Below are 224908 nucleotides of genomic sequence, written 5' to 3'. Positions count from 1 at the left end.
CTGCATATTAATTTGGAACCTATCACTCTGCTTTTAAAGATGTTGCCATGAGTTTTACTTTTTTCAACCAGAGATAGGATTTAAATGTGCCACATGCTCACAGGTGAACACAGAAGAGGCTCCCAAAAGCCAGACTTGTCCCTCTCTTGTTGAGTCCTGTGTAAATATTCAAGCTCTTCCAACGTCAGAGGAGCAACAAGAAAAGGTTTAAGAAAAAGAAAAGGCCTAAATTGCATGTATATAAGTCTTTGTTGAAAGGAGTTCTGCTGGGCTACAAGACAACTCAGTCAAAGTACACAGGCCATCTTTAGCCCTCAGGGCTCTTCTGAATTTATCTCCCTATAGTAGAAAATACATCTTAGAACCTTGGTTTCGCAAGCAGAGATTCAGCTTCATCCTGGGGGAGCTGGGAGTGCTCTGTGGTCATAGCAAAAATCTTTTATGCCTCCTGCTTATTGTCTTGCCAACTTGGTAGTTGACATCTTCATATTCTACAGCTTTTTCTCCTCTGAGCTGAACAAGGTTTCTGCATGAACTCCCTCCCACAGACCTGTTTTCCCCATATGCCTTGCTAAAAGGACTACTGTTTACAACAAACCACACTGTGCAAGCACCTCTGCTTCCCCAACTTTACCTTATGGCTACATTGCAAGCTCAGCCTCCTACCCTAAATCCTGCTGCAGGAAAAAAAACATTGCCTACTGCAATGATGAAGGTGACATTGCTTTGATTGAAAGAGTTGTATAGCAAGAAGGTTTTGCAGCTGCTCAAAGCCAGCTACCAAAAAAGAGGCTCTCCAAAATCACCATCACCGGGCTCAGTGGAAAACAGGAGATACTATTTATTTCATTAAAATTCATAAATCTTGCAATTTTTATAGAACTAGCAAGAAGAATCCAGGATGGCAGAGATGAGATATTAGGGCCAAAGAGTACTGACTCAGAAGCAAATCTCAGACATCTTGGCTGCCAATAATAAGTATATTTTGTAAGAAGTGACTTATTCTTAAAGCTACATCTAATACATAGATTGGCAATATATTAAGGCCTGAATAATTCATATTTTGCAGTAGTACATCAATATTTAGTTTATATATGCAGTCTTATACCAAGGTGCATCTGTAGTACTGTTAATTTGGTTGAGGCATCAGGTCACACTGCACAACCTCAAGTTACTGACAGATCTCAGAACACTTTGTTCATTCCCAAAGAGACTTCTGAACATGGGTTATATCAACAGTGCTTTGTGAACTAATCCACTCAAAAACAGAGATACAGTCTAACATGCTTTTTTGGTAATGAATGTATCACATCTGCAATGTGGTATGCCAGCTCCCAGCTGCCAATTCAATTTGTTTCTTCTGTTAGTCAAAAAAGAGGAACAAGGATTAGTTAAAAATCAGAGTTCACAGAAAATCATGAAAAATCATCACAGGAGGGACTGGAAAGTAAGCAAACAGTAAGCAAAGCCAAAAATAGTACCTGCTTAGAAAAATCATATTCTCTAAAAACATTCCTCCATTTTGGAACGTGGCTCAGAAGTAAGACTGCAATCTTCATGAATTTCAGTTGGCTGTGAAGTCCTTGCTGAATAGATTCTTAAAATCAAAAAAGAATAAAATGTATTTATAATAAGAATGTATCTCTGTGTGCGTGTGTGTGTGTGCGCGCACGCGCGCATGCACACAAATGTAAAAGCAGCTGACATCTAGGATGATATTTAGACATGTCGGCTGCTATCTCCAACAGTTTTGCATTTAGCCTTTCTAGTTCTTTATTACCAACATTTTGCATGAAAATAAAGGCTTTGGTTCTTCAGAATTCATCTGTTTCTGCAATTTATTTTCCCACCTGAAATTTGAACACTAGGATATCACAATTGGTTGCTGAGGAAGTGATTAGATCACAATGAGAGGATTACAGCTCCAGGTGGGGAATACGCAGCAGGAAAAGATGAATACCTAAGCAAGGAGACCTAGTTTCCATGCAGTCATCATTGGTTTGTTAGTCTTAAAAAGAATGAAGGAAAGAGGAGGAAAGAAAATCTATACTTTTAAGCAGAATTGCTACTAGTGCTGGTTTTCTACAAGTTGAGAGAAGCTCCTTAATGATTCTTTTTCTTCTGTCAGCACTGAGCTGAGATCACAACAGCAGTTAGTCTCACATGCCATTGTTATTTTTCATTGAAAATTACAATCCAATATATCATATTGCTAAAGCTGACATAGAAAATGAAGCATTTACAGAAACCTATAGTTTGATGTCTCTGTCCTTGAGCACCTTTCAGAAGCTCGGCACCTTCAAGTGCTTTACAGCAATGGCTTAGATGCTCACAGTGCGGTGAATGGATGCAAGCTTTGTAGGTACAAAGCATTTCAGGGAAAAGCCTGTCTGGAGTGTCCAGCCAGGATAGCTAGTCTGGTCACTGATAAACAGATCTCCATTTCCTCCCACATATCTGGCTTAGGGCCAGAATGATCTGTGCACTCCTGTATTCAAGACAGTCTACAGCTGGAGACCCTACGCAGCATCTAAGCAGTTGCTACTGACTAGCATCCCAGCAGCGGCAACTACAATTGTGAAGAACCTGTGGAAAGCCAGGATCTGTGTGCACAGCCCCTTGTTGCCATTTCCAGAAATCCTGTTCACAGCAGAACTGACCCATTAGTGGAGCAGACTGGGGCCATGGCAGCTAGGCAGGAGGCAGTTGGATTTTAAAGCTCAGCTCATCGGTTTAACTGAGGAAAGAAGAACATTTGAAGGGATCTCCTGCACTTCCAGGAAGTCCCGTGTAATAATAGCTAGGCAGGAAGACATCTGTAAGAGACAGCAGCAAACTTAGCCTTGCTTTGAATACAGTGTTAGCATTGAATATAATGGGACCATTCACAAAGTGGGACTGAGCCTCAAACACTTAAGACAAGCAACTGACAAGGAAAGATGTCAGTGCCTCTAGAGAGTAGTCTGTGCTGACTACTTTATAGAGCAGGGGAAAATGAAGAGCTTAATGTACATTTGACAATTATTTGGAGCATTCAGTCATGTATAACATAGTCATTATGGCTGCTTCTGTGAAAACTGCTGTCCATGGAAGACCTACATTTATTTCTTTTGCTAGAAAGGCCTCTAGCATGTACCCACCAAACAAGAAAAAATGAAGAGTGCTAAGCTTTAATGACTGTACTGTACACAATAGGTACGTTAAAGAGATTGGCCTGGGAGAAGATAATTCTCTTGCTTGTTTTGAGGGAAGTGAACTAAGGAATAAAATTTCCCAAGGAAGACAAAAAGAAGAAAAAGAATTTCAGTACTCACAGGCATAAAATTTAAAGAAAAACTTTAATCCAAAGAACCACCACACCAAAAAATGCTCCCACAGGTTGAAGAAACCGAGGCTGAGAAATGCATGTGAGACTGATTACGTTTCTCTAGACAGCCAAACTCTGAAGCAAAGAGCAATGCTGGTTTAGTGTGCTGTGCAAGACTGTATTCTGTGCCTTACATCCATTGCATGGCCCTGCATAGTGAACGGTAGCTTCATGTCACCCCCCGGGACTGGAGAACTCCAAACTCAAAGCAAAGGTTCTCAAAGGAATTGTCTTTTTCCCTAGCTCTGCCTCCAAAAGACTACAGAAAGGGGAAAGTCAGTGATGCTCAGGACTACAAGGTGTGCTACTAAGACGACTGGGTCCCTGGGAATCCAGCCAGATCTTGGGAAACCTGCCAACTTGCAAATCAGGTAGTCTACGAGTTGGTATCCAGAGTGCTCCTGAAGAGCTAATGATGTATCCTGTGGTCAGCATTGGTCTGGATACCCTAAGACAGTAAAGGACCTAAAACAGAGCAGTGAGAGAACATATGCATTGCAATGCACCAGAGAGGTCAACAGGGGAGCCCACAGCCTGCAAGCCTAAGAGATCTAGATTCAAGACAGCATCTTGCTAAGAGCAGGCCACCTCAGGATCCATAAACAGATACTCAAACTGCCTAATCTCCTTGCATTTTCTGTTTAAGAGATGGTTATCTTCCTGAGAATTTTATTCCTAGAACATTTTTTATTAGCTGACATTAGAACTCCTTTTTCTTACACTTGGTTAAACAGAGTTAGAGACAGACAGCTGTTTTTCCTTAGTTTGAAAACCTTGATAGATGTCCTTTCAGATGAGTTCTGCAAGGGAGGATGGGAGAGAAACTACAAGAGCTTTTATGAGCAGTGAGCCAGATGTCTCCATTACTTCTTCTCTTCTCAGTTGATTTCGTCATTTTTCTTCTTTCTTTTCCTTCCCTCTGTAATTCTTTGTTCCAGCCAACATGATGTGCCTCTGTTACTGTTGCTGTTAAAATTTTTACTGCATATGATGTATGTTGTTGGTAAAGTAGCAGTAACACTTTGTGTAGTATGTTTTTCACTGGGAGAAGCTGAAGCATTTTCTGCTGATCAGTTACTCCTCACAGCCCATTTCTGAAGGAGACATTATTATCCCCAGTTTACAGAGAGGTAAAATGGCAGATAGGTTAATTAACTTACTTAAGGTCATCCAGTGAGATAGTAATAGAGCTACAAATAGAGCAGGATTCAACAATTCTCAATCCCTGTCTCTTGATCTAACCACAAAGAAATACTCCTTCTCTTCAACCTTAAATATTTCAGATCTATCACTGATAGTTTATTCTGACATACTGTTGAACTACAAATCAGTCAGTCTAAATGATAAACATGTAGATGAGTAGAGATTTACTGCATCCTCCCCACCTCGCTTGCCTGTTCAGCCTCATACACCCCCTGCTATGCTGAACAGCTTATCTTCTATTAAAAATGGTCATGCTACAGTTCCTCTGGAGAACTGTCAATACCATTTCAAGCATCAGTCAGAGGGCATTGGGAGAGAGAGAGAGGAAGAACACTTGCTCTCTTTCCTCAGGAGGCGAGAATGCTGCCTCAACTCCCCTGCTGTCTGGGAAAGCAACGAGCTCAAGACGCAAACTGGCTTTGAAAAATAATTTCTGTTTTTCTTTTATGTTGCATCTCCCTCCCAAGAGTTTCCAGTGTTAGATAGCTGGAGTGGCAGTATTTAATAGCTGCATCTTTGTGGATTTCACTCTGAGGCACTGGTTTGATGAGTTATTTTAAAGTCAGAATATCCTTCAAATGCCCACCCAAAGTCTGTCAACCTCTTAATACAACACATTCTCTCCAGAGGGGTTTGCACTGCTAGACATCTGCATGGCTCAGCATGTATTGCTGTGTAACAAAATGCAATTGAAGTTCACAGATTAATCATGATCACCTAAAAATGAATAAGAAATATATTCTAAACACATACAAGAAGACAGCCAATGCAGTTTTACCAAATGCACAAAGGGTCCTTCTACTTGACTCAGATGAAGACTATTTTGTTCCCTAATATCAATATTTATAACAAGAAAATGTTAGGGATTGTCTTACAGCATGAGATGCCTGTTCTAATGTCCTAAGTTCTATGAGTTAGGACTGAGGTTGATTACTTTCTAATACAGGAACTACTCAAATGCCTCATCTTCCAAGAACCAAAAAAAAAATCAGATTCTTCTTTCCTTGAAAGTGTCAATAAGCAGGTGTCAATAAGCAAAATGATCTTATTTTTCTTTCTGGATGTACCTTTGCCTTCTCAGGACAACCTCCTACTGGCTCAAGTGTTTTATTTTGTCAACATCCTACCTTCAGGATCTTTAACATCGTTATAACTGAAATATACACACAACAGGAACTAACTTGGTAACTCCAGATGATTACAAGTTATCGCTAGCTATTTGTAAAGAGGTTTCCCTGCCCTTTATCATGAGGTCTCTTCCTCTACTTTCCTGCTCTGCATATGCTTCTTGCATGTTTCTTTGCTCCCTTGATCTCTTTCCGTCACAACAGTCCCCATGCACGGAGTGCCTGCTTTGTTTCTGAGTCCCATGTCAACTCACTCTCTTTTAACGCTTTTCTAAGGCTTCATTTCTTTTGCTCACTTGTCTGCCACTGATCTTCTAAATAATTGCTGACAAGTCCAAACACTTCACTCTAGAACAAAAAGCTCAGGAGGCTCTAACAACACGTATATAAAATTCCTCTTATCACAAATCCTTTTCCTATTGTCAGCCTCTTCTGCTTCCTTCCATTCCCTGTTATTATCACCCCTTAGCACATCAAGTCTAATTTAGACTGTGAAAAGCTCAGAGCAAGGACATACACTTTATTTGTCCAAAAGACTCCACAAATACATACCTACAGTTCTACATAAATAACATTGCAAAGGTCTGATTAGACAGGTGACTGTGAATAGCACTCTATATACCACCAGCTTCAGGAACTAGAGGTCTGACTTTTGTGTACCCTATCTCAGTAACCATCCCATCATTCTGCACTAGTGTGAAGGTAGACAGGGATGAATGAGTGGAACATTATCCATGTCTTCCCCTCTCCTATCTCCTTCTACTGTGATAACTAAGAAATTTAAGCAAAGAAACACCTTCTGTGACTGGACGCATGATAATAAAGAGATTGGACTCCAGTTCAGTCATCATCCTGAATGTTAACCACCAACTGCTGAAATAGGAAGGCAGCCACCTGTATACCACTGATGGTAATTATTCACGGGGATGCAGGCTACAGCACTGCTAGCCCGCCAGAATGGGGACTGGCCTGCCTAACCTGTTCTCACATCTCAGGGAGTGAGTCCCAGACAACATCCTCCACAGGGAAACCCAGGGCCTCACAGAACTTAAACTCCCTGGCAGAATCTGGGAAGGGACAGGCAGCCCTCAGATGAGGTGCCCAAGACCATTTATAGCTTTATGGTTTGTAAAATACGCTTGCTCCACACCTGCAAATTTGGAGATGGGTTGAGTTGTGGCTTTGTTGATTGTTGTGACCTTGATATGCCTTCCTGAGTGTTTGTACACTGCCTTGTGCTAACATGCAAATCCTGGCTTTACATGCTGTCCTCCTCATAACCACAGTAATAAAAATGATGTAATAATGAAAAATATGCTGTCCTGAACATACATTTTCACACCGTTCCTGGCCTCAGATTTAATAACATTTGGAGGAATAACTGCTTTGAAAGGAAAAAAGACATAGGAAATGAACTAATGCAGACCTGTACATATATGTGTGCTTACTTCTAAGCAAAAAAGCCATGCTGGAGCTCCTCACATGCACAGTTACGCATTTTTGTGCTTGCAGGACAGAGGCAACAACATGTGATTTCTGAAGAGAAAACCTTTGCATGGTGACTGCTTCCTAGTGATTCAGAGCTGTGATGGGTAACTGTGAGAAGAAAGCCAGTTTGACTACTGCCCTGTTCATAAACAGCCACAATTCTCACATTAGCCTAACCCATTCAATGCCTCTTATTTGAAACAGAGCAGAGTAATTTTAGACAATCAGATAGCAGGGTGATAACATTGCATGAAAACAGAAATGGAATGAAGACCATGCTCTCGGGTCCTTTTTTAGACCAATGAATACTCAAAGGGACATTTTTCAATGGTTTACACGCCAAATCTCTGAGTTTGGGTAACATGCAAGAAGAACTGAACATTTTCACTGATGAGGAGAAATGAGATCTAATTAACATTACTGAAACAGTCAGGGCAATTCAGCAAATTGGAAAATTAAAATATTCTGCCATAATCCTTTTAAGAAAAATAAAGCAATTTGAAGATGCGAGATGGTAATGTTCCACATTAAAACACATCGTTGTTTTAGAGATGAAGAGACAGTAACTTATCCCAAATAACCCAATTCAGGAGGGGTGGAATGGAGTGGAGACGGCTACAGAGAATCAGACTAGTCCTTCCTCTAATGTACAAAAAGAGCTGTATGAGAAAAACCCCTCATAGTCAGCAGCCATGTCTCATTGCAGTTTCTAAAACTTATTTTCTGGGACAGAAGTTATTCCAGTCTATATGGGAAAGGTATTTTGGAACTCATAATGTTAAACAATTTAATCATGGGACAGGAAAATGGTGGTTGCTTAGCAACCAGCAATCACAACCTGATTACAATAATTATGAGCCAAAAAGGACAGTCCCAACACATATACACAAAGATGCTTCAGAAAGATTATCTCCCTCAAGATGGGATGATGAGAAAAATTGACACAAAAATACAGAGAGAAATGTAAATAAAATTTGAGAATTCTTATGAGCTCACTACATAGTCTAAAAGCCATGATTCCATAATTAAAAAGGACCATTTTGGCTAAAGGACAATCCTGGCTTGGCAGCAAGGTGAAAGAAACAATTCAAAGTTAAAAATATAGCATAGAACAATGTGGAAAGGCAAAAATATAGGAAAAATGTTATAAAAAAATGAAGACTAGAGGAAATGCATGACTGGTGTGACTAAGGACTATAAGGAGTGAGGGGGGCGTGTAAGTATGTTAAGAACAGAGAAGATCCTAGCAGTAGCCCTACTACTACATAGAGAAAATGGTACAAAAGTGGCAGAAATGTTAACATTTTCTATTCCATATTTAAAAAGATTAAGGTTGAGGTACTTTATTATCCAGTAATGATGAAGTACTTTCCAGTCCCTTAGTAACTAAGGAAGATGGTAAACAACATCTACTAGAATAAACATTTTTAAGTTACGATGCCTAGGGAACTTCCGTGTAACAATCCTTGGAGAGCTGGCTAAGGAGATCTGGGGTAAGTTGTTAATTTTTAATAAATCTTGGAATATGAAGGAAATCATAGAAGATTATGCCAATGTTCAAAAAGGGCAAGTGAAATGACCTGGGTGTCGAGGTCATCAGGCTGATCAGCCCCAGGCGAGTAATGGAAAGGTGACAGGAAATTAAATCGAAGAAGCACCAAGGAATAACAATATGTATAATGCTAGTCAGTATGCTTTTTTGGAAAACAGATCTTGTTAGACAAACCCAATTTCATTCTTTGATGACATTACTCGTTTGGTTTATAAATGTAATCACATTATTGTAATTTACTGAGATGTTTGTACAGAGTCTGATTTAGTACCTCCTGACACTGATTAAAAATTAGCATAATACAGCATCAGAAAAGTACGTATCAAGTGGGCTTAGAACTAGCTGACAGATTGTCAAAACTGGTTACGAATGGGAACTGCTCTCAGCTGAGGTGGTGAAATCCCATGGTGACCCATGGCTGGGCTCGCTGCTAATTGCTGTTTCCAGCAGCGAAATGGAAGGCAGGCAGGTAGATGATGTGACTATGACACGATGGCAAGAGATCAGTATTGTTTGTGACCACCCAGACAAAATGCTACATAGCACCAAAAAATAGGAATATATGTACACTGAAGAAATGAAGGGCCATACACAGGCAGGAACTAGGGGGCTGTAAGGTACTAAAAAATAGTCATTCAGTGCGAGAGGATGAAAATGGATAGCGAGTGGTGTGCATATAAACAGGAAGGCTGGGCTGTGAGAGGCACAGGCCGTGAGCAGAAGTGTACCCCACAGAAATTTGGCGGGACCTGGGACAGCTACCAAGTACCACACTTATAACTGAATGATGCACCACCAGAGACGGAAAACAGCCACAAAAATTTCCTGAGGGCTGAATTCCCAGCGAAGCCTTAAGGCCTCCATCTGCTCATCCTACATGCGACACAACCCGGGGGGCTCCCATAAGCGTGTCCCGAGGCACCGTCTGCCTGAGCAGCGAGGGAGGTCGCCTGCTGGGGACAGCGTCGCCAAGGGACGTCACGCCGCGCAACGGTCCCCAACCGTCCCCGCCGCCCCGCCCCCACGCTCCCTGCCGCGGCCGCCGCCGCGCGCGGCGTCACCCGCCGCGACGGAGCAGCGAGGGCGCATGCGCCATAACGGCCGTCCTTGCCCGTGCCGTTGGGCCGCGGAGCAGCTCGGAGCGGAGCCGGGGGGCCGGCGGCGGGGCCGCGCTGGGCCGGGCCGGGGGTGAGCGGCCTGGCGGGGCCGGGGCTGCCCAGGGGGCGGTGCGGTGCGGGGCGGGGCGGGGCGGGGCAGGGCAGGGCAGGGCGCAGGCCCGGTCCCGGGGCCGTGCGTAGTGCCTTTGAGCGCCACTTCCCCCCACCCCCTCCCAACGGGGGAGGCGGCGGCCTCTGCCCTCGGTCGCGCGGGGTTCAGCCCACGCGCGACCTCCGTGTCCCCAGAGCGGGGTGCCAGGCCGCGCTGGGGGTGCCGCCGGTGACTGCCCTGAGTTACGGTTGTGGCCTGCGGTGGAGCTGGAGGAGCCAGGGCCTGCTGGAAGGCAGCGCTGGGGTGCACCTCGGCCCCCTTGCCCTTCTCCTGGGGCTGTGGGCCTAGGCCATGCTTCTTTTTCCTTTGTGGTCATGGGAGAATCAAAAGTAATTCTGCAAAACAGAAAGGAGGGTAGTTCTCTGGGCTGATGCTGAGGAGGAAGTGATCTGAGAGAAGCCAGCAGGTCTGAAAGGAAAAAACACAGCATAAGACTAGAAAACAAGGCTTTGAATAGCAATAAGGGGTAGAGAGCAGTTGAAGAAGATGCGCTGAGTGGTGGTTTTGCTTTTGTTTTAAATGCACTGATTACAGATACATCCTTCTGATAATATCCTTGCTGTAAGTGCCTAGCATGAAACTTTTCTAGTAGCATCTTGCAGCATCTTAAATCATCATAAAACAGGCTTTGAATAGCTCTGGCACTTGGGAGTTTCCAGCTTTCACCCCTCTAATCTCACAAGTATTCTTAGACTGGCAAGGATTAGCTGAAGTCTTCAGCGTTGGATTGGGCTATTTACGGGATTCCTTTAGGGACTTGGAAGTGGAAAGCTGGTCCCCCAGACCACTGCTTTGCATCATCTAGGAGCTAAAGGTGTTTTCATTCAAAGGCCACAGCAGAAAGAGATTTGGCAAACTTCGTGTTAGAGTTGACTATGATGATGTAATGAAGAGTTACGGAGAAAATTTGTTGCTTCATCTCTCAGTGGAGGAGTTTGGATAGTCTGTTATGAAATGGACTTAGCAAGCTTTAGTTATCCTTCCCCTTATAGTAGGTGCACCAGCTGAAAGGCTGCCCTGGAGTCATTTAAGAGCTTCTCTCTTTTCACAACGGGCCTGTTGCCGTAACTTGAGGTCTCTGGTACCTTGCCTTCCCTTTTGTTGCTCTTTCTGTTACTCTCTTTCACTCAAAATAGTTGTATTTTTCTCAGGCTTGATTTTCTTTCTGCATCTTCTCTAGTGCTTTGCTAACAGAGCTAACGAGTAGATCAAAGTAGATGGTTGTACATGAGGTCCTCCAGTGGGTAGAAGTACATGAGTGAGGTTATGAATACTCCAGGTTCACGTTACTAAACTATAGGCTCCCTGTTATCTTACTAAAATTGACTCAGCCCTGTCCTGCTGATTATGTTTGTCCCTGCTCCATGCTTTTTAATATTTCATGCTCATCTTTACTCAGCTGTGGGTTTCTGGAATCAGCTGTGCAATACTTCTTAAAACAAGAATTTTAAATTTTAAGTAAGTGTGGTGCATGTGAAAGAACCCCACTTATTGTTTCTGGAGACTAATGTTGTCAATTTTTGTCAGGGAGCTGAAAACCAACATCAGAGATACAGCCTGCTGCAGGAGATGACAAATAGAAACATTTTGATTTCTTTTTTTTCCGCATTTCTATATTCTCCTTGCATACCTTTCTCCCTATTGAGACAAATAGAATGAAACTAATAAAAGTATCATTTATAATTGGTGGACGCCAGTAGCATTTTTTATGCCATTCTGCAAAGAAATAGCAAAGGAAAGATGTAGAGAAGAGGAAAAATGGGGAGAGGTAGGAAAGCTGGAAGAAATCCCATCACCACAAACCTGTAAGAGAGTGTGAATGTTGTTTCTGGTGGCCTAGTAACAATGTTTATGCCCTCAGAGCGCTTTTTTATTTATTAATTTATTTATTTTGGCAGAGATGTCTTCAGGTGGGAGACTGCTGGAAGAAAATGAGAAGCTGCTGACAAGGGTTTTTCTTGGGGGGAAAAAAAGGTGTGGGAAAATTATTTCCTTCCTCTCTTAAAAAGGACAGATATGAGAGGAGACTGAAAAGCGAACAGAGAGAAAAGTTGAAGGAAAAGATCAAGGGAAGGGATTTGAGATGGGGAAATCTGTGTTATTCGTATGGAGGAATGTGCTTTTATTTTATTTCTTTATACAGTTAATAGGCCGTTTTTTCTAGATGAATGACGATCTGTAACAAAGCCTGCTCCATTTATAAAAGGTTTTAAATGAGATGAGGAATTTTCATGAGCAAAATTTTCAGGTTGCTTCCTCAGTATAGGTAAGTGGTGTCTATCTCATGCCTGTGTAGATCATGTAAAGAAGCCAGAGGGCTTCACAGCAGGCCCCATTTTTGACAAAGTTCACATTGTAATCATTTCTGTGATTGGAGTGTAAAACTAGCTTTAAGCAAGCTAAGTGGGAGCTACTAATAAGCTAGCAATGGTAAGATGCAGTTCAGTGTAGGTTTTTTTCTAGTTCGTATTGATTTCTGTACTGTCCTAGTTAAGCTTCTAATTGTACCTAAGTTAGTGTAAACATATTCTTTATATGCAGGGTTATGTATTAAGAATTAGACTGATTTCATGCAAGGAGTGTATGACTTTCAAGCATGTGATCAGTGTACCATGCATTGTTTTGGTTGCCTTAAGTCTGGGATTGTTTGGAACACTCACTTGTCTTAAAGAATTGTGGCATTTTTTTCCTTTTGTAGGAAGGTGTGTATATCTATATGTGCCCGCTCTTTCTTGGGAAATGTCTGGTGTTTCCAGTTACGCCCTACGAATGGCCCGTTTGAGTGCTCGGATATTTGGAGAAGTGACCAGGCCCACTGACACAAAATCTATGAAAGTAGTGAAGTTATTCAGTGAGCAGCCTTTGGCCAAACGGAAGGAGGTCTACAGCTGGTATCCTCCTCACAACACCTACTATGCCCTCATGAAGAAACTCCGCTACTTTGGCCTTTACAGGTAATTAGTGTGTTCATGGGATGGGAGCAGGACTGGAGTGAGGAAAGGGGTGGATGTGAGTTTTGTTACAGTTTTTTCCATAAGGAGAAGAGGAACCGTTGAAAAAGGTTCAATTCATAATACGGTGTATATGGAAATATACAACTGATTGTTCCATTGAGGGCAAGAAGACCAAAATAAGTGACTGCTAAATAATTTTTCGCATTTGAATGAATAGAATTTTATGTGAGACTGTAGGTGTAATTGTGGGCAACTAGTTACTTGAGAAGTAGTTCTTATTCTGGCATTATGGGGAAGGGAAGAGAGCTTTTTCATTGAGAAGAAGGGGGCCGGTAGTTTCGAAGATGCCAAATCAGTGTGCTACAGAAAGGTAACATTACCTTAACAAAGAAATTGCACTAAGGTGATCTGACCTTATATCCATGAATCATTCAACAACTAATACCGAAATTTAGAAGAGAAGGAAAGTCTGTGCGGTAGGCTGGAGGTTATTTAAGCCGTTAAAATAAACTAAATTAAAATGAGGTATTAATAGACAAGTGGTTTGGGTGCTGCTGAAACTAACAGGACTAATTTTTAAATAAATTTGCACAGTCTCAAGTAGGAAAAGCTGCACTATTAAAGATCATTAGCAGGTGTCAGATAGGATCCTTTGACAGCTAGATCTCTAGCTGTTCTGTGTACTGAGAGCTTGTAGTGGATCAGGTTTGCTGTTCAGAAATATGTAATGACAGGCAGTAGGCTAAAAAGGTCCGATGATAACTTTAAGCTTTTTGTTTCTTTTTTAGAAAAGCTGTGTTTAAAAATAGCAGTGCAGCAATCTTAGGCCATCTTAGGATGCAGTTCTGTGACTTTCTAAAAATAACTTGCACTGAAGAGTATGCAGTCAGAGATTATAAATAGAATTTATTAGAACATCATTGAGGATTCATCATCTCCTCCAGCCCCTTCATCCTCCTCTACATCTCATTCTTCTTCTATTAAGATTCTACGAGTAGATGCTGCCTTCTTCATACTTCATTCCTGAAGTCACCTGAGAGCAGAGTCATGTACTGTAATTACAGCTCAGCATGCCCCTCTCTTCTCAGAAGTTAGTGACCTGAATTTAGTACCTCGCTCAGAAACACAATGCACTATTGCTAGACTCCTGAGAGAGATGAGAAGGGAGAAATTCTCATTCTTGTCTCTTGCCGATTTTTGTATTTTCCTGCTCATTTAAACACAATGGATTGATAAATACAATGTAAGGAATTAGATATACATATATATATACACATATACATATATATATATATATATATATATATATACACACATGTATATATACATATATATATATATATACACACAAACACACACACCATTTGTTGCTGAAAAGACCAGCCTTGTTAGTTCTGAAAGTACTGAGCAAATTATTCTGTCCACAATTACTGTTAGCAGTAACACTGAATACACTACTTTGAGGTGCTCTACTATTACAAAAAGGTTGATTTTTTTTTTCATTATTGTACAGTTCAAAGAACCTTTTACATCTAGATAAGCCAAGAAATAACCTTTTTTTTTTTCTTCCCTCTTCCTTACACATCTAGAGATGAGCATCAAGATTTTAAAGAGGAGATGAGGCGGTTGAAAAAGCTCCGTGGGAAGGAAAGACCAAAAAAGGGGGAAGGAAAGAGAGCTCTCAAGAAGAAATAATATCACTTCGACAATGTAATGAACTGCTCTGGAGATGCTGGGGAACAGCTGTAATTCAGGCTTTCTGTTCCCAGCTGGAGAGGGCTTGGCATGTGAGCTGCATGTGGGAGCTGGAGAAACACACTGTAAAATGCTGGAGTCTACCTTGGGCGTGCGCTTAGATCCATGTGATTTTATTGTTTTGTGAGTTTCAATAGTTCAGATATTCTGTATATTGGAACATGTTGACTTGTCATGAGAGCCCTCTCTTACCTAAGCAGTAACAACAATAGCAAAAAATAAAAGTGCTCAGTTTTTTTATTGCATACATCTGCTGCCCCATTTCATTTTCTCTTGATCTTCATTTTTGCCAAAATTGGGTTTCTTTTTTATTTTCTGTATTACTTTCTTGCATTAGTATCTACTGCTTTGTGTGTGGCCACACAAAAAAGGTTTTCTCCTGCTGCTTGTCTTCTTGCCTATTTGTACTGAGTTTCACTCTAGATAGCCTTAGTGTTCATAAATTTTTCTAAGTTGCTGTTAGAATCAGTAGTTCTGCTTTTGCACTGGACAACACTTTCTGATCCATTTCCTGCCCTGAGCACTCTTGTTGTACCCTGAATAATTAGATATTGCAACAGCAGAGGTTGAAATACAGGCTCAAACTGTTTTCCAGTTTGGGAACCCCTGCTAATTAAAATACAATATTTAAGTATACTGTAATGAAAGGATTTTAAATGTAATTTAATTTCCTGGAGGATGTGTATGAAGTACTTCATAAGGTGATGAACTGTGTATTACTGGTATTCAGTATTTGATTTTATAGCTAGGCTCCTCCAGTGTCACTAGGATTAATGATTACATAAATCTGTCATTTGTACTTGTCAGTCCCTGTTAGGGAACAGAAAGCACAGAATGTAACTGTGCTGCTGTGCCTGGCCCTGTGTGCACCTTGATTCTAGGTGCTCTGAAACTGTGCGTCTCTTAATTTCCAGGCCTTGTAAAGTTAGAATAGCCTTGTGGTGGTGAAGGGGAGCTATTCAGAATACAGTGTGGCTGGAGCAGAAAGTGTTTGCACAGTTAGCTTGGGATATGCTTGATGTCACATACAAAGGCATCCTGAAATAGGTACCAATACTAAACTTCTACTGATATTTCTAGACCAAGCTTGTTCAGATTTAAGTGTTATCTGAAGGGTTCTGTATGATCACTGAAATCAGTGGATCTACATAAATTCATAACAGCTCAACAAGTTTATTTCACCAAGATTATTAACTCAAGAGGTGCTGTGTTAATGGTGTTTTTGGTGAGCTGTGTAGTTCCTGCTCAGTACCCTTTACTGAGTGATTGTTGATACCTGGTTTTCTAAGCTCTAAGAGAGATGGATTTAGAGGATCTGCAGTGTTAGTGTTGTGAAGAGTGCCTGAGTTCTTACCACAATCAACAAAATGCTGTAGGAGTTAGTAAAATACACAACTGCTCTGTCCTATAATGGTAAATTTCTCGTTCTAATTTAAAATGCTTTTAGAAACTTCATACTTTTGCTTCACACTGCTGTAATGTGCCTGTGGTGTTTTAATGTTGTAGGCGTGATGTGTTGTGAAGTGTACAGAGCATGCAATGGGGTTCCTGGGACATGGGGTGCAGTTGATGGAAAGCAGCCCAGTTGCCTTTAGTTCTTGTTCAGGAGAGAGAGTGTGGCATGGAGCAGGGTCCTAGGTAGGAGAGGGTATTGCCTAAAGAGGAAGGATGCTGCTGCCTGACATTTTGTTTCTCGCTGTGGCAGTGAGAGAATAGAGTTGTTCTATAATTTTGTTGGGTGGAGAGTAAGACCAATTCTGAAACTCTACAGTAGAATCACTGTAGCAGTTGTCCTGGACAGCTGGTGCCTGCAGTTACAATGGCTTTATTAGCCAGAACTTGATGTCTTCTAAAATTAAACCAAAGATCAATAAAAGCATTTTCACTGCAATTTAAAGAGGAAACATTTAAAGAGAATTTAAAGAGAAATTGGTGGAAGTGCCTGAGAAGTAAGCAGATGTAAAACAAACAAGGATAGCAAATTTTTGGCTTTCATCTTTTCTCCACAGTATTTACAAAGGCAAAGTGGGTGGGGTGAAGTAATTTTAAAGAAAAAAGATAACTTTTATTAAAGCAGTACCAGTATAGGAAATACTCTGCCACCTAACTTTCCATGATCTCTTCTCTGTAGTAATCACTCTAGAATTACATCTGTTGAAAAATGACTTTTCCCCCTACCTTGATTTTACCCTCAAATAACGAAGATGCAACCATTTTTTAAGTTTATTCTAGTGTTAGAATAACCCATTTTTTGCTGCGAGTGCTTAGCAAAAAGTTTTTCTCCACTCCGTAACTGGGGTAGAGAAGAAAATGGGCAGTTTTCTACCTAGCTTCTTTCCCTCTCTGTAACAGTCCACTATCCTATGCTCTGTCTTTCAAGAAAGTAATAGATACTGGCCTGAAGGAGACTTATTTTTTGTGAATCACAGAGCTGACATGAATTGGAATTCAATTCTGAAACATCATGCTGGGTATTAACTCAGTGTTTGTTTAGGAAAGGAAGGAGAGTTTCAGCCATATTTTGAGGAATAAGGATGGGAGCACTTGCACTTTTTACAGCTATCAGCCTGTGTCTATTTTATGTACAAATAATCAAGTTTAATTAGATTTTTTTTTTTGGCTTTCCCCTTACAAGGATTTTTTTTTCTCACCATTTAAACTCTGCAGCTGTGCTCTATTACAAAATTCATTCTTTCTCTGAGGTACAAGCTGACTGTCCTTGGAATGTGTTTGGATAGATGTTTCAATTCCTGATGAAGAGTAAAGATCCTAACTTCTTCTGAATCCTGAACATGTTTATTAATGTAATTTAGCTGGTGGTGCAAAATGCCAGTGCTGCTCTTTTTTAAAGGGGAGCAACAGCAGCCAAAGAAGAGGCACTTTGAAATCTGTTGAAATATAGCAGAGAAACATTCATTATACGGGATTCCTGCGTGCCAGCCTATATCTCTAGCAGTGTTATATTTTGATGGAGCAGCAGTCCTGAGTTTAGGCGGGTATTGGCATTAGGAAATAAGGTCCCCAAATCCTTCTAAAGTGTACCTATAGCTGTATCACGCAGGAAGATGCTGAAGGCGTTTTTGACCGTAACAGTTGGCTTTGTTCTTCTGTATTTCACAGTGCTCTAATTATGTCCATTTTTAATTGTCTTCTGATATAATGTAATTGTAGCTGCTGACTGCTACCTTGATAAACACAACTTATTTTGTAAACAGGCTGATCCAGTTGCTATGTATTCTGTAAGGAGTGATGCTATTGCTAGGACCTCCTATAACTGAGAGTCCTGCTGACTGGCAGAAATTCTTGTAATGAATTCCTGTAATGGGAGAAGAAAAGAATTAGCAGTGTTGCTTTCTGGCAAATACACCAGTGTTTTAAAATACAGATACATTTGCTGTACTGAGAAGAGTATTAACTTGAAAAAAGTTTCTCTTAATGTGGAGAAAGTTTATTCTATTTTGCTTATTAGAGCAGTGCACTGAGTTTACAGAGGTCTGTGAAATGCACCTGGCTGTTACTGAGTTGCTCTGTGATTTTAGACAAATACTTTATCTTACTTGCTTGTGCTTCCTCAAGAGCAAAATTAGAATAATGATCGCTTATGAGTAGTGTCATGAGGGTAAGCTGCTTCTGGATGGGAATTTACCCCAGGAGAACCTTGTGTAAAAAGCAGCTTAGTCTGGCTATGGTAGGACTTGTGCCACTGTATATTTCAGAGCTTTATTTCAGAGAGCTTCTTTCATGCAACAGTTGATGATACTGTTAACATTTGAAATAAGCTATCGTAAGTTACTGTATTCACTGTTCTGTTTTAGAAGTTAGAGACCTGAAATGCTAAACATAACTGGATTTGAGCAGAAACTAAAAAAGAAATGGATTAGCAAATATTTCTAACAGTAAATATTATTGATATTTTAGGTATGCAATCCTCTCTGACTGAGTTTGAAGGCCATTTTAGCATATTTCTAAAAAACAACAGTCAGCAAACCCTGTATGTTTTGGAAAATCTTCACGAATCTCAAAAGCTGCTTTCATGAGGGAAAGGTCATGTTTTGTGCTTTTTCTTTCTTTCAAAGCACCAAGAATAATATGCAAAGAAAACAAGTGCTATAGAGATGTCATTAATTTCTTTAAACTCAGCTCCTCTGTGTGACTATTCAGTTGTAACACTTCTTGTACAATCTCTTGGGAGCGCATCCTGGAAACAAAAACGTTCAAGAAGATTCTCAATGTGTGATCTTGATATTGAGACATGTTTGAGAGCAGAAACTCTTCCTGTTTAACCTCTTCTAGAGGCAGTTTAATTTCTTGAAACAACTTCCACTAAATGTCCAAACAACAGTGGAAAACTCAAGGGTTCTAATAAAAAAAAGGGGGGGGGATTTATTAGGAATGTAAGAGGAAGTAGAAATGAAAGCAATAGCCTGATCATAAATCCTGGAGGCAAGAATTAAATGATCTGTGGGGGCCAACCTTTTAGAATGGATCTGTCTGTGCCTACACAGCTGGGGTGGCATGAAGACGTTTTAATCCTTTTCCTTCCACATTTCCTTGTCTTTTCCCTCAAGTGTAATAGTAATATATCTTGAGTATGCGTACGAAAGAGTAGACATGAAAATCTCCAAAAGAATTTGCTTGAGAAGGCTCAATAAGAGCAGAGCATAGCTATAGTGTGTCTAAATGGTGAGGAGCATGACCGTACTGAGAAATTTGAGGGCCATGACCACCATTCTGGGTGAGGAATTATTTAGGGTTGTCTAAGGGGAGAAAATTGAAATCAACAGGATAATGATCATGACACAGAAATATCTGTATAAATACCACGTTAAATTGGTCTGGGCGGAAAACTAGGGAAAACTCCACAAAGTGAAATATTTAGAAAACTTGAGTAGACTCTTAAGAAGCGGGTTATACTTCTATTGTCTGAGCCAGTCAGTGCTAGACTGAGTGAGGCATTATAAAACAGTACAGGGACTGCTTCTCTCCTAGAAGAGGAAGAGGGAGACTGGATGACCTCATAGGTTTTTTTCATAGCTAGCCTATAAGGGTCTGTGAAAACAAATCTCTCCAAGGGCTAAAAAGGGATTTTTATATCCATTATGTTTTCTGTCTACACTTGAAAGTACTTTACTTTATCCCAGTGCTCCTAAAGCTATCTGTAAATATTTCATGGAGTTCAGAGAGTCTCTCCCACTTCAGTTGTTGTTTCTGCTGGTTTGATGTTTGCCTCGCAGGCTTTTTAGTAAGTAGACCTTTTAATGGTATTAGGAGCAAAAAACACCTGAGCTCCAGAATGTCTAAAAACATTGCACTGCCACATACAATGATGTTCACTGCAAAGACATAGTGGTAAATGCCTCACATTCCTGCATTTCCATTGCAGTCTTGCCGAGATAAAAACGAATAGGGTCACTTGGGCCCAGACTTTCAAAAAAGAATGTCTCAAATTTGACTTCAGATTCAAGCACCTAAAGAAATGGTCAGACTTTAGAAACTGTGTGAGTATTCAGTGGGGCTTACCTCTGAATAACAGCAAGGTAAATACCTTTGGCTGATGTAGATGAGGACCCAATTCAGTAAAGAACCTAAATATATGCTTAGGCTTTATGTGTGAATATTGCCCACTGAACAGTACTGAGTTTAAATACAGAGCTGAGATGTGGCCTTATTTTGTTTTCTGCCATGAGTACCATAGGTTCTGCAATGAATATATATGTATAGGTTAACCTATGAGCATATGCCATATCCTCCACTTCTTAAAGGTTGAAAAGCAATTACATAACACTGATATAACTTTAAAATCTAAATAAGCAACATGATATAAATCAAGAAATTCAGCAAAGCCATGTTCAGATTTCAGGGAATCTTACCACTGGCCGTGATGATTTATCCTTGAATGTGTGGTCTGAGGAAAGAGACTGAATCCTCTTCCTGAATAGCAGTTCCTTCAGGACCGGACTGGTGAGACAACATCTCTCTAGACAACCTGTCTCGCTTGCTCATGCAGTAGGTGCTTCCCTGGTGATATTCAGTGTTGACCGGGCCCTTCTGCCGTATGCGTTGTCTGTGCTTGTCGCACAGGTGTTTGTGGTCCCTCCTACGCAGAGCAGCTCTGCACTGACCTTAGCCACGGCAAAACTTCTTCAGCAGAGCCGTTGATTGTGTGCTAGTTCAAACTTAAGAGATCAGGTAGTAACAGTGGGTGAGGTACGCATATTTGGTTATTAACAAAAAACATGTCTTTTGCTGTGATGATACTAGGCTGTGCTGGAACCAGGTATTGGAGTCCACTGGCAAGAGAACTGCAGATGGCTTGGAGAGAGCTTTCTCTGCTCATAAATGGGATTGGGACAGCTGAAGGGTGCTGTACTGAAATCTGGGGGATGCTTTCTTATTTATCGCTGGCAACCATTGCAGTCAAGGTGCAAAATTTCAAATGCAACATGTGTGATCCAGTATAATTGTATGCTAACAAGGTTGTGTGTGACAAGGAGCACCAAATAGCTGCTCAGAGTACTTCCAAGGGAGCAGTAGACAATGACAGAGATCATCCAGAAAGTGTGAGGGTATGCATTTAGGTTCGAGCTAGCTAGTTTACAGACAAGATTATATATTTTAAAATTATTTTCTTTCCTTCTGAGATGTCAGAGTCTCTGTTGGCCTTCTAATGAAGGAAACAAGATCTGCCTCCTGTTTGAGCTGCTGTTATTTTAACATTACATTTAGTTTGTGGGCATGGGAGCATTATGCATGCAGACTCCAACCTGAAGCAGTGCTCAGCTGGCTTGTTCAAATTGGCACATTCAGATCAGAGAACAGCCAGTCACTGAGACAGGGTGAATGTCACCTAGGCAGGCAATATTTGCTGTGTGAGTGGGTGGGAGATTATTGGTATACAGGCAGTGTGAGGCAGTGAGTGTTATTTCTTGGCTGTCTGTCCTCTGTCTGCTTTGATGCAACTGATGTGCAGGTGAGCATTGTTCATAAGTTCTAAACTTTACAAATACTTTTTAAATGAACAGCCTAAAATACAAAGTAATAATTAGGCTAAGGAACTTCATAGTTATTACTGACAGCTAGAAAGTACCATTCTGCGGCCTCTTTACTTTTCTGCTTTTCCACCTAGTCATTCTGCATATATACTGTGATGTTTTCCAAGAGTGCTCCATTGCCCTGACACCAGTACAGCCAGTGGTGTGAACTATCTCTGTATATTCTCAAACTCAAATTTTTTGGTAGTATAGTCAAGTTTATAAATAAACATTAATGCCCTCTGAGGATAGATAGCGGGATATTGACTAGGCATGCAAACCACTTAAAAACAAGATAAAACTAAGATCTAAGCTGAAGCCCAGCAGAACTCTCCCAGAGGGGAGTAAGAGAAATTGTGTTCATTTACCAAAACAAATGTGTCTTCTGGAGAGAGAAGTCATATCATATTAAAAAGGAATAACCATGTTCAAGGGCCCTTAGCATAACCACAAGCTTCAAGCAATCCATAGCATCAAAAGACTTTGAAAAGTCATTGCACATTGCACTAGAAATTTGCCTTTGGTCAACTGCATGCTCACTGGAATAATGAGAATATAGCAATGTGGTTTAGAGAGTCTCCCACCCCCCATGTGCCAGGCAGGCAGCTTGCCTCTTAGGAGAGACTATGTCTGCAACGCTTGTGTTGGTTTAGTCAAGGATGGATTATGAACTGTGGTACTGACTTTGTCAGCATAAGACATTGATGTTTAAATACACAAATAACACGTGTATATTAAGCATTCTTTTAAAAAGATTACACATCCTCTTCAACCTATCTCTGAAGAACAGCTGTCAGAATTCCAGCAATGTGGGGTATTGCCCTGGAAAATCATGAAACAACAAGGTGAGTACAGCGAGTAGAAACTGTGGAGCAATGCCAGTCTGGCTGGCTGTACCTTTCTAGTAATGGGCTTGCCACGTTCTGAGGAAATTTTATCTCATGGTGGGGTACCCAGGCACAAAGCATGTCCTTCTCTCCTGTGTTTCTTTTTTTTTTTTTCCTTTCCCTCTGTGGGGATCACAGATGATTTCCCAGCACAGGAAAGAACCTGCTTGTGTGACATGGATCTTCCCCCAGCTTGCTTAATATATCAGGCCCTCTGAAATTTAGGACCTGCTAAGGAAAGCGAATGTTTCCCTGGAAGTCTCTAATGATATGTGTACTGCGTCTTTAAATCTGTAGCACAGAAGCTGGACAGGCAAGGACAGATTTTAGGGAAAAGTTCAGCAAAGAAGTGTAAAAAAAAAAAAAAAACTTCAAGGCAACATAGTTTATCTTATGCTAGCCAAACACTTTGTTTAATCTTTGAAAGAAGCAAGACTTTCTTTGATTTGGTACCTTTTTATGTAATAATTTGTTACACCAGATGATTTTGAGGATGAAACATGATGAGGAGAGAGTCAATGAGCCATCCAGAAGAGAAGGTGAAGTGGAAGGGTAATGCCCACTCACCTCTCACAAGAACAGTAATGGCAGTATTTAATCTGTGGCTTTAACAACCATGTAGTGACCACAAAACACCCCCCTTTCCAGCTGAGATAGGAGAGATTGTCAAGAAAACCACATTCCCAATATCTTTGATAGGAGTCTCACAGAAATTCCCATTGATTGGTCAACACATTCTCACTATTTCACGTCAAATCTGTGGTTTCTGCATTTGATTCATTTTATTGATTTAGCCTTTTCTGACTCTTACAGTTTCCTTACTCCAGGCCCATACCAACCCTAATGGACATTTTCTGCTCTGTGAAGACACTAGAAACTGAAAGAAAACTGAGTGAGCAGGTACATTTAGTAACTAAACTGCTATTAGATCAGAGATGTAGAGAGTTACCAACCTGTCTGTAAAGTGCTGGAGAATCAAATTACAGCAGCTTTTGGGGCAAGGGGAAATTCAGCTAGCCCGCGTATTGTGAAGGAAAATCCTGTGACTGGAATATGATTGAACAGTAATTTTCTAAAGCAGCAAAATAACTCGTTTGACATGGAATCCTCTACTGCACTGTCTTGGAACTCACTCAATCATGTTAGGTCTGTTTTGTGCCTAAATGGGATGGTTGTAAGTTATGAAATGTGATTGTTCACACTCGAATAATAATGCTAGGAGTCTAAAACTGTTTAGTCCTTAAAGCTGATCAGCTTTTCACTATCCAATACAAGAGGCTTAGAAATCAGATATCTGAATTAACTGAATACATTAAAGCAATGACTAGAGATTGTAAGTCAACAGAAGGGTCTTGACTACTTCTCTCAAACGTGAGATTTGGTCCCTGTTTCAATAGAGTGTATTAGGCAGGAAAATCAGTTCTCCCTCTCCCTTTGTTTCCCTATTTTTGCCTACTTCTCATTTCCTAGGAGAGTTGCATCTTCTCCTCCAGTGCCTGTTTCAACCACATTCTCTCCCCATCTAATCTTCTCTGCAGTCCCTCCCTCTCCTTTTTCACTGGCTACTTCTGTTCTCTTAATAGCGATTTCAGGACTCATGCTTTTTTGTTCAGGGATCCTTATATGCCACGTCTGTCAGTATTTTGAAGTAATTTACGCTACTCTCTAACAAAATGTGTAGTTTTCTCAGTTTCTGACACTAGTATGCAAGCGAAGGCAGGAAGCCAGCAGAGAGAGAGGCAGATCACTGAGGTTCAGCGCACAGATTTCTGGACCCTGAAGTCACTACTAAGAAAAGGAAAGAAAAGGTTGGCTTTTTGCTCCTGGTATGCTGAACAACTTGCAAGGTATGGAAGGGACCTGTATGCAGAGGCACCCCTTTGCCTCAGTCCCATTACCTTCCCAGTTCCCCAGAGCCTCCTGCACATTGCCTCCCCAGGAAACTGTTCTGCTGTTTACCTTCTGAAGGTCTGGGTTGTAGTGTAGAGAAACAGAAGAGCAACAATTTTATAAACAATGATTCTAAAATAAATTAGGCTTGAGTCAAATGAAAGCTATGTAAATATTTCCAATATCATTACAAGAAAATCCAAAATATGTTATTATTTACATATAAAAGAGTAGTTAGATTGACATTGCTTTAAATGGAAGAATGGAAAGTGAATTAAGGACCTTGTGGATTCACATTTTCTTTTTTCCCTATCTCCTTTTTTCTCCTTCCTAGTCTCCACCCATCCTCAACTCTTCTGCTCATGTATTGGATTCAAAGACAAAGAACTATGTAATCTTTATGAACTTAAAAAAAACCCCATATGGTGAGATCGTTCAGCTGCCAGATTTATATCACCACTAGAATATTACTTAATTTCTCACTGAGGGTATGAATGTTTGAGGTTCAGCAGTGTCACAGAATGGTAAATCTCCTGAACTAAGAGTTTCCAAGAACATGAAAAGCTGCTATTATATTTTACCAAAGGAAAAAATATATATAATCTGTGCAGGAATAATAACAAAAAGCAGGTTTGCTTTCTCTATTGCCTGTCATTGGAGCAATCAAACAGAGAATCCCTAGAAATACCAAAAGATGTACAGCATATGTTAAAATATGAGTGGGATAATATGCCTACATAGGTGCTAAAGAGAAGTGAAAAAACTTCTGGGTTCATTCCTCAAAAAGCATTTTCAACATTCTCTTCCTGGAGAGCAAAGTGACTTTATTAGGTACATATTAGTCTGGCTAGTAATCGGAAAACAGGACTGAACTCTGGTCATCAGCTTACTTTTTGTTCCACTTCAAATTTTCTGGCCAAGGTTACAGGGAACATGACTGTTGTCCTTAGTACCTCTGTTCCACCAATATCTGTATTTTCCCTGCTAAGACTGAGAATTAACTCTTATACATAAACTGTACTATTGCCCTAGATAGGTACATGAAGTTGTGTGCTTCCGCTTCATACTATGGCATTGAAAAGTGACATGTACTTTTTAACATGCTTTAGGAAAGATGTGTAGTTGTTTTCTCACAGTGCCTAACTTAATCCAGTATTTTCAAATGTACTGGTCCAAGCATAAATGCTGCAATGTATGGGACAAATACTGTTTTCCAGTGTGCGAACAGGATGAGTAGTATTTGCAATCTGGACAAATTTTAAGGGCATTTTAAACTCTTGGAGTTCAAGAAGGGTAGAATTTTCAAAACATTTTAAAAAATCAGGTTGCATACCCTTAAGGAACCTAATCTGTTATACCAATATGCGAATTGTGTAACTTTTTGTTAAGAAAACAGAAGGCTTTGTTATACCAATGAATTGTGAAGCCTGTGTTTTTTGTTTTTTGGGTTTTTTTTGAAATACTGTCTTCTATCAAAAGGAAATCACAAGTGAAACCCATATTAGTTTTAATCTAATAGCCCTTCTGGATGTTCTCTGTTTTGGAGCATCTCATTAAGATGAATTCATCTCCTTGGGGAAGGATAAAGAAGTGTTCAAATGTTCACAGTGGGAGAGATGCCATCAGGTACTCATCTTATTTTTTACTGACTCATTGAAACATTTTTCTCTTGAGGTGTAAGTGTTGATTAGATCAATAAAATGTTTTGATGGGCAACATAGCTGAAGTGTCTCTATCTTTTAACAACTAAACTTTGCTATGATCTTATTTTTAAAAAATTCTGAAGATGATTAAAACCCAATGCATAACTACGGGTTTGATGGGAGGTGGCAGGTTTTACATTTACAAGTATGAATTACTTGCTGCAGTACCTGATAAACTGGCTATACTGCATTGTAGGAATCAACTAGCCAGTGCCCTGAGTGGCCTAAAGATTTGATAACAGAGGACAGTCTTTTACATGTAGGTTTTAAGTTTGACTTTGACCTTTGTTGATAATGTAAAGTAGTCTCTGTAAAAGAAGTTGATAGTATCAATTCTCAGTAGACAGGATTTCGTATCATCAAGAAGTAATTACAGTTAATAATGATTTATCTTCCATCATGACAGATTAAGTGGAGAGATCAAAGATTCTACCATATAAAAGAGTATGAAATTCTATTTATTACTAGGTGTGGATTCCCCCAAACAAAAAGAAAGTATAGCATAACTAGCAGATTTCTGCCTCCTTCCTATAAAACTATCATTTTAAATAGTATTCTGCTCTTTACTTAAAAAACCAGTTCCACCTATCTAATGTATGGTGGTAATTCTTGACTGTGCTCCTAGTTTTGGTCATCAACTGTCAATACGAGGTTTCGGAATTGCAACACTTCACTTGCTAAATCAAATACAATAACAAAACATAGCAAATGTATTTTACGTGTATGCAAATCTTCTGATAAAATCAAAAGCTCAAGAACTAAGGCATGCAGGATTACTAAAAGCATTGGAGAAGGTATTAAAAGTTACAGCTTGATAGTAGGCTACTAATTCTACTGCTAGAGTTCTGCCTTAGACTTAAATTGCTTGGGGAATAGAACAAGGGCTGTGACGATGTTCTGTACATTGAGGTTAAATTAACCCTTGGCATAGATTTCATTGGAACAAATGGAGTTACACTGTTAGTTAACCCATATTACTCCGTTGACTTTTCCATTAATATCAGCAACCTAAGCAATGTGTTGGGAGAGCCATTTCATATTGCCTTTTCCTTTTTTTCCCTAAATGTTCAGGGAAACCTGTCTCACCACTCTTGGCCTCAGCATGTGTGTTATTTTCCAGAATCAGTGTGCACTTTTCATCACCATTACATATTCTCCTTTCATAGCAGGCATTGCTGATAATTATCCTCTACAGTAACATGGCTATTAGGGAGAAATCTGTACATTTGACAAGCTGCTTAGTTGGTATAGTTGGTACTCATATACTTGTGCAGCTTTTTGGTGACTGCACTGCAGGCCACCTGCCCTAAGAAATTTTAGGTTCATGTCCCAGGAAGGTGTAGTCCGTCAGATAACCAATTAAAATCCATTTAAATGTTAACTAGATTATGTTGCTTATTTCTTGTTTGTGTTCAGGAGGTGTTTAATAACATGTAGCACCCCATAGAAAAGAACAACTAAATTCATGCCCAAAGTTCCTTCTCTTCATAGAACAGGATGTAATATTCCAGACTTTATGGAGCTTTTGCTGTGTTCATACAGTAAATGAATGCTACATTTATTTACCAGTTATACCACTAACAGTATTGAACTCAGTTGTCAGCACTTTTACATTCTGGTAGCCCCAGTGTGAAAGGTGAAATATAAACCTCAAATCTATCACAAGGATTACTACATTAAGAGGTTATATGGTTAGGAAAGTACTCACAACTAAAGCAAAACAAAGATAAGGATGTTTGCACTTGCAAGTTTCAGTTTAGTATTTTAATTGAGTACCATAAAATACATCTGGTGGTGACAGAACACTCTTTACATTCTCTGAGATTCTGTTGCTTTGATGTATTAGCTTTTCTTTGTAATCCATTACGAATATCCTTACCGATTTGGTATTTTTCATAAAGACATTTTCAACAAGAAATCAGCTTAAAACACCCTATTCAGTGAATGCTTTATTTGTGTGCATATGCAGTGCTTCAGCGGGGGCGGCGTCCAGGGATAAGACACGGGCCAATTTTTAACTTCCAGCAGCAGCACTCCGTGGCTTTGGGGGAAGACAGCCCTGTTGGGAGCGCCCGTAGGAACACAGCAAGGCTGCTGCTCCCACCGAGCCCTCGTGGGCAGCGTGGAGCTGGCTTCGGGAAGCAGCAGTGGCTGCTGGCTCCAGCTTCTCATTTCAGAGCTGTATGTAGCAGCATTTTCCAGTGCACCCACCTTCCATCCTGATTCCTCTGACAGTCACACTGGAGGACTGAAGCCCACTGCAGCTCCCACTCTGTAAGCCCTGCTTTTTCCCCAGAAAACGAGGCTGGCTGCGAAGGTGGTGCACACCCTGTCACGTGAGCAAGATGCAGGCAGGACAGACACTCGGATTTAGGAACTGGGATTTGCTCCCAAGTCTCGACATGCCTGAGCAGATAAGTGATAGCTGTTACCTGAAAAAAGCAAGGGGTGCTGATTTCTGCTGAGCTCACTACTAGACCCTTCCTTCACTTAAAGCACTCTATGTAAATAAAGGATAAGTATTTGGCAGGTCAAGGCCTAAATGTTGTCAATGGAAGAAAAGATGTTTGCATAATTCTAGCAATCAATTATTTTAATTATAACTGGGGTAGGTACAATATTTTCAGACAAATATATGATTTTCTCCCAGTTGAAAGTACCTCTATAATTGTTGCACTGTACATATTAATAAAGATATATCTCAAAACCACAATAATACTGTTTGTCAAATGGTGTCAGACCAGTTCCAACAAGCTTAAATATGTGCAGTGTCTGGTAATACCTTTCCTTTCTTGCTTATTAACTCTTTCCATTGTGTTATTGTTCCAGCATATTATTAGCTCACACAGCATGTAAAATTGTATTTGTTTCTAATTTTAATCTTGCCAGTGCCTAAATTCTATTTGTTTTTTTCAACTATAATTTGAGAGGTGGTACGTTGTGGTATTAAGGACAGTCCTGTAAAGGATACGCACAAAGGGGCAAAGATAAGATTACTAAGTATGCATTTAACTGTAGACTCTCCTGATATACGATATTTAATCCCCAGCCCTCCAGCTGGGTCTGCACAGGTGCATTCTCGGCCCGTCGTGCACCCGATCACCTTCCACTGCAGAAGCAACGCACGCAAAAATATCCACAATTCATTTCTAACCTCAGAGAGGTTCTCACCTAGCTCACATCAGCCCACTGTTTCAAAACCGAATGTGCTGGCCACCCAGTTACCCTTTCCTTTTACGCAGACACACACCTACGCACCCCTGGCGACAAAGAATCCAGGACTCATGGAGAGCGACCAGCTTAAAGCCCCCGCGACCTGATGTTGCAGGCTCTCAGCACCTCTACAAGCATTTCCAGCCCAACACCGAAAATGAAGATTTTCCGCCCCCCCCCCCCCCCCCCCCGCTCCTCCCAAAAAGGCCTGCATGCTCTGAGGGCAAACACAGCCTGCCCCTGTCAGCACGCCAGTGAAAAGATGCCCCTTTTCGTGCCCTCTCTGCTCAGCACCAGCTCAAGACCCTCGCTTCCCTTCTCGTGCTGTGCCCCGCCAGCCCACCCTCGGAGGCCGGCCGGGCCCCGAGCCCCCTTCGCCGCCGCGGCGGCCGTTGGGTGGCGCCCCCGGGGCGGGCGCGGGACACCCGCCGGGTGCGGGGGGAAGGGGGTCGCTGCCGCTGGGGCGAGGGGCGGCGCCAGCGGGGGCGGGCCCCGAGCCCACGTTCGAGTTCCCAGGGTGACCGGGTGGTCGCGCCGTGACGTCAGGGTGTTTCCCGGTGACGTCGCGGCGGCTCATGCGCAGTGGCCGGCGGCGGCGATTCTGGGTGACATCACGGGCCGGGCGTGACGTGCCGGTGGCGCGGGCCGCTGGGAGCTGGCCGGGATCTGTGCTGGCCCCCCTCCCCCTCCCACTACGGGTCGCGGCTGGGGGCGTCCCGGCGGCGGGGACGCGGCTCCCCCCTCCCCCTCCCTCGCCCCAGCGCTTCGATCCAAGATGGCGGCGCTGAGCAGCGGCAGCAGCGCGGAGGGGGCCTCCCTCTTCAACGGGGACATGGAGCCCGAGCCGCCGCCGCCCGGACTCGGCGCCTGCTACGCGGCGGGCGGCGGCAGCGGCGACCCGGCCATCCCGGAGGAGGTGAGGCCCGGCGGCGGCTCGGCGGGCCGCGCCGCCGCTCACGCCCCCCGCCCCCTCTGCCGGCCCGGGGGCGCCGGCGGGCCCGGCCGAGGCGGCGGCGGCGGCGGGGCTCGGCGCGGCCCCGTGGGGGCAGGCGAGGCCCGGCCGGCGGCGCGGGGGCCATCCCCCGCTCCAGGGAGGCCCTGGCCCTCCCCTCGCCGCCTCCCCGCCTCCCGCAGCGGAGGCGCTGCTTGCTCTTAACCGCCGCTAGCGATGCGGCGGGGGGCGGAGAGGCTCCGCGCCGCGGCCTCGGCCCGGCCCTGCGCGCCCCCTCCTTGGGCAGCGCCTCTTCCCCCAGCATCGGCGGGAGCGCGGGGCCGCCGTGGGGGTGGCGGGGCCGAGGTACCCCGGGGGGCCGCCTGCGCCTTCCCCCCAGCGGCCGGGGGGGGGGGGGGGGGCGCCGTCCGCCGCGCAGCGGCGGGGCGAGGGTGGCGGGTCGGGTCTGGTTTAAAACACAACAAACAAACAAAAAAACACCGAAATTATTCCCTGTCGCGCTTGAAGTTACCTGGTGGCTTTGGCTGGCTGAGCTGTTGCGTGGATGTTTTGTAATCGGGTTTTCCTGATGGTTTTGAAACACTTGAAATGTAGTTAAAAATAGGGCTCAGTGCGGTTCGTTTCCTGGTTTTCGGCCCCGCTTACAATTTCTGCACAAGGAGTCTGAGGAACTGTTAACGGACAGGCCACTGTGCAGGCTCGGAGGATGTCAGGCCTCTGGTTTGTATCTCTGTTAGATACTTCCTGTGTTTTGGGGCATATTACTTAACTTCCCAATCCTGCAAAGAGCAGTACTACCTGTTTTGCTAGGGTTAAGTTGCTAATGTTTCTGAAACCTTCGTAAAAGGTGGAATAAAGTATGCTCTAACACTGCAAAGTGTTTTGCAGATTTGAGTACTGTAGGCTTTGAAGTCAGAGTGAATTGTCAAATGTCATGCATCAGGTCTTTTCCAGAGGTAAATACAGATGCCAGAAATGGTCTCCTCATTCAGTGCTTTAGTTGCTGAAGATGATTTCAGCTCAGCTTAGCTTTCCTGATCATGTCTGTATAGTCAGTGTGGGGCCTCTCATTTGTGAGCAAAGTCTTGTGGTTCTGTGAGGTGCTGAGCCCACAAGGTAACAGCTCCCTGCTGCTCTGAGGGAAGGCCATACTCTTTCCCTGCCTCTGGCAGGGACAGACAGCCTGTGTTGAGCTGTTTTTGATCATTGGCTCACAGAGAAGCCCAATTCAACTCTACCTCACCAGAAAAGACCATCTTTTATCAATTTTATATATTTTTATGGAATTAATGAGTTGAGAAGTTTGACAAATACCAGAGTTCGTGGTGAGTAGATAGCCAGAAAGGAGAAATTTGGCATGAGCCTTTCTCTGCTGATGTTAGTGAGAGGTTAGGTTGATTCCTCCCTTATATGGAGCTACCCTCTCACCTTGCTGAAGGAAGACAAAACTCTGTGATGTAAGTCTGTTCTGCCCCTAAACAGCAGGGTGATTAAATGCTTCAAGTAATGCAAGCCTGGTCTTAACTTTCCTGTGTAAGCAGAAACTCTCAGCTGGTTGAGAATCCTGAACACCTAAAGAGTGGGGTTAAACAACACTTTCTTTTGGCAGCAAAATGAGGTTAAAAAAGCTTTTCAGTGACTTTTTGATCACACTGATTGTGCTGTTGCTATGGTACATGCAACTGAGTTGCCCTGTTATTCCTGCCATTGGGAAAAAAAAATCTTTATGGGATCATTTCAATAACTGGTTTATACTGTGGCCCTAGAAACAGCAATACCAGTGCAGCTGACAGGGAAAAGTAAACTGCAGTATAAGGGGGAGAGGAGAGAAAAGAAGTGGCAGGAGACAAAAATTTTTTAAATCAGATTTAATACTAAAGAGGTTGTTTGTGAAGCTCTACTGTGAAGCTCTACTGTAACTCACTTGAACTTCAAAAATGTTTTTTCTTATGTAGGTCACTAAGCTTAGTTCCAAATACTAAATTACATAGTATAGCTCTTTTTTTTGCTGAATAGCTCACATCTCTATATGAGAGAGAGATGCATTCTGGTGTCTGGAACACTGTCCAACCACAGAGGTTGCTACTTCACAAGCATAGATGCATATATTTACTGTTAAGAAGTGAGTGGGGACATTCTTGTGTTATTCAAAAGCAAACTTCTTACACATTGGAAATACCAAAATACACATGTCTAAAGCAGAGCGGGGGTTAGACTTTTTATTTTCTGATGTGGTTTTGTTCTTCAGTTACTTAATTCTTCCTCAAGCCATAAGTAATTAACTTTTGTTTACCATATAAGTATACTTATTACCTCATCTAAATCTGTAGTTTTAATAATGTTCATGATGAAAAATTGCTGATACATTTAAAATGGAAACTCTATTCTTAATACAAAAACAAGCCAACTTAAAGTGTAATACAAATTCAAAGTGACAAAAGTCATAAAAATACTGAAGTGCTTATAACTGACTCATGGCTCTAATGTAAGTGCATGTTCTAGTGTTTTGTTTTGTTCCTTCAAGACAATGTAAATCAAAGCTTTAAAAATAACCGTGTTGTGGAAGCCCATCAAGGAGCGTAACCTCACTTATTTTGAGGAGATACCTGGAAAGGTTTTAGTGCAGAACTGAAAGTTTTCCTTCTGGAAATAAGGGCTGTATTTCCTGGAAGATTACAGTAAACTATAGAACTAAGTTTCTACTTTAAAAAGGGGGATGGACAACAAAAATCTTTGACAGACCTTGAAGTAGGCTTACACAAACTCATAAGTTGAAGTCCTCTGGTAAAGGGGGTGTTCCTTACTAAGATCAGAATGGAACTTTTTTTCTGTTGGTTGTAACTATATCAATGTCGCTTGTAAATTCAAGTTTGGGGTTTTAAAAAAGACAAATTTATGCCCTATCGTTAAACTCATGACCGATTTTTAATCAGATATTGAATCTAGTGCTTCAGAAGTTGCCTCATCAGCCTAACTGCTGATACAAAAAATCTCTCGTAATAAAGACAAAGAGGCACTGCACATAAGAGTGTAATAACTGCTAAAGCATTTTTTTCCCCTCTATAACATCAGTTCAGGGCTAGTAAGAATAGTACTAAGTTGCACTTGCACTCAAAAAAAATGGTGCATTTAGGAAAGAGGTACTTCTTGGAGGCATACGGATTTGAGGAGAGTAGGGGCAAGTGAGGAGTGTAAATTTTTCTCACTCACTTTTCTGGTATTGGAAGGCCCAGGAAAAGTGTCTGGTTCCAAGAGGCATTTAGATTGGCTTTTACCACAGGATGAATTCTCAGGACAAGAAATTGTTTGGCTGAAAGGTTTTCAGAGTATTATGGGGTTGTTGATATAGTAAGGAGTGTGTGACAGCTGGGAGGAAAGGCACTGTTCTTGTTGCTAGAGGTTATTTACACAAATATTAAATAATTCAAATAGGATTTTCTGTACTTGGAGATGTGTGCCCTGAAGTGTTCTTTGGAAGATAAAAATGACTTTGTAAGTTATGAAGCGAGGCCCTGGTCTGTCAAACAGCTGATCATTTTCCAGGTGGCGATGCTGGAATTTATCCTGCATTAGTTATAATTTTTAGAAACTGTAATCTTATAAAACACGCTTTATTCTTCTATTAAAATCTATAGAATGAAAAGGCATCTCTAACACTGTATCAGATAACTGGTGGATTCTCATAAAATAATGTAGGTACACTAAGAAAAATTAGAGTTATTTTTTGTTGTAATAATGTTTAGAGAACCTATTAGGCTGGGAATTATAGGAACTTATGAGGAAAGTTGTTTTCTCTGAAGAGTTCACAATTAAACATGCTATTTACTTGGAAAGTTGAAGAGATCTAAGCATTTTTGCTTCATTACTTTTGTATTATTGCAAATAAGTTTTATGTCAAATCTCAATGATGTTTCCTTGCATTTTGTGATCAGAAATTGAGATTTATAATATTACATGCTACTTAGTTGTGTGGACCAGTTAAACCTTACACTCCTGCAGAATATTACCAGGATATGAAACATCTTGCAGCTATCTCAAATGACATAGGAAAGGCCTTAGCTGAATACTGTATCAGACTTTGGGCCACTACTTCAAGAAATATATGGACTAGTTGGGGAGAGTCTAGAGAAGAGTAACAAGGATGACCAGAAGTCTTGAAGATCAGAGCTTTCAGGAAAGACTGACAGAACTGAGGTTTTTTTAAAAAAGTTGTTGTCAAATCTGATGTGAAGAATGCAAGTAACTTGTTCTCCAGGCCTGTTGTGGTTCCTGTCAGAAATAGTGAGTTTAAGTGGTAGCAGAGAAGATGTTTTTTAGGTCACTATTAAGACTTTTTTTTTTTCCTTTTTTTAATAACTAGAGGTGGTAAAGCATGAGAATAGATCTTTCCAACTCTTTCATAAAGTCTGCACTAATAGATTCTGTCATCTCTACAGGCAAACATTTGCCAGGAATGATGGCAGGCATAGAAAAGATGGTCAGCTGGATAACCTCTCATCTTTTTTTCTTCAGGCTTTTTATGATGCTGGGCAAGGTATTTAGAGTATTTAGAACACAACCTTGAAATATTGGCGTTTCATGGGGATATTAAAAACATTTCTTCTTATGATGTTTATCCCAAAAGGCAATAGGATTAACAGCTGTGTTCCCTTGTAGCCTGTTTGATTACACAAAACCTACCTGATTGGCTTGTAGTATTTTTTGAAAAATTTTGATATCTCAGAGGCTTGTTTTTGTCTGTATGGATATCCCTAAATTGGTTGGATACAGATGTTAGATACTGAGTTTTCTGTGAATTGATATTGATACTAGGCCACTAACACTATTTCCATTTGTTCTTTGTAGTCTGTAAACTCAAAGACATCTTATTTTTAAAGCTATTCTAATATCTTTCTTGATGTTTGTTTTAGCCAGGAAAGGCAATTGTTTTGCTGCGTGCAATTAAAAGCACCGTAGATGGGAAACAGATTCTTTTCTTTTTTTTTAATAGCTATTTTTTTAAGTAAACTGAAAAAACTTGTATGCTTCAACCTCTGATATTCCACTTTGTTTTGTTATTTTGTAACAACTTTACAGTTCAGTTTTATTAATGGCTATCTATAGAAAACTTGACTGCATGAAAGGTTTTGGAGAGAATTTCAATTAGTAGGAAATTTAATAATTTAATAATTTTATTTGTATTCACTGAGGAAGCAAAATAGGTTTCAAATTATCACAAAATAGAAAATTCTATTCTAGTCCAACCTTAACAGAAGCTGCTTAAGGTTTAAGAGTTCTTTGGAGGCACTTTCCTGCGAAGAGCAAGTTTTCTGGTAGTGTATTTTCAGTTTGAATTATTCACTTATGAAGGGTAATGTAATATACAATATAGTAGAAATGCTCTGTCATAACAGTAGTCATTAATGATTAATGCTGTTCCCTATCACTGCAGTTACATTAAAGTTAATCCAATTGTGCTCTGCCACCAAAAGGGGGAAGTCTTGCTACTTCCTGTGCCTGCTTTTGGCCACTCTACCCTACCTATTGCCTTGCGTCAATTTTGGTACTTAGATCCTTTCCCAAGCTGATTCAGCTCACTAATGATGAAGAAAGCTGTTACCTTTTTTTGCTGGGTTATTTTTCTGCAAGATTAGTGAACCGAATCTCCTCAGGGGCCCTGATGAGCTCCAAAGCTATTGCAAGGTATGTGACAGAAGTATGTGGTTAGGGAGAGCAGGGGTAGTGTGGTATGGTTTTTTTGTTTACTTGTTTTTAAGAATATCTCTGTCCAGGAAAGTGCACTGGCCTTCATTTTTATAGGTGAACGAGAACTGTTGTATAGCTGAAGTTTCCTTAGCTGGCCTTGTTAGGTTTAGATCTAGACACACTAGGTCTTCGTGGTCTTGAGCTTCCTGCGCTAGGTTGTAGCAATCTTCCTTAGTTTCTCTGGAGTTTACAGAGATAGGGTTACAGGTCATAGCTTTGGCAGTGTGCCAGCATGAGTGAAGGTCCTCTGTGAGCCTCTTGTACCATGCATTCCCCGAAGCTTTGACCATGTGAGAGCTCCGAGTACAGTATTTTTGGTTTTGAAGGTGCGCGGTGGTTTTCATAATTTTCATCTGTTCACACATCTGTGAACACAACTGCTTTCTCATAGTTAGCAAAGAAGTTACACAGGAGTCAGTATACAATATACATGTTTCTTGTCTTCATTTTTTTCATCCCAATTGCTTTTGAGCTTTTGGGGTGTATAATCCTCTGAAGCTCAGAATCTTCCCTCCTGCCCACAGCTTCTTTTCAAAATGATGAAATACGTATTTCATGTGACTGATTTCCTCTACTCTGGCCAGCTCTTAAATTATACAAGACTCCTTGCTACAGAATTACATGCCTTTTCTTCTTTTTTTTTTTCCTGTTTAAACTCCTTGCTGCAAGTGTTTGATATGTTGCTCCACCTTTTTAACAATTGTGTTTGTGAGGGAGTTGCAACAGTGCCTTTCTTTATTCTATTTCTGATAATATTTTATGGATGAGGACCTTAGCAGAAAAACCTGAAAAACTGTCTAATTTTCAACCATCCCTGTTGTCCAAAGGTGCTATCAGTTCAGGGATAATTCTCCAGGAACAGTGCTGATCTTTATCATCCTACCTTGAAACTCCAGTCCAACATTAACGTTAAAGATCAGAAATCAGAACCATTGCTCTTTTCAAAATGGAGTTTGTGCAGTGCCCAGTATCAAATGGCTTCTCCAAACTGTCAATGTTGCATTTAAGATATCATGGGAGCCTGTTTGGGGATGGGGGGAGGAGGGGGGCATTTACTGTTAAAAGTTTCTGATTAAGTGTAATATTTTTCTGGTTTCCTCCAAATATACGTTCTGAAAATGTATTGTAAAAAGAAGGTTATAGTTCTACATGAGGGGTACCAACTTCCTTTAAAGTCTTGAATCTAGGAAGCAAGCATGTTTGTTAATGATTCAGACGTACTTACTGTTTAAAAATATGTTGCATAATTAAGTTGCTAGGATTTTTTTAATGCAAACAGGGATACCAGCTGTAATTCTTCCAGCTGTGGTACAGTGAGGCCCCTTAAACAGCATAGTCATTAGTTAAACTGTTGTTTAATATGCTGATAAGTACTACATACTTTTCAGATGCAGTTATGTTGTGTTTAGTCAACAGTTTGTGACCATTTGGAGCACAGAGTTGGTAACTTTTTTTAACTTTATCTCAGATAAAGGGATTATTTCGAGAGTAGACATTTCTGAAGTTTGAGTAGCATGCATAATATCCTTATCTCTTCAGTACAAGTTATTCACTGATAGCACTTGAAAAGCAGTATCAAATCAACATGAAATAAAATTTATTATTTTTTACTTTAAAAGGTTGAGTGTAGATGCTGTGTGTTTGGAAAATCTGGCTGGTTTTATGTTAGTGCCTCAGTCTTTGAACTGATTTTGTAAATTTATTCATTAAATCTTAATAGGTCAAACATTATCTCTAGTTGTAAGTAATGTAGATTTAAATGTGAGTCTTTAGCGTCATCTGAGGTAGCTTTCAGAAAGGATTTCTTTTGATGCTCTCATAAGCTTCTTGGAGTACAATTTGTTAGTGCTAATAAATACTTCTGTGACTTTTTTTTTGGATTGGTTGCTGAAAATAGATATGACTTTTCCCAGTATCTAGATTCAGTAGTTACAGGTTAAAAGTCTCGCAATAGCTTTTCTGTGTTAACCAGTTTACCAGTTTGATAATGAAGTCCACTGAAAATATCTTTTTCAGCACTTTTTTTTCAATTTTCTTAAATGGAGAGTTCTTTTCACCCCTCTGAGCACCTGGAATGTGTTGAAACAAAAACTAATAGATGATATTCTAAATACCTTCCTAAAATAAAGGGGGAAGATGTGGTGGTTGTCTTGTTTTCTTTTCTTCCTAACAGTCTCTGAAATGAGTGGCAAGAAACTGATGCTGCCTTTTAAATCATTTCATTTCTCATGTTGCAGTTAGGGTTAGAGGCAGCAGGGTCTGTTGAGTAAAGCATGGAATGCCAGTTAGGAAAGTGTGGTTTCCATGGTAGTTTATACTTGTGACTGCTTTCTGTGATTATGGGCAAATTTTTCTCATACCCATTTTTTTATTTGTAAAATGCATATGTTTGTCTTCATTTCAGGTTTTGAGATCTATTTATGACAAAAATAGGATACCTTAATTACTCTATCGGATCACAGACAACAAAAAAAGAATTTGAATATGCTTGTATTCTATTAGTAGTTTTAACTGACTGACTGCTGTTTTACTTACTGCTTAGCAGAAAACACGTGCACACTGTAATAATAATTCAGTGGTGGGATATTGCAAAGGGTGTAACTAATTATTTTATGGATTGATAGCATTAGCTTTTCAATAGGTGCTGGTCATGTTTTCTGAATACTTTAATTGTGTGCCCTGCGAAGGGGAGAGCAAAATAGATTCTGTAGTTCAAGAGGGACTGAGTTTGTTTTGTCACTTTAATTAACATGACCCAAGCTGTGTAAGAGCTCTGCTTGACTAGTGTTTGCTTCTTACATGCAATTATTGTAATTAGCTGTTTGGCTGCTTGCTTTTCATCAGAAATATGATTTGTCTTCAGCTTAAGGTGTGGGGAAAAACAGTCTGGCATATGCACAATAGTCTTTCAAGTTCCCCGGTGTATGGCTTTAACACTTGATTAGAGTCTATGGTAGTTACCTCTCTAGACCAGAAATTTTAGTTAGGAATTCCTCAAGTTAGGAAATTTGAATAACTTTTTCCTCCTGTTTCTTAAAAGGATATTCTACCTGTGACAGTCTGGGGAGAAGTTCATAAATAAATAAATGTAAATATAGTGACTTGTACCAGAACTTGATCTACACATAAGACTTATGACTGCTGAATTAGTACCAAAGTGAATAAGTAGGTCTAATGCAACACAAAAGCCTTACAGAACATGGAAAAATAGATTTAGTAGATCAAAGAAAGCTGTTCAACTGGTGGTTATTGATTTAAATGAAGGATACAGACACCTCCTATTTTTTACACTCTTCTGTTCTACTGTGGTAGTAAACAGTTGTTACTTTTCTTTCTATGGTGCTTGAAGGCAAATTCTACCTACCAGCAAGCAGCAAAGGTGGCAGGTGATGAAAAAGTGAGGAATGAAAGTGAACTGAAACTAGATTGAATCAAACTACAACAGTCCTGTGTAATGTGGGCTGTAGAAAGGAAAGATAAGATGACTCTTTTGCACCAACTCAGATGGTCACTGGGTCATTTGCCAGGCAGTTTCAGCACACTAGATTGTCAGAAAACTAACTGTGACAAAGAGAACAATTTTCTGCTCCTTTAGCATTTGGCTGAAAAGGTCCAGCCCAAGGCTTGAGCTCTGGAGTCAGCGTAAGGGAGGGAGCAGGGATAAGCAGCCAGGGCAGTGTGATAACTGCACCTGCCTTCCAGATTGATATCAGCTACTGAGGAATCACAACCTAAGGTTCTTGATGACAACTTCTTATAGAGAAAACTACTTAGCTGTGTTTCAAGGGCAAGCTTTATCATGCTTCATCCTTTACAATTTATCACTGTATTTCAAAACTTTTAAAAAAAAAGTAATTATAGGAAGCAAGGAACATTTCAAGTATGAAATCCTTTTGTTAGAGAGGAGACAACTTGGAGGCAAAGGCCTGACTGACTGAAAGGCTATTTATTCTGTTTTAAGAGTAGAGCTCAGTGATGAGCAATCTGATTTGCCTTTAGATTTACACAATGGAAAAAATGATCACTTGCAGCTGATGGTTTGCAAATAAATCTGAGACACCTAAAGAATATTAAATCAAGATTTAATATTTGTAATAAATACCAAGATTTGATGTGGAAAAATGCTGTAGTAAAGGAAGCAAATCTGTATTGAATGTATACATCCTAACCAGAATCCTAGAGTTAATCTTTCTCTTATTTTTTCAATAGGGTTTTTGCTGTTACCTCCATCAAGGTCCTACTCTCCTATTTGAGCATTAGCTTGGTCAGATGTTTCTTAGATTTTTGGAGGGAGGGGTTCGTTGGTTTATGTGTGTGTGACTTTTGTTGTTGTGTGCTTTTTTGCTTAGAGGGAACAGTGTCATGATAAGGACAGTTAACTTGCATTTTTAGTTACAGGTTGATAAGAATTGTCTTTTTTTCTTCCTAAAAATGTTAACTGTTAAATGGAAGGAAACTTTCATCTTGAAGCCTGTTTCATATTTTTATACTTGATGTGCTTAAGATGGAGACCTGCTGATCAAATTACTGCATTAGCTAACTTGGTTATGATAAATCATCAGACAGGATGGTACAAAAAAAGTTGCATCTCTTCTTGGGGACTTCTCTTCTTGAATATGTTTTATATCTTCATCAAGGTCATTCTTTATCATCAATCTAAATAGATATGTTGGCTGCCTTTAAACTTTTGTGGAAAGAGTTCCTTTCTCTCCCTTTCCCTCAGTTGTAGTAACCTCTATATATGCTCTTGTCCATAACTTGTTTACTTTCCTATGAGTGGATAATGTAACTGACTCATTCTGAACTGTCTAGCTAGCCAACAGTGCGAATACACTGTCAAACTTTGTATCTCAGACATTTTAAAGGAGCTGTGATAAAGTGATTTGTCAACATTAATAAAAAGATGGGTGAGATAAACTAAAGAAGGCAGTCTGACATTTATGTCACTTCTGTAAACTCTTGTGTGAAACCTCTTGCAAGCTGGTTTTCAATCCAGTAAAGTTTTTCAGCTCTTAGTATTTTTCACGTATAATCAAATCATGCTCTAGTTTGTTTTATACACAATTTTACTACACTGTTGAAAATCTGATAAGCATGAAGAGTCAGCAGGAACTAGGAAAAATGCTAGGATGAACACAGTAGATGTAGGAACTGAGTGATACTTCAGAGATGGAGAAAAGATAGAGCCTGAAGTACAGGAAGAAGGATAAGAGTATCCTTCCCACTGCATGTGCACGTTATGTTTGTAACTGCTGAATTACACAGACTTGTTCTGTATGCAGACTATTAGGTATGACTGCATAAAAATGGAAGAACCGTTTGTCAGAGACGAGTAGAGGACTAGCACCATTCCAGGTTGAGGAGAGAAAGTATTTGGGAAGGCATCAAAATATGAGAAAGTGGTGACAGCTGTTTTTGGCAACAAAGCTGGGAAGATGCAAGCCCTGCACCTTGACTTGCAAACCCTGAGGTGGGGTGCTGAGCTATTAACTCCATTCACGTGTCCCCTTTCTTCCCTTTCACTCCAACGCATATGCCACTTTCAGGTTAGATAAAACATTAGTCCAGCCAAGAAAGATCTCATACATGTCAGCTTGCTAAAGCATTTTCTGGCAAAGTGGATGTTAGCTCAGCAGACCAAACAGCTGAATTATTTCTCCAAGAAAGAAGCCTGAAGGGACTGTTTAGAACAGTATTGGATAGATATTGATGATTTTTTTCTCCTTATAAAACAGTTACCAAATCAAATTCTTAAATAACTTTACCTAGCTGGTTCTATCAAAGTATTCTCCATCTTTAAATTGTTTGATACAAAGTGTGATAATCCAAATGCAGGACCATTCTGTTCCTGTGCAGTGACTTTTTAAGAATAGAGTCACAATCTCGGGTGACTGCCATCCACCAAATGAGAATCGTAGAGCTTGGAGTTGGGATGTGCTGCAAGATTTCAGGTCTGGTGCCAGGTGCAAAAGGTACAAAAGATAATTTGCTTTGTCCTGCCTCAGGCAGCGTGTTTTTTGACAAACAGGAAAGGAGGTAAAAGTTGCTTTGTGACCTGGAGTCCCACAGGTTGCAGAGCTGTAGTCTTCACCAAATAGAACTGATATAGGCTCTTGCTGTATTTGACTTGCCTCTGGTTTGAAGCAGGTCATAATCTTTATTACATTGCAAGGGAGTGCTTATTTGCAAAATTAATGCACAGTTATCCACGGTGGTGCAGATATAAGTGGATATATTCTGGTATAGCTGGAATATCTCAAGTCTTTTGGCTGTCTGTGTCCACGTTAGCCTATGATAGCTTCCTTGGTCCAGCAGCATTGAAAGGAGAATCACATTTAATCTCTTACCACAAAGAACAGCCTTAACCTAATGCCATCAGATAAAACAGAATAGCTTCTTTATTCCAGGCTTTTTTGAAAATGCATAAGGTCATCGCAGATACAAAGGATTCGTTACTTTTTTGTGGAAATAGAATAAAACGGGGTTTCAAAACATGCTGCTTCCCATGGAAAGTGACTGGATTTGAGTGTGGAGAATACTAGATGCATTGCAGATCTATTTCAGAATACATTAATATTTCCAGCAACTGTCTGTTAGGGTGGCATCAGTTTTTGTCTTTCTGCAAGATACTTGGCAGTTGTGGTTATATGGTTTCATACAGGTGCAACTCCACTCTAACAGCAATGTACTTACAGCAGTACTTACAAGAATAACGGAAAAAATAGCTCTGTCCCTTTCTTAATGACTAGAAGGCTTCTCCAGTTTTCTTTCAGTTCTAGAGGAAGTGTGAATAAAGTGTGCATAAAGGGTTCACTAGGAGATCTCGAGGAATGATATTAATGGACACATGTTTAGCTTGAAGAACTTTTTTTTATTCTGTTGTTTAGGAGAAAGCTCTTTAGTCCAGAACCAATTATTAAAAGGACTCTATTCTTCATGGTTTTGCTGTCTCTGTTTTTAGGTAGCTCTTTTCTGCTCTACTGGAATACATTTTGTGTGTGTGCACATGTGTACACAGACACACATGTATAAAATATTTATGGGGAATGAGACAATCTTTTTAAAATCTTTAAAATTTTAAAAAAGATTTTCTATTTCTATGAGCAACAAATACTGATTTGTTGTTGTTATGGTTGACTTGGAATTTCTTTGTCTTCAGTGTACTTTTTAACCGTGTGAGTATCCTTTCTAAGACGATCAAAATCTATATTGAATTTCCCTGCAAGATTCACTTATAGAAAAGCTCTTGGCTTAGTGCCTGGATGTGTAGCAGGTAATTCAGGGCACTCTTTCCATCTGCTTGAACCGATGTTGTCTTCCACTAGAGTTTAACTTCACTTTTTTCAGATAGAGACATTTTTACTGTAGTCCAGCAGCTGGCAGTAAGATGCAAAAATTGTTTTAGTTCTCTCCTTAGTCATTCAGTTTTCTCTCTTGTCATGATATGAATTTTGCAGGAAGATTTTTCCTCTCAGTTAGTTTGCTGTTTTGTTCTCTAAGGTCTCCTAGCTAGCATGTTTCCCTTCTGCATATTGTTACTTAGTTATATGTCTGTTTCTTTCTTGTAAGAGACAAGAGAAGCAAAGTTGTGGTTATGGACAGAAAATAGGAAATAGCATATTAACAAGGAAGTTATTCACTTGTCTTGAAAAAAGTATTTGGAAACAGAGGTGACTTTGTCAGTGAAGCATCTTCTCTCCTCCCTGCTGGTGAGGTAGGTACATGTCGAGCCCTTCCTTGAAAAAACTTTCCGATAGGTGAATTTGCTAGAATGACCCAATAATAAAGATTGCATTAAATACTAATGAAACTTGCTTTCTGAAAATAATCTTAACGTGGTTCCTTAGTTTGCTAGCACTGTTCTGGATACACGCCCACATTAGTAGCATGTTATCAGCTATGCAGTAGCTAAAAATTCAAAACTCTTATATTGAACAGATTATTGAAATAGTTTTGATTCAGGCTTGTTTATTTGACCAAGCATACAGTTAGCCATTGTCATCTTTAAAAGAACCTTAACAAAAGACAGAAATCCTACCATTTGCTGTTGGTTGGCAGGCTTAGTTTCAAGTGAGTTAAGAAGAAAGTTGGCTTGCGCGGTAGTCTCAAGTGAGGTTATATGGAGAGTATTTAGATAGCAACTATGTAGAGGTTTCCATTTGGTGCCTCACACCCTCCCCCTGTGGTGTTTTGGGGTTGTTCTTTCCTAAGCAAACTATTTTTGCTTGAATTTGGCTGCTTGATGAAATCTTTATTCTGATATCTGTTATAAAGCTTGAGTTAGAGATGAATCAACTGTTAGTTTATTTTAGGGAATGACTTATCTTTAATGTTTACTGGCAAATAATTTATGTTTAGAATTAGTGGGGTAAATAAGGTGATGTGTGAAATGTGAGTTCTGTATTTTAGAATTTGTTTCTTCATGAACCTCTCAGGTTACATAGTAAAGCTGTTTTCCAGCTTGGCTTGGATCTTGTAACTGATACCTACTTTAGAATATAAAGTTAATTGTAACCTCTTTTTGTGAGAGATAAGTTGTACCAACTTGTACTTCTACACAGCTTCAGAGAGGCAACAGGAATCCTTAAAAGCCCTTTGGAAGAAGCACAGTGCATTTTTTCCGTCCTGGATTTTCCTCACAAATTCTCTGAATAACAAACAATACCTGTTAAGAAGAGATTTTCCTGCCTCCTTCTGCTCTTCCTCTTTACCACCCTATAAATTTCTGACTTTGGACTAACATGGTTTTTAAAATCAGTGCAGTATTATTATTTTAAATTATTTGAATTTGTGCATCAGTGTCGTTTTAGGTGTAAATAGTACTCATAGTACTGTTCACCTACAATAGTTTCAAATTACTAAAATTGACTCTCTTGAGACATTGTGAAGAATAACTCAGGTTGTTACTTGTTTCATAATACAGTGCTGTAAGTCTTCTCTATGCAGTCGAAGTAAATGTCATTTTCAGATCATGTCCAAGAAAACTTGTAAGGTAAGGAAGTGTAGAATCCAAGGTATAGAAAGTGCTTAAGATGAAGGCATCCTGTTACCATATAAATAGAATATTGGATCTGCATGATATGAATGTTGCTGACCAGTTTGCCACAGATTATTTATGGCTTGATAGAAGAACTCCTTCATTAAACTTTGAAGTGATTGTAGAAATTGGGTTGCAAAATCTTTCAAGAAGAAGACTTAATACATTTTTAAAAAGCATATTTTTAACGTTTGTTAAAAAGATGTTTATTCAGTGGCTCCTGAATTTCAAAACCAAATTAAACTTTTCTCTGTTTAGCTGGGAAGGAGGCTGTGTGTTACTGATAGTGGAAGAGCAGTATAGCTACACGCTCTTTCACTGATACTAAAATATTTTTATTTTGGACTTCAGTAATTAGAGATCTAGAAAATGTAATTAATTTTGTTTTAGGACAGGCTTCTTATGGTTATAAAAATGTATTTATTTTCTGGTCTAGGTGTGGAATATCAAGCAGATGATTAAATTAACACAAGAACATATAGAGGCACTGCTAGACAAGTTTGGAGGAGAGCATAACCCACCATCGATATACTTAGAGGTAAGTTTGCATTCAAATGAATGTGCTTGGATTGCTGGTATGTTATGTTACTATTACATGAAAGTACCTGATGTTAAAACTGACAATACTTATAGTAATAGTATATCTTTCTTGTGTTAGAAGCATGATGTTTTTCCCTGGAGGCAGAAAGGAACTGTGCAGGACTCCTGGTACACATCAGTGGGAGAAGACCAGTGGCACATTCTAGTAATTAGGTTTGTGCAGTGGAAATGTAAAGCATTCCATTCACTGCTGTATTCCATCCTTTATGTTGCAGGGGCAAAAGATTGTGTTTAATACAGAGATTGTGTATAAAAGAATTTGTGTAATACAAAAATGCATGCTATGTTTCTATACATGAATATAAATACGTGTGTGTGTGTATATATATATTTTTAATATATATATGAATGTGAAAACATCTCTAAGGTTAACTTTGCTCTTAAAGCAGTTGACTTCATTTTTTCCCGTTGAAAAGTATTCACATACAATCCAAGAATTGTTTTTAGGTAGAAGGGACCTTTCTGACAGAAATATGTAGAATTGCAGAGTGGAGTAATATTTAAGGCTGCACTTAATTTGTAAACTAATAAATCAAATCCTTTTATTCTTCCATCATTCCAGATTCGTGAGATTGCATTAACACAGGACCATTATGAATATATTAAAGGACCCTATGCATAAGTTATATCTAGTAGGAATTGAACTGGTATCACCTTGCTCCAAACCCTGACCTTTTCTTGTTTCTTTCAAGTATTGAAATAACTGCAGGTCAATCAGATTCTTTTGTAGTCTTTTTAGTTGTAATTGCTGCCTAAAGGCACTAGGTAATTTAAAAATAAAGATCCTATTGTTTGAGGTACTTCTAGCTTTTGTCTTAATATGTCAGATCAGGGCACTAGCTTGATTATACAAATGTTGATATAATATCCCTAACTGTTAAGGACAAATGAGGCCCTTCATAGTTGCTTTACTTATTGGTAGTGTGAAATGGAAATATTGAATGAGTGCTAATCACTATTTTAACCACTCAGTGGTATGCAGACACACCTTTGTTTACATATGAGCTGATTTATTCCATATCTGTGGATTTAATATCACCAAAAGTATGTTGGTTTTATTAGATTGTGTATCGTATTACAATAATAATAAGCTTAATTTTTTCTAAGCCTGGATTTCAGGTAGTGAAATGGTTAGTTCGTTACAGCCATTTGTCACTTGCTTGTATCTAAATTAAAACTGAGATCCCTACATGGGAAGCCTTTAGGATGTTCTGTAGTTCATCGACAGGGAAGAGGGCATTTACAGTAGAAAATGTGTACTAGGAAATGATTGCAATAGTATGAAGCGCTTAAGTCTGAAATGGTCAGTCAAATGTCAAGCTTAAAGCAGAGCCATGAGTTTGATGGTTCAATGTGTAGCTGAGATGAAACAGCAGCTCTGTGGCTCATTAATGTGGTCGCCTGGCCCTGCAAGGCCAAGCAGGGTGGTCCTCCTCCACAGTAGTGAGTTGAGCTAGATCATGAAGCAGATCTCATGACAGCTGGTGCTGGTACAGCTAAGTGGTAGTAAGCCACTTGGAGGAAGGAGGAGAGACTGGGATTCTGCTTTTTCAGCAGTGAACTATTTAATTATTCCATGAGACAGTGAGTCCTGTAAGAAAGAGCTCTCATCACTGAAATGAAAAGCCTTGATTTTTTTCCAGGCTCTTTTCTCCATGGCTCCTGTGGTTCCTTTGCTTCCTTTGCTATGGTGCCTGTAGTACCAGTAGTGGCTAAGCCACTTTGATTCATTAATCCATGAGGAAAATAGTTTGTTTTTGTTGGATTAGTTTGCCATCTGGCTAGTAGGTTGAACTTGGTTATGATGAAGGTCAGTGAGCCCCAGAGCTGGTGCTAAGACCAGAGAAGAGGAGGAGCTTGCAGCTGTGAGCTAAGAGCCGAGAGAATGGGGTGAGGGGGAAAGGACCTTCCCCTTCGGATGGTCATCAGCCTGAATTAGACCACCCTGAGATGGATTGATGGAAGTGAATGGGATATGATGCTGCAAAACAGTCATTTGTTAAGTGCGTAGATTTCCTGGAGTAGGACTGGAGCGTAAGGGAAAGAAAAGGAGGAATCCTATTACAAAACGATTGGTACAGTAAGAAGCAAGATTACTGTTTTCCCTTGACCCTTGATTTTTAACCCAGCACAGTTGTCTGCCATGTCCTTTCTGTGCCTTGCCCACCTTTTTGGCTGCTTTTTGGCTTGGTCAAGAGCAGCAGTAGCTTTCTCTTGTCAGAACTTACTTTGTAGCAATGTATCTGAATCTAATCTGTCAGTGCTAGAAGTTTACCTTTCTTCTGCCACTTATCAGAAAAAGGGCCAGAACAACCCTGGTTGCAGGGTTGGAAGGACAAAGCAGTATGTAAAAAGCTCTGACTGTAATCTCAGAAGGCGTGGAAGAGGAGCATGTTAGCTTCTAGAAAATGCATGTGAAACTAAGTTGTTTTGGTATGAATAGAAAGAACATGAGATTATGGAGTGTAAATTTGGATAACTTAGTTCAATAGATATCCTTTCCTTGTGCCCTCTGTTAGAAACAGCAAACTACCTGTGTAGAGAGCCAGTGGGTCAACCGCTGTGCCTATTGCTCAAGTTCTGTACCTGGGCATCATCACTGACTTGTGTGTTTCCCACAAGATCTCACACATAAACTATATCTAGATCTTGACACTTTATGGTTTGTATCTCCCCTGTGTGCCTGAATGGGAAGACAATGTAACTTAAACTCTGTTCAACCTCTTCTTTTATATTTTGATTGTTTTGTTGAAGTCTCATTTCTGGCTGTTTTTTTATTTAAAAAAAACAAAAAACAAAAAAAAAACAGTATTGGCTTGCTTTTACAAACCTCTGCTGCTAGATTAATTTTGCTAGTCTGTTACTTTGCCCATGTCGCCCTTACCATTGTTTTTTTCCACTGCTCCAGTATCTTTTTCTGTCTTTCATAAAATGTGAGATACCTTTAAGGACTTTTCTAGACTGTGCCTGTTGATCATGTCTTGAGTGCTGTGGGCAAGCCTGTTGTCTGCTTGTGTTAGCAAAAGATGGAATTATACAAAGCTAATTGTGAGATGAGTACCTGCAAATGAACACTTTTGCTTTCACCTTTCCCTGTTGTAAACATCTACTTTACTGTTCTAGCGCTTTCTGCAAAACCATGGCTTTTTGATGCCTACAGAAAGTTTGGCAGCTGCCCGTCTTCTTAGTATGTAGACTTTTCAGTATAACATGATTTGTTCAGTTCTTTTGTACTCTTTGTCTGACTTTTTATCTATTGTTTCTTATGTGTCTTACCAACTGACATGTTCACAGAATTTATAGCATCTAGAACACTGGTTCCTGGCCTATGATGGAAGTGCCTCCATAGACATGTCAAGCACAGTTGTGGTTGGAGCTGGTAGTAAAATAGCATTTCATTTAAAGGTAAAAGGGTTAAAAAAAATCATAAAAACCCTCACACCCATAGGAAAGCTGAAGGATTGAACAAGAAAATTAATTCTGAAAATTGAGCATTCAGAGGATTTGGGGAAATTGTTTGTGCGTTGAATATATGGCATACACTTTTAAAAATAAAAGAGTTTGCACCTTTGTTATAACTGCTCAAGAAAATAGAAGCTAACTGGCTTTTGTTTCTGTGCTCATCTGAGACAGTGAAAACAAAATCTTTTTTCTGGAAGATTTTTTTTTATTATTCTTTAACTCGAAGAGCAGGCTGAAGAGGTTTTACATCAAAAGAACTTTAAAACTGACAGCTATTGTTGCAGCCCGCGCTTTAGGGTACAGCAATTGACTGTGAAAGAGGAATGAATTACTTGAAATATCAAATGTAACTGAGTTGCACTATGTTGTATTCAGCATGTGTTTCATTATTGTATGGTGTGGGGGCACTCAGATTCAAGGGTGTCTCCCTGCCCTGATCTGTCACTCCTCAATGACAGTGTAAAGGACGTCACTGTAGGGTACCTGCAATAGGGACTTCAAAGCCTGTGCTGGCTACTTTGTTCCCAGCTGCCCAGAGAGGAGAAAATACTGTGAAGTTTTAGGATAGGGTGTAACTTGCCTCCCTCCTCTCAGGGCAGGAAAGCAAGGGCTGATGAAAGAGAACTAAGCTGCAGAGAAACTTGTGAATATGTGTAGAAGATAGTGGGTCTAGAAATGAGATAAATAGAAGAAAGGAAAAAAAAATGCTATTAACCCTATATTTTTTTAATTGTTATAATTAGTAATGACCTAGAGAATCTTGATAGATTCTCAAATATGATTACAGTAGAAACTTTTCTGTTTATTCAGACTAGAAGAAATAGCTAATGTAGTATATGTTTGCTATAGTAAAATCTAAATATGGCTTCTGTGTTGCTAACTTCTTCTATCCACTGTGTGAGAGCATGCATCTCAGATCTAACAGGCCCCTGGAAATTGCTGTCAGATACTTGAAATGACTTCTCAACTCAATAGATTTAGAAATATCATTAATAATGGTGTGGTTTTTGTTTTGTTTTGTTTTTTGTTTTGCTCTTCTAGAAGAGAGGCTGCAGGAGTTCCTTGATATATATATATATTTTTTTTAACCAAGCTTTTTGGGAGCATTGTACATCACAGCAGCTGAAAACATCAGTGATTTTTGTCTTCCCGCATAATTCCTCCATGTGTTACAGCTGTCCTTGAAGTGCTGTTTCCCAAAATATGCAGTTCGTGATTCATTGTGGAAAAACACTTTCTTAAAGATTTGTTTAAGCATTCTAAATACTGGAAAAGTTTACTGCAAGAAAGTATAGGATTATGATACTGGGAAGACCTGCGGTTTCATAAGTAAAAGCTGTTACAATATGCAGTTGCATATTCTTCTGTAAGGGCCATCAAAATTAAACCTTTATGTCTCTACCAGGTAGGTATTGATGAAAAGGTTAATTTGAGTTAGGGAAAGGAAAATACATTTGTATGTTTGAATTTAGCATTGGGAACAAATGCTCTTTACAAATTGAAAAAGGGTTTTACAGGTCCAGACAGGTCAAAAGCAGTCAGCTCAAATTTATAAAGGAGAGGTCGTACTTAAATAACATAATCAGATTTGTTAACCCTTCTAGGCTCTTACCACTGTTCAAGTAAGAAGCCTTATCCGTTTAAATTTCCAAAATGTGTTGTGTGTCATTTTTGTACAGTAGTTATATGTACAGGATTATCTATGAGCCCTTCCTCTATGAGAACTTAATTTAGTTTAGAACTTAATTAGTCTGTTAGAATATAAGTAGTTCTTTGCATGGTGTGAGGTTCCTTGTCATACCTGTAGGTTAGTTACTGCAGTTAACAGTAAAAAAGAGTAAGCCGTCTGCTGTTTTTATTCAGACTCTCACCAAAATAAAATAGTGTACAAATGCATAGATAGAATGACAGGGGTATATCAAAATGAGTTTCACAACTCAGTTTGCTTTTTAGTACAGTCTTGAAGGAATCATTATCTTTACAGGTCTTCCTGTTGGAAGCAATCTAAAAATACAACATAACATCTAAAATACAACAATACAAAATAAAATACAACAAAACAGTGGGGATAGAGATGAGTTTGTATCTAACTGCTGTAATTTTCTAGCTTTCTCTTTTTCTGGACTCTTAAACATATTTTATTGAGAGGCCTTCATGCTGCTATACTTGGGAGTTCTACTGCTGAACTCCAGGAGAGTATTTCATTCCTTATTCCTGTATGACTGAAGAATACATGCAGTATGTTAAATTAACTGAAGAAGATCACCTCTTTGCTGATCTAAAGCATGTGTATTGTAACAGCCGGCAAGTAAAGTCTGAAGTGGATCTTAATGCTGAATCTCTGGTTGTTTCAAACTGCTCTTGGGACTCCTAGGAAGTAGTAAATGTAGGTACAGGCACTGGGAAACTCGGTGGTTGTTTGGATGAGCGAGGGATACAGATTATTATTATTATTAATTTTTATGTTTTTTACCAGGTTCCTAACAGGTGCTGAGTAAGTGTGTTGGAGCAAAACTGGAATGTCTGAAGTTTGGCTAACTACAGATTTAGGAGTCTTCCTAAATGGAGAAATCCCAATTTACAGTACTGACTATCTTCAGTTTAACCCATTTAACTTAGAGGGATTTGCATTTGATCAAAAGTCTAAAGATCAGATATCTTTTAAATGGAAACACAATCTTAACTTCAAAGACCAGGAAACTTTAGTTTAGGTTTTTAAGAGCTTTGCAGTGTACGGACATTACCTAAAAATCGATTGAGCAATTGAGGGAAAGGGGAGATCCTGGCAAAACTATTTGGTCTGCTTGAGTTTAGGCTGGGTTTCTCACCAGAGGTTATGGGGGCAGGGAAAAATGGGGAGAGATGATGTTTTTCTACTTGATTTTGTTTCAGACTAATTTTTTTAAAGCTGCTTCACTTGCTTCTAGTTTCCTTAAAAGTTATTAATAGAATGTATAGCCTGATTACGGCACAAGAAAGCAAATCTCAAATTTAATGTAAATAACTTATAATACAGAAATACAGATATTTTTGAGAAAATCCCTATTAACATCATGTCAACAGAGCTCTATTGGCACTTTGATGTAATGTAATGCAATTATTGTTGATTTCTGAGGTCAGTTTTTATTTTGTCAATAGGCTGCAGCATTTAAGAAGTAACTTTTTTTTTAAACTCTTCTGCCTGTGAGTGGGTAGCAGTTGTATTATGACATGTGTACGTGTTAATATATAACATGCCAACTGCTAATGTTTTATATGACCTTTTATATTTATACATTTGAAGTGGTTGAGACCTCAGGAGTATTCTCAAATGTATAAGAGCATATGATAAGCATCTATAATGATATGCAATATAATTAAAATCAACTTTCCCATGTTTTTAGATGACCATAGAATTATTCGTAGATGGAATAACATATGGAAATTCAAAGCTAATATTCAGCTTTCAGAATATATTTTTCTTAACTTTGCAAAATGCAATAAATTCACACCACATTGGAAGCCCTGTTGTGATAGAGCAAGCAAATAAACTTGTTGAGGATAATGTTATTAAAGGCAGTTTATTTTTAGTAATTAATAAACAAGCTGGAGGAGTGGACCAACGAAAACCTCATGAAGTTTTGCAAAGGATGACCCTGCCTGTCAGTACAGGCAGGGGATGCCTGGCTGCCGGGCAGCTCCGCAGGGAAGTACCTGGCGAGCAACAAGCTGAACGCGAGTCAGGAATGCACCTGTGCAGTAACAGAAGCAAACTGCTTTCAGGGCTGAATTAGCAAGTGTGTAGCCAGCATGACGAGGGAGGTGGTTATTCCCATCTACTCACTGCTTGTGAGGTGGTGTCTGGGGTACTGGCTTGCCTGGAGAAGATAAAGCCAAGAAGGAATCTAACTGCAGTCTTTTGCAACCTGAAGGTAGAGCCAGGCCCTTTTGGTTTTTGGGTTTTTTTGTTTGTTTGTTTTTTTTAGTCATGCATGGCAAAAGAGACAATGGTTGCATCAAGTGAAATCCATAAAGAGAAAATTTTTCATTGTGAGACTGGTTAAGCCCTGGAACTGCTTGCCCGGAGGTTGAGAAATCTCCATCCATTCAGATTTTCCAAACTTTCTTTCACAAGGCCCTGACCAGCCTAATCGAACTTAGAAGTTAGCCCTCTGTTAAGTGGGAGATTGGACTAGATGACTTCTGGAGGTACCATCAAACTGATTTTTTTTTCTGTGATACTATATCAAGCTGAATGCAGAATTTAAATTGTCTTGTAGTAGAACTGTACTCACTTTTACTGGGAACATGTAAACCTAACAGATTTCAACCCAAATTTCATCAACTTTTACTTCGGAAATGCCATTAAAATCTCTGATTTCATGCACTGCATTGAGAGAATATTCAGTTTAATCTTTATCATGCTGTAGATGGAAAATTATTTTATTTGATGTTATTTTACTCTGAAAAACTAATAAAAGAATGTGAGAAGTCAACTTTGACCCATAGGCCCTTGTCTGACCTGAAGGTTTTGGAGGCCATTGATATCTAGCTGCTAATATGGCCATACTGCTGCAGGTCTCTCTTGTAGACAGGCAAACTCTGTGGCCTAATCTTTCTGTTAGCTAAAAATATTTTACCATAGGTCAGCTTTGCTGTTGTAATAGTCTTAAAATTTAACTCCATGAGATAATTCTATGTTTTGGCAGGTACTGTTGTATGTGTAAAAGACTATGGATGCTAGTTATCAGCTGAAATTGATGTCTCACCAAAGTACTTAATCTTTGTGAAAATAAGACTTTATCACAGCTCTTCTGTTTCTGCTACATAAACTATTGCTTCTTCTGTATAAAAAGAATTGATTTATTTTTTAAGAGAAAAATGTATTTAAAGTCTAATGGTGTTTCTGATTTCATAATGTTTTATTACTGCATCCTCTGTCATCACATTGAGTAACAGCATAACATCTTAAGAGCTCCTATCTCCATAAAAAATGGAGAGCTTTTTATGCTAAATTTAGTGGTATAACATCTGCAACTAGCAAAAGCTCCCAGCTTTCCATGCTTATTGTTTGTGCTCTTAAGAGAAGTCATTTGGCTTTGAGTTTGTGTTAGTGACAGGTTAAGCTGCCAGTGTAAACATTGTAGAATTGAGTATTTTGAAAGATGTGTGTAATTTCATGAAGGAAGTAAGCCCACAAGTATCCTGAAGCAATGTAATGTTGCTTGTGCTCAGATAATATTTTGCAATGTTCATGAGAGAAGGAAGTAAGTATTTAGAAAAGCATTGGTAAAATGGTAATAGCTTATGGTTCTTAACATTTGTTTACTGAAAATAATTCTTGACACAGGGAGCTTCTACTGGAATTTACATGAACAAACAGCATGGAAGTTGTTCCTGGAAGTAGGAGGCACTTGTGTTACTGTACAGCCAAATTATGCCATTATTTATAACTGTTATAATTTAGTCAATTTACTTTTGACAGTAGAATTATACTAGAGTGAAAATGTTTTGGTTTTAGGGCACCAAGTTTGCGGGTCAATTCATGAAACATTAGGCTTTTTCAGTTTTTAAGAGAAATACTAACAAGTTCTTAGTTTCCTGCAAGTTATGTCCTTTTATTAAAAAAGGAGCACTCAAAATTTAGAGTTTGAAATGGAGTGATCTTCACCACCCACCACACTCTATAATCCCCTACTGTGAGGACTCACACTGTTGTTCAAATTATTGTTCTTGACACAAATTTAGAGCATATGTCCATTCCGGGAGAATTGCTAAACCTTTGAAAAAAGAAAGAGGACAATCTCTGTTTAGTCAGCAAAGACAGCATGGGTTAGCAGAACCTGCATATACAACCACAGAGAAATAAATCCAAGGTAAAATGTAGTGTTTGACAGCATCACTGAGTTAGAAAGATGAATGTTTTTCTTAACTTTAATAATTCTACCACATGTGGACCCTGCGGACTTTTTTTTGTCAGTTCAATTCTTCTCTAAGTGTAGTTAGAAGAAAGCTATGCACAGAGGATTTGGAGAAAGCAAATAAACGTCCCTTTCCCTGACATAAATATTTTTTTGGCATTCAGAAGATGTGCAGCTTGTCATAGATCTCAAAACATTGTTGAGGAGCTAAGTAAAAAAAATTCTGCCCATTATTGTTGAGATGTTAAGTTCATAAGGTCTTTGTGTTAAACCTTTACAGACAGTAAGAAACATTCTTGGTTAACGTTGAAATGCTCATGTAGCACGAAACACAGTCTCCTTAACTAATTCAGGTTTTGAAGATACTGTCTTCTAATATGTATGTTGAAGAAATAATTCTGTTACTTGGATGCAGATTTAAGTGTTCTTGAAGCAAATAAAGACAGATATTGATGGAAAGAAACTTTAAACCAAAATATATACTGATTACCTGTTTGTACTCTAGAGCTTGGCACTAGTGTTTAGCTTTTTCTTGGCTGTGTGTATTAAAAACTTCATAGGCAAACTTAACGTTACTGAAGTTTATTTGTGTAAGGAACTCTGACGGAGTATGGAATCAGGATTTGCGTAACCTTTAGTTGGTAGAAAATCAATCTTGATTATTAAACTATTTCAAACGATCTTTCTTATGCATTTTTGGATGACTTTGTAACAGAACAAAGTTATGTTCTAACTGAAATAAAATTTTGTGTATTATCTGGAATGCTGGCATAGTGCCAAGGGGAGGGACCATGAATAATAAGTTCAGTTGTCAGATACAGGTGGTGGAAAGTGTGAATTTCTGCTTTCTCTTAGTTATTGCATTGGACATATTTAGCTGTGATTCCAAGAGAGTGATAAATTTAGCTGTAGCATGATAATTCAGCACTCTAGCTGAAAACATATGTTAGATTGCTGTTGTCTTTAAAACAGTTTTGAGTTAGACTTTAGTGCAGGTGCTTTCAAACTGTGATTTATGGTTTCTCTTACCCATTTTTAATCCATGTTATCAACTGAAAAATTAATTGTCAATTCAGAAGCTTTAATGTAGTGAATTGAAAGTTGCTACTACTTTATTTCTCTGCTATTGAAAACACTGACCAAACCCAGCTTTGTTTATATTCATGGAAAACTTAAATTGACTTAGGATTTTTTTACTTCATGTTCATTCTGAATTTAGTTTTTTTATTATTATTACGAGGCTTTTACATCATTAAAATAGCTTTTCTCCCTTCACAGGCCTATGAAGAGTACACCAGCAAACTAGATGCTCTACAACAGAGAGAACAGCAGTTATTGGAATCCATGGGGAATGGAACTGATTTCTCTGTCTCCAGTTCGGCTTCAACAGACACAGTTGCATCATCTTCCTCCTCTAGCCTCTCCGTAGCACCTTCATCCCTTTCAGTTTATCAAAACCCTACTGATATGTCACGGAATAACCCTAAGTCTCCACAGAAGCCTATTGTTAGAGTCTTCCTACCAAACAAGCAAAGGACTGTGGTGAGTCCATTTCTTTTCACATGCTAATAACCTCAGTTTTCCTGTATCACTATCTGTCTTTATGCAAAAGTTAATTTAGGAGCTGAAAACATACCTGTCCGTACATCTGTAGAAGTCAAATTGCTATTTGGGCTCTGCCAAACTCAGCTGTTTTGAGTTGCTGGATATCTTCTACAGCATGAATAACAATGCCGCATTAATATTATTGGTATAATAGACAAAACTTCAAACATTTTTCAAGAGTTTTATAGAAATGGAAATACCTGAATTAATAGTTTTCTAAAATCAGCTCTCTCAGCTAAATTGTAATCTACCATTTCACAATGGGTAGGAGGGGGCAGGAAAAACAATGTTGTTGTTCTTGTTTTATGCAAGATTGTTCACCAGCTTAGCAGGACAAGTGTTTTCCTAACACTCGAAGTTACTAGCAGCAGCGAATGCTGTATAGCAAGTACCAGCTTCCTGCAGCTAAGGAGTTGTGCAAAATTACTTGGGGTTTTTCCTCCCCGTTCACTGTGGTGAGTGCTTCTTGTCAGGTCCCCAGCAGTGTCAGGCCCTATACAGGGGAAACCAGCCAGAGGAGGGACATAGTTGCTGTTAGTGGGAGCAAGAAGCATTGTCTGCAAACTACTAAAAAACTGGTGTTAATCACTTTGGACAACATTATTGTGATGCCAGGGGTTATGGAAGAGGAGTTATTTTTTTTTTTTTTTTTTTTTTTTTTTTGCAGGCTACTTAATTGTCTTTTTTAGGCAGGATTTATTTATTTGTTATGGGCTGCCAACTGAAGAGTCTTGGATGTGCTTTAGAATAATACACTAACTTGCAAACTGTGATACATGAAATACTAACAGCCCATAGTATAGGCTCTTTTCGCAGTGCACTCCATAGTGCTCGCTTGTAAGAGGAGCCTTGGTTCCAATGAAAGTGGGAAATGAATGAACGGCACAGCCAGCCTCTATGAGAAACCAGTGCTTTTCGTAGTAGTAGGTCAGGTATTGGCCGTCACTGAACTGTGGCTGCCTGTAGAAACTGAGTTGCTGACAAAGAGGAGAAAAACTTTTTTCTTCAGTCTTCAAACATTCACTTGTAAAACTTAAGTGTCCAAAACTGTATGTTAAGTCTGTTACTACATTGTCTCCATCAACTGAGTCCACTGCAATGAAACAAATAAGCCAGTGCTTCTGATGTTCATTTAATGCCAGTTGAACCTGTCAAATATACTGTGGTTTGCATTCAGCTAGACTGTTGTACCTTTATTGCAAACAATGTTGTACCATTGGTTTCTTCCTGACTGCTTAACTTGGTGTTTCTTTTCTACGCTAGGTCATGATATATCGCTTCCTGCATTGTTCTGTTCATTTCCTTTCCAGCTTCTCCTATGTGTCATCACTTCCTCTTCTCTTAAACCATATAGTGTTTCTACTCTTATTCTTTTCTTTTCATATGTAATATTCCTCCTCTTCTTCCTCTGTTCCTTTTCTTCTTTTTATTACTTCCTCAGTCTCTTTTCAGAGGTGTAGCAAGGCTTTTATCAAGTCTGAGCTCTGTTTTGCTTTTAAAGCAATCATTTTGTATGAGGAATAGTTTATAATCATGAGATAAATTACATGAAACTTGTAGGCAAGCTCGAATTTTTTTGAATGTTTAGATGTGTATATTTCACCAAGCTTTAAATTAGTTATAACTAGGATTGCCCCCCTCAAATTTTTTTTTTTTTTTATTTTTTATTTTTTTTTTAGGTGTGCTGCTTGGAAAAGCAAGTTTGTTCACTTTCTGAATATGTAAATCTGATTGCAAGTTAGGAATAAGAGGCAACTGAATTTGAGTGTGAGTCAGGTGATACAAGAGGCAATTTTGGACCAGTGCAAAATTATCTTGCCTCATCCAAGATAGTACATTCTAATCAAAGTAAAATGGGTTCTTTTAAACCGATGTATCTTGTAAGTTCTGAAGGAACGGTAGCAGATTAGCTTGGTATGGTTTAAAACATACTTGAGACTCTGCCCTCCATGACTAATATTGCTTCTTGCTTTTATCCCTAAGCTCTGTTCTTTGGGTGAAGGTTGTGATTCTGTGGTATTGGTCATGCTCATTAGGAGCTTGCAGACTTAATCAGAGTGATTAAGTGATTAAGTTCAAGAATACCAGCTTCTCTGTTGCCGTGTCTTGGCTAAGCAGTAACTTTCTAGCTTGATGGCATTCTGTCATTTGTTCAGGAAACTGCAGCCAGAATTTAGCTGTAGTGCTCAGTGACTGATAACAGGGCAGTAGGAGTTTTCCAGCTCTGAATCTTACTGGCTATGGGAGACAAATGTGGTTTAAGTTGGGCCTGCAAGTAGGAGGAAGCCCTGGCTCCGATCTCCTGCTCTCTACTAGAGTCTAAGCACCATTTGCCTTCTCAGTGTAGCACTGCAGCTTGTTTCCAGCTTGCTAAATGGGGTACACAAGTTATAGGGCTTCAGAAAATCTGTGGTCTTATGCTGGGGTGAAATACAGAAAGCGGTACTGAGAGAGCAGTAGGAGACAGGCTAGTGGCAGAGGGAAGGTGTAAGTCCTTTTAGTCTCAAATCTGGTGAGGTTGTGTCTGTAGGCACCTGTACATAAAAGAACAGAAAGATCCATGCAGATGCATAGACATGAAATACCCAAAGGGATTGCTGACTGCAAGCTCAGGTGATGGGATTTGGCAAATACTTAGAGTACTGCTAACAGAAGGAGGCTAGACCTGAGAAATACCACCAGCCCTCCTATGCTGGGAGCAGTCTGGATAAATCCCTCCTTCTTGGGTGGTGGAATAGACTAGAGGCCAGACTGGTCCTACCAGGTGTTTGCAGTGCAGAAGATTGTTCCTACTCCATGTGCTAGAGAAGAAGGAAGAGATCATCTGCAGTTCTCCTAGGAGAGACTTGTTTTCGATTGAAATCATCATGCTAAATATGCCATTTGAAATATATGCCTAGATCTTGTTCAGCAGATACTACAAACTAGTGATTCAGCTTTTTTTTGTCAGGGAAAGAGCTGTCTTCCCTTTTTTAACTAGGTCCAAGCAGTAAAACTGTATTACATCATTAAGTTAAACTTTTTCTTTTTTTTCCTCTAGCCCTAGAAAATGATCTCTGTTTTGGAGCTGGGAATTGGTGCTTATAGGAACTTTGAGTGATTGGGGTTATTGGCCTGGGAACTGAAGTTCACTTTTCCGATGCTTGAAACAGTGCTCATGCTGTTGAGAAATTCAGGAATTTCTTGTGCTACAAGTCTTAATGTGGTTACTCAATTTTTAATACTTATTGCTTCTATATTTATTTTGTTGAAAACTCATTTCCATAAGGAAGTGAAATTCAGACAGAATTATGGTTTACAGTGCAGTATTAATTGCAAGTTGTCTTGATAGACTGCAGCCATATAGAGATTACTTGCTGTAGTACACTTTCTTCATTCTCTGAATGGTAAAGAAATACTGTGCACATCTTAACCTTCCTTTATAACATAAAACCTTAATTAGGACCTCAGGCTTCAAAAACAGAACCGTCATGTTTCACTTGTGCCCATTGACTAAACCATTTCCCTTTGTAGCCAAGAGGAAAGTTTAAGGTTTTCAGGACAGTACAGTTTAAGATATGGTGAATTTAAGTAGGAAGGAGATTCGTTATGAAAACATGCAATACCTGCTGTTAGCCCCAAAAAATCCCATGCTATATGGCTGCTAAAGTAAGGATAAAATGTGTCCTACAACAAGATGAGTTTTTGGGAGAGGAGAGGTACTCTTGAAGTTGCAATGTTGTAAGATGCTTTAATTTTCCTCAGCTTCATTGTCTTCAGTTAATATTTGCCTATGAAAGAAATCTTTCCTAATATCACAATAATATTTTCAGTCTCTGCCCCCAACTAAATAATTGTGGAACGGGGGACCCACTTCTAGAGTTTAGAAACCCTGTCAGGTGCTAGGGAGTCTTTGTTTATTATCCGGTAATGCAGTGGAGGTTCTTAAACTGCCTTCACTGAAGCTGACTTGGATTAGGTTGGTAATGGAGAACCAACCTCCTTATCGATCTTTGATCCTATTGTGAAGCAGTTCCACTTACTAGAACAGCCTTCTGCTGTTCATTTACAGTTGCTAGAAAGGCAGGAAATATTGGAGGGAGAACACTTAGATTTTTGTCTAGTAGCTCGCCTGGTACGTAGACTCGTCTATATTTTTGTTTTATTGGTCGTACCGTTTGTGTGCAGGATCAGGCAAATGCATCTGTTTTAAAGTTGGCTCAAAGTACAAGTATAATGAGAGGAACTGAAGGAATATGAAGAAATAAGACCATGATGATCAGCATAAGTAATTTCAGTGCACAGGTAGTGTAGCTGATGTCATTTTTTCATAGGTGTCATGATAAAGAAGAGTCAGTGTTTGACAGAAAGGCCTTCCTAATGTAGGAAAAGGGGTGAAGGTGCTTCATGGAAAGCCTAACCAGTAAATGGTGGAGCCTACAGCTGCTCATTGATTAGCAGCTGAAGTCAGCATCTTGATACAGCCTGTGACAAGCAGGGTTAAAACATAACTCTTTTGAAAACAAAAGCAAGTATATAAGTTAGAGGAGGGAAATCAGTGAACATTAGAGCATCAGAAGATTAAGATTTCTTGTGTAGTTGGCCTCGGAGGGGCTGAAGAGAAGTTTCATGCTCTGAACAACCTCCTAGAAGAGCCACCAGATTCTCTTTGCTGTTCTCTGGAAAGAACTGTTTCTCCCCAGTAGTGTGGTGAGATAAGTAACGGAACATAAGTCCTTGAAAGAAATGTGTATTTCGTCTCCCTTTAGTGGCATGGTTCAATTAGTAAGTTAAATGTCCTTCAGACTAGCATTCTGCATAGATATGACCAGATAAGACTGTTTGTTTTGTTGTTGTTCTAGGCCAGGTGGAAAATCTTTAAATAATTGAGGTGCAAGATGGTAAGAGTCAGGCTGAGACCATCAATTGTGAGGACAGATTGGGAAGGCCGTATTGTTGATATGTTTTGTAGAACAATTTAATGAGGTTATCCAAACTGTAGATAGAAGAATTCAGGGAAAAGTGAGTCCAAAATTTTTTTTAGGTTAGGGACCTAAATGAGTATGAGGTGGATTGCAACAAAGCTGCTAATTACGGGAGAGCTTTTGTGTGGGAGAGGGAGTTAAGAACTCTGACCTTGAGCTGGCTGCTAGGCATGTGAGAGAAGATGTTAGAAGTGCTGAGACTTGGTTGTGGTAGAAGGAGATAGTCCTAAGTGGGAAGAGGGCTTTAGGGTATCAGCATAAAAATAGAGGTTACATTTGTTGATGAAATTCCTGCCAGAAGAGCATAGAGCTCTGTGGGATAATTGTATTGTGGATTAGAATTTTTTTCACATTATAGCATTACATGATTGAAGGTGCAAGGAGAGAGAGAGAGAGAGAGAGAGAGAGAGGAAAGAAACAAGAGAAGACACTTATACAAATGAAGTGAAGGAGAGGCACAGCTGGTTGTCAAGGTTGGTTAGCAATCAGGGAGGATGAGGATAAACAACTGATCCAGAGATATGGGAAGTTGTTAGAGATGCTAATAGGATAATTTTAGTTTAATGTAAGAGGCAGAAGACAGAGTGAAAAGGTTTAGAATAAACTGATGAAGAGGAATTCCAGGCAGTGATCACAAACAGCTTTCAATGAGTGTAAAGATTAAAGGAATATGGTGTTTGTTTTGAAGATTGGCTGCTGATTATGAAAAGATTTTAAGCATTTTCTGGACTTGCATCTAGTTGTGTGTTTTGGTTCTTAGTTGTTTTTTGTGATGGAGGGGGGGCTGAGCCACCTGGGTAATGTATCTTTTGGGTGTCTTTGGGAATGCCAATTTTAAGCTGGTAGATCTGGGATAGGGGGAAAAAAATCTCCCTTCCCAATTGCAAGAACTTTTGCAATTTTTGCTTTCCTTTGTGGAAGCTGGCAACATGCACTGCACTAGACTTATTTAGGAACTTCACCCAATAGATTGCTCAGTTACTGTAGGCCTGTTTGAAAGGCTTCAGACTTCTTCTGGTTTCCTGTGGCCCACCATAGTTGTGTTTGGTCCCTTGCAGGAAAGCGTTCTTTGAGTTGGATGGAATAAATATTCTGTGGACATATGTGCAGTTCCCATGCCAAGCTGATGGCATGTGGTCAGTGTTAGAGCTATGCAGGCATGAGGTTAAGTATGTCAAATCACTGCCTGGGAAAGAAAGTATGCTTGAAGGAGGTTACTGAGGCAGAAAATTGAGAGTTGAGTTAGGACCTAGCTGCATGCTTCACTTGGCCTTGTCCTGTGGTGACCAGTGGAGAACTCTGGTCCTCTCCAGCCTGTGTGCTGCTCTTTGTCTTCTCCTCCTGATGGTGCTCTCAGGCCAACACTGTATCTTTATGGCCCTTGGCTGTAGGAGGATGTTTTAGTATGAGGCTTATTATAGGATCAGGTACGTAGCCCATCTCCATGCAAAATAAATAAACCTGGGCAATATGTAAGAATTGTAAGAGTGGCTGTACTGGGTCAGACCTAAAGTCTGTCAAGCCCTGTTTCCTCTGTCAGTACTTGCAGGTGGATACCTAGAGAAGAGTACAAGAACAGGCTGCGCATGTATGATATTTTCCCTGAGTGTTCTTCCAAACTTGAGCCACTTATCACTCAGGAACTTGAGTTCAAATGTTTTCTACTTGGTAACCTTCAGTCCAGTCTCTGTGAAACCTGTTTTATAAATACTACAAGTTTGTATCTTGTGATAAGGAATTCCCCAGGCATAATTATATGTGGTGTGAAGAACCATATTCTGTGTTGGGTTTTGAATCTGCTGCATGCTAGCTCCACACTGGAGGAGATGAGTCTGACAAGAGCCACTTAGTACAAGGTCCTGGTACAACAGATGGCTAAAACTAGAAATAAATGCAGTTAGGAACAATGTTAGGAGGTTTCTGACAACATGATGAAGTCTGGTAGGAATGAAGGGAACGGGGGAAAAAGTTCTAACTCAAGTACCTCATGAAGAAGATTATGTAACATGCTTACATTAGCAGCCCTGAATGATTTTGATTACCAAGAAATCTCTTCTAGACAAGTACTTCTAGTGTGGGAAGAAACAGTCTGAAAGCAAATCTGAAGCAGTCATGAGTCCTGGTACACTGGAGCATGGAAAGTTAGGAAAATAAGTATTTAGGTGTGAGAAATGATGGTCAGTTGAAGGACTGATGATGGTTTCTTGCTTTTAATCTGAATATAGCCTGTTGCTCTCTGCCCTAAACACTCCAAGCTTCCAGAAGAAATGCTTGCTTCCTTTCCTCTGATCTTCTTGGTGTGGTGTCATAAGGGCAGTAAGGAGTCTGCTGCTCTGCTCAGTGAGTTTATAGGTAGTCCTTTCTGGCAGCTCCAGTGCCTGCTCTCTCTGTGAGCATCAGTAAGGAGTAGATTCAGTTGTTTGGAACGTCATTTCTGTCTCTAGTGGTCTGAACAGTGGCAGAGAAGCTGGCGGGGGGAAAAAGCAGCAGCAGATGCTATTCCTGCTTTGGGGAAGCTTATAGGCCTCCAAGTACTTCAGCTATCTGCAGATTTTGGGTGGAATTAAATCATTGTGTATTTTTGCCAACTGTAAGGTCTAGAAACTTTTGGCACCTCCTAAACTGTATTACTTTAGTCCAGAAACTTTCCCAATCTTGTATGCTCACCTACAGAATCTGTAAAAATGTTACCACAGATTAGAGATTTGTATAGAAGCTCAGTATAAATTTGGGCCAGTAAAGTTCTCTTCATGTTACTGTGTTGGTATGCTACATATAGAAGTGTTGGAGGTATATATGTGTATGAAAGTTCTTAATGCAAATGTGAGACTGAGGTTTTTTTTAAAAGGGAAAAATTGTATTTTTAAGAATTGGAGAAACTAAATGGGATTGTGAATGCTATGCATGAAGACAGCTCTTATTTCAGTTTTCTTACTCATGTCACACCTTTGTTAATTAGCACATCTGCCTTTTTATTAGACAAGCAATCATGTGGTCCTCTCCTCTGCAGACATGAAGACTGGAGGAATCAGATATTTTTACCCTACCTGAATTCTTAGCATAAAGACACTCACCATACATGCACAACTTGGTTCCTTCAAATGTTCTGTTTTTAAATCTGATACTCAGTACATTTCTTTTGACTTGAGATTTGCTTCACTGTCTGTGCAGTTTGTGCTGCGAGCTTGTGCCTCAAGGTTACTCAGGAGTAAGGACTGGATTTCTCTAGGCATTCAAGTCCTACCAGTTCCACCTGCCCAAGTATAAGTAAAGTCCCAAGAGAGGATTGTCAGGCAATTGAATAAACTAGTTTCTTACTTTTAATTACACACCTGGCTTAATATGATCAGGTTCTCCCTAATCAAAAGTAATTTAAAAATTTCCATGTCATATCGAACAGGCAGTGAAAGTGGAGTTTATTTGTAGCCTGTGCTAGTAAATAGTTACTGGATGTATTTGAATGCTTTGAGATTCTGTGCATCATGAGAGAACAGACTGATGGGATGAATCGCTGTTTCACGTAAACTTTACTGACTTTTTTTTTTAATACTTGGGGTTCTCAGGGAGAGATATTGGCCTACCTATCATATTGCTGAAAGATAAAATTAAAGGAAAGATTAAATTATCAATTTTCTTTGGGCAAAAGTTTAGCTGTGGGATATCTCTTTTTAGGCTGTTAATAAGCAAACAAAATCTTATTTTAAAACAGGAGTTCGTCACTGAAGTGGACTTTACAGTTGCCACATTTAAGTCTTTCATATTTAAGGAAGTCTGAAGAATGCAACTTTGGATATGTTTAGTGAAGCAAGCTGAAAAGCAGTACTATAGCAGGCTAATCCCAGTGCTGGAGAAGTTCAAAGTAATATGTGTTGAAAGGAGAATAAATTAATCTACTTTAATTTTACTGGCACACAGTCTTACATTGTAAATTCTTGAAAACTGGCCATTATAAAATTGGTGGCTTGTCATCTAAAATGCTTCATGTAAGATTGGTCATTGCTTTTTAAGAGTAATCCTCAAGTGAGGCGAGCTTAGTGAGTGCAGTGACAGCTGAATGAAAAGCTTTCTGTAAAAGGCTGTTTCTGGCAGTATGATTTCTTACACTGAGATGGAAAGTCCATCTGTAAAAATAAACAAATTTTTCTACTTTTTTTTATTTTATTTCCTTCACCTCATAATGTAGTAGCAGACACTTGATGGAATGATGATGAAAAATGTGAAAATAATCAAAATATATGTTTTAATTCTGTTTGTGATTATACTTAAGTTCATTGCCTTTGCATCATTGAGGTAGACTAACTGACCAAAGCCTTGATATTCATAGCAAATCTATATGCTACCTGGATATAAAAATACTCTTTTTCTAGAATCAGCTACAAGAGTTTGGAGAGGGGTATGAATTCTAGACCTTCTGTGTTAAGCTGTGTTGCCCCCATCTTTACAGCAATTCAAGCTTGACTGTCTGAGACAGGATGGTGTGCCAAGTGGACTCTGGGTCTGACCTAGTAAAAATTTACTGTAACCATTTTATAACTTAGACTTCTAATGCATTTGGAGCCTGGCTTTGAGAGCAGCCAACTAACCTTTTTGTCATTTGGAAGAGCAGACGTGTCAAAGCCTCGTGTTTTTATTCCCATATAGTGACCATGGATATCTTTGAAGAAGAACATTTCTCTCAAGTCTGAAGTCTAAAACCATTTTTTTCAAAACTTCTTTGAGTTGTGGATCATTGTCAGCCTTTACAACTTCTTGTGCTAGAATTCACCCTTACCAAATTTTTAAGATGATGATCAAACTGTCTACTATAATCTTACAAATAATCACTGTTCTTCTGACCACACTTTGGGAGCTATTCCTCAAAAGCTTGAAAAATGGTAGTGTGGAGTCTGCTGCTGACTAAACACAGGTTTGATCCCATGTGGTTTAAGGTTGGTGTACTTTTGAACAAACTATTTATTGTTTTTAATACTGTTAACATAAATTATTCCGTTCTGTTGAACAAACGAGTACTCCTTAATCACGTTGGAGGTGCAGGTGCTGGTAACTGATGTCCCTGCAAGTTAGACAGGATGCATTTGATGGAACAGTAAAATGGATAAGTTCTGTTCAGCTTCTTGGGAAACAGCTCTCAGTGCCATGGAGCCATCTTCCATTTGTCTTACTCATAGTCTCATTATGAATGTCTACTTAAATGCTCCTTTCTCCGGAATTTGGTCAGAGCATCATGCCCTGACATCCAAAACAGCTGTGACTGAAAGCCATGGTTTTTTTTTTTCATTTTATAGAGGATATTATGTTCAGCGTCATCCTATCTCCCCTTTACTGTAGAGGGGGTTAATTTTATCTGTTAGTGTTGTGAGAAGTGGCTGACTGGTGTGGTTAAACATCCATCCTTCACCCCGAAGGTGAGAAACCTACCCTAAAGATGAGAAACGAAATGTGGATTTCAAGTTTGGATTTTTACCAGAAAACCTGACACATCAGAAGGCAAGCTCTAGTATTTAAAAGAGAAATAACTTGGCTTATTTTTCTCCCGGCACAGTTGAATTTTATGAGCACATGGCTGGCACTTTCAGTCCTATAGGTATTGTGTGTGTGTGTCAGATCTTTCAAGGTACTGAATGTGTTAACATAAGCAAACTGGCACTTCAAAGTGATAGTTCAAAACCTCACCTATTAGAATATTCTAGCTATTGTACCCAGTGCTCTGGTTAATTCTACTGAAGCTCTAAGGTATTTAACTACATAAAACTTGACAAAAGTGAGCTCAGCTACTATGCTGGACTGGAAAAATTGAGAATTATAATACTCGAATAAAAATTGAGAATTAGAATACTAGATATTTTGAGCTGTCCAGCATGCCCGCTTTCAGAGAATACCTTTACGATGATTTTCAAGTGTTTTGGCAGTCCCTACAGATTGCTTTAAAATACTGGAGACTGCACTAGTATAATTTTTAATTTATTGAGATTATGGCAGAGTTTCTGCTCTGATATTAGAAAAGTGATGTAAGATTTATTTAGGGATGTAGCCCCGATTTCTTACTGAATCAGAAATGACCTGGTTTACAGAAATACATGTTTTATAATGCATTGCTTAAATGCCTGTGGCTGCAGTACTAAATGTAAATCGGCAATATTGTTATGAATACTTAGTGTCGGTAGAAATAGTTTACATAAGTAAAAGAAATAAGGAAATTAAGTGATATAGTTCTGTTTAATCTGTTTAGATAGTAAGGCTGTGGTTTGAGAATGTTTAGAGGCACTGGAATAATTTCCATTCATTTCCTTGGAACTTCACATTTGCAAAGTTAAGCTTGTGTTTTAGTGTTTTCCTGAACTACTACTTGCTCAGTTCAAGATGCATGAGTAAATTACTTTCTCTAGTATATTAAATAATGAACTAAACACATCTTGCAGTCTGTATTGGGAACTTGTGTGCTCTTCCTTAGTTTTGTATAGCCCATGCTCTTTTGTGCTGCTTGCTTTAGAAAATTATTTGATGAATCAAGTATTCAAAGTTTTATAAACAACCAAATCTTTTCTGGTCTAAAAATATTAGGTATATGAGTAATTTACAGAAAATCCTTAGTAGTTAGTGTGGAAACAGATCCCTTGACTATAAGTAGCATGAATTTATAGGGAGTAACTGTTGTGAAATATATTCAGGTTCTCTTAGTTAAAAAAAAATAGATGGATAAAAAGGTAACAGATAGATACAGATAAACAGATTTGAAGTAAAATTAAACACTTTTCCTGATTCAGTAAAATATAAACTTTGTTCAGCTTACTAGATTGCAAGAATAAGGGTGTATAGATGAGAGTAGATCAGAAATTTTCCTATGGCAGACCATCTAAAAATGCTGATGTGATTCAGTTAAAAGCTCTGTGGGAAACCTGTCAGAAGTCTTGACAAAATTGATAAACCCACTTTGGTTGCTGTCTGCCTGCACTGCCGGAGCTGTCTGGCTGCCAGCGGGCGGCTGGAGCCTGCTGCAGCCGAGGCTGGGGGGCTGTGAGCCGCTGGGCGAGCTCCTGCTTGCCGCCTGTTTTTTGTTGGTGGTGTGTTTTTCCTTAAACATTATACTGATTTTTTTCCCCATCTTCCTCTTGCACCCAGAAGAGGGGTTTAAATGTTGGATTTTTTGCAGGGAAAACTTCTGCTTCTCAGCAAGCTCTGGTATGCACTGAAGAAGGGGGCTGAAGGGCTACATACACAGATGGTGATAGACTGTAGTGTACCAATCTGGGAAAATGATTAATCAATACTAGAGGGATTTATTCTAGTACTTAGTTCTTTTAATTAAGCCTTCTGGCTTCTTGCTCATGCTCTGCAGAAGCATGTTCAAAATGTTATGCTGATTCAGGATCCTGATGGCTTTAAGAGTAATCAAAACAGTTCCCTGGCTGTTTTTTTTAGTGGGATCTTGTTGCAAATGGCAGCGAAGAGAACAAATGTTATATCCCTGGTTCTCATTGCAAGTTGCATAAATATGGTTCAGATTTTAATGAAGGGAACCTGGGGAAGTAGTACTGAGGAACCATGAGTGAATAGTGACAAAGGTAACTTAATTTAATGCACCCTTTTCATAATTGTATTGCATCTGTTTAGGTATAGATGACCTTAATTCTGACACTTCCTAAGTTTTGATGACTTGCCTTTGTGACCTTAATGATTTTTTTAAAAGGAAGTCTAACTTGCTTAGATCTTGTTTTTAGCTGGATTAAAAAAAAAAAAAAAATCCCCTGAAGTGGCATTATTTACACCCGTGTGATTCATTAAGGGAGCTGGAACTTCTAGATTCCTGGTGCAGACCTTTGCATCCGAAGGCAACGGAGCACACTGCTCTCCTTTACGTGGCATCAGTGCTGGAGGAAGAAAATGTGTTTCAGTGAGCACAAGGCTCCTTCCCTTTTTTTCTTATACTTCGCCTCTTCTCAAATATTAGTTAGTCCCCCTTGCACTGTCTGGCTTCTCTTCCTTGTCCCATTGCATTTCCTTACTCAAGTCTAGGTTTTACAGCTCTGGTTTCTTTTAATACTTATTGCCTTGGAGTTTTCTTCCAAGCCGGAATCTCTTTGCCCTCCTGTGCTCAGTTCTAATGCTTCTCTCCAGCAAACCCCAGTCTTATTCCTTGGTGCTCCTTGTCCAAACTGAACTTTCTTTTCTCTTCATCCCAGCAGGAAAGTTTCTTATTCAGTATTTACTTCTGTTGTTTCCCCACCTGTTTCATCATCTCTGGCACAGACTTTGCTCCACCAGCACCAGTTCCCCCCTGTGTAGTGGGTCATTGTATCTTTGTTTCCTGCCCTTTTGCCTCATGTAGCTGTTCGGTCGATACTCCCTCCATCCTGCTCAGTTGCTCTGCACCAAGCTACTGATGGGGATCCCCTCCCCAAGTAACTATATGCTTTCTCCTTGCCAATTCTTAGTTTGTCCTGCCTCTTTTCTGCCATCTCTCCTTCCTGCCCAACCAGTTTTCTGTCTCTCTTCATTCCCCTTTCTTTCCTCGCATCTGGCTGTTGCCCTCACAGTACTTGAATTTCTTCTTTCACCATGCGTATCGGTGGTGAAGTAATAGAGTTTCTGTCAGGGTTCTACCTCAGTCCAGTGGGAGCTGCACTTACAGGAAAAGTACTCCTTAGCCTTGGGCTGAAGAATACTTGTTGGTTCTGTAGAAGTGGTTCATGATCAGACCTGCTGTGTGTAGGAGGTTGAAGCATACGACTGAAATATGTAGAGATCTTAGGCAAATCTAAAAAATCTTTACTCGGTATTTGTAAATATATGTATGCTGGAGGCAGGGGAAAATAAGCTATGAGCAATTACTTGCACTGTGAACAATTAGTGTGGTAGTGATTTAAGCAACAGAGCTGAATTCTACAGTAGGAATTTGTTGGCAGTATTCATCATAATAGTCGCTACTGGCCTCCCTGTTAATAGCTGTGCTAAGAAACAGATGAAGATGTCTTATGCTGGAGGAATGACCTAACTCTGCAAGTGACTGAAAACCGCAATGTGAACTTTGGGAATGGGAAGGGCTTAATAAGATTAATAAAAAGATAAATTCAGAAGCAGTAGAATGCATAAAACATGGTTAAGGTTAAATATCAAGATTGTAACATGGTATGTTACAGGATGGTTTTTCCCAGGGAATTAGTAGAAATTCTGTCTTCTTAAATGTTTACATGTTGACCAGATGAAAAATACAAAATGTCCTGTATAGAGTGCTTATGTACTAATGAGAGGAGGATTGTGAAGCAAAAGATTCCTTTAACGTGTCTTTTCTGAGAGAGTGTATATTTGAGTCCAAGAACTGCAATATATAGCATAACTTCAAGTGGAATTCACAAAGCTACTTGAAATAGGCTGCTGCTTTCCATTGTTGTCCTTAAGTAGGACATTTGGCTCCTGAATACCTATGGAAATTTAAATGCAAGGAATAAAAATTAGGCTATGATCTAAAGCCAGCTGAAGCTGATTAAGAGACTTCTTTTGACTATGGAGGGCTCTGGATTAGGCCTCTAGTAAGCTATAATTGTCTCAGGTGTTGTACAGACTTTTTGGTTAGTCAAGTGTAAGGATTTTTTTCATTTGACTAAAGCTTGTTGTGGCTGATGTGAAATGCTACGTGTGAGTATAAGAAATGTCCCAATGTGTATATCAGCTCAAGTGTAATGTATTTTCAGTGAATAGTTCTAGAAATAGTAAGTGAGTAACTACATTTAATCACCAGATTATATATTGTTCTGTCTTTATGGCTTAATTAACACTATATTTTATTAAATCATAAGTATGTCTAGAGATAATTTGCCTATTCCTATAAAATAGGCCTACAACTAGAGTAGATTGGAGGCAAGGAAAATATCTGTACTCTGCATAGTTAGCGCAGTTTGTAGTTCTTTGTGTTTGGCTAGTTTCAGTGTGCATTTCCTCTATTCATCTGCCTGACTCGGGTTTTTTATTTGACTCATTTCATCCCTATCTTCTATTTTAAAATGTAAACACTTTATTTTCTGTTTCTATCATAATGATTTTTTTGAGGGTAGTCCAGGCTATTAGTTATTTCATTTTAATTCCCCTTGGCATATTGCCCCACTTAACTTTACAGCTTGACCTGCACTTTTCATGGACATACATAGCTTTTAGCTATCTGTGTGCTGTCTCCTCACTTTATTCAAACTGAGAAGAGTTAGAGGTCACTTCCGGAGTTGAGTCAAGTTTTTGCTCAAAACATCAATAGAAATGCTGAGCTGGTTCTTGCTTCTAGCTGAGCTAGATTACTTCTTGGCCGTTCACCGGTGACGTTTTCCACAGTTCAAAAAAGACTTTGAGAAACTCTTGCCTAGTACTCTGTAAGGCATTGTGAAGCTGAGGGTTGTGATGGTTTTTAGCACTTCAGGGTCAAAACATTTGCATCCGTTTGGGGGATGAATTGGAACTTTTTCCAACTCCTTTGTTTTACATTTGACCTCTAGGTTCCAGCAAGATGTGGGGTGACAGTCCGAGACAGCCTGAAGAAAGCTCTGATGATGAGAGGTCTTATTCCAGAATGTTGTGCTGTTTACAGAATACAAGATGGGTATGGTTTGTGTGATGTTTTTGTTCTTGCAACTTTTTCTTGGAGTTAACCAGCATGGCCAATTCTATCTAACGTTGTGGAAGTCATTTTCAAAGTTAAGAATAATATGATAGTGTACACTAAAATGTGTTGTGCCTCAAAGGCACGCCTAGAAAGGACGGCAAACTCCTAGAAAAAAGGTTTAATCTTTATCACTTCAAGAACAAGCATAATATAGGGTAATATATGTTTATAGAGTGCTAACCAAATTTATATTAACCAAACTCATGCTAACCAAACAAATATTAAACAGGTTTCTTTTATTTTAACATTTGGTTTTGTTTGACCTGGTTATAGTGCAATCTTAACTAAATACAGAGTTCTTGTGAGAAAAATTTAAATTGAGTTTCCAACCTTAAAAAGCTTATAGATTATATGACTGCACAAAACAAAGAGTTCCAGAGGACTCACTAAAGGAACAGGTAGTTTCACAAGCACTTCTTGGTTAGAAATGTATCCATCACCTCAGAGCCAAAGCGTCGGCTACCACTGAAACTGATTTGAAAAAAGTGCATTTCTTCTATGGTGCTTGTCCAGGGAGATGTGCTTTTCTTGGTGAGTGCTAAGTTTAATGTCTTGTTGCTAAAGCTTCCAGAGGCAAAAAACTGGGTACCAAACCTTCACAGTGAAACTTGCTATCTGACCTCAACTTCTCACATCTTCTGCAAGAGAACTGCAAGGGTTTATACACTAATGAAAGGCTTATTTACACTTTAGAGAGAAGAAGCCAATTGGCTGGGACACTGACATATCCTGGCTCACGGGAGAGGAGTTGCATGTGGAAGTCCTGGAGAACGTGCCACTCACAACACACAATTTTGTATGTACTGGTTTTCATGAAATGTTGAGTAGAGTTAAATCAACTTTGTCCTTTCAAATTAATGAGTTTGAACACTATTTTGTACTTTGGGCATGTGGAAGGGTTGCAAAAGAAGTTTTGACTGCAGTAGCTTAAGGTGAATTATATCTAATTGTATTTGAAAGAAATGGTGTCAAAGGGAACTTGATCTCCCTTAAAACTTTCACATTTGGATGGAATACACCCTCTAAAATCTAAAAATGTAGAGGTTTTAAATCAGCACTGCATTGCAGAGCTGTAATAATAATCTACTATTTTTGTATTGCTCTATCTATTCCGTGCCTCCCTGCTGGCTCTGCAGCAGCAATTAACTAATGAACTAACTATTCCCAGAGCGGAGCTGACATCATCAGTGATGCTAGTGCACAAGTATGTTTTGACCTGATAAGGCCCCACGTAAATGGAAGCTGTTAAACAGAATCCATCCAAACCATTCCAGCTGCATACAAAATCCTGGAAATAATATTTGTCACATTGAGAAGAAAGACTTTTATTTAAAATAAATAAATTTACTTTCAAGCTGCTTGTTTTACTTGAACAAGCTAGTTTGGCTATGGCTAGTTAGATGAAAGTATAGTAAACTTAGAAACATTTTTTTAGATACCCTTCTTTTAAGATTTTGATTATTGCATGTAGTGATACCACTAGAATTATTTTTATGACAACTATTATTAAAATTTAAAATGAAACTGAAGATTTTCTTCCCCTAAGATATGGATGTGTTTACCTTTCTCCTGATTGTAATGTTTGAGTTTCAGTAATCAAAATTAAAACTACACATATAACTGTATATGCAAACAATATAAAGTCATTTGTGCATTTCCAGTCCTTTGAATGTTGGATAAAAATGTCATTTGGCTGCTGGAAAAATTAGAAGATGAGACAATTTTTCAGCAGTTCTTATTTTTATAGATTGTATCCAGTTAATTTCTGAAAGTTTTATTTATCTCTAGCATGATAAGTGTGCTGTTTTGCTTTAGATTTGTTGCTGTTTTTACTGCTGGTAATGAAGTGAAGCATTAACTTCAATAAATTGTTAAGAGAATATTTTAATGCCTAAATACTATTTGAAATGAAAGACAAACTTTTTTGTACATCTTTTCAGTATTTAAAGCCAGAGCTTCAGTGTCAAAAAAGAGCCTTATAAGTATATTTGAGGGAGGTAAAAGCAAGTAGCCCCTCCTAAGCTTACAGAACCACTTTATTGAATATGATTATTTTTGACAACATAGGTTCGAAAGACGTTCTTCACGTTAGCGTTCTGCGACTTTTGTCGAAAGCTGCTTTTCCAGGGATTTCGGTGCCAGACATGTGGCTATAAATTTCACCAGCGCTGTAGTACAGAAGTGCCACTGATGTGTGTTAATTATGACCAACTCGAGTAAGTAATCATAATTTGTTTTAAAATTGAGACTTTTATTAAGCTTATATATTTAACATCAGAAATCACTGACAGCTGTAATTCAGGAAGTCAGGGGAAATGTCTGAAAAATACAGGAGCTCAACTGTTCTTGTGAGACTGCATAATTCATATTGTCTCTCTGTTGGTTCAGACAGGCAGTTCATATTTTTTTTGCTGGACTATGAAATGCTTTCTTTGAAGGATGAATGGGGTGGCTGAACACTTGACTGTATCATACAAACTTCTCATTGTTCCCAGATGTCATTCTTGATCATAACTGGCTCTTTATTATGTGATGGCTAGGTCTCTGTTTAAATGTTTAGATGTGGGTCTGTTTTCTCTGACCTGGAAAAAAAAATGTTAGAGACACTAGTTTAGTAAGGTTAAGTTGCAGTTGGTTTTGCAATGGTTTACAATAAATCCGTTAGTGAGTTTTAAATATCTAGGTAAGAAATACAAAAGAGCATGCCCAAAACATTCATGTGTTCTTGAATTTAAGTATTGATTCATTTGTGTAAGGCTTTATAATGTGGGTTAAAGATCTGTAGTGAACTTGCTCTGTTGTATCTGATCAGTTTCAACAGAGGTTATTAGATCTTTTAAATAGACTTTCATGTGAGGAATCTCTTAAAATGGTCCTTTTCTTCCCCCAGGAATAAAACTTAATTTCTGCTTATGTTGGTATTTGTAACGGCGTTTGCTTGGGCGCCTCTAGATTATGTGCTCAGGGTTGTAGATAAAATGGCTTTATCCATCTGGCAGTTGGTTTTGGCATTACATCAGTGCAGGCATTCGGTTAAGTTCCTGTGACCCAACATATACTTCAAGTTGTGTATTCTTGAGGAACCAGATGTTTACACTTTTGAGTAGAAGATTCAAGAATTACTTTCCATAAAGGCATGTTTAAAGCATGATGTTTTGATCCATTGTGGATTAAATGATACTTTTAACAAAACTTGCAGGTTAATGTGTTAGCACAGTCTTTGTTTAAAAATTAGATTTTGATCTATGGCTTTTTTTAGTCCTTGAGTTTTGTGTTGTAAAGCATCTGGATTTTACACAAGTTATGTTGTTTTTGTTTTGTTCTTGCCTTGCAGTTTGCTGTTTGTCTCCAAGTTCTTTGAACATCACCCCATACCACAGGAGGAGACCTCCTTAGGAGAGACCACCCCGGCATCTGGATCATACTCCTCATTGCCCCCCTCAGATTCTGTTGGGTATGACCTTATTCCCGCTGTTTAATAACATAACATTTCAGTACTGTATGCTTAGAAACACTCTAAATACTGCTTTGCAACCCTCTCTACATCTTTAATCAGGCTTGTCATGCAAATACTTCCACCTATGCTTAACTTTAAAGAAGGGGATGTTTTCATTCACATGAGTGACATAAATTAGCAATGAGCTTAACAGTTAAGCATGTGCATAAGTGTCTGTAGAACTGGGGCCTCACCTGTTAAACTGCCTTCTTTTCTATGGTAGCTTAGACCTGGTCTAAACTGGAAAGATTTTATACTTAAATGTAAACCAAAACTATATCATCACAAATTATTTTATATTATGTCTTATCAAACCATGATTTATTTGTTTTGAGGTGACACCTCTGTTTCTGAATAATCCACAGCACTATAAGATTGGTGTGAACAGATGCCAATTCTAGGTTCTTAATACCGCTTTAGTAGCTTTTCCACATACATGCTGCTTTGGGATCTTCCTGACCAGCTGTCTTCCTCCTGTTTAAATGTTGGCATATACAAAGAGCATCTGTTTGCAGACTGAGCTTTTCTAAAATCAGACTTCTAAAATCCATCACAGCTTTCATCCCCTGTATTTCCAGCAAAGATTCTGGACCTTTGCTCTGTGAACAAATAAATGATTCTATTTAGATTATATTCCCAGTGGCTAATAGGCTGCTGATATCTAACACTAGATAGTTGAGCAAGAATCCAGGAAAGGGTAATTCAAGAATGTGCATCAAAGTCAAGAAACCTGATGCAGACTTACTAAAAACACTAAAGACAAAAGGCTTCAGAAAACGTTCCTAGGACATGCGCATGCTATGTGGAGATGTACTGAATTTTGGCAAAGAGGCTGTCTTGGAATACTGAGCACTGTGCCCAGACAAAAGCCGAACCACAGCTGGAAACTACTCAGGCATCTGTGGACTCTGATTGGAAGAAAAATTCTCTGGACAGCCAAGACTTTTTTCAGGAAAGATCAAATTTGATACCTCCCAGGAACTAGATTGACAGTGCTGCAGAGGGAACCTCATTTGGTAAGTAAAAAAAAAAAAAAAAAAAGAGAGAGAGAGAGAGTAATTTTGTTTGTACTTTTTCTGTGTTGTTTCAGGCAAGTTTGGAAGTGCTTTCTCCAGGTAGTGGATATTGCTTTTACATCCTGCAGATCTCCACTATCTGCTGTAGTAACAAGTCCATTGCTGTGCTAGCTGTGATTGTCTAAGCTAAGCAGACTCTGGTGCTCTCTCAGAATGCATCTGAAATTGTAACCAAGCCAAAACTATTAATCTATGAGGGAGCTTGTTCATACCAAATGTGTTAAACACCTATGGAAAACAGAAGGCATTATATAGCCCCAATCCTAATGCTGTTATATGCTAAATTTTCGTACTTTTCAACTGCCTCTACCCTCACACATTTGTGGTTTCTCAGCAGTTTATGAGCGCACAACAGGGTCAGTGATTTTAACTGATGCATGCACTACTTCAGGCACTCTTGTTTTTGTGAAGTAAAAACACAAAGGAAAAATTGAGACCAGAGTCTATTAATGTGTTACAGTTTTTGAATGTTAACACTTTCATATATGTGAAGTTAAAAAAATAATAATAATAAAATAATAACCTTAATGGTTGAGGTTAAGGAACTTTTTCAAAGTGTTGCATCTGTAAAGGCTTGTGGTTGCAGGACCTGTAAAAGTTTTTTAGCTTTCTATCATTTGCTTTCTTTACCTTGCTGTAGTTTCATTATTAAACAAAAATAAGGCATATATCGTGCCTTCAGAATTCTTTTTATTTTGGAACGTGCTTTATGATTATCAGCTGGTGTTCATAACTAGTATGCATGTTTACAAAATCGTGCAGTTTTCCTTGAACATCTGTGTTGGTAGCATTTCCATGACAGAAGCAGTGCAGACACCATCATATTAGCACAAAGCACTGTCCATATCTTTTTCCAATTACTCTTCTGCCTTTCTTTAATGATACTTGGCCTCTTCAAGACACAAACGTGGAAATATTGATTTCTCTGAAATTTTTTGAGTAAATAAAATTTCTGGCCTTCTCTATAAGAGCATTTACTTTCTCAGACACGGTTTTGTTAAAGGGTACTGGAAAAGATATGGGGGAAAGGCCGAACTGGAAGCAGAAAAGTCTGATATTTGAGGTTATTTTGACTGGGAAGAGCGTAAGGGAAGAAATTTTACAATTGGGGAAGGAGATTGAAATTCTGAAGGATTAACACTTTATCACTGTTGGTACAGTGGCTGTCATAATAGTTTAATAATTGCTCCTTTGATTTCTCTGTTCTCCTAGCGTCTTGCATGGCATGGCCTACAGAGGAAGGGATGTTACTAAGTGGTTGATAAACCCGAGGAAAGAGAAGGCAAACATCTTTCTTCATCCTTAGCCTTGCGAAGGGATTCCAGCAGCAGGCAAAATGCCCAAAGAATGAAGGGATGAGTTCGTGTTGCAAGACAAACTCAAGAGCAAAGGTGTATGTGACATGCTGAGAAATTTTCAAGGGATCTTATGGAGCAATTGGAAAGAAAGGGACATGCAGAAAAAGAACATTGGACGTGATGCAAAAGCTGACAACTATGCTGGAGAACTTTGCACTTTGTTCATGCGTAACATCCTAAACCAGCCCAGCCCTGTAGCCTTTCATTCTTCTAATTGTAAGCAATAGACAGTGCCTCCAAATGTTTCACCCTGAGATAAGGGAGCACATATGGTTCTACATGCACATTTCTAAACTCCCTACACAAATGTGTTCAGCCTCCACATTAGTCTTTTGTCCCATTTTAGTTCTTACAATTTGCACTATGCTTTTGTGCTAAAGCAGTAATTTTCTTTATAATTTGCACTTAGCTGGAAAGAATTATTAAAGTGTAGGTCTCCCTAATAATAGCCATTTGTAATAAAATTGAAATACAAAAACTGTATATAATACATTGTATTCATTTTATTCATTGCACTATCATAAAGTTTCTTGTGTGTCTTTGCTCATGAAGTATGAGCACTGAACTTCTCTGAATGCAGTTCCCTGGATCTTACAGATGTATGAAAAGGAGAGAGATTAGCTTTTCGTAATATTCCATAGTTGTTTTTTTCTACTTCCATCTATTCTCTCAGATGATGTTGGGCAAAACTCAGCAAACTCATGAGGCAGATGTTATGGCAGGGTAAGTAACCTATGGAATGGGTGGCGGGGCGCATGGGCAGATTTTAAATAGCACAGAGGCAGGCTGGACTTGGTAGGAGCTTAAAGCCTCTGCTTTGCTTGAGGCAGGATACAGCCACTAAGCAGGCTGGCAACAGTGTGAAAAGCAACATTTCCCAACATGCTTAATCTCTGACTCTGAGGAAGAAAGAGGGATAGTCTGTGCACCATTTTGGGGAGTTTGCCAGCCCCTGTCTTATAGTAGCCTCTAGTCTGTGATTAAACACCTCTACTTTCCTTTCAGTCTTACAAATGTTCACTGATCATTCTGTCTCAGATGAAGATATTTAAATGACTAGAAAAGATTCTGAAAAGCCAAGAAAACAAAATTTTACATGATTACATTAAGAACTACATCACCACTTAGATCCACATGTGCTTTGGTGAGGAAAGCCTTTGGGTTTCATTAGATAAAATGAAGATGAGGCTTTTTGCTAAAGATTCTGGCATCAGACGTTTTCCAGACCGCTCCATGTAAATGTTAGCAAACTACCTATGATATCCAACCTAGTATGCAGTCTTGCTCAGCAGAAAAGGGCCTGGTGCCAGAATCTTTAGAAAAACAACATTCTTATTCTGTATAATATGAAAGGAAAGCCTCTTGCTCCCCAAAACTTTTGTTTGCAAAAACATGCTAGTGAACTGAGCCCTAGTTTGGAGAACAAATGGCAGCTATGTGGTTTCTCTTGATAGCCTCATAAATGTGAAGCTGTTAGAAGTTTTACAAATGTGTTGCAAAGCTTTGACAGGGACCCAAACAACAGTGTAAATGCACACTGTTGTGACAGTGCTAGGAGCTGATTTACAAATACTGTTCCCAGAAACTGACATGGATGAAAGCAGCAAGTTATGATATGGAAAAATGCAGTAATTAATGCAAATTAAATAATGCATCCATATTAAGTTGTGACTGTTAAAGATTTCTTCTATGGCTTTTTTAGACTGACTTCTGCATAGGGTGCTCTGGAGGTGATCTTCTGTAGCTTGTAGTTACAAACTTGCACTGCTGTCCTTTTGTCCAAAACCCCTCTGTTTGATTTGGTGCAATTGACCCTTTCCAGGTTGCAGAGGTGGGGAAAGAAATTGCTTTGTTTTTTCTGGCAGTATCATTAGGGTGCCACACTAACTATAGGATGCTTGACCTCACAAATACGCGGTTTGTCTGGTTGCTACTGCAGTTGAAATACCCTGTAGCACTGTACCCAGGACGCTTAACAGTTTAAAAAACTGTTTGAAAATGAAAGTGCCGCTATGCTCCTGGCTAATGGCAGCATCAGAAACTAAGGCAAATCAAACTTGGGTATGAACCAAAAAAGGCTCTGGTAGTTTGACGCAAGTTTTTGCTTGCAATAGTTTCTGATGGGTATCTGCAATCTACCAGATAAACAGTGTGTACTACACTGAGCCCTGTGGCTAACCGACACACTGAAACACACTTGTTCAGAAGGCTTTGTATTGTGGGAAAAAAACAAAAAAATCTCAGTACAGAAGAGATGCTCTAATTTAAAAGAGAAGTAGCATATTCTACTGTAATTGAAGCTGTGTGAATGGGCAATTTCACTTTAGGTATTTGCATAACTGCAGCAAAGAAATTTTTTTTGAATAAAATTCCTGAACTCCAAACAAACCTCTGTTAAGGAAAAATCTTTCCTGAGTAGACCAGCTCTTAAATACATGACAAGTTATGTTGGTGAGTTTAAGGAAACCGAGGATAATCTATATTAAAGTTTTCTTTCACATTTGTAAGGGGAACTAGCTTGTATCATTGCAAGTTATAGTGGGTGTACTGTGTAAGGAGTTATGATACCATAAAATCACTTACATATTTAGTAGCATCTGTGGGCACTTTTCTGAGTTGCCTTCCTCTTTCCTGTGGACCTAGTTTGCAGCACAGTAAGTCTGTGGACACACTGACATTTGTTGTCATTGACAAAGGGTTAAAATCTGCATGTGTCTGTCATTAGTTCCTGGCTTACTTTTCTTTTCCACTTCCTGACAAAACCTCTTTCTTTTTGGTCTTGGTAAAAGGGGAGGGAGCAACATGTTTTAGAACAAATGCATTATCCAAGGAAAGCATGTTCTGGCGTACTGCCAAGCGGTATGGTTATAGCACATTAAAAGCTTAGATTTGATAACTCTATCAGCCTGTTTGCCTGGAAAGCTGAGAATTATTGTTAAAGGAATACCCACCTAGAAGGCTTGATGGAAGTGTGCAAAATGAGGTGGTATATAGCCTCTCTAATCAATCCGAATATTGCCCTTATTTGTGAAAGTTTTCTTCCAGCAAGGAGGTTGGCTGTTAACTGCTCACAAAGGCCACAGGAGCGACAAGCTCAAATACTGGTGCTTAAACTGCTCTGCTTCTCTAAGCTCCAGCCTGCTACACGGATGCCACAGTAAACAGTTCTTTGCAGCAGCTGTGTTCTGGTCCTCTTGAATTTTTGGCAATTTGTTTGCTGGCACTTACTGTTGTCATCTTAGTGCCACCCTGTACATGCAGCATAGCCTACAGAACTAGTTTTATCACCATGTCCTAGAACAGACAATGTCTCCCAAATTGTGATGGCTGCTCCTTTTTGCTCCAGTGTCTCTTTTTCCACTCTCCTGGAGTATTTAAAATACTGTTAAGAATGGGCTTCTGGTAGCCAAGAGGATTGCTGTATTTTTTTGTGACAGCTTTTCTGCAGCATAGATGCAGACCAGGGTACAGCCTTTGCTGCACAGAGCCAGCAGCTGCCAGTTCAGTGTAGCTTGAACTTGTGAATTCAGTAGGCCAGCTTGGCTAGCAAACTGCTTGTGTCTTTCTGTTCACTGGTTACGTCTTTCAAGTGAAGCTCATGTTTAGCAAAAATAACCTGATCTTTGTAAGTGTCCCAAGGACACCTGTTAATGAAATCCTGCTTGTACGAGTAGAGCACATGGCTAACTGCTCATGAGATTTCCTTCTCTGGATTATTTGGCATCTAAAGCCCAGAAACCCTCACAATAATAGTTTAGGAATCCAAAAAAGGAGACTTGTGTCAACCTGTAGTTGTTTTCTGAAGATACTGAACTTCCCTGAGTTAAAATCCAATGAGAAGTGAAAGCAATTCAAATTGTTTTAAAATGCCTTCTGATAGCAGCATGCTGCACTTGATGACCTGTGACCAGGAATGCAAAAGTGTGTGTGGTTTCGCTTAGCAGGTGACCATTTATGACTCATAAAGGAGAATGCAATTGAAACAGTATTTCTGCAATTGATTTTTTTCTTCCTTGGCTTACTCATGATTACAGAAAGTCTAGTTGCTTCTGCTCTAGTTGTGTGGCAGAACTTAAATGCTCACTCATAGTCACCCTAGCGCAATGATCTGGTGGGTATTGTTACATACTTCCTTAGATTTCACTGTTGCCAAGAAGTCATGGGAAGTTTCAGCAGGAGCCAGCTATCCCAACAATAATAGTCCTAGCCTGCCCGAGGCGATTTTTATGCATTTCTTCTGAAATCTTTCTGTGCGGTTTCTGATATACTTGCCTTTACGTGAAAGTATGGTCTCTTACAATGTCAGCTGAGTCCTGCATTCGTATTTGCACAGTGTCCCAACTCCCGAGGTGGGTTCTAGTTGCGTGATTTCTTTATAAAAACATTCAGGAGTTCAGAACTTCCTCATTCACAATAGAAAAGGTTTTACCCAACTGAACTTGTTTGCATTGGAGGAAAATTTTAGTATGTGCATATTCACACTAACTGCTTTTTTTAATGACATTTTTGAAATTCTTAGCATCTTCTGAGCCCAAATGCTGGGCTGTTGAAGGCATTTCCTCCAAGATATGTTTCAGTTCATTGCTTCCCAGTATAAAAATATTCATATTCTGTCATCTGAAAATAGATCACTGTCTCTCAAAAACAAGTTTAGCAGAGTTAAGCCCCTACCCACACACCCTCCCTCTCTTCTATTCCCACTCCATAAACATAATTAAGTATTTTTTTAGTATGACTTACTAGGCTGTTACTTGAACTCATTGGTACATACTCTATTCTTGATTGTGAGAATGTTGGCCAAGAAGGAAAAGATGACAGGTACTTCTGGGGTACTGACTGCAATGAGGATCTGTGCCAAACTGTATAAAATCTGTTATGAGAGGTAGGGTAATAGTCTCCTTTAGAGCAGACCCATTTCTGAGAAAAACATCAGAGATCCTATTGGGAACATTAGTAGCCCTTAAATATCTTTGGAGAGGCCAGGGAGTGTTCACTTACAGGAGACGGTGCCAGAACCCTCTTGCTGCTATAGACTGTTGTACGGGTTGTATCTGCAGCTTCTCCCTGTGGGTATTGCCTTTGTGGGCATGGTAACCCATGGAGTAGTTTAATGGCTAGAGGACTCCACTCCTCCCTTAGGAGCTGTGTTTTCTCTAAGTTCTGTAAACCTCATTGTCAGCTATCGAGTATATTTTAAGCATAAAGTTCTGTCTGAAGAAGGCGACAAACATTTCTCTTTGAACTTTTGCCTTATATCCATTAAATTGAATCATTAGACTTAACAGCGATTGACCTTGACTTGAGTAAGAGATGAATGCTGATTTACTGCACTTTACCAAAATAGCAGGATAACCAAATAAGTGACATTCTGCCTTCTTACAAATGAAAAGGCAAGTGTTTTAGATGTTTTCTCTTTTGAATGCGATTTATGGTCCTATACATTAAGTACCTTATCTAGATCTATGACCTGCAGCAATTGCATTTCTTCAAAAAACTCATCTATATAGTCTGAACACTACCTTTCAAGCCAAATCTCTTGCATTGATTAACTGTGACATTGTAAATAATGTTGAAAATGTTGTACTATTCAAAATTATTTTCTGAAGGTTAAGGTTAAAAGGTAATATGTTTATTTTTACTTTGCTATTAATAATTCATATTACACTGGCCATAATATTAATTATGTTGAGTGACTAATGCTCAGTTTTCAGTCTGTCTTCATTATACAGTAATCCTATCCTTACAGTTTGTTTTGTGCCATCTTTTGACTGTAATATTGATGTGAGATGTTAAGCGTTTTTAGTTCTCAATGGTTGCCATTAAAAAGAGTGTATAATATTAATAAACTGCAGAACATCTCAGTGTCTGCAGTGCATATTGGGCCATACTAATTTTTTTACATCAGGATTTAATATTACTAGCTAGGTATGATGTGGATTTGTTAGGCTTTTTTTTTTTTGGTTTTGGAAACTCAGAACACTTTCACAGCCATGTAATTGGGTAGTTTATGCAGCAGAGGGTTGTTGCAATTGATCCTAGGGGAATAGAGATCATTCATTATAAATTGTTTTTATGCAGGCCTTTAGACCAGCTTTTTTATGTATGTATTATCATAGTTGAAAAGGATTTACCGCACCCACTATGCAGTATTTGAAGCCATTTGTAGACCTAAATCCTCTTTTTCCTTGACTTTGTTTCTCAGACCACCAATTCTCCCTAGTCCTTCTCCTTCAAAATCCATTCCAATCCCACAGCCCTTCCGACCAGCAGATGAAGACCATCGGAATCAATTTGGGCAACGCGACCGGTCCTCTTCAGCCCCCAATGTTCACATCAATACAATTGAGCCAGTCAATATTGATGTAAGTATTAAGAACATTTAGGTCAGAAATGGTGGATTTTTTTTTTCCTTTACCCATATCAATGCATTAATTTGTAATGTGCACACACAAATACTAAATTTTTAAGCTAATTCCTGGTGGTCTCTCAGAAACTTCATAGATAACAGATAGGAAGGTTTTTGCTAGTCAGTGCTGTAAGAGCGCATATAACCCCTTCTCCAAAAGCAGAAACTATGTTTTGACAGTCCTTTCATTTTCAAACAGCCAAGCTATCACAGTCTATTGCTCATTTTTTATGATTAGTCCCAAGGCTTGTACTGCTAGCTGTACCACAGCATTAAGAATCTGAAAGCCAGTAACCACTCTTGCAAACCTTTCTATGCAGTTATATATTTCTTTATATGAGAGATTTTTTTTTTAACATTTGGACTTAAGAGTTGCTGGCATTGAAGGAGATATGTTTGTTGCAGTAAGCTGCATTCAGATTTACTGAGTGTTGCTTCAGATTTCAGGAGCCAAATATATCTTATTGTAAACATTCTTTCATAGTGTCTAGAAACTGCTACAATTGATGTGTTTTCCCCATTTTTGAAATTTCTGGATGCGGAATTGTAATACTTAATAATGGTTGATAGTAAGCATAATGCCAGCAAGCACCCTTCAAAATGTTCTCTTTGCAATTTAGCTGATACATATGACTTGTTTTTTATCCTTAAGTCCACTTTTTAGAAATTACTCACTTGTCAGGTGAGCAGTCTTGAAGTCTGCTTGAACATTATGAAGCACAAAATCCTTTTTGCTTTGAGTGAAAGGTGAAAAGTTAGTTGACTATTAAGAGTGTGGCTGCACAGTCATTTGCATATGGTGTATAGCACTGAGTACAGCTAGGAGGCAGGACCAGCAATTTCAGCAACACAGCAAATATATGAAGGAATAAAATAATTGTGTAACCATAGCCTTGATGCCCTGATGTTAAAAAAAACAAAAACAAAAAACCCCTTAATGATGCAAATGAACCTACAGGTGGAATTTGCTAGAATCGTTTTTTGTTCAGAAAACTGCTATTCTTAGTGTAGTTTGCTTGCAGTATGAATAGTTTGTAAAAGATACTCTCAGTTAACAGTGGACAGCAAGTGAAGTGCAATTAGTCATTTTTGAAAAGAAAGCTGGGTGTGTAAATGAGGTACAAAAAAACAGAACTCGTTTGACTTATTTACCTCAATACAGGAAATAGATGTCCCAGCTTCCAATATGCAAGTTCAAATATTTTGTGTGACCGACCAACAGTATAACTAGAAAGCTTGGTTCGATATTTCTTCTTGCATTTTGGCCAACTGCATGTTTAAATCATTATTTTCTTGTCAGCATCTGTTGTTGTGTGCCTTTCAGTTTGCTGCTGTGAGATGCTGTTTTAAATTAAATAATTTTGAAAAGTGTAATAGTTGTTATACTCCTCTTTGGAGTCGCTGTTGTTAGTAAGTCAAGATAGGAAACAACTTTTATTTGCTGGACAGCTTAGATGGTTATGGATTCCTAATTTCCCTAATTCTCCTCTTTATTCTGTAATGTAAATGAGAATATGGGAATTGCATACAATTTCTTTTTTCCCCTTATTTATAGGACTTGATTAGAGACCAGGGTTTACGAGGAGAGGGAGGTAAGTAATGTTTAAAGTAGCTCCTGTGCTGTATTTAATTCCACAATTGCTTTATCCCTTCTCTTTGTCTACTTTCTTCTACAAAGCACAGACACAAGGGGGAATATGACTAGAACAAAAAACAAATTTGCATTTGCTTGTCCACGATCTTAGTATCTGTCTGACAAAGGTTTGAGTCATTTGCCAGCCATTCTGGGAGTGGGGGAGACGGAAGGAGAAAAAGTTTTGAAGTGGTATCTAGCTTTAGTTTTAAAATTATCTTACACTCGTATTTTTTTCCTCTCACACAGTCTCTCACTCACATGACTGCACACAGATATGCTCTAACTCCCACGTCTTTCTCAAAGATTTTTATGCCTGTTGTTACCCTTCCACCCATGGAAACAACAATGGCTTTTCTTTGAAGTCCATTGACACAGTAGATGGACCTTCCATATGAATCGCTGCATCCTAAAGCAGCATGAAATACTCCACTTCTTCTCCCCCTCTACCCCTGCTGAAGATGCTGCTTTGCTGTACTGCATGCCTGTGCTGATCTTGGAACCAAGTTGTTAGGACCTTAAGTTGAAACCAGCTCTCTTTATGTTCCTTTCAGTAACGGTGTTGTATGCAGCCTTAGTTCACTGTAAAGAGAGAACTAGTGCCAGAAGATAGATTTATTATTCTTCGTGTGTTATGCACAGGCCTATTATGTCAGTTCTCCCATTGGTTGTCAGGGTCTTGCAAGGGCTTCTCATATGCTTTGTTTATACCTTTGAAATGATACAGCTGTGTCTAATAAAGAGGGCAGGCGTGTGACAGTTTCTCTAACTCCAAATTATTAACACAGTCGTCTCCTATTAATTATGACTTGCTTCAACCATAAGCAAAGTCTGAATTACCTTGATGCACTCCATCTTGATCTCTAAGGTTTTGTACCACAAGCTGTCACTAATTTTTTTTCTCCCATTGGAATCTGCTAGCTAGTAGGATAGTACCTACCTACTGGTTTGTGTTTGGGGGAGCTGTTTTTTCTTATGCCAGCAATAGAACACTTTTAAAACAAATTTCCTTTAACCCTGCAAGCATACTAGTTTAAAGGTGCCAGTTTTAACGATCTTGTATGTCTTGGTAGGTGTGGCTCTCCACAGTTTTGCCCATTTTGTCCAGCATTTAAATGTTGTGCTATCATGTTGGTTTTGAATTTTGATCATAAACTGTCTGCTTGGCATCTGAGAACAATTGGCTGTTCCCATTCTTGAAATAATGTTTTTAATAATTGACATTTTTTTCCTTCAAAGTACAGAAGCAATCTATGAATAGGAGTCAAAGCATCCTAGTTATTTCCCATGACTTCTTTCATTTCTTCTATGTGTCTGTCTTTCTGTCTCTGCCTGCCCGTCTCTTTTTCTCTAACAGCCCCTTTGAACCAGCTGATGCGCTGTCTTCGGAAATACCAATCCCGGACTCCCAGTCCCCTCCTTCATTCTGTCCCCAGTGAAATAGTGTTTGATTTTGAGCCTGGCCCAGTGTTCAGAGGTAGTTGGGCTCTTCTTTCTTGTTTTCACCCAAAACAAAATAAGTAAAACCACAGATGCTGTTTGTGCCTCACCCTCACACCGTGTGTATGTAAGTGTGTGAGTTTATCAAAACACCTCTGTTTTTTTGCTTGGCCTGGCTGGAATGCTTTGAATGTGCTTTTCACACATACTCACTTTCACCTTTACACGCTTGAAAATGACTATAAATAAAGTCTGACTTAAATCTTCTAAAGCAAGGAATTTCATAGTTGAGGTTTTTATATGGACCTTAACATAATTTTTCTAAACAAAGGTTCTTGGATTTCATTGGAATGGTTTTAAAGACAAAGTGGCATCCTTAACTTAGAATTTCCTTGACTGTTCATTTTAAGTCAGTTCAGTGCTTTAATGGTTTTCTATATGCAATATTCCTTGTTTTGAAAAGTAATCTAGGAAATAAAATGTGAGTAACAAACATTTCCATTGATATCTTGTTAGGTCTCAAACTTTTCAAGTAATGTCAGCTTCTAATAAATACTTCATTTTTCGAGTTTTATTATTACCACACTGGGGCAGTAGATGATTTAGACCAGATCAGGCTCTTGTGTAGTTCTTATTTAGTAAACTTCCAGTGAAATATTTGTGTCCTGAACTGCACAAAATAAGACTTTCGTTTTTCACGTGTTATTGACTCTGGGGATAATTCAGGCCTTAAGCTGTCAATGGATCTGTTGTATTGCACAAAATCCCAGAAATCTTGGGATTTCATATACTGGAAAAAAAAGGACTATTAAGTAATAGCATGGAATATTATTATCTTTATATGTATGTATACATGCAGGAATGGGTAATTCAGTGCATGTAGTGTGTGGTTTTCAAATGCTACCACCTTGGCTGTTTCAAAGACTTTTGTTTGAGAATATATCAAGAGCAGTTCACTTTATGAACTTGCAAGATTGTTCCAGAATTTTTTTTAAAAAAAGATAAGTGTTCCCAACAAGCAGACTGACTACAGAATGGAATACATTAAAACAGCTTCGAAGCCCCAGATAATAACTTAAGCCCAGTGTTATCCTGGAAAACAGGCCTTCTGATATTACTATGAACAGATAACTATAATGTTCTACCATGTACTGTAACCTTTTTCACTGAAGGGTGAATGTTGTGCTAGTGTTTCTTTGTATTTAAAAATTTAGTAGGAGATTCTACTTACCTGTAATGAAAGTATGTTCTAGTAGAGCTTTGATATTACAGAGAAAAACTGTAACGTAGTAAGTCTGGGGAAAAATTTTCCCATTCTTTAAGCATCATACACTTAATTTAATATATGTGTGGAAGCTGTTCTTTAGCTCACTGGCTTCCAAGTATGTGTAAATGTTCAGATGCCTAATATGCATCATTATTGCCGCTTTAGTATGCGGGACAAATGTTATGGGTGCCGCATCCCATTTTTGATGCGTTGGTATGTTGTTATTGGGCACTTCCACTTGTATGGACTTTAGCTCAATTAGGAGAGGTGATGATTAGTGTAGTCTGATAAATTAGTACACCCAGAGTGACTGGACTCAAGTTATAAAAGTTAAAGAGGAATTTGAATTCAGGTTGGCATTAGGAGACTCTTTAGGTAAGAAGGGGGCTTCTGAAGGAGTATGGGGAGGGAGTACTGTCTTTCACCACTTCCCAAAGCACTGAGGTAAGAGAAAGCACCGGAGTGTTGAAGGTCTCACAAAGTGACATACATTGTTTAGCAGAGCAGCATAAATCTAATTAACAGTTGACTATTTTATGTCCTTTGCATTGGGGGTGTCGGCATAACCTTGTTGCTAACAATTATAGTGTATTTTAAAAAGCAGTGTCTAGTGAAGTGTTTTATTTGTAAAGAGGCATTGGAGCTCTGAAACACAGCCCTATTAGTGCTGTTTTCCTACATAGCTTTGTTTATATAACATGTATGCTACAAATGTACTATGCTCTTTGTATTTAATAGAATATGCTTCAAATAGCTAACTAAAGTATTTGGGGTTTTTTTCATCCTTTCCACAATCTTTTATTTGTAAGAGCTCTCTGCTAACAGAACTTTAAAACAGCCAAATTTTTTTGAGGTGGCACTTGGAGACTCAGCTAGAAAACATTTCTATATTTTGCATTTAGTCTATTTTAATTCCAAAGCACAGTATCTCAGCTATTTATTGAGCCCCCAAAAGGTTAGCTACAAGAAGTCTTGAGAGGCAGCTGCTGTTAACTGGAATGCTTCTACTTTTCTTGTCAAAAAAACTGGTGGAATTAAAAAAAATACATACTTTTTTATTTAAAGAAACAGTGTCTTTCTGATAATTCACAAACAAGAGACTGAGGACTATGTGTTATATAGGGATTTTTGCTATAGACTTTGTCTCCTCCTGTTACCTAAGTGAGACTTGAGCACTAATTTAGTATTAGTACAACACTCCTAAAGTATGTATTTGTTCCCTCTTAACATTTACATTGATGTTTGGAGATACTGCATCTTAAACAAAATTCTTGCACTTAGTACATTCTTATAAGCTGGCTTCTTATAATCATAGATAAAGTTATGTTGTTTCTGAAATTTAGGTTCAACTGCAGGTTTGTCTGCAACCCCTCCTGCCTCTTTGCCTGGGTCACTTACCAATGTGAAAGCGTTACAGAAATCACCAGGACCCCAACGAGAGAGGAAGTCATCCTCATCCTCAGAAGACAGAAATAGAATGGTAAGGGAACAATCAATTATTTTCATTCCTCTATAGCACACACCCATGTTCTTCTCACTTTTATTTTATCAAAGCAATCAGAACTTATTCTGAGGACGTGTATTGTAATGATCAAGGACTTTAAACCAATAAATAATGGAACATTGAAATCGTGGGACTATACATAAGCACTTAAATCATTGTCTCTACTCACTTTTACTGCGTTGCACCCAGAAGTCTTGGTGTGCTTCTCACTATAATGCTAGTTACCCTTCAAAGAACAGTTTAACTTTTCCCACCGTGTTTCACGGACAGTGAATGTTCTCTAGTGATTCTCAAATGTAATAATACATAAAAATTACCCCATTTTTAAATTCACATTTAACCTCATTTATTTTTTAATTCTTGTTCAGTCATGAGACTTCTTTTTGTTAAGACTTTCTCAGTTTTTTTACTACTTTTGACACTGCTGGAAGTCTGTGAAAAATATTTCATGTCAGGAAATTGTTTAGTATACCTACGTACTGAGGTTTTATACATGCCTAGCTTGAAAATAATGCAAGATTAAGTCGTAATTCAAGCACTTAAATACTTATTCTGCAAGTCAAATGCAACATTTGAAAGAAAAGTTATTTTAAGATTTTCATAATATAAAATACTGATATAAAATATTTAACAAAAGGCATTAAAATATTTGCTTTCTTTTTTTATTTGTGCCAAGAAAACCCTTGGTCGACGGGATTCAAGTGATGATTGGGAGATACCAGATGGACAGATCACAGTTGGACAAAGGATAGGGTCTGGATCATTTGGAACGGTCTACAAAGGAAAGTGGCATGGTATGTGGCCCTAATGGAGAAGAGTTAGTCTCAAGAAAGTGACATAATCTGAATGCTTTCTAAATTAAAAAAAGCAGTGTGTTAAATAGGTAGAACTTCTAACTGTTTGGAAACTCAACTCTTGCCTGTATTGGTGAATGAGGTAATATTTAGGGGTAAAGCTGAAACAGTTACTCGTGAAGCTGAAGTATCCATCTCACAGAATTAAAACCCCCTGTGTGTGTGTGTGTGTGTGTGTGTGTGTGTGTGTGTGTGTGTGTGTGTTGGGGGGGGGGACTTAGACACAGCTAGGATTTCTCATCGTAAAGTAAGAATAATGTTTATACGCTTTTACAGAATATTTACTTATTTTAATATTGTAGTTGTTGATTTCACCACAGCTAGAAAATAGGGTATCTTAATATTTGCTCTATTTAGCATTTTCACAATTGAAGATTCTGTGTCAACGACACTTTTTAAAAATTGCTATTTTAAGGTGATGTGGCAGTGAAAATGTTGAATGTTACGGCACCTACACCTCAACAGTTACAGGCTTTCAAAAACGAAGTAGGAGTGCTCAGGTAAGAATATTTTTAATGATGTAAGATCATCTATGTAGATTTACACTTCAGTAATCATTGCATTTTGTATTTCTGTTAGAACGCATCGGTCTTATTCCTCCTCCATGATGATACCTTGAACAGAAAATATAACTTGCAATTTTAAAACATTTCTTTGCATCCACTGCTAATTCTTCCTTCTCCTGTGTATGTTTGTCTGTACAGTCATGTTGTGAGTGTACATACATCCAAACACTCGAGACGGGACTGTTTTTTGGTATTATAATGCCACAGGGCACAGTCGAGCCTAAGTGTGTACTGTAGGCCCTTCTTTCTTCTCATCCACATTCTGACATTGAAGGAGAGCATGATTAACTGTTGTTTTCCAACAGCACCACTGCCCGTATCTTCTACCGTTTAATTATTTCTTTTCAGTAATTGAGTCTTCTGGAGGTTTTTTCTATGTATTTCTCATGAAGTCACTTCTTGATCTTTTGTTCATGTTTCCTGCTGGTACTTTCTCAGGGAAAGTATTTGTCTTGGGTTCAGTTCTTAAAGGATCCATCAATACCATATGGTAGACTATTTATTGGAGAAGACTGTTGGCACCCGATTACTGTCTTAGGCATAATTCTGTTTTAAGAAACTAGAAAAAAAGCCTGTTGTCTCTGGGAACCTGTTGTGTTGAGCTGGGTGCTGCTTCTGGAAGAGCATCCTCAGTAAACATGCATGGTGAAAGGGGATGGTCAGCCTTTTCCCTGTAGAAATGTCCTGAAAACTCTGAGCCCATAATTGTGAAAGGAGAGGCTTGCTGGGGTACGCTACCACAGATACCTGTGCATATTTTTTTGACATACCTGTTCAGGAGAAGTTACTGAAAACCATAGTCTGATGTCAGAAATCTTGCATTTCATTCCAATTTTCCAAATTTCTGCTGGAAGCCTCATAGCTGGAGTCCAGTCTTTCTCTGTTGTTGATCATTTCAGCACTTACAGTAGTTAGCTGTCTTATCCTTTGACCCAAGCAAGCTAGATTTATCTGTAAGTGTGCCTTTTTCTTTATGCTTTCACAGTATTTTTTGAGTTTTGAGGTAGGATTTGTGAGAAACTGCTGATTTTTATTCACTCTGCAGTTACTTTCACCACCACTTTGACAAATCCTTGAAACTGAAAAAGGCACAAGTCACATAATCAAAAACTGGCTAAATCTGCAATGCTGCAAGGACAAAAGGGTTCACACTCTAGGCTCCCATGTTGGTTTTCCAGTATAAGATACTGTGAAAAGCTATGCTGTCTTCAGCAGCAGCAGCATGGATTTAAGAAGCTACCACAGCTTGGTGTGTCAGGTTTCATCAACAGTGAGCAGAGTGCCTTCAGTACCGAGCTGTTTTGAAAGAAAAATGCCTTTCTTTTTCCTCAGCCCCTGAAAAAGTTAGGAAATACTCCAGCACTCAGACGTGTCTCCTCTTGGTGATCTCTATTTGGTATGTTTGGAGGTACCCAGTTCCTCACCATCCCCACTTGATGACAATAAGGCTGTCATTTTCCGTTCTTGGATAGTGAGAAGGATCTTTCATATTTCACAAGGTATCAGTAGATTCTTTCGGGCTTTGAATCTGCTGAGGTACCTACTGAGATGACCCTCTCTGGATTGTCCTTTGTGAACTTTTTGTGTCTGGAGTTGCTCCTTCTGTCCAGGAGGTTTGATTTAAGCTGACCAAATCTTTGTGGTGAACACCGGTCTCTTCCAGTGTTGTTTGGAATCAAGTTGATAGAGAATACTGTATCCTACTGGGATACAAGGATATCCAGTTTTCATATCTATTTCCATCCTCACTTTTATGGTGGCTCCAGATATGTTCTTATCAAACAAAGCATTAAGAAAAGCTGAAGCCTTGTCAAGAAAATGTACTGTTGTTTTCTGAAGAAAAGGATTGTCCTTTCTGGAAGCCTCCAAGACTGGAATTTAGTTTTAGAAGTCCTCTTTGTGGGTGGCAGCATCTCTTAGTTGGAAGGGGGTTACATAAGAGCAGGCCTACCTTCAAACCATTGCTGTCCCTCATGGACCTGGTGGTAACAGTGTCTTCTGATCAGTACTGTGCTGGGTCACTTGCAAATGCAAGAGGAAGCAGTGCTTGCCCCACGATAGCTATTCCATATCATCACGATAAGAAGGGCCAAAGACTGGAATAAGACAGCAGATGAGATAATTCAACAATAATTCAGTTGCCATGTTATTTTAGGGAAAGCTGGGCTTGACTGAAGAACTTCTATTTGGAATAGATCCATTTAGACTGTGATAGTTCCACCTGTTTTTTTCAGTGATTTCCTCCTGATCTTTTTTTCAACAGGAAAACACGACACGTGAATATCCTGCTTTTCATGGGTTACTCAACAAAGCCCCAGTTGGCTATTGTTACACAATGGTGTGAGGGGTCCAGCTTATATCACCATCTACACATCATTGAGACCAAATTTGAAATGATCAAACTAATTGATATTGCACGACAGACTGCACAAGGCATGGAGTAAGTATCATATTACTTGTTTGCAAATGAATGTTGGGGCAACATTTACTTAAACCCTTCACACTGACTGACACTAGCAAATTAGCCAGGTTAGCATCTGCTTACTTTGCCAAGACTAGGGTCCTGCCTTGATGAGAAAGGCATTTGGTGGAGTGTTTATTACTACTGATCAGTAAAATAGGTATTCTTATGTTCTTTCGTTAGAACATAGGGAAAGACAAATCATCAAGGAAGATAGTATCAGAAAGTAGAATAAAGATAACTACAGTGTAGTTAAACTTTCAATCTTGTGAGCAAAACAGCCTTAATTCTTGCATTAAGAGAAGGAGTAATAAACAAACAAAAAGTTTGAATCTGTACCCAGAATATGCAAGACAAAAAAACAAATTCTGCAACTTTGTCAACACCAGTTTCAACAGATGATCAGTTTAATATAAAACATTCAGTTTCAAGGATAAAGCAGAAGTACTTAAGGTTCTGAAGTTTTATTGTAAGCTGTGAAATACAGTGTCTGCTTTAAGGACAAACAAAATGGTAGTAAGAAATCATTTTTATCTTTAATGGGAACAGCCATTGTTATCAATATCCTGTTTAAGAATCCTTTCAAAAAAAACCTAAGTCACTAACTTTAAAGTAGTTAAATAATATACTAATTACTTTGTGAATAAAATTTATTTAATTTTTTTAATTTTAATATAAATGTGCATCTATTGATTAAAAAGTGTGAATTATGTAAAACACAAGTGAATCTGGAGTTTGCATTACCTTTATTACCTCTTTATAGCTTGTACTTTTCCTGTAATAATTTTTCTGTTTAAGGCGTTAGAGTATATTCATCACAAGGCAGATAGTCTTATAGTAGGAGGTAAAATACAGTTTAAAAAAAATCACCTAGTAAACTGAAGGACATGATCCTGTAAGGTAACACAAAAGGTAAACAGCCCTATTAGTGAAAAGAATCAATCTATAGTTAGTTCTTCTCATTTAAGTATTGTAGCTCTTTATTAAATAAAGTAATAGATTTCAGCATTTGGAGAAAACTTACCTATTTCATTCCAAGAAGTCTGTGTGAGTAATTATTACTCCCGTAAAGGTTACAGAGTGAGTAAGAATTTGCAGAACTAGCCCAATATTCTCTGTCAAAGTCAGACCCCTGATATAAGATCAGAGAAATTACCCTCCAGCTAGAGAACTAGTAAGACGATTGAAATTAATAGTGCCATTTTTCTACCAAGTATGTTATTTTTAGTCAGAGGGTGGGGAGGTGTTTACAGCAACCAGCCTCAGGCTCCTGCTAGTCTGCTGATCTCCCCAGGCTCCCTCTGCAGGCAGTGGAGATGCAGAAGCTCTTCTATAAGCAGGAATCAAAGCAGGAACCTGAACTGAGGCTCTTCTGGCAAGTTTGTGCCAATCTCATTGACTTTGAACAGAGAGCCACAGAAGGCTAGTTGCCTACTTTAGGCTAAACCTATGCAGTCAGCATATTTATGGGGTACACACTGAGAACTGAGCAGCACTTTTGTGTCCCACAGTTTAAAAACAGCTTGCCTAAAGCTATGAACTTTCCACAAGGCATCTGACAGTCACCACAAAGGCTGGGGGAGCAGAGCCTTCCACCCTGAATGGCGTGTCAAAAACAACTGAAATTCTTTGATTTTGATTCTGAATATTGTTAGACAGAACTGAAAAACAGAAATTGGTGCATAATAGTTATTTCATTGTTCAGCAGCATCAGATTTGAGCTGGAAATATTTTTATTTTACTTTTGTTATTCTTGACTGCTGGAGGAACTATCATGGGTAACTGAAGTTTTACCACCTTGACAAATGTGTGCAGTTTGAATGGATGAAGTTTGTGTTTCAGTAGTACAGTGAACTTTGAGCTGATGATTAGTGAAATGTCATTTAACCCACCCAATCTATGATGTTCCTTTTCAGTTATTTGCATGCCAAGTCAATCATCCACAGAGACCTCAAGAGTAATAGTATCCTTTCCCAGAGGACTGTGGAACGTGACACCAGTCGTCTTTTTTTCTGCCAGAAATGAACTTACTAATGGGAAAAGCTGTTCATGTATGAAAATTTGCTGTGTTGAAATTTGTTTGAGAAGGGGTAAAATCATGTAGTAACGTAAGGAATACTTCTTATGTCTATTGAGAAAGTCATCTGGGCCATAGTCTGCTCAGTACTGGTCCAGTCATTACATCTATAATCCTAAAGGACTGTAATTCAGGATGCTGACTGCTTAGAATGTGTATTACATGAGGAATGATAACTTTCTTTAATGGTCGTGGTTGTTAGAAACTTACGTCTAATGTTGCAAATTCATAGCTATTTACAGTTCTTCTGGTGATCTTTAGGATCAGTACCGTGTGTCTGTTTTTCCTTAACATTTCCCCTTTAGATATTTTTCTTCATGAAGACCTCACAGTTAAAATAGGTGACTTTGGTCTAGCTACAGTGAAATCACGATGGAGTGGATCCCATCAGTTTGAACAATTGTCTGGATCTATTCTATGGATGGTAATAATGGGGAAATAGCTTTTGTTTTAAACAATTTAACTACCAGCACATGGACATATGTAAGCTATCTTAAGCTGGAAAGGCCAAGCAGTAATATGAAATGAGTGAATGCTTTTCGGTTCTTCTTTAAGTGTATGTTTTCCAGTAGTCAGCAAAAACCCTAGATGATGTTACTCCCTGTTTTGAGAGTTAAAACTGAAAGGAAAATGGTGGCTAAGGAAAAAGAATATGATTAATCGAGGCCTGAGGAGTAGATGAGAATAGCCATGAAAAGCTTCCTACAAAGGAGCAGGGGAATCACCCAGCCAAAAGTAACTTGCTGTTAACATTTTAAATATTCAGGCATGGTTAGGCTGAAGATTAACTCTTCATAAGAAGGATATTTATGACCTGCTGTGCAACTTGGCTTTCTCCTTTTCTCCCTGAAGAACCTGAAGGCTCGTTTTTTTTTTTTTTTCAGTTATTTTTCAGCAATTTTTCAATGTTGTTATAATTCTAGTTTCAGGATAGCTTCTTAGCCTCTACAGGGTCATTTTGTTCTATCATAGAACAATAAAGGGATCATCAAGCTAGAGAACCAGTGAATTTTGAGATTATGTCAAAATCCACTCTGTACTAGGACCCAGTAACATCTGAAGCCAAGAGCAGGCCTTGCACCTGTTACACTCTGGACAAGTCTGTATTTTGTAACTGGCATGTGAGATGCAGTGTGACACAGTGAAATAAAAACTAATTCTTTCCTTTTGTGGTACAGGCACCAGAAGTTATTAGGATGCAAGATAAAAACCCATATAGCTTTCAGTCGGATGTGTATGCATTTGGGATTGTTCTGTATGAATTGATGACTGGGCAGTTACCATACTCAAACATCAACAACAGGGACCAGGTAAAGGGCATATGGGCTTGGGAATGGTTTGACTTTAATTTGTTGTTTGCTTACTGTAGGCCGACTGTGGCTTCAAACAGAGAATAATTTAGCCTTGTGAAGTGTACATTCTGATGTTTTTGAGATGACACTTCTACATTTTTTTAGATCTGCCTCAGCTGCATAGTACCAATACACCTACTTTGCTTGAGGTATTTTTTGTTTTTTCTACTTCAAGTAGAGATTGTCAGATTCTGAGCTGGTTGCCAGGATACTTATTAGGGAGAGAGCACATTACTTAATAGTAATCTGGTTTAGAACAGTTCTGCGAAGGAGAAGTGGTTTTTCCATATGTTCACAGTTATTTCCCCCCCCCCCTTTTTTTCCCTCCTGAATTGCATTGAATAATAGTTCAGGAACAGGAGTGACAAAATGGAGCAACAGTCATTTCACTGAATGTTTTATATTCATTTCAGTCTTGAAAAATGCATGCACCATCTAATGGAACTTCAGGATTCCAACATCTCTCAAATACTGCTTGATAGAGTGTATGACTTTTCAGTGTGCGTATCCTCGAAGAAGATTACTTAATAGTGAACAAATATTCCATAAGTCTAGTGATACCGCATACCTGTATGTCTCCGTATGATAGCCATGTTCAGGAAGGCTTGTCTGGTTTCTTTTGTCTAATCTGGAAATAGGATCTATGCATCAAGGCCTTTGGTGCAAAGTATTCCATGTCTAGGTGGTGATATATTTATGTTGTATTTGTGTCCACATCCCTTGGTTTTTTTCCAGTGTCAGTACTTGAGAATTGCAACCATAGCAACGTTCATCTGAGAATGCCATTTTATAAGGCTGCTTCCGTATATGTCAGAACACTTCATCCCAATTCATCAGATCTGGAGCAAGTCCTTTTCTCTGTATTCTATTTCTTTTGAAAGAAGGCAAATGTGCAGATTCCTGGCCAGATGGCTACAGTCTTTTAAAAGCAGCATCTGGTCATTGTTTTGTTTTAACCTTTCGAGATTTGAATCATGAGCCCTAGAGATGTGGGTGCCCGGAAGTGAGTGCTGAAATAAATTTTAAATCACAAGTGAAGCCTACATACAAAACGTTACCTGATGTATTGAGTTTTATCATCCCCAATCTATTTTCTAGAAAGAATATAAACATTGGCTGCTCTGTGTTGGTGCATCTACATTAGCTACTATCTCACAGCTGAGATTCTCAGTGAGCAAAGTATCATTCTTGTTGCACCTTATAGTGTCTCTGACCTTAGCAGATTTCTATAGAGTGATTAGGGCTGTTCATGTGGTGACATTCTCTTTATGTAATTAAAAGTAAAATCCCTGTGTATTTATAAAAAGTATTGGAAACAAAAATAATAGTGAATTTTGAATAATTTCAAGTTAAATATTGTAGTTCTTTAGAAAGGACTAACTCCTACGTGCTGGTACGTCTATTTGCAGAAGTAGTAAAGGACAGGATAGACAAGTCTTTACTATGAAACATTGTTCTGGCACTTGGGAATTTCTAAAGAAACCATATGGGAGTTTCATGCTACCTCTTAATGCAAACCCAGATGGAATTAAATCCAAAAGTTGAAAAAAGACCAGGATTATGTTGGTATGAATAACATCTCAAGCAAGCTATATATGTTGTTTTGCCTATGTGTCAAGACGTGAAATAGGTACATTTCATTAACCAATAAGGCATGATAGACCTGCTGGGTCCATCTGACTATTCAGAAAAGGTAGTGATTATCTGCTGCAGCATGACTGGATCTTTGATTAATTAGCTTGAAGGGGCTTTTAGTGTCAGTGCGACTGCAGTACTGAAACTGCATTACGTTTGGCCTTGGCTTGGCATGATGATGTTTGATGTTTTTTCATATTCTTCATATATGGAAAAGAAGATAAACCAGACTTACACTTTGCTTTCCTGCTTTCTATTAAGTGACTTTCAGGTCGATGCTTAAGTTTTAGCCCTAGTATAATGTGAACCTTCAATTTTAAAGATATTGCTGTAAAAAAAATTACAGAATCTGTCTGTGTCTAAATGAAATACCAAACCTGACTTGTAATAGCTTTCCACAAAGGAGAGCCAGTCTGTCTCTTGTTGTTGGTTTCTTTTTGTTTGTTTGTTTGTTTGGGGTTTGAGGGGGAGGGAGTATCAGATGGAAATAACAAGCTTCTATGGTGGAAAAGTATGTGAAGGAGTTTATTTTCAACAGGTGAGGGTTTTTTATGTATTTGAAGTCCATATGTTTCCTAAAATGCCTTTAAGTATGAACTTGCTGTTGACTTCTATAATATGAAACAGGTTAGTATTTTATTTTTAGGTATTCTGTTCCTGCCATGGAGTTGCCTTTTTTAAAACTGTTTTTGTCACTCAAGAACTGTACCTCAGATGGCTATTCCTATAAATGGCAACTGTTTACGAGCATTCAAGTTTCACCTAAATCTCTTTTTTTAAAACAAAAAAAGAGGGAAAAGAGGAGGAGAAGTGTAACCTTTTCTCTGTACCAAGTAGGTCAGCAAGTACTACTCCAAGGAACTTGGCAATTACAATATCAGATACTATTTCCTAGGAGCAGAAAACTCGCTTCTAAGAACTAAAATAGTCTAGCAAAAATTCAGTAAGATTCATCATTTTTCTTATTTGTTACACTGTTTTATGAATTCATCTTCTCCTCCCTTCGTCTTTTTCCCTAAAATAAAGATAATATTTATGGTGGGACGAGGATACCTCTCTCCAGATCTCAGCAAAGTACGGAGCAACTGTCCAAAAGCTATGAAGAGACTAATGGCAGAATGTTTAAAAAAGAAAAGAGATGAGAGACCCCTTTTTCCACAGGTGAGAAATGTTCCTCTTTGGTTCTCAGTTGACTTTACAATCCAAAAAGGAAAAATAAAGGTCAAGTATGAACTCACTAGCCAGTTCAAGATTTTTTTTGTTTTTCTTCATAAGAGTACTGGTTTGGTAGCTGGTTAATGCCATATAATTAGAAATGTTCATTTTCAATCCAAAAAGCAGATATTAAAATTAATTCTATAGTTGGAAAAGCACTTATGTATTGGAGAAAGTTCTACGGGGCAATAGTGAAATTAATAATTGTAGTAATGCACTAACGCTTCAGAGTTAGAACTTGCTGTGTATATTCTCAGAAATGTTTTTACCCCTCTTCCAGTCTCCCAACACTATGATGGGAAACTGATAGTTTTGTCACAAAACTTGATTTATCATCCATGCTGGGAAAGGCTTGGATCCTAAGAGCTGGCTTATTTTTTAACCTTTTATTAAGTATACAGAATCAATGTTAAAAATAGTGAGCTCCCCCTACAGGCTTCATAGTAGTGGTGCTAAGCAAACCGCTTCCAAAGCTGTGTTTATTTGCAGTGATGATGTAGGTACTAGTGCATAAACAAGGAGGTAGAGAAAAGGTAAATACAGTCATAAAGCTCACAGAGGGAAATCAGTATGCCTTTTTAAAGGGGAAAATGTGTCTTCCCAAAATGTCCTTTTCAGGCTTGTGAGGAAGAAAATACCAGAGTGCAAAGTATTAATCTATTTTTAAATGTTTCTGTTTAAATTTGTGAATAGATATTTGTCTGTAATTAATTGATGTTCTGCCTTTGGTTTAATGAGACTGCTAACAGCTTTGGAACACTAGATTTGATCACTGATTTTCTACTTGTTTTAGATTCTTGCCTCCATTGAGCTTCTGGCCCGGTCATTGCCAAAAATTCACCGCAGTGCATCTGAGCCCTCATTAAACCGGGCTGGCTTCCAGACAGAGGATTTTAGTCTATATGCTTGTGCTTCTCCAAAAACACCCATCCAAGCAGGGGGATACGGTGGGTTTCCAGTACACTGAAAAGAAATGTGAAAGCATGTGCCTGTGTGTCTATGTGCTGGTGTGTTCCCATGTGTGCAACACATGTATGTTCTCAGTGCCTACCAGCTATTTTTTAAAGTGTACTGAGGGAATGAAAATGTTGGGCATCAGATGTCCAAAGCAGAAAGTTTGTGCCGGTAAGGGATGCCTTGGGAACAGCTGGCACAAGAAGAATTATAAGGTCACTTAAGAGAAATGGGAAGAGTCACTTCAAAACAAGCAAAAATCATCCTAAGGTCACTGGTTTTCAGTTGTGCTTGTTGTGTCCTTTTTTGCCAAGTTTACCGATTGGAGTTAGTTACTCAGTAATGTATTGAATTTTAATCTACTCAAGCTACCTTCATTTTATTTTTCCAGTTGAGGTCATTCTGTTTGAGCAATAGGCTTTAGATTCTTCAGTTAGTAATAGTCTCATATGTGGGAAACAAGGTGCGAAATAAACTTAGCTGCAAGGCTGAGCTCAGTCAACATTTCTTGTGGTCAACAGAAGTCAGCAGATACAACACAGAATGCAAAGAAAGACTTTAGTGATACGTGACTTTTATTTTGAAAGTTAAGCTTTAAAATAGTGCTGCTTAGAGAACATCTCCTCCTGCAGACGAGCGGTGGTTTGGGGGTTTATTTTTGTTTTTGTTTTTCACCTAAATGTTCTGATGTGCTATAGTTTAGATATCTCAATGTTTTCTTATAATGCAGCATAGAAGGAATTCTGAATCTCTGTTTTGCTGAACTGCAATAATATTACTAATAATGATCCCTGTAACCTTCAGTTTAGCAAGGACTTCAAAATTTAAAAAAAAAATTGTCTGAAGCATAACCAAATTCTTTAAAAGAAAAACACTGCTAACACCCATAATAGGAAAAGAGCATTTGAAAACATAGTTGTTTTCATAGAAATCAGTATTATACCAAGAACTCTGTTAAAATGAAACATTTTAGTTATTTCAATATTGTTATTAATACTACTGAACATATACTGTTCAGTGAGGGATTGTTTTTTTCACTTCCATATAAAGCTGCTAGTTTGACTGGAGGTGAGTCAGTTAGATTAGACACCCGAGAAAGCTAGAAACCTTATCAAGATCTTGTCAGCTTACTTGAAAGACTGTTTTTCTCTGGACCTTTTCTCTGGAACTGATAAATCAGAGTAGTGGTTCAGGTTCTATCAATCTTTGGTGTCAGATATGAAAACAGTGACAACAGTGTTGCTGCATATTTTGCAGTCAGGTGGTTTCTGTTTCTTTTAAACTGTTAAGCTTTTCATTTTCACACATTATTCTGCAACAGAAACAAGCTATTGCTGTTTTTGCTAGGACTTCAAGGGCTGGAAGTGTTCTTAATGGCTTTTGTAGAGAAGTTTGCACTTTTCCTAGCAGTATGTTTTTATGTTAGATCAGAAATTCAGAAAAGTTTTCTACTCTCTTTCTGGCTGCTGAGCCTTTTAAAGCAGGAGGTGGAGTTAGTTTAGAGAGAGATAGGTAATTTCTACATTTTTCTGACCTGATTCTAATAGCTATTTTGGCTTCTACTGTTGGAACGATTTTGGAACTAACTTTTCTTTTTTCATTATGTTATGCAAGAAAATTCAGCTGTTGAAATCTAGCTCTATGGAAACAGTTGTTGAAGACAAAAGTTATTAGTGTCTTAAAAAAATCTATTTCCCATCTTTCTTGTACTTCTACCTCATCTTGGCAGGCCTATCTTAAAATGAAAATAGGATTTGAGTGGATTTTTTTCCTTTTATCCACTAAATTTTCTGTTTCAGAGAGTTGAGAGACATGCCTCTTAAGCCTTGGGGAATGGTATTCAGTGCAGGTTACAATGCCTGTCTCAGTAAGCCTAAGAGCAAGGCTGCTAAGTCTCCTGCAGAATCCAGAAATGCTGCATTGCATGCAGAAAAGGCTTACTTGGATTTCAGGAGAATGCAGAACCATCATCACTGCCCTGTCCAGTCTTACTCTTTCTAGGGTCTGCCAGATAAGTTCAAGCAAGATATTCTTTGGAGCAGTGTTATCCTTGCTGCTGTTAAGATTGTTCTTCAGTGTTACAGGAACTACAGTTATGGAAAAAATGCTGTTATCCTTAGATATATTTGGCCCCATTTCCTGCCGTATCTGTGGTCAGTGCATTACAATTTTTCTTGTGTCACTTGAGGTTTTCTTATACGTCGAGCACCATTCTTGCATCTTTGACCAGAACATGATCTTTACTTCTTACAAAATATTTTTATGAAACCTAAAAGGAGACTGTTCTTTGATGATCGTTGCCCTTATCTGACATAAAGGCATTTGGGCATTTAACTTATGTAGTTTATAGTTGCAGTTTCAGTAGGATTTTGGAACATGTATAGGGCAAAGATGCCTAAATACACTGTAGATTTGGTCAGGGTTCTTAAAAAGTGTCTGCAACTCAGCTGTATTGTTCAGAAACAGATGCCTGTAGGTCTTGAAAATGGGTCTATGAGGACCCAGGCTTTTGGGAGGGGTAGTTTAAACTATGTGAGATTCCTTTTATCTTCACCTCTCCTCATCTGAGTACAGAAACAAAATATGTCTTGGTACCTTCTACTGGACTGGAGCCTCATATGTGCTGCTGTACATTCTCCTGTGGATAGCAACTATCCACATCAGGGTATGTTCCAAATTTTTATTTAGCCAGCAGAGAGTAGCCTTACTAGAAGATAACTACAGTATCTAATGGAAAACTGCTTTTTTCATACTTTTTTCTGCATCTGTGAATGTAATCCAGTCAAGGTGGCAGATTTGGTGTAGAAGTACTCTCCCTTTGATAAGTTGGTTGCTCTCTACTGCAGTGGACACAGCCGGCATGGACCTAGAAGAGAAACATTCTTCTCATTAGGATCCTTCTGAGAAAACATGGCATCTACTCTAGGATAAGGAGTACAGTTAAGATGTTATGTATATCCTTAGTGACCTTAGGAATCCAGATTACTTACAAATTTGTCAGTGGACACTGGCAAACTGCATCTTAAATCCTTCCAGGAACCAGGGGCAGCTAGTTCACTCAGAACATGTCCTTATAGTATAACATGTGGACAGATGAGATTGCTTAATCTTTTTAGCACAGATTTTTCAGTGTGTGCATTTGAGGTAGTGTCCACTTGTTTTGCATATGACAAACATGAAAAGACTGTAACAGCTAACTCGGAAGTGCTCTATAAGAAAGACTTTCAAATGCCGTGTCATTTGGAAATGAATTTCTTTGTTGCCAGTCAAAGCAATTATCTGGAGTTCTGCGTGGTAGGAGGGAAAATATAAAAAGTGCATCAGATGTCCATCTCATAATGAGTAAAAAAGTCTCTTGTCATTTCACATCCCAAATTTTTAAATATGTGGTTTTATAGCACAGTAAGCTGATGGAATAGCCATAGCCTGGCTCCTGCCCTTGCACTGGCAAATACTCTCTGATTCCCCAAGGAGTCAGTTCAGCGCAGGGTTGCATGGGTTTCCAACCACCACCAACAGAGCAGTTCCCCAAAATCATTAGAAAAATCTGCCTGCCCCCAACCCCCAGGTTAGCATTTGCTAGGTCAGCTCTTTGAGCCATCTCGCCTCAGGGCCAGATAGATGAGTGCCAGTGAGGCACAGCAGGGAGGGCAGTGGTCTCCAGCTCAGGCCAGGAGGGAGAGTAGTTACAGCTTAGATTGGCAGTGGCTGTTGCTGAAGTGCAGCCAGAGGTTCAGCAGGGCAGAACTGGGATGATCCTATTCATGCAGGACAAGGCATGTTGGACGTATTCTCAAAGCTGTCATTTCATCCATTCATTGCTCTCAGGCAAGATCTTCCTGTCCTACTAGAAAACAGTGAATGTATAGCTCAAATCATCACCTGACTGCATGCGTCGTGCATCTCGGCAGTAGGTTGCCTGTGCTTGTCCGAGTCCTCCTATAGATGGGGTTTCTTATGGAGGATGAAGAACCAGGTACGGATATTTTACATCTTCAGAATAGAATGGATGACTTAAAGCACTTTTTAGCTACTCCTCAAAAAGTTATATTAAAACCTAGCAGGATAGAAGGTTCCTGTAATGTAGATATGTAGAGCCATCTACAGTCCTCATCCAAGGAAAGCTGTTACTGATAACCACATCTTATATTTGTTCAGTCAACATAATCCCACTGTTAGACAAACATATTACCTAATTTGGTCACCTAATGATCTGAGACCAGATTAGCACTAATGATCTGAGACCAGATTAGCACCTGAATTTTGAAATGGGAGATTTAGCATAAGCTTGTCACAAAGAACATCTTTGCTAAGGTTTTATTTAAATGAAAATCACCTCTTTACAGTTACTGTGCTATCTGAAATACTTCTTGACTTCTGGTCCTGTTTTTCCATTGCCCTTTCCTAATTAATGGTTCATCTTTTATCTTCTGAAATCCCTGTACGACTGTTAAAAGCTGAACTATTAGCAGAAATGGGCTGAAGGACAAGATGAGTAATGAGGGAGCAATCTCTTGTTTATAAATTGATCTTTAATCAGCAGTTTAAGAAAGCAGACTGAAAAATAAATCAAGTAGAGCATGTTTTGAAAGTGTAGCTAAGCATGAATTCATTCTTAAAAAAAAAAAAAACTCACAGGCAATATTTGATGACCTTTTGCCCTTCTCTCCTTAAAAGGGAGGCGGGGAGGGAGAGAAAAACTGCAAAAATTGAGGCATTACTGACAGTATTGTGAAGAGAGCAAGGAAATCGAAGAAATGTGCGAGACAGAAGCAAGAACAATTACCAAATAGGGTATTTTAGAGCAAGAGTCTTATCTTTTGGTAGGACTAGTAAAATAGAAATTAGAATCATCATGAAGCATGGGCTTTTCTCCTTATGTTGTTTTAACTTAAAGCTATCACCACAGGTACTCAAGGCATATTTTGCTTGGGCTCTGGCCCTGTGCCAGCCACCCTCAGTTTAGACCTTGGGTGCGCTCGCTTCTCACTTTGTATGACTCACAGGACCCTCTTGGCTCTACTTGCTGCTTTTCTTCCTGTTCCCTTATATCAGCTATAGCAGCTCTTCCTCCCAGGCCCTGCACATGCTGTTTTTCCCCTCCCACCCATACTGACTGCTGACTACTCTTCTTGGGTCCTTTCTTTATAGAGCAAGCCATTCCGCTGACTTAGTGTCATCAGTCTAAAGTTCTTTTTGCAGAGACATTTCTGATTTGTTTTCAATATGCAGAATAAAAATTTTATAAATCAAAATCAGCACAACTCTTTTTCTTGGGAAAGATGAAAGGACACCAAGATAGAGAACAATTGTTTGGATGTAACGATATTCACACTCTTCTGTTGAACAGAACAAACAGTCTGTTCCATGTATTTATTAATCCTTCGTTATTGAAAGAGCTCTGAAAAATCCTGTCGAGGAAGGGGCATAAATTAACCTAAAATTCATACGAAACCCAACAATGTGAAGTTCTATGTATGTATCTTTTTTCCATCATAAGAATGATGGAGTCCTTTTGGTTAAGCATATTTGGACATGTGTTCCTAAAAATCGTACTAGATGTAATTTCTCTGTGCGTGGAAGAGAAATTTTTGGTTAACGCATTAAGAGGATAAGTATCTTAGTTTCAGCTTCTATTCAAAGCTCTGTGGCAAACTTCATGAGGCTTTAGGCAGCAGTTTTGCTCTGTGCTATAGTTTTATCGTCTTTGAAATGAGACTGTATATCTGACAGCATGCTGAGACTAAATAAATGATATAGAGCGTCTTGAGATCATTGCATGGGAAAACACTGCCTAGAATTATTGTTTATTGAGTAATTCTGAAATAAGCATAGGTTGCTCTATTTCCTTGTGCTCCCTATTAGTGATCCCTAACTTCTGGTCTGGGAGTGAATAGACAATATTGTATTTTTTTTTTTTTTTCTCTCACAGTATGGTGCTATGTTGGTATGTAAGCCAGGTTCTGATATTCTTTAATACTGGTTTAATATTCAGGCACTTTACTGCGTACAGTCCTTAAAGGTTAGCATGTGTGTAGAGTTGTTCTTTGTTACAAACCACTTTTCCACCAGGATAGAGATTAGTTTGCAGTCTGACACATTTATTGCAACTGTCACTTTTCAGCTGGATGTATGTGCAATAGGGAGTTTAAAGTGAAATTAAACTGACACATTTTATTTTTAAATCCATGATGAATTAGACACTGCTTGAACTTTCAGACCTCTGTCCTGGGAAGAATGGGTATAGCTTGCTTTTAAGAAATTCTTTTTTCAGTAAAATGTGCTGGCTCTGTATTCAATGTCCTTTCACTGTGTAGTCTTTTATGCTTTATTTTTAACAGTTTGCATTTTTTTTAACATCTTTTATGTTTAACCTAATGTTCAACTAGTCTGGAGAGAATCTCTGACCACCTAATAATTGAAATTACCTTTTTTAAACCAAGCTCTTGTCCTCCCTCTACAGGAGAATTTGCAGCGTTCAAGTAGCCACAGCACCATGGCAGCACCCACTCTGTTATTTAAGTCTTGTGTTCCTACAGTTTCTTAACATCAAAACTCTATTCTGCTCCTCAACACCTAATGTAATTTAGAAAAGATATCCATAAGCTTAAAAGTGGAGCAGAATGGAACTGCCAGTCCAACACAATGGGGAAAAAAGTACCTTTTTAGGAACCAGAATACTCTGCTGCCAGTGTTTCTCCTTCAACACAAAACACCACGTGCATTCGGAGACCCAGAGTGGCTGCCTGTGCCCTTGGCATCATTCCCAGGAGAGAGGAGAGGGCACTCGTGGTTTGACTTTGGTGCTCAGGCATGAGGGGATGGAACTGCTGCTGCAACTTAGGAGACTTGCTTTGGATGGTCTGCCGGTCGGCTTTCTCCCTCTAACAACGTATCATCAGAGGCTGAATATCTGATGAGTGCTAATTAAAAGAATCATCCTCCATTCTGCTCTTTTTTTCCTGATGTGCTCACTGATTTATGGACAATGCAGTATCCCCTTTTCATTGTATTGCAATGTCAAACACCAAAATCTGTCTATATTATTGGTTTTTATTCGGGTAAAATTAAAATTATGGGGTGATGGAGCTGGAGAAGATGTTATTCTAAAGTCAAAGAGGTTAATCTAAAGGAAAAGGGGATGCTGCTGCACCTTTTTTCAGATCTACTTTATCACTTTTTCAAAAAAAAACAAAAAACAAAAAACAACCACCAACCTTAACCTTTTTCTTTTCCAGTATTTTCTTGGTGTGTGCATATATGGCATCTTTTAGAAGGATTAGGTAAATCCTTCTTTTGTTGGTCCAGCAACAAACTGAAGTTAACAAAAATATGTGGTGAGATTGTCCTCTTCTTTTTTTCTTTTGTATCATCTGATACAATGTATTTATCAGAGATGCTACTATGGCATCTGAAGTCTGTAGAATTCCTGGTACAGACTGTGAATGGTGTATGTACCTACTTTAAAAGTTTTATTTTAAAAGAGGGTGCAGGTTAATGCCAGGTACCTTACCAATATGTAATGTTTTCATAAATGGGGAAAAAAGTTCTCAGGTTGAATTGAATACAAATACAAAACCCCCTAGAATTAGACATTCCAAAATTATGTTTTGGTACTTTTGAGAGCTTTTTTTAAAGGATTTTTATCCTGTTAACTAAACGTCCTCTGATAAGTGTGTGTATAAATGTGGAGCATCTTGTCCTAATGGCAAGTTGTTGGATTAAAACAAAACAAAACGGTACTTGCTGGATCCACGCTGACTACTTCTCCTCTCATTGCTTTCTTCCCTTTGATCTCTTCCTCCTTTACGTTCGTCTTTCCCTTTTGTACACTTTGCAAACTAGGATGAAGGGGGCGGTGTCTGCATTCAAGTGCTTTATTTTCCTGTCCTCCAGTCCTGGTTTCCAAATGGTTGGTAGCTTTCTGACAAGTTACCCAGTCAGGGAAGAAAAAAAAAAAAATCAAAGTTCTGCACATTGTTTACCTCTAGTAGAATAACTTGTGATGTGATCTGTTTGCAGAGGTCTCTGGTATGTGGTATTAAATGTAAATCATTTGTACAGAGGCAAGTCAGACCACATTAGAAAGAAATTCAAGCTCAGACAGAAGTTTTCAGAATTGAATTCATATCTGCCCTTTACTATTCCACGTGAGGCAGGAGGACTGACCTGCCCCTAGCTGAGAGGTTTTTGCCGGGGGGGGGGGGTAAATAAAATCGTGACAAATAGATGAAGGAGTTAAATGTGCATAAATGTGGTGTTCCTACTAAACGTGTGTATTGGGTGAAGACGCTGTCTTTCCCTCACTAGGAGAGTTGGACCATTTCTGTCTGCAGGAGGTTGCTCCCGGGCTGAGGGAGAAATGCACATCGGTAGTGGAACGTGCTTGTAAAACCCTGGAGCTCTGCAGTGCTGCTGGTAGTCTGATTTGTTTGTCAGTGAATATTTATAGGGACCGGACTAATCTGAAGTGGGAATTATAACTGAAATACTGTGTATTCATATTAATTCTACAAACATTAGCAAGACAGCAATAGTGAATGACTTAATAGTCACTATGAGAATGAAGTGATTCATGTTGGTACATGAGTAGAATTGATTTTGTGTACAGGATGCATTTAAAAAAAAAAAGAAAGCACAACTTTTTTCTTGTCTGCTATGGGTCTTCAGATGCTGTAAGGTTTTGTTTGTTTGTTTGTTTGTATGTTTGTTTCTTCTTGAGATTGACAAGAATTTAAATAGTAGCAATAGCCACTTTCCAGTGTGGAGAAGCTAATGAAGTGAGCAGCGGTGTGCAGACCAGTGAAATAGTGCTCACTGCTGATGAAGTGATGGAACATAGTAATAATCTAAGACAGATACTGAACTGAGATGGGAGGTGTCTAGGGACAACGTGGTCAGCAGGCAGGGGAGAATATTTACAAATACAAACTCCGAGAGAGTGAAGTCACTCTTCATTCCCCTTCCAACCCTCTCGTTGTTACACCCCGGGTATGGGCTTTGGCCTAAATTGTACATGTAGGGCATACTGGAAATTAGTATTCTTTCGAAGAAACTGTTGCCAGGGCATGTACATGTGGTTCAAGAGCGATTTGTTTCACAGAGCTTGTTTAAAAACCCTAGTTTTGTTCCACAAGGTTATGCTAGCAGAAAACTGTTCTGCTAAAATACAACTGTTAGGAATTTCATTCTATCTTTGCTTAAACAAACATTTTTGTGATGATTCATTACCCATTAGTCTACAATATGCTTCTTGAGCCCATAGGAAAAGCACAAGGAAAACTGCTATCCTTGTCCATGCAAAGCACTTTATAAGTAACACGTGATTTTTGTTTTGTTTTGTTTTGTTTTTTAACTGAGGTTTGTTTGTTTTGTTATTTTGTTTCTCTGTTTTGTTTTTTTTCCCTGAGGAATGTGCAAGTTGTTTGGCTGCTGTTTAGAGAAGTCCTTTCAGGATGCATTTCTACTGGCTTTCACATTTGTTTGTCTCCCTCCAGCTAGCTGTAGTAATGTGTGTTTGTCTTTGAAAGGTCCCACTTAATCCTCATGCAAAACTTTGGAGTAAATTTGGTTTGTAAATAATTGAATTTTTAAAAATCTTTTCCTTTAGGAATTACTCTGGATGTCTTGCATGCCTTCAGAATCAGTCTTAACAGTGCCCTGTAGATGTTTAGTGAATGGGGAGAGGAGTAGACAAGCACTGAGTGCCCCATATAGAATGAAGGAAGTAGACTGAAATGAAATGACAGCTACGTTCATGTTGATCACACCAAATTTCTTAAGCTTCTCTATGATGTCCCAACCATATGTCCATGCCATAGCATGGAACTGTTGGTACATATTTTGTTTGTGTGTGTGTGTTAGAACATACTTCTAGACAGTCATGTTGCTTTTAGCTCTGCAGTATTTAATATCTAATAAAATATTTTCAAAACTGCCACTATATAATCTACACACACACACACACACACACACACACACACACACACACACACACACACACACACACACACACACACACACACACTCTTCTGCACCCCTCTTCTGCACCCTCCCCCTGCCCTTTCTTTTCCATACAGATAGAAGAGACCTGCAGAGTTATCTGCTGCCACTTCCCCATCAGTACATGGTTATTTCCTATGGTGTATTTGCTGGAACTGGAACATCATAGTGGATCTTAAACCAAATAGTATGAATGTAGAGGCCTGATTATTTTCAAAGTAATTTCCACATGAGTTAAATCCTAAATGGCCCCAGATTCAGTTAGTTTATTAGTCATTTATTTTTCATTAAACTCACATAGGTCATTAAATGAATCCACTTCTGCTTTTTATGCTTACCTAAAGCATCTTTTCTTGTCCTTGAATGCTTTAGCAGCTGATGATGATGCAGACTATTTGAGGCCAAATACTACCATCTTATCATAGCCTCTCAACATCACGTAGAGTAATCTGTGCTCATGAGAGGCAGAATTTGGCCTTTATAACAAAATGAACGAAATGCTAACTGATGATAAATATCATGTCTTCCCACAAATGCCCCAGTAGGGAAAAAAAACACACTGAAGGTCCTACGTAAATAGGTTTGCTTCTGTGTTTGTATGGTGATCTAAATGCATTTTACAGAACATTTGGGAAGCCAGATCCGCAGACTTTACAATGAAGTCCAAGTTGAAGTTTTGATAACTGGAGGGGCTGAATTTAGGGAAGAAGCATGCAAACATTTCACATCCTTGCAGCCTATAGATTTCATTCCCTTCTTGACTGTGAGTGTACCATGTGTAGCACAAACTATTCATAGTACTGTAGACAACGTGTCTTCTATCTGTTGAAAAAATATCACCAGTAGCATAATATGACAGGCAAAGTTTCTAGGTACAGTCAAGTCCAGTTAAAAATCAGTCGCATAAATGGACTATTATGGCATCACTTTGAAGGTGCTGGGTGTTCTGTAGTTTTGTTACTCATTTACATAGAAGTTTATCAAACTTTCCATTTACTGCTGCCTTGTTAATATGCGTTTGCACTTCATATTTGTTTTGGCACACATTATAAATATCTTTTAATTAAGCTCATCAAAAGAACAGAGTAAAGCTGAATTGTTAAAATTTTTTGTTTGCCTTTAAGTTTCAAGGATGCTAACACAGAAACTAGTGAAGTCAGCACCATGACAGCAGTAAATAATTATAAAATTGTGGAATGAGGAAGCTGTTTAAAAACTGCAGAATATGGAGAATACCAAGAGTAAGTTGAAGTGAAAACTAGCACATATATTTTATTTAGAAAAGAAAGATACCAAGACCTTCTATTAAATGGTTTACATAGGGATCCCCCAAAACAGTCTTTGTAGTTTGCCAAATGATCATGTGCCTTCACAACTTAAAAGGACAACAGAATGTAAGCCAGGTGCTTTATAACTAGAGCAGTGGCTTTGGTTTACTTCTGATGCAGTAGTTTTGTATATAGCTATTACTTTAGATTGGCAGTTTTGGAGAGGGTAAACAAATGTAAAGGATCAAGGAGCTCAAAGAGTATTCCCCCAAATACCTATGATCATTTCAAAACCAGGAATTGAAGGATACCTAATTCAGTTACAGTAAACCTGCTACATGAAATCTGCTCTATTGAAAGTAAAATGATGTTCATTTAACTTAAAAGTAAATAAGCCTCCCTCCTCTCCCCCCCCCCAACACAAAGATCTTGTTAAAGAAATGTGATGTAAAGCTGTGAAGAGTCCTGAAGCTGCACCATTAGGGAATGAGACAAGATGAAAAACAAGAGCTAGTTTAGGAGAAATTGATGATATGTAGTCAAAATCCACACCGTTCAGAGCATAGAACTAATTTCTTGATCCAGAAGGTGCAGTTAGTTTTGTTTTAGGGAATATCAGCAGGTTTCCTTAGTTCTTTTTCAGGCCTCTTGCAATTTCTCAACAATGCAGGCTCCAGTTTAGTGATCACATATTCTGTTATTGCACATTAACCTTGGGAGATGATAGGTATCTTGTCAGGTGAGGGACAACAAATATGTTTGAATTTGATTTGTTCAAATTTCAAACTGTTACGTAGGCTTCTGGCAGTACGTAAATACTAGTGTCATATTTAACTTATTTGTCCATAAGGACAAAAGAATGGTTTTTGATGTTAGTGCTTTCTCAGATCTTTTCCTTTTCTTCTTTGGGATAAGACTTTGGACATAATTCTAAATTACAAAATTCTGTGTAAACGCACAGTTCATGCAAAATATCAGATTAATTTTAATTTGTCTTTGTTCCTTTTATAAATCATAGTATGATTTTTAAAAGTGTTTTAACTAACATTCCAGGACCTATCTGGCATCTTTTTACCTACCCCAAATTCTGCACTAAACGTTCACCTAAGATGATGGCTGTGTTATTTGATTAAACTGATAAAGAAACTATTTCCCTAATTTGCCAAGAGAAAGGGGGCTGATGGGAGCATTTAGAAACTTGTAAACTACCTAGGCATTTGCTTTGTAGCATCACAGCAGCAGTGTGTTCAACTCATCCAGCCTCGTTAAGAGCCGGCAGTGGCCTGTCCAGTCATTTTGTCTAGTTTGTTACCGCATCTGCAGCAGCTGTACTTTAAGCCTTGTGTGACATTTACTTTTGAGCAAGTAAAACACAAAAGCAAAAGATTATGTATTCTTTTTGTTTGGGTTTGAAAAATGGTTGATTTTTGTTTTGGATGAATGTCATTCTGTGTTGCATTTGTGTATTCACCCTCGTTGAAAAGAAAATCTGTGTGTTTGGGAGTTTAATGGAACGTTAGGAGAAGCAATGAAGCCCACCATCTGGGCACAGGTCTTGGGTCTAGGGGCAAAATGGACCAAACATAGGTGTTGGGTTATTTGGGGATGGTGGGGGGTTGTGAGGGCATAATTTAAATTAACTCTGTCTAAAATAAAATGTAAGTGCAATAAATGTGCTTTTTTATTCAAAGCTGTGAACCTTTAGAGGAAAAAAAACAAAAAACAGAAAATAAAAAACATGCACATCATTCCTTCATGAGCCTTGTGTCCCTCCTGCCTCCCCTTCCTCCCCCCTCTCCACACAACTTCTCCTCAACTGGCAGAAACCTGACAGTGGTCAACTTGCATGTTTTGGCTCTCCAAATTACGCCATTGCTTTTTTTTTCAATCTCATTTGGTGGGACTAAGGAAAGTCCTGCCACTCCTTGCCACCCTTGAAATTCCTTTGGGAGCTAGTGCTGGGGCGTGCTCCAGTTGAAGCAAGGTCTGCCAGTCTTCTAGATGAAAGAGCTAGACTGTGCGCTCTGTCAATTGTCCTGAGCACAAGGACAGCGCTCCTTGCAGCCCCTTGGCTACACCGGCGTGCTCGGGTAGCAACTTCCCTCCGCACCTCCCTGTTTCAGTTCTAGCGATGGTCTCCCAGGGCTGGATGACCTTTTCATTTAGCAATTGCAGTGCTAATCAGTCATCAGCACCCTAATTGGATCCCTTTTTTCTATGTCCAAACATACATGCAGACTGGCCACTGTTGCCTTCTGTGACTCTCCCTTGTTTTGAAGGAATAGGTATACATGTTTGTAGTCTGTTGTGCAGTAGTTGCACTGTCTCTCTTTCTCACTTGAGAGCATGCTGCTTTTCCTAGATTAGGAAAGGTGCACCAGTCTCTTGGGGGGCTTTCCACAAAAGACTCAATGCATACGCTTCATTAAAAAGTGATGGAAGGTATTGCACGCAGTAGTTGGACCCTGTGGGGGAATGAGAGAGGACTGGCTTGTTTAAAGTATATAGATAGTATATAAATCTATATCCTTTGAACTTGACTTTTTATATATATAGTCAAGGCAATGGCATTACCTCATAATACAGAGGCTTGTTTATGAAAGGCAAAGTATCTAGTAAGGAGAGGAAAGGGAAATTTCTGTACAGGTTCTGATTTTTTTTTTGGTTTGTTTCTTAGTGCAATGAAATGTATGTCCCACCAATTTAAACTCTGTGCTAACACAACATTCCTTTCAGCTGTATTTTTTTAACCACCAGAGGTTTGCAAGAGGCTTATGACTGCAAAGTAGAAGGTCCAGTCCAATTACTTAAAAAAAAAAAAAAACCAATTGTGTTAGTAGATTTCCATAGCTGCTTTTTAAAATCTACAATGGAGTAATTGTTTTGAAACTTGTATTTATTTTTTAATTCATAACAAAATGTTTATTTTCAGTTTTCTGTTACATAGGTCATGGCAACTCCCCTCTTTCCTTGTCAAGTTTCCCCTTTAATTGCCGATACAACTTATATTTCTTGTTTGTTTCCCCCTGCCCTTTACTTTTGTTGTCCCTTCATTTGTACTTTGGAGTTTTTCTCATGTAAATTTGTACAATGGGAAATATTGTCCAGTTTGGTTAGAGAGCATGGAGACTTAAAACATTAAAATTTGATAGCTGAATTCAGATTGAAGAAAACTATTTCTGTGTAAAGTTATTTAAAGAACTCTGTATTATATAAAAGGCAAAAAGTTCTATGTACTTGATGTGAATATGAGAATACTGCGATAATAAAGATTGACTGCATGGATAAGTCTGAAGCAGAAGATTATTTATGATGCAACTCACAAGTCATCATCTCCCTGATGTTCCAGAGGGGTGACCAAGGTGGTTCACTGGGAGTGAAAACAAATTTACTTTGACCTTGTTGATTTAGAACATAGGTCTGGCAAAAAAAAGAAAACATGAAATTGGTTGGGTTATTCTCCAGACAGCTCCAAGTCTTCCTTATCTGGACTGCTGCTTCCTTGAACAATGTGCTTAGCCCTAAGCCACTTTTACCTTTGCAAAATACTTTATTTCGCAAAATTTTATGTGAAATCTTATCACCAAGGGAAATTCTCCTTCACCCTAAGGAAAGCTTGGTGCAAGTTAGTCTGGGTTCTCTTCATGGCAGTTCTGCCTGCTTCTATAGAAGCTCTTATTCCAAGATACTGAAGTCTTCAGTAAAAAAAAAAAAAAAATCCTTTAAAGTTAGTTTCATCACAGTTCTAACATCCAGTATATAATTTTCCCCACTTTAATTCTGCCACCTAGTCAATAAGATGATAGGATTCTTACCTACTCAAATAAGTCAAACTTTCATCTGAATGTAGATGCCTCAAGACCTTCGAGGGGAGCACGTTGTATTTATTAAGCAAAAACAACAGAGGCTAATTCAGATTCAAATACCTCACCTCTGAAGCCTTAACTGTTCATCCCCTAGAAGTCATGTAGCATTCAAAGAAAACAAAGCACAACTTAAGTTAGAGTTTGTTTACAATTAATATTTATTGAAACAAGGACAGAAGAGCCAAAGCTGTAGTTCCAGGGATCTCACCACACAACCTGCAAGTAACACAAGACAACACTCAATCTTTTTACCAGTCCCTCTCCCACAGCCGACAGCAGGGGAAAGCCTCCTCCACAGTGGCCCTCCTGCCTTCACCAGTAGTTGAAGCTCTTAAAATTTTACAGTCATAATATGAAACAGCAGCTTAAGTGATGGGGCAATTAAATAAAAATAAGCAAAAAGCCCAACACTTAGTAGAAGGAAGAATTTTAAAGGTCTCCATCTACTAGCAGAGCATGTCTCAAAGTTGGAGAACATTGTCTATAGTATAGCATAAACCCATAAAATAGTTTAAGTGGCAGTAATTAAGCTACAACTTAGTAAAAAAAAAGTTGCAGGATTGCAGAGAGTCATATATTGCCAAAACTAGACTACCAGGACTCAAACTTTCAGCTACCCACCCAGGAAAAGTGTGTGCAGACAATAAAAGTGCAAAAACTATCTGCATTCTGTAGAACGCAGATTTGGCACATTTACCTTTGAAACTGCGTGAGTAGCTGCAGAAAGCAGGGGCACTTTTGGCAGTAGCAACAGAAAAGGAGCGTCGCAGGGTGCCATGCACTCCCTGACACCGTTGCAATCAGGTACATTAAGGAAATACAGTCCAGTAGCTGGACTGCAGCTGTGGTGGCATCTAGACTTTATCACTGTTTAAAGCGACCCAGCTGCAACGCAGAAACCGCCGCGTGAGCGTGCTTTAAGCGCTGGGCACGTGAAGTGTGGTCCCGTTCATAAGGCACCGTGAAAGAAAAGCAAAAAGAGTCCGGGAGTCTCTCCCCCGACTCCAGCGAGGGAGCGGGTGGGCAGCGCGTACCTGGGGGCTGCGGGCAGCGCCTACTCCGCGTCGTCGGGGGGGATGCCCAGCTCCTCGTCCGTCCACGCCGCGGGGTCGGGGTAGGGGAAGTGACCCTGCGGCGAGAGGCGCGGTCAGACCGGGGCCTGGACCGGACCCCCGCCCCCCGCCGCCGCCGCCGCGCCGGCCTCACCAGCACCATGTCCGAGCTGTGCCAGAAGTGCCAGAGAATCCAGAACCACATGAAGCCGGCCAAGAGCTCGCTCCGGATCACCTGCGCCCGCGTCAGCTGCGGGAACTGCCGGTACCGCGGCTCGATGTGCACCCCGCCGCCCGCGCTGCAACACACCACACCGCACCGCGACCGCACCGCGACCGCGTCACTCCCGCCCCGCCGCCGCCCCGCCCCGGCCCCGCCGCCCCCGCACTTACTGCCGCAGCCCGGTCGCGGCGCCGCCGCCGCCGCCGCCGCCGCCGCCGCCGCCGCCGCCGCCCCCGGCCCGGAGGAGCCGCGCCGCCGCCGAGCGTCCCAGCGCCGCCAGCATGATGGCGGCCGCGCCGGTACCGGCCGTCCTGCCCGCGCCCCCAATGTCACCCCGCCGCCTCCCAACAACAGCCGCAGCGATTGGCCCGCCACGCCGGCTGGCGCCTACCAACTGCGGGCGCGGAGGGGGAGGGGGCTGAGGCAGGAAGAGGAGCCGGGCAAGCGCTCTGCCCCAAGACAGCGGCCGTGACTCGGGGTCCTCTTCGCCGCCGCCGCCGCCGCCGCCGCCGCCGCCGCCGTCGTCCACGCCTCGGGGCTCCCCGGGCCTCCCCGCTGTTGGCGCAAGTGTATGCGTGCGCCCCCTACCACTGCCAGCCTTTGGGAGCGGCGCAGGCGGAACCAAGTCCTCGGCGGCTGTTGCTCTTCAGTCTGAAAAAATAACACTGCCCACAGAGGACGCACGGGAAGGAGTGCAGTGACCTTCTGAGGCAGATTTCTGTATTTCAGAACGGGGAGGGGAGAAGGCGTAGCAAGCATTATCCCTCCGTAAGAAAGGTGCTAAAAAAAGAAAAGAGCCCCTTCTTCCTCCCCCAAGGCGGACCAGTTGGTTCAGCCCACGGCGTCTGGTTGCGTAGCAACGGGGAACGGCGGGCGCTCAGGGGCGGCGCAGTAAGGCGGTGACGGCCGGCGCGCGGCCCAACGGCCGGTCGCGCGTGGGGTAACGGCCGGCGCGCGGCGCAACGGCCGGTCGCGCGCGGCGTAACGGCCGGCGCCGCCTGGGCTCAGTGCGGGCTGTCCGCGGGCAGGCTGGGCTCGGGACGCTTGGGAAGCCCCCAGGGAAACAGGGGAAAGGCCGCGCCACGGGCTGTGCCGCCCTCCACCCCTTAGCACTGGCCAGTGCCGTTGCCCGTCTCGGCTATGGCGGGGCTCGCTGGCGCCGGCTGCACCGCCTCGGCGATGGGGAACGGGCCCCGGGGCCAGAGCGTCACCTTTGTGGTCGGCATGCGGGGAGCCGCGACTCCCGCGGCTGCGTACCTGAAGGAGCACCTCATACGGGTTCTCTTCCTGCTGGCCGCCAGGCTCACCGAGGCTGTGTTCAATGTCATAGCGTTTTCCAGCAAGGTAACGCCGCCAGGGAGTGGGGGCTTTAAAGCAGTCACGGTGAAAAGGCTTTAGCGACCATAGGCAGAGCAGGGTTTGCAAATAGTGCCAATGTCTTTCTTTAAACCAGTCACTATACTTGGAACAAATATAGATGAGCTTTAGGGCACACAAGTCCTCCTTCAGATGTGCAGTAAAAGGAGCAAATTTCAAAGCTTCTTCCCAGCTGAGAACAGCTGCTCTGATTGTCATTCAGCTGAGAATGAGAAAGGCCTGTAAAGTATAGGGAATGTCAGCGGTGGGGGAATTGATAAGGCAGCTGTCTTTGAGGGGAAAAAGATGTACAGTTTACAGTGCATATGTAGGTTGTGGAGAGGCTGCATGAGCTTTTCCAGCCCTACCTGACCACAGAAATTTTATCATAGGAAGTGGGGAATTCTTTCATTCCTTACTGTAGAGGATCATCTCGGGAGGTACAGAAATACTAAATACAGAATCTCACATCTGTTCCATGTTAGAAAAGAATGGCATGTTTGAATGGAGGTTTGGGGTTTTTTGTTTTTTTGTTTTTTTGCATAGGTGTTAAAATGGTGCAACTGCTTGGTCAGATGTTCACTCTGTAGTGTCACCGAAGCAGCAGCCTGGATTAGATCCCTGCACTTTGAGAATGGCATGGATGCTGCAAGTGGCTTGGCTGTGGCATTTGAAGACCCAGACTGTGAGGAAGTGTATCTGCTCACCAACATGCTCCCAGAGCAGGAATCAGAGGAAATCTGTCAACTTCTTGCAGAGAACAAGTTGCATCCAGTACATGTTGTATGCCTTTTGGGAGATTCAGATGATTATGAAAGAGGCAAGCAAAAAACAATGGAAAAAGTAGCCAGACAGTCTGGGGGATCCTTTCAAGTGATCAGACTCCCTCATACTGCTTCTGAAAAGGTATGCCACTAATAGAAGATTGCCCAAAAATGAGTTCCTCCTGAATCTTTATTAGATGGCATTTCACCAAGTAGAACTGGTGAAGAGGAAGTTTTCTATAACTCTCTAGAAAGGTAACCTTATTTTGCCTGGCTGTTTATGAGCAAAGTTGTCTGTGAACAAAGTTTTAAAATAGATTTGGCATCTCTGTGACAGGCTATACCTGAAATCGCAAGTTGGTATTATCCACCCTTCTAAATGTGCACTGCTCATTCCTTAGAGCCCTGCTTGGGAGGAAAGGGAGCAGTTCATGTAGCTCCTGCACAACAGGCATTGTGACCAACGTTTTGGGGTCAAATTCAGTTATATCTTGGTTTAGCTCCATTTATTTCTGCTGAGCCAGATTTGGCTTGTAAAGTGATTTCACTGAGCTTTACAGACCAGCACTTGGAAAGAGGTGACACTGACAGGTGGAGGTGAAGATCCTGAAGGAAAGAAAGAACAAATGCCTTGTTCAGTTTCATATTTTCTTTGCTAGTTGACTGTACAGCTTTGCCTCCATCCAGTTTACCATGATTCATGGATTTTATTGTTGTTTTACCCATCAGCAGGGGTGGCTGAATACTGCCTTTTAAATAAATAAATAACAATATCATGTAAATCAGTTAACACTCTGAACTGCTACAACTAACAATCCTCAGTGCTGATATAGCATGGGTTTTGCATGTCCACCCTGTGGGCCTCCTTGTAGTTAAGGCATTTTAAGTTCCCTCCTTTTCACGATCTTGTAACAGCCCTAAGGCAGTTTCAGCAACAGTTTACAGGAAATCATGGGAAACTATTCAAGCATTTTTTTTTACTTAATACATAATTAATGCAATGTAAGTTTATATTTTTCTATAAAAGTTGAATGCTTTATTATAAAGTTCATTGTTTTGTTGTCAACTCAGTCTCCCCTGTCCCTTGTGTTTCATTTTTCTCTCATAGTCCCCTTATTCTTCCCTGAGTCATTGTTCTCAAATGTTTCACATGCTGCTCAGCTGTCAGGTCCTTTCTCCATCCTCCTGCCCAGGCCACATGGTTCCACTGGTATTTTTGACCTCTAAAGGCAACTTTGTCTTCCTAGACTGAATCCTCACCTTGGTTCTGCCTTAACCTTGCAACTCTTGCTTGTTTGGAGAGTTTGGATACCTGCATAAGGAGCTGGTTGCAGAAGAGCCAATGTGCATGTGACCGCTGGCTGTCCATAAACTACCATTTGAGAGCTAGGGACAGATTGACCGGGAGGAAACGAAGGGCGTTGATACTCCTATGTTAGTGCTGAGCATGTGCTCCTGGTGATGTGAGAGGCAGCCCCAGAACCCCCCACCCTGTCTCCATTCTATTGCAGCTGTGCCTTGTCCTGAGAAATTGGTGTATTTTTCAGCTTCAAAGCTCTATACGAAAATCAAGTAACTGAGTGCCATAATAATCACTAAGAAAGTAAACTACCTGATTTAAAAATCTCATGCCTAGTGCCTCCTTCAAAATTGAACAAAATGATGATAAGATTTGAGATGGGCCAAAAATTAGTATCTATTAGAGCTTTGAGTGTACTTGAAATGGCACTTTGTGGTTTGAACATGCCTGATCATGACTGAAGAAACAGTGGCTCATCTGCTACATATCTGGCAGCTGAACAGAAAGAAGGTGAAACACAAGGGTTTTTATCATATAGTTCTTACATTTTATTTTCTTAATATTCCTTCTTTTAAATCTTGATTTCTTAAAATAGGAGAGAGTACTTGTGATAAGCTTACAAATAAATTGCATAGAACAACAAAGGACATGATGTAAGAATTGAAACACAAATAGAAGTAACATACTGGAATGTAAATTTCACTTTTATAAATAATATTCCTGTTTACGGATTTAGGAACAGAAATCATGTTCATCTTCTGCTTCCCTCTCCTCCTTCCCCCCTCCAGATAAGCTCCATGTCCATCTCACATGTCCAGTGTTGTCACACCACTAGTAAAGATCCCTGTGGCTCTTTGCTGTCAGGATGTCCAGCAACAGAGTAAGTTCAAAACCTGTAGATGGATCACTTTGATATTGCAGAGAAGAAAAAAAGCTAGGAAACCAAGACAGTTCTTGGGGGAGGAGGACTCCCAAGTGGATTTAGTTTGGGTTCATTGCAGCAACATGCAGAAATTCTGTTGCCAGGGCCTTCATTATTTCTTGGATTTCTGTTTTCCACAGCTTTCCTGTTTGCATGTGGAGCCCATATATGCTTGGTATGCCCTTGATATCCTCAGTACAAGGAAGTTTAATCCATTCATCCCCAAAGGCTTCTGATTTCATGAGGGGAGCCCGTGTGCTGGCCAGGAGAGAAACCGATGGCTATTACTATTCGGGCCACATTGTAAAAGAGGTGAAGGTAGGTGTTTACCAGGAACTAAGCTCATAAAAGGCTCTCCCTAGGTTCTGTGTGTCTTTTTTCCTGTCCTTTCCCATCCCTCCCCAGCTCTGTGACCCTGCTATAGGTTGTACAACGTACTTCATAACCGCATTTTTCTCCCCACATCCTATTTCATCTATTTTCTGATGATTGGCTGTCTACAGTGAGGAGTCCTGCAGGCAGAAGCAGCTTGGAAATCAATCCACTTCAGTGGTTACAATGAGTTTTTGTTCAGAAGCACTCAAACAAAATAGGCCCATTATATCCCTATTGTCTATTTTCACCTAGTGTAGCAGTAAAACTAAAAAGCATTAATAATGGTAATCCAAAATGTCTGCCTCCAGGGACTACATCCTCCTTGCTGGACTGAGAGTTTTCATTATTTTCTTCCTTCTGTGTTCTTGGGATTTGTGAGGTGATCTAGGATGCCAGACAGAAAATGGCCCCTGCAGCTCTCTCTAAAAAATCCAGTTAATTTCCCAGTTCACAGGTTAGTTAAACAAACAGTGATGCTAGTATAGCTAAGGGTGGCTGTAAACTCCAGCGGAGGGTGGAACAGATATAGACGGCTGAAGACATGAGTGACTTTCGCTGGAGTAGGGGCCAACAGCATTATTTGTGTAAGTGCACTTATAGATATGCAGAGGGGGTGAGATTTCAGTCATGGAATCTCTGCCCCACACCCAGTGCTGGAGGCTTAAATGAGAGCAGTAAAATTTATGGAATTTAGGATATTTTACTGGGTTGTAATCCTTTTGATCACCACGTAACTAACTAACTGCATCATACACAGCAGTTTATTTTGGTTACTCTTTTGCTGATGGACTCGTAGGGATCTTCCTTAGCATGCCAATTGTTCCTCTGAGCCAGATAAGCCTACTAAGGTCTAAGTCCGAAAAGAAAGGAAGAGAAGGCTGTCAGCCCCTTAAGTCCCAGCTTTTTAATTACTATTAAAGTTCAATATGGACACAATACAATGAAAAACCTGGTGGAGGAGGAACACTACATTCACAGATCACGTTCTGCTTCTTGGGATTTCTGCCACTTCCCTCTTAGCACTTATGTTTGGCTGTTAATTGGGCCCAGATGTCTGTCTTGCAAACTGCATGTTTTACTCTTGTAGGGCTCCAGGGAATGCTTTCTAATTGAGTTTGACAAAAGTCGCACGTTGAAAGGCAAGGTACAGCTTCGCCTGCAGGAAACGCCTCTGTACAACATTCTTCACTATGAAGATGCCAGACAACAGCCGCTTGCTCCAGGAGACAGGGTCTTAGCACCATGGGAGGCTAAAGCTAAACGCTTTGGCCCAGGCACTGTGTTAATGGTTATGGAGGACAAGGAGGCACATTTAGGTACGAGGTATTGGCTTTCCTATTAGTGCTAGACTCACCACAGTTGCTAGCCACTATACAGAAAAGAGAACAGTCTCAGCTGTGGAGAATTTACCAACTGCTGCTTGGTTTTTCTTATTCTTCTCTTTTTTGTTGGCACTAAGCAGCCTGTTCTTTTTCAGTGCCAGAATTAATGCTGCTCCTAGAATTAGCCCTTGTTTTGTTCTGTGAATGGAGACTTTTTTTAAAAGTATGGGGGGGGGGCAGTCCTCCTGACACAAAGAGAAAAATGTTCTTGGCCCTCTTGAGTACTGACCTGATTATCTACCTGTTAGTCTAGTTTCCAGCTTCGTGCAGGGTAAAATCCTGGCTCACTGTGACCAGTGAGAGTTTTGGTACTGCTGTCCACCTGTTGTCTCTTAGTAGGAAGTTCAAGAGAAGGTCAAATCTTAAACCTATAAAGAAAAACTCATTTAAGTTGTTACAAAATTGTGTGTAGCACAAGCTGCTGTTTTATCACCTGGCTCCTAAGAGAGAAAACACACAGGCTGACATGTTTCTCATACATTCTTTGCCGTTCTGTTTTGTTTAATACATAGCACACAACAGAAGAGGAGTGCTTGTGAATTTCTGGAATGGGCAGACTAAGGAGGTAACTTCTGACCAAGCTCTGCGGATCCCTCTGCCCTTAAGTGAACGCATCATCCTAGAACTGCAGATGCCTTTAGCAGCCAGGCAGATGGTGATAGCTTCAAGTTCAGATTATCCATACATTGTGGCACCAGGTTATAGAGCCTCAGGCCATTGCGGACAGAATCACTTATACCTGGACTACTGGCCAAGGGGTCTGTGTTTGATTCAGCCATGTGCTAAGTGCAGCTATAGGTGCATGTCACTTCCCCATTGCTCCCTTGCAGCCTGGGCACCCACACAGCCTACAGGGAGCAAAGTACAACAGGAAGATGCCCTCATCCCAGGAACAAACTTGACTAAAGAAGAGCTGAACAGGAAAATAGAAAAGCAGCTGTCTGAAGAGAAGATCTGCATTTCAGAAAGTGTTTCCAGAGAAGAAGACAAAGAGGAAGAGAAGAGACTGAAGACTGAAAATGTTCCAAAAGATGTTCAGTCTTGTATGGAAGAGGACAATGAGGTTATAGAACCTAAGAAGGTAACAAGTGCCTCACACCAGCTCTTGCATTAATATGTGGTCTGATACTTGTGTAGTTTCTGCATTGTTACCTTATGTTTTCTGCTTTTGGTACTGAAAAATTACTAGAAGTTTTGGACTTGACGCTTATCCATGCCCACTAGAGAATGGAGAGACTTGGCTATCCATTGTCCTCCTGATCCTTTGATCTGGAAAAGCATTAGAAGCTGCCATTCTTTGTCACTGGCTGGAGTAGACTCCTAGAAGCTCTTACACAGGTGCAGAATATCAGAAGTGTTAGCATAGCCCAGTCCCTTTACATCCTGCCTCTGTGTAAACGAGGTAAAGGCAGGAAAAGGTGTCAGAGAAGAAGACTTTACACCAGATAAGCGTTACAGTAAGGACTGCTCCATACCAAGGCAGTCCCTGACATAATACTATTAAGATATTTCTCCACCTATAACAGAGTTGCCATCTCATCGAATCAAAGACCAAGAGAGACTTCTGTGATCCTCAATAGTTGATTTGCACTTGTGAATGGGTAGTGGATGAGGATCAGTTAGGAGGAGGTTAATGTGCACCAGCTATTGCCAAGCTCTTCTGTATTGCCCTGCAATGGTTGGAATCTCCACCCCGGCACCTGCTGGGAATGCGGCTGTCTTTCAGCCAGAGCATCTCTGGCTTCGTCTCTTCTGTGCCAGTTTGGACCCTCCCAGGCAGTAAGACTGCCAGTTGTTAGGTCATCTAAAGATGTGGACAAACCTAAGAAGTGATCAGAAATTACTATATCCAAGTTCTTTGTTCCTTTAATAAAGAACTTTCCCTTCCACTTTTTTTATTCTTTCTCAAGCTTCAGTTGCAACGCAGCAGCTTATGTTGTAAGTTCATGCTCCTTTTCATATCAGGTTTGGATTTTGATAGCATTTCTTATTGTTTCTAGCATCCTCAGAGGGAGATGGCTCATGCTATGGTCAATACTGCTGTCAACACAGAGAGCTGGTTAATGGAGTCAGTACACAAGGAAGAAGCAGACAGCAGACAGCAGGAAGACAATACTGAGGCTCATCTTAAAGATGAACATGGTGCTGAAATTGTAGCTGTTTTATACAACTATAAGTTTTGCCACACAAAACCAGTGCAGTGGGCCATCATGTCTAAGGTCTTTTCTGTTGCTCTAGTTCTTGATGCTTCAAAAGAAAAATGTCATGTCATGCCAAATATTGCCAGCATAATATAGCAATATTTATTTTCCAGTATTACTAGTAGCATGGTTTGAGGAGTTCACCTTCTTCTCAATATAGAAGTAGTCTCAGATGGAAGTTGGGCGTATTTTGGCTTTTACAGCTACTACGGTGGCAGCTTTGGGGTTTTATCTTAAAGCTCACTATAAATATTGCTAATCCTAAAATTTTCTTGCCTTTAAAAATTCATCTGTAATATCAGCTATATTACTGCTTATGGCAAAAGATTTTGCCAGGACTGTTCTTCAGGAAACACTCATTCTCTTCTTTCTGCTGAAAATTACTGCTTTATAATGTCATCAAGTATACTTTTGTTCCCTTATCATTCAAAAGGGATTGGATCATGATTTTAAAAAGCTTTTAATCAAACCTACTCTAATCAGTACTCTTCTCATTTAAGCTATCTGTGTGACAAATACAGGCCTTTTAATAAGGACTCTAAAAGCCTAAATCTTTCTCCAGCTGTTACTGCTTTTGTACGATTCTGTGTAGCTGGTGTTAGAGGGAGAATGGAAAGTGGAACAGAAGTGTGCATGTTTCCTCCCAGCTGGCATTCCAGTGTCACTACATGCAATGACTGCTGCTCAGGTCTGCGCTGTCTTTAGCAGAAAGGGGCAAGCAAGCTCAGCCTGTACTCTGAGTTACCCAAAAGCTATGTAACTGTGTTAGCACAGTGCTGCATCCAAGCTTATTTATCCTGTCTCTCAGCAGGATTTAAAGCCCAGGCTTTGCATTATCAAGAAATTCATGACTTTTGTTTCATAGCATTGGCAGAAGCTCATGTCTGTCTGCAAAATACCATGTAAATAACCCCTTAGAATTAGTAGCTGCAAGTGAAGTCAGTGATCTGTGTTGTCAGGTAAAACTCTTGCTTACTTGTAATGGTAAGCTTATTTTTTGAAAGCTGGGACCTGTTCTGTGGTGATTAAAAATATCTCACTTCCTCATAGAAAAATGTTGGTACTTAGTTTTAAGTGTCTTGCTTGAATACATTTTATGCGATCTTTTGTTCTATTTGCTTTGTTTTTGTAAACTGTCTATAACCTGGTATGTCCTCAATTTGTCTGAAAGGTCTCTTTGAGTCCAAAGTGGCAGAAACTCCAATCCAGCATTCACAGAGGAGCCCTTCCATGAGAACTAGCGCTTTGGGTCCTTTCAGGCGCCAAAGTTTCTTTGACCAAGTAGATCGATCGCTAAAGACAGACAGCCTGACCATCAAATCAGCTCTACGTGTGCAGAGACCACACAGTACCTCCAATATGCAGGCTAAGAGATCCACAAATCTTCTAAATCTTGTAAAAGAAAAGGGCATTACAGTAAGTATTGGGTCCCAGCCAGTTTTTAGCTATTAGGATTTATGTCATGTGTTATTAGAACAATGAGAATATACTCTCAATTGATATCTTTCTAAAAGGTATTTTTAAAATTATGCAAGCATAGCATAATGGATATGCATAATAGAAACATAAGGTTTCCACTTAGGAATCAGTGTTGTACAGGAACAAGGCACTTCTAGTATTATTACTTAGCGCTTTGATAGAGTTTTTCATTTTAGATCCTTTCTAACTAATCATTTCAGACAGCTCTTCAAGATAGGAAAGAATTATTCCATCTTTACAGATACCGAAAGCAAGAAAGAGAAAGGCTAGCTGGCCAGCCGAATCCCGTAGGGAGAGTGCATGTCAGGGCTGGGATGGGAACCTCAGGACAGTCCTCTATCTGCTAGATAACACCATTCTTCCACCTGCTTTCATTCTGTCTTTGATCTTTCCATCTGTAAGTTCTTAAACACAAAAAACCACCCATGAGGTGCAGTTTTTGCAGAGAAATAGCAATGCACTGAAGAACAAAGATACTTACTGCCTCTATGAAGCCAACAAGATCAACTTGTTAAGAAAAATCAGTCTAAATGCTACATGAGACTGACAGGGACGGTCAGAATAAGAGGGAAGACAGCGGGCATTATTTGAAGATCCAGAGGTGTTTCCCAGCTTGTAGCACTAGAGATATCCTGAGGAAAGAGCTGGAAGGAGCTGTTCATTTTGCAAAGGAGTGGCTAACAGCAAGGATATACTAATTGTGGCTGGGAGTTGAAGAAGGGAGAATTCACTCTTGAGAGCAAAATAATTTGGGGAAGCTTGTTCTAGCCCCAAACAGCTCTAGCAGTGTAAACTGAAATGCATGTCGAAGGTTTGCTGATTAAGTATAGGATGTTTCCTTGCCACTTCCCTCATAGAGGGCTTTGTGAGGAGTACAGAGGAAATAAAATAAATATTGTGCTATGACTGAAGAGAAGCCTTGTGAATGCTACTTCATCTCTTTACACAGCAAAGTGCATTTACAAGTGCCAATTAGGAACACTGCCTAGCACTAAAATGCAGCTATTTCTGAAGAAAACACAAGCACTGCTTGACTGTAGGTAGAAATCTTAGGCAACAGGAAGTGAAGAATTAGTACACCTGCACAGAACTTCAGGATGATTTTGCGTTTGGCCAATGAAATCTGATAAGGAATCTTTAATAGAATTTGTGGTCAGGACATGTATTTTCCATCTAATCCGGAAGCTGACACAAAGAATAGACAATTTTAAGCACTGGCACAGCACTGGAACAACTGGATCAGCAATGCCTACTGACCTGTGAAGAATGCTTAAAATATTTGGATTTTTCAGCCACCCCTTTGTTGATTAAGCCTAATCTTTTGTAAGGGTTTTATCATCAGCCCAGCCTTTTCATCAGTGGCAAGTGACAATATAGTATCCACATGGCAGTATGGCTTCCAGAGCTCAGGAATGACATTAGAAGACTCAAGCTATCCTGGTTGTGTAGCTTTGCCAGTTTGCATTAGAAAAATACATTGATGAGATTAAGGGCTTAGTTGTTGGGTGTGTGTTTTTTTTTTTTTTTTTTTTTTTCTTAGAAATCAATCCTTAACAGTGCATCTGAAGAAAAACAGAAAGAGGTGGACTTTAATGAAGTCAAGATTGAGCACAAAAGGCAGCAAGAGGAACAGAGGCAGCTGAAGAGGGAGCAGCAGCAAAAGGCAGATGGTGTCCGACGCCAGCTGCTCAGGGACAACCAGAGGTAACGATGTGGGAGGGAAGGCAAAGAAGAATCAGAGAAGCAGATGGAAGATTTTAGAAAAATCGAGCAGCTAACTGGTTCCTTGTAGCAAATATCACATGGTTGATAATGTCTGCTCCCTAGTGCTCTTAGTCTCTGAATGTCACACATTGTGCTTTATGCTAAGTCTTTGCGTGGCGGTCTTGGTGATTCACTAATGGAAGAAAAATTATGTAAAATATTTTTTTTAAAAAAAGAAAGTAACATACCAGCCTAAGGTATGGGTCAGTGGGCATGCATGGTCCCATAGCCTTTTGCATTAGCTCCAAGGGCAAATTCTCTTCATCCTCAGCCTCAGTCTTTTTGCATCCCAAACCCCTGTTCCCTGACCACAGCCCCACAGTCCCTTTACTCCTGGCCCATCCTTGCCCTGGTCACCAACCTCCTTCTATCTCTTCCATGGCCTCCACGGCTCCACTATCCAGACAGTCTGACTGCCACAATCCATTCCCCTCATTCCTGGTCTTCAGGGCCAAGAACACATGGCCACATCAGGCTGTGTAGTCAGGTGAACAGATGACTGCAGAGAGCTGGCACCAACCCATTTTTGGTTTTTGCCAACTATGTTCAGGACACAGATTTAACACTCATAACCTAACAAAGCTTCCTGGAATATTAGCTCACCACAGGTTGTCAGAACGTCTGATTTGCATCTTACGCACTCCCCCCCCCCCTTTCTTCCTGAGAAATTTGAGCGATTTTGTTTTGGAAACAGGCAGCGATTGCTTCAGAGAACATTGCAAGGGCTGGAGAAACAGCAGGAGCACAAAGACAGAACTTTCCAGCACATAGCACTGCTCCAAGCTGCCATAGCAGAGAGGAGCAGGAAGGAATCCTCCCTGCTAGAGGAGGACAGGAGAAAGGCAAGTCAGAGGCTGCAGTTCTTAAAGACACAGCATTTGGAGAGAGAGGCGTTTTTGGCAGAACACAATGAAAGGAGCTTTGAACAAGAGAAAGACAGGCTGGTAAGGGCTCTTTCACAAATGCTTTTCCTGGACATTTGTGTTTCCAGCAGTAGTACCATCTAGAATACGTATTTTTCACCTGTTTTCTATCCAATATAATTATCATTTGGAGATGCAAAAACAGGGTGACATTTTTTAAACACACACATGCATAAAGTTGAGAAGGAAAATTCCCCATCTCTGTGGTAGAAGTCATCTTTCTGTATGCAAGGGATGAATTTCCACAGATGACACCCATGTGGGGAACTACATATCAATTCTATACAACAAGCTGGTTACAGCGAATTCACTATTATACCTATTTCTAAGTTCTGCCAGTAATATTTGTAGATTAAATTAAGCATGAAAGCTGGCTATACAATAGTAAATGTCTCTTCTCTAATTATTTTTATGCAGGATTTGCTCAGGAGCAGAATACAGTCACAGCAGGAAATATGGGAACAAGAATCACAGGAGCAGGACAGGCAGCAAAAGCAGCACCATGCTGCCAAAAGGAGAGTGTTCCAGAGCAGAGACCATTCCCACCAGAAGAGGGAAGAGGAGGGCCAAAAACACTGTGACCTCCAGCAGTACCTCAGAGACCAGAACCTTTTGATGCTCCGGACATCACTACTAGAGTGAAGAAGCTGCAGTGTGGGTAAGCAGGTCCTCGAGCATTTCACAAACCTGCTCTGCATCTTATAGGTGTGAGTCAGTGCACTGGAGCTCAGGAAACAGTGCAGTTGTAACAAGCAAAACTACAGTTCCTGCAGAGATCTTATAGCTTCCTTTTCTTGCAGCCAGAGTGCATTTTCACTGCTCTGTCCTTTGCAAGCTTTCCACTCTGCAGGAACTAGTCTAATCCACCCATTCAATGTGTAGACCCCCCCCCAACTCTGTCTATTATGTCTTATATGTATTGAGTGACCAAACTGACAGACCCAACTCTGCAACCAAGAGCTAAGTTGGTATTTAATTATAGTGTTCAGTTCCTGCCCCAAAGGCAGTCCCCATCTGGAGGGGCCTAGCTTTCTCCATAGGACTCCAAAGAGTCAGCACCTGTAGTGTTGGGTTCAGGTTTGAGCCTGGTGAAAGAAAACATCATGGGAGCACTCCAGAGGGGAGCAACAGAGGAGCTAAGAGTTACAGAAGCCATTCAGAGAAACAGCACAAGGCCTGGAGCCTGGCAGATGGACATCAGGCTATAACTGATTTCAAGCTGCAAATGACAGAGACACGAATTTGTTAAGTAAGGGCCTCCCACTGTCAAGGCCCACTCCCTGAAGTGTGCAGGCCACTCCCCTAGAGGAAGAATGACTTATGTGTAACTCCAAAATGCAAAAATATGTTTTTTGGTGAAAAGCCACCAGTTCTAGGCATTGTGAGGAAGAAAATATCTGTACTTCTCTGAAATGTGCCTGGAGAATCACTGAATCCAGGGGCAGGCTTTGGGGGTCTGATATGTTTTACCTGTTGCCCCACCTTCAGGCTTGTCTACAAAAGCAGAAAGTTTTAAGCTGGGGAGAGTGTCAGGAAGGCAGTGAGACAGCTTTGCAAGTAGAGTGTCTGTTCAGAGTAAATCAGCTTGACATGCACCATGAATAAGTGAGGAGAATGCTACTAAGACAAATATTTAGATAAATTGAAAGGTAAGTAGACAAATTGTACCACAAACCGTGGTAGCCAGTAGCAGTAGCCAAGATAGGAGAAGGATTCCCCATTCAGGCTACAGCTACAAGCTGGCATCCAGGATGCAACTAGCTCCCCCAATTGTGTAGAAGCATCACTCACTTTCCTTAGTGAAGCATGCAGTTATCAGCCACTCCCATGGACAAGCTATCACCTTCTCTCCCACAGAAGGGAAACAATAAAACACACCAAGAGCCAGCTTTATACAAGAGTAAAGGAGAGAAGAGCTTTTGAATGCATTGCACTCTGATTAACAGAGGCAACTTCATTCACAAAGGAATAGGAAGGTTATGGATGTCACATCCTCAAGTGCTATCCTTCTTTCCCATGTCATTAGCAGTATAAAGTACAGCAGCTGTGTCCCAGAGAATGCTATCATCAGCTTTGGGTAGCCAAAATTTAACTGTTTCATTTTGATGTTATTCTCACAAGTAGTTAGGAAATGAAAATGGACATGGCACAATGTATTTAATGGACCACTCAGAGCCATATAAAAAGGCGTTCTTAGTTCCTACAGAAGTATGCTAAATACAAAGTTTATATAATGCTTGAGACACTGTTTTAAATAATGCCCAGAACCAAACAATACAAGAATTAAAACGCTATTGCCTGACATTTTGTGTACACTTAGAAACATATAACACTATATCCACACAAGTAGCTTCTCTTCTTTGCTTACCCATCTGAAAACATACTACTGCAGAGCCCTTGTGCCACTGCAGTTTCATGAAAAATGTATCTGGAAATATATTTAGTATTAAAATATTTCCCATCATTCACAGACTGTTTCTTACTATTAACATAAGGTCATGAAATCATTTTAAGAATACCATTAAAATGACTGTAAGAGGCACAAATTAGCTCAGTGTTTGGCTTTAACTATTTCATTTTGATAACATTCATACGTTTTCCATCCATTAATGAAAATGCATAGACTCCTTGTTTTGTAAGCTACCAGAGACAAAAAACCAAGCATTTCCATGTTAGTGTGAGAATCTGAGTTGATTTCAGCTCTTTTTTTGTGGGGAAAAGGGGGGGGGGGAGGAAAAGGGGGAGGAAGGGGGGGAAAGGGGGGGGGGAAGGAGAAATGGGAATAAAGAGATGAGGAAAAAAGTTTTTTTCTTTAAGCTTCAACAAAAACTAAAGCCAGTAGAAATATTCCCCAAAGTTGTTTTTTTATTATGGAATTAGCTTTTCTGTTAAAACAAATATTTTCTTTTACTGTTTATAATCCAAACTCCTATAGTATTGTGCTAGAGTATAGAAGTCTGAAAATGAAATTGGCTGGTCAGTTTTTATCATCCAAAATGACTTAGAATAGACCACTTTATGTGGGATCTCAGGACACTTCTACAATAAAAGTAGAAATTAAATTACAAAAGACAGAAAAAGGTACATTGGCTTTTTCAGCCTGTTTACATTTCATAGTCTGAATATCTGCATTACTTGCTTAGGTGGTATCAGAATATCATTTCTCATAGAGTAGTGACAGATCAGTCAGTAAATTAACTTAAAATATTTAACCTGATTGTTTTCAAAACACAGACTTGCTAGCTGAACATCTTTTTAAAGACTTTTAGACAAGTAAACCTGCTTTCTTCACCAGGCTGCAGTGATCTTGTGCACCGAAAGTATCTGATACTGTCAGTTAAAAAACTACCAGAGCACATTATCTGATAGAACCATGCAATTATAAGGGAGGCAGAACTCTCCATCTCTGCAAGATCTTCCTGGCTTCTGGAATAGACCTTCCTCATATGAGTAAAGGCTGAGAGAGCTAGGACTGCTCTGCCTGGAGAGCCTGGAGAAAAGACAACTGAGAGGGGATCTTATCAATGCATTTAAGTATCTAAAGGGAGGGTGTAAAGAGGACAGGGCCAGACTCTTTTCAGTGGTGCCCAGTGACAGGACAAGAGGCAACAGGCACAAACTGAAACACAAACTGAAAACATCTGAAAATAAGGAAAAACTTTTCGCTGAGAGGGTGGTCAAAACCTGGAACAGGTTGCCCGGAGAGGTTGTGGAGTCTCCATCCTTGTAGATACTCAAAAGCCATCTAATGGGGTCCTAGGCAACCTGCTCTAGGTTGAGCAGGGGGGTTGGACTAGATGTTCTTGAAAAGGTCCCTTCCAACCTCAACCGTTCTGTGTGCAATTCTGTGATCACCCCATGTTTGATGCTTGGATGATACGACTGAAAGCAACATTAATGAGGAATATCCACTGCACGGCATTTTCAAAGGCATGTGACTGTTCTCACCTTCAGCTTCTTTCTCCATTAGCTCACAGAGAGCAAAGGTAACCCTGCACAGTGAGAGGGCAGCAACTGCAAGAGTCTATTCAAGGACAGAAGCTGCAGTTTTGATGAGCAGTGGTTTAGCTGCCTGCAGAATGTCCAGCTCAGGGTCCAGTGAACGACCAAGCCCTTCCAGGACCATGATGGCAAAGATGATGGAAGCAAAGTTGCTCTCGAGCTTCACCTAGAACCATAAGAGACTGAATGGACTCCATGGACCAAAGATTTTTTTTTTTTCTTCTGAACCCCGTCCACAGAGGAATCAGCTCTGGATAAGTGGGGAGGAAAGGAAGGAGGTTGGAGGATGGATCCTCAAGCACATCTGAAACCATACTGCAACTTTATCACTACTAAAATCCAGCAGCAGGTCCAAAAAGCAGCAAACAGAGGAATTGACAAAAGGGAACCCAAGGGTTCATGTTTTTCAATTCCAAGAATGGATTTTTTTCCTTCAAACTAGCAGGAATAGCAGGAGCTAGGAATGTTCCTAGCTCTATTGCTAAGGCATTTATAAGCTGCAGTAGTATCCATTGTATTAAAGTGCATGCACTTGTGTATGGGAGAACTCACCTTCTGAACAGCCACAGAAGAGCCCCACAGATCACAGAGGAAACAGTTCCCTGGCTTGCACATGAACAAACTACTGCCTGATTCCCAGCCATGCGCTAGAACTGCTTCAAGGCATACAAGGGCATTAAGGAATCATGGAGCTGGGAGCAGGACTTGCTTCATAACAGCTTCAATTGCACCTGATGTTACTGGATGCCAGCTTAATTTTAACAACAAAAAGCCCTAAGGAATGCTTAAGGGGATCCTTTGCAGGCTGGCCAGTCCTACAGCTGACCTAAACAACACTCATCTCTTCTGGTTCAGGCCACCGCAGCTCTGTTGATTTCCAAGACTGTTTGCAAGCATGGAAGCTTGTCCCCCAAATACTATTAAATATAAAACGAAATCTCCTCTCTGTGAAGAACTCACTTTCGAGGTCTAAAACAAACCAGTAAAAGGGCCTAGTGCTGTTACGTAACCACTTATTAAGGAAGAAACAAGTTCAAGGAAGAAGCTTGCATACACATATACCAGATTTCAATTTCTGCTTCTAAGGGACTAAAATAGATAGGAAAAAACATGTGTGAGAGCAACACTTTCCTTCTAGTGTGTAATACCGACAATTAAATGCAGTATTGAAGACAAAACACAACAAAATGGAAATTGGTCTTGGTAGGATGTATATAAGGCCCTGAGAAACAGCATGCCTGAAACACTTGGATGCATTCTTGCAGTTCCCCTCCTAGCAGCTCATTTCAGGAGTCACAGTCTCCCTCCTTGTCAACCCTTCACCATCCCCATAGTTCTCCCTCCCCAAATGAGCTTCCAGCTGTTGAAGGCAGGCAGTGACTGGACCTCACCTTATGGGTCATCAATAACTTAAAGACATTCGAGAGGAGATTTGCCACTTGAAGCTGGAATACAAAAGGAGAAGTTAAGTCTGCTGATTAGAGAGCGAGGAAAAAAACACACACAAACCTGTGGTCAGCAAGACTAAGCCACATGCATGAAAGACAGGATAAGAATTAAAATTCTGAGCGTTAGAACTTTGTCCTGTTGGGGGGGGCAAGATTACTGGGCTGACAACAGCCAACATCAAGGTGTGACCCACTCCAGGATAAGGAGTTCAGCTATGACCCAGTACATACCCATTGTCCTGCTTACACGCCAGCCCAGGAAGGCAGAACATCTGACCTCGCAGCTGTACAGAATATGCGTTAGTTTGCTCAGTACCACCATACTACATTCTCTGCAGTGCCCAGGCTGGCCGTAGCTAGCAGGATGCAAGCTCTAACATCAGGTTTAGCAACACTTTACAGCAGACTGGCAGATTGTAGATTAAAAAAATAATAATAAAAAAACCACTTTTGTAATTAGAAGGAAACGAGAGAAGATTTCAAGGACTTTCTCCTCCATCTGAGACACTGAAAACCAAGTACTGGGCAGTGCTGATGGGATCAGAGCTGGCCTTTCCACCAGGACCACTCTGAAAGCAAAGCTGCACTGAGTTACAGGTAAGTGAGGGTGAGACACTGTTTGTGCACTTACCTTTCCCAGGGCGATGGTATTCCCCCGAGCTTTGGTCACTAGCTCTGCCATCTCAGCTTTGAACTGCTCGATATCCTGGCACTGGTTAGCACGGGCATGATGGAGGATCAATTCAGCCACTCTCTCCCCCTGTAGAACAAGTTGCAAGGAAGAATCAGCAGAACTAGATCACTGGTACCAGCTGGCCTATGCGGAGCTGTACACCACCATCCCTGGAAGGCTTTTGCTGCAGAGGTTCCTGGAAGGAACTCCCCCACTCTCCTTTTCCAGTAGTTTTTGGACTAACAAAAACCCAAGGGATTAACAGAAGCAAGTACAAAAAGAGCTGAACTGGTCCAAAAGGCTTAGCTGGTATCTCACAAAGCCCTACTTTATTTTTCTTGTAGGGGAGGATGCAACAAAGGTCATTGGTCAGCCAGTGAGGAGAAATTTTAAGGGGAAAGATAAAACCACAGGATTAACATCAGAGCAGATAATGGTGTAAAAATGGGCAGCTATTAACCTCTTCTATGGGATAAGTCCAACCCTCTATTTTCAAACTGTGGAGGAAGAGTAAGCTGATTCTGTGCCAGCATACACTTGGACAGAAAAGGAAGAAGGGGAAAGAGTCATATGCAAGCTTCATTTATGAGAGCAGCTTTATGGCTCTTTTTGGCAAAGCTGTATGACAGTGACACACAGAGCCAGAGGCCCCGAGTTTGGCAATGAGACTGCAGAACATGAATTATACGCAGCCCAAGCCATGAGGGACTTACATTTGAGTGGCTGCTCTGTAGCTGAAGTAAATCTGGCAGCATAGCACATCCTGAACACATGGACGCTAGCATGACTTCTGGGCATGTTTCAGCAGATAAAACAGACACAGAGATAAAATGTGTTCCCCCTGTATGCTGGTGAACCCTCCAACTCACAGCTGAGAAATAGCAATATGCCAGTAAGAGCACTGATACTTGTTCTCAGAATGAACAGAAGACATCAGCACTGGATTCTCTAGTCCATCAGTGTATTTAAAGTAAGAGGGAACAAGAAGGAAGAAATTCCCCTTGTACAGAGAAGCCTAGCATAGATCAGACCTCCTGCCTGTCTTGCTGGCTTCTCTCTGTAAATGCTGACACAACAGCAGAAGGGAGGGTGGCGTGGGCTTCCTAGCAGTAAGGCATGGAAGGCTGCAGCAGGGAATGTGTGTTGAAGATTTTAATCCGTTCCCTTCTCTGCTCTAGCAAAATCTGGCAGACTCTGCAACAGCCTCTGAAGTGCAAGTGGCTCCCAAGCAGTCCTAACTTGCACCAAAACCACTCCAAACCAGGGAGTCGCAGCCACTGCTTCCCATCAAACTCTGTCACTCTCACAGGCCCCTGAAATCACTCCATTCTGGGGGGCCACCTTGCTTTAGCTGAGCATCTTATCTGTGTTTGATATAGCTTTCAAGCTAGCTGATAGCAAGTCTCCTCTCTCCCCCAGGGAGGACTGTAAGGGAAAACAAAGAATACTACATTTCGGCCATCAGATTCTCCAGCTGTCTCCCTTCCGCAGCCTCAGCTCCCCAGCCCCATGACATCAGCCTTCACCTGGCCCTGGACAACAGCAGTGAAAACTGCCCGGAAGTTCTGCATGTCAGCAGTCTGCAGCTCTGCCACGATCCCTGCATCCAGCAGCACCAGGCAGAGCTGCCCATGGGGCGGCTGCACTTCCACCACAAGCATGTCACACAGGTCCACCATGGCTGTCTGCTCCTTGCTGCTTGCGCTGATGTGGGCCATGCCTTGGACCAGGATGTTCCCAGGGTGCAAGTCAGCATGAACAAAGTTGTCAACAAAGACCTGGAGAGAGGACAAGTCTCAGAGCAGCTCATTCCAACCAAGCCTGCCCACACCAAACTCCCAGGCAAATCATACAGGTTCATTTCTGGTCTGTTCCCCATTATTACTAACATGCATCACCCCATGCAATGACACAGCAAATGGTACTGCTGAGGACAAGCTAGGCTGAAACAGCATGAGTGCTAGTCATCCTGGGGGAGTCAGCAGAGCTGTGTGAAGCAATCATGCACATTTGCTAGAGGTCCAGTAAGACAGCAAGCAGTTTCAGCAGTTCCAATTGCTCTCTGACAATTAACCCTAACCTAGATGGACACTAGTGGGCCGTGGCAAAGAGAAATGCAGTAAGAACAGATCCTTTGCCATTCCTTGGTATGGGATTTAGTGAATGACTAGGGGTTTGTTTACTCCAGCACATCAATCCACATTACAATTGTATTAAAAAGTGAGGAGAATAAGTTAGAAGAGGAGACAGATGTATGTAGCATTCCTCTGCCTCTGCTACTGGCTGGCAGCAGGAAGGAGTAACAACAGGGCAAACACAATGGTATACTTCCCACCAACCCTCCTGGCAACCTGCAACTGCAGGTCTTCCTGCCCCAAGGGGGCTTATCTTCATATTTGAGGGATTTCCTTCTCCTACAAATTTGTCCAATTGCCATGTAAATTAGAGCAGCATGAAAAAAGGAGTGCTTTTTGGGTGCTGTGTGGAAAAGTGCTTTCGGATAGCTTCGTTTGTGGCCTCCTTGTTCTGTTCTGAGAAACCATAGATAACAGCTGTCATACACCCATGAATGTGTGCATCTGCCACAAGCTGCCCTCATTTCTCTGCTTTCCAGAGTTGAGTCCCAATCTATTTCATCATTCTCATATGATGGAAATCATTCCACTCCAGAAGTCATCCTCTCTGCCCTCCTCTGCACCTTTTCTAATTCTATTAGAGCCTTTGAGATGGAAGGTTATGGACAGGGAGGACTAGAACTGCACAAAGTATTTAAGAAACAGGCCTTTACTGCCTGTATACTGCCTTAATGTTGTTCCATTGCTAATTCTTTTCTACTACTAGAATTTGGTTTGCTTTTTTTTGATTGCACATAACCATTGAGATTATACATAAATACATATAATAAATACATTTTTACATATATATATATATATATATATTTAAAAAGTTGAGATTATGTATGCATGTACATATAAGTTCTTTACCTCCTTGAAAATGGTAGTTTTGGAGGAAGGCTAGAAAGTGAATGAACTAGGCTAGCTGGTTTCCCTGTGGGTTGCATCCGTAGTTTCTGCAGAGAGTATGGTATTTGCTAATTACATTGCACTTTATTGCACTTGCACAACACATGAATATTCATGAAATGGATTAGTCGGTTTCCCTAAGCAATGCACTGATGAAACTGCACTGGGTCCCTACCCCCAGCAGGTCTCCCTGCTGATGGTGCCTACCATCTTTAGGAGCATGTCCATGCCCATCTTTGCAAGCCTCTGCCTCAGCTCTTTGCCAATCTCTGCATGCAGGTACTGGGAAATAGGCTCACTCTCCTGAAATAAAGACAGAGCTGGAGTCAAACACACCCTGTGTCCCACCCTTCAACCACCCCTCTAGCCACCTCTGCAAAGATTAGGGGGAAGGCAACAAAAATACCCTAAAAAGGATCTGCTCAGTGGAGGCTGTACCTACTGTGATAGGGAACACAGAAGAAGAAAAGAATTTGTTCTCTGGAAAGAGTGTGAAATAGCCTGGGACAGAAATACCCTCAGCAAGGCTGCATACACAAAAACTAAGACTGAGAGAATAGCTTAAACATCCACAAGGGAAGCAAAGCAAGCATCAGAAAGGGTCAGGTTGCAAGTTCCTTGCTTTGACCCACCATGGAGGCAAGCCAGAGCACAGTGCTAGAGTGGAAAGCACAGGCAAGCACATGGTGACTGGACACACTGCCAGTTAGCTTTGGCTTCAGGCCAAGTGTTCACTTCTATATGGAGTTGTCTGCCACCTGTCTTTTGGAATGTACTGTTTATGAACAAAGAGTAGAAGAGACACTGAAGGAAGGACATCAATCTCATTAAGCAAATAAGAGAAAGGCAGCATCCTCCTGCCTCTGATCTCTCCCTCTCAAAGGGGGTGCATTAGTGTGTTCTCCTAAGGACCTTCTCACTGCTACCACCATTCCCAGACCCCACTATTCTTACCTCAAATGTTTCCACTAGAACATCTGTTGTTACCAAGGGGCGAAGAGGAGTTGGGAACTTCACAAAATCAATATCCAGGAAATTTTGTCGGAAGCGTTCCAGATTCCTGGCTTCATAGCGTAAGTCGATCTCAAGGGAGAAGAAAAAGCAGGGTTGAGAATTAGATGCAATTAGATCTTGAAGATCCTGCATGAGGATGTGACTGTATTATGCAACACCTCATACCAGTGAAACTGATCAGAGCCAGAATGAAAACAAAATATGAAGTGGTACTTCTTACACACTTAAAGCATTCCTGATGGAAGAGTAAGAGACTGGGTAATAAACAGCCCACAAGCCAGCAACCTAGAAATACACGTTACTCCTACTATTGGCATAGTGTCTCAAAAAGAGGGGGAAAAAAAGCATTATTTTCAATAGGATGAGATGGATCCTGAGCCAAAGCTTACTGTCAAAAAGCAAGACAGACAGGAAGAATTGCAGCCCTAGCCTCATTTTGTAAGTAGGCGGCTGTAGTGCGCAGAAGTTTAATGTGACCCGTACAAAATAATCCACTGTGCAAAGTCTTGGCCCCCGCTCTCCTCAGTGAACCAGTGCCTTGACACAAGGGCCTCTCTCCTACCCAAGCAATATTCCTTTACCTTCCGCTTTATCCTCCAGGCACCTCTCCTGTCCACTGCTGCTGCTCAAGGATATGGGGGGAGGGGGCTGACCTTACCTGACTTCCCTCATCTGGAAATGGGAAATATCTCAGGAATATTTCTTGCTCTTTCAAAGAGAAATGAAAATAAATGACAACAGGCCTGTCAGGTGCTCTCCTGATCCTGTGTCTTCAGAACCTTCAGCAAAAGCTCTGCCCAGCTAAACTGGCACTAGGAACCTTAACACACATCCAAACAGAGTCAACAACTTACAACCCAGGTTTTTTTTGTTGTGTGGATTTTTGAAAGAGTAGAAAAGAATTAAGATTTTGAAAGGTTTATAACAGACTAAAGATACTAGAACCTAGACATGAAAGTGAAATTAGCAGATAGTAGTTTCTTTAATATGGAAAAGTCACATTTCCTGTTAATGGAAACACAAGAGCAATTAACGGTGTAGTGAAGTTTTTGTAAATTTGGAAGTAAGGATATTTTAGTGCTGTGTCCTTATAAGACATTAATGAAGTAGGACATTTTTCAGAGCTACTTGCAAAGTTTAGCTTTCACCAACACTATGATTCTGATCATGTTATTACAGAATGTTTTACAGAACATGTTATGAACTGATTTAAAAGTATCTTAATTATGTTAGTATATATCTTAATGCTAACAAACATAACCAATGAGTATAGGTTGCAAACGTATATGTAGGTTTAAAACAAAAACAATATGTCTGAGAGAGATAAGTTTAGAGATTCTTTTCCTAAGAAATGACCTCTCATTATCAGTCACCCTTCTTTTACAATCCTGCAAAAAGAACTGTGGCTATGCTAACCACCTGTTCAGTTTCTTTTTTTTGCTAGAAAACTTACTCAAAGTTTTAACAAACATTGTTAAATCTTGCTTTTCTACTCCGTGAGCATATGAGGTTTCCTACAGTAATATTCGTATGACTGATTAGAAGAAGAAACATAATTAAAGAACAGGCCAGCCTTCATCTGGCCCTTTAGAAAGCAGCAGTATGAACAGAGTTAAGGCAAGAACAGACTTCGCCAATCAGTATCTAAAAAAAGGAGCAGTTGTGTTTCAGTGTGTGGAGATCATGGCATTGCACGTACCTGCTGAATCATAAGCTTCTCAAACTCCTCCACAATCTCTGTCAAACTGAGCCACTTGAACCCAGGGAGAAGTTCAATGATGCGACTACCCATCTTCATGAGAAACAGATCCATTTGGACTTGGTGGACTAGCCCAGGGTGCAGAACCTGGGCAAGAAAAAACAGTGATAAGATCAACTACCAAAATACTGTAAAGACAACAGGCCATTTCAATCAACTAAAATGACACATTCCAAATAGTCAGAACTCAGCCTATAAAACTGGAAGCTAACAAGGCTTAACTAGTTAGTCCTGGGAAGAATTCACATTTCTCCATGGATTAAGTTGTGAAGAAACACTTTATAATAATCTTCAAACAGAATACATCTATGCTGGAGCCTATGATCTCACCAATTCCCATTGGTTTTGCTCTCCACCCCTCTCCCTGCCATGTAGTATTGATTAGTATTTGGAATAGCTTGAATAAGACTTGCTGGACCTAAATTCTCTGTTCCAAGTTCTTCACATGAGGAGACAGAAGGTGCTTCATTTTATGGTGAAAGGTGAAACCTAGCTTCATATTCATTCTTTTCATATAATTTGGCCCTTGCAACTATTTCTGGTATGCACGTGCCATGCCAAATGCTGGTATGAGCTGTATGAATACTAGAGGTCTCCAGACTGGCAAGAGTTGGGGCCACTGCAAGTCAGGATTGGAGCTGGCTGGAACCAAGGGCAGACAAAAGATACTGAGGGGGACAAGCATCACTTCCCTCTGCTGCACTTGACCCTTGCCAGTCTACTCATCTTCATGGGAACTAAAATCCAATCAGCCTTGTTCAGCATCCTCCACTTTCACACATCTACCAGTAAGATATATGACTTACTTTAATGGCTACAGGAATCAGATGTCTGGCTGATGAAGGGTTTGCACTCAGGAACGGTTCGGCCATCTGCTGCATAAGGGGTGCCGCCCCCGCGGGCCTTCCCGGGGAGCAGCCTTTTGGACTTGGCTCCCCCCTGCTCTTCTCCTCCTGCATCTCCTCATGCTTCCTCCTCCCAAGCCACCTGAAGAGGCCTCTAAAACCAGAAACTTCCCATGCTTTGAAAGCAGACCTGAGCATGGAGTGTCTCGCTAGCTCCCCGGCCTGGGAGCCAGCAATGGCCGCGAGGTCGGCGTAGGCTTTATACACCTGGGCGACGCAGCCCGAGCCGACTGGCTCCTGGCTTGAGAACTTGAGGATGCCCCTCCAGTCCTCGCCGAAGGCTTTCCTCAGGAGCTCGTCGGTGTGGCCCCAGGGGTGTGGGCTCACCTCAACGTGCAGCTTGGAAAACTCAGTGCAGAAGGCCTCAGAGAAGAGGTCCCTGCGGGTGCTGGCCCACTGGCCCAGCTTGATGCAGGTGGGGCCGGCGGTCTCGGCGGCCCTGCGCAGCAGCCACAGCCACAGCCCGCCCAGCCGGGGCGACAGGCGGCTCAGCGGGTAGAGCAGCAGCAAAGGCCCGAACCGCAGCAGCAGCCCGCAGGCCCGCAGGCCCAGGCGCACGGCCAGGCCCAGCCGCCACAGCAGCGGCGGCGGCGGCAGCGGCGGCGGCGGCGGCTCCGGGCAGCGCTCCGCAGCACCCGCCGGTCGCCCGGCCGCGGTGGGCACCGCCAAGGGCACCGCCAAGGCCACGGCGGCCCATGACGCGTCCCGCGGCACCCCCCAGCGCCCCGCGGCTGCGCGGGGCCCGGCCCGAGCCCCCCGCGCCGCCGCCGCCGCCGGCCGCGCCACGAGCAGCAGCACCAACCGCCGCGCGGCGCCGCCCGCCGCCGCCATCACGGGGCGGGCGCCGCGGCCCCGCCCCCGGCTCCCACCGCCCCGCCCCGAGCCGCGGCCCCGCCCCTTAAAGGCGCCGCGCGCTCTCGGCCCGGCCCCGCCCCGCCCCGGCGGCGCCGCACAGGCGGTGGCAGCCGCCCCGCACCAGCGACGCGAGACCCCGAGCGCACGCCCCGGGGAGCTCGGGCGGCCCGCGGGAAGCTAGCCAAAACCAGAAAAAAAAAAAAAGAAAAAGATAAATTCAACTCATAGTCCTCATAAAGAGACGACTAAAAGGGAGAAATCAGGGCTGTCCTTCTCTGTAAAGGCTTCGGCTTCTTTGCAGTCAAAGGGTGTTTCTGTTTGCAGTGGAAGATGGTTTATATTTTTCTCAGGATATTTATTTACAGCTTCCTTATCATTGTAATTCTTGTGCTTGCTTGGGTTACATGCTATTTTTGATCCTAACAAAAGTACTAGGAATCTTGGCTTTGTAGCCCAAACAACTGAAGTGTCACCATGGAAAACAGGGGGAATCATTTAATCAAAAATAGGTCAAGAGATTTCAAGAACCAGGGTCAGAGATGAAACTATTCTTCTAAAGAAACTGAACTTGTTCTTTGTGCCCTTGATGTATCTAGTCTTTAGGTGCACCCAAGATATCGTGCATGAGTGTCCTTCTAGAAACATATTTATCATGCTTTCTCACACTGTTTGTTTCTGAGGTGTATTTTAACAATACCAGGTGTTCAGCTATGGAAAATGGACTGAAACAACGAAGGAAGGTTTCTTTTGTTGCCTGTCTAAAATGCCACGTAACTACCTTGTTGTGGGAGTACAACAGGATGGGAAATGCAGCCCTCAGTTAGTGATATCACCTCAGGGGCTTCAAGCATGAGGTGCTGCTAGCGTTGCTGCCCACCATCCTTGGTGTATCTGTTCTGAAGGGGATTAGAAGACAGCCAGATGATTACTCACAGTTCATGGAGGAGCCTTGCCCAAATTTATTCCAGTAGCACCTTAACTAGAAATTTCTTCTGAGTTTTGGTTTGACATAAGGCCATCCTTCACCGCAAACTTACCCTTCTAGTCTGGCAAAGGTTTGGTTATGTTGGGAGCGGGGCACAAACCCCTGTTCTTGGTGGTAAATGGATGATCTGTGTGACCTCCTGTGTTATTCTGGGTCTGTTCTTACTTTTGATATTGCTTCCACTGGACTTGGCACCATGCTGTGTGGAGGGACTAATAAAATGAACCAGGCTGCTGTCTGCTGAGTGGATCGAGGAGAAAGGTGGTTGTCCATGTGCTCTCTGGAATGGAGTTGGGTCTCCACTGCTTGCTGTCCCACAGCACTTTTCTCCACCGGGAGGCCCTGGCAGAAAGGGCAAGGTGGCTCAAGACCTCGTGATTTCTGCATCCTGACTGCCCTTTGGCTCAGCATTTCTCTGTCCTCGTTTCTTGGGGATGGTGCATTTCTCAGTCTGGGTCCAAATGAGGGCCAGGTAGCTAAGGAGCAGTGCAGACAATGTGGAAGTACCGCTGTTGCCCAGGAAGTTGCATGGCAGCAGAAGTCTGTCTGCTTTGGCAGTTCAGGGGCCTTTGGCTGTCCAACGTGCAGTTTAGGCAGGTCTTGCTGTCTCAATTTCAATGGTCAGCAGAAGGAATTCACTCACCTAAAGAGACAGCAGCCTTTGGTGGTGTGTTACTGCAGACATGTGTGTGTGGCCCCCGTGGGTCAGGCTGTGGCAATAGGCGTTGTATGGCTGGCACGTGCAGGGGTACTTCAGCTATTGCACATTGTACCTGTCCCTTACAGAGCAAGGGGCACATGGTCTTGAGTCTATGCTGGCTTGCAGTTAATTTCTGAGTACAGTTCAAGCCCTTTACATCTTGGTTTTATGCACTACCTTAAAAACAATCTGTCCTGTCATACTATTCCCCTGTTCAGCATTTCCAGCTTCACACTTGCAAAAATTATGAGCTGACTCTCAAAAATCGTGAGACTTTTTCATGAAAGTAACCAGCATTAAAAATGCTAATGTTTGGCTCTTTTTACTGCCTTCTGCATCGGAGCATTTTAAAGCTTTCCCCCCTGCCCCATGATAAGCTAGAAATGTCCTTTTTATTTTTAACTAAAAGCTGACGGTCTCTAGTGATAGCCTGACTCTTGCAGTTGAAGTCTCACGATTATTAGTGCTTTCCTTAGTGAGCTTTAACTAACTTACCAATGTAAGTCCCCAAAGGCACATGACAGGGCACTAGTAGTAAAAAAAAAACAACTGATGAGAAGATAGTGGTGGTTCAACAGAGCTCCTGAAGTGTTTAATCTTCCAGGCTTGCTCTGAGTCCTGGGCTTTTTAGGCTTGCAGAAGGGCTGACGGTGGTTGTTTTGGGTCTCTTACTTATTCCCTGAGTCAGGTGGTGAATTACTAACCTTGTTGCATAATTATGTGGTTACACAGTGTTGCTCATTTCCTTAGTAATGGCCATGTGCCTTTTATAAACTAAAACAAAGTAACCTGTTGCTGAAGATGCAGCTGACAGTGGAATCATCTGTCTCTCCGTTTTGGGAGCTTTTTCTGCATGACCATTACCCATCAATGAATGTGTTTCAGAGGACAGCCATTGCCCAGGCGATGCCAACCTCGTGTTACAGGCTTGGCTGTTCACACAGGGCTACTGTCCTACGCCAGGAGGCTCTGAAATCAGAGCTATGGCCTTCCCAACTTCTGGTTCCCAGTTTCAGCATATATTAATGACTGCATACTTTTACTCAGAAGAACTTTCTACTATTTTTCCTGTTCCAGATCTCTCCCTTACTTTAATATGTAGCTCATCTCTGAACAAAGAAAATCGTGTGCTGTCGAAGAGCTGGATTAGGGCCCTGTGCCGGTGAACAGATGTACCCATGTAAGCTACTCTGCAGGCTTAAGGCTTTTACGACTAACTGCTTTTCAATGAAGCATACGTAGGCTGTGGCATTTTTAATGGAAATGCTGTGGCAAATGCTGTGGCATTTTCAATGGAAAGTTGGAGTGACTGGTGCCATATTGGTAGCAAGTAAGGACTTGCTGCTTTCCCTCTGATACCTGTATTCACAGCTAGAAAAGGTGTCTTGTGCACTTCCTCTCTAATTTCATGACTTTTTGTTCCTTGCAGATAGAATAACATCCAGAAAATACCGAGGGGAAACTGGGCAAGTCCCCTGAAGAGGAAGCAGTCTGGAATTGGTGAATTTTTCAGTGAGTGTGCCCTACAGAGGGGCAAAGTAGCTTCCGAGCATGGGGTCAGGTACTGTGACCCAGCTGGTGAGGCACTGGATCTCCCAAGTGAGCTGTGAGAGCAGATCTGCATTTTTGTCTTTGCTACAGGCATTTCCCTTCACCTTCATGTATTACCCCTGCCCTGGGCTTGCACAATCTCCTACCATGCTGGATCAATACGGGCTCGCAGATAGCACGACGAGATGCAATGTCCCCATCCTATGTGGTTTAACTGTGGGATTTGCAATAACCGGTAATTTTTTTCAAGTCCCAGCTTCTGGAGTTATGTTACTTAATGAAAATCTCAGCTGTGATTTCTTTAACACAACAACATGACACTGCGACAGAGAAAAGTTAGAAAAGTGACCTCTGCACAAGTGAGACAGAAGGTGAGAAAGGCGGATTTAAAGAGCCCATATATGATTGTTTTCTTAGGTATGGTTTTAAGACAATTGAACGAGTTTTGAGTCCTACCCTTATCACTACTTGGTGATAAGCACCAAGCCATTGCCCCTGAAGCTGGCAGTAATGTGACCGCTGGCATTTGTGCCTGCCCCAAACGCTCTCAGAGACAGCAAATGAGATCCACTCGACACCCGGGGGTTTGCCCCGTGGTAGGAAATCATTTTAGCGTACGCCAGGGACGTTTGGGGGCTGGAGGGAGCCGTTTTGTGACAATGTCCACTTTTAGCTCGGGCGTCCTGCATTGCCAAGGCCATTCGAGGAGAGATGGAGACCAAGAGCCCCAAGGACGGTCCCGTGCCAGGAGGGAGAGGGCAGCTGAGGGGGCTCTCAGCATGCCTTGGCCCCGGTGCTGGGCCCCTCCACGGTCGCAGGGGTCCTGCCTCGTCCCGGCCGCCGCTTTCCTCCCCCAAACCGACGCTGGGCAGCGCCGGCGTGCGGAACCAGGCTGTGGGGCAGCGCCCAGGGGAAGCCAGGCGACTCCAGGGCCCTCGGTGGGGCGGCGGGGACGGCGAGGGCCCCGAGGCGGCCCGGCGGCGTCGCCATGGCGACGGGGCCTGCCCATGGCGGCGGGGCGGGGCCGGGCCGGGCCGGGCCGCCCTCCCTCGGTCGCCGCTTCCCGCCCTGCCGGCCGGGCTGGGGCGCGGCGGGGGGCAGCGGCGGGCCGGGAGCCCCCAGCCGCGCACCGCGCACCGCACGCCGCCAGCCCGGCGCCGGGCGCAGCCGCCATGCCGGGGCGCGGCCTCCCCGCGCCGCCGCCGCTGCCGTCGGGGAAGGTAGGGGGGCGCCGCGGCGGGGAGCGCGGCCGGCCGGTGCCGCCGGCGGGGGAACGTTTCTGCCGTTAGCGGGGGGGAGCGGGGCTGTCCCGGACCCCCCACCTCAGCCTGCTCAGAAACCGCTCTTTTTTGTTTATTTTCCCCCCTTCTGCTCGAAAAAGAGTTTGGCGGGAGAGGCAGAAACTTGAGGGCAGGAGCGTGCGCGCTCCACCATCTTAGCCCCTGCCCCGCTTTCGGGAGGAGGGTCTGACCCGGCGGCCGGTTACAGCTTCGGGCGCCCCGGCTGGTGCCGGTGCCGGTGCCGGGCCCCGGGCGGAGCAGCGCTGCGGGGCGGAGCGGGCGACCCTCCTGCCTCGCCGCCCCCCGAGGCGCCCGGGGACGGGGAGCGGGCGCAGCTGGGCCGCCCAGCCCTGCCTCGTCCGGAAGAACAGCGGAAACTTCTAGGGGACATCCAGGCCCTGCTGGGATCGGTGGCAGGCTCCCCCTTAGCGGCAAAGTCCCGGTACTCTCCGGGATTTTTAGCCGCGTGTTTCTCTCTTTCCTCTCTGGATGGGCTGCTCCTCCTTCGCTTTGCCTCCGGCAGGAGGAAACATCTGCACTCGGGTGCGGGCTGTAGCGCAACAAGAGTGGCATTTGGTTTTGACTCCCGCTTGGGATCAATGAGCATATTCACCTGTGCTGAGGAAAGAAATGCCAATTTTCCTTCCTGCCGTGATACCCAGGGATAACGGGTGCTAATGGATTCGCCACAGAGTCTGGAGTGGGGGAACAGCAGCTGGGAAGGGAGTGGGAAGGAATTTACAGCTGTGGTCTTTGGGTGTGAAATGCACACTGGAGGATGAACCGCGGCAAGGTGCCTTTGGGACACTTGCAGAGTTTCTAGCTTTACGAGTCTCTGAGGAGCCTGGCGCTTGGTGTTGGACAGGAGACTGCCACGGGACGGGGGAGGAGTGAGGCCTTTTGACTGCTTGGGGCTGCGCTTGGACCTCAAAGGCGGAGATAATGACACGGTTAGTTCTCTCACCGATAAGTGAGAGAAGTCCAGGGAGTGTTTTACGAGAGCACGGTTTGATTCATGGGCAGGTCAGCCAGTTTCTTGGAAACTGTTCTTGATGCAGAGGTGTCCCCTGCCATGTTTGCCCATTTAAGCAGGGCTGTTGCTCTAAGGAGAGTAGTGTCTTGGCTGCTGGAGCTTGGCTGGGAGCATAAAGAGAGGAGCAGAGGGATTTTCTTAGGGCTTTCAGCAGTACTACTACTGGGAGGGGAGCAGCTGGTGTTGCTGGTGGATTAAAATGCTGTTTTCTGTGTTGGTTGTTACCGTACTGACAACTCCTGATGTGTGGCAGCAAAGTCCAACAAACTGTACTGGCTCCATTTCTGAACTGCCAGAAAGCGAGTCATTGCCGCATCCTGCCGAAGGAAAGGAATGCATCTGCTTGACCCTTATGTTGTATTCTGAATTGTTGTCATCAGGGTAATGTTTGTGGGTTTGTGTGTTGTTTGTTTGCTTGTGTTTTTTAATAGTCGAGGCAGTGTTGTTTGAGCATGTGAAATGGATATTTACCACCTTGAGATAGACTTGGAAAAAAATGAAAACTGTAAGTATGGAAATGAGAGGAAAGCCACAAGATTTCCCAGGATAGTAGAGCGTCTCTTTGAGAAACTAAAGAGAATGTACTGAAAGCAAAGGGCATTAGAGCAACCCGGGATATAAGAAAGCAGGCTGAAGATTTATAGCTCAGCTGGGACCTCTCTTCGCATGTGGGTTAGAAGGTTTTGTGCTGAAGGCTGGGTAGGCCCAGGGCATGTTCTCTGTCCTGACAGGCAGTGCAGAACTGCTCACTTTCTTCAGCTCTGATCCCCAAGCGCCATCCTCCTTGTTGACCGCAAGTGGATGTTGAATGCCCCGAAGTGCTTCTTTTGGTAGTGCCCGCAGCTCGCTGCCTTGGGAAATCTTTTGGGACATTCTGTCTGTAGAGAACCATGTGATGCTTTCTGTTCTCCAAAAGCAAGAAGGGCATTTAGTTTCTTTGTCAAATGCTTACAATATGCTTGTCTTTCTCGCATGCCCAGCATGTTTATCTGTTACTAATTTTCATTTTGACAGGCAGATAATAAATAAAGACCACTTAACCGGCAAGGCTGTACTTTCCAGAGGTGATTCAAATTCAGTAGAAGCTTTGCTGTTGAGTTATTCTGCTTATCATCCTTGATAACTAGCTTAGATGGATTAGAGTTAAACCTTTGTTTTGTTGGGCACTCTGGGGACAGAGGCAAATGCAGTGCTTGCTCCAAGTTTAAGAAGTTATCCAATCAGGTCTTGATGCCACAGAGTCTGACTGTTAAGCGTGGGAGATGCTGGTCATTTCATAATTGCCCAAGAAGTGTCATATTCTTTTGGATCCCCATGAATGCATCATCCAGGGCAGTTGATTCTCTCTTCCTTTTGTAGCACATGGCATTTATTTCCCAAATTGATACCAAACCATTTCCTTTCTAAATGGAGGCTGGAGAAAAGGCTTATTAGTCCACTGTTAAGCCCACGAGAATGGGGAGGAACCTCTCTTAAGCTCTTTTTGAATCTGGTTAATTTTGATGATCAGCTCTCTTAGGCATCAAGAACTGAGGTATAAGCTCTTCAGGGAAGTATTTTTTAACAGAAGGATTTAAGTACTGGTGGCTGATATGTCTATTGGCAGGGTCCCAAGAGCTGGCTGGAAGAGGCCTCTGTTATAAAGGAAATGCTGAAATAAGACTTCTAATTAAGTTGCATAGCAGCTCCTTAAGGACTGAGAAGAATCTCCACAGGGAGGAAGGGAGTGGGATGTTGCTCGAAAGAAATTCTCTGTTGCAATTGAACACTGACAGTGAATGAATGAGCCTGGTCTTGTCCAAATGTGATTCAATAATATTGTATCTGAGGGGTACCAGTCTGTGGGCATTGTTTTATCCAGACAAGACAATAAGAAGAGACATTGTTGTCTTAATTGTATCCATGAAGTGGAATGGAAAGGCAGTGGAATGGAAAGGACAACAGCATGATTATCCTGTTTATGGGATTTTTCTCTGTTCTTCACCTCTAAATGGCTTTACCAACTGCTGCTGGAAGTGAAAGCAAAGGCTGAAATGTGTGAATAGGCCTGTCATTCACTGGTGGTTTCAGCAAAGAGCAAGTGGGTGTCAGCGATTAGCCTTGTGCACACTGCTGGGTTGAACTCCAGGGTCCACTGTCTGGCTTTGGGCTGTGCTTTTGAAACGGTGGCTTCAGCAGAGTCTGTGGGTGATCCTGAAATTGGGCATCTAAGTAAGGAGCAGCAGTGGAGCAGAGTCCCTGTACCAGTTAGCGCTCTGTAACCTGACTTTTCAACTGGGGCATCGCATCTGAGGGTGGAAGCCTGGCACAGGACAGGCCGAGGACCAGTCTGAGGTTTCTGTCGTCACTATGGCACTGACAGGCATCACCGCTATGTTAAATAAGTAACTACTTGAGGTGCTATATGCCAGCTCTTTTCAAAGTCTGTCTCAACTTTTGCGTAGCTCACCAGCTAATCCGGTCAAGGCACTCGTGCCTGTAGTCAGCAGACACAGGACTGATGGGACTGGTGCCATAAGTAATCCCCAGTCAGGTTACTGTAAGAGTAATCATATGCCAGAAAAACCCTGGGTTTGTACTGATCTGAGGTAAATTTGTCACCTAGACTTCTTTGCTGGTCAAGTGTAGGATGCCATCTATGTGTGGCAAAGACCCAAAAAGGGGGACCATAAAAAATCTTCCTCACAAGAAATTTGAAACTTTAGGACTCCTTTGTTTAGGTTCGATAACATGTATTGATAACTTCATTCCTGTCTTTTCTTCAAGTAGTAATATTGCACAGTAAAACTGAAGGGAAATCAAGCATAGGCTGAAAGAATTATGTTCTCCTGGAATGAACACTGCAAGTTTTGGTATAATCCTCATTAATTATTTCAATACCTCTTCGCCTCCCCAGATTAGGAAAACCAGCTAAAACTAGCGTAATGTTAATTCCAGGAATTTAACAGGGCAGAAAACAGTAATAGCAGTGATGATTAAAGGTTGTTTTTTAGTAATCAAACTTGTTAAGAGTCGGTGAATAAAGTAGGGTCTGCTTTACATTTACTGTGAGGCTTCTTTTTGTTGTCCCATCGTTGGTCCTTTGCTGAAGGTGATGTGCCTGTGGCAGCCACCCGCTGAGTGACTCTGGGGGGGTTGGGGTGAAGTCCCAGGGCGCAGCTGGGGCCGGGCTCGGGAGAGGAGCAGTTGCTGCACGGCCCGGCCAGGCTGCTTCGCCAGGCCTGGGGCAGGAGGCGCCTGCCTGTGGTTCCGCACAGCCGGTTCCCAGGCCCCCTGCGCTGCAGCGAAAGCTGTCGCTCGGTTCTGGCCTCATGGGCTGGGAAACAGCAATGTTTATGCGATGAAAGGGAGCAGAAGATGGCTTTTCCTGAGTACTGCCTTTGCCCATACATATGTTGGCCCAGAGCCAGGATGGAAACTCTCTGCTCATGAGCAGAGAGAGAGAGATGGGAGGAGCGAGAGACAGAGAGGGGCCCAGAAGCAGAGGGAGTTAAAATAAAAACACCAACCCACTCAGAGAAAAGCCTCTACCAGATGGGCCTGGCTGTCCCAGCAGGTTCGCCGCACAGGCGGCTTCACGTGCGCCTTTGACTGGGTCTCACGTAGGAGTGTGGGTATGGGACATGGATCATTTAAAAGTTCATGGTGGAAGATCAGAGTAGAAGCCAAAAGCAAGGCAGCTAGACAAGTAAGTTGGCTGTCGGTTGGTTCTGTGTACGATGCCTAAAGTAGGACTTGCAAATTGCTACTGATGCTGTGCTCCAGCATTAGTTAACAGGGTAGATGTTGCTGTGGTGAGCCAACCTGAGGGTTTGGAGGGACTTTAACTATGGCATCTTCTAACTACGGCAAGTCTTGTCTTCTCTGTAATTATGTCAGTGTCACTAATGCTGGTGGAGGTTTGTATCACAGATCCTGTTCCTTCTAGCACGGATAGAGCGGAGAGCTAATGACCTGGTTTGGGAGCTGTGGGAAGATGAGCTCTGCTGGTAAATGCTGGCAGCTCTATTTTCCTATGCCCAGCTCTTGTTAGGCATCACATAAGTAATTAGGTTTGCTGAACAATTTATTGTACAGGATGCTGCTCTTGCTTGGAAAGCTCTGGTCTTGGTTAGATGCCTGTGTAGGAGACTGTGCCTGGTGGAAAATACGGCCTTGCTGAAGCAGTCCAAAGCTTGGCTGTGAGCCTGTTTGAAAATCTGGCCCGGGCACTTAAGGTGCCAAGAGCTGATGATGGTTAGGGGTGGCTTGACTGGGGAAAGATGCCGCCTTGCCTGGAAGTGAATGAAAGAGTTTTGCATAGGGTCCCAGCCAGCCTTTGAGACTCCTGGTTCTGCAGATCCCTGAAGGCAGGTGGCTCCTGACCAAGTTCAGGCACAGAAGTTAGGTTTTCAGAAAACTTACTGTGGACTCCAGCAATCCACTGGAGAGACTGTTTTGGGAGCAAGGGCTTATTGCTCTTAAAAAACAGAATCATTTTAAATTATTTCATACAGTGCCCCTGGTTCAGCAAATCATTTAAGCAGACATGTATTTCTAAGTGCACGCTTAAGTCCACCCAGCAGAGTAGTTGGGCTCCCAATTCAGTACATCATTTCCACTCAGGAAAGTCTGGACTGGACTTTGTGCAACACTAGCTTAAATCTTGTTGAAGATAGTGGGCTTTGAGCACAGCTTAAAATTAAACACCTGCTGAGGTGTTTTTCTAATTACAAACAGTCTCTCGCACACACAGTAGTATTCAGGAGAATCATATTAGCGATGTCCGTGAACATTGCTTTCTCCTTAATATCCTGTGAGACTTTCTGCCAAGTTCTTGCTGACAAGTCACATTACTGTACGCAGTTCAGGTGAGATGCTGTCACAGCACTGGTATTTTGCTGGCATTGTGGATAGACATGCATATGTGAACAATTAAATCAACCCATCAGGGTGTCATCTAGAGAGAAACAAATGCTGAGCTTGCTTTGCAGGAGGGGGGCGGATAAAATCCCCCTCTGTATCTTTCGCTGAAAGCTTTTCCCTGCTGCAGATGTGCAGCTGCTGCGGTTCTTTGCCAAAAGCCAGCCATGACTTACGGAGCTGGGGAACGTGCACACATCTGTTTGCAGAGGAGAGCAGTGAAGAGGCTTGGTTTTCCCATCCTTGGGGATTGTGTTCTCATGATAGATAGAGCCAATTTTCACGGAGAGAAACGACAAATTTCACAGGGCAGCATTAGGGCACTTCATAAATATGAGTTTCACTCACCAGTGTCAGCCAAACAACAAAACGTTCTGGCATGTACCTGAATTAAAAAGGAAAGAATTCCCAGAGACTTTTCAGACTATTGGAGCTTTTTTTAATGAAAAATGTTAAGCCCCCTCAGAAGATGGGTATGTATCCCAAGTGCAAAAATACAACATGTTTCAGCTGTGAAACATGCTGTGAATTCTACTTAAGGAAAACAGGTTTTGTGTTTCCTTTTGGGTAGGAGCTGAGGCTTGGGTTATCCAGAGCTCAAAGTGCCATGTATTAGTAAGGGAAAACGCCTCTTACTAAAATCGAGAAGACTGTCTTCCCCAGCATATGTAGTGGTCTGCTTTTATACTTCAGAGATCAACATCTGGCCAAAAACAGACCCTGAGGCATCCTCCACAGTCTGCTGAAGTCAATGGGAGTTTTTCCATGAATTCAGTGAGCTTGAGATCAGGCTGTAATTGAGAATCTGTTTTTTCCTGCCCTGACATGTTAGGCTGTATATGCAGCAATTTGTAGTCAGACTTTGCAAACTTACAGAAAAGGGGTATGTAAGATATTGAGCTTTTTCCAGATGATGTAAGAAACCCTGATCTAGTTGGCCCCATTATTCAATTTTGTCAAGCTCAGAGAGAGGACTGAGAGGACTTTCCTACTGGGAAATTAGTGGTAACTCCAGTAACTGTTTTTGCATCAGATTTCTCTCTCTTTCCCCTGAGATTATTATGAGTGACTCCAAGTTGAAGTTTTGCCGTTGTGTCACCTCTAGCATAGAATACTTCTGTACTTGCGCTGGGGAAAGATACTGATAGCTCTTGCCACTTAGTCTGTGCTAAAGCTTGCCCCACTGGCATCCTCTTGTTTGCACAGTAGGAAACTTTCTTTGTAGGAGGACTTAGTGTACAAAAATGCAGTGAGGAACCAAGGGTTCCTCTGTTACATTCCTGAAGTCCTCCATTAGTCAGAGAAACACGCTTCTGGGTGTGTTTCAGGGAAGAATAGGATTGCCTCTAAAAGCCATAAATTTCATAAGACATTGTCAGAATTCACTGAGATTTTTTTTTTAAACTAACATATTCTGACATGTAATAGATTGTTTAATGTCCCACTTGCTTAATATTTGCTTGCATGGGGAAAGCAATTTTTTCTGATCTGAAGGAATCTGGAAATTTTATCAGAAACAGAGGGCTTTCTCTTTAGAAGCAGTGGAGTACTTCAACTCTGACCAGCAATCACTGCAGAAATAAAAATTCCAGCTCTTCTGTTCTTCAAACAAAACTATTCACATATGTGATCCCAGTCCCTCTGCTAATTCACGCTAAAGGCAGCTTTCTGTTCAAGTTTTCTTTTTACTTCAGGCTCCCTGTGAAGATATGCTCTTTGAAAAATCAAGCCTGATCTTGGATTACAGTGGTTTTCTTTCTGTCTATTTTTAAGTAGAAAGAAATTTTCAAAAATGTCTGGAAACAGATCATCACCAACCTGTTCTTTTTTCTGGCAGGACCTATGTAGTTTATGTGTCTCTGTTGCACGTGTACTTTATTTATTTATTTTTTTAAACCTGTGAACAAAATTCTTCTATAGAAGACTGTTTTGGTATGCTTTATAATGAAATACTTGAATGCAGAACTAAGCAGAAGATTGTATAATGCAACTTTTCTTAAGAAATTGCTTCAAAGAGGAAGGAAAACTTGATGATGCGCAGTGAGATGTACGTGGATGAGGTCACCAGAAACACAAGGCCAGTTCTTCAGCTGGTATAAACTGTCGTAGCTCCGTTAACTTTAGCCGAGCAATGATCTGGCTGTGAGCTTGGAGTTTTTTGTTGTTATTTTGGAGGAGATGTTGTCATATTTCTTCTTCTATTTGTGGCTGTGTTTAAAAAAAAAAAAGAAAAACTATCTGAAGAAAGGTAGGCTAGCCCCTTCTTTCTCATTCCTTTCTTTTTCCCTTCCGAAAATATTTGGTGGGGAGGAGGGGAAGCTTAAACAAAATGTTTTAGATCTTTTAGAGGGAGAGTATAACCTCTCCTCCCATAAATCTAGATAAATTTTGATAGGAAATGTCATTACAAAATAAAGAACCCAACTCATGTTTGGTGTAATCTAAAGATGACATACATTTTCTTAAATGTTTCTCTCTGTTTTTTTTCTTTTTTCTTCCCCCCTCCCCACACTGTGAATTTAGTTTGAACTTGGCCAAAACAGTTTCAGATGATCGAAAACCATAAATAATTTATTCATCCAGCAAAGCTCAGATCTATGTGTGATTTATACAAATTAAATTGCTGAGGCCATGCAGCTGTGTTTCAGTTATGTGAGTGGGATCCGTCTTGCCCAGCTGAGTTAGCTTCTGGACTCTTTCTGGTCAGTAGAGAGAAACAGGCACTTTTACAGTGCAGTTCTCTGTTGTCGTTTGTGAGACATCTACTTCAGGAAAAGAGAGTACTTCTAGGGCATGAATCACCCCTCATGAGTATTAAAGAGGCTGAAAGATTAGCTCACACGTGGACATCCAGAATTAGTGGAGGTGGATCTGCCTGCTGTTCCAGTTTAATTCCTGCACAGGATGCTCTGTTAATCTGAAGTATCCTAGGAGAATATTTAATGTATAAGCTGCTTACTCTTATTTCAACATACAGTATTTTCAAAAAACTCTTACCAAACATATGACCAGAGGCAGAACTGATTTCTTGTTCATCATCATTCTTACCTGTCATCAAAAGTCAATGTATAGATTTGTGTGAAGAAGATCTAAAGAAAGGGGATTTCTTAGTTTTATAGGATATTATAGGACTGTATTTTGAAGTAGTGTGCATCTCTAACATTCCTTTTGCTTGGAAATGCGTATAGGCAAAATCAACTTCTTGCTAACCTATATTTAGTGCTGATATTTCTCCTCTGTCTTATTTTTCTTTTTAATATTAAAGTAATGGACCCTCGAAGAGAAGTGGATGGCCAACTTTTATTAAGTAAATGCTGTCCAATGTGAATGTATGGATTATTACTTATGGAAGAGATGGGAAGAAGGATGCCTACTTGAATGCTAAACATTTTACCAGCCAAGAAGTAAATCAAGTACAGCATTACATAAGCTCTTCTTGGGCCTCTTCTAGTTGAAGAAAATGTTTGGGGAATTTCCCCTGAAAGACCAAGTTTAGGTTTACTTTGCCAGTAATGTCTGCCAATTGTATTGCCAATAAAGAAATTGTAGTCTTTATCAAAAGATCCATTGTGTTTGGCCATGGATAACTGAAACAACATAATGCAGCTTCTGCCTTTATATAAAGAATATGATTCTGGTGATTCTGGTGAGGCACGTCTAACTGGCCCATTAATAGTATCTAATCTAGGGTGTATGTACATTTACTAAAGTCAGCATCATCTGTAGAAAAAAAAATATTTATGTAAGAGCCTCCTTCATGAGCTGGACCTTTATAGCTGAGTGTATAACGCTTGTATTTCTTGGGTGGGGGAGAGCGGGAACTTCACAGAGGAACTCACCCGTCATCAGGCTTTTACCCCATTGTACTGCCAGGTGAGCAGCCATGGAGGCCACCTGTCTCCTAGGCCTCGTCTTGTGCTCTTGGAGACCTCTTCCCTCACCCTGGGGAAACCTCTGTGCTCTGCTTCATGCTGTATGAAGCCTTGTAGGACTTGTCCCCTCTGTAAAGTTTTATGAAATTGAAGTGTGTGTGTGTGGGGGGGACGACTGTGTGGGTTTATGTGGCCTTGTGCTGGTGGGGGGCAGAAATGAGGTGAGTGTGAATGGCGGGAGTGGGGGGAGAAATGCAAGCCACACTAAAATCACTTGCATCAGTGCCTTCAGTAGAGCAAGGGTTTCACCTCAAGTTGGACTGCAAACAAGGGGTGTTTGAGTCTCGAGATGAAAGAGGATGATGTTTATTGAATCATTCAGGGGATAAGGGCTTCCGCAGAGGACTGGACTCCAGAAGAATCCTACTTTGGTATTTTGTTTTAGGTTGTGTAAAATGTGCCCTTGTGAAATGCATTCAGCGCTGGCTTCTTTGTAGTAATGAGCATTTCCTGTGCACAATAAACAGTATTGGGGCCTGGTCCAGCACAACGTTCAAGTATCGTGGGTGGAGTATGCCCTTGTGGTTACCCTGGAATACAAAACTTGGATGCACTTTCTCAGGGTTGGAAGCTGCTGTAAGAATATGCTCTGCTTCATTCAGGAGATAAGGGCTTGATGTAGGAATTTGTGCACGGATTCTCTGCCTCTGCTCTACTATGAAACGTTTGAAATATATATACGTGTATGAGAGTAAACAATGGAAATAGAATGTCCTCTAGAGTATGTATTACATTCAGCACATCCCTTGGAGGAGGGTAGTGAACAATACATGCCTGTTTGATAAATCCCCAGTTTCTAGGTTTTCTGCCATGAGAAACCCAAAGAAATGCTTCAGGGAAAAAAAAGAAAAAAAGAGGCAAAGATTTCTCAAGTAAATACTTTCAAGACTTCTCACTTTTTAAAAAAAAAACTTAGTCATGAAATAACTTTAAGCTGCTTTAAAAAATTAAACCCTGATCTTCTCTGTAAGTAAAATGAATTTGGGAAGCAAATATTTTCTTTTTCTAGTAAAATAGTGAGAATTTATACCGCTTATCAGTATTTGTCAAGGCAGTCTTATTGGTGGATTCATGCCTAATAGCTTTCACTGAACTGCTGAAATTTATCAGGCACTGCAAAATCCCTGGGGGCAAAAGATCACAGAAATGTGTTAGTAATAGCATAATTTTGCATCTTGTCTTAGCAGCCGTTTTTGCTGCTTGCTTGCTGGTCAGCTGGAGAGTTTTAAGAGATGACAGGCAAAAAAAATCTTTTGAGGAGGGAAAGGCACCTAGTAACAGTGTTTTTAAAGGAAGTGGAATTGCAGTGATTTTTTCTTCTTCTTCTTAACAAAGGGAGTGGATGCTTTCTTTTACAGTGATTTATGCCAGGTTATTGTATGATAATTCAAGTTGGAAGGGATTGTGGGAGGTCTGTAGTCCAGCCTGCTGCCCAAAGCAGGGTCAGCTCTGAACTCCGACCCGGTTACTCAGGGCTTTGTCCAGCTGGATCATGAAAACCTCCAAAGATGGAGACTGCAGTGCTGTTCCAGTGCTTTAGTGTCCTCATGGTCAAGAGCTTTTCCTTATATCCAGTTTCTTGTTTGCTGATATCCTTTGTTGTGTCAACTTGGGCCCGTGGTCTCTTGTCTTCCCACCCAAGAGAGAAGCACACAAGGAAAAGGCTTCAGTGTGCTGCGCTGACAGTTGGTTTTGTTTTAGGAGTAGCAAAATGTTTAAAAAGTGATTGGAGAAAGTAGGAACCTAAGCCGCATGTCAGAAAGGGATTCAGACCCTTAAGTGGCAGTCTGGATCTGGGACTTTGACATGCTCAGGTGCAGAGCATCTGGGTGGGTCTGTCCATGCCGTGAGCTGCCCGGACATTTAGACTGTGTCTGAATTAATCGGTTCTTCTGGGAAAGCTGCTCTGAGGACTGGGACTGCTCAGGCACGTCCCATGCCAGCAAATTGTGCCAGCTCTGTATAGCTTGATGAATCCAGCACTTGACTATGTAGATATACCTTGTAAGTGCCAGAAATTTAAAGTGCATGAAGGTGCAGATTTTTTTTTTTTCCAGAAATACCTAGATAATGCCCCCTCTTGCAATCAGTGGGAAAGGAATGAGTGCTTAAAATTTTTTTCTTTTTGAAATTCTGTTAGACAGTTTTGCGGGGGGGGTTGTTTTGTTTTGTTTTGTTTTAATCTGGTCCTTGGTCAGTTTCGAAAATGGGTCTTAGTCTTTGAAGTCATATTGTCACTTCTGAAAATTTTACCTTTCTGGATTTTCAGGGTTTTTTTTTTTTTTTCCTACCAAGATGGCGGAAAAATATGCCACTTGGCCATCTTGTTGTCCTTCCAGCATTTTTACCTGAAAGTACCAAGAGAATATCAGGTCTATTTTTTTCCCTCCTGTTACACAGTTTTGTGTGCAGTCTGAAACTGTACCAAAGCCTATGGGGGAAATGTGTGCGTAATCACAAGCAGTAGGCTTGCTGCTTTCACTTTTCCCTGTGTTGGGAGAGAGTAAAGGGTCTTTCCCTAAACCATCTTGTGCTCTGATTGCTAACAGATTACTGGAGGGATCTGCTGGGAGGGGGACATGGATGCACAAGTTGAGATAGATAGATAGATATAGATAGATAGATAGATATAATATATATTCATTTTCCTTTGCTTTCTTGTCCAGGGTGCCAGTGTCAGCGCAGGGGGTAGCCCTTACATTTTCCCCATGTCATTACCCTCCTGGCACACTCGGCTCCTGCCGCACCCCGTCGGTGGAAACGTGCAGTCCCTTCTGCTGGGATCCCTGCCGGTGCCTGTGAGGGAGAGAAAATCCAACCCTGTGCGCGAGTGAAATGGGGAGGCGGAAGAGCTGCTTTCTTCTGCTTCAGGCCGGGGTTTGGGTTTTTTGGTTAGATTATTTTTTCCCCCCTTTTATTGGACAGGAGTGCAATGACCCACTTAACCACATCAACTTGGCTTGCTCCCTCCCCCACACTTCCTTTCCCCCCGGGAGGGCCCAGGCTCTCAGATTTCCTCCCCAGCGCGGGGCGGATGGCAGCTCTCACAGCTACATTCTTCTTACTACAAGAGAAAGGGAAAAAGTCCTCTCCACGCGGGCAGATGGCTGACTGTTTCCTGGCAGCCCCGCTACCGCGTCGTTTTTCCTATTGTCCTGACCAATGTGTGCGCACACGCACACACACAGCAGCTTTCCTCCTGGAAAAATAAATAAATGCAAGCCAGGGTTGCAACCTCTGCAGCCTTTTTGCAGAGGGTTTTTTGGAGCTGTGCAGGTTTCCTCCTCATGGGTGGGTGATGGGTGAATTTCTGGCGGCTCATAAGCTTCCCCAGTCTCCGTCGGGGAAGGATGACTGAAGGGGTACTGTGGGCTGCGTGGCTCCTTTCTGTGCGAGATGCTGTCTTTCTTCTAACAGATTCTGCCTTTGTACTGGCTGAGATATTTGGGAGAGTGGGGGTGGGAGGGAAGAGAAAGTTGGGCAAGGGAACCAGGGCCTCCAGAGCTAAAAACAGTCTACAGATGACTTTTTGCTTTTCTGATGCTTAGCAGAAAGACTCTAGCAGCAGGTCATGGACTCAGAGCTGGTACAGGAAAGCCTCTTGGAGCACACAGCTCCTGGGACTCTGCAGATGGTGCCCCAAGGTTGTGGTGATGGACACTTCAGGAAGCTGTGTGCTGAATCCTCATCAGGAGGGGAAAGAGTCAACATCCTGCAGGGTAAAGGCCGCTGAGAGAAAGATCTGCTGAGGCTTGGTTTGTCTTCCCTGATGGTAACTTGGAAGAAGTTGAGGTTCTTCATTTTAGTGCTTTCATTTCCTTTCTCTGTGAGACAATTTGTCTTCCTGCCAGGAAACTTTGCAAAGTTGCTCCTCGAAGGGACCTCTCTGCGTCCCATTTATGCTAGAATAGTGGAGGTTATCTCACCACATTTGAAAATGTAATCCATGAGCTGAACACTATATTTTAGTGTCAGATTGTTTCCTATGCTGTCAAATGTTTCGGTTTCTTATAAGCATAATAGTAGTTCTTTCTGCTTCTTTTTACGTTAGAAGCAATTTGCTGATATAGAAGGAATGGTATATTTGTAACACGGCATTTCTATCAGAGGAGTAAAAATAGCTGCAGAAGTTGGCTGCACTGGTGTAGAAATGTGTTTTTGCCTATATAATTGCATCTTTGTGGGGACTTAAGCCAGTTCCACGGCATCTGTTAATGATCCTGCCTCTCCACGTGGCTAATACAGTTCTGCTGGCAAATGACTGATACTATAAATCTGGTCCATGTTTCTGTTGTTTTTTCCACATTGACTACAGTCATCTTGTTTGTGGGTAGGTTCAAAGCAAACAGGTGTGAAACACTGGCTCTGCTGATGTCAGCAGCAAGCTCATGTTCGCTTCAGTAACACAGGATTCACCATTAATGTCTTCTCCAGCTTTGACTTAAAGTAATTGGATCTTCCTATATTAGGCTGTAGAGCATAAGTAAATATTATTCCATTTTGAAAGGGGCTGAGCAGTCCTACCGGTTTTGGTCTGTGCACACGTTCACTTACGCACAAGATTTGAAACACACAGAGATGATGCGATATTGCCAAGTACTGGCATGGAAGAGCTGTCCTCTACTCCTGCCTTCGCTTCTCAGCATCTCAGTTTCTCCATCTGGAAATCTGTTTTTTGTTCATGACTTCCTTTGAGAAAGCTTAGGTTGAAACATGACATTCCACTAAACATAGTAGTTAGAATTCATTTTAGCAGCCAGTTTGGGAAATACTGAATCTATCTCCTCCTTTCCACGTGAATGTTTTCTTAATATTTGTTAACCTATCTGTAGGAGTGAAGACTTACCATGTTTCTAAGTGGTAATACAGATCATACTCGCTACCAGAAGCAAGTGCTTCTGAGCATTAAATTAGAAAAAGAAAAAAAGATTGTTACTGTTTTCTTGATATGGTCGTGTAGCATCCTACCACCAGTCCTGGAAATGCTGTGTTTCCAGCTGAGGGTGTGGTTGTCTGAGGGAAACTGGAGGGTTGTCGAATACCCTTTGAGTTGTTGAGCTTTTCTTCTGTTTGTTGTGTGTTTAGGGCGAAGAACAAAGGGAAAATAAGACAATGGCAAATGTGGGACAAGCTTAATAATAGTGAGTGCAACTTGCCCCACCTTTAACGGAGCACAATTCATATTGTAAGACCTTGTTTTCAATTCTTTGTTTTCAGGTCAAATTTTCTGTTTCAATCTGCAGTTTTCCATGCTGAATGTTTGCCTCTGGCTGAATTACTTTTGAAAACCTTCAGCCAAAATGTTTCAGCTGTTGCAAAGACTGAGGCTAGGGGAAAAAATGTGCTGTTTCCCCTGCTTCAAAAAGTACATCAGGGTTTTCTTTTGCTAAGAGTAATCCTATGCTTTGGAACCAAAATGTTGTATGCTGGTAAGGGATGCTCCTTGGATGAAGAATGCATCCTTTGCCACTGCTGTGTCATCTCCACCTTAACTTTTCCAAGCCTCTGTGAGAATAAAATTTCAGCTTGCACGTGTTCAGCAGAGGTTTCTATTTTTAGTAGCTAAAATCTTCAGTGTCTTCATCATTCCTGACTGTTGTCCTTCCCAGTGCCCTGTGCCAGGCAGGTGATACTTGTGCTACCCCTGTGGAGCACAGCCTACGAGCTTCAACAGATTGGTGGTGGAGGGAAGTGATATACAGGAGGTGAGAGTAGTTTTTTTCAAGGGTCTCACTGCTTTATTACTGAATGGGGCTGGTCCAAAGGTGTGGTTGAGACCCAGGGTGACCCAGCAATATTGCTCATAGCAGATCCTGCTGACTCCCCTCTTCTCATTGCTATGGGTTAGCCTCTTTCCAAGCAGAGCCTTGTGTCATCACAGCCCTAGCACTGGGACTATAATAAAGCCTCAATCTTGGAGTCAGAGTGGGACTATACCCCAGGAATATACTTCTGGGGTTTAGTGGTACCTGTAGATCTCAGCCCCAGGATCAGTGGACTAGACTACTAGGAACTTGTTTCTCATGTGCCATCAGTCATTCCTCTGGCACCCCAACAGAAGAAAGTTGGAAGCTGCTTGATTTACTGTTATCCAGAAGAGGCAAAGCCTCGCCTGGAAAGGGAGGAAAAGAACAACTGGGGCAATGATACGGACATAAAGGTGCCATCTTTCTGCTTCTGAAGAAATAAATACTACATCGTGCAACCAGGGGTACTGCAGTGAAGGAGAAGTGTGGGATCTACTCAGGCTTTTGACAGTGGAAATGCACATATGAAATGAGTCCAGTGTCTTCAATGTGTATGTGCAGACTGTCTGTGTAGGGCAGGCCTAGTCTCAGATAAGCACGTGGATGTGCAAAAGCTGTATCCAGGAGTTCAGTATGTCTGTTAGCCAGGAGAGAGGCATAGTTTCAACTATCACTGGGGATCTAAAACCTGGGACAAATATGCAAGCTCCTCAAATTCTGCCCACATAAAGGTGGGAAAAAAGACCATTAAAGTTAATCTGATGTCATTAAAGTTAATCTGATATCGAGTAGCTTTGTTTTGGGAAGACTAGGCCTGGGGTCACGTAGGAAAACTGGAAGCTGGAGGGAAGCAGCTTTTGGGGTACCTTGAGTGGTGGAGGTTTTCTGAGACTGGGAGCCACAGAGTGCAGAGGAGGCTGTCTCTATCCGAACAGGGAGGCAAAGCTGGGCGCTGAAGGAGGACTGAGAGCCAGTGAAACTGGGGGGAATCCTTATCTTGGGCAGGGAGACAGGAGTAAGACAATGAAGAGACTGCAGCTAGGAGCCGTTGTAGCAAGTCCTTGGGATGGAGGAAAGGTATCCTGAAGGACTAAGGATGAACGAGGACTGGCTAAGCAGTGATATGAGAGGACAAGTCTGATGCTTGCAGTGCTTGTGAAGAGAGGGCCACAGGGAACTGGTGATGGGGAGAGAAAGGAGGACGGGGAGGGTCAGAGAGGGTCTGGCTGACGCAGCTGATGGTGAGTGTGAGCAACATGGGACTAGGAGTGGGTGAGGAAACTGGGACTTGAACAGTGACTTCAGAGAGAGAAATTGGGGCTGTCTGGGCAAGGGGAGATCCGAGGAGCAAAGACTGGTGCTGAGTTGGTGAGGAAAATGGTATGGACAAGGACCTTACATGAGGAGGTGAGAGGACTGTGGTGGGGACAGATCAGAGAAGATTTTTGCAAGCAGGGGTCGTGCTTCCTTTCAAAGCCTGGGATGGAGACTGTGATTGATTGATTGATTTTGAAGCTCCTTGTTCCTCTGCTGCTGACAGGTATGTGCAAAACCCCTGGAAAAGTGTCTGTCCCATCCTCCTCCTGGAGCTGCTGTTGTTATCAGCTGTTCCACTAACTCAGACGGTAGAGGTCTGTTCAGTGGAGCCAAAGCATCCAGCCTGTCTGATAACCCTGTGTGAGTGCCAGTACTGTGCCACACCATAGAGTTTCAGTGTTTCTTTTTCAGTTTGCATTTAAACAAACAAACACAAAGTTGCATCTTCATTCATGTTCTCTGAATGCAATTTCTGTAGGTGTGAGGTCAAGCACTCAGGGGTGGAGAAGTGCCACATTTATGGCTGTCTGTGCAGTTTTAGTTTTATTAATGTTTTAATGTTTAATGTCTATGCAGTTTTAAGTTTCCCCCATGTGTGTATGCTACAGTGGTCACAGGCTTGACTGCACAGCCACAGACTTTTATCTGAGACTTCTTGGGCCTCACTCAGTGTAGCAGAAGGGACCTGCTCTGGAGGTGAATCAGGGTAATGTAGTGAGAGAAGCTGGTGTCTGCAGGGATTCTTGCTTAATGTGGCAGGTAGTGAAGGGGAAATGACTAAGAGCCTTCCCACTCTGCCCCTTCCCAGAGCTCTCTGCAATGTTGGACAAACCCTTAGAGCAGCATCTCTGCCAGTTGCAACCTGCTGTGTGTTTCCAGCCCCTGGGTGCCGCACTTGAGACAGTGGGGCTGGCCTCACCTCCACCCAGAGCCCCACAGCTGCTTGTGAAGGCAGTGGGAGTTGCACTTGTAACTGTCTGAAAAGTCAACTCCTGTTTGTACTCTAAAGAAGTGGTAGTTTTGACTGTAATCTGTATACCTTGGTTCCCCGTTTGTGCAGTTACATGGTAAGCAATAAATGTGCTTGAAGGGAAGAAGTGAGGAAAAGGCAAAATATTCTATGTCTGTCTTCCAGCAATGTAGTCTCATCCCTTACCTTGCATGTGCTTTGATGCTTATCAGGTTTTTCACAAGTGACTAACCTCACTACCCAAGGAGAAAACTTTTGACTTTTTTTCCTCTTTGATTTCTTTGCCACTTCAGTGAGTCAAACTAGCTCAGCAAGAGCTTTGACAAGCGTCAGACCTGATACAAGGGAGCAGGGGGAGCGAGAATGGAGATAGGAGTACTCCCAGTCAATGGCAATAAACTGTTAGATCTGATTAGCCATGTTGTTTACCAAGGAAAGGGATGAGACCACATTGCCTGTCAGCCAAGGGTGGAGCAGGGACACAGGGAGAGGCAGGAGAGGCCCTTTAGCCGTAGCAAGCAATTAAATTGGGCTAGCGACATGTAAGTGAGCACAGCTTGTCCTGTGGGCTCAGGAAGAGAGTCAGTAGAATGAATTGTATCATGAAGTTTAAGACCATTATCAAAATGCATAACACGCAGGTTTTCTGCACACAGCCTGAATGCTGACACTGCCAGCTTTTGTGTTGCTAAACTGCAGCATTTTTAAACACCATTAATATAGGGGTGCATGGACAAGAGAAAGGTTGTGATACTTTGATTCCACTTGGGTTTTTTTGAACATACAATTTGTTCTGATACATGGGATTCTCCTGACCCCCATGTACGCACAATGGTAAAATATCATAGATCCAAAAGGAAAAGACAGGACAGAGGGCAAGAGGGGTAGGAGGCTGTGTGGGATCCAGCTCTAAAATGTACTGCAGGAGCATATTGCTTCTCTATCGTTGTACCTTCATGGCTGTGTTTATGTAAGTTTATCCAGCTTTTTTCTTTTTATTTATATTTCTTGGGCTTGGCAACCTATGACTGGGATCCCTTTATCACTATGATGAACAGAATGATCCTGCTGTTAGTGTCTTCAGTCTCTATGGCCTCCAGGAGAAACCTGCGCAACCAGCACATCCAGTGCCTGCCAAGAGGTGGCAGCTCACCTTTCCCCAAACTAACGGGGCCCAGCGCAGAATTGCAGAATCACTGAGCTTGGGCGGCACCTCTGGAGACTGACTGATCCAACCCTCTGGTCAGAGCAGGGTCAGCTAGAGCTGACAGCCAAGGGCTGTGTCCGGTCAGGTTTGAGTATCTCCAAAGATGGAGACTCCACAACATCTTTAGGCAATTTGGTCCAATGTTTGACCACCTTCACAGTAAAGTTTCTTTTTATGTTTAAGCTGAGCTGGCCTTTCACTGGATGCCACCACGGAGCCCTGCTGATCCTGAGGCGGCCTGTTCTGCCAGGCCTGGGATATACTCATATCATATCTGAAAGGCTGATTGGTAAAGGACAGAAGAGGAGTTTGCAGAAATCCTGTGGTCCTGAGGAGAAACTGCTGCTGCTGACCTGTAGCCTAGGGAGGGCTTGTGGCACGTGTCCCTGAGCTTTGGATCAGGCCATAAATGTCCTGAGCTCAAGTTTCAAGAATCCTTTGTATCTATCTGCCCGTTGTTAAACACTCTTCTGTGTACTGAAACCGTCAGGAGGGCAAGTGACTGATCTCCTGAGTGAGTTGCTGCAGCCCTGATAGGTGAGCCTGGTGCGTCAGGCTGCGTGACTGGGGTGGACACGTGAGGCCCTGGGGCCTGTTGCTGGACGGAAGTCATGCAACTGCACCTCATCCTGAAGGCGCCAGGCCGCATGAGAAAGGAAGCTCCCTGCCTGCCCAGGGAAGTGCTTGCCAGTGGCACGTCCTCTTAGCTGCAGCACAGAACTACTGTCTCCTGCTCCTGGGCCTCTTCAAGGCAGGAGGGAAAAGGCAGCAGCTTGGGACCACAGGTGAAGCAGGAGCCATGGCAGTGGAGCCTGAGGTCTAAAGAGGGAGTCAGACCTAAATGTGCAACCCTAACAGGCTAATCCTGGCTGGCCTTGCCTTGCTATGGGGCTGGCCTTGGGCACCTCAGGGCAGTGACTTCCCCACTGCAAGCATCTCGCCTTGTGAAGGGAGTCTGCTTTTGGCCCACTGCCCTCCTCGACTCCAGCCCCTTGTCGGGCTCCAAGAGCATTGGTTCCCGCTCTGGTGCTGGCCTGTCTGCCCTGTGGGGGCTCAATGGCCCGGAGGCCGAGCTGCTGCTGGGGACCTCGGGAAGTGAGCAGGCTCCTACGTGGTCCTGTGCATGGCCCAGAGACTCTGCCGGATGCTGGGGCTGCGCATGGGGCCCATGCAGTGGCTCTGTGTGCGTGTGTTCGTGCAGGGGCGTATGTTTTCAGGCTTTCTTCTTCCCCAAAGGGAAATGGGCTTGAAATAGAGTAAAGGCTGGGGGAGGGAGCATTTAAGACTTTAACTGTTGGCTCATGATTTTCCTGTTAGTGTTTTGTCTTCTTGGCATCCTTCCTGTTCTTTATATATGTATAGCATATATTGTTGTCTCGTTGTTTCTCTCTGTGTTGTATCCTTTGTTCTATAAAGCACTGGACATAAGAAATGTTACCTGTAGATTTTGTCTCACTGTTGTGGTTTATTGGCTACAATATTACATTTTTAGACAGAATATTTCTGTGGCCACCAAGGAAAAGAAAGTGCGTGTGGGCTTTTAAACCCAGCTTGTCTTTATTCTCCTTGGATGAGAGTTTCTGCAGTTTGACCAGCTGTGGGTTGCTTCTGGTGATGTGAAGCCTTATTGTTTACATGCACCATGGCAGTGGCTAATATCCCAGTTACGGACTTGGATCCTGCATTTGTGTGAGGTGCAGAGTAAACAGAGCACAGAAAATCTCGAGATATGGCCTCTAGCATACGGCAATGATAATACCCCCCACCAAACCACAAGCCCCTTAGAGGTATGCTTGTTTTATTCTTTGTAAACAGAACAGTGCAGAAGGGAGGCCTGGGAGGCTCACAGTGATCATCGCCTGATCTTATCCCAGACAAGGATCCGTGTGTGTCATTTGTACGGTGGCTGCATACATTTCCCATGATGTAAGCTATAGGGTATTTGGTGCTTCGCTGGCTTTTGTCATTGTCTGGTGGCTGCCCCAAATGTATTTAGGTAGTAGGCAAAGCTGGATATCTTCTTCTAGAAGTCTAGCTTGTGTCCCTCTGGTATCCCTCTGGATGACTTCTCTGTGCTCTGGGGTAGGAGTGTGCCTGCTGTCAGAGCGTCTTTTTTATTCAGTGGTTGCTTTGGAAACATTGCATAGTATCCAGTGCTCGAACCAGATGCCCGTACTCTACACAGCTTTTTGATCACAAGTCGGGAAGAGGGCATCTGGGAAGAAGGGGGGAAAAAAGGAAAACTTAAATTAGAAGAAAACCAAACAGCTATTGCTGGAGACAGATGATTACAGTTCATTTCAAGGCTGTTTCCTGCATGCCAATGATAGATCAGTAAACAAACGCCTCTTTGCAAACACAAAGCAGGCAGGAACTCTGTTTGGAAGAGAGAGGTCAGGGTAGGTCTCGCTTTGCTTGGTAGCAGGAAGCCCCTATCACATGGCCCTGGGAATCGTGGGGCCGGGTGCGTGTGGGAGATACGCAGAGAGGCTTCTGCTGGGAGATTTCACATCCTTCCCAGAGTGCAGCCAACAGGTTTGAGAGCTCCCTCCCCTCCCTCTTTCCTCCCACCTCCTCCCCTGTCCTTCCTTTCCCTGTTTTATTTTGAAATGCTATCAGATGACTGCTTTGTTCCTCCAAACAATGGCAAGGATTCCTGAATAAATTGCAGCAATGAGGCTCTCCAAATGGTGCTTGGCACTTTCTCCTCTGCTAAATTTATGGCCTCGATGCTTCGAGGTGTACGTGCCAGGAGTGGTGGCTCTGGGTGTGGGTGCCGTGGGGCTGTACCTCCTGTTGTGTGGCAGAACATTCTCCTGTGCTTTATAGAGAAAGTAGCCATAAGTCAAAATATACCAGGTTGATGTAGGTACATCTCTCTCAAGTCATCTGCAAACTGAGTTCAGCCTTGCTTGGTTTCTTCTAGGCAGTTTCAAGGGCACTGGTCATGGTGCATGTGAGGCAGGAAGGCAGTATCTTTCAGATAGCACTTCCGAACTGTTCAGCTTGTCGCAGCCAGGGAACATAGGGACTGGCAGTTAGGACTGTACCGCTGCACAGGGTAAATATCATCCGTGCTGGGAACATATCTTTCTCTTCTTACTGCTTCAAGGACTAGGATTTTGCAAATACAGGATTTTCCCGATTTCCTTTCATGGTGGATATCCTGAGGGTCCATTTTCTCTCTTAGTTCAGTCTTAACGTATGGCAGCCTGCCTTTCTTATCCTTCCTATCCAGCTCCTTCTTCATGTTAGGATGATGCAGGATGGTGCCTGGGGGCTCTGTTAGGCCCCCTCCTTTCTTGCTTAACATAAGCTTGCCTAATTGAGGCTTACGTGCTTAAGTAAGTGAGCTGAGCCCCTGGCAGGTCTCTCTTCCCCATCACCACATATGGTCTCTTGTGTTCCCTCCCCACACTCTTCCCTCTTTCTCTGCTGTCGACGCAGTCCCATCCCCTCCCTTACACCACATCTGGTGCATGTTGAACCCCTTGCCCGAACTGCTCTATTTAAACTATTAGTGAGTTTAAATGGGTCTCAGAGGGGCTCCAAAGAGAGCTTGAGCCAGCACAAGATTGAGGTAGTGTGTGATCATGGCAGAGATGCAGAAAGACAGGAGGGAGGAGCAGGAACTCCCCTTGCCCTTTGGTGAGCTGTGATGTTGGCTCAGGTGCCTTGTGGAGCCGCACCTCAGTGCAGAAGAGCTACCTTTTGTTTTCCTGCTGGAGGCAGTTTTCCATCACTGCCCTCCCAGCTTTCTCTTGTCACATTTTGAGAATGTCTGTGGGTTAGTCCTGGATGTTGTTTCTGATGACCTTATTAATGAAAGAGGTGGTCCATTCACCTCTGGAGCTCACTTAGGCTTGGGAGTGGCCCCAGGCAAATTTTCTGACTGTTGGGCTAATTGGGAGGTACCTTATTATTTTCTGCTTTTATTGCAGAAGTGACTCTTTTTTCCTTATGCCTTTCACTGAGTTTGGGTAAACGTTCTTTTGGGCAGAGCCAGTTAGCGTTCTGAGATAATTTCCTGGATGATGCTGATGCCACAGTTATATACTCGACCATCCAAGGGTGAAGGCACAGCAGTCTGTGCATCTCCTAGGGAGGACGTTAGTCCCCGAAGCTGCATGTGTCATGAATAGGTGTATCTGAGTCAGCAGATACCTTGGTGGTTATGATTTTGTTGCAACATGTGATGTGTTGTTGCTTAGAGAACTCCTGGCTTGTTCTTTAATCTGCTCAGTGTGAATGTTTTGGCTGTTCTCACCACAGGTAGTGGCTGGGGGAGAGATGTCCCTCCAGGCTTGGTTCCACGTGGTGCTGACCTGCATACCTCTAGGTGAGAGCCCTCATCTGGAGAGGGCACCTGCTGCCATGACGGTGTCTCCCAGCTCCCAGGGATGCTATTTTGAAGGAGGAGCAGGGCGGCGAGCCCCAGTGCAACTCCTTTCACAGGATTCAGTAACTGCTTCCTACCCTGCTTCTGCTTAGCAAGGGTAATGGAGTCCGTCTCATCTATTATAGATGAAGAAACGAGTCCAGCCTACACCTCTTATTAGTTATTATCTTTGGCTGCTCCTACACAAGGTATATCAGGCATATGACTGTGCTGATGAACACCATAACACATTTGCTCATACCTAAGTGTCAGTTTTCAAGCCAGTTTTTGTTAGCGGTCTACTGGAAAAGATTTGGAAATGGAGTTTCCGGATCAGGCAATTATGTGACCTTATGAAGAGAGGGAAGCTTGTCATAAGTAAAACTTCAGCGTGGCAGTGGAGGGAAAGGGGCTGTGCATGTGCTGGCTTCTGTTGTCATTACATTTCTTATCACTAAAGGCAGTGCCTAGGAGCACCAGTCACGGATGCTGCTGTGCTAGGCACTAAATGAACTATGAGCAAAGAGACTGTCCTTGCTCTAGGGAAGTTACAAGCCAAGCGCGAAACAACCTCTGTTAAAGCTTTGCAGAAATCTGCTTTGGTTGCCTGGGTGAGTCATTCTTTGGACAGGGAAGTGAATGATCATTAGTTTTTCATTATTCTCAATCCATAACAGTTAATGGATGGATGAATGTATTTTGCTTCTCAGACTGGTAAATTTTTCTGACAATTTTGCAAGGCTGCTCTGTGTTTCAATGTGAAATGGGTGTTTGTTCCAGCTACTAATGAGGAAGAGAAGCCAAGGGGGTTTATTGTCTGGGGAAAGAGAGTCTGCTAAATGGTTAGCGATGAACTGCCCTGAATGTGTACACATAGAGTTGACCCAGAGTTCACTCCTCATCTTAGGAACGTTGCCAGTGTGGGATGAAGGGAGGGAGAGAGAGAACTGGGAACAAACAAGGCTGAATTTTTTTCTATCTTTCCTTCTTTCTCTCTCTCTCTCTTTCTGTCCCCTCATCCCTCTAATAATTGGACAGTGGAAACAAGAGATCCTTTTGTTCTTTAGTGTTTTGAGTTTTTTTGTTTTGTTTTTAACTATAAGAAACTACAGACTTTCCTGAGGCACTCAATTTTGTTGCCAAATGTTAGGCATGGCAGGGTAGCATCTGGCAGACCAGCGAAGTAGATAGACTTGAGAGGCTTCAGGTTTTCCAAGTATTGTGTATAAAATGATGAACCCCTTCTTGTCACTGAAATGCTGCAGAGCAGGCAGGCCATCTGAGAAGCAAGAAAAGGGTGCTGCAGAGTAATCATTTATTTATTTATTTATTTATTTTAAGGAGTAAGAGTTAGCTTATGGGGCAATAAAAAGAGGAGGGAATCTGTTGCATTGATTGGGCAGCAGCAGTACTCAAAGGAACAGGAGGAAAGGAGAGGGACAGTCTGGCTCCATGACTTCTAGAAATCATAAGGCAGAGAATACTAAAATCATGAAGCAAACAGTGACTCATTTTTGTAACTGATTTATCTTACCCCCCTCCCGCAATGTGTCGTGCTCTGAAAGCAGATGAGTAGCAGCCTAACATGACCCACCAGAGAGAGAATAATGTAAGGTAACCACTTGCTTCAGTACAGTGTCTCTTCAGCCTAACGTGTTTTCCATCCCAAGTTGGGGACATTGTGACAATGCTACATGCACAGTGGCACAGTGACCACTTAGGCCGTGTGGCCTGAGCACAGTTCATTTTAAAATCATTTTTTATTTAGTCTTCTGTGAAGGAAGATATCTAAATTGCCCGAGCATTTATATGCTTTTTATATGCTTGAATATGTGCTTCATATTCAAATCACAGTACCACAGTTGATACAAACTTAAAGACTGTTGTTGCCCTCCAAACCTGTGTTTTCTTCCTGAGGCTTTTAAATGGTAATGCTATCACCCCTTCCTCCCATTTTGCAGATGAGAACACTGAGGCTGCCCTCAGGGAACTGTAATGTTTCCCTCTGCTATTGTCCTGGCTTTTGAGAAGAAGCATGCATGTGTATGTTTGGAGAAGGATGCTAAGCATAGAGCAAGGCCTCTTACTTGTTCTTGTCTGTCTGCAGGTGAGCAGCTGCCCTGCTGCGTGCTGACATGATGACAGCTAGCGAGGCAGCCGATGTGAGCAGCAAGTCTGAAAGCAGTGTCTGCAAGTCTGTTGAGAGGTATGAGATTTCTACGTTTCAGTTCTGGGGTACTTTGTTTTGTTTATTTTCTCTAGTGGAAAGAAAACCAAAGGGCTGTCCCTCTCTCCTCACACCTTAAAACACACCTCAGTATGTCTCAACTGGTTTACTGCCATCTCAGGGCTGTTGCAGTGTTTTAGCATCCTGTCAGACTGATAACGTCCTAGACTCACAGTACTAGAAGAGATCTATCCCAGGGCAAGATTGTTTCTGCTGATGACATCTCTATCAAAGTTTGCCCAGCCTGTGCTTGAAATCAACAGCACAGGAGACTCCACAGCCTCCTCAGACAAGCCTTACTGTCTGCACCCATAGCAGGTTTGTCCCAGTGTCCAACCTTGGTCTCTGTTGTGCAGTCCAACAACCAGCAGAGCTATGGTGCCCTGCTCCCTGGGAAAGGCTCATTGTTTCAGAGTGCCAGCTCTTGTCCAAAGCATGAGGTTGTCACTGAGGTAGATAGGAGTTAAATGTCTGTGAGGCTAGGGAAGAACAGTATCTGGCTCAGGTCCTCTTTCTGCTCAGCAACCTATCCCAGACTCGATTTGCACCACAGTTAAGTCTGTAATGGCTGCCAGGGTCACTTGACGCCAGAACAAAACTCAAAGCCTGCCAGCACACGAGGTATCCAAATGGATGTTCTTACAACAGCGGTAAGTTCTGGAATAGTCACGCTTGATACATTTAGGTTAACAGAGCAATTTAGTGAGTTAAATCTCAGTGCTAGGGTTGTGGTTAAATTGGACTAACGATATGGGTTTGCATCCCAGTAACTACTTTGCGTTGACCTGGTGTCCCTTTCCAAGCCCATACAAGCCCCTGCAACATTGCAAAGTGCTGAGAAGTGCTTTGATTCAAAAACATTTTGTGCTGGAGTAACTGTTAGTCTGTCCAGCTGGAACTTTACTATATAGATAAAGTATCATAATATTGATAGAAGCATTTGGAAATCCACAGATGAAAGATATTAGGGATTTTTGATGCAGCTTGGACTCAAACAATGGAAGCGTTTTATCCCTTGCTCTGAGAAAGTTGAATCTAGTGTCTGGGTGTTGCATCATGTGCTGTACAGAGAGGAACTGTGCCTGGGTGCACGTGAGCCCAAGCCCATGTGTAGACTGGGATGGTAGGGCCATAGAAATGTAATAATAAAAGTCTAGGTTTTGTGCATTAATTTACACTTGAGAAACACCTGGATGAGTCCAGATGGAGTCCACTGAGCAGGGTCTAGAGGAATGCTGGCTCTATCACATGGTTTCTCCTCTGTTTAATAGTAAAAATTTTGCTATTGTTTGCAGATGGTCCATTTTGCATTTATTTGCAATAGACATGGTTAATGCCCTGAATATGTACAAAACTCTACTATACTCCTAAACATATGCACAAAAACACTGGTGAACATGTCACTGGTATCAGTATGTCTGATCTACAGAAATTACTACTTCTCACCTGCCACTTACTTCTGCCTCAGAGAAAGGTTACATTTCAAACTTTGTCTTAGTCATAACAAGAGGAGAAAATTGTTTTCTGGCTATAAGGACCATTCCCTGAGAATTCTCCCACATAAGCCTCTCTCTCAAGTGTTTGGTTTGGGCATCTCAGTTGTTACCAGCTTTATGAATAGAGCTTTATGAATGGAGCTGATGGACTAAAGCAAGGGTGAGTAATGGTAATGAATGTTTCTTCTTTTCTGTCTTTGGTATGCAGGATCAAGTTTGCAGATAAAAACAATACAGCTGCTGTGGAGGAGTTAGAAAGACTTTTTGAGTTTTCGAGTGAGAGATGTTCTGAAGGTGTTTCTGTCGCACGAAGTTTAACACCTGAAGCTGAACCAATTTCTTCTGTGGTGAAGAACCCACTGGGAGCCTTGGAGAACTTGATGCTGGATCCAAGGCTAGACTGCTTTCAGCAGAACATGCTTAGTCCCAAAATGATCATCAGCGACCCGTCTGTGGATCTGAACGTTAAAGAAAACAGTAAAATCATCAGGAGACAGATAGGAGGCACTCAGAACATAAGGTCACCTGGAAAAACTGGCTTGAGGAATAAGTCCTTCAGCATCAAGGACAAAATCTCAGAATGGGAAGGGAAAAAGGAAACACCCTCTGCTCCTGCCACTCGCAGAGAGGAGGAGCAAGGAGTTAAAGAGGAGCACAAGATACCCTGTGTAATTGAGAAGACGAGTGCGATAGCATTGGTGACTCGTAAAGTGGAGACCAAGAGACTTCTGAACTGGGAACCGGAGTGCAAAGGGACAGGCAAAGAGAATGAGCGGAAAGTAGGAACTCTGAAAGGCATGGGGCAGGGAACAGAGCGAAAGCGGGAAACAGAGAAGGGTGAGGAAGTGGAGTCCAGTGTTGGAAAATGCAAAGAGGTAAAAGGTGGGAAATGGGAGGTCCAGAAGGAGAATCTTTCAGTGCTCAGCCAGGTGAAAAAGCTGGAGCAGGCTTTGAAGGATGGCTCAGCAGAGCTGCAGCCTCAGTTGCCTGGTACTTACTACTCCCCACAGTGCCTGCAGGAGAAGGCAGCACAAGTACACGCTCACCCTGAGGGCCATGAGAGTCCATATGGGGCTGAACTCAACAAAAGGCTGCTTGGCTTGGACTGTGAAATCAGTGAGCCAATTTTTGGGACTCTAGAAGAGGTAAGAACTTCTCAGGTGAAACTCAAGGACTGCACTTTGGAGAATGTGTACACAGAGCCAGGAGTACCGGAGAAGAAACTCTTCATCAACCCGCTGCCAAAGCCCCGGCGGACTTTCAAACATGAGGGGGAGGAGGACTGGGTGCCAACAGCTAGGAATAAAAGAAATTTACCCCCTCTGCCATCCATTCCTCCCCCTCCTCTCCCTTCTTCTCCTCCTCCATCAGCCGTCAGCAGAAGGCTCTGGAATGGGAAGCACAAGAACAACGCCGACCACAGGTATATGGGCTGTTTTGCGCATAAGTGCTGGTCTTGATGGTGGTGTCCCTCCTTCCCATATCTCAGCAAGACAGCTGGATCTTCCCTGGTCACTCATAACTGCTAGTAATCGAGAGTCTTGCTAGCCATAATTCAGCTCTCAGTTACACTTCTGAGAACTTATGAGAGGCCAGCAGAACTTCACAGGATAGCTGCGAAGAGATAAGTGATGGCAGATTTGCGCTTTAAGGTCACATTGCTGGAGAATGTGACTGTATTATCTAGCTTAACCATCAAGCCCAAGATTAGGGGGTTTTGTGTGTGTGCATGTGGGTGCGTGTGTGTTTGTGTGTAAAATCTGTTTACTTGCAGAACAAATATAGCTCATCTGGAACCAGGTTTGGACTGTTAAGTTCCAAACTCTGTCACAGTGTTTTCACTGTTGGTAGCAGACGTATTCTAACTGGATCTGATGTTTTTATATTTTTCTGGAATGCTTTATTGTCTTTTCTCCCTGCTGCCATGGTTGTAACCCAACACATTTTAGGGTGAGGAGCCTAAAATACACAGCTGTTTCTAATGCCCTCTGCATAAACTGTCATTTCAAAACAAAAATTGCTGGCTTGGGTGAGGGAGGGAAAGAGAAACTTTCTGGGTTTGGTAGTGGAATAGACTTAATTGCTTTTTCCTTTCCACCATCCAGCATGTGAGTATTGCTCTCCTGCACTGCTTCAAAGGGACCCGATTTTGAGACCCCTTACTCTTGCTGAGGGTGGGGCCTATATTGTAAATGGGACCTCTCATGGCCTGAGGCCCTGTGCAATGTAGCAGGACATTTGACACATCTTCACAGTGAGCTATTGCCATGACAACCCAGATAAGCTACATAATCCCTGAAACATCTTCATTTGTGTGGCTGGTAAAAATAACAGATCTCATATGGTTATTTTTCATGCTTTATATGGGATGCGACTGTGAAGTGTTCTCTTCTCACTAGTTCATTTTTTCAACTGTGAGGCGTGCTGCAGAGAAGGGAATTATAAAGTGCTATAATTTGGTTATAAAATCTGTTTAGCTATGTCACTCTCCTCTCTGTTCCTTTTCCCCTCCCATCAATGGCGCAGGAAGTCATATGAGTTTGAGGACTTGCTACAGTCATCATCTGAGAACGGCAGGGTGGATTGGTACGCGCAGACCAAGTTGGCCCTCACACGCACTTTATCTGAGGAAAACGTCTATGAAGACATACTGGGTAGGAGCTTTGAACGGGGGAGGGATTTGACTGAAAACACTGAATAACTCAGAAGACTTGTGGTCAACAGGGACCACCAGAGGAACTGAAGAAAGTGTATTTATTATCCAAATGCAAACTAAGATCTGCTAACTAATAATCTGCTTTACACAGATTATTGGCAAGTAATAAGAAAAATGGACAAAATATTTCATAACTCCTCCGGTTCAAAGATGAACCTGAGGCATGTGGGAGCCAGTTTTTATTCTTTGCTGACATCTGTCCTCTATCTACATTTTGTCCTGAGGACAAATTCTCACAGCTCTGCTTCATCCCTTGCAATGAACTTGTTACTGCGGAGATAATGCTAACAGAGTGAAAACATAGCCCTGAAGTAAATTCCACAGTTCAGAAATAGGATTGTGTATGGCTCCAGGTACCATCAGAATTAAAAAGCTAGATGCTACAATCTTTGAAATTGAATTTTATCTTGCTCTCTAACTTCGATGGCAAATCAATGCCATTTCCAAGATTATTTCCTGTAATACTCTCCATTTGTACGGTGTGTTTTTAGTACAGTGAGTTTGATGGCCTTTTATGGAAGAATAGAAGCATAGAGTAGAAGTAGTATCCTTTTGAAAAAAGCAGGATAGCTGCATCAGCTCTTACCCTACAGCTGTTATCCTAGAAAGGTGGTCTGTGTTGTTCAGTGTGGGAGGCAGCTGTTCTTTCTCAAGAACAGTCAGGGCTTTATTTTGATATGTGTAAAATCTCATCATATTTGGTTAGATCTCTCAAAGGAATCGTGTTTGTTTGGATCTGTTTGCAGCCAAGGTGATGCCAATCTGTCCTTTTTGACACTTTTGAAGCTGTCTGCCTCTTTTGTTGAGCTAAAGGCCCCATGTTTGCCTTTTTCATTTCTTTATTTTGGGGGACCAAGGGACAGGGAACGCCTGAACAGCTGTTTGGGGTTTGTTTTTGTTTTTTTTCCCCCTTTTTTCCCCCCTGGGTCTCAGAAACCAGTGTGTAAGGGTCACTTTCTCAGCTGCAATAACAGGGATAGCATTACAGAGTGGCTATACTGGCAAATCTGTCCATTCAAACACAAGCGCACCCCTCCGTCCCAAGCTTGCAGAGAACTGAAGTACCAGGCTGAAATTCCTCTCATCTCCAGCTTTGAAGTGGAAAGATTAGAAGAAAGTGAAGTTATGGGTAATTATCAGCTTCAGCTACTTGGGCGTGCATGGGTTTTTGTTTCCTTGCTGTAGATTTAGGCTTTGCCTGGAATTGATGATCTTTAATTGGCTCCTGCAGTCCTTGTGGTGTTACTGTGAGGGAAAGGGGTGGGCAGGGATGACTCCAACAAGCCTACAATTTTGTTTTTCACAAGACCGCAGGCAGGGAGACTCCCCAAAAGATAAGCAACATGTGAACACCACACATATGGAGGGGGACAAGGACTTCTGGCACTGTTCAGCCTGTCCTTCAGCTGCAGAATGCCAGCGCTATCCACAGAGGATCGTGCTTGTCCATGAGGGCATGCAAAGCACCCACATACATCCCCTATGCATACGCAGGGTTTAGGTAGGGTACAACTGCTGGTGGCAGAACTGCTCCCTTTCTCAGCAAGTCACATAGATCGCCTTCTTCACCCTCCTTTTACCCATTCACCTTTGTTTGCCTGGGATGCTGGAAATTGTATTGGGCAGATGGATGTCAAAGTTTGTGTGAGAAAGAGCACAACCATGATCATTATTCCAGACTGAGACTAACTGAACACACTGCCAAGCCATGTGAAGATGGGTTGGGCAGCAGAACCCAATCTCTTCTTTCTTTTTGCTCCACTCTACCCAGTATGTGGCAGCTGAACTATATTTCCTGCACTGAAGTATGCTGTTGGAATAAATAGCCTTTTTTCAGGGGCAGGAGCACATTTACCACCAAAATGTTTGCACAGACTTCCTTCATCAGCATCACACCAGCTTGCTTTCCTCTCCTTGGCTTTCTACCCCTCCTTGGTATCACTGAGCTATGGAGTGGCATAGAAGGCAATGTTGGGAAAGGCTCATTTTTGTGTCCTCATCTGATGCCTTCCGCTGCACTCCTGCCCCAGCAGGGCAGGCAGATCATAGAGCTGTCTGCAGTCCCTGTTCCCAGAGGCCAGCAGCATTAATGACCTCCAGTCTTTGCTGTCAGACAAGCGTTACATGAAAATAGGAGAAATGTGGTTGCTTTGGCTTCCAGCTGTCCACTGGGATGGCACGAAAGGATGGTAATGAAAAGACAAGTCTCATAACAAATTGCCTGCCCATGAAGATGCTTGGGCTGAGACTTTGTTACTGACTTTTGGCTACTGTGATGGAAATATTACAACCTGCTTTTTTGGACCGTGCACATTTCTTTGAAGACATTTGTGTTTGGTTTTTTTGAACACTGCTGAAGAGTGGGATACAAGGAGTTCATCTGTCTGCATTTTGGGGGAGAGAGAGAGAGAGAAAGAGAGAGAGTAACTTCACTTTGGATGGCCTAGATTAGATGAGGTGAATGCTTCCCTTTTTGTCTGAAGTGGGGCATGCAGGAATTGAGGTATCCATAAGTGGTAGATGTGTTTGAAAACCTATGCTGTGTGACAGACATTTGTGCCCAGAGAATGGATTAAATATTTCTGCAGACTCAGCCCAAGAGCATCACATCTGTCCCAACTGAATGATGACCAGAAGTTCCCCTTTAGTGTGAGATATAAACAGAGGAGAAGGAGCTTTCTGCCAGTCTTCAGCTCACAGTTTTACTCGTAGAGAATTCAAAGCAGAAGACTGGAAAGAAGGAAATGTAATTATGGGACAATGTGCATGAGAACCTCACAGCTCCTCTGAAGTCAGGGAAATGAACTTGAGGACTTGCTGGGTCTTTTCCATCTGTAGTTTCTGTGATACGTTCCTATGGCTGCATACATCAGTGTCAGGGTTTGGAAACTGTCCAGTGAGCAGCTGGACTTCTAAGGCTATGGAGAGGATGAAGCAATTGCAGGAATGCTTGAGAACAGGTCTTTGTCTGATGTGGGAGGTGGGAGAAGGCCAGCAGATCCCGAAACAGATTTTTATGGCAAACCTCAAGGATTTTCTTCACTTATAATCTCTTGCGTGTGGCTTTTGCTTCAGATCCACCATCAAAGGAAAACCCCTACGAAGACATTGAGACCAACAGCCGCTGTTTGGGGAAGAAATGTGTCCTGACCTTCCCAGCATCCCCCACCTCTTCTGTACCTGGGACCCCCACTAAGGTACTTTGATTCATGTGGCCGTGTCTCCTGTTCCAGAAAGCCTTTGGGTGAAATCCTGGTCCTGTGTGGAAACGGGGGAGTTTTGCCACTGACTGTCATAACATCAGGGTTTTTTTCTTTACGTCTTAATCACTGTAGAGGGGGGGTTGTGATAGGAGGGGATTTACTGTCCTTTAGCAAGGTGAAAACAGCATTCCCTTATAGGAAAGGTTTCTTGGCTTTTGTTCATTTTCACACCAGGGCTACCTTCCCCTGGTACTTAGCATCAAGCATGCACTAAAATAGTGAGCAATTGGATTGAAAGGGACTGAATTCTTTGCTGTTACACTGGGATTTTACATAGCTGCATCCCAAGACTAGTGTGATAAAAGGACCATTTTGTATATGAATGTGTCTTGCCAGCAAAGTCTTTCTGTGTCCCTGTACCCTGAGCAATTTCTGCAACAAATGTATAGCAAGAAAAGAGCAGCTTTTGAATTTCAGCAATTCATGTGTGCAAAGAGTACTATAGTGTCTAGCTTCCTCACCTCTGGAAACCCGCCTTTGGATTCTTAATAAATTTGGAGTGAGGATGAGCTGAGATCTCATCCTACTCTTGCTGGAGCAGGTGGATTTGGGGGCAATAGATACAAAATGGGAATCCAGAAATGAATGTATTCATGGTAATGGGGTGGTTTGGATTTGGGAATTAGCTCTGATTCCATAGAAAAATCCCAGTGCATTTCATAGTGAAAGGCTAGAGTGTTGTCAAGGAAGCTGCTTAAAGATCACTGGCAGAGCTGTGGATGAAACCTGGCTGCTCTGTTTTTTGTCTCAGGCCTTTACTGAGACAAAATAGAGAAACTGAATTTTTTCCAGATACTGAAAAGTGAGGGGGGCTTCAGTGAAAAATACTTTACTGAAAAGTAAAGGGTCTTCACCCTTTACTGCAGACCCTGGGAAGACTTCCAGTGTAGGACAGCTCTTCTTCCCCTCCCTCAAAGTGGCATTTAAATGCTTGGGCAGCCAGAGTCTGCAGTCTCTTGGCTCAGCATCTGTGGGCAGTGTGCAGTCTATTCATGCAGATACTGAGGAGCCGCTGTGGCACCCTCCCTTAGGATGGCCCTGTTGTTCTCTCCTTGACGAGACTTGTTGCTGGCAACCAATGCAGTGCCAGTCCCCTGGTTAGGGAGCAGTGTGGGCACTCTTGTTTGCCAACCAGCAGTGCACAGTACTGTTTTCCTCCTTGGCAGTAAGACCAAAAGAAGAGATGAAATGTTAGTCTGCACCTTTTGCTCAGAGCTCAAGGCTTACTGAAGGCCAGCCCTGCTCTCAGCTTCCAGAGCTGTTTTGGTTGGCTTCTGTTCTCCACTTAGCTAGTCCAAGCCCGAAACAGCATGGACAATGTGACGAGCAGAAATCATCCTGGCAACAATTGGGTTCACAGCAGATAGCAGGGATCTAGACATGGTTTTCATGACCAGAGGGTTTTCCCATGCTCTCCAAGTTGCAACTGTTACTAGAGCTGTTACCCAACATCTTCAGAAGCTTGACATGCAGCATTTCTTAACGTGTTAGTGTTTTCCAACCAGCTTAATCAGAAGCTGAGGTTTTTTTAGATAATTTGACACTTTAAAGTAAAAATTGCCCTGCAGTCCTCAATCCATTCTCCTTGTTACTAATTACGTCCAGAGCAGCATGGATCGTCAGTGCAGGGATGAAACTGATTTCCCTCAGAGGGCTTTGTGAAGGCCCATGCATTCTTTTTTCCCCACCCATGCTACCAAAATGGGGCAGCAGTGTTGCACAGGTGTGCCTTTCACCCTAGATATGGTTCCCAGCAGGACAGTTAGCAAGGAGCCGAATGGGAGTAACTGTTCCAGTAGGGTGCTTTGACATCTGAAAGCCATGGTCTGCAACAGTCAGGAAACGGGTGCTGCAGCTCTCTCAGCAGCTAACTTGCTCACAACTGTGATGAGAGTCACACTGGAGAGCCTGCCTGGGCTAGGGACCGACGAAAATGGGTTTGAGCAGACTGTTCAGAAGTAGCTTATATCCTTAATGCCATTAAGCATGAGAGCCTTCAACTCGAAGGCTCTTCCAAGACTCATTTTAATGTGTGATTTCTCACTGGGTGGTAAGCATATCTGTGAGTTGTGTCTTTTGCCAAACCATCCGGAGACATCTGCACTAGCCTGAATGAATCAGTCTGGCTAATAACCCTGCTGAGGATGTCTGTTAACCTGGGCAGACTGTTGCATTACCTCAGCTACAGTGCTGATGTGACTTGTTCAGAATTAGCTCAGATACCACTCCCTTGCATCTCCTTGTGCCATGTAGGTATTTCCTTTGCAAGTGCATGTACAATGCCCAGGAAAGGGGCAACTTAATCTTATCATAACTGCTAGGAAATTTTGTAGGAGAAGACAAAAAAAAAGTTCTTATGGAACATCTTTGTGGTTGGAGGCAGTTTACCCTCATTTATCTGCAGCTGAACTTTCTGCTTCTCTGATGCTGTTTTTGGTCAGAGACTTTAAGAACTTTATGCTGGTACTTAAATATCAACTGTTGTGCTCCCACTGAACTTACTGATAAGTTTAGAAGGAAACTGATCTCCATTATTGTCCATAATGGCATTTTTTGTACCCTCCTCTGAAATATTTGATTCTGGCCACTGACAGAGACAGAATATTGGGTCAGACTGACCATGCTTTTCATGGTCTCACTGCTTCTTTGTTCCCCTTGGCCAGCTGCTCCTTATGCCAAATGCTTGTGGTTGAGTGATTGGTTAGTCTTGTCCTCTTTACAGTCCCAGCCTCTGTATTGCACAAGTCTTGGGAGTTTTTTGCACACTTTTTGGCCAACCCCTGAGACTGTGTTCTGTTATGGAATGAATATGGGATGGTTAAATTGCTTGTCAAATAGTCTTGGTGTGGCTCTGGAAGTTGGGTGAGTTTCTTATGTGTGCAGAAATCTGTTTGCATTCCAAGAAGTTATGCCATTTTACCAGCTGAGTGCTGTGGCTGCCCCACTGGATTTACTGCCATGACAGTGTTAGCGACAAAGTATTGTCTCCTCCATTTTTTGTCTCCTTTTCCAGTTGCTTTCCAAGCCCATTTTTTTCCGACAAAGCTCAGAGCGGCGGAGTTTCAAACTGCCAGATATACGGAAACTGAGCCGTGATGGGACTGGGTCACCATCCAAAATCAGCCCTCCCTCGACCCCCAGCAGTCCAGATGACACCTTCTTCTCCCTGGGAGATCCTCAGAATGGCAAGAGGAGAAGGAAGATTCCCAAGGTAACTCTAGGGATTTATCTCTTTTGCTTGGCTTCTCCTAGGCAGGAATGTGAGTATGAGAGAAAGTTTTCTTCAGTTTCCAACGTGGTGTCCCTGCAGTACAGTAGTTGTCCTTCCAGTTGACTTGACTCCTGTTTAACCTCCTTTTTCCCTGAAGGAGAAGGAGCACAAACATCTCTGCAAACCTTGAAATTATTTTTCTATCTGAGTTCTATCTATCATGGTGGTCAGGAAGGAAAAAAAAAATGATAGTTTCATTTTTGGACAAAACTTGAATTTGGTCAGAGGGGGGAAAAAACAATGAATATTTTGTGCAAAAAAGGAAAACCAAAAACACCACCATCTTGTTTCTTTCCTTTCTCGACAGATGGGCAGTCAGTAATGGTCTGTGTGTACTGTTGGTATTCCTACTAGCAATCTGTTGTTCTTCACTAGGTCTGATTCATGTATTCAAGGTGGGGTATGACTTTAGGTGAACAAAGCAAAATCTGACATTTGAGTGACAAAAGGAGTTGTCTGTAGTCATGGGCATTTTCTTCTAGCATCATCTCCTACTTCATTTTTGGATACAATATGACTCCGTTTCAATTTTATTTCCTTCCAGATCTAGCAGGAAGTGTATTCAGTCCAAGTGAGGTTTGGCAGCAAGCTCTCTCTTGAACATTTCAGAAACAGAGTTACAAAAACATAGTTGCTTGTCCCAGTCTTTGCGGGACAAACAGAGGCTACCAGGGCCTGCCTGTGGTGATTTTTTCAGAACCCGCAGTTTTCTTCTGGGGGAAAATAAGGTTGTGTTTGCATCTCCTCTTTGTTTCCTGATTGCCAGATCTGTGTTCATATTTGCATATCTGATTCTGAATGCCTTCACTGTACACCTCAGCTCTTCAGGGATGAGCCCATGGCTACAAATGTCTAGGGTTTTATTTTCTAGTGTACCTACACTTCTGTGTATGTGTTTGAGCACTTACATTTATGTCAAGTGCTGTGAAGGTAAAGTTATGAGTACGTATTTACTGGGCAGCGCCTCTGAGCAGTCCTGCAGAACATGCTCAGAAGTGAGATTTACTGGGGGCAGTGACAAGACCAACATGAGAACTGAGCTGAACTGGCAAATAGAGGCCATACTTCCACACCAGAGCATCCTGCCACTTCAGAGTTTGTATTCAGATTCCCCCAACCAAGTGCCTCCTGAGTTAGTAGGCACCTCTTTAACGCTGCCTGTCTTACGTTGGTCTCTCTGCATGTGTGCATACAAGCACAGGGTGTCCCAACCTTCTGGAATAAATCTGTATGCAGTGGCCTTGTCCTGCTGCTCCTGCCTGGGACCCTGACAAGGAGGCAGCTCTGCTTGAGGGGGCCCAAGGATGCCTGGCATGCTCTTTCTGCAACTCTTCTCCCCTTTGAGGAGGGTTAGGGAGCCAGGAGGCACTGAATGAGCTACTGAGCCCAGCTATGCCCAACAATGAAATGTCCTTTCACTTGGTCAGCTGGAAAGTGTTAAAGGATTTGCAAAAGCAGATCACTAACATAAGGTAGTTCAGCTCCTTTGGCCTCCACCCATCTCAATTCCTTTAGCATTCCCTGTGTGATACATTTCCCCCATGCTTGATATCTGTTATGAAGTAATCCGTGATGCTGTAGTGCTGCTAGAGCAAAAGGGCTGTCGTTAGTTTGGAAACGTTTTTGACATCTCTGGAATTTGGCTCTTTGGGACACATGGGGTGCCTTTTCCCACGTTTCTGGGGCCTGGTTGATGCCATGGCACAGAGTTGACCAGCCTTGAATGCCCTGTGTGCTAGCAGAGCAGTCCTGAGATCCCAGCATAACTGCCTCAGTACTGGGGGCTCTGTGTCCTCATCCCTTGGATCATGAGATCATAGGATCACAGGATAACTCAGGTGGGAAGAGACCTGAGGAGGTTTCTAGTCCAATCTCCTGCTCAAGGCAGGGTCAGCTCTGAGCTCAGACCAGGTTGCTCAGGGCTTTACCCAGCTGGGGCTTGAAAACCTCCAAGGATGGAGATGGCACAACCTCTGTAGGCAACTGGTGCCACTGCCTGATTGTCCTTACGGTCAAACAGTTTGTCCTTAAATCCAGCCTGAACCTCTGTTGTTATGAATTGTGCCCATTGTCTCTCGTCCTCCCACCGCGCACCGCTGTGCGGGGCCAGCTGCATCCTCGCAGTAATCCCTCATAGGCGCTAGGGCTGCTTTAGGTGCCCCCACAGCCACCTCTTCTCCCCGCTGAGGAAGCCCTGTTCCCGTGGCCTCCCCTTGCTGCGGAGGGAGCTGCTCCAGCCCTCCGTCATATCCATTCCCACCACTGCGTTTGCTCCAGTTTGTCCAAGTCTTTCCTGTACTGTGGTGGGGGCAAAACTAGAGCCCTGATTACTCTGAATTTAAACAAAAACAACAACAACAAAAGCCTATGCCAAGCCATTTTTGGGGAACCCTTAAGTTGCGTGGTAACCACTGTTTCCTCCTCCTAGTGGACAGTGCATAACATGCCAAAAGCAGTTTTCCCCTGAGTAACTGTGGATGGGATTAACCTAGACATATCTCAGTCTCCTAGAGACGTGTCTCCAGCACATTCTGCAGTAGATTTTAAAGACATAAAGCTATTAAAATTTGCAGCCATCCTCAGAGTTTGCTGCTCTCAAACCTGCAGATTTGAGAACAGGTGGGTTCTCAAGGAACCCTCTGGTGCTCCGTGGAGCAGGGCACGGAGAGGCCCAGGTGGGTGCCAGCAAGCTCCTGCAGCCACACGGACCATGCTGGGCTGGAAATGTGAAAGCATCTTAGATCCTGGCCTTTCACCAGCTTCTTACCTTGGGCTTCTGCTGCACCAGCATGCTGCTATACCAGAGTGAGTGTGGTTATTGGCAGCATAGGTGTAGGTTGCTGTGCAGGTTAGATGCTGGTAGTTGCCAACTCTGGGCCATCATGTGAAGTGTTTCTATAGGGTCAAGATTGGGTAATGGAACAGTTTCAATAAAATTATAACTTTCCTCTTTGTCTGGGGAAGAAACTAACCTTTTTTCGTTTGTTTGTGTGTTTGCTGAGCAGCTTGTGTTGAAAATCAATGCTATTTATGAGGCACGGAGGGGAAAGAAACGTGTCAAGAGACTATCGCAGTCTACAGAGAGCAATTCAGGGAAAGGTAAAGGAACTTTGAATCATCATACATCTAAGACTTTTTGAGGACTTGTCTTGGAGTTTAGGCTGACTTGGTGGTTTATGTGATGTTTTCTATCACTTCCTCCAGTCCAGAGTGAGACTGAATTGGGGCTTCCACCCCTTCCTTTGGGAAGCCAAAGACTGTTCCACTGCCTGAGCGCCTTTCCTGAAAGGGCAATTTTTTGTTTTTCTTGATTCATTTTCATTCCACTGTTCTCCATGATAACCTTATAGGTCACACCAAAAATGTCTCTTCTTTTTGATGTTTATTTCTGGAACTGGCTGAAAGCTTTGCAGAGTAATGTTCTGTCCAAAGAGGCTGATCTATTGAGATCAAAATATTTTGCAAGGATGTGTCGCTTTACTGAACTGTCCAATGGAAGATAATAGATTCTGAAACAGGCCTGGTTTCTTCAGCATCCCAGTAAACAAACAGCATCATTTGGGAATCAGGGTTTCTAGGCTCTTGACTGTAGGACCGCCTCCACCATCTCAAGAGTGAGACTTTCAGCCTTCCATTGTCAATTGAGAAGTCTTAGAGCTCAGGGGCATGCTGGCTCCTAGTTCACCAGAACCATTCAGATACTTCGGAGCAATTATTTTTAAATGTCTCTTCTCTTTAAAATTTAAAGTTATTTCTTTCCAACACAATGTTTTTTTCCAAAACATCATAATTTCCAGTGCAAGGTGACTGCCAGCTCTGTTTGTTTCTACAATTATTTGTTAGTATTTATCCTATTTTATATATAAACTTTGTGTGTGTGTGCGTGTGTGTGTGTTTTATATATAAGGATATGGATGAACATTCGGGGGATGGGGCAGCATCCCAGACTGGTTTCTACAATATTTTTGACCCATCTTTGCAGCATTGGAGGCTGCTGGTCCCTGTCAAAAACAATCTGTTAGACCGTAGAGACCTTGAGTCTGATTCACTCTGGCAGTTGGCTTTTTTTCTTTTGTCCTGCTAGCTATTTATTGTGTATTCAAGCTAAACACATTAATCAGTATGTTGTGTTCATACAGACATGGGTAAAATGCTGCTCTTGCATTTTGTTCTTAATGGAACTCTCTTGCTGTGTAAAATTATTTTGTTGCATTTTTCTGATCCCCTGAATGAATGGGAAGATACTAAGGTTGGTGAGTGAAGTGTTTGGGGGCATGTGCATCCTTGAAAAGGAGGAGATCCTCAGTGTCTATACTATTTGTCTTCCTAAAGCTGTTAGGCCTGGCTTTATCTTGCCAGTGGTTAGAAATGCACTATTGTGCTTCATCTTCCCCTTTCTTTTTTCCTAGTTACAGATGAAAACAGTGAATCAGACAGTGATACTGAAGAGAAGCTTAAAGGTAAGGAAAATACGTGAAGAGAACAAATGGCTCCTGATAAACTCTCCTCTGAGTTCCTGGGGTGCTCAAGATCTCTCCTCTTTGCTCTGGCTTTGGAGAAAGAGCTTGTTTCCACATGGAATGCAGAGATGAAACAGATCGCAAAACTGCAGGAGGAAATTCATAGGCAGAGGACAATAGGAGTCTAAAACTAGTGTATATGCCAACTCCCATCAAAGCTTTTTACATTGACTTTCATTTTCATTTCATTTTACATTGACCATGAAAGTGCAGGGAGACTTTTCCAAGTACAAGGTCACAAATGTGTGAACAGGTTACCAGAGGCAGCATCACAACAGGACAGGATATCTAAAGCTCCACTGCATATTTGCTAAGGGAGAAAACTCACAAGCCAGACTGACTAGCTAGAAAACTGGCATTGCACTATGTAATTTATTGCTAACTAAATTCTTTTGCATTTGCTGAATTGTGATGAAGCGCTGCCCTGCTTGCTTCACTTCAGTAGAGCTGTGTAGTATATTGGTCTCCAGCAAATTCTTCTCAAGCCTTCTTTAACTGGTAATCAGCCTTGTGACGTGCTGGTGGCACTAGTCTTGTAGGGATTTATACAGAAACTTAAAAATCCCAACAGAGTTGGAATGTAAAATTGAAACTCCTTCAAATTCCAAAGTTTCCTAATTCTGATCCAAATGCATACCTGATATGGGTAGCTGATCCATTCCCAAGCTGAAAAGGCAGGGACAAGCAGCAGTTCCCACTCTGTGCCAACCTCAGTGGGTTGTGCTTAGGAGTGCTCATCCTTACCTACCCTCTTTTATGTTTTTAGAACAGAAACCACAATCTGAGTTCCCTCATGTGTTTGTGAGCACCACTTTCCATGCAAGAACTCCTGTATGCCTGCTTTTGCTTTTGTCATCACTGGGAAACTTGGTATCTGTACAAACCAAAACCTTCTGCCACTGCCTACCTTTTGACAGGCACTCAGGCTAGCCTGGATATAGGGGGGAAAGGGTTTGAGCCCAGATCCTTCAGGGACTGCATTCACAATCAGCTTGAAACGTGATGTTACGAACTACAGTCCATGTTCGGATGTAGCTGAGAAAGATAGTGTAGATATGGCCAGGAAGACTCAAACTCTTGTTCCTGATGGCCAAGGTGAATCATGTACTTCACCCTCTGTTTCTATGTAACATCCTAGTACTTCACAGCCTGACAGCTTTGCATAAGTCTATTTTTTAGTCTGTTGGCCAGAATGTAGAGAGAAGAGTTCAGGAGATCTTGGAGCCATCAGTTCTGATCCTGAATGAATCCTTACCTGATCTCTCTGAGACTGGATCTGGACAGCACATTTTTGGCCTGTGTCTACCAAGAGCATGGGGAAGGCAATACCGTGATAGTGTACAGCCCTACCACTCCACTAAAATCTTCTAGAAGAAAAATGGTCTGGCTGGGTAGCATGCCTCCCTCAGTGCCATGGTACAGACTTCACTGTTGCAGTGTTACCACATCTCCATCTTCATAGTCAGACTTAAGTGCTACCAGAGCAAGTATAAGCTCAGTGGGTTTGAGAAGAGGAACCTGCTTTCCCTTGTCTCTTCCTTTGCTGTTCTGCTCTCGCCTCATAAAAAGCTTTCGTTGTTGGAGATGAAACATGAATGTACGTAAATCCAGAGAGAGGACTGTTTCCTCTTGCAGCTAGGAACTGCTTGTGGAGGGGATAATGGAGATGGAGCAAAGTCATGCCAAGTCTGACAGCACTGGGCTCTGAGCAATATCCACATCCATAGCTGGATCTGAGTGACTGTGATAAAAGCTTCCATGTCTAGAAAAGTGTTACTAGAAGCTTTGGTACTCAGTAAGCATTTGCTCTAGCTGCATCTGTGTTTTGTTCTTTGCCTTATCACATTGTGGGCTTTCATATTTTTAAACAATAGGGAAGTGAGATGATTTAGCGAGTGTTTGCAGGAGGGACTTTCCATTTTATATGTTTCACTTAGCAGACTAAACTTACCAGCCAGTTCCCGCTGCTTTGCAAGTCGCTGTGCATCAGTTGAGACACAGTAAATCATCAGACTGCAATCATCAGGCTGCGTGTCAGAGCCGTATGTACTGACCCTTGGGAAGGGAAAATGTTCAAAGACAAACTCTGCCATGATGACAGCAGTACATTCCTGGTATCTTTAGCAGGTTGCACAGAATATAAACATGCAAAGCTTGAGTGGGCTTTTCAGAAGCACTCAGCATTGCTCTGACACCACTTCTTTTGAAGTCCCTGGTAAAACAGAGATCACTTCTGAAAGCTTCTTAAGAATTACAGCCTTGAAGCAAATAGTATAATAGCTGATGAAAGAAAGGCGTAGAAGCCATCTTTCCAGGGCTTTTACTGTCCAGGGACTGTTTAACTCTTTGTTCTAATTTAAAAGGCACCTTGAGAGTGCTCTAAGTTATGTTGTCTGAAATAGTCCACGAGTGGCACAACTTAACCAGACAAAGAGTCAGGAGTCTGTCCTAAAGTATATACCATTTCCCAGGAAGCCCCATCTTCCAAGCAGACCACTTTTGTTTATTTGTTTTTTCTGCGAATGGTTGTTGTTTCTGTCAAAAACATCACATTGCCACCCACTTTAGCAAAATGCACATTTGTGGAGAGTGCACTGTAGTCTCTGCTTGTAGTTAGTTCTTTTTTTTTTTCTTTTGCAGTAGGATAGGAGAGACTCGTGGAGATTGAATTTGGGATGCAACTGTAAAACAAAGCGGGGGGATGGTTGTAGAGAATCTCATCTGGTCCCTTCCCAGCAGGCAGCTTTTCATTACTTTCCATGCTGGAATGTTTATTGTCCCACAGCTCATATGTGTTGCAGTTAGAGCTTGCTTGGCAGATTTTCTCATTTTCCCATTGTCTTGGGTGAACTTGTAGAAACACGGTCCTGAGAGGTTAGCTTTAGGCACAGGAACAACTGGCATGAGCCAGCCTTTTTCATTTGCACCTCTTCTCATATTTTCTGTCGTTGGCCTGCAGCCCAGTCCATGTTATTACAACTTGGGAGTCCCCAGCACTACTCAGCCAATGGAGCCCTAGCCTCACCTAATATTTAAGTGCTGGGCTTGTAAAAATGGGGATCACTAACGACAGTCTGCTCTGAAAAAAGGTGATCAATCACATAACTGTGCTTGCTGTGCCTGATGCATAAATGAGGGCTAATATGAATGTCCAGACATCGTGTGTTACTCTGTGTCACATCTGGATCTCACTTTTGGCTTGTCTTCACCTGTAAAAGCCATCCATTAAGTCCTGCTGCTGCCAAAGTTCTTCAGGCTACTCCTGATGTGTGCACATCCTCGTGATCTCCCTCTGTGTGCTTTTGGACAAGCCTGTATCCACAGGGGTGATGGTACTCACAAGAATACGTCCCATCTCTGTCACTGTGATGCTTTGTCAGTCTTTGTAGTACAGATTCCAGATGGCTCCCGCTTCTTGCTGAGCCACTGACAAAGTAAATGCAGTGAGATGGTGTGAGTTTCTCTGTAAATCTCTGCAAAGCACTGTGGGTGCTCTCTGCGAAGGACTAGACAAAGTGACAATCTCTTATCTTTTTCTTTGCAGCTCACAGCCAGCGCCTGGTCCATGTGAAATCTCTCCTGAAGCAAACCCCACGGTACCAAACCCTGGAACGGGACTTGATAGAGTATCAAGAGAGGCAGCTGTTTGAATACTTTGTCGTGGTGTCACTGCACAAGAAGCAGGCCGGGGCTGCCTATGTCCCTGAAGTTACCCAGCAGTTCCCATTAAAGGTGTGGTTCCTATCAGGAATGTCCTGGCTGGCGCCAGAATGCATCGTGCACTACAGAGCTTGAGGAGCCACAGCTTCTCTGTTGATCACATATTATACTAGTAATCCCTCTGCCATGGCGTTGTTCAATAGGACTGAAGATATAGGGGCTGCCATAACCCCTTGAGAATTGTCATGATAGTCCTCATCGCTGGAAGTGCAGCTTTAGATCTTTTGTTGCCCTTGGCTATGATTTTTATGCAATTATTCCCTTTCTCCCCCTTTTCTCTTTAAAAATAACCAACACTGTATAGCAATGAGTGCCATTCTTAAGGAAGACATGCTTTTAAAGGGAGGGCACTGCTTTCACCGATAGTCTAGCTAAGAACAGGGAATGACAAATGGGACAAATGCAGAGCGAATGTGACAGCATACATCTAAATGTGATGTAACAGGAGTTGCCCTCAGACTTCAATTCTCTTTCCCTTTTCTGGAATGCATGTCCCAGAGTGGAGGCAGAATATTTCAGGGCCAGATGTTGCAGAAGTAGGGTTTGGTGGAACGGGGAGCAGAAGGTTACTTTAAGATACCTGAAGATTAGGTGAGTCAGAATCACAGAAATTTTAATATCTTCCAGGCAGAAGCTTAGCCTCTGTTGTCACCTCTTCATTTGTTACAGGAAAAATATTTGAAGTCATTCCATCCCCACATGACTAATTGGAAACATTCCTTCTCTCTGTTCTCTGCTAGCTTGAACGCTCATTCAAATTCATGCGTGAGGCAGAAGACCAATTGAAAGCTATTCCCCAGTTTTGCTTCCCTGATGCTAAGGACTGGGCCCCCATCCAGCAGTTTACCAGGTGAATACAGTACTTCCTATCCAGATCTATGAAAAATGTATTTATATATCCAGCTAATAAAATATCAGCTCTGTTATGGTAGAAATCAGATAGTGCCCTGAGAAGGACGTATTGGAAATGTGAAAGATTAAGGGCTTATCTTTAAATCGGAGATTTTGTATGTGAGCAATGGGTATCTTTTCATTCTAGTTTCTCTTTCTGCAGTGAGACATTCTCATTTGTCCTGACTGGGGAAGATGGAAGCAGGCGGTTTGGATACTGTAGAAGGCTGCTGGTAATTATCCATGGTTCTGTTCATTAGCAGAAGGGAGACCACCCCTCTGTGGGGCTGGTGTTACTGGTGCTACTACACCCCTTATGGGGAGTGGAAAGCTGCTGCTCTTCTCTTTCAGTGTGGAAGAAAAGGGTGGAAGCAGACCAGCTTTATTCTTTTCTGCTCAGTGCCAAGGTTGCTCTCTGAGTACCACCCTCTACTCCCGACACAGCTCTTTTGCCTTTTCCTTATGCTAGTGCTTAATGTTATGAACACAGACTGTTGTTTCACTACTAAGCTGACGCTAGATTTATCTCACTTAGATTTAGATAGCTAGTGAATAGTTGTCTAAACCTGTGCTGGTCCTGTAGGCTCAGAGTTGTCTCTGTAGAGCAGTCTGCCCTGCCTAACTTAGGAAGGTTGGAATCATACTGTTTATGGGCCCATTTTTCCCCACTGTTTCTAAGATGTCAATGTTTTGAGCCAGACTTGAAGTGTTATCTTCCGCAGCATGCTGTGAAATGCATGCGAGTTTCTGAGCCAGCCAGCGAGTTGAAGGTGCTAAGACAGCAGTCATTCAGTCTCTGCAGTAGTTTTAACTGACTTTTTTGGTGTTTTTTTGTGTCTCTGTGTGTGTGTATTTGCATTTCTCTTGAAAGCCCACTGGGAAAGGGAAGCGTCTCCCAGAAGTTTACTGTATTGTGAGTCGTCTTGGATGCTTCAACCTGTTCTCTAAGGTGAGAGGGAGAGAGGAAGGGAATTTGTGCGGCAGACAAAAGGGACCTGAAAGTGGAGCCAACACCAGAAGATGATCAGGGAAGCTAACGGCTTGAGAGTGGGGTTGAAATGGTGTTGGCAAGGCAACCACATGCTAATTCCAGAACCTGGAAGAAATACGTCTGAAAAGAGAAATATATTGTCAGCTGTTGGCTTGTTCCTTCAGCAGAACTACCAGTTCACAAGCACTGAGAGATTAAAAGGTGGGGTCCTGGCTCCAAAGGTCAAGGGAATTTTGCAGTGGTAAGCCTCCCTTTGACCTCACTGGTGCTGGGTTTCTCTTGTTGAGGAAAATGAAGGGTTTATAGCTGCCTCTCTTACCTTCTCCCTTTTGATTCAAATCTCCATGTCATTGCTGGGTTAAGGAGAGAATTTAGATGATGGTTAACTTTACTCCTGGTGTTGCCTCCCTCCTCCTCTTTTACCCATTTTTGTGGCTTCATGTTTTTGTTTCAGATCTTGGATGAGGTTGAGAAGAGACGGGGCATTTCTCCAGCCTTGGTGCAGCCCCTCATGAGGAGTGTCATGGAGGCACCTTTCCCAGCTTTGGGCCGGACGATCACAGTTAAGAACTTCTTGCCAGGCTCAGGGACAGAGGTAAAAAGACCATTCTGGAGGGAGAGAGATGTAGGCCAGCAAATGCCACTAGAAGTACATGGCTGGCAACTAGAAGTTGGGACTGTGATGGGATGCTTTGGGGATGTTCAGGATGGACAGGTTGTCTGGCAGCTGTGTGGAGGGAAGCGAAGGAGTAAAATAGGGGACCTGAGAGGATGGCACAAAGACTTTTCCAGTGACCTCAGAATCAAAAAGTAAATCATACTGTGAAAATGGAAATGGGGCATTAAACTGAACTGTACAGTCTGGCAGAGCCCTCACTGTGCCACACAGAGCTACACGTGGCCTTAGGTCTGCTTTAGGTTCCCCACACTTAATCTCCTGAAGGCAGGATTAATATCACATACTCCAGCATAGCTAATGCCTGGTCACTGTTTGTGTGGGACAGGGCAGGGTGTTCCAGTTAAAAATACCCAAAATTATCCAAGGCAGTGGTGCAGCCCTTAAGAATGATGTTTTCATAGGGTGGAGCTGAGGGTTTATGTTGCATCTCCCACAGTGTGTTGTGAGGACAGTGGAAGGGTTTTAAGAGTGCAGAGCTTTTGGGGATAGCATTGGAGGACTGTGAGAGGTTGGAGGGAGCCAAAGTGGATGTGGTCTTGGCATGCTTCCTATTAGGCATGGTCCTTGGTGAGTGATATCCCCAAATGTGAGAGAGGAAAGAGTGTGAGATGATGTAGGTTGTGCCTGCTGGAGAGCATGCCAAGTTAAGCAGCATAAACAGTCAACAGTCTGTGCTTGAGCTCCCTGCCTGGCCCTGTTTTATCTAGCAGTGTAGATGTACCTGTTGCTGAAGGCAAATGTAAAGAACAAAAAAGCATGCAAGGACCAAACCAGAAAAATGAGTTATAGCCAGAAGAGGACGTAGAAGAAAATACTTTTTTCTGTCAACACTGGAATTAGTGAAACCTCTTTCCTCATACTCCTTCTCTGAGCATGAGGCAGTTGCTGTGCTGTGGCCAGGCAGAAGCTGTGTGTGTGCCGACCGTCCAGCCAGTGCGTACGTGCTACTGGACCAGGGGAGCTGCTGCCAAGCAGAGTGCGTAACGGCTGCGTGCTGCCTGCCTTTCTCAGCAGGGACACTGTGCTGAGGCATGAGCGCCTCTCTCCTCCATGGGCAGCTGATTTCCACAAACTTAAAGAACTTAATTGTCCTTGGGACCCTGTCCATTAAAATTGGAAATTGAAATTGGCCAGTTGTGGATTCAAAAGTTAACACAAGAGGAGACAACCAAGTGGGATCATGAATCTCATTTCCTCTGGGAAAAGCAGGCTATTAAGAGAGGTTCTGTGAATACATTAGAAGGATGAGAGAGATGTAAGAAAATACTGAATGGCAACCCTGGATTGATTTTTTTTTTCTTTTTTTTTTTTTTTTAACCTTTCTTAGTGTTAGCAGGCCTATGATGTATGATAAGTGAATACATTGAAGACATTCAGTGTGGGTTTTTTTTACACCCCAGTCTTCAGAAGGAAGATGATTTATGGTCAGATATTTAATGTGAGAGTGCAGAACAGAACAGGAAAAGAATTGGTTCAAGATGCCTTAATTGTATTTAGGTAAATAGGACCTGAGGAGATTCACAATACCGTTGTGCAGAAAACAACTGCAGTGATCTCTGAATATTTTGCAAGCAGCTCTGAGAATGGGAGGTCCCAGAGGAGTAGAAGAGGGTGGCCTAGTGTTGGCCTTCAGGCAGAGGGAAAGTGAGGATTCAAAGAAATGTAACTTGATTTGGCCTAAATTTGACTGCTGGAAATACATAGGAACAAAATATATGAGTTTGTATGAATCTAGACAATCATAAAGTAGTGAGAAATAGTCCTCCTGGATCTGTGAAGAATGAATCAGGTTAAACTAATCTGTTTTTCTTCTTTGAGGTACCTGGCCTAGTAGGGAGAAGAAAAAAGGGGAAGTTTTTTTAGGAGAATGTAGGAAGAATTTCAGCATAGCACTACATGATGACAAACTGAACAGTACAGACTAAATTAAATTACTGTAGACCACATGCATTAGTGGTTAAAAATCTGCACTCTAGGAGCAGGTTCCCAATGATTTGCTGTCAGGTTGTGAGAATGTTTCACCTTTTTGTTTCTAGGATCCTTAATGTTCATTAATTATCTGGTTGATGGCATAAACTCCACATTTACACAATAGGTGGATGTCAGCACAGAGATGGATTGCAGGCACTTTAGAAAGTAAGGGATTAAAATTCAAAATAGTCTTGATAAATGGAAGATTTGCACTGAAATTCAGTATGGACAAGAACAAAATGCTGGGAAGGAGAAATCAAATAGTCTAATGCAATGTGGAAATAACTGAGTGAGCAAAAGTACTTCAGAAAAGGATCTGGTGGTGTAGTAGACCATTGAATGAGCAAAAGTAACGCTATGATCTTATCAAAACAAGATCCTGCATTGTGAAAGAAAATAAAAGGATGGATTTGAATGATTTATTTGGAGTATCATTTTCAAAAAAAAAAAAAATGCAGACATTACAAAAGTCCCAGGGAAGTGCTGAAGTTTATTAAGTGGTTTAGAAAATACAGGCAAAGTTTGAGAGAATTGTTTGCTTAATATAGAAAATGAAGGACAAAGCAGGGCATGTGACAACAACCTTCCAATGTACAAGAAGTTTTGTACAGAGAGGAAGGTGACCAATTGTTCTGAGTGTGTACTGAGAGTAAGACAAGGCGTAGATGGAGTAACTTGCCATTGAGGTGGTGTAGTTATAGGTTTGGAGTTGGTAAGGGTAGTTCAGAACTGGAGTAGATTTTCTTCTGGGGTTTATAGAATGTCCATTGTTAGAGGTTTATTGGAACAAGTCAGATAATCATCTGCCTAAGGTAATGAGTGTGAATGCTAAGGTACTGTGACAGGGATTATTTAAACAGATATGAGCAAATGAAAATGTTCTGCTGCTATTCTTTTCCGCAATTGATATAAAAATTTATAGTTGGTCAGTTAGGCATCCAGATTCTTGCAGTAAAAAAAAAAAAATCCTAGCTGTGAAAATAAGAGTGAAAAATCAAAAAGCTCCGTGCCACTCTCCTTGCATGCCAGGGAGCCTGGAAACAGCTCCTAGCTGGAGACAAACTAATTTTCCTCCTCATAAAGAGCTCCCTGTCCTCAGTCCAGTGGGGGGAACTTGTGGTTGGTGTCGTTCTGTGCCCACTGGAGTGGACTGTGGATAGACTTCAGCTTTATCTGGAAGAAGGATTTGTGGGAGGTCTTTGGAAGGACTATGCTGGAAGGCTTAACGGTGTTTGCCAGTACAATCGATAATGCGTGTCAGCTCTGAGGATACCCAACGGGTGCTGGCTTGCCCCAGTATCAGTGAAGGGCCAGAGCTGACCTGGGGTCTTTTTTTCTCCAAAAGGTGATTGAGCTGCGGCGGCCTCTCGACTCCAGGCTTGAGCACGTTGATTTTGAGTCCCTGTTCACGTCCCTCAGTGTGCGGCACCTGAGCAGAGTCTTTGCTTCCCTGCTTCTGGAAAGGAGGGTGATCTTTATCGCAGACAAGCTCAGGTATGCTTTTGTGGTTCTTTAAGCAAAATGCTGATGAGGAGGGAGGCTGCAGTGGCTGGTTCCTCTGCCTTGTTCTTTGGTTCTTCTCAGCTCCTTTCCAACTTCTTATCTGATGTGAGTAGGGCTGTAATTTGCAGGAGTGGGGAACTCTATAAGCCACAGGCCATAGCTCCGCTTTGCAGCTTGCAAAATGTGAGCTTTTTCTTGCCCCCGAGGAGAAACATGTCCCCTTTCCTCCAAATCACTTTAGAGCAGAGCCCCTGTGCTAAAGAAGCAAAACCCTCCTCTTGCTCCATGGTAAGGCAGTGTTTCCCACTGAGCTGGGCTAAATTTTCAGGGAGCAGGCCTCAGGCAGAGGACGCTGCCCCTTCTGGGTTGTCCCCTGATGTCACAAGATTGGTTTCCCAGATTTTCTTGCTTGTATTTTAATATTAGTTCCTAAAGACTTTTTCCATGTGGCAGGGGTGAAGGGAAAGGGTGCTGTGAGGGGGAACGAGGCAGAGGACTTCCCTTTCTCTTTTTAAATTTGCTCTATTTTTTTCTCTCCTTTCTCTCTCTCCCCTAAGTTATGAAAATGGGCCCAGGTTTCTTTAAGATCTTGTGCAGCTGGTGGCTGGCAGCTCTGCAGCCCTTGAAGCACTCAAAGATTCAGGGAGGGAGAGTATGCCAAGCCTGGGGAATGAAAAACTGCTTGGATGAGTAATGACACTTAGGAGCTGCTCAGGTTTCAGGAGCATACAATGCCCCCAAGCTGTCTGTTTTCACAACTTCCAGCCAGCAGGCTGCATCTCTGGGGCTGGGGGCTGGGGCAAAAAATGGGGAGGCCCCTTCTACAACGGAGCTAAGGGGAAAAAAATCATCCTGCAGGGATCCAGTGCTCTTTGAGGGCAGAGCCCAGATGATTTCATCACAGGAGTAGGAAGGCTGGAGAGAGGGAAGCTATAGCATCCAGGCAGCACGGACTGCTTACAGTTCTTGGCAACTGCCTTGGGTAAGGGAGGGGAAGATTTGCTTCGCTACAATCACTGATACGTTATATGGGTTGGCATTTACTATTCTGAATACTTAAGCCACACATGAGATGCAGAGCATTCAGACCTGATTGAAACTGAGAGAAATCATCCAAATGCTGTATTTCTGCATAGCGCACATGATTTGTGTGATAATTTACGATAACAAGTTTTGTTTTGGGAGGGGTGGGGGTTCTTCTCCCCAGTAGGGTAGATTTAACCTCCTCCTAAACATCTGTTAAGGACGCAGACATCCTTATATTCTCGAAATGAGGCAAGGTGAGAAGAACAGACTGTAGGGTGCAGGGCTTGTTTTGTTTTGCTTTGCTTTTTTTAAGGCATCAGTTTGGAATGAACCTTTATTTGGCAGATCTTTCCTTGTCAAATCTTCTTTATGACAGCACAGCACCATGTTTTCTGAGCGTGCAATGTGTTAGAGAGTATCTCTAATTCAAAGCACGTCTGTGGGTTTGCCCCCTCCCCCCCCAACCCCATAACTCCTGTCAAAAAATCCAGGGACGTTAGGAATGAATCTGGCTGCCCAGGCCTGTAAAACAGAATTGGAGAGAGCTATAGAATCACAGTTTCTAGAAATCTCTAAATATAGCATAAACAGCTTTCTTCTGTGAAAAAAAAATTGTCTTGTTTTAAAGATCCATGATCTACTGGGCCACAGGGCTCAGAATCAAATATTTAGTATAGACTTGCCAGCTCTCTACAAGGCTTTTAATATTTGATGTTTTTGAGAAGACCTTGCTCCTAGCGTCAAGCAATTTCAGGAGAGTTTTAGTTTTTCTTTTCTTGTAATAAAAGATCAAGTTTCTCTGGCCCTCGTTGTTGTGGAGAAAAACTTGAAAGTGACCCCAAAGGACTTGGAAAACAGAAGATAAAGAAAATAACCCTCAAAATGAAATAAGTTGTTGTATTTTTAATCCAGTCCAATGATTGAATGCATTGGATTGGTGCACGTTTTGTAATTGAGAGGTCAAGAATCTCTGTCTTGTAGTGGAAATCACATGTTTTGAACACTGATGATGTTGTAGATATGAGACCTCGTGTCCAAATGCTTCTTCCTTTGGGACAGGAACACACTGAACTCAATGAATATTAAATAGTATTTACTTTAAGGGTAAAAACGCCAATTTCAGGGAAAAGAAGATAAATATTTTTTGCCAAATAGCTTAAGAGAGGGGGGGAAAAAAAAACAATAGAAGCAGCTGTTCAAAACTACTCAGAGGTTTGGAATGCTAGAAATAATCCAGCAGGGATGGATTAACAGGCAAAGTGCAGGTGACATGATGAAAGGTGCCTAGCAAGTTATATTTATCATGAATCTTTGCAGTTTTCTGTGTGGTTATTATCAATAGCTGCATCTGTACATGTGTGTAAAGGTGTGATGTGTGTCAGTGACAGAGAGAAAATGATGTATACATTTTATTTACGTCTTCTAATTGCTATAAAATCTGTCTCTGGGAAAGAAAGCTGAAACGTCTGTTGCCAAATACTGCGTGAACTGTGAAATGTTTTCAAGCTGAGCCAACAAATGCATCTAACAAGAGTACAGCAAATGAAATACTTTCTTTTCCATCTTTAGAATGGATATTGAGTGTCTTTTAAAGATCTGTCAATCCAAAGGTTGGCAGCGGAAAAGGAGAGAATTTGGTTTATTATTTTTTTTCTCTATTGCCATGGAAACAAGTATACATTCCCTTCCAGCCCAGGAAAATGACTTTGTTAAAAGTATGTTGATCTGTGTAGTCTATCCCCAGCTTTTACTCATTCCTGTACGGTAAACCTTTGACTCGCCTGAGGGAGATCTGTTAGATTCAGAGGGCTTTTTAAATCCAGAAAACTGACAAGGGCTTAAAACTAAGGCACTCATTTTTCTAGATCTCCTTGAAAGCCTGTTGTGGATCTGACCAGCTCAAGCAACTCCATCTGTCCCTGCCAGGAACCACAGCTGTGTCAACAACGCAAAGTGGTCATTGTTATCAAAGGCCGATCTAAAAGAATTAGAGTAGACACTTTAAATGTGGTCATCACCAGTAAAAGATAATTAATCAGCAGCCCTTTCTGTGTGCTATGAAAACAGTCTGACCTGGGCCTGTGTGTCCCAGCAATCCAGACTTCTCATTTTTGTGTTACGGTTAGGGAGAAGAAGAAACCGAAGGAAGAGGTTTGGACGTCAGATGATAGTATTGTTTTTTTCAGTGTGGTCATAACATATGCTTCTTCACATGAACTAACTTGCCGCTTCAGTGGCAGGCACTAGCACTCCTCAAAAGCAATGGCATTGTCCTGGCAGGATTTGTAGCAACACTTCACAAAGTCACAGTGCAAAGTTTGGAAGCTCCACCACCTATTAAACATTGTAAAACAATAGATCTGCAAACCAATGTTAGTAAATCCAAACGTGACGCAGTGTCATAAACCCAAAGATGTTTGTAAAAATGAATCCTGTTGAAGCAGAGTTTATATTAAAAATAATAATAATAATAAAGAATCATACCATGTTAAATTGCCAAATGCCAACATATTTTCAGCAGTCTGGTTAGTGCAAGGAACAGAGGGCTTACTGACATTAAACTCCAAAAGGCGTATTGATTCGGTGTTTTTTTGTTTTCTTGGTTTTTTTTTTGAAATCCTTAAGAATCCTAAACCCAAAGAAAGATTCTGCTTCATGGACTTTTTAATGAATACACCTGCCTTTGGAGCACAAAGCTGGAAAATCTATAGTCAGTTTGAGTTTGGGAAGAAAGTAACCAAACAGAGCAGCCAGTATCCTTCCTTAGAAATTGTTGCAAGTTGTTTAGAGTGTCTTCTTTAGTGCAAGTCAAGCTAGTCTTGGAGCAAATTTTCCCAGAGAGGAAGAAGATTTTCCATTTAGTTGCAGCTACTGTGTTCAGATTCTGTATTGACCACCTCTATACAAGGTAGCTGCCAAAAAGCAGCAGCTGTAGTTGTTGATCTGTTTTTGCATATGATACTGTGTGGTGGAAAGGCCTGTTGTTTAAGCAAATAAATGTCATAAATTGCTACAATGTCATTATTCTGATCAAGGAAGTGTTCAGCCAGAGATGTATATGTCAGTGTCCGAATCAGTCCTTCAGGGAGGGAGTCTGTCAAGGTTCTTCGTGTACATCGGTACCTTTTAGGCTCTACACTAGTGATAGCTCATCCATGGTCTCCTGCCAGCTCCTGTGTGCGTGACATCAGATGCGCAGCTCAGCCATTTTCCCTACAGGAGGCTGAATGAACCCAGGAAGATGTGTTCAGGATCTACTTGACTTTAAAGACTTGGAGTACTTTAAGGATTGGCTGTTGAAACCAAAAGCCTTAAAAAACAGTGTCTCCATTCCATTTGAACAACTCACAGTGAGCTTCTGCAGCCTGAGATTAGTGCATGACACTCCCCAAAGCACACTGCAGTCACGCAGGACAGATCTCTCAATTCCTGATGGCATTTGGAGCACACCATCAAAAGACAGCACCCTGGGCCAGTATGGTTCAAACAGCAGGAGTTGTTGTGATGGCTGTGGTGCCATCAGATGTCCGTGGCTGTGGTATGTTCTGCGATTTCAGCTGAGGGTCAGCTGTAGCTACACAAAGACATTGCTTGTCTGTTTGGTATAAGAGCCCTCATAACAGAAGGCTTGACAGACACTGAAATACATAGTGCTTTGGGAGTGCGTTAAATTATTGCAGTGCTGTGCACTGTTGAACTTTTCACCAGAAGATATTAAACATGAAGGAAAACTGTTGACTGTCAAGCTGCGCCACTTGATGATTCCATAAAAGATTCGCCCACTTAATTACTGATACTCTGGAACAGCTTTTCAGATGTGTCCCCGCTTGTCTTGGGACACACACACATCTCATAGAAATAGGCATCCAGCTTGAGCAGTGTGCAAAACTTCAGTGGTTGTGTTCACCTTGAGGAGATATCTTCTGCATAGATGGGTATATGCTGTATGTATTATGACTGCAGTGAAATTCAGACCATCTCCCCTATCGCTGATGGCTGAAGAGCACATGGTTATGCAGAAGGCATAAAAGGAATTTAGCACATCAGATTCTTCTGTAACCTGAGTGTAAATTAATGATTTGTCATTGCTTTTGAAAAGCCTTATGCAAGAGAAGGAGGAATATTAGATTAGATTAGATTAGATTAATTCCAAAAGACTGAGACTGCTGTGCTCTTGGAAAGCTGCAACTCCTTGAGACCCTCTGCAGAGCAATTCTGACTGAATCACATGCAGAAGAGCTGCTCCATTGGTACCTCCACTGTGTCCCTCTCTAAAGTGCTCTGCCTTCAAGGGATGCTCACAGACCTCAACCCAAACAGTCTTAGTTCCTGAAAATTACTTCCACGGTAAGTAATGTTTCTAAGCAGAGACAAGGTGGACTTATCTTGGAAGTGATTAGGACTTTGCAGATAGGAGGGTGGAAGGAGAAGGTTTTTTTTTTTTGCTTCCCATAACGTGGCGCATAAAATTTCAGACTCGCACAGCTCTGCATATAACTTCCACCAGCTGGACCTCAGCCATCTTTCCTCTCACTTAAGCTCTCACATACTGTCTGTACTCTATGGGAATCTGAAAGCAGGGCTGAGGGGAGAGCAAGCCCCAGTAAACACACTGGGAGACAGCATGCCACACTATCTCACCATGTCATAAATAGCCAGGTACTTCACCTGCCCACTGTTCTTCTATGGAGCCACATGGGATCAGAAAGGTCCTTTTCATTGGTTTTTAAGCATTGTCTATAAAATCAGTTGGGAGCTTTAGGCAGGAAAGGTGGATGTACCTTCAAGATCAAAGTTTTGCGACAAAGGTGAAATTTCCAACCCTTCCCTGTTCGACCTCTGCTCAGAGAAAAGGAATTCCAGTGGTGGTAGTCTGAGTAATGCTGGGATGCTGTGGACAAGCGATGAAAGGAGGAATTCTTTCTGCTTTCAGAGTAACACTGCTATTGTTATTGCTGTGGCTATTATGAGTCAGAAATTGAGAAGTGGAAAATACGGATGCACTAATGGAGGAGAAGAGAAGCCCCTGCTCTTCTATCTGCTAAAGGGGTTGAAATTTATGGGTATACAAGTAACATGTACAAGCAACACCACCTTGAAGGAGACAGTTTTTAAAGGATCTGATTAATTTGAAGCTCACTTCTAAAATTGCACACCTGTGTTGCAATTCCTTTCAAAATTAGTCTACATGAAAGATACAGGGCAAAAAAACATCTGCTCTGGTATTGTTCCCACTTTTTTGGGTAAATGTTCCCATTTCTTACTAGGTCTGTTTTTTTATCTCATTATTTTCATGTTGTTTCTCTCTTTATGTTGTTTCTCTTTGACTCATTATCCTCTTTGTGTGTGGGGGGGTGTATCACCTGCGCTGGTCTGCATTCAGTAAGTCTAGCAGACGTGGGCTTGCTGATGAGGACAGGGGCAGCTTGAAAGCAGAGATGGAGCGTCAGCCGGCAGGAATGAAGAGAGAAGGGAGAGAGGGATACTTAAGACCTTCCTAAACAAGGATGTGGAACTGTCTTTTCCCATTTAAAGGCTTAAGGATATTAGTGTGTGACGCAGTCTTTGAAGGGTCTGCCTCCTTTTTTTATACGGTATCTCCTTAAGAGAAGACAAGCTTCTGTAAGCAAAGAGAGAGAATACTGACCCTCTCTTGGGAAGAGACTCTACCTCCCAGGCGGTTGCTTCCAAGCGCCCATTCCATACCTGTTAGAGTCCTAGACAAAATTCTCATGTTAGGCAGATTCTAGTCTCTCCCTGGGCCCGGGGATTTACTTATCTCCAAAAAGCGTCATGTGTTTTTTGATGTTTACTGCCTGATTTCTTCATATGGTCACACTGACGTCCCAGCAACCATAATCATGTTCTGCTAAACTGAATTTATCTGATGAAAGCCAGCCAGCTGTAGCTGATACTTTGCTGAGCTTGTGTTAGCATTACAGTACAGGGACTCAAATTCGCCAGACTTAACTGGAGCAGGGGGAAGAGGGAAATCAGTCATTACTTTTCAGAGTGAGCTCAAGTCCGCACCCATCAAACCCCTTCCCTCTCATTTCAAGTCAGCAATAAACTGCCAGATCCGGGTTGCTCAGTGTAAATTCCCCTGCGGAGTTTAACACAAGCCAGCTGTGCATGCTTCCTCAGCCACATGATTCCTCCAGGCCACACTAGCCTCGCTCCCCTCCTCCAGTCTTTCAGGACCTGGATGCTAGTAAAACAAAATGACATTATATTCACAGTTTATTGTGGCGAGCCTCACTCCTCCCTTGACATGTACAAGTGCTTGCAGACCCAGAACAGATGAGTAACTGATGCCCTGCAGCGAGCTTTGCACATCTCCATGACTGACTGTGAGGCTGCCTAGCTCACTTCAGAGATCTGATGGGTTTTCTGGCCAGACCACTCTTGGAAGTTGTCAGTAAAGGGACTTACAGCAGAGCCGCTGGTAGCATTTGAACGGGGAAGACTGACTGCTCTAATCCTGTGAGTTGTGGGCAGTGTCGTGCAGAGGCTAGCAGTGTGCTTCCCTCCTCGGTTTTCACTTGTTTCCTGTGGCTCTGAGTAGCACTGAGTAGGCTTCACAGGTGGCAGAAGGCCCCACTAGCCTTGGGTCCAAGATTGCTGCCTTCATCCTTCCCTTTGTGCTCCAACCTGGCATCAGGAGCCATCAGGACCTGTAGAAAAGCATGCCATTTCTGTGTGATTCCTCAGCCTGCTAAAGGTGGCCCCAAGGCAAAGCATATGCAAATAGCATGCTGAGGGGCAGGGATGGCACAGCTGCAATGACCAGCCAGGGACACCTGGGGACATTGCATCTGGGGGTTAGCACAGGGCCAGGGAGGTCCAGGCAGGCCATCCAGCTGTGCTCACAAGGCCAGGAGTATAGCGAGCAGGCAAGTGGGCAGAGTATGGACTGACAGGCAGCTGTTCCTGGCTGCTGTAGTGGTGGAGCTATCTTGTCTTGTACCCCATGGCTATATGCTGTCTGTTCTGAACAGTATAGCTGCTGTGAATTCAAACCCTTGGCTTTCCCGTGGGAACAGCCACAGAGGCATGCCATGGGAGAATAAACTGTCTTTTCTCTAATGAGAGTCAGTTGCATGGAAGGCCACGGCTGTGTGGTATTCCCCATCGGGGCATTGCAAGATCAGACACTAGATTCAGTGAGATGTGTCCTTAGTCACGTATGCGTTGTGTGGGATCGTCTTCCCTAACCTGGGCTCCTGTTACAGGTCTTTCATCCTGGAGTTGGAGAATGGAGACAGAAATGTGGGAAAGGGCCAAGTAACTGCAGAGATCGTTCAGGGAACAATTGAAAGATCCCTGATTTCTAGTAAGTGCCACTGATCTCCTGACTGACCTGCTGTTGCACGTGCTTGTGTTTTATCTTCCAGCACTCTCTCGAAGTGTTGCCACGCCATGGTGGCCCTCCTGTACCCCTTCACTTGGCAGCACACCTACATCCCCGTGCTGCCGCCTTCCATGATCGATATTGTGTGCTCGCCCACCCCCTTCCTCATCGGCCTGCTCTCCAGCTCTCTGCCCCGCCTGAAGGAGCTCCCGGTAGAGGAGGTGAGCCACACACTCCGACAACTTTGCTCTTAAAAAAAAAATAATGCTCTTATGGGGCTGAGTTGTCTCCTGTCCTAGAAAGGCTGCTATTAAGAGCCGTGTTTGCCCCCATCATTTTAATGCAGGGTGGTGCTGTCACCACAGAAAACTGCAGGCTGCTTTTTGGCAGCTAACGATGTGCAAGGATCGAGCTCTCATCCTTTTGGCTGCTGTGAGCATGGGGCGAGGAAGGAGGCGAACATCCCCCGGGGCATGCTGCAAGGCAGAGGGCTGCGCTCTGCTTCATGCGGAGCTTGGGAATAGGGGAGGCTGGGGTCTCCCACAGTGGAGTTGTGCTGGTAGGGGATTATCTTTAAAAGTTTCTGGTGGTTTCTGAATAGCGTTGTCTAGGGGCTAAGGACAAAGTCTGCCAGGCGTGAATTGTACTTGCTAGAAATTGTCCAGGATAGCTGCCCTTCTGTCTAATTAACATAGATGCCTAATGAAATGCATAAATAATTAGGAACTAGACTGGTTCACAGTGCACAAGGGTGAACATAGCCAGACCTCGCCAATGAGCCAGAACATTTCCATCCCTGCCCACCCAGAGCAACGCAGGGCAGCGTGCAGGCAGGAAAGACGGGTACTCTGATCCAAGCGCGGCATGAGCAGCATTAGCACAGCACTGAGCCAGAGCAGTGAGGAGCAGTGGGCTGGACTTGGAGAACAGCCTCTTTTTGCCTAAGCTGTTCTGTGGTTTGTGGTGAAGTAGTTAGAAAGCCATAACAAGGGCCTAGCTCTTGGCTAGTGCTGGATGCCTCCTCCAGCTGCTCTGGTGGTTAAGAGGAGCAGGGGCAGGGCTGAAGTTTTTCCTCCAAAGCAGTTACAGATTAAGATAAACTCTAATGATGGAAATAATGATTTCCTACTTTTCTTCTCACTCTCCGTTAGGTCCTTGTGGTTGACCTTGTAAATAACCGGTTTCTGAGACAGGTGAGCAGAGCTATTTCATATCTTGTATCTTCTGTCACCTTCCTCCAACATGCCTTTCTTCAGTCCCTGTTTGCTGACCTACCTGGCTGACTGGAGCACTTCCTCCCCATGCACACTGAGGCAGGATTTGTGGTTGGCAGTGTTATAGTGGTTACTGTGTACTTTTGTAGTATCAGAGTCCTAAAGCAGCTACAGATGTTAAGGATTGAATCATTGTGCATTACTTTTTTTTTAAGAGGGGAAACCATGGCACCTGGGTACTGCAGGTCCTTGGGTGACATACCTACCAGAAGACTGAGGGCAGAATGGAAGAGCCTCGGCTCAGCGCTGTCTTCTGGGCAGCAGTTGCAGCTCTCAGGGAGCTGTGACTCTTCCAGTCTGTCTGCCAGTCCCTCTCCTATCACTTACCCTACCCTGAGCAGGAGGGGGACCTTGATGATTCCTTCAAATCCCTTCCTGCCCTTGGAGTTTGTGATTCCTCATTCTAGCCCTTACGCTCTATGGCTTGCAACTAGGAAGCCCATAATTGGGAATATAGCTGTTGCTTTGCAGACAAGATTTCCTGCAGGTTTTTATTTCCCTTTGTCCTGGAGAGGAGGAGCAGGATATTTAAGGGGAGAGGATGGATGAGAGAATGTGTTTCTGGCTCTAGAAGTGAGTTTAGGCCCAGAGCTCTACCACAGATCCCTGTGCAGTGCTGGCTGTGTGGGTCTCTCCTAGAGCCTCAAGTTCCATGAGTAAAATGGGACAAGAGCACCTCCTGCCGCAGGGAGTGGCATGTGGATGAAGGCCACTCCTCTAATGGAGTTTGTGCTTGTCAGCTGCTTTAGCTGTGTGAATCGTGTTTGCATCTTTTTAGTGGCAGACGTGGGGTGAAATGCTTTACCTTATACCTCCCTCTTAGAGGTTTAAGCTAAATCACATTTTCTCAGCTGGGGCTGGTAAGAGCTCACGCACAGTCACCAGTTGATCTGCAGGAACTTCCTAAGTCTCTGTAACATGATCACTGTCTGAGCAAAGCTAAGCAGACAGTTGTGCTTACCTGGCTGTATGCCAGTATTGTTCAGATAAGTCTTGTTTGTGGTGTTATTGGTGCTCTCAGACAGATAATGGAGCTGAGAGTGAGCCTTGGCAGGTCGCCTCTCAGGTCAGACACCCGAAATCCCTCCAGAATAGGAGAGTATTTGGGACAAGACACCCCCTTTCCTGCTCCTCCCCATCCTTTCTTGACAGTCCTGTCTGGGAGGTGTTGGGAAAGTGCTAAGTATATTGTGAGTTTTCCCTCTCCTCTCCTTGCAGTTCATTTTTAGTGCTCCCCTGCTGTGTTAGGGGCTGGGTAGGATCTGGTGGAGGAGAAGGACAGGCCGCTGCCATGTGGCAGCCCCAGACCCTGAGGATGTGGCTCTGTTTTGCAGATGGAAGATGAGGACTCCATTCTGCCTCGGAAGCTGCAGGCTGCCTTAGAGCACATCTTGGAGCAAAGGAACGAACTGGCAAGCGACAAGGAGGAGGGCTCTGTGAATGGCAAGCAGGGTAAAGGACAGTGTCTTTCAGCTTAAAACCATGTTTCTTCCTGCCCCTTCTCCTCCTGTTACTCCTTAGAGAAGAACTAGGTTTGGCCTGAATTTAACACTGCAGAAACTGGAGATAGGTCAGGATTTTGCTTGAAGTGTTATTAAATATCCCATTGCACAGTCCCTATCCCCTTCCTGGTTCTATCCATTTCCTTACGGCTCTAGGGAACATCCGTAATCCTTTCAGGTGGGGATTACATAGGCCTCTCTCTGCTGATGACCATGTGAGTGATGCAGACTCCTCTAGTGGACAGTCCATGTGCAGAATTAGTCTCTGAAGCAACAGTGCAGGTTGCAAGTGACTGGGCCAAGGCAGCTCTTAGAGGGAGTATGTGGTTATAACCTGGTTGCAGAAGAGCCAAGATAGAGCTAGGTGGCTTTCAGATTAATAGCAGCCCACTCCTTTTATCCATGGCAAGCACTTCTTAGGATGGTGTCTCTGTCAGTGAGCTTTTTCCACTCAGGCTGGATCTGAAAAAAGTCAGTGAGTATGTACCCGGAGTGGGTAAGATGCCGCAGATGGCTCTTGGAGTAAAGAACGCTGCTCCTCCTAGCATGTCTTTGCAGCACTGCCCTCACTACTCCCTCTTTCATCTCTCCTTAGAGTCCAGCCCTTTGAATGAGGTGGTGTCTGAGGCCTTTGTCCGCTTCTTTGTGGAGATCGTGGGCCACTACTCCCTCTTCCTGACACCCAACGAGCGAGAGGAGCGGACTCTGCAGCGCGAGGCCTTCCGGAAGTCTGTCTCCTCTAAGAGCCTCCGACGCTTCCTGGAAGTTTTCATGGAGACGCAGATGTTCGGGGGCTTCATTCAAGAGCGGGAGCTGCGGAAGCAGGGGATCAGAGGTGAGGGGCTCTGCTAGGGTCATCTGCAGTTGTGGAAATGTTGCTCTTGCTCCTGCAAGAGTTGGGAAGATTCACACTAGCAGCCAGCTCCATCCTGAGCAATGTGGTGGGAGGCCGTAGTGTGCAGGGATGCTAGGAGGGAGGCAGTAGGAAAGCACTAACGTGGGCTGATGATCCGTTCTCATATCCCTACGTGGGCTTCAAGAAGTCACTCATGGATCTTTCTGTCTCTATTTCCCTGTCTTCCCAGAGGAGTAGCATCTGGTAGTTCCTTACTGGGGTTACAGCCACCCTTCACCACTGCAATATGTGACATAAGCTGTATCCTCCATGTGTGCCCCTTCCATTCCTTGTTGAATGACATGACTGTCACAGGAGGGCATGTTGCTGGAACTGCTTTTACTATTGCAGTCCTTCCTCCCAGGCATGGGCACTGGGGAAGCGTGTCTACAGGTAGAACGGGCTGGATTGGTTATGCTGTTTGGTCTAGTAAAAAATACGAATGTTCATGTCCTTCCCAGAGCTGCTTCTGTTGTTTCACTCCTGTTACCCATGGTCCCTAGGGTTCTGCTGGCAGCCAGTTTCTCATCCCTACTGCTGCACAGTGCTGGTTTAGCAGTTTCCTCCGAAGTGCTAATGAGCAGCAGACTTTTGAATAGGTGGCTGGGTAAAAGGGTTTTTGCAGAGTGGTAAAACGTGGCCTCCGCATCATGATTCCTCAGATGACCTCACTTTCTGGACTTAGCCACGTTCATAGCAGAATGAACAGAGGTTTTGTCTCTTCCTATGTCAAGTACAACAGATCACTCAGCCTTGCAGTGCTGGGGGAGGAGGTAGCAGGCATGGCTGGAAGCCCCACAGACATGGACAAAGCTCCTGTCCCAGATCTGGGCTTAGCTGATAGAGGGGTTGGGCAAGTTGTTCACTATCCTGTGCAACAGTTCATTGGTAAGCCAGGGCAGTATCCTTTCAGATGTGCTTCTCACTTTTATTTATAAGGAAGCAAAATAGAAGTTGCGGACTTCTCTCTTCCTACAGGTCTGTTTGAGGTACGAGCTCAGGAGTACCTGGAAACACTTCCCAGTGGGGAGCAGAGTGGAGTCAATAGGTTCCTGAAAGGACTAGGTAAGGGACTAGCAAAGCCACTGGTTTTTCTTGAGGTTTGGGTTCTTCTTCCCTTGATACCAGGCCCAGAGATTCAACATCAGGGGTTGTTCACCATGGGGTGTCAGGACTCTCCCAGTGACTAAGTGTGGCTTCTTGCAGAGCAGTGCTTTGAGCTTTGAGTGGGTGATTAGTGCCTGATCCCTGGCAGTGGGGCAGTGGGTGGGGGGGAACCACTACCTGGTGTATCCTGCTCTGGCTTGCTGGTGGATCTGCCGCTTGCCTGGAGGTTGGTGGGGGACCCAAGTTTGGACCATGAACTGTTCTGAGACTCCCAAAGGAGGAAGGAGGGTCTGAGGAGGCAATGGAGTGACCAGTGACTCAGGGCTGGTGGATGCTCTTCCTAGTGGGGGGAGTGACAAACTCTCCCCGTGCTTCAGCCCTACCTGGAGGAATCAGCAGTGGGAATTGCCTAGGAGTGCTGAGAGGCTGAATTCAATTCTTACTGTAAGGGGGTCGGGAAGAGAGCTCCAGTCAGAGGTTAGAAGCCCTTGATGAGGGGCTAGCCTGGACTAAGGGAGCTCGATCTTGTGTTCAGATTGCATCCCTGTCTCTCTTGTCTAGACCACTCTGAAAGAGCAGCAGTGTGTGGGGGGCTGGTGTACCCTGTCTCTTATCCACGCGCGGTCTGGCCAAGTGAGCTTAGTAATATGTTCGCCTTCCAGGACTGCTGGGTAAATGGGGTCTGGAAGGTGTGCCTGGGCCCATGCTTGCAGGTCCCAGTCTGCAACACTGCTGCCAGGGGGGTAAGCAGAGCAATGACCTGCTCTGCAGGCACCTACTTCCCACCTGGCAGGGCAGGTGCCTCTGGGTAAGGACCCCGTGCTGACAGCAGGGGCGATTCTCTGTATAGGCTTACTGAGCCAGTGGCAACAGGAAGAGTGACACTTGTTTTGCCTGTTACTGTGGTAAGTCTATTTTCCTTTCTCCATCTCTTCAGGTAGCAAAATGAAATTCCTCCACAAAAAATAAGAGTGAAGCACGTGCTCATTCCATAGAAGAGAAGGGCTTTACCATTTAACAGCAACAAATCGGACTGTTACCAGTCATTCCCATTTGGCCTGCTCCCAGGGGCCAACGGTCTTGGGTGAGCTGACCACTGGAGGCAAGAGGAGACCGGGATGTGCTCACGCAGGTGTGTGGTGCCACAAGAAGATTGGATGACCGTGGAGCTGCCTGGAAAGTCTCTGGATTTCTACAGTACCATGCACTGGACCAAGCGCGCTCTGAACTCTGCACTAGCATGTTGCAGATGTCCCAGCGGATTGGATCTCTTAACTAGTCAATCCTTTGTTTTGTTGTACTTTTCTATTTATATTGGGGTTAGAACAAATATTAACCGATGACTCTTGCCCTGCCTCCTCTCCTCCTGGTGATACAGGAGGCCAGAATGGGACTCCCACGGGGACTGAGCAGAGCTCAAACACCAAGGAGGGGAGGAAAGAGGAGATGTATGGAAATAGGTCTTTGCAAAATGAGGACGCTGAGGACTGCAAGGATGCAGACTGACCAGGAGGAGCTTACGAGCAGGGGGAACAGGTGAGGGGGAACCACTAAACCTACTGAGGACTTGATTGGCCAGCCTGCTACCAAGGTAGCTGTGCCAGGGGGTCCTGGCACAAGGAGAGGCCTTTCCTTATGCAATGTAATTAAAAGTGAGTGGTGTAAAATGTATACAACACCTTGGGTATTCTTTGGGGGAGAGCTGTGTGTCTGCTCACTTGTCCCTCTGAGACTGAGTGTTGGGCTGGAGGAGACATATAGCAGCTGAGCCCTCAGCTTTGTTGCACCCACATACCTTGGTGCCAAGTGTGCCTAGTTTCTCTTGCCTGGGCTGCTTGCAGACAGTCGAAAACAGAGCTCTCTTACAGGGTCTTGCCTCTGAGACTGGCTTCCAGATGGTTGGATGGGTCCTCCTCTCCCGCTTCTGAGCGTTGCTGCTGATCAGCTCAGGCATTACCAGTCAGCCAGTAGTGTCTCTTCAGCAGTTAGAAAACATAATGACGCTAGGTAAGGCTGGTTAGAATAAAAATCAGGACATCAGCTCTACCAGGAAACGCTTGACGGTGGACCTATTTGAAGGTGCAGTCTGGAGGAGCTCCTGTCTAGGTTACGTGGTTGCTACTTGCCCTCAGTCACTGGGGCTCTCTGCAATTTTGAAGTCATATCTATGGTTGATTGAAGCCATGAGAGGAAGGAACCCCCTGCAATGTCTAGTCCTCCAAACTGCCTGGCAGAGCAATAAGCAGCAGGCAGGAGGAGCGTGGCTGCTGCTTTTTTCTGTGCTTTCTGAGGGGAGGTATCAGGACCTGCTGTTGCCGCTCCCTCCAGTTCGCCTGCTGGCCTCCTGCCTCTGTGGGAAGGAGGCATGGAGTGGCACAAGGGAGGTATGTTGAAGTTGCAGGGGGTTGAAGTCTCTTTCTCAGCTGGTGTGAAAGCTGTTTCCCTTCCACTGCTTGTGAGGGCAGCCAGCCAAGAACAGCTGGAGCATCCTTTGGTCTCCTCTGCTCTTCAGAAAGGAAATGAGGGCAAGTTTACTGCTGCCCGAATGGAAAATCTCTTCCTCTGCCCTCCAAGAGGGTTGCAGGGCAGTTGGCTCAGTGAGAGGTGCCTGCAGGCAAGGGAGAGGTCCTTGGGACAGCGATATTCGGGGCACCTGTGCTATGCAGCACTGCTGGGGTTTTGCAAATGGTCCCTTGTGATCAGTGGGCTGTTGTGCATTAGAGGCCTTTTTGACCAATATCAAGGTTCAAAGGAGCTCGCTTCTGCTCAATACGATAGGAGCTGAGGATCCACTGCCTGCTGGGGTCTTTTGAAGCCCATGTTTCCAAAGATTCATACAGCGGCAGCCACTTTCCCTGCTAGAGCTGATATTTAAGTACAGAGGAGATGGGTTGTGGCAGGGTGGTGGCAGGAATGGGTGGCTGGGCAGATGGGGGAGATGGTGGAGGGATGAGTGAAGAGGATTGATACGGTGCTTTGTTAGCTCCCAACATAACGGGACACATTACATCTATGATACACAGTGCTATCTGGGTGCCATGATAGATAAGGGACAGCAGTAGTATCACACTGGGTGCGGGGACAAGTCAACAGACAGCACCACAGTCTCTGCGCTTCCCAAAGGATATGTGGAGACAGTTGAAGTAGCGATAAAAAGGGATTGGACAAGCCAACGTGCAGCTGAACCTGCAAGCGTGTCCGAGGGAGCATGCCCCACGTGTGGGGGGTCTGCAGACTTAGTGCAGTTACTTGAAACATATGGTGGTGTGTTTGTTCTTAGTCAAATTCAGTACACTAGGCTTTTACAATACTATGCTCATTTATTATAGTCTGTGCCACAGGACTCTTTACAAAGTGAAAAAAGAACTTAGAGAAAGTACCCGAGGGAGGAGACACGCAATAGCCGTGTTCGCAGGTGAACTGCGGAGTGAGGGAGAGGCAGGGAGGCTGTTCAGATGCAGGAGCTGCTTCATCAGATTCAATGTGTGAAAGAGCAGAGAGAGGTGATAGGAGAATGGGGGATGGTTTGTGGAGCAGAGAAATTGGCAAGAACTAAAACCAGACTTTAAAGACCAGAAGAGCGACTCTGAAGGAGATGCAAGCCTATATAGTTGTGAGCACGACATGAGCTCTGCTGCACGGTGAGGGCAAAGGCGTTGACCTCAGCGGGCACAGAGTCAGGCCTGCCAGCGTCCTGGGCCTGTTTGTGGATCATCCCCTGGGTTTTCTGGGCCTGGCACCCTACTGAAAATTTGCACTGTTTAGTCTACTTTGCCACAGGAGGCAGTAGTGGCACACCAAAGGAAATTGTGAACTGGGGTGTGATGTAAGGTTAATTAAATGCTGTATTTTAGTTCTCTTTTTAGAAGATGTCTTTCCTTCCGTCACTGTCCAATCTAAATGAATACCTGTCTTTCTATCTGAAGCTGTACATAGAAAAGCCCTGCCTAACCTCCTAGCTGTAATTTAATAATCTGTTTTTTTTTCCTAGGGTAGTGCCAACAGCCCGAGCCAGCTGTTGCTCATGGTCTCAATACAAAGGCTGATGAGGGCTGGTGATGTGGCCAGCTGCCCTCCACTTGCCCTGCCAGATTTGGTCTTTCACAACCTGGTTCAGTCTTAGGATCCTCATCTCAGATGGTAGCTTTATCTAGTCTGTGAAGCGGTAACTTCTGCATCTAAGACCCCATCTCTCCTCAGGAAGGAGTTTTCTTGATAATAATTAAAGCACATAAAAATGAGAGCATATGATGCTTCCTGTGTGTCTGCATGGGACAGGCCATAGCTGTCTTTTACTAGCACCAAGGTACAGATCACTCCATCTGGAAGAACTGAGTGATGTCTTTAAGCCACATAGAGCAAGTTGGATGAATAGGTTAAAGACGCTGATTTTTTTTTCTTCTGTACTTTTATGAGCTTGGGCATATAGGAATAAAACAATTAGATCAGGATGGTGGATCTTTTTCCAGCTCTAACAATCCCAGGATTTACAAGGACCAAAGAGAGGAATTTCTGAAACACTGGAACAACCTCTGCAGTAAATGAAAAATCTTGAAATCTTGCAGTGGAGAATTTGTGTGTGAAGCTTATCTTCACAACCAAAAGCTCTTCTTTTTTCTACTGAAAACATGCATTTTCTTTGCTTTGCATTTTTTAGTGATAGAAAAACTGGGTTTTGCAAAGCTTAGGTGCACCCATACATGGAAAGGCATTCTGCTCTCTCCACAAAGTGGCCAGGATGCCAAAAAAGCCCTGTAGAGAAGTAAATGGAGAGGATGTTTCAGCTTGGTTCCAGCCTCTAGAACTGGGTGTCCTAGGCTGTCCCCCTGCAGCCAAGCCTCTGCCCAGGAGTTCTGTGTTACCTTTCTCAATTGACATTTCAACAGAGTGGGAATTGTTTTTCTTCCTCCATTGGAACCATGGTAAGGAGTTGGGAGGATTTCCTGGGATGCCCGAGGCTACCAGATTTCTTAGCTGAACTTCAGTTTCCGTGTGAACGTTCTGAAATACTGGCAGCTTTTACCTGCAATATCCTAACAGCTCAAAATAAAATGGATTATAAAATAGCCACATTTGTTGTATTGGGGGCTGCATGTAACAGGACAGCTCCAAGTGTGATCTGCCAGCACAGGGCTCTCTACCCACTGAATATGTTCATTCGCAGCTCTAAGGAAAGTGGGAATCAAACCTATATAGCTTACAAAATCCTGGTGGCTAAAAAAGCAGTGGTGTGAAAAGCACAGTGAAAGAAATGTTTACAACTTTGTAATTAAGGGTTTAAAACAAAACTTAGACAAAAAATTCTGGTCTCCAGTTGTAGGACAGCCTCTCCAGTGTTATGTCAAGCTGTGTTGCTCCAGGATGAGCAGGACCACATGTCTTTAAGTGCTTTATATGCTTTGGAGGAATCCACCTGCCAAGAAAAGATAAAAGAACAGCTGTGCTAGGTCCAACCACAGGTCCACTTAGCCCAGTATCTTTCCCATGGACTGTGCCAGCAGCAGATGCCCAAAGAGGACTGCACAAACAAAGCATATATAATGGGTGTGCCCTATATGCTATATAGACTTTATTCCCAGAGCATTATACTTACCCACTGACACGGGCTTCCTGTGTCAGAGCTGGCATCTCTGTATTTAATAGCCTTGGATGGGTTTCTTTTACATGAATATATATATGTGTGAGTGTATACAAACTTGATAAGAAAAGAGATGAGTCTGTAGAAAGTATTGATTTATTGAAAGATACTGGAGATGCCAGTCAAGAGAACAGGGACCTCCAGTTTGTGCAGTTAAAAGCTGAGGTCTCTGCTACCTGCCACTCCTCATTTAAGCAACTCTTGTACATCGACATGAGCAGTGTTGCTCAGCTGGGAAACCATAATACTTAAGTGTCTCTGGAAAGCTTTACATCTCCTTGTCTCCTGTGTTTTACCAACTAACAAGCTGCCAAAGCTGTAAGGCTGCCAAGATGCTTGTGAGGCAGATGAGGCAGCTCAAGTCCAGAGATGCCAATTAAGTTTCCCCAAGTTTTTACAAGAAGTCTGTGGCTTGGCAGGGAGCAAAGCCCGCACTGGTTGACTCCAAGCCATTGGTTAAACCCTGTGCTCTTTTCTGCTCCTCAGCTTGCCTGTGCAGGCTGACAGCAGGGAATGAGGGCAGCCACTTTCTTCCAGAGGGAAACAAGGGGCAGGGTTGTCTGCAAGGTCAGGCTGAGGATTTGAGCATCAGGTTTTGGTCCCAGGGCTTCACCTCTGCTGGGCAGTGCCCTTTGGATCTGCTTTTCTGCCAAAAGAAGCAGCCATCCTCAGAGGTGCTCAAGGACCAGCGTAGAGCGAGTGAGGACTGCAGTGGAAAAATGGCATTACCGGCACTTTCTGTCCCATCAGTCTTTGGCACCTGAGGCACCTTGTGTCTCCAGAAACACCTGCGAGGTTTCCCAAGAAGGGAGAGCCAGGGGAGGGAAGCCCGCACGGCCCTCCCTGAGGGGAACCCTGGTGTGGTAGTTGGCATCATACCAGGCAGCTGAATTTGGGAGGCAAAGCTCTCCTGAACCTTCCTAAGGGAGACCCTATTTTGCTGGGTTTGGAGGGGTTTTGCTGAAGGGCTGCACCTGCAGGTGGCTGGGTGCTGGGCGACCCTGGTGCCCCACTGCCGCAGTGCGCTGCTAGTAGAGGGGCTCACGCTCTACCTCTTTCCCGGGAAACCGCTTTCAAGTCGCATGTCCCCTTGGGCAGCTTGCAGGTGTAGAGGCCAAGGCAGCCGTCGCAGTCAGAGGGCTTCTGGCAGGGCCGTGACTGAATCCCGTGGCAGGAGTACTGAAAAGGGAGAGAGGTGGCCAGAGTGCCAGTGTCTGACATTTCCCAGCCCCGCTGGCTCCGCAGCCTGCACACCCCACCGTGCTCGTGTCAGGGCTCTGCTGATTGCGTGATCAGCGCCCTGGCCCCCACGCTGCTGAGGAGCTTGTGGTGTCCCCAGGCCTGATTAGTTATTTTCTGCGTGGGCTCACTGAAAGTGTACAGAAGTTGCAAAGGAAAGGTTTGCTGGATGCCCGTGGGCCAGACTTACCTGCAGGGACTCTGTACTAGCGCGGAGACGCCAATGAAGGAGGGCTTTCCACAAAAAAATTCCCTGAAATAAACCTCCTCCTCCTTAAGAGGTGGTCAGCAAGACCAGAGACTGACAAAACGCCCTTCTGCAGAAGCTTAGGGTAGAGCTTTGTGGTTTTATTTGAGCAAATTACGTACCGTTCCTCCTTTGCGCAGGAGCCTTAGGTACGATCCCATTTGATTACCTGCCCCGGTGGCTGCAGAAGGACTGCAGCCTTGCGTAAAGCAAGCAGCTCTCCTGGCAAAGCCATAGCAGGAGGGCAGCCATTCAGCCAGTCACTTAGTGGCAGTGTTAACTGCTCAGCCCCTGGGATGGCCCTTGCCGGCGGTTGTTGTCTCCGGCAGTTTCAAACTGACAGCAGTCAGAAGTCTGGAAATTAGAGGAGCTCAGAAGATTCTTTTAACCTCCCCCCGACAGGCAGGCCGAAGAGGCTTTCATGAGAAAACAAAGCCAAGTTGCAGAAGATTATATGATGTAATGGGATGAACATTTGCTGCTGGATGTTTGGCTTTCATGTAAAACAGATAATTTAAAAACTGAATGAGCTGGACAAACTGTTTACCAGCCTATAAAGTGGTAGCTTTGTATAAGGATACAGAGAAGTTAGGGACAGAGGAAAGAGTTTCAGTGTTAATTTATTACTTCTTTTAGCAGAAAACGTGATAAGCCACTGAAATGCATGACTGAAAGGATGCTGCAGGTGGGCTCGTGGGTGTAGTCCTGGACAGGCAGGTGCCCCACCAGCCTGCCTCCTAGGCACAGAGGTTTTGGGGATGCCATCCCTGATAGATTAGCCTGGCCAAGCGTGGCCAAATGAGCTGTCTGGGGAGATGGTGCCCGTTTGGCAGGCTGCAGTACAAGACCTCAGAGCCAGCGGGCATGTTGGCCCAGGGGCCACCAGAGCAAGAGCTTGGGCCATTGGTTTGCCACTGAAGTGGATTTCCCTGGCCTTTTCCTTGAAAGCAACTATTGCGTTTGCAGAGAGAAGATGCTGCCAGCTCTCTCTTGGGCAGCTGCCTTCAAACTGAGGGAGACAGAGCAGGAGAGACTAAAGACACAGGCTAAGACCCTACAAATCACCGCTATTTTTCTTTGGGCTTTGTCGCTAAGCTGTCTGGTTGGTCCAAATTGGGTGCATGCAGCAGGAGACTGGATACCTTCCTCTGGGGCATGTTGGTTTATGCAAATTTTGCTTATGTCCTATCTAAAGGCAGTTATGATTTGATAAACAAGATAAGTTCTTTATTTGGGAGATGAGACAGCAAAGGAGATTTCTTGGGCATACTGAAGAGTTGTGCTTCCCTTCAGCTAGTGCCTGCAAGGAGCTGTGCCTGTCCAAGAAACGAGGGGCAACCCTCTCAAATCAAAGGATGGTGCCCCCTGTTACAGAGCTGGGAGAGCTTGGCAGCAGAGTGGTTGCACGGGTAAGCGTGAGACCCCAGGGAGCCGGGGAGTCTTACATACACTGGGCACGGAGCAGGACTGTCTCCTCCACACGGTCAAATGTGCCCAATCTGCGCTTGAGTCCTGACCTACTCGCTGCCAGCACACACAGCCATGGGCTCTGCTTGAAGCCCCACAAGATACCAGGTAATATTCTAGGGCTGTTAATACTGTCACTTGCCTCCACCCTTATTTGCACCACAAGCAGAACATGGATTCAGTGCTGGGCTGTGTTGCCAGCACATTCATGCTGTGCTTATGAGGAATGACCTGAAAGCAGCTTTTCTGCCTGATGTTCACATGAACACGGCATGCTCAGGTCCTGCTCCTGCTACAGACCTGTGTCCTGGCTATTTTTAATGTGCCCATAGTGCTACACAGACTACCGGGGAGCTACTCTTTGTGCATGACTATTGAGGTTCATGCCGGTACCAGGGAGCTTAGCTTTGAATCTGACAGCTGACCAAGCTGGTTGCATGAATATAACGAATATCAGGTAAAGCGCTAACGATGGGGCTCAGTATGAGTCAGTCTGTGCTTCCCGTTGTAGTGTGGGTGCAGTGATACCTCTGCCTGGAGAGGTAGTGCAGCTCCATCCCTGTTCTCCCAAGATCCCCAGACTTGGATGCCTAGTGCTGATGTCTGGTTGTTCAACTGCAAGTGTTTGGGTGGTAAAACCTGCTGGGAACAGCAGTGCTGAAAAATACTAACTCAGATTAGAAATCTATGCTGTGAGAATGCACTTTTTTTTCTGTATTCCAGCTTGGAGATACATTTTTGAGTTGTCCTGGTTGGTTTCCTTGTCTCTGAAGCTGTGGTACTGCTCCTGCTCAGGACCTGTTCCTAGGTATGTGCTGAGCAAACCAGCTAAGGACTTCAGATGGTTTCCCTTGATAACAACTGCTAGTGTTAGAGATCACCTCACTCTCTCCCTAGAGGAAGCAATGGAGCTGCAAAGCAGAGGAAAGAAGCTGTTTCTTTGGCCCTGTTATGAGTTTATGAGGCCGTATCGTCTTTGAGGCCACTCTAAGCCCTGCAAACAGATCAGCTGAGCTTACTTGCCAAACTGCGTGCACCTATGGAGTGCCCTTGTGGGAGCGAGGTGAGGGCTGCACTGGGTTGCAGGGTAAGAGCGGGGAGCCTGGTGCTGCCAGACGACCCTCTCCCTCCCTCTGTGCCCTGCAAACCCTCCGCGTGCTGGTCCCAGGCTACAGTGGTAGGTCAAGGTAAAATTGTGGGCCTCCCCACCGCTACGGACACCGCGTGCAATCAGGGTCTGAGAGGGCAGACTGCCTTACAACAGAGGGGGTCACACTTACCGTGTCCGTGTTGAATTTCCCGTAGCCTTTCAGGTAGTGGCTCAGTCCCAGGCCCCTGTTTCTGGAGGGTTGTGGCTGGTGTTTCTGGGGCTTGCTGGCAGCATCCTGCCTACCGCTTCCTAGCAGGAGCCCAGCCACGGCTCTGCTGGTGGCCACCTTCCCCTCTCTGGTAGGAGGGTGGCCTCTTGCCAAGCCCTGCCCAGACAGGTTGTCCTCTTCATATGCAGGCAGCTGAGGGTCTGCTCTGGTGCTCTCGGCTCCCAGCTGCCTCTCTGGGGCATGATCCCATGCTCCCTCAGCCAGAGCTGGGGCCAAGGAGAGCTGCATCAGGAGGAGAGCAGCAGCACCCAATGCCTGAACCTTCATCCCTGGTTGGTGGCTTCAACTCCCTGCCACTTGGGGTTCTCCTACCCAGCCAAAGCTGCCAGAGGGAGGAACGGAGGTTGGGGCTTCCTCACTTCCTTATGACTGGTTGCTGAAGTCATTTTATAGAGCAGAGACCTACCCCCCCAGGCACACAGCCCTTTCCTCCCACCCCTAGCATGTCCCACCTCCCCCTCCATGTGCAAACAGGGCTGCTATTGCTTGCAAAGGTCCCAACCCCTCCCTTGCTCTCCCAAACTCCCCAGCACCCCTCCCACCGCTACCACCCCACCGCTCCTCAAAGGTGGGTAGGTGTGTTTGTGCGTGTGTGGATGTGCATGTTTCCCACATACGATCAGAGAATATTTTAGCTGAACAACATTCACAGGCAGAAGCAAGCAAATAAGAAGCAAGTAAGTGGGGCTGCTGGCAAAGTGTTTGCATATGATAGGGGGAGAGGGATGTGTAAGATGCAAGTGGGTCCATTTGTTCTCAGAAAAGACAGCTGTTATATTTTTATTATGGTTTCTTAAGGAGACAATGCCGATGTGATAAAATGTTCTGTCAGCTCTATCTCATCCCTCATATCTTTTCAGTTCTTTGACAGTTTTAGCCAAATTTGATGGAAAGGTTGCAGGCTCACAGGTAATGAGTTGCTACAAGTTTTGTGGAAGCTGTCTGGGTAGAGGAAAGAAACCCAATGAATTCCTCCACCAGTTTCAGTGGAAGCTCATTTCTTATTAAACACCAGAGAGTCCACACTGGAGAGTCATGTTACAGATGCCCTGACCTAACTTCAGTTGGCTTTTGTGCCTTACCAGACACTAGAGGTCTGCTCCTCAGTCAAGGGTCCTTACTGGTTTACGTGTTCTGTATGAAAAAAGGGCAAGTGCCTACTCCAGGCTTACTATAAATCAGCTTAAAAAAACCAGCCAGCACTAAGAGCTAAATTCACTGGAAATTAGGTTTGATTAGTTCCAGCATTCACTGAACTGTTTGCTAAATACCAACACTGACTGCAGTTGCAGCCTATGCATCTCTTGTGTTGGGAGCACGTGTGACTTTTCCTCCTTGCTTCTATGGGAAATGCCCCCAGTACCAGCCCATATTTGGTATATCACTTGGATGGAGAGATGACAGATTATGACTTCCTCACAAATGCCCTCTCAGTGCGTGGCTGCAATCACCATCTCAAACACCAGGGCTAACCACTTCCCCGCTGAGTCCCACTTCCTAGGCCATCCTAGGCCATCCCCAGTGCTGGAAGCCTTTTTCCACAGAGGAAAAATGGCAGCAAGTCTGTGGTATCTCCACAGTGCTGCTATGACGTATCTGTAACTTGCTGGGGTGTTTCATGCTGTCTCTAGGTCTTTCTTCAGCCTGGGCAGTCCTGCCTGGCCTAGGTGGTGCTGATGGGGATGGTTTTTGCGATGTGAAACAAGCTGTTGGCACTGAAGGCCAACAAGCCACCTTGCACAGGGTCACAACTTGCCAACACCAGCTTCTCTTTGACCTGGCCTGAGTCTGAAGTTGGCACTGCCAGCCCAGAGTGGGCAAGGCCCATTGACAGCCAGGAGCAGCTCATCCCTACTCCTCTGCCTGGGCCCTGGTCAGGACCTCCTCCTACTCCTTGGTGGCCTTGTCACTGGGCAGTCGCCTGGAGTGCATCTGGCAACGGCAGGAGTTCTTTGCGTCCTGAACCTTCATCTGTTAAAGGGCAAAATCTGGCAAACAGCAGCATGTGTGGTGTTGCCCGGATGCCTGATGGCTGTTTCTGCAGGATGGATGGCCCCTGAGACAGCCCAGCAATGCATGCGTGGTAACAGCTGGCCTTCCTGCAGCTCTTCTGTGCCAGCAATGTGGTTATTTTGGGCTCAAACCCAAATTTTCTTATCTCCAGAAATATACCTTTGTTTCTACAAAATTGCCAGTGATGGAAAGCAAAACACCACTCCTTTCCAGAGCCCTTGTGGGAAAATATCTTTCCTTTTTTTAAAAAAAATTCTGTTTGCAACATTGGCTTTAGACACAATGTTTAGGTAGGATATGATTATCGTTTCCAGCTAGAGG

At 42.4% G+C, this 224908-nt stretch overlaps 6 protein-coding genes across 10 annotated transcripts; 4 read left to right on the top strand and 2 right to left on the bottom strand.

Annotated features, from left to right (window-relative positions):
* The first annotated feature begins 9793 nt into the window (after window positions 1-9793).
* Window positions 9794-14962, top strand: MRPS33 (mitochondrial ribosomal protein S33). 2 transcript variants are annotated; one of them, XM_026119789.2, is made up of 4 exons: window positions 9804-9925; window positions 11905-11980; window positions 12705-12960; window positions 14550-14962. In XM_026119789.2, the coding sequence occupies exons 3-4, from the start codon at window positions 12746-12748 to the stop codon at window positions 14653-14655; spliced, it is 321 nt and encodes a 106-aa protein (XP_025975574.1). In that variant the 5' UTR covers window positions 9804-9925; window positions 11905-11980; window positions 12705-12745; the 3' UTR covers window positions 14656-14962. The 2 variants fall into 2 exon arrangements, with proteins under 2 accessions (XP_025975573.1, XP_025975574.1); XM_026119788.2 differs by lacking the exon at window positions 11905-11980 and having other exon boundaries at window positions 9794-9925.
* A 14995-nt stretch (window positions 14963-29957) lies between these two features.
* On the top strand, window positions 29958-116201 carry BRAF (B-Raf proto-oncogene, serine/threonine kinase). The gene is made up of 19 exons (XM_064514235.1): window positions 29958-30355; window positions 45610-45711; window positions 56414-56677; window positions 72183-72286; window positions 73043-73145; window positions 74417-74565; window positions 75684-75803; window positions 84482-84641; window positions 86241-86277; window positions 90369-90505; window positions 91206-91323; window positions 91799-91883; window positions 94213-94389; window positions 96327-96373; window positions 96793-96911; window positions 97666-97797; window positions 100501-100635; window positions 101483-101636; window positions 108107-116201. The coding sequence occupies exons 1-19, from the start codon at window positions 30215-30217 to the stop codon at window positions 108127-108129; spliced, it is 2307 nt and encodes a 768-aa protein (XP_064370305.1). The 5' UTR covers window positions 29958-30214; the 3' UTR covers window positions 108130-116201.
* A 712-nt stretch (window positions 116202-116913) lies between these two features.
* Window positions 116914-118422, bottom strand: NDUFB2 (NADH:ubiquinone oxidoreductase subunit B2). Its single transcript, XM_064514227.1, has 4 exons — window positions 118225-118422; window positions 117986-118130; window positions 117814-117908; window positions 116914-116995 (listed from the first exon to the last, which is right to left on the bottom strand). Exons 1-3 carry the CDS (start codon window positions 118335-118337, stop codon window positions 117834-117836), a joined length of 333 nt encoding a protein of 110 aa, XP_064370297.1. The 5' UTR covers window positions 118338-118422; the 3' UTR covers window positions 116914-116995; window positions 117814-117833.
* A 456-nt stretch (window positions 118423-118878) lies between these two features.
* On the top strand, window positions 118879-132879 carry LOC112995043 (uncharacterized). The gene is made up of 11 exons (XM_064514211.1): window positions 118879-119398; window positions 119957-120316; window positions 122263-122354; window positions 122537-122714; window positions 123859-124087; window positions 124666-125234; window positions 126154-126295; window positions 127526-127770; window positions 129374-129537; window positions 130292-130541; window positions 130938-132879. Exons 1-11 carry the CDS (start codon window positions 119195-119197, stop codon window positions 131160-131162), a joined length of 2658 nt encoding a protein of 885 aa, XP_064370281.1. The 5' UTR covers window positions 118879-119194; the 3' UTR covers window positions 131163-132879.
* Window positions 132880-133367: 488 nt separating this feature from the next.
* ADCK2 (aarF domain containing kinase 2) lies at window positions 133368-144205 on the bottom strand. Its single transcript, XM_026119766.2, has 8 exons — window positions 143246-144205; window positions 142380-142526; window positions 140621-140749; window positions 139874-139969; window positions 138170-138421; window positions 136602-136730; window positions 135914-135967; window positions 133368-134688 (listed from the first exon to the last, which is right to left on the bottom strand). The coding sequence occupies exons 1-8, from the start codon at window positions 144173-144175 to the stop codon at window positions 134545-134547; spliced, it is 1881 nt and encodes a 626-aa protein (XP_025975551.2). The 5' UTR covers window positions 144176-144205; the 3' UTR covers window positions 133368-134544.
* A 4244-nt stretch (window positions 144206-148449) lies between these two features.
* DENND2A (DENN domain containing 2A) lies at window positions 148450-217671 on the top strand. 4 transcript variants are annotated; one of them, XR_010389756.1, is made up of 21 exons: window positions 148450-148655; window positions 174309-174407; window positions 176133-177347; window positions 178451-178578; window positions 181716-181837; window positions 184917-185114; window positions 188180-188273; window positions 189584-189634; window positions 193239-193426; window positions 194155-194264; window positions 194469-194538; window positions 195177-195254; window positions 195751-195891; window positions 199292-199440; window positions 207870-208047; window positions 208978-209019; window positions 210435-210552; window positions 211198-211437; window positions 212476-212562; window positions 213542-214140; window positions 216596-217671. XR_010389756.1 is itself a non-coding variant. In XM_064514176.1 (20 exons), the coding sequence occupies exons 2-20, from the start codon at window positions 174337-174339 to the stop codon at window positions 213571-213573; spliced, it is 3312 nt and encodes a 1103-aa protein (XP_064370246.1). In that variant the 5' UTR covers window positions 148450-148655; window positions 174309-174336; the 3' UTR covers window positions 213574-214280. The 4 variants fall into 4 exon arrangements, 2 of the variants coding, with proteins under 2 accessions (XP_064370246.1, XP_025975531.2); XR_010389758.1 differs by lacking the exon at window positions 216596-217671 and adding an exon at window positions 214473-216457; XM_064514176.1 differs by lacking the exon at window positions 216596-217671 and having other exon boundaries at window positions 213542-214280.
* Window positions 217672-224908: the final 7237 nt, after the last annotated feature.

This window comes from Dromaius novaehollandiae, chromosome 1 (assembly GCF_036370855.1).
Source record: "Dromaius novaehollandiae isolate bDroNov1 chromosome 1, bDroNov1.hap1, whole genome shotgun sequence".
Classification (NCBI taxonomy): domain Eukaryota; kingdom Metazoa; phylum Chordata; class Aves; order Casuariiformes; family Dromaiidae; genus Dromaius; species Dromaius novaehollandiae.
This window is presented reverse-complemented; position numbering and strand designations above follow the sequence as displayed.

Excerpts from the sequence above, each read along its gene's own strand:
- MRPS33 (XM_026119788.2), top strand. The coding sequence starts at position 12,746 with ATGTCTGGTGTTTCCAGTTACGCCCTACGAATGGCCCGTTTGAGTGCT. Across the intron at positions 12,961-14,549 it reads CGCTACTTTGGCCTTTACAG|AGATGAGCATCAAGATTTTA; the intron begins GTAATTAGTGTG and ends TTACACATCTAG.
- BRAF (XM_064514235.1), top strand. The coding sequence starts at position 30,215 with ATGGCGGCGCTGAGCAGCGGCAGCAGCGCGGAGGGGGCCTCCCTCTTC. Across the intron at positions 75,804-84,481 it reads CCCCCCTCAGATTCTGTTGG|ACCACCAATTCTCCCTAGTC; the intron begins GTATGACCTTAT and ends TTTGTTTCTCAG. Across the intron at positions 101,637-108,106 it reads CATCCAAGCAGGGGGATACG|GAGAATTTGCAGCGTTCAAG; the intron begins GTGGGTTTCCAG and ends CTCCCTCTACAG.
- NDUFB2 (XM_064514227.1), bottom strand. The coding sequence starts at position 118,337 with ATGCTGGCGGCGCTGGGACGCTCGGCGGCGGCGCGGCTCCTCCGGGCC. Across the intron at positions 118,131-118,224 it reads GCCGCGACCGGGCTGCGGCA|CGCGGGCGGCGGGGTGCACA; the intron begins GTAAGTGCGGGG and ends GGTGTGTTGCAG. Across the intron at positions 117,909-117,985 it reads ACAGCTCGGACATGGTGCTG|GGTCACTTCCCCTACCCCGA; the intron begins GTGAGGCCGGCG and ends CTCTCGCCGCAG.
- LOC112995043 (XM_064514211.1), top strand. The coding sequence starts at position 119,195 with ATGGCGGGGCTCGCTGGCGCCGGCTGCACCGCCTCGGCGATGGGGAAC. Across the intron at positions 119,399-119,956 it reads TCATAGCGTTTTCCAGCAAG|GTGTTAAAATGGTGCAACTG; the intron begins GTAACGCCGCCA and ends TTTTTTGCATAG. Across the intron at positions 126,296-127,525 it reads TCATCTTAAAGATGAACATG|GTCTCTTTGAGTCCAAAGTG; the intron begins GTGCTGAAATTG and ends TTTGTCTGAAAG.
- ADCK2 (XM_026119766.2), bottom strand. The coding sequence starts at position 144,175 with ATGGCGGCGGCGGGCGGCGCCGCGCGGCGGTTGGTGCTGCTGCTCGTG. Across the intron at positions 138,422-139,873 it reads TGGACATGCTCCTAAAGATG|GTCTTTGTTGACAACTTTGT; the intron begins GTAGGCACCATC and ends TCCTCTCTCCAG. Across the intron at positions 134,689-135,913 it reads AGTTATTGATGACCCATAAG|GTGAAGCTCGAGAGCAACTT; the intron begins GTGAGGTCCAGT and ends TTATGGTTCTAG.
- DENND2A (XM_064514176.1), top strand. The coding sequence starts at position 174,337 with ATGATGACAGCTAGCGAGGCAGCCGATGTGAGCAGCAAGTCTGAAAGC. Across the intron at positions 188,274-189,583 it reads AGAGAGCAATTCAGGGAAAG|TTACAGATGAAAACAGTGAA; the intron begins GTAAAGGAACTT and ends CTTTTTTCCTAG. Across the intron at positions 208,048-208,977 it reads AGGAGCTCCCGGTAGAGGAG|GTCCTTGTGGTTGACCTTGT; the intron begins GTGAGCCACACA and ends ACTCTCCGTTAG.